A 287973-nucleotide genomic window follows, 5' to 3' on the forward strand; every position below is an offset into this window, starting at 1 on the left:
TAAATTAGAATTTCCTCTGTGTTAGAAAAGAGAGGCCAGGCCATGATCTTACCTGTTGAGAAAGTGTATAGTCAATTGCTTGAGCACACTTTGTAACATACTGAAGAGACCAAATAACCAATGTCAATCAGGTTTATTGCTAAAACCCAATAATAATATAGTACAGGACAAACTTTCTATATGATACAAGAGTCTGGGAAGCCGTCTTGCGCAGTGATGTTACATTCACTTTATGCAGAAGGTGTGCTCCCAAAGTTATACCTCTAAAGCCATCTTTTTACACCCTACCTGTTTACAAGTAAAAGTACTGTGTATGTCCTCTGAAACTAGATTTAACCAATCAGCTTTCTACCTTGTTTTTTTGGTACAATGGTGTAACCTTTATCTCTTTGTTCTGAACACGTACATTTCAAGTACCAGAGGGCATGAAACCATCTCCTAGGTTCATACTAGGGTAGTACAGTCATACGACTTATCCACTTCCTTTGGGACATTACAGTACAGGCCTGTAAGAGTAACTCTCTTTCTGCTGCTATGGTAAAGCACTCGTCTGTCCTGATCTTGACAGTTTCCCTAGTTGCTCAAGCCAAAACTTACTTCAGAGAATGCAACGGGTTATGGGATATTTAGCATAAGTGAGCAAAGTGATATATCATAGGTCAATTGAATCTATATAATTGCATAATATTTGTGCTTAATGCATATTGTAGCAGGGAGGTGTGGTCTCCCTTGGAGATTGACACCGAGGGAAAGCCAAACCCGCCCTGGGGGTTGGAACCCAGGAAAGCAACAGCTGACCGGAAGCAGGTAGGCGGGGCTAGGCCTATAAAACCCAGGCCTGCCCACTCAGTCAGAGCCCGGAGGCCAAGAGAGAAGGACACCTCTCCCTTGGTGCTTGAGCGTACGGCCGCACCCGATCGCTACAACCCGGAGCAGAAGCTGCCTGATCTATCCACTGCATGGGGCCTTGAGGAGTTGCCTGAGCCGGACGAGCTGAAGGAGACCCCCGGATCCTACGACCTGGAGGAGGAGCTGCCAGAGCTGCCTACTGCCTGGGGCCCTGAGGCCCTGGAGGAGCTGCCCAAGCTATCAACCCCTGGTGAGCCAGAAGAGACACAAGGACCCTGGGACCTAGAGGAACTGCCCTCCGCAGAGGACCCCGAACAGTTTCCGGACCTGCCACTGGTCGAAGGTGAGGGACTCGTGGGACTCCCGCTCACCGTCTACCCCAGTGACCCAGGGGGAGATGACTAGCCACAGGTACTCTAGGGAGAGGGTGGGAGGAAAAAGTCCAGGGGAGCCGACTATGGTCCAGCTGAGCTTACACTTGCTGTGAGTCAGCATGTTTCGGCCAGAGCTCCACTGACCCACTGACGGGACACCCCGTCACTGGCAGAGCCCTGGGCTGGGACGCAGTGGAGATGGGTGGGTCTGTGTTCCCCTCCCCCCTTTCCTACCCCAACCTGGGGTGAATGCCCGTTAAGGGCCAGAGCCTGTCCCTTACTGCCTGCCACGCCCTGCCGAAGGGCCACGTATATGCCACTTACTCGCCCTGCTAAGGGATAGAGACTGCTGCCCCTCTGCTCTGCCCTGCCCTGCCCTGCCTAAGGGCCAGGGCCTTGGACCATTTCCTCTCCCGCTCTGGCTATAGACTGTTCCTTGCCCTGCCAAGGGCTTGAGACTGTTCGTCTGCCTGCCCTACAGAGGGGCCTGCCCTGAGACTATGTTCCCCCTTCCCAGCCTGCCCTGCCAGAGGGCTAGCCCGGAGACTATTGCCTCTCCCTGCTGAGGGCCGAAGGCTGATTCCCGCTGAGGGCCAGGCCATAGAGTGTTTGTCTGCTCTGTGAGGGCAAGAGACAATTACCCCCTACTGTGGGCCGGAGGCAGCCCCTTTAAGTGGGGCTTCCCAACAGGCGTAGGCGCCGGGAGGTGTGGCCTCCCTCGGAGATTGACATGGAGGGAGGGCCACCGGTGCTGCCCCCTCCAGGGGATCCTCTACACATGCTAATATATTTATGGTGTGGATAATACATATTATTAATATGATATGCATATATGCTGTCTCGCATATATTAGTCAACATACTCCTTCTGAATGCCTATTAGTAGAACAAGCTCTTTCTTTCCTTTAAGAAGATTGCAAAACATGTTTCTGGACAGATTTATCTGTTTTCTTGCTATTAGAAACAGCTAACATGATTTTCTCAAATTTTGTGAAAAAGAAAAAGAACAACAACAATAAAAAATATCTTGAAGTCCCAACTCCATTTTTATTCCACCTTCTTCAGGGAAATCTTCCAAGAAGCGCTCAATCTTGCACCTATTCAAGTCAATAGCAACAATCCTATTGTTTCAATGGGTGAAGTTATGGGCTTTGAGCCAATTGGAATTGTGCCCAAGGACTTCAAGATTTGGTCCTTCACTTACTTCTGTGCTGAGAATTTGTATAGCCAGTTTCTACCTGGAATCCATTTTAATGGCTATGTCAGGTAAACTCTTGTAAAATGGGATTTATAATGGAAACATTGGCATGAACCTTAGTTACAGTGATGAAATAGCAACATCACTGGCTATAATTCTTGAATCCTTTCTGGACTACTTTGTTCTCAGAAGCCTCAAAGCCTTCCATAGAAGCTGACTCAGCTGACTCAGGAAAGAACCTTAGCTCTAAATATGGTATCTGAGACAAGAAGATCTGGGTAATGTGTATTTCTGCAATGTGACTGTTCAAAGGGAAGTAGCAATCTCTTACTAAACAAGAACTGTCAAGTTAACAATCCGTTTTCTACAGAATGACAGGAAGACGCTACCTTACCAAAAAGTTTTTAATGTAGCTAATTTATAATCTAGTGTGGAAGAGATTTTCAAAATGCTTCACTGTGTTATGGCCCAGCAGATACTGAGTCAAATTCTGCCCTAAAATTTTACCTGTTCAACCCCCATTGAAAACAACAGTGATGGGAGGCGAAGCCAGAACTGATTTTTTGGCAGGGCCTGTGGTTGACACGGGTGGGCACCAGCCTTGTGTCATAAGTGAAACAGAGGCTGATAAAAATGCAGGATGAATTGCTTAAAATCTGATTGGGTGGGTCTGCTGTCAAAGTGGGTGGGCCATGGCCGCCCCACATCTCCCCTCCGGCCCACCTCTACCTATACCACTGGTGTAAACTGGAGGCTGAAATTGGTCCATCTACTCTACTGGAGGAGAGAGTGGAAAAGAGGGGAATTCCAAATCTGATTCAGAAAGACAAGCAAGGAGGGTCAGTAACAAGATGTTAAAGCCAAAAAATTACCATCTCTGTAAAATCTCTGTTTGCCTTTGGTTTGAAATAGGGATGAGTCTTATCCACAGGGATTTTATGAGGCTGAGTTAATGTTTGTTGACGTGCTTTGTGATCTGGGATGGAATGTGCTAAATGCAAATGCTGGCCCTGATTTTGGTGGGAGTGTTTTCTGTGCAAGGGCCACAAGATCAGTTATAATCCACATGATTCGAATTAGGCAACAATACAGTTCCATGTCGGGTTGCCTAACTCTCTTGCTGTGCTTTCAAGCTGAACATATGTTTTTAATTATTAAAATGATTAATTGGATCCAGGGGACTTGAATCACAGTGAGCTCTGTCATTTTATATCATGGAAAAAACTGAAGTGAGAATGTTTGTGTGGCGTTGCTGATGCGTTGCTCTCTCCAGAGAGAGTGGGTTTTGGGGGCTGCAGTGCAGCTGCCTGTGGAGCCCTCCAACTGCACTGATAATCAGCAGATCTCAGGGGTATGTAAACAGAGCCAATCCCTACGGGCAGCTCCTTGATGCCTCCCTTCTCTGGCAGCACAGTTCACTCAGGAGCCCAGCTGCCACTTGTGGCAAGTCATGACAGTCTATTACCCCCCCCCTCTATGGGGCATGGAGTATGAAATAAGAGATATGGGGAAGCTGCAGAAGGGATAGGACCCCAACTCCTCCCATTGTCAGTTGGAGAGGCCTCCTAAACACATAGAGCCCCAGCTGCACAGTATTTGCACTGAGGAGCTTCCACCATCCTGAGTAGGCTCTGATCCTCCCCTGCCAGAATTAACTAACCTTTACATTATTTTCATCCTCCATATGTCTCAGCAGAGGGGACAATACAACTCAGTGTTTGGCAGAGGAAAAGTAGCCTTGGCAATTCCTTCATTTCAGTAGTTTCACCTCTCTGCCAAACAAGGAAATCATCAATGCACATAGACCACATTTTTCTGTCAGTTATGTCCTGGCCAAGTCCCCTGTCGACATAAGTATGTGTCAGCCACCCAAAATCTGATATTCTGTCACTGGAAGTGAGTCATTTACCTCAGAATGAAAGAAGGGCTCTGGGTAGGGGCAAAATTGTATAGGAGAATATATTTACTTAAGATTCAGGACTGTAATTGAATGGGAGTGCATCATTCATTTACAGGAATAAAAAACTGCTATGCCAGTGTAACGGCAAATGCTTTTCTTATTCATATGTGTGCATATATGTTTGTGCATTTGTATACATACATACATCTGTGTGTTGTGTGTGTATATATAAATATCTTTACATTTTCAATTAACATGAGTGGTGTGGCTAAATTTCCTATTTGGCTTTGAAAATCTCAGTTCACACATATACTTTATAAATAATATATATAAACTGACATGCAATCATATTTCTTTTTCTTTCTTTCTTTCTTTCTTTCTTCTGTGTACTCCATATTTATTCAGTGAGTGAAGCCACAAATGAGTTATGCAGACTATGTCACACGAGTGCCAATTGTTATGCTGGTTATTGTAATCTGGGCATTTGCATCCTAGTAATTGGACTGAGCCCGCCAGCTCATTTAACATATTTCTGTAAGTAAATTTACTATCCATAAACTACAAAAGGCACTTTAGTAAAAATAATCCAGTTCTGTCAATATTTACATGTGACCGTAAGTGAGACTTGCACAAATAAAAAAATGGCTTAGAAATAGAAAGTGTCCAAACTACAAAAAAATTTTAAATTTAATCTGCCCTTATTGCCTTTTTGCTTGTGGGAGGTAGAGTGAGGAGGCTCTGGAATGTGACCAATTAAATGATGGCATGTTAACAACAGAAATAGAATAGCCTCAGTCCAGTTTCTCCAATGGGCAAGCAATCAAATATCAGTTGCTGTCAAAGAGTAAAACTTTTTGGTAATTACTAAGCGGAGTGAGAAGCAGAGACCCTCTGTATTCTATACCAGTCCCCCAAGACACCCAGTTTTGCTGAAGAAAGGATTTTACAAACAGAGCCTATAGTTAAAGTCAAACGAAGTCTGAAGAAATTTAATTTTTATGAAGCTACTAGCACTTGACTGTAACAACCTGCCATGGGTGTCTGAAAATACAGAGAGAAGAACCACTCTGTGTGTGGGGAGACGGCCAGAGTCTGAAAGTGGCAGAGCTGCTTTTGGGGGAGGCTTAGTGTTTCACTTGCTTGTGAGAGACCTCAGTGTCCCAGACTGTGGGGAATTACTTTGTGTGGGACAACTCATTGTCTTAAAATAGGATAAGCTGCTTTTTATGGGAAACTTCAGTGTCTCAAATGGGGAAAGTAACTGCTCTTTTGGGGGGGGGGTACTTTGGGGTCTCAAGCTGGAGGACATGCTTTTCCTGGGGACAATATAGGCCTTAAGAGAGTCCCCTTCATTTCCACTCAGCCAATCCCACATGACCCTGCACTCTGCAGTGTGCAGAAAAATCCAACCTCCTCACATTTATTACAGCAAAGTCTGGTGGAATAGGCTACCCCATATTTGTCTTGTTTATTAGCATGAAGCGAATACAATACTGCAGCAGAGTGATTTGAAGTGGTTTGATGTTAAACATACATTACTCCTTGAAGGTCTGTATGGCTTTAAAACAAGCAAAAATAATCTGTAATAGATTACTCATCATCATTATCTGAGCCCTATACTGGACTATTGTATTTATTTTCTCATTCCAGTGTCGTCTTCTGTTGGCAATCATCCAACGTCCTCTATATACATTTGCCAGAATGCTTGTTTCTACCTCTGGCTGCCTTGGTCATAAAATTAATCGGTTAGGTTGAAATTGCATTCCTTTTCTTCCCAGAACTGTAAATCTTTAAATCCCTGAAGAATCCAGAGGAGAAAAGCATTTCCAAAGCTATCTCAGACTGTAAATGACTAGGACAAGTTAGATGTTCCACTCTCTTTTCAATGTGGTTATACACAGTTATTGTATTGTATTGATCAGCTGGTGGAACCAGGAAGGAATTCTCCCCTCTTCTAGCATTTAGCAATGCACAATTGACTTGATGTATTTTGGAAGATTTTTCAGCCTCCTGTGACTCATCATATACTGGCCACAGCCAGAGATAGGAAACCAAGCTAAATGGATCAATAGCAACTTGTTCCAGTACAGCATTGCTTATGTTTATATTAGGTCAGACATCAGGTCTTAAATGTTTGTCTGCAGTCTTTGGAAGTGGATAGCTGAAATGTCTGCTGAGAGCTAGTAGCTTCCAAGTCCAAGATTCTGCTGTGCAGCATGAGTTATAGTTAATTCCAGATTTAGCCAGATGGTGTTCACCTGTTTATCCAGAGCCTTGAATTATTTATTCAACACAAATTGTACAGCTCTGTTTTATTGCAGCTTGTTTTGAATTCCATACTCTTGCCCAAAAAAGTAATATAGATCCACAGGATAATCTCCCATATCAATTTCAAGTGCCTGGAAATCCCTCATTAGCCTTCACTGCAGTGTTTTGAACAACATGATGAGGAAGGACATTCACAGACACTGGATTTATGGTTTATTAAAACAATCTGTAACCCACTTCACACACATCCCCCTTTTTATGACTGCAGGGGAATTAACTGGCCTCTTCACCTTGAATGGTCTCTTACAATGTGCGTGAACCACTTATGCTAAACCATCTGTTCCACCTTGTATTTAGCTGTGACACTCGGAATACCTTTTCCAGACCTGAAGAAGAGCTCTGTGTAAGCTCAAAAGCTTGTCTTTTTCACCAACAGAAGTTGGCCCAATAGAAGATGGCACCTCTCCCATCTTGTCTCATTCACTGGCATACACATAGAAACATAGAGATACATTTTGTTGTCATTTACACCCACATACACGTTAATTTCCCACGATCCACAGCCCTCTGCTCTCACCATTAATAAATGATACACTGTAGACAAGTTTGGCAGGTAGTCAGGCTGAAAAGGTTGGGCTGTATGCTATGGGGTGAGTTCAGAAAGTCTTAACATTGCAGTCATCGTTTCTAGAACACCATCAGTTTACTTTAGGGACCTGTAATGTAACCTTTTTGATAATATACAGTTGCCCCAACTTGGTTCCAGGTATTTTTTTCTCAAAAATAAATTGTAAAATATAATCCTTAGTGTCAGCTGAAGGTAGAAGGATATTTTGTATGTTGAAAGCAATGTGCCATATATAATATGATCCAGGAATTCCATGCACAAGTAATTTCTCTGTTTCCTTTTGGTTGTGCTTTAGATTTTGTTATCATCATTTATTTATTGAGCACTGTCAGTGAGCTTAATATTGTATAGTACATAGGAAAAGATCTGGGACCTGGAAAACTGCTGTAATGCAGCAGAAAATTTGGCCCATGCTCCCTGGGGTTTACAATCTAGGAACCACGTCCAAAAAGATACTGTGCCTCTGCAACTTAAATTAACTTCAGTGTGTGTTCTAGATGCTCAGGATCTCACCCCTAGATTGGTACAGACATTACTGGGTTTTCCCCCCCATTTTCTTTTCCCCTTTCATTGCATGTTGAAGGAGTATTGTATCTCTAACATCAAGAGATGTTGCTTTGAATCTGCTTCTACTACTTGTGAACTCAATGGCAAAATTCCCATTGGCTTTATTAGGGCAGGATCAGGCATTCATGAGGAAAGCTGTTACAGAAACAAAATGTTAAATGGAAAGGGTGAAATCCTCATCCCCACTCTGACCCTTTGTACGCTGGGCAAAAGGGCTGGAAGGGCATAAAGGGCCAGCTCTGGCCAGGTGAGGAATATCCTGGCTGCCTTCTAAGGACCCACTGGCAAGCTCTGCTGTAGGGATGTGCCACGGGCAGGGATGGCGGTGGGTGCACATGTCAGAGGCATGGCTCCAGCACCCAATGCTGCAGAGACTCCAGGCAGTGCTGCATCCCACTGGGGAAGTTGGCAGCCTGCCATAAATTCAACAGACTCCCCAGGGCTGTCTACATTGCACTGGGGGCTGTGGAGCAGCTCAGAATTAGGAGAGTGCAAGGGTGGCTTCCATGCTGTGCTTCTGAGAGTTGGATCACCGAATCTCACCCAAAGTGCTAAATGACATACAATGATACACTGAATGGGGGACAAGATGGAAGCAGGGGGAGGCAGATACAGGAGTCCCTGTTATAGCATCAAGCAAAGCAGAAAAAGGCTGAGTATAGAGAATACAGTGCGGGGGTTACGGACACAGAACATGGGTGTGGTAAGAACAGTGACCAGAAAGGAGGAGAGAAATTAGTGGCCAGGGCAGAAGAAAGGAAGCAAGGGGGAAGAGCTGACAAAGTTGAATTTTTCTGGGACTGCCAAGAGGAGTGAGAGATCTTGGGGGTGGGGAAGGGGGAAGGAGAAACTGGGAATGGGAGGACGGAAAGGGAAAAATAAAGAAGTCAATGGAAAGTTAGTTGGAAGGAAACCAAAACAACCTGACTGAGGGAAAAGAAACAAGCAGACACAGGGCCAGATTCTGCTTTCCTTACTCACTTTGAACAGCATCTTACTCCATGAGGAAACCCACTGAGTGTACTGGGCCTTCTTGCAGAGTAAAGTGCTAGTCTATGGAAGTGAGGGTACTGGAGTCCGGGCAGAGAAAACTCACTTTTGTTTGTTTAAAAGAAAGATGAGTGCCAAACTGTTGCAAAAAAAAAAAAAAAATTATACACTGATGATTTATGTTATCTAGCAGGAGATGTCAAGGGAGATGGCCGGGGTTCAGAGAGCTGATTCTGGGTAGAAGATGGGTGTGGAAGCCCATTGTTGTGTAGTTTATATAATGCTGACTGCTTTTTAGCTGTCTACATATTTTTGTGTGTGTGCTTGATAGAAGCTGGCTGAGTGGATTTGGAGTTCAGTGATTTCTGGGGCATGATGGTGTTTTAAAATGACACAACATGTCACTAACAGGTGAGTTTAGAATTCCAGACAAACAGCAGGTTGATTTTCTTTATTTTGAAATAACATTTTTTTAACTAAAAACTTCTGCAATACAGAACAATTCACCTGTTTCTTTTCCCAAAAGTTTCCAGGGGAGAGGATCACTGGACCTTCTGATTTTATTGGTCTTTTTTGTATCCCCACATCTGGTTGGCTGTGTATGGGGCTGCATGGACCCCAGTCAGGTATGTTGATTGGAGGGGCTCACAGCTAGAAGTGTGAGGGTAGCTCAGTGTCCAGCCCATTCAGTTATGGGCCTTTCATGTGGCTCCATAGATCAGGGGTTAGCACATTGGTCTTATACGCTCAGAGGCGCAAGGTCAAATCTTGCAGGGGCTTGGGTAGCAATTTCTACCTTGTCTGTTGTCTTGTTGGTCACTTGTCAGCTACCATCCAGAGCAGCACTGGCTTTACATATTCTGCTGCCTTAGGCAAAATAAAAATGCTCCCCACAAGCAGAAAAATGTGAGTATTTGCAAGGGTGTGGGGGCTGTCATTCTTGTCTATTTCACTGCTGGAGTGGTGAAATTGACAAGAAACCCAGGAGCAGTGGAGCCTGGCTCTGGGAGGGGACAGGGCGGCTGCTGCCCACTGCCAGCGGGGCCACGGGTGGCTGCGGCCCGCTTCCCGGGATGCTGGTGGCTGCTGCTGGGCTCCTGACTGCACTTCAGGACCAGGCAGGAGGTGGGAGGCTGCTGCCAGGGTCCCAGCTGCACGCTGGGGCCGTGCGGGAGGTGGGCGGCAGGCAGCGGGTGGCTGTTGCCCAGCAGCCACCCGTTACGTTCTGCCACCCTAGGCAATTGCCTACTTCGTCTATGGCTAAGGCCGGGCCTAATCCAGAGTTACACTCAGTGCTAATTGGGATGCTATTTTTTGTGTGGTGTGGACACTTGTTCACTAGAACCTGGGCTGAAATCCCAAACCCATCTCATACGGATCACTAGTGTCACTCCCCTCATGGCATGAGGTGATGGCTGAGCAGAATCTTTACCTTCCGGCTCACTGATTTCAATAATGGTGTGAAAATTGCCATAATGCAGGGTATGTGCACAAGGCTTTGTGTGCTGCTTGTGCCCTGCACTGAGGGACAAATCCTGCCCCCAATGCCGCGGCCAGGTGGGGGCTGCTGGACAGCAAATAGCTGCAGCGCACAAGGAGGGAGGCAGGATTTAGAGCACCATACGGGGGGATATCCCACTCTGTTCCATGAGGGATTGTTGCATTGCAGTACACAGGGCAGAGGGAGGTAAGGCCAGAGGCTCCACTACTGTTGCAAACATGGAGGAATACTTCAGCAAACTGGTGGAAGTAGCCCCTACAGAGTGGCCCACAGCCTAGGTGGTGCAGGATTCTCCCTTTAGTGCCAGCTGCTCCGGCTGGATACTGGGCTGAAGATTTGAGCCTAAGGGTTTAAAAGAGAAGTACATTCTTGAATGAGCCCTCAGCATTGAGCTGAATGTCTCTCATCTGAAGTGACTTAATATTTTGGAAACAGCCACTGGGACCCAAGGCAAGATGATTATAGTGGTCCCTCCTGGCCTAAAAACTGGATGAATCTTTGAGAAAGGGAAAATGACTGTTCCTGAGCATGAATTCATTAAGTGTTCATAAGTTGAATAATTAAGAAATACAGAGCTAAGCTCATACACTGTGGTGATACAAATAAAAAGGAATTTGATGGCGGTGATGGGAGGATAGCCTTCCCTCATGAAGGCAACAGGATATTGGGTTTGGTGATGAAATATTCTTAAATCCTGTAAAGATAAATAGCAGACCCATTCCAGATGAAAAGGATATGATCCCAGCACAGCCTGAGGGACCAATCATGCAAACCTTTACTTGTGTGAGTACTACAATTAGCATCAGTGGTGCTACTCACATGACTAGATGTTTGAAGGTGTTAGTCCTCGTATTGTACTGATTTTCCTTCCCCACAAATCATGTATTTCTCTCTCTAGGAGAAAAGAGATCTGAATGAAGTGAAATGTAAAAGGAGTCACACCCTGCAGCAAAAAATAGCGCTTCAGAGAAGCTTCACATTCCAGGCATGTACCGCACTACAAATACTTATCAGCATCACAGTATTTTGACATGTAAGTGGGACACAGCTGAAAACTGTGTCTTTGCTCTCGGTAGCCGAATGCAAAGAATACACAGAGCAACAGAGCTCATCTTCATCAGAAGCCAGAATGTTGCTGGAGCCATCCTACGGCAAGTAAAACAGGCTGCATCTACAGTATCCTTACAGCCCTGGATTAGACATTTGCAGCCCAACAAGTGTCGTAGATTTTGTCTGAACTCAGATTATAAATAATCTGTGAATCTGATACCTGGGACGATATCAAGAAGCATTGGATCAAGGCACTTGCTGTAGCCTTTGGGATATTGCGGTTCACCAAAATCATCATCCTCAGTTGACAAAATATTTCTTTTTTGCTTCTCGAAGGCAAATTTGGTTGAAACTATAGTAAAGAAGAGAATTATCAGACACCTAGATAAACAGGATATGTTGAGGAAGAGTCAATGCGGCTTTTGTAAAGGGAAATCCTGCCTCATCAATCTATTAGAATTCTTTGAGGGGCTCAAGAAACATGTGGACAAGAGTGATCCAGAGGATATAGTGTACTTGGACTTTCAGAAAGTCTTTGACAAGGTCCCTCACCAAAGGGTCTTAAAAAAGTAGGCAGTCATAGGATAAGAGAGAAGATCCTGTCATGGATCAGTCACTGGTTAAAAGATAGAAAACAAACGGCAAGAATAAATGATCAGTTTTCACAGTGGAGAGAGGCAAATAGTGAAGTCGCCCAAGGATCTGTACTGGGATCTGTGATGTTCAACATATTCACAAATGATCTGGAAAAAGGGGTAAACAGTGAGGTGGCAAAATTTGCAAGATTATAGAAAATTACTCAAGGTAGTTAAGTTCAAACCTGATGTGAAGAGTTACAATGGGATTTCATAAAACTGGGTGACTGAGCAACAAAATGGCAGATGAAATTCAATGTTGATAAGTGCAAAGTAATGCACATTGGAAAACATAATCCCAACTACACATACAAAATGATAGGGTCTAAATTAGCTGTTACCACTCAAGAGATATTGGAGTCATTGTGGATAGTTCTCTGAATGTGAGAAGCAGTGAAATAAGCTATCAATGTTAGGAATCATTAGGAAAAGGATAAATAATAACAGAAAATATCATTATGCCATTATATAAATCCATGGTACGCCCACACCTTGATACTGTGTGCTGTTCTGGTTGCTCCACCTCAAAAAAGCTATATTAGAATTGAAAAAGGTACAGAGAAGGACAACAAAAATGATTAGGGGTATGAGGAGAGATTTTAAAAAGACTGGGACTGTTCAGCTAAGAAGAGAGATGACTAAGGGGGTTATGACAGAGGTCTATCAAATCATGAAAAGTGTGGAGACAATGAAAAAGGAAGTATTTACCCCTTCCCATACATAACACAAGAACCAGAAATGAATGAAATGAATAAGCAGCAGGTTTTAAACAAACAAAAGAAGTATTTCTTCACACAACGCACATTCAATCTGTGGGACTCATTGCCAGGGGATGTTGTGAAGGCCAAAAGTATCACAGAGTTCAAAAAAGGATTAGATAAATTCATGGAGGTTAGGTCCATTGATGGCTATTAGCCTGGATGATCAGGGACGTAATCCCGTGCTCTGGGTGTCCCTAAACCTCTGACTGCCAGAAGCTGGGACTGGATGACAGGGGATGGATCAATTGATAAATTTCCCTGTTTTGTTCATTCCCTCTGAAGCATCTGGAGCCAGTCACTTTGGAAGGCAGGATAGGGCGTCTGGATGTACCCTTGGTCTGCCCCAAAGTGGCCATTCTTATGTTCTTATGAAGATATTAGTGCTATTTTTACTCTCTGTTGTTTTCTACATAAAGACACATTTGATTGTTTTCATGCATGGAAATCTGGCTGGAACATTCAGTTGAAAACATAGAAAAAACCATTTTATCATCTGGTTTTTGTTAGTTTGTTTTAAGTCAGTGGTTTTCTACCTTTTTTCATTTGTGGACCCCTAAAGAATTTCAAATGGAGGTGTGGACCCCTTTTGAAATTCAACCTGTGGTCCTCAGATCCCTGCCATCTAATTTTCTTCGACTGAAAATTTACTGAACAGAATTTAACTATAAATGTTGCACGTGCTCAGCATGGCATTTGATGCAGCGTGTGGAAGGGCATTAAACTATGGGTTTCTGTGGCAGCGACAACACTTCTAGGTTTTGACCTGTAGGTGGGGGCATTCACATAATTTTGATTGATCAGAGAAATGAAATGCCAGTTCTGGGATCTGAAACTTTATTTTCATAGTCACCTTTCATGTACCCTTAGATATAATCCGTGGACCCCCAGGGTTCTGCAGACCACAGGTTGAAAGCCACTGTTTTAAGTGAATTTAAGTCTTGTGAAATATGACACAGTGACGGCCTAGGGCACTGGTGCTCTCTTCTTCATAGGGCAGATGTACTAGCGGTGCCAGTTTCCCAATGGTTCTCCACCAGGGCATTTCTCAACTCTAACCTCTACCTATAGCAGTTTGGTCTCCATTCTCATTCAGTCCTGGGCCTCTTGACTGCCAACAAGGATGCATATTATGAATGTAAACTTTGATCAGCATTTGTGTTGTGAACTCTTGTCCACTGGGAAATGAATCAAGACCAGATAATTTCACAAAGTTATTGAACAGCTGTCAAGTGACAAAATCTCCCGGTCACTGCCAGCCTATAGCAGATTAAAAATCACAGTTTTAGACGTGAAACTTTGTAACTGATTACCAGACCCCTGAGCCTTCCAGTTCTTCATGAAGGAGAGTTAGAAGGTCAGTGTGAAATGTTTGAGGCTTCCAGGTATTGTTAAAGGAGAGTTGAGGATGGGCAGCTCTGGAAGACACTGGCAGGTAGATTTAGGGGGGAAGGTGGTACTGCCACAAGAAACAAAAGGGCTTTGGACCAGACAGCCACCTCTTGGAGAAGTGGGAATGGGAATCAGGCTTCCCCTTGAAGACATTGGTGAAGGCTATAAAATGCTGCTGGTCTTCCCCACTCAAGAAGATACCACAAATTAAGGGTTAAAGGGGGAAGCTCCCACAGCTTGTTGGGAAGAGGGTAGGAAAATGGTTGCCTCATCTCCTGTTCCTCTGAAAAGTAATGAGATTGGAAGATGGGGGATCTTTAATCAAAGCTTTCTGGACTGGTTTGAGTTTTGGACAAAGTTGTGAATATGTGTGGGCAAGGGGATGGAGAATGTATATAATCCAAGCCACATCCTGACCACCGCTAATATTGCAGGACAAGAAAACTGAAGGGAGTTCTGAAAGTTTCCCAAAGTTGTATTCTCCAGAAATACTCGTCTGAAATGAAAAACTCCACCTGGTAAGTGTGTAAACACAGATGTTTGTTGTGGGTTTCTTTTTTTAGTTCTCAAGTTATGTGTTTGGGTTTTTTTTGAGGGCAGAAACATATTGTAATTGTGAAGAGAAACAAACTCCATCCTCCCTCAGGCGCTTTGGTGGATACGGACCCAATGCTTCACTGGCATTTATTTGCTGCTCGCTCAGAACCCCACCAGGGCCCGTTGTGCCCCACAAATGTTTTCACTACTTCAGCTCAACCACGTAAAACTATTTTGTAAAGTCTTCGACTCAAATTCTAGCCTAGTCTGTCCAAGAGGGGAGGACTGCCATTAATTTCAGCAGGGGCCACATGTGGGCCTTTGACGGCACAATTTGGCCCTTTATTTTAATATATTTTGGTTTGCTTTGCAGCAGCTGCATAATGTCATTTTTGGAGGGCAGAGACAGATCAATACTAATGAGTATCTCTTTGGGTCTCTCAGTCCAAACCAGCCATCTCTCTCCTGCTCCTTTGATGAGTGATAATACAAGCTCATGAAACAATCAGGCAAATGCAAAATTGCACCAAAGTGCCCCTTCACAGTTGTCCACCATGCACTGCAGGGTCTGAAAACATAAGAACATAAGAATGGCTATATTGGATCAGACCAATGGTCCATCTAGCCCAGTAATTGGTCTTCCAGCAGTGGCCAATGCTAGGTGCTTCAGAGAGAATGAACAGAACAGGTAGTCATCAAGTGATCCATCCTGTTGCTCATTCCCAGCTTCTGGCTGTGCAGTGACATAGGGCTCTTCAAGGAGAATATATAGTGGACTGCATTCTGTTCTAAACTTACACAGGTGTAAGTTGGAAGTGCTGTAACTTCACTGAAATTAGTGAGTTACACAGATGTAAAAACTTCCTGAGCTCTCCCTGGCCTACACAACTCCAATACAAACTAATGCCTAAAAGGCACAAGTTGGCCTTTAGTGCAATTTTTGTGTTATGAAATTTCCTAGTTCTTTTGAAAGAAAAAATACAAAAGGCTGGATTCTTACCACTCTTCCTCATGCTGCGTACTACCTCACTCCAGGAGTAGTTATATAGAAGATGGGAGTATTCATGGAGTGAAGCTGGGCAGGATCTAAATGAAGAAATTCCTCCAACCTTTTCTCTAGGTGTTTGCTCCAGCTATAATAAATGTGATTAGACCATTTGGTAAATAATGTCAGAAATCTGATATTAGCCAGATTGGCTCACTTGGCTGTAATTCATTGTTTTGATGCAATAGTTGTAGTTTAACATTGGTGTTCTATGAATTGATAGCAATTTCATATTTGCTTTCTTTGTGTATATGTATGCCTTAATTCAACTTCATCACAATTTCTTCTTGGCTCTGCTCCATCAGTTCAGATTCGATACTTTCTATACTTTGACCTGAGATGGCTTGTTGATCAAACTGAGCATCTAAGGTACCAGTGAGATCCTGAACTAATTTGGTTTCTGATCAAACTCTTCTAATAGAGCTTACATAATAGCTTACTGTTTTGACGACTGGAGGAGGAAGACAGCTGGTTAAGCTCTGATGGGCCCTCCTGATGTTTTTCTGGCTTTTAAAACAGAAGAGCTAACTAAAATAATGATCTTATGAGCTGCTTCATTTTTGCCTTTTGTTGTTATTACTAAAGCACATGCTATGCTTGGAGGCAACCTGGCCGAAAAAGCAATGGAGAAAAACTGAAAATACTACAGAACTCCGGCAAAGAACATCATGATCTGATCCAGGAAAACACCAAGCGGCCGGGGAAATTGTTTTATTAAAGTAATATGCCAGAAAACTATTTCAGTGTGATTAATTGAAGCAAGAAGATGTATTATTCTCCAATAGGTCTAGAAGGATACTGCCCTCCAGAAAAAGACTGGACTAAGCAAGTTAATGAATTGAGAGATTAAAACAAGCAGTTTTACTATACAAAGCAAGATTTTTAGTTCCAGCTGAGCCCTCCAAGAAAATGCCCTAAAGCTTAAAAAAAACCCCACAAAACCCAAGAAAACCAAAACAAAACAACAGCAACACGCACACACCACAAGACAGCCAAACATGAAGACTTTTGTCTTCAGTCAGGGCTAAGTCCTGCACTGTGACCTGTTGGTGTATAAGGGTATGTACTGAAGAGGGCATAGGGAGTCATTTATCAAGCACACAGCCAGGCAGTTGTCTCCAGAGTGATAGGGATGTGCTAGGACATAGTCTCTCAACCTGTGGTACACGAGGGGTACCCAGGGGTACGCGAGACACAGGCAGGGGGTATGCGGCGAAAAACCCAGTGAAGGGAGGCAAGCTGAGGGGCTACTCTCATCACAGAAGGATCATTGGATGGAGCCTATGCATCAGAGGTTGTGGTCCACATATATATGCATGTACACTTTTGGGCCTGATACTGACCCCAATAGGTATCTCCATGCATAAATTATTCTTGTGCCTAGCAGGAATAGTTGGTAGAAAAGTTGTGTGTTTAGAACCATAATTACAAAGTGCATACTAACGTGTTTTGCACCCATCTGTGAGAAAGGGAGATAAACAGTAGGCCTCATTCTTCTCTCACTTATATTGGTTTTTACCCCACTGTAACTCCATTGATTTCAGTGGAGTTACTTCTTGTGACAAACTGGGAGACTGTCTGTATTATCTTTTATGAATATTAAGCGTGCCTCAATCTCCCTGTTCAGTTTGGTGTTGTTACCTGCCTGAAGGCACAGAGTTAAATCAAAGGAGGCTGTAAAAAGGGGTGATTGTTAAGGAACCCAGGAAAGGTGAAATCCTCACACAGATAACACAGCCCCTCGGGTAGGCAGCTTTAAAGGGTTTAAGATAACAATAGCTGGCTCCATCCAGGTCAGAGTGAGGTACCATCCCCAAGGCTAAGACTGAGATCAAAAAGAGATCTAACCCTACAAAGATCCTAGGAAAGGGGCGGGAGGTTGGGATGAGCTGAGACTGTGTCAGTGAACAGGATGGTCACAATTGGAATCCAGGGGACTTTTATTCAAAGCCTGGTCTAAGAGTAGGCAAATTGCAGAATTCCATCCCAGAAAAAGTAAAAGCCCAAGGCCTGACACCTATGGGTGGTACACTCAGAAACCCCAAGAAGGGACAGTGTGCAGCTAGCCCAGTGTCACAAAGCAGGGCTTCTCCCCCAGCTTGCCAAGGACTCAAATCCCACACTCACAGTCTCTTTTCACAAGTTTTTATTGTCCAGACATAACCAACCAACCAACCAACCAAAAAGCCATTCCTTGGCTCACTCTTTGTATCTCTGGCTTTCACTGCTTCCCCTCCCAGGGGATTCTACTTTAGCAGTCCTATATTCTGGTTCCACTGGGCGATGTCCATTGACTCCTTGGACACCTTTGATGGGCGTCGGGCACTGCCCGGGGTTCTCTGAAGCATGCCTTATGGAGTCCTGATTTTTAACCTTTGACCTTCACTTCTGTTCCTGTTTTCTCATTCATTGTCCCAAGAACTCATTTGTGGTCTGGGCTCAAAGTTTCCTTGCTTGTGGTTAAAGGGCAGCCTTAGGCTTGCTCGGATACCACCATAGGTATTCTAGCAGTCCTGCTTCTTGACTGTCTCTGGTTCATTCGCCCTCAGCCAGTTCTCTTCCCACAGTCAGCCCTTCACTGGAATGCCCTCTAACCCTTTCTAGCCCCAGATGCAATCCCACCCTCTTAACTGGCCCAATTGGGAGCACCTGGTCTTGCACAGGGGAGCTGGACCTACTTCAGCTACAGGGGCCAGCCACCCTGTGATACCTGGTCACCATGACACTCCTGATTTACACTGGTGTATGAAAGATGAAATTCATGCCTAGTATGTCTATATCTAAACTATTGGATAAATGACTTTGCTTGTGACTTTCTTAAGACAAAACATTTTAATAGATATGACTTCATTCACAGCTCTATGCAGTAGAAGAGACAATTTGACAAGTAAAAATCGAAGTTATTGTTTAGCCAGCTCTCTGATGAGATGCATGTCTTTCACCACGCACTCACTACCCAGAAATACTTTTTTTTTTTGAAAGTTGAGAAAACTGAGCGTTGCTCTTGTGGAGTGAGAGAGGAAAAAAGACCTATAACCCGATGTTGTACTACCAAAGCCCTTCAGTTTAAAGAGACACGGATGGAAAGTCCTTTCATTTTGCCATATCTCTTCTTGAATGGAAACACTTGCTGTTCTATTTGAAACTCTGGAAAGAGCACAGGGTCAGGAAAACACATGGTCCCTGAGGTGCAGTCTCTGTCTTTCTTTGAAATTCTCGTGTTTCTCTGATGGACTCACCAGTTTCATTCTTGGTTCAGTGGAGTTACCTCACTGATGAATTTGACTTCTTGTGTTGGAAGTGGAACAGTGAGAGAGGAATTTCTCTTGATTGTTTGCTTTTGGCCATGCCCTTCAGAACCATATAAAGTTTCAAAGCCAAAAGGCCCATAAAGGCTACAAATGAGGTTGGTTTCCATGTCCTGCTGTGTGAGAGCCTATTTACAGACCCTCCCAAAGTACTGAGAGATTAAATGTGGAAAAAAATCAATATATGACTTCTGAAAGCTATGTGAACTGAAATTGTTATGGGCATTTATTTTCTTTCGCACATGAAATATGTTCTTGAGTGTGATACAGAAACCTGACTAATTTGTTTTAATGATTGAGAGACCCTGTGCAAAATACCAGATTTTGCAAATAAGTATGCAAACAAATACGATAAAGTAATGCATGGTATATTTATTTAGAATGCATTTTTAACTTTTAAAATCAAGTCTACTATGTCAAACAACTACTTAGTTGCATGATGAAAAATGTTCTTGAGCAGTGTCCTGGGATGTAATGTACAGTAATGACAAATACTGTATTGTGGCTTATACATCTAGCCACCGACTGTGTTAGAAAAACCAGTGGAACTATTGTGTCAGACACAGCATTGGGGCAGGTTCGGATCAGTCTATTTGTAATAGCACCCCTACCAGGCAAAGATGGAACACCAGGAGATATGCACTAATACCGCCCAATGCTATGTCCTTGGTCAATTGTGAGTATGATGTTGTGAGTGGGATGAGGATTTCCAGATTTGTGCTCCATTGAGTATGTTTGAACATGGTTCTACTGTGTAAAAAATTGAAGAATCTGGAAGAAAATAGTATTCTTTTCAAATTAAAAAGGTGTATTTGCTTATTACTTATAGACTGGGGCCCATAACTTTGAAAAGATCAATTAGAGCACAGCTGATATGTGTTTATGGCATTTGTTTTCAACATTGGATCCTATTTTTCCAAGGTTTTCTGGTAGTCTTCACCTATCTCTCTAAATAGATCAAAGCAAAATGTATCTAATCTGTTGTATTTCTAAGTTTCCTATCACTGACGTACCTGAAGTCCTAATGCTGCACTGACTGGCATCTTTGTCATTGACTTCACTGAGTGCAAGATCAGGCCCCAAGTGTGGGACAACATGAAATGTAGCATAAAGCATGATGAGACAGTCTTTCTGTTTCCTCACATTCCCATTCTCCACCCCACTTCTTCTTCCTTCCTCTCTTCTGGAATCTTTCTTTTCTCTCATTCCCCCTTCCACCTACTTTTGGGTGGGGGTGGGGGAAGGAGTATGCTGCTAGGGAGGAAAGACTTTATTGAATAGGTGGGTGAACAGAGATAGGCCGTCTCATCCCATATGGTAAGGCAGTCTGTAGTTGGGAATGCTTTGTCCAGGCATCCAAGAATCTTATTGTGGGCTATTATAGTTGAAGTTTTCCTGCAGCGGACAGCTGCTTTGCTGGGTTGCAGATGGATACATAATCTCTGATGTTGCTGGTCCTAGTTCATTAAAGGCCTTGTTGATTTGGAGCATGACTCTGAATTCAAAGCAGAAATATATAAAGTGCGAGTGGGGTTTGCAGAACAATGGTGCAATTTGTTCTGATTTATCTTTGTTGCTCAAAAGACAGGCTGCTGTGTGACATATTAGTTGTAGTTTTCAGTTGGTATTTCTCCCAGTCCACTGGTGAGACTGATTAGTGGTAGTGTGAGCAGAGGATCACAGTGGTATACTCTTGTCTGAGAGAAAGGAATGGAACCTCCTGTCCTGTCACAAATGGTAGAAAGTATTCCTCACCACTGCTGAGAATGCTGTGTCGCTGGAAGTCATAAAGAGTCCAGCATGACCCTGAGGATCACACAAACCTGATGATCAGTGATCAGATAGCCTCAGTCAAAAACTGAGGTCAGTGTTACAGCACGTCCCTCAAAGTCTGATTCTCTTTTTTCCTTCGCTCATCATTCTTTTGAGAGAGCTGTTTCTGTGCCATGTCTCATGCTGAAATCTGATTGTCAGGGTCCAGAACATTGGAAGAAGTTACGTGCTGCAGGAGTTTAGTTGTTACAACCTTCTTGGTGATTTTGTACATGTAGGGCAAGCTGGAAATAGGGCAGTAGTTTGTACAGTTTTCTGCAGAACTGGTAGGACAATGACAAACTTCAAGGTGGCAATGCTGCTCCTAAAATATTCTAATATTTTCTTTTGAAATGCATTCAAGATTGCTTAAATTTTTCTTAAATTTCTTGCTTTAAGTAAGGCAAACTTTGGTTTTTACTTTGCTGAGTAAGTAGGATAGGACTTTTGGGTTAGAGAAGTATGTGCGTGAATATGCTATAATAGCAGAAGCAGCTACTACTATAATTAAGGCTGCATACTGGTTTACATTCTAACTCCCTGTGCTTTACTTGACCAGAACTTTGTGAAACATTTACATTTCTGGGTGACATTTTCTGAACTTGGTCTCTGTCCAAAGATGAATATATTTGGGATGTTTCAGCAAAATGGGGCCAGTCATTCTAGAATATCAGAAGCATGAAAAAATATACTTCCCATTCTAAAATAAATTACTGAAACCTTTCTACGACTTAATCAGCAGAAGGTTGAAAAGTGAAATCTGGCATAGAAGTAGCTAGCCCTCATTGAGCAGAAGGGCCTTTTTGCTTGTTCCAGAGGAAATTAGTTTTGATTTGGCTGAGTTATAAGCCTTTGAAAATTGCATAGTGAGCATGTGCAGTACATTATTTTGCTAAGCTGATAGAGTGTGCAGCTATGGAAGGATTTGCTGTGCATCCATGGATGGCTAATTTTGCTGTGGAGGGTAGCAGTTTGTGGCTCAGGCCCTGCAGACCTTGTAAAGTTAAAGGGGATTGAGAAGGCTCCACATTTTAACATTTTAGATACCAATGTGCAATGTTTTCTATGTGAAACAATTTGATCATAGTAATTCGTTGCTGGATCTGTTAAATCTTCTTTGTATGTGCTCCATGGCTCAAAACCTGGCAGATCTGATCTTTCTAGTGAAGGAATCTTCCAGGGTCATAGGGCTGGCATACAGGATCTTAGCTCAGCTTGCTCCTAGCCTGTGGCATAGTGTGTGTGGCCAGAACATCTCTGTACTGGCGCAATCACTGGCTTATGTGGCTGCTCTACACTACACTGAGGACCAGTGAAGAACTGGCCCCAGGATTGGCCCTAGTTCCTGTGCTCCTCCTCTCCTCAGGTGCATTCAACATGCTTTGGGGACACCTTAGAATCTGGCCCATAATGTTTATATGGCTCTCTGAAGCCTATACCTTTCAAGGGATGTCAATCATTTTGTTCCAAAATTTCCACACAAATTGAGTGTCTCCCTCTATTTTATTGTTACAAATTATTTACCTCCTAAACCAAGAATCATGAAGCTGAATTTACAGAGTTATTTACACTAAAGGGATAAATCTCTTAGCACCATTTCAGGTTTCCTGCATGAATAACTGTTTTCTGTTCCTCAGTTTGTGGGAATGTCTACACTGCAATCAGAGGTGTGATCACATCATGTGTAGACATACCTGAACTAGCTTTAATTAGCTAGTATGAGTACCAATATTATTGAAGCCCTGACAACATGGAGTGCCGCATGGGTCTTGGAAGGGCTTGTACAGGTTGCACTAAAGCCAATGCTGTTTCAGCTTCATTGCTATTGAAATCCACGCTAGCTAGATTGAAGCTATTTTGGGTATGGCTGGCTACTTGTGCTGTTATCACACCTGCAATGGAAGTGTAGGCATACCCTTTGTCACACATTGCATACCACATTCAGGCCTTGACAGGTGCAGCCTTTGACTGAAATCTTCAACTGTTGAACAACTATAGCATAGGCAGTCAGCCTTGAAATGAAAGGATCACCCCTCAGTCTCCATGCCTGTGCAGTCTTCAGCCTCTCTGATGAGACTGTCAACAAAGTCTCTGTTCTGGTGAGCAGCAGGGGCAGATTTTTAAACTCCTTTTCTAACGGCTACTGTTTCTTTTCCTGCTAATGTAACAGAGCTTTTGCCAGCCCTAACGCTGGTCCCCTGCCACATTCCCATACTGCTTGGAGTCAAGTCTTCTAGATACTGGCAACAGACTCTGCAGCCATTGGTGCAGATGGACTGGCAGAAGGGCAGCAGGATTGTCAGAGGCTGTTAGCATAAGTAGACAGAAGGATCAAAGAAATATGGGACTCTGCCATTTTACGCAGTAATAAAACGGACTAAAGTTTAAAAAAAAACAAAAAACAAAAAACCAAAAAAAAAAAAACCCAACTTGGTGAGATGATAGAGCAAACCTTTAAAAATCAGGAATGTCATGCCGAAATTGGATACCACGATGCTGGCATATATGCCATTTGTTTTTTTTGTGTTCTTTGCAGTTTCACATTCTTGTTTTTGTCATCTCACTGTGAGAGCAGATGGTAGTCAGGGCTGAATAACACCAGGAGACCAGTGGCACCAAAAGGTGGCAAACAGAAGTCAGCAGACCCCAGTGAGAACCAGGAGCAGTGTGGCAGCAGCAGTCCTGGGCTGTTTTTAGAGGTAGAGTCGAGGTAAGCAATGGCTCAAGTGGAAGGCGAGTGAACAGTGACAGGAAGAGATCTATCAAAAGCAACAATCCAAAATAGAGGTGTGGGGCCCTGTAAGGGTGACTTACCCTTGTGGGAGGATCCAGGCAGGCAAGGAAGAGGGAGCCCTGTAAAACCTCCAAGCCCTGCTAGAAGGATTTAACATTTAAGGTTGGAGTACATCTTAAAGATTTCTTACTTATTTGAATTACCTTGATTTAATCCAAAATAAGAATGTCTGTGCAAGGGGGTTGCATGGATTTAACTAAGGGCTGGCCTCCACTAGGGAGTTTTGTCAACAAAAGTCAGTGCAGGTGTACAGACTAAAATGCTCCTCCCATTGATGTAACGTCCCTGCTATGCCGCCATAATAAAACCACCTCAACCAGAGGGGTAGGGTTTATGTTGTCTTAGTTAGGGCAACACAGTGTCAATATAGATACTGCATCCCTTACATCCCCTCTGGGGCTGTCATTTTTGTCAATTTCACCACTGTGGTGAAATTGACAAGAAAGCCCCCCTGAGAGCTGAGCAGCTGGTCTCTGTTCCCAGCTGGGAGCAGGGTGAGAAGCCTGAATGTTTCTCTACAGACTCTCCCCAGGTAGCCAGGGCAGCCTTGTCAATTGGCTGCCCGGCTCTGGTGGGGAGCAGACGGGAGGGAAGGGTGGTGAGAAGTTAGGGCAGCTGGACCCCACTCTCCAGGGGTGAGAAGCCCTGGGTGGCTTCCCCCTGGGAACAGGGAAGGGGGAAGCCCTGGGCCCTTCCCCCTGGCTCCTTGCAAGGAATGGGGAGGGCAGGCTACTGGGAGCCTACGACCCTGTGGGGCTCCTAGCAGGGAGCTCAGAGACCAGGCTCTTAGCTCCCCACACTGCCCCTCTTAGGTCAGGGAAAATGCTCCTGGGGAGGAAGCACTCCACTGACCCAAGGAGGGTAGTGTGGGCATCAGCCAGCGCAGCTGTAAGTCAACCTCGACAAGGCCAAAACTGATTTAATTACATCAATGCAGTTTTCTCATGTAAACATGGCCTAAACTGGAGGGGGTTGGAACTAGTACCAGAGCATAACAGGTCAACTCGGTAAAATTCAAGGAGAAAAAGTTGATGCAGTGTATTCTTGTAAATAGCACTACTTCCTTCAAATAGCACTACTTCCTTCAAAGGCACCTTCCCCCTTACATAAATCCCCTCACGTCTTCTGCAACCATCCCCTTTATTAAAGTAGGCCTGCGGCTTCACATGCATGTGCGCCTCCCTCTCGTGTCCCATCATGAGCCGGTGCTGCTGTGTTTGGGTCTGACCCCAGCGCATCATTTCCCTCTCCCCCAGACCCCGCCGGGGCTGCTAGTCGCCTCACTCCCTCTCCCAGCCTGCGCTTTGGCCACTGACTGCCCTGGCGGATGCTCTCCCAGGCCAAGGCCAAGGCCAGCTGCAGCCCTTGCGCGCACCGCCCAGCCCAGCGATGCCGAGGTGCAGCGCCGAGCGCACCATGCCGGCAGCGGTCGGGTCTGCCCGCGGCGGCTCGGAGCCTGGGGGCGGGGCTGCGCTCTGCGGAAGGCCGGCCCCAGCGGCAGGCGGGAGCCCCGCCCCCCAGTGCCGGGTGGGCGGGGCGGCGGGAGGCCCCGCGTGCTGCAACCATGGAGACGCGGCTAGTCCCGCCCTGTCCCGCCCCCAGTGGGGCCGGGCGGCTCGGGATTGGCCGGGGGGCGGGCGCTCGCCCTCTGCCCCCTGACCCTGCGCGGCGGCGGGCGGCTGCTGGCCGTTTCCTGCTGCTGCTGGCGGCCGGGCGGCGGCGGTTGCTGCGCTGCGCGGGGCGGGCGGGAGGATGCGGCGCAGGTCGCGGCTGCTGCTCTGCTTCGCCTTCCTCTGGGTGCTGGGCATCGCCTACTACATGTACTCGGGGGGCGGCGCCGCGCTGGCCGGCGGCGGCAGGAAGGTGAGCGCGAGCCGGGCAGGGGGGGAAGGCGGCTCGGCTCGGCTCGGCTGGTCGAGCGGAGCCAGCGCTGCCTCTGGGGGGCTGCGCCCGCGGGGTGTCCCCCGGCGCCTGCGGCGGTCGGGTCCCCTCCCGTGCGCGGGGGGGTTTCCGCGGGCTCCCCAGCCCCGGGGTTCGCTCCGCCGCCGCGCTGCGCCCAGGCCGTTCCCCTCCCGCGCCCCTGCTGCCTCCCAGCGGCGTGCCTGGGCTCGCCCCGCGGCGTGGCGCTGTGCCCCGTCCCCAGCCACCGGCTGGGAGCCCCCTCTGCCCCCTCGTAGTGCCGTGCGGGCGGTGGCGCCCGGTCTCCCGGGTTTCCCCAGCTTCCCCTCTGCGCTGTCTCTTCTCTCTGCCTACCGAGAGATGTGAGTGACCCGGGGCTTTTCCCCTGGCGGGTGGGCAGGGAGCAGCCGGGGGAGGGGGAGATTCCTGTCTTTTCCCCTGCCTCGCGTGTGTGTGTGTGGAGATGGAAAAGCTGGTGCACTCCCCTGTCCCGGCACGTTTTAAAAGGCAGAGGGTTTCTTTGTGGACTTCAGACTGGTTCCGCACCTCGTCATGGCACGGATCGCTTCTCCAACCGCGGCGAGCCACGTCCGAGGCTGTAGGGAAGTTTCCGTGGGAGGCTAGAGAAAGGGGGGCCGGGCTTGGGGCAGAGAGGGAATGGGCAGGAAGAGCTGTTCCGACTGGATATTCACCTATTGGAAGAAGCAACTGGTTAATTACAGTGTCTCTTTAAGTATTATTAGGTCGCTAGCTGGGATGAATCCCCCTTTCCGTTTTCTCCTCGCCTCCCTGGCTCTTCTGCCACTCTTGCTTTTCTGTCTCTCCTTAGCAACTGCAAAGCCTCTCATCGTAACCCTCTGCCCTTTTGTGTGTGGAAGAGGGTAATAATTCGGTTGTTTCTCTTTTCGGACTAGAGAGGATAAACATAATTTGAACATAACAGTGGGTATTTTTCTTTCCCATCCCTCATTTTTCTAAACATTAGTTTAGCAGTTTTCTTTATTCTCACGATTATAATGTGAGTAAAAGGTTACCCCCCCCCCCCATTGGTTTTGCAGTGCTCCAGCAAAAAGAGCCTGACTTCTCAAATGCCAGCTTCATTTGAGCTGGTACTCATCTTCTTTTTTTAATGGTTCAATTAATAATGTTTAGAAACAATTCAGAAGTCATTTAATGTAATCATGTCATGATTTTTTAAAAAATAAATATTTTAAAATGTATTGTAACAATTCATTGGTCATGGAAATACATGGAGATGTCAGGCTTTGGTTAGGTAATTTTATAGTTCACTGCCATGTGGGTCCAAAGTTCTTTACACAGGGTACCTTTTTAAATATATGAGCCATTAATTTTTGTAGTGTCTAATTAATAAAATATTAAAAATAAGTTTTATATTTTTAAGACCAGGACATTTTTACTTTAACAAAAGACTTGGGTAGGTGTAGCAAAATTATCAGAACATTTGTTATTCTGTACATATGCTCATGTCATATCATGTAAAGATCCAGGTAACATTGTTTTTGAGGTAGTGTTTCACAATTACAAGATGGGTCTGTATTGCCCATTAACGTTGATGGATGTAGTTTGAGCCATAGATGAATAGGTATTTTTCAAGATAGAAGTCTGCTGAGGGATAGATCCTACAGTAAATCTTGAAGTTAATAGGGTTAGTTCCATGAGTGAGAGTTTGCAGAATCAGGGTCTGCATCTGGGTTAATGTTTTGCCATACTATCTTTTCATAGTTTAATATGAATTTGCTATACAGCAACTATTGAAATAGACTTTTAATGTTATAACTAAATATTAATGTATAACTAAATACCAAACTCTCATTTTCCTTAAACAGACACAGAGGGCTCTTAGCCGAAATAGGTCTAGCATGTGATGGAATTAGGGCAGTGGACTTAAAAAGCTCTTTGTTGAGGGTCCACATAAGTGTATTTAGTAAGTAAAAATAGTTTCAGGCTGCTGATGGTATGGAGGCAGGGAAAGTTAACTGAAATGAAAATCTTAATATTTAGGGAAATAAATATCAAGGGAAAGATAATTACACATTATCTAACTTTAACATTAAGAGGGCTGTGGTGTGGATCCTTTTCTTCACACTTCATGACCTATTACCATTCCATACAAAATTCAGTAAGTCTGAACAATTGAGAGAACTATAGCAATAAGGAGCTGTAGACAAAGAATTTCATAAACATGGACAGGGCCTTAGCACTGGATATAAAATATGTGAGACTAAAGTAATGCATGGTAGGGAGGAAAATAGGTACTGGGACCATAAGAAACAAGTGGGGAAATTAACAGTTATACATGGATTGGTGATTTAGGATTCTATTTTCTGTCAGCGAAGCATAAAATTTAATCCCAATTCTTAGAATGGTTTAGTGACTGTAAGTAGAGGAAGAAGTGTGTGAACATAATAGCTTTTGAAATATCAGTAAAAGATTCATTGATTTAGAATGTCAGACTCTGAAATAAAGCAAATATACACTGTCTTAGATTTATGAATAGAAACCCTGCTGTAGTGAATTAGTTGGTCTAGATGACTCTGTAATCCTAATTGCTTTCAAACTATTTCAGAATGGCAAAAGTACAGAAGAGTCTCTCATGAAATATCAGTTTTAGTAGACTGAATTCTTGGCTTGCTCAGTCTACAAATTACAGAACTGGGAAAAGGATGGTTCATAATTACATAATTAAAAGTTAGGATGCAAATTACTTAAATCTTGTTTATACAAAGAACATATGCTTCTATTAGGAGGACAAAAAAGTACAAATCTAGGGAATAATAATCCAGATTTACTGAACTTCATGGTATAGGCCCGTTCTACTAGGTGGTAAAGTCAATCAATTCCCATTGACTTCAGTATTTTTATTTATTATTTGTATACTTGTAGCCTAGGGGCCCTAGTCAGACACCAGGACCCTGTTGTGCTGGGCGCTGTACAAACACAGAACAAAAAGATCATCCCTGCCCAAAGGCCTCACAATCCACGTATGAGATGAGACAGCTGAAGGGTATAGACAGATGGGGGAAGTACAAGTAGACAGTGAGACAGTATTGGTCAGCATGATAGACAGTGGGCTCTGCACAGTCTAACTTGTCAAGCTTTTTTTGTAGACATTGTGGCAGAGGAGAGCCTTTAGGAGGGTTTTGAATGTGGATAATGAGGTAGCTTTGTGGATGTTTACAGGCAGCGTCTCCCAAGCATGTGGAGCAGCCTGGGAGAAAGCAGGAGCTGAAGATGCTCGCTACTGTGCACAATTGGGCCCATTGAGTATCCAGACTTTAGTTTTTCCCTTATTGGAATTGTCTGACATCCTTAGCGTGTATTTCTGCTTCTTTGGTTTTCCATTTAGTCTTTGAGTGCTTGCGCTGCCTTTTAAAGAATGTGTGTAACTAGTAGTGTATACTTCTATTGAAGTTAAGCTATTTGGGCTGTATATAAGTAATATGCTAAATAATTGAGTATCAAAAACATAAACATGCCTTATCAGAAACACACAGCTTGTAGTAACTTGGCTACAATTTTGGAAGATGGTAAACAATGGTTGCCTTTTGTGATATGGGATTTTAGCATCCTTACTGTTTCAAAAGTAACATACTTCTATGATTTATTTAGCACTCTTTTGCTAGCAAGTGCTGCGTATTCATTTGCATTCAAAACAAACAATCTTTCATGACTGCTCCCATTTCCAAAACAGGAAAATACATCTTCCATTGGGGCTACAGAATGGTACACTGGTTATTACTTTGGTACCATTTCACAGGGACCATCAGATTCTGCTCAAGTTAATGTGTACATGTAAAGCAATCATAAAAAGTCTGTTAACCAAATATATTAGGATTTCCCTGGCTGACTGCTTGGCTTTCTACAGCTATAGAAGAGAACAGGGGTCTATCAGGCCAGAAGCTCCACCTCTCACCCTAAAAAAGCCCCAGTTGAGGGGCCCTCATTTTCGCTCAAGGAATCTCTGACAATTGTGGTGGGAGGCCACTACACAGCAAGTAAGATCAGGAGCCACGCAGTTCTTCATATGGGTAACTCTGCAGGGTCATCTTAAAGTTTAGAACAAAGACGCTTATAAAATAGTTCCAGGACCCGTTAATCTCTGTTATTCCAGGATGTTTTGTGGCCTAGTAGAATTGGAGAGATCCAGAATTACAATGATCTGAGCCACAGGGAGGCAGGCTAGTCCTGGGCTGGTTGTGTGACTCCTCTCTACAGAGTTTGCTGTCTTTTTTTCCTGTCCTGGTTTTCTGAAGTGGACAGATTCTTGATAGATTTCAGCTTGCTTTATGGTAAGCCAAAGGAATGAATCAAAGGGAAAAGTTGATGCCTTAACTCAAGAGTATATCTGTTCATTAAAAGTAAATTGAAGTCAGAGGATGGGGTGCTTCTATGGTAGCTCAAGGACTAACGGACTTTAGCATTGCGCCCATTAGCAAATGCAGCATATCTCTATAATACAGCTTTCTTTTTTTAGAAACCAGGACATTAAGTGAAATAGTGTTAAATGAAGCATGGATAACAAGTATAAAGGAGAGAACAAGAAAGCTACGTATAGAAAGACTGTTTCAAATTCATTTTTGTAGGTTGAAGTGGAAACAAAAGGAAATGCTTTTTGTCTAGTTTTTCAGTGATTGTAATCTTAGGTGTTACTTGTTTTAACCTACTTTTGTCACCAAAATTAAATTTTCTGTTAAGTGGCATTTTTAGATGTGTCCCTTTTAAGTTATAGCATAGGACATGTCAAAGAATGTATATAGAGACTCTGGACTGTCTTGGGAAAACTTAGTGTGGGAGCTGCACAGAGCCTTCTCAACTTGCTTGTGTGTGAGGATGTGTGTAACCCATTCTGTCCATCTCACGATTTGAGGAGTCTGAACATATGGCCACACAAGTACCTACTGGGAATTTGAGTTTGGGATACTATCATTTGAGATAACTTTAAGTCCTTATACTATATGTTATAGGATTTGGTTTGTTAGCCAAATTATCCTAACATTGAGATACTATTTTAAATCTTGAACAGGTACCTTAAATGGTTCTATATAGCTCTTCTATCTTCTTGAGTTCTTAACTTTCTAGAAAGAACATGGAACTAGAAGACAAATGATGCTCTTTTCTGTCTTGGAGGTAATAGGTGCTGTCTTATTTTTTTTCCCTTGTAATCTGCAGTTCTTAATTTGAAAAGAAATTCTATGAAATGTTCTTTAATTACTGTGCCACTAAGACTTTTCTTCTTTCACTGCTGTACAGAGATTGGTCTTTTGAAAACATAGTCTATGTACTTCCTGCTTATTGAAGTCTTATTTTACAGAATTTTTTTTAGTATGCTTTGACTGGCAAAATGACACAATGTCTGTGGTAGTTTTAGACAGTCACCCTCATGGAACATGTCTTGTGTGAAACTAGGTTCAGGTGCAATGACAGGCCAGAGTTATGTCTGAGTGTCCTACAACCAGCTTAAAATTGCCATAAATGCAGTAGCTCTTCCCTGTTTCCTCTGTACTCTTTGAGGTGATATTTTGATGGGAAACTTCACATTTGTATGGGGAAGTAATGTGAAACTGATATTTAACTGCAAGACATCTGTCGCTGCTTTTGTTCTTCAGTTTAGTGACGGTCTTTGGTTTCAATATTGATTATACCACTCTTGAGTTGAGTAAGTGTGGTTGATGCTTTTTTTTTTTTTTTAACGTGTATGGGTAAGGGAGCTATGTAGGGAGAATTGTCTGGTGGCTAGAACAAGGGACTGGGGAACAAGACTCAGATTCTATTCATAGCTCTTTTAGTAACATGGTGTATCATCTTGAGCAAATGTTTTAGCCTGACTGTCCTTTAGTCTTCATTTTGCATGGCTGTTATGTGGTTGAATGGTTGCACTTCTCAAAGTATTATTCCATATCTACTTTGGTTTGCTGCTTCACTGTGGTTTCTGTATATGTCAGCTTTAAAACTGTAGTGACATTGCTATTAGTGTATTTTGGGTTCTTCTGTAAATGGAAATGGCCTCCTGGAGTGATGTTGTTTAAAAAGTGTAGAGAATTACTGATGTGAGGCATAAGCATCATACCTGTTTCAGCTTCTTAACAGTCATGCATTACAAGATCAGTGTAAATACCATCCATGCTCATAAGGTGTGCCAGCTCCTTCCAAAAGTACTGTTTGGTATCTGATACCTGTCTGTGATATAAATACAATGGCAGTTTTTTTTCTGTTGAACAATCTCTTGCTTTTCTCCATACAAAATGCATTTATTTCCCATCCTCACTGTCAACTACTTTCCTCATATTAAGGTATTCTCAATTAAAGGTCATCTCACCATTTGTTAATTACTCCTGCCCCCGCGAGCAGCAATAGCTATGTCGGTGGGAGGCGCTCTCGACAACTCAGCGCTGAAATTGGTATGAAGTATGTCATGCAGGGGTGTGAATTAGCCCCCCCTCTCCCCTCCCCGAGCAACATAATTTATTTCGACTTAAGCTGTAGTGTACCTGCAGCCTTAGGCCTTGTCTACACTAGACAAATAAGTCGACCTAACATGGATTGACTTACAGCCACTGCAGTAATTACCCTCCTTCCACCAACTTAAGAGGAGCAGTGTGGGGAGCTGAGAGTCCCACGGGCTCCCTGCCCTCCCCATTCCCTGGGGTCCAGCCCCAGGCTTTTCCCCTCCCTGCCAGGAGCCGGGGGGAGCTGCTCAGTGATTCTCCCATTCCCAGGGGAAAGCTGCCTGGAGCTTCTCACCGCTGGGGAGTGGGGTCCAGCTACTCCAGCTTCTTGCCCTGAAATTGACAAGGCTGCCCCAGCTTCTGGGGAGAGGGGAGCATTGGAGAGATGCCAGGGCTTCTCCTCCCAGCAGCTGGGTTGCTCAGCTCCACAGCTCTGCTGGAGTGGTGAAATTGACCAGATTGATAGCCCCACAGCTGATATAAGGGATGCAATGTCTACCTTGACACTGCGTCACCCTAACTAAGCTGACACAAGCCCTACACCTCTTGTTGAGGTGATTGTATTATGTTGGCATAGGAGGGGAGTTACATCGGTGGGATTTTTAGTCTGCACACCTCCACTGTTTTGTCGACAGAAGCTGACTTTTGTCAATAAAACTCTCCAGTGTAGACTAGCCCTTAGTCTGCTGGTCTCTAGAGAATCCGATTTGACCCTGCATATGCAAGTCTCCAGCTGATGGTGCCTCCTGGGAGGTGTTACCATCTAAATGAATTTGTCTAATCACCCTCACTGTTCTTCGTTCCTGGAATGCTGTGGTCCTTTTCACACCATGGAATTGCATACAATTCCTGATCCACAGTGATACATAAACTTAATACAGTAAGACCTCCTAAATATATTGCAGGAAATTTCCATATCTGTCACAATTGTTATCTGTTTATAAGGTGCATTGTATCATATTATATAATCTGTTTTTTAATCTAGAATTTGTTCATCTTTACACAAAAGAAGAAAAGCAAAAACAGACTTTAAAAACAAACAAAAAACCTAAACAATCATACCAGAGCCCTGTCTTACTTTTTTGGTTTAAAGGCACTACATAGTGGAGCTTGTGTTGTCTTAATATGCATTGATTCACTACCCAACTTCCCACCGAAGAGATGCTCTGTACCCAGAGTGAATAGTCAGCTCTAAGTAGCCCTAAACATATTTAATGGGCATGATGCAAATTGGAGTAAGTGTGTTTTGGTGATACTTACGCATTACTGAATTAATTGAAGATGTATCACCTGTGACTGCTATTGTATGCATGTTCATGTGGCTGTCCTATAAATGGATATTTGCTACGTGGCTGATTTGGTATATTGAGCAAGGCAGTCTTGGCATGTTTCCAATGATCCTTGCAGATTACTAACTTTCACTTCTCTTCAGCTTTGGCTTTTACTTTCTCTTCGGAAATTGTAATTTAAAATGTGCTGTGGTCTGAGGGGAAGCCTCCAACTTCTTACATTTTCCATGTGGTTTTGGTTTAGGCTTTTCTGGTGACTTAGATTGCAATTCACATGTTAAAATTCCTGCATTCCCTCTCCCCCTTTCCTCCTCCGCCCCCCCCCCCCCAATAATGTTTTTGTTCATTCATGTGGAGTATGGGTTGTGAATATGTGGTATTGGCACTTTGCTTTTGATTTTATTTACCTTATCATATGCATTTACATTGTAGAAAGATAGTGGTGAAATATATAAATAAGGGATTTGGAGTGGTATAAACACTGGTTCTGTTAGTCGTAAAGGGTATCTTCATGGTCATTTAAACATCATGAAATATGTGATTTCAGACACAGGAACCATCCAAACGAGAATGTCTGTTTAAAGAGAGCCTGCACAGGCAAACATTGAAGCTCTTAAATGTAGTTTAGGAACTAGAGAAAAGCATGAATGAAACAGCCTCTTCTGCTCCTCTCTACTGAATTTTAAAGAGCTACCTGCATCCGGAATCACTGCTACTCAATGTACACTTTCTTATCAAAAGATGGTAATTCTATGTAACTAATTTTTCTTGTAATATTTTGATGCACTTTTGCACATACTCCTTCACAATTTTAAAAAATGAGCAAGATAACTCTTCTATATCCATGGAAGGCAAGCATTAGCAAGAAACTTGATAGATTCTTGATTGCCTTTTGCACCATGTACCGGAGGTGCTTGAAATACAAAAGATTCAATCATGGAAAAGTTATATAAAGGATTGCCATAAAGCTAACAGTGTTGCGTACAAATCCTCAGACAGATGACTTGTTCAGAAAATATCTATTTCCTCATTGTATGAGGTTCCATATGCTTAGTATCCTGAAAATATTCAGTACAACCAAAATTAGTTTTGGCTACTGAAACTATTTTGGTCTTAGTCCTGTTTGTTTAAGGGCAGGCAGTAAGTACACTTTCAGCATGATGCTGGAACCAGGAGGATTGTTAATTGAGTGGTGGCCAGTTTTTTTTATTCTTTGTTTCTGTTAAGTTGAATGAAAGAGTCTAAACATTTAATGGTGCAATTTGAGCCTGGCTGCTTCAAGGCCTTGGTAAAGAGATGGAAACTTCTTGTTAACCAGTTTGATTTGGCAGCAAGTGGTTGCCACCTGATGATGTATTGGTCTAAGTCAGTGCTTTTCAACCTGTGGTCCATGGATCCCTGGGAGTTCGCACACTATTTCTAAAATTTCCAAAGGTGGTCTGCACCTCCATGTGAAATTTTGTTAGGGGTCCGCAAATGAAAACAGGTTGAAAACCACTGGCCTAAGTGATCAAAGGTCTCTGTCCAGCTATTAGTAAATATCTGTATCCAAAAACCTCTACTACAGCTGGCAGACTCAGCAGAAAGGAGAAGGGGACTTAGGCTCTGGGTGAATTTTCTTTTCATTGGCTAGAGATGGTTTCATCTGATTAGGCTTGAGGCATATTGGTCAGGCAGCGTAAAAGAGCTTATGGGATGGGCACTGCCATTGTATCTGTTCTGTCAAGAAATGGAGCATTTCAGTCTCCATATCTGTCAATTCAGCATCTTTCATACGCAGTAAATTTGCTCATTTTTTTTAAACTCTGTACCAGCTTCTTGGTGTTGCCAGATGCTATTCTATGACGTTGCATTGTGTAAGCTGAGTAATTTCTGAAGTATGGCTCTCATTTTACTGTTTTTGGAATTTTTCATACTTGTGTTCTGAGAAGACCAGTATTAGGTTTTTTTTAGGTTGTCACTTTGCCATGAAATCCCACTGAGATGCAGTTTTTACTGTGTGATTAAGTTTAAGAAATTGGCAACTGATTTAATTTGTGGAGCAGTTATTACCTATACAGAATGTACTAGCTGATACTTTTTAGAAGTTTTAATTAGGAAATGTTCTTTTTAGTTCCAGCAGTTCAGCACCTGGCTTTCTTTTGAAGTTTTCTGCAGATGACCGCTAAATGATAAAATAATAATTGCACCAATACAAAAAAGACCCCTTTTGAAATCTTGGGAATGGCTCTATCATTCAGCATATTCTTCAAAACTATTCTTAACACCTCTAAAAATGATAAATGAGTGTCAAAAAGGACAGATTATTTGTTGAACAGATATATGCAGAAATACTTGCCCCTTGCCATAAAGCTCCCTTTGGAAAATATTGTAGTTACTTAGGTCCAAGGTATACAGTACCGTGTGAATTAATGTTATATACCAGACTCTGTATTTCACAGAAAACTGGAGCCAAAGTCTATGGCAAAATTCCTAGTTAGTGTGGCAGGCAAGACATTCTTAACTATGTTAATACATTGAAAATTTCCTTTTTTAAATGAGAATTCAAAGACTGTAGCCCATCTGTTCTGATATTACATTTAATTTCCTACATTGCTCACAAGCTTTCAGCTTTTGATAAGCTGTAGAAGTTCTGTTAATTACATCCTAGAAAGTGGTTGGGATGAAGGTGGATATTTTGGCAACTAGATAGGGGACATTTGGGGCTTTTGGCACTTGAAAATTGTGAAATAAACATACATCTAATACATTTCTACTAAAAGTGATTGAAATAGCTAACTGATGTTTACATTGTCATCTTCAGGTTTCACATTTTAAAGGTGACCTGCAAATGTGAGAGGGAGGGAGAAGAAGAAACTTGGGTTTGTGCTGTTTGCTGCTCTGTAATGTGATAAAACATGCCTGATACTGTTTTTTTGGAAGACTAGCATCAGAAATTCAGATCCTGTCTAGGCTGGAAGACTTGGAGTACTAGTGGCATCACAAGAGCCAAGAAAGTCAAAACTGAGCAATTGAAGGGAATGGATGTTTAGACTCTTCAAATTGTTTATATTTTAAAGTTTGACTCTCCTACAGTGACTGACATCTGTGAAAAAGCCTTTGATGAACTTTCAGAACCTTCAGTTAAGATGCTAGGGCTCAAAAACATCCCCAAGACCTTCCAAAAATTTTATAGCAAAACCAGATAAGACCAGATTTGACTTTTTTGGTATTTCTGAGATTAAAAACAAGTGTTGAGACCATGCTTTTCAAGTCTTTATATACAGTAAAGACATAAATAAAGGCATAAGCATAATTAAAAAAAAATCTTTGAGGTTACACTTAACCCATTAAGATGACTAGGATGGTTCAGACGTCTTAGTTTTGTTTTGGGCTATCTGCAAAAGCAAGAGCACAGCATTGTATTGGTTTACACTCATCTTTTCAATATTTTCAAGTAACTGAAATAGTGTACACTCTCCTAGAAATTTCTAAGACCTTGTCTACTGCAGAGACTCTCTTGGAAAACTTTTCACCATTGTGAACATTAGTTTAGCAATCACGGAAACTCCAGTAAAAAGGCTGCCAAAATTGCTTTCAGCACTGGTTTGACTATAATTATTTGTGTTGCCTAGAGCTCCAGTTTTATTATGCTAAAAACTGCAAAATCATCATAGACGTTCTATCCTGAAGAGCTTACAAAAAGACTTGCTCTCAAAAGGGTTACTGAAACAGTGATAAAAATGGTGTTGGCAGTTTATGGTCCTGTCTACACTAGTTTCCAGTGCTGCAGTCTCTCGTTGCTGTTTCTTCAAAAAATTCCTTAGTTTAGTCACATCCTAACTGATTAACTAAGGAATTAGCCACAAAAGTAGACTAAACTTTATCTGTGGGGGTCTTTGTTTAAGGCTTGATTTGGGTAACAGAGGGGGAGAAAAACACTTGAGTGTATTCTGAGTCCTAATGGATAAACTTATGTATCCTAAAACTTCCATATAACTTAGTATGTGTCAGATTCTATGTGGAGATACAGGACAAGAATAGCAATGGTGTTGAAGTTCCATGTCTGGCACATTGGTTTAGCTATGCAGAGAACTTAGCATAGTGTCTACCCTCACTGTGGCTAGTGTTATCCAGTATTGCTACTGTTCCTTCAAGTTCATGAATATTAAATTAATTCACTGAAATAGACATAGAGACATGTTGCTTCCCCCCCAAGACTGAGCATTATTTGACAGTTTAAAACCCAATTCAGTCATAAGGGAAAAGTTTGGAAGTGGCATGTAAGCATGTCTGTCTGTATTTAACCAACAATCCCCAGTAAAAACTGCTGAGCAAACACCACCAGGTAGTACTACCTGGGTATGAGACACAATGGAAAAAGTCCAGAAACATTGTATAATTAAAAAAAAAAAAATCCTTAAAAATAAGAACAGGAAACATAAATTTTGAACAGTGTGTAAACCTGAAGTTTATAAATTTAGGCAGAAAATGACTACTGAAGGAAATTTGTTCTGCATTCTATGGAATAAAAAATTAGGATCACTTGAAGACTGTTTTTAGGTAAGTTTCAGTGTATATGGAAATATTTCAAGTGTAGGGTTGTTGATATTCAAACAATGCTTTCTTTTTTTCTGCCTTATTGCTATCTTACAGCATCTCCTGAGAATGAGCTAATGTTTGTAAATTGCTTTAAAGATATTGTACAAAACACTACATAAATGACTTGTTAAATGCTGTCAAGGCTTTTAAAACCAACATAGAGGATTAATGTTTTCAGTGCAGGGGTCTGAGGTGAAAGCCGCTGCAGATGGCAAGTAAACAAGATGTTGGGTGGTAGATACATATAAACAGGAAGTATACATGGTGTCTTTTCAAAGGTACTGCCTAAATTTAAAAATTAGGTTGACATAGCTACATTGACTAGGTGTGTGGTTCTTTGTTTTTACACCCCTGTCCGATGCAGTTAAGCTGACCTAACCCCCAGTATAGATACAGCTATACTATGAAAGATTGCTTCCGTCTATGTACTGTCTTCTGAGGAAATGGTGCTCCTACACCAATAGAAATCCTCCTCCTGTTGGAATAGGATGTGTCCGTGGTATGGGATTATGCTGGCATAGCTACGGTGATGTGATTATGTTGGTATCGTTTCTGTAGTATAGACATACCCTAAGTCCCTGCCTCTTCCTTTATGCTGAAGGAAATGACCCGTAGTAGAACTAAAGGAAGTTCCCTCTGAACAAGATGGCAACCTCCATAATATAAAGTTAGAGCCATTGACTATTACAGAAATATTGAAGTGCAGCAGGGATGTCTTAAAATATCTTAGTGATATGTAAATAAGATCACAAAAGCTTACCTATGCAAGATGTGACTAGAAAAATGACTGGAATTTTTAGATTTTTTTACCTTCTTCTGCTTGTCTGGGGGCATTATTAGAGAATGACAGGAGATAACTTAATCTGGTTCTTCCACAGCTATGTGGCTGTGTCTTTCTCCTGTACTACTGCACCAATTCCTTTCGTGCATCCTGTCACTATATCTTTGTGGGACTAGTCATTTTTAAGTAGAACATTAATTTGTCAGAGGTTGATAAGTGTTTGATTAATGCAAAGTAATGCACATTGGAAAACATAATCCAGCTATACATACAAAATGATGGGGGTCTAGATTAATTTTTATCACTCAAGAAAGAGATCTTGGAGTCATTGTGGACAATTCTCTGAATACATCTGCTCAGTGTGCAAAAGTAGTTAATAAAGCTAACATACTGCTAGGAACCAGTAGGAAAGGGATAGATATTAAAATAAAAAATATCATAATGCCACTTCATAATTCCATGATATCCCCACACCTTGAATACCGCATGCAGTTCTGGTCACCCCATCTCAGAAAAGATGTATTAGAATTACAAAAAGTACAGAGAAGGACAATAAAATGAGTAGGGATATGGATCACCTTCCATATGAGGAGAGATTAAAAAGATTGGGACTGTTCAGCTTGGAAAAGAGGCAACTAAGGGGGGGAAACTACATGAGAGGTCTATAAAATCATGAATGGTGTGGAGAAAGAGAATACAGAAGTGTTACTTATCCTTTCACATCACACAAGAACCAAGGGTCACCCAATGAAATTAATAAGCAGCAGGTTTAAAACAAACATAAGGAAATACTACTTCATGCTGCAGAGTCCACCTGTGGAACTCATTGCCAGGGGATGTTGTGAAGGTCAAAAGTATAACTGAGTTAAAAAAAGACTTAGATAAATTCATGGAAGATAGGTCCATCAAATGGCTGTTGCTAAGACGGTGAGAGACACAACTCCCTGTGCTGGGTGTCCCTACATGTCTCACTGCTGGAAGCTGGAGATGGATCACTTGATGATTGCCCTGTTCTGTTCTTTCCTTCTAAAACATCTGGCACCAGTCACTGTCAGAAGACAAGATGGGAGTCAGACCCAGTATAGCCGTTCTTATGGTCACCAACTAGGTACTGCTATTTTTGCAGTGTTAATGTGCTGTATAACTTGCTGCTATTTATCCTGCAGTATTTGGACAAAGAGGGAAAGTTTTTTCCTACTTGTTTTGTCTTAAAAGCTTAACCTCACTGCAGTAGCATTGTACCTGTTTATATCTGCATTTTGTAGTGAAATGAAGAGGTTGTCTGCTTCTAGGTCATGCAAGTGTGAGTAGCACATCTGTGTTTGCCGAGGGACGGGAGGATGCATATCAACTCATCCCTTCTAGTAAAGGTTCTTGTGGGAAAAACCTCTCCAGGGCATTTGGTTAAATGGGGCTATTTTTTAGTTTCCATGTAATCAGATTAGTACTTGCAGAGCCTAATTCCTAGCACTACATTTCTTAAACCGTCTTTATTGATTTTTTTGGTTTTTTTGGACCGGAGTGGTGGCATGGAAGTGGGAAAAGAGGAGTCTTCAGTGGTAGAATTTTTCAAAAGCACATCAGTATATTTCCTGCAGTGTACTCTGTTTTTATTTGGGCTGTTCTCATGTTCACTAGCACAAGAGTATAGCAGCTGTAATATCACCATATTTGCTTGTATTGTGACATGGTTTATTTTCCCCTGTTGTCTCCTGCCTATGACATGCTTGTCCTGAACTGAGGATTCAGATTATAAAGCTGCATCTTGTTTCCTGTATCTGTGCGACCTTCAGCGATCATTAAAACATTCTGTGATACTAAAATAAATGGCAGGAAGACTTAATATTCTGTGGTGGTGTCAAATGCCACTTCTGCTTTTGGGAGCTATAAGAGTTATTTACTGCATGTCTGGATGCTAAGTCTTTATTGCCTGTAGTTCTGTCCTCTTGCTCTAACCTCTTTTTTATTTTTTTAGTTTTATTTTGTTAGTTTCTTTGTTAGCAATCTTTAGAGCAGTTGTTCCTGGTATTGTCAGTCACAAAGGCAATCCCTGCCAATTAATTCAAAAACATTGATCTGGAATGACTGCTGACAGGGTAAGGAGGATGCCTTATCTCATCCTTACATTGATGAAAGGGAAAGTCCTCTGACCATACCATCCAAGCTGGTAGACTGCATAGCCCTGGCTGTAATTCAGCTCTTTTTTGTGAGCATTACCTTTCTTAGTTAAAGCACATGGTCTTAATCACCGCACATCCATACTGTTAGGATTGCTTCTGTAAAAAATGTCAGTGTTAATGTGTGGCTGTCTGATTCTGCTGTAGGCACTGAAATAAAATTATTGACTCCTGCCTTTTGGTAATGCTCAATCTCACAAAACCCTTCTTACTAGTTACTTCTATCTAGCTATTCTTCTGCTAGCTTTTGCCTACTCAGGCCTGGTTTACACTACGTAAGCTACCTTGCATTAACCTAGCTGTAGAAGTGTCTTCACTTAAAGTTGGCTTCTGCTTATGTAAGTCCTTTTCTATGCTGATTTAGTAACCCCACCTCCCTGAGTGGCGTAGAGTCATGGTCAATGTAATTAAGTCGATGCAGTGTCAGTGTAGTTGTCTAGGCCTTGTCTACACTTAAAAAATACTTCTGCCTAACATAGGTCGACTTAAAGCTACTGGTGGCTGATGTCCACACTGCCCTCCTTGGGTTGCTGCAGTGCGTCCTCACCAGGATTATTTCCACCGACCTAAGGGGCAGTGTGGGGAGCTGAGAGCCCCTATGCAGCTGAGCCATGAAATTGACATGGCTGCCCATTCCAGCAGGGATCAGGAACCAGCAGCCCAAGCTTCTTGCCCTGCTCCTAGCCGGGACTGGGAATCCCAGCCGGGAGCCGAGGTGAGAAGCCCGGGCTGCTGGTTCCTGTGCCTGGCTGGGCCGTGAAATTGACATGGCAGCCCGTTTCAACGGGGACCAGGAACCAACTGCCCCAGCTTGCAGCAGCTTGGGCTTCTTGCCCTGCTCCCAGCACTGGAGCGGTGAAATTAACAAGAATGACAGCCCCACCAGGGATGTAAGGGGACGCAGTGTCTACATTGACACTGTGTCGCCCTAACTATGCTGACAAATGCCCTACACCTCTCACATGGTGGTTTTGTTTTGTTGAAAAAACAGGGCAGTTTTTTGTTGGCGGGGAGTTGATTGCAGTATGTACCACCTCTGTGTTGTCAAATCAAAACTGACTTTGGTCGACAAAACTCTCTAGTGTAGATTAGGCTTTTAACTGTGTTGCTTACATCAACTGTTACTGGCCTACAAGAGCCATCCCACAATGCCCACACTGACAATACAGTGGATACAAGCTCTCCTGGTGAGGATGTGCACTGCCACCACAAGGAGCCAAGTGTGTGTACACAACTGATTTAATAACTGAGGTGGCAGTATTCCGACATAAGTTAGATCAGCATCATTTTGTAGTGTAGATGTGTCCTCAGCATTGGCTATTGTGTAACATTCAGTGTAGTTTTAGCCATGTTGGTCCCAGCTGTTAATGGGCCATTCTTGCTTGAATGGTCCCTTACAATATGTCCTAACTGCTTATGCTAAACGATCTGTTTCACCTTGCCTTTTGCTGTGACAGTGGGAGTACCTTTCTCAGACCTGAAGAAGAGCTCAGTGGCTCAAAAGAAACAGAATTTGATCCAATAAAATATACTACCTCACCCACCTTGGGTTTCATTGTATAGCAGTAAGAATTCCATTATTTATAGATTTTTCTGTTTTTTAGATGATGATCCTGATGAGTTGCCCTTAAAATCATGTATTTTTTTAACTATTAACTTCATTCTGCCCTTGCTTGTATCACTGTTTTAATCATTTAGATTTATAATGTGCCTGTAACTCTTGGCATCCATAGGAAGATCTGCAAATCAGGGTATAACAACACTAACTGTCTTTAACCAAGTCTTTGGCTGTGGCTCATTACTCCCGCGTAGCCAAGGAGGTGCTGCCACCAGTACAGTCTCAAACCAACTATTTGCACATAGAAATCTTTATGTAACTCTTTTTTATCTCACACTTTCAACTGTGATGTATACATATATTCTATGCTGTTTCCCCAGAAGTACCAACAACTATTGAAGTTGATGATGTGATAACCTCCCTTCTGGACAAGGAGGCTGTATAGAGAACTCCTTTTGGGGAGCTCATCACTACTAAAGAGCTTAACAAAGACGAGGTTAGGGTGTGACTTGCTCAGTAGGAATACCTACATGGGGAACAGAAATGTGATGATAGAAGCTCTTCAATCTAGCAGGCAAAGTATAACAAGATCCAATGACTAGAAATTGAAGCCAGGCAGATTTAGACTCAAAATAAGGCACAGACTTTTAAGTGAGATTAATTAATCATTGGAGCAATTCAACTATGTCTGTAGTAGCTTCTCAGTCACTGGAAATATTTAAATCCAGATTGGATCTTTTTCTAAAAAAATTTTCTAGCTCAAATAGGAATTAATTAAAGGGAGTCTTATGACCTGTGTTATACAGGAGGTCAGACTAGATCAGATGTGGGGTGGGGCCCACCTAGGGGGGGGCGTGGTGGCATCTGGGCCAGATCCCTCGGAGGCTGGGGAGGAGCGCTGCTCTGCCCCCAGCTCTGCCTTGGCCCCTGGCACTTGGCCTGGCCACAGCTCTGCACTCGACCTCAGCCTCCGTTCACGACCCAGACAGGTTCCACTTCTGGCTCTGCTCCCAGCACCAGACCTGCTCCTGGGGGAGGGAGAGGGTGCAACGTCAAAAGTTTGGGGACCACTGGACTAGATGACTGCAGTGGTCCCTTCTGGCCTTATCTATGAATCAACACTACACCTTAAGAAAGAGAGCTATTGTTTGACATGTAAATTCTTTCTGGCCGGAGGGTTAAGTTAGCACAGTGCCTCTGTGGCATTCTTGGCCTCTGATGGCCTGGTGAATTGAGCCTTGGAATTAACCTGAATATAAAACCTTATTAGGCCACTGTCAGCTGGCTCTTTCAATTTCTTTTCACAGTTGACTGATGCAGTCTCAGGAAAAAGTCTCACCAGCACTTAAAAACAAAAATAATCAGATGTGCTACTCAGACCCTTCCACTCAGTATTTTAAATACACCCAGGGTTCCAAGAACTTTTCATTCAAGGATATTTGTGGTAGGTTTTCTGGCTTTCAATGTGTACTTCTAATTTGTGAGCTTTTTGTAGTGTGTAAGTGATACTTTTATAACGCAAAATGTAGATGATTCAAGCTGTTTGGCTAATGTACAAGGCATTCCGTTATGTGGCTAGCCGTACAAAAGGTGGGACATTGGCTACCACTGCCCGACAGATGACAGGCAATCCTGAAAATTCTTTTACTACCTTACTGTGCAGACTCCTGTTTTTTGTTGTTTGTTGAAGTAACAGCTGCTAGTGACTCTGGCTGAGGTAATGTCTTGCCTCCGCTGTGTCAGCCAGTCCCTGGTTCTAGGTGTGAAATCAGGAGGTTAACACAAGAGGAAGGGAGAAAGTGCTATACATGCTGTGCTCCCCTTCAGCCCTGCAGCAGGTCTTGGATCACTCTATCATAGCCTCATATACAGACCCCCTGTTGTCAGAAGACAGAAGGAGCAGCTTAGGATCAAGTGATTGTGACTTCTCATCTGCTACTCTCACATATTAAGAGGCGTTCCCCAATGACAGCTCTGAAGACCAGAAGTAAGAGTAAGAATCTCAGGAAAAAGTGATGAAAGTAGAGGCTCTGCCCCTTCTCTCTCTTCCCGCCCCACTCCCTTCCTCCCTCCCCCCCCCATTTTTTTGCCTTCAGTGGCTACTCCTTTAACTCAGGAGTTACAATAACCTGACGGGCATTTCCTGGAGGGTTAATGGCTAGCTTTTGTGTAAATGGACCTCAGCTGCACCTCAAACTATCAGCTTCTTTCAACCAGTCACTATTCTCTGGGATCTGCCTTGTTCATATATCCATCTTTGCTTAAGCCTCCAGATCCTGTAGTTACATTTAATATTTTAATACCAGTTGACTCCAAGCTTTCTCTTGTAGGTCATATTTGTAGATACAGTTTCTCCATTCTCAGAAAGCAATGCTGGCACAATGATGTGCAACCCTAATTATACTTAAGTAGCACTAATGAGAGAATTGCATAATGTACATGTACTAGCACGATTGACTCCATCAACTGAAATTGAAAATCCTACTAACTTTAAGAGTGTCACATAAAACATCTGTGCAAACTAGGTGTTAATGCTTGGCACTTTCCCATATCCAAAAATGGACAGAGATTGAATTTGAGGGACAAGCGCTGCTGTCACTTCCAAAATTCCTACTCAACATCACTCCCTTCCCTACCCCACCAAACAGCTTTATTCCCCATAATCTTTTCTCCCTTCTTATGGTGAAGACTGCTTTTCTTTTTTTAAAAGCACATATTAGCTGTTTATATAATTATTCTAGGTCTGCCTTTGGCATTGCCAAATCATCTTGAGTAGGAGAAGGGAAGCAGTTTAGAGCTGAAGTGGAGGGAGAAGCCATATGGACAGAAGGCAAAACCAACAAAAGGAACTTGCTGCCTCATTTCTTTCAGCTTAAATAAACTGAACAAACTATCCATGTAAGAGCTGGAGAAGTGGTGATGCTAGTAATTGCCTATACAAGTGATGAATGGCTTTCTTCAAGTTTGCATAAAAGTGTAGTTATTATTTGTTCACTTAACTTGAGGGTGTTTTACTGGGGTTAGAAGGGGGTTCAAGAGAATATGTGTATGCACAGTAGAATTCCTCTTTTGTTGCAATAGCTGTAACAATGTAGCACTATTGAGTTTATCAGGATACATTTGCTTAGCTTCTGTGTTTACAAGGCAATAAATGGCCCCCTGTGCTGGGAATAATACTGATGTTTTAGACTGAGTTATTCAGTATGCCCTTTTGGTGAATTTACTTGGAGGCAAATACAATTATTCCCCATTAGATTAAGTACCCTTTCTGCAAGTTTTGTCATCTTTCTTGTACTGCCACCTCCTCCTACACTCCTTGATTGCTTCCAGACAAGTTAAATGTGTTTGTGATTTTTTTTTTTTAACTTCATTTCTAGCTACTTCAAAATAAGAAAATATATGCCATGTTTAACTATAGATTTGCATGGAAGTAACTGGATTTATATTAGATAGCTGGGAACTGGATGAAATAAGGTCTCAGGTCTTCCTTAGTAGAGGTGAAGCTTTTATTTTTCAAAATCCCTCATGACCTATGCTAGACTCTTTTTCTTTCTTGGTCAAGTAAAATGTTTGAACAACTAAAATATGTGGTATGTGGTGAGATGAAGTATGTGGAATGGTAGGGTGCAAAACTAAGGGAGAAAAGTTGCAGCTCAAGGGTGTTAGCTTATCCTAGAATGCAGGGCTTTTTGAAGAGTATGACCTTGATTTCTTGATTTTCAAATTTAAGGGAAGATCTTGTTTAATGCAGATATTTCTCTAGAAAATCTAAACTATGAACAGCTACAGCAAGAGGCAGAATAAAGTCTATCTGGAGTAGTTGGTCTCAGTTCATTTTAGAAAAAGGTCTTGGTCAAAAATTAACAAAATGGGGCTCAAACCTTTTAATTAACATTAAGGTTTTTGTTAAAAGTATTCCCTAACCACATTTTAAAGAAAAACTTAATCATAATTACTTTCTTGAGAGAGATGCTGATGGGATATTATGTGTGACAGAATGATTATCAGGGTCTGGCATCTTTTGATCCAGAGCACAGATCTCCACCACTTGAGCTAACAGAGTAACTGGTAGTTAATATGCTGTTACCTTCTATGTGGACCATCCACTAAGAGGATCAGACATTTTGCCACTTGGCTTCATAACTATTTGATAGACTTGTCTGCCATGTTAGAAGCTTGGATTCTATTCCCAGCTTGCTGAGGCTGACCCAGATGCACCTTTGCTTATTTGTGAAGTCAGTGTGGGAGGGAGAGTATTTGCCTGCCTCTTATAGTAAGGGAATAAAGGTCATGAAATGCACAGTGCTATTAACGCCCGTCAGTGGAAGAGCTGGGACTAGAATTTATGTTCTGCTCCTGACTCCCAGCCAAGGATGCCTTCCCCTAGGCGGAAGCATAGTTGTCAAGTTTTATGCAGCTTTGTGTTGCGCTTCTTGCCAGTGATAAATAGTAATTTATTGACCCTTTATGGTGCCCTGGGGTAGTGTAAAGGGAGGCAGGAGCCTTTCCTGCTCAGTTTGCAGATCCTTGGGGTTGTGGAACCTGGGATGACTAGAGAACTTGGAGAAACAATTGAGACTCACAGTAAGTCGGGAGCAGACTATGGGCGTAAGGGTGGGGGGAATGGAGGCTTTGGGGGCAGGGCGTAGTGGAAGGGGCAAGAAATCCTGATACATCAGCTCTCATTTTGCATCTGCTCCCCATTGTCCTATTCTATCACCTCCAGCCCTGCTACTTGTTCCTCTGAATTTGAGTCAGGCTGTGTTGTCATTGTCATCCTCCTTTCTGCCTGAGTACAGGAGTCTTTCTGTTCTCTTCTGGTGCCTAAAGCTGTAGTGGCTGGGGGAAAGCAGTTGATGGAAAAGTCCTTCTCAGCCCCTGCAGCCCTTGACTGGAGCATGCTCAATGCAGATGGAGTCTTTTTTAAAACTTTTGCTGACAGCGTCTGACAAACCTCAGCCCATTCTGGGTGAATTTTCATGGGGGAAAGCAAAAGATACCACTACTCTCGGGGCTAAACTTCAAGCCTTTGCTCCAAAGCATGGAGGTGTTACAACCACTTCTTTGTGAAGCTCTAAGAGAAATTCAACATTGGCAAATTCTGATTCTGATCACGCTTAGGCATAGGCGTGCGCCTTTTGTATCCGTGCCGTGAACATTTTTTGTGTTGCTTGCGGCATCATCTTGGTCAGTTTCATGCTGCCGCTGAAAGTGTGTCGGGCGTGCGGTTTTTCGCCGGATGGAACTTCACTATCTTGCAGCGGGTGGGAAGATGCCGCGATCTGCCGCTGAAATACCCTGTGTCTCGTAATTTCTAGGTGGAGACTAGCACTTTGCGGGAATTCCGCCGGCGGGTAATTCAAATGTTGCCCACTGGCGGAGTTGAGTTTGACACCCCTGATTACCTGGGTGCACACCCTAATGAAAATGTGCACACCCTAATGAAATGTGCAGTGCACACCTATGTGCTTAGATAAATTTTCACAAGTCTGAAGTAGCCTGAGAAATACTAGTGCCTAACTGATTTAAAAAAAAAATCCTTTGTCAGATATGACTGATTTTTAGAATGCTTTCCCTACACTTCTGCCTTTACTTCTTCCCTGTCTGCTTCTACCTTCTGCTCACCAATATAATTCTCTCTTCTAGGGTTTAAGTATAAGGCAGCATTTCACCAGTGCCTTCTCAAAGATGTAATCGTTCTGGATGTCAGTGTTAATTAAATGTCTGGAGGGGAAGAGAGATGTACTGAGTAAAGTAGACCAATTCAGTCTCTTGCCTCATAGCTGATTGAAATGAATATGGTATAACTAAACTAGAAATAGCTTGCACCTGTTTTTTTCTCCGGAGTGTTTTCACTGTTTGATACAAGCATGCCTTATTTTGCTTAACACGCTGCATTGTGTGAAAGTGCAGATAAAGTATTTTGTGCGGTAAACAACATTTTAATTTTAATCTGCTAACAAGGTTTGTAAGATTGTGCCATTCAAAATAATCTACAGGTTCTAAGAATTTTAAAATCCTCATGTCTTGGTTCTCTTAAAACCACCAGAATATAGCTGATCCCTTATCTCACATTACCATTTGTTCTCCCACATAAGCTTCAGGACAGCAGTTGGATGTTAGTGCTGTCTGTTTTAAACAGAACGCTGCAGACCACCACTTGATGTTCTAGGTCAAAAGTTTCCTAACTTTATTTGATCCCTTTCAGAGATTCATGTTCCATATGTGTCTCCGCTTGTCCTCAAGCCCTTGGCTTCTGTTAGTCCCCCTTGCTCTCACTCTTCAATCCCGCTACCCCCTCCTGCAGCCCAGCCAGCCCCTTTCTCCCTCTGGCCAGGCCACGATCTCTATCAGGCTGCACCTGCTGTCCCAGAACATGGGAACAAGGCACTTTGTCAGGCTAGATCTCAGATTTCTTCCATAGTAAGAGGTCACTGCTGTTCAACCATTAGGCCAAGCTCAGGATTAGGTTAACTTTTGATAAAAAAAAAACTTCTACTTGTGCACAAGATGAGTGTTTTTTACAATCTGAAACATAAAGTGTAAGAATCATCTTGAGTAAAAGTGTAATATGGTGAGGAAAAAACAGCTGCGTCCTACCATCCACCCACTCAAAACACTCAATCTTTAATAGGCTTCAAAATCCTGGAATTCATCAATTCAACCAGATAAGTCCCATCTCTGCTTCAAATATAAAGTTGAAAAGTAGCTAAATGTAAAATGTACTTGCCTTATGTATCTCCTTCTTTAATTAGCAGGAGAATGTGGGCTAGTAAATATGAGCTGTGTGTCAAGTCATTTATATCAGTATATGCTGTTCACTGACCCTGTATGCAGAGTACATATGGAGAGTAGATGTTAGTGTGAGCTGCCCGTGACTTAAAACAAAAATACCACATAATAGCCATTCTTTTGCTTCAGTTTTCTTTAATGTTGCTTGTGGTGTGCATTCCTAGAAAACTGATCCAAGTAATCCCTGTCCCCTCCTAAATATCCTGTACTTAATTTGAAAGTATTGTAGAATCTCACACGCACACGCTCCAAAAGTTTTTCCTTTTGCGTCTTCTGTTTTAGAAATTTTCAATTAGAATAAGTGCAGTATAGCATACTCTGTGTGGTCTGTAGAAACCAGCATTTAAACCTTCAAAGAAAAGCTGCTTTGCGCTACATAATGATGTAAAGGATGTTGCTCACATGCTTAAGATTTTTAATTGCATTTGGAAAATTGGAACAGTAATGTATCCCATCTTTTTATCTTCAGGATTTTTATAGAATGGCATAATGAAGAGTTTGCAAGGCCATTCATTGGTATCATTGATTTGTTAAATGCAGTATTATATTCATTTCTAATAGAGGCAACCACTCTGTACCTGTTCAAATGCACAGAAAATCATCTCCTGATTAGTGTCATGTTCAGAGAACTATCCACAATAAAGCCAAGATCTTTCTTGAATAGTAACAGTTAATTCAGACCCCATCATTTTGTATGCATATTTTCCAATGTGCATGACTTTGTATTTATCAACATTGAATTTAATTTGCCATTTTGTTGCCCAGTCACCCAGTTTTATGAAATTCTTTTGTAACTCTTCAGTCTGCTTTGGACTTAACTATCTTGAATAACTTTGTATTGTCTGCAAACTTTGTGACCTCACTATTTAGCCTTTTTTCCAGATCATTTATGACTATGAACAGCACAGGTCCCAGTAAAGATCCTTGGGGGCTTTCGCTATTTGTCTCTCTCAATTGTGAAAACTGATAATTTATTCCTGTCCTTTGCATCCTATCATTTAACCAGTTACTGATCCATGGGAGGACCTTCCATCTTATCCCATGACTGCTTAGTTTGCTTCAGAGCCTCTGGGGAGGGACCTTGTCAAATGTTTTCTGAAAGTCCAAGTACATTATATCCACTGGATCACCCTTCTCCACATGTTCGTTAGAACTATTTGAGAGTGCCAACATATTAGTAAGGCATAATTTCCCTGTACAAAAGCCATGTTGACTTTTCCCCAATATATCGTGTTCATCTATGTGTTTGATAACACTGTTCTTATTTTGACTAATGTGCTTGGTACTGAATTTAGGCTTGTTGGCCTGTATTTGCCAGGATTGCTTCTGGAGTCTTTTTTTTTTTTTTTTTTTTTTTTAAATGGGTGTTACATTAGTTATCTGCCAGTCATCAGGTACAGAGGCTGAGTTAAGCGATAGGTTACATGCCACACTTAGTAGTTCTGCAATTTCATATTTGAGTTCCTTCAGAACTCTTAGGGGGCTATCAACTGGTCCTGATGACTTATTACTGCTTAATTTCTCAATTTGTTCAAAATCTTCTCTCTTGACACCTCAGTCTGGGTCAGTTTCTGAGATTTGTCACCTAAAAAAATTGTCTCAGGTGTAGGGAACTCTCTTACATCCTGTTCAGTGAAGACAATGCAAAGAATTCATTTAACTTCACCATATTGGCCTTATTTTTCTTGAGTTCTCCTTTAGCATCTCGATTGCCTAGTGGCCCTACTGATTGTTTGCTAGGCTTCTTGCTTCTGATGTAAAAGTAGTTGCTTTTCAGATTTTATCTTCACCTGCCAAATTATACTTTTCCACTTGACTTGCCAGAGTTTATGCTCTTTTCTATTTTCCTCAGTAGGTTTTGATTTCCAATTTTAAAGAGTGCCTTAAACTATTATGATTAGTCGCCAGGAACCAAAGCAAGTAATAAACAATAAAACAAACTTGAGAGCGATGGAGGGAGTTCACTGCAGTGAGACACAGCAAACATTTGTTTATAAAGTAATTTTATTAGTATTTAAAAATAACATTACCACACATACATAACTATTAAAATGCTGCATGATGCATTAAATATCACAAAATAAGTGTAATTGGGTTACATCAATCAATATTTTGATACACCGAGACCAGTTTTGTTCATTTTTTAAAGTATCTTAATTTTCCACTGTCTTGAATTTGCGTGATCTGATGCTTGCACAATCTTATCCACAAAGAGAGTTTCTACGCCACTAAGGGACTTAAAATAAGTTCTGACGAATTCTGATCACATCCGAGCAGGTTATAAAACTTTAAATATAATGAGGTTTGATTATTTGAAAGTGGTTTTCTTTCTTTTTTCCTTCAAAGTGTGTGTGATGGGGTGTTTACCCCACACTGGCATAAAAGAGGTTAACAGAGCCTTAGAGAGGCTGTGTTGGAAGCAGCCAACAGGAGAGAGGCTGCAAGCATCAACCAGTCAGGGCCAGATGGCTCACATAAAATGGACTGCAGGGCCAGGCCATCAGAGGTAGTCAGTTGCTGCCTGCAGCTCAAGGAGGGAGGACTGGATTCTTAGCAGGTGGATGGAAGCTAGCACCATGGACAGAGCAGTTGCTGGCAAGGACTGGGGGCGCTCCTGGCTGGCTGCTAGGACTGACATGCTGAGGCCCAGAGGTAAGGGTAAAGAAGATGCTGGGGCCACAGGGAATCGGCACAGGGATACATAGCAGTAGTGAGAGAAGTTAGAGATGCAGCAGGAGGCTGCTACCTACAGGGTCCCTGGGTTGGGACCCATAGTACTAGGCGGGCTTGGGTCCCCCTCCACTAGCCACTAAGGAAGTGGCTGGACAATAGGACTATGATATGCACCCTTGGAAGAGGGAAACATGGAAGATGACCTTGCCAGAGGGCTAAGTTGGGAAGAAGGATGCTGCAGTTTCTGAGGCAGAGAGAATGTGACTATGTGAAGACCACGGATGAGGGCACTGGCCTCGAGCTAATCCCCAGAGCGACTAGGAGTAGGTGCCAGTCCAATGGTGAGGGGTGCACTCCGTGACAGAATGGTGTAATACAGTGGTGATAGGGGGCCTCTTGATTCATTATACTTCAGACTTTATTTCTCTGAGTACAGTACCATAAGGACAGAAATCTTCATTTGTAAAGTTTTGAACACTGTCAGGGGGAATAGAGGATGGCTTCTGTAGAAGGCCACAGATATTTTGCAGAAAGCCCAACAAATGTATGGAGTGTCTTTAATACCTCTCAATCTGCAATCCATTTAGTGTACAGAGGGGCTATTGGAGATCAGGCTAGATGATCATGATGGTCTCTTCTCGCTTTAAAGTCCGAGTCTCTTACATAACCAAGAGTTAGTAATATTCTTGTGAAGTTGTAAAATGCTTTTTCCATCTTCCAGTGTAGTATTGAGGATGGCATTATATAGTACGGACACTCTGTATAAAGAAATCGGTGATCTCTGCATCAGTCACCTTTAGATCAAGCTCTTGATTCTTCAGAGAGCTTTCTAATCTCATCTCTAGGCCATCTTTAAAGACTTGTGGATTAATTCATCTGGACCATTAATATCTTTGTGTGTACTATTGCCTTTTTTTTTTTTACCTCCCAGGCTCTTTGGAAGATGCTGGGTCATTTATTTACTCTTGTGGGCCCTGCTCCTGCAATGCAGTCTGCCAAAGTGGAACCTACACCTTCTCAGAGTTCTCTTGACTTTGTTAGGGCTCTGCAAGATGCAGGAGTCCAAGCTGCATTGCAGGATCAGGGCCAAAGGGCATACCAAAATAGTCTTTTTTTAGAAACATCCCTTGGTTGGTCTTGTTTGTTCCTTTTGGTTTTCAGAAAATACAGCAAATATGTTGCAGCATGTGGCCAATTTGAGTAGCGGAAGATCAGCAATAGTAGTAAAAGCATCTCTACAGCCAGGCCACTTTTTAAAATCTCTGTCTTTCAGCTCATACGTGTACTTGCCCCTGCTCCAGCACAGTAGACTGAAACTAATTGAACTTCTCAAACTGTATACAACACGTTGCTGAAAGTGATCATCTTGTCAAGTTTTTTGGGGGGAGGCTGGAAATAAGACACATGGTAGAGGCCTTTACATAATGATCAAACTGGTTATTCTCATTTAGTATTCATAATCAATAATGTATCATGAAAGGACTGGGGGAAGGGGAAGAAAGATGTCAATTCAATGTTCAAGTAACTGATTCCTATGTGTTTTTTTCCATTTTGTCTTTGAAGAGGAAACGAGCAAAAACTCTTAAACTTTGTCCCAGTGTCCCATAGCCTTATAATGTATTGTCTAGAAATATTTGCCTCCTGTTTGATATTAAGTGTGTGGAGCAAAAGGAATGAAGAATTAGCCCTGGGAAATGCCTATTGATGACCACACCAAGAGCGAAATATTATCTTGCTATTAAAAAGCCTTACACTGCACCCTTTGTCATTTTAGTGGTGGAGCAAGTTTAACATTTCAACATGCTTAATTGACTGGGTGAGTTTCTGCCTAAATGTAAACTGTCTTGTTACTTCTTTTTTAAAGAGATGCTATCTTCTGAAACTTTTATGATTGCTTAACTGAAAGCATCTTTCTTTTTCTCATCACCCTTCAATGGTATTCCCTAACAGTTCATTTTTTTCTCTACTCCCTGATTGACTATAGGGTTCTTTTTCTTTTAGTTAATTTCTCCTGTGTTAACTCACTGCACAGGTTAATAGTGAAATTGATTAATGCACTAACTAGAATGATATCAAATGCATACATTAAACTGAAAAGTTTCTGTTCTTTCAGTTCTAGTAATATTATGTAGTGTATATCAATGGGCACAGAATTTTCAGACACTGTCCCTTTCAAATAGATAAATTTGTCCCAAACTGCACTGGAATTACTGCACAGAGATGTAATTACTACTGTTGTCAAAGTAAATGCTTCAATTATTAAGGGTAATATGCCTCGTTTACAATAATTACTGACTATTGTTCAGTAATTGACTGCTTCCTGAATTTGTACTTGATAACCATAGATACAGTGGAATGTTTCTACTCTTAAGAGTTTTTGTGCAGTGTCATATTAAATGTCAAATTACCACAGGCTCCCAAGACAGCTGCCCTGGAAAAAAATACTTCTAAAACAGTTTTCTACTGTGGGATTTGGGGGTGGAGTGGGGAAGAATTTTACTCTTTTGCTTCTGCTCTTGGATTTTATTTCCCATGAGATGCTTCCGTTGGGCAAATGGAGTTTTTATGTTAACCTCATGGCTTTGTTTTTCTTCACATACTTACATTGTGTTTAAACTGTCAAACTAATGTTTTTGCAGTCTAAATCCAGGGTTGATACAATTGCAAAGAATGTGCTTGAAACACATACAGGAATCTTTCCTAACCACTGTGAGAGATTTTTATTTTTATAAAATAGAAAGCAGTTATCTTAAACTCCATATCCAAGGATTGCTCTATACTGTCCTCTGAATAATCCCTTGCTTGATTTATGGCATTTTGAATTGGGGGTAGGAGACAACACCTGTTCATGAAGAAATCAAATACTCTGAAGACAAGTCTTGTTTGTCTTCTATCCCAGCCAGCCTAGCCTGCCCACCTCTCTTGCCTTTTTTCCTCCTTCCTTTTTCCTATTTCAGATTGACTGAATTGCTTTCCTTTCCTAATGGCTTTGGACATAAGTCCTTAGGGGGATATTGCAGATAAGTGGCATTAGGAATGACATCTGTAAAGTAGTACTGGTAATTGCAAACTATGGTAAAAACTAAATCAATGCTTAAATTTAAAGGCAGCTCCTATGAAAGAGAAATGTCCCCACTCACATAGGAATATTAGTTAGGTGAGAAATTCTGGGTTGAGTGCCACTCAGTAAGGTGAAACAAGTGCACTTGACTGATTTCTCCAACTCTATTTAGTAAATGTAAAGGCATGGATACTTGTACCTGATTTATAATCTCTGCTCACGTCATAAATTTCTGTCTTAATTTTTGACTGAGGGTATAAAATTCCTTGCTTGGGGTTAAAGTGGTTTTTGGTAAGACACTTTTAAAATTCAGTCAATTTCCCCCCACAAAATGTAGTGAATAATCTGTTTGGGAACAAAACACTTTAAAGTTTGGATGGGTGGTGAGGAGGAAGAGTAGTTAATATGAGCAAGCAAATAGGGATTACAGAACAGTTACTGTGTTTTCAAAATCTATTTAAATGCTCCAGATTTGAACTTGTATATGGGAACTCTAAATCAGGGACCCAAATTGTGAGACAATAATAATGTTAGACTTTGGACCTCTGGTCAGCTGCACTTTTTATGGAGAGCAGTAATTTGGCTAATACAGGAAAAGTTTTCAAGTACTCAGCAAAACAATGGTGGGAGTTAATTGGATCATAGCAGTAGCCCTCTAACTACATAAACTGAAAAGATTTGTTCACTTTCACATGTTTGGTGTGGAGAATAGGATTGTTGGCTCAAAAGTAACTGATTTGAAAAAGTAGTAAGGGTGAATGAAGTAACTTGTGTAGAAGTTCAGTGAGTATTTGTTGAAGCCCTCAGATTTCAGCAATCATTTCCAAGTCTTCAGCTGGGTACAGACATGAAAATATGGTGAAGCAGCTTTGTTTTCCGCACCCTTGTTTCACTCTGTATTAGTGTGAAGTGCATGTATTGGCACTCGCTGTCTGAAAAAGAATACTGTGAGCCAGCCTTGCAGCTTTGCCCTTGCCCCTTTGTTTATCTCTGGTGTATAAATAGTGGGGATGGTGCATGGGCAGGAAGTGAAGCAGCAGTGATTAGGGAAGCACTTTCTCCCTGGAGCCACTCTTGCACTACATAGAAATAGTTGAGCTAAGATGTGAGCTAATGGGCAGGTTTGGGCAGCTATGCCAACTCCAGCTGCTCTTCCTAGATTCTATAGCTTCTAATACAGTCATGCATTAGGAGGAAATTTCAAGAGAGGGGAAGAAAGAAATAGAACATGCAAATATTTAAAAGAATGCACACAAAAAAATGAATGGGTTTGGAAGAAGATGGAGAAGGAAAATTGCATGGTTAGTGTGCTGCAAGAGAGGAGAGTTGACATTGTGCAGGGAGTGGATACGCTACATGGGGATTGTGGAGCAGATGGTTTTTAAGGTATGTCTACACAGTGATGTAAGCCTAGGGTTAGTGGGACTCAAATCAGCTGACCCGTGTTAGGGAACCCTGGGCTTGAGCATATGAACTGCATTTTAACCCTACGTTAAGGATTTTCTGATGTGCTTGAACCTAGGGCTCTGGCATCCACTGCAGTGCACAGAACTGAGTCCAAGTAACCCGATCCCAGAGTGCCTAGCCCCCCAGTGTCGACACTCTAGTCCTACAAATGTGTTGCGCTGTGGGAAAACTCTACTGCCCCTCCGTTTCCTAACTGTGACAGTGCCATTGATTGAACCCAGGTGCACATGAGTACATAAACTGCATAATTAGCTCCTGTGGTAGTTGCCTTAGTACCTTAGTAGAATGACTGCAGTTTGAGAAGGCTTTATACTGAACTACTATCTAATCTGAGATTTGGGCTCTCCACCTCTAGGCTGAGTCACAATGGCAGGAAAATGCCCCTATGCACCTGTTCTGAGGATAATTAGGAAATCAGTCTTCATGGCTGTCAAACTGTTAAAATGAAACTTTGCAAGTCTTCAGTTTTTAAAAATGGGATGGTGATTGAAGGTGTTTTTGTTTGGTTGGGTTTTTATTCATTTTTGTCTGTTTTGAAGTTTGAGATGAAATGTAGGTTTTAGAGGAAAAACACATACACCTTCACCTACCCACTCACCCACCCCAGCCTGGTTTCTGCTGGCTGTGAAGTGGTGAAGTGCATCACCAGGGCTTGGACTGTAGTATGCTCCATTAACCCCCTGGGGATCCATTATCCCTACCCCTGCTGCATCCTGGGAAGGAGGGATAAGGGTTCCCCAGAAGGTTTTGTGACAGTTTTGGGGCTGACTCCCACTCACCACCTTGACAATGTACGGTGGGTGGGCGCCCCTGTGCACACAGTGCCAGGGAGGGCAGTGGGGCCAGAGGGCAGAGTGAGGACCCAGTGGCTGCACTGCAGGGAGGGGAAGGAGCGGCCAGTGTGTTGGGAGCTCTGCCACTCCTCTTCCCTGCACGGCAGTTATTTAGTCCTTGCTCTGTTCTCTGTCCCCCTGCTCTCCCTAGGGCTGCATGTGCAGGGGCGCCCAGGCAGTGTGTGCCAAAATCTGGCTCTGCCTTTGTAATCAAGAAGCAGCTCTTTGAAAAAAGCTTCTGATGGGTCTCCATTGAAAACTCTGCAGGCTCTCTGATAGCGTGTTTGCAGATTGGTGTTCAGCAGACAATGGATTAATGCTGATCTGAGCTGCTGCCATTTGCAAAGGGAGGTGGGGCTTCTGTTTGCAGAAGAGTGCAATAGACAACACTGCAGATTGTCAGCATAAAGAGGACTTAGGAAGTTGTCCCAAGGAACTCTGGGATACATCTGGAATACTTCCAGGAGCTGAGTCAAGCTTGGACTGTGTGCACACAGGAAAACAATAGCTCTCAGACCCTAGGTCCCAGCTTAACATGGGCTTGGGCCATCTGGCCCTGCAAGGTCTTAGGACCCTACGTTTGAGCCCTTGCTTAATACAATTGGTGTGTGGATGCAAGGGGGGTTAGGTTTGAGCCTGGGCTTACATTGCCGTGTAAACATACCTTTAGTGATCTGAGGGTGGATCAGACAAATGCATCTTAAAACATTTAAATCCATTGTACTATTTTTATTGTATGCTTGCTAATAATACTGGGTAGAACAAATACCTATTCACCAGCATCAGTTTTTAGAAAACGAAATGAAAATTCTGCTGAAATATTTGCAAGTATGGCAAGAAGGGAGTTGTGAGATCGTCCATGGCAAACTTGAAGCAAGAATAGTGTACCATTACTCTCATTTTGACCACTGTTTCTACAACGTTTGATTCAAAGCAAGTACTAGTCTTGTTGACTTCAGATCAATTTGTAATGGTTTGCAGCTTTATCTAAGCATATCATAAACTACCAGGAATAGAATTTTTAACCTTGGTTAGACATTATAATTCATCCAAGTTTTTAGCCATTTGAAATTAGAACAAATATTTTAGCATCTGTTCTCCACTAAGGACATCTTTTTGTCACTTTCACAATCTAAGGCTTGTTCATACACAGACTTGCACCACATTAATTAAATGAGTTTTAATTCACATCTTTCGTTGTGTGTTCGCAGAGACTTGTACTGAATCTCATTTTGGAATCCAGTGTCCTATTCTGATTCTGTTTAAATGGGTTAGACAAAATCAAAACAGGTCACTTTATTCCAAAAGAAGATTGTTTGCACAGATTTAAACAAAACTGATTTGGTTAATGCAGTGCAAGTTTGTGTGTAGACCAATCCTTAGTCAATGCTCCCTGTTGTGCAACAATTTCTGTTGTATCAAGCTGGAGGTACACTGGTACCAATTCACTGATTTATTCAGAGCAGAAGGCTAGCTTGTTTTGTGTGCCAAATCCCCCATACCCTCAGCATTCACATTTTCATCTAGCTGTGCTTTGAATTGTTTCCTCTATCCCTGTAAGTTCTGTAAGAAGATTGGGGACACAACAGCTTCTAAATTGTTGAAGTGACATTGATAATTAAACAACGGAAAGATCAGATACAGCATGTTGACTTTCAGGCTTTTATTTGGATCCTAAGAGTTGCAGCCTGAAATGGAATTCTTTGAAGTACTCTGCAGAAATTCTGAGCTGGAATAGCCTGAAACTAGAGGTGGTTGCCATGCTACAGGGATCTACTGGTTCAAGTCCAGAAGACACAACCAACAGTATTCACTTCTCTGTCCATTTATTTCAACGATAAACTAGATCTGTTGAAAAGGATTCATATACTTTGTCCCCACAGATGTAAAATATCCATCATATGAAATCCTATCTAAAGGGAGCTTTGATCTGATCGTGAAGTTTTGAAGCTTTTATTGGAAATATCTTACACATCTATGCCTGGAGGAGTTTTGTTAAATCTTTGACACTAACTTTCATTTCTTCTCCTCATGCCAATTGTGATTCATCAGAAACTCCCAGATGTGACTTTGTTCTGATTTTGATTGAATCATATTCTTTTAGATTATTGTTTTTAAAAGAATGCTATGCTACTCTAGTTCTGTTGAAGTCCTGGGAAATACCCTTATCCCCTTTCCAGTCATGGTTAAAAGACCTAGGTTGAATAGTTCATGCAAAGTGTGAACCTAGTGTGCATTAATAATTGAATCAAAACTTTATTTTAGTCTTGGAAAATTTAACTGGATAACTTAGTTAAATTATATGCCGGTATTTAAAATAACACCCAGTGGACGTAGCCTGTGCACCTTTTCATTTTGTTCATTCATTCTCTCATCAATAACCATCCCCCATAAACATTTAATAGGAAAGTATGTGAATACGGTCTGCAAAAACCCGTGGATCCCCTGGAAAACAAGTGTGGCTTTTTTCTAATAGGGTTGTTGTACCTCTCAGAAACTCTAACACTGAGTGAGTCAGCTAAATTTAGTGAAATTAAAAGCTTTGGTGATTGAGATATGAACCAGTGATTTTACATGCATTAAGTTATTAAGCTTGAAGCTATGATTTTTCTAATGCTTTTTGATTACATGTTGAAGGTCCTTGCATGACATGGACAGCTAAACATTAACTGATTATAGTACTTATAAACTCTGTCAGCAAAATCTAGCTAATCCTCTGGTAGTATATGAGAGGGAACAGGAATACTAAGGACAGCTCTCTGAAATGGTGTTTATACACTGGAATGTCTAAGTAGGAATGAATTGAACAGTTTTCTTGTTAGAATCTTTGTTATCCTCCCTGTTCCTATCAGTCAAAGTGGCATTGAGCTGCATGGAGTGGTTACTGTAAAATGTTAAATCTTATAATTCAGCACACCTTTCTGCATCACTATTGTGATGTGACTCGGTCATTTCTAACCCTGTTAACCTGCAGGACAACAAAGTGGAGATTGTGTGTGAGGAAATAGAATTTTGCAGAGATTTCCCTGTGGAGCTCAGGGTGAGCAGAGAATTGAATGGTTACATGGTGCTAGTTCTTGTTTCCACATGCTAAACAACATTCATTTCCCCCCACTTCCACAACCACAGGGAAAAGTACTTTTCTAAAGCTATTATTTTATGTAAGCCATTACTATAGTTACCTCATGGTGGTTATGCTTGTAAGAGGTGCGAGTGGGGGAGGTGGTGGATGCAGTTGTGAGTGAGAGGGGAGGTGACCAAGAAGATAACCTCTTCTTAAAATATGGACCTCGTTATAGGGGGAAAAACTGAGGCTCTGTGAAGTAGATTGTATGTAGGTCATTTTAATTATTTAACTAGGCAATTTTCTCATCTTGTTTCTACTGTTAATGTTTCAGAAACTCACATTTGTCTCCTTGTGTAACATTAGGTCCTTTAAATTTGCCTAATCTGTCATCTAACTTTGGCCTAGAAGCCGGGGCACAAGATCAGTAGTGAGGCTAGAAAAAAGACATGATAAAAATGGCTTTCTTGCCTGACACAGTCAGCAAGTTCTGATATTTAGATGATTTTGGCTGTGTATGACAGAACTCAGTTTTATTTTTAGATTCCTGTTTGAGTTTGCATTGCAGCTGTAAGCAACCCACTCTTGACAGGTTTGTTCATTACGATAGAAAACGTGGAACTTTACATGGTCATTTTTGCAGTCACTCCCCTAAATGTAACTCAGCTGTCCCCAAATTAATGAGGCTAAGAGATAGGGTTCCCATCACTTAATTAAAATAATTAAAGATGGAATCCAGGATCTAAATCCATTAATCCCTACTCTCTGTTAATTTTGTTCTCAGACTGGAAGTTCCAGTTAAACTAGTAATGTCTGCTTATATTAAATATTTACAGTGGCACAGTTCTGCTAATACAGTGTTAAAATTGTAGTTCAAACAAACTGTTACAAAGCAATATTTAGTGTGGAGCTATTTATTCTTCCTTTCCCCAATTAGGAATTTTGGTATCTCTTAAACAAATGGGGTATTATTGCAAATATGGTTTCCCTGCCCAGAGTGCCAGCTGTTAAACATCCAGGGCTTCTTGTTAAGAGAGCTTTTTTTCAAATTTTATTTTTTCAAAAGCGAATAAAGATCTAAGATGACTTCCTCTCCTCCTTCCTCTCCAAATTCACCCTGCCCCCTACCAAATAAACTTGGTTAAATTTAATTGCTGTGGCACTACCCAACTTGAAAAATCCTGCCCAAAACATTGTGCCTTTCTCCTTCCCTCATAACCAGAGTGACCAGCAGAAGATTTGGGTATCTCCTTTTCATGTTTGCTATGTATTGTTGACCACTATAAATTAATTATTCATTAAATACCCTGAAGTAAATGCCAAATTAAAATGAAAGTGATCTAAAGTGCAGCTACATTTCACAAAATTGCATGTAGGTAGGTATTTTCTGCATAGAGCTGACATATGTAGCAGCAGAAAAAGCAATAGCTCATTTGTTAGTAAGTTTCAGGAATTTACCTGTTAATTTTATTATGTGACATCACTCCCTGAGGAAACTGCATTAAATTGGTTTGGGTTTGATAGTATCTTACCTTAAGTGTATGTAGCAATATGATGCAGTGTCATAGTCAAAAGCTTTATGATACAAATTTGGCTTAGACAAATGAATATTAAAAAAAGCCACCTGATACTGTCTGGTGTTTCAGGAAGGAAGGTTATATTTTGGGTATAGATGACGGCTGGTTTCCAGCAATTGGACAGTGAAACTCATGAGATATCTCAAGGAGGTATGCGCTAATAGTAGGTGATAAAAGTTAATGTTAATTCTGTCAAACACATTTCAAGTCTCTACTGTTTTATTTACTTGTTCCATTTGCTAATGTGGTATAGTGGCATGTGCTCACATGAATTACCTGAGAGAGAGAGAGAGAGAAACTGATCAAAACATATTTTTAGTTCTCCCAAACTTCTACCACAAACCACTGAGAAACAGATGTCTGTAAAGTAGATTGTAGTAATGAGCCCACTTTTTGGAAGTGCAAACTAGTTCTCTTTTTTTTGAGCGGATACCTATATAATCTTCCAGTGAGTCTCAAGTGGAATCATATAGGTTTAAAATGCTTCCTTGCTTACTCCTGCTGTGCAGCATTGTGGGGGAACGTTTGGGTAGATGAAGCATAATATCTCTGACACATCTCACGAAGGTATTTCTGATAACTGTCTGATGAAATCACCAATCTCTCTCTCTTTCCTCATAGAATTGCTTCAGAAAAACTGTTCTTAGAAAACTGTTAATACACTTAGTACTGCAGGAGCTTTTCAGTCTCAACGTTCTTTGCTTTGCCGTAAAATCCAAAAAAGTTTTGTGAAATAAAAGTTCACTGCCCTTCTTTGCCCTCTCTGGAATACTACAATATACTGATTGCCTTGGGAGTTTATTTGGAGATGGGGACTTGTGCTTGGTTCTGTGATTGTCCCGTTGAATCTACAGTTTTGTTGCAGATGTTAGTGTTGAATGATGAACCGACTCCTCACCTGCTATTAGACTGTGTTCTTGTTTGTGTTGGCCAGCAAATGGCCTGTGCTGGCATAGTGTCCAAAATTTTGCTACAAAATATATTGAGTAGCTATTTGAAAGAAAGTTTTTATGCTGCTATTTTGGAAGCTGAAAACATCTTGCTGTAAGAACAAATTCCTTAGTGATATGAACGCATGATTATATCAATAACATTTTTGTTCAGTCTCATGTTCTACCAATATACTAGATGTGAATTATTATTGTACCATAATTTATGCCCTGTTTGTGCAATTTCAGAACTGCAATTTTTAGGTTGCACTTTCTTTATAACCGATAAGAAGCAGAGCCAGTCGTGTCACAAGATTTTCCTTGCCTTCTGCTCAGAATTGCAATGACATTTTAACTTTCATCTTTTTTGACTTCTGAAGAAGTCAAGTACAGCAGGAGCTCTTCCTGTGCTTTTCTTCGCTTCGTAAACTTATATCTTAACCAGCAAGGCTTGAAAATTGTACCTGACGCCTATTACATGGAGGGGTAGGCCTGCTAGTGAGTGTGAAAAACACCTGTGCTGCTATGACCTCTGCAGTTTAAAGGAATAAAATAGTTTGGGCACTCCACCTATTGGTGTTTAACTGACAAGATTACAATCAACTTTATTTTGTTTAAAGAATGCAATTTCTGACACTTCTCTCATTTTTCTCTGTCTAGTTCCACTTCACTTTTTTCTTATTTCCTAGACTAGGTAATGGTATATTTCTTCCTGACTTCTTCTGTGTCCATTCTCCCCATCCCCCCTACTCATATCCTTTTCTGTTTCTCCCTCTACATTGTGTGGGCTACTTCTACCTTTATATTTTCAATCTCTCTGCTCCGCACTCCGTGTTTAGAAAGATGTGGATACCCTACTTCTGTAGCTTATGGTATCAATCTTTCCACTATGCACAGTCCCTCACCTCCCATCTATCCCAGATGCATCATACATACAGCTTGAATTTTTTAAAAATATAGTAGCCTTAAAGACTAAAGGAAGATGAGAAGCCCTATTGTCCAGGGGCAATACTCTAGTAAGACATCAAACTCTACCTCTACCCTCTCCTGCTTGGAAAGGGAAGAGAGAGCTAGGATTCCAATTTGGGAGCTGTCCCTGAATGCTGTCCAAATGTGTTCCATCCCTTCTGGCCTCCAAGTAGTAGGTATCTGATAAACTTGAACCACCCCAACTCCCTGTGGCTGCTTTAAAGGAGAAGATGCATGTGTGTTCCTCCTCCTCTGCCTCCCACCTCAGAACCTCCTGATTGCGGAAAGGTGATGGACAAGGGTCTTTACTATTTATTTCCAGTCTGTTTGCTTTTCCTAGCCCCCTGTGTGGATACAAAAATTTGAATCTGCATCTGTGGTGATTTTCTTTTACATGACTCGCCATCCTTTTATATGCATTCGCATCCGCACCTATCTCACTGTTATAACCCTGAATGGATTAAAAATTTGGATCCGCATCTGATCCGCAAAGATGGTAAACAGTACAACTGCATCTGCGGATGCAGATATCTGCAGTTATAAAGCGGCTAACGGATTTGCAGGGATCTACTTTTCCCTCTCCAGGAAAAGCTATGGTGCTTTCCACTTCCCACAGCTTTTCCAAGCTGTTCCAAGGTAAAAGTGGCCTGAGTCTTGTCAGCTTCACTTACTGGCCAGTCAGAGTTCCCAATGGTATAACAGAAAATTGAAAAGACTGGTCAATATTCACTTTCTTTGTAATTTGGGAAAGGTCAGAACAGCAGTAGCAGCAACAGAAGTTCTGGGAGTTGTCTGCAGATTTAGAAAAGCATTTTGCACTCTGTTTGTTTGCTTCTGAAAGATTATCTTCTCCTATACCACTCTAGATATTCAATTACAGTTCCTCCTTGCCAACAGAACAGTGTCTTTGATGGTGTCATTCTCTCATATATAGGGTCCTTCTGAATCCCTAGTTGTTAATCTCCAGTGAGTGAACACTATCCCTAGCTTGCTGCTTCTAAAGAGAGAGAGGAAGGAAGCATATCTGGTAGGCCTAAAATACTATAACTCACTGTAATGTACAGCTGCTCTAGTTGAACATGTGAGGCACTAATGTATGCACCTGGAGTATATTTATTATATAGAAAGTTTGTACTGTTATGTACATGTATTTTATGGATATGGTGCGTTGATGATAAAGTTCTAAATGTATCTGAGAATAATTTGTAGAGGAGAATGAGAAGGAAACAATTCAGCTGTAGAAATAACTGTTAGGGTAAAAAGGAGATTTCTATTCTGCAGATTATTTTAATCTTTCTTCTTGATTTTAACTAAATCCATTTGTCATTTCTTTTGTTCTCTATCTCTGCTCCTCTTTCCCCCTATCTCCCACTCCCATTTGTTTGACTATTTGAAATGTGATGTACTTACCAGAGTTTGGTAAGTTTTTCAGCAAGAAAGTGTGTCCTTTGTAACTCTTCTGAGACTCCCATCTGTTAATAATTATTGCTACTTTCTTCCTATATTACCCTTTGTCATAAATTCTTTCTTCCTCGCACACTATATGCAAATCTTTTTTAAATTAAATTTTTATGTGAAGCTATCAGGTATTTATCTCTGAGATCATAAGAATCCCACTCCTGGTGCTGTCATCAAATTATGTTTTACATTCTGACAGCCTTCAAACTTTTTAAAACAGTGAAATGCTAAACAAATGCCATTTAAAATCAGTGCGATTCATTGTACAAGTAAATTTATGACAACTCTGTGCTGAATGGTGTGATTTTTGACAGTTGACAGACCTCTTTAACAGTGTGCCAAATGCAAGGAAGAAGAAAAAATCAGATTTTTTTATCTTGTAGCAAATTTTATTATAATAAAATGTAAACATGTGAGAAAACGGATACATGCTTTGTAATATTAAGTTGTCATTGAGTCTTCTAGACTAAATTGAATCTGAATTTATACTGGTTTAAAAAAAAAAAAAAAAAAAAAGCAGGATTTTAAAAAATCTCTTTTCTATTTGACTTGAAAGACCTGGAAAATTAATGAAAAGATCATACAACAGTCAATTGGGTGAGGAGAGATGAGATTTTTAGTTTGTTTTAAAATTATTCGGTGTTTGCTAGCATGTCTTGTTAATTTGAATGAGTAGTATTTGAAATGTTAGATTCAATATGTCTGCCTCTTCTGTTAAGGTGTGAAAACTCACAAGTTGCATCCTCTGAGATATCAGTAGATTCCCCCCAGCAAAGCCAGGGCTGACACTCTTAATAATTTTTGAGGTTCAAGAAAAGTAGGAAGAACCTGCGTAAGGAAAGGCTGACTTTCTTTCTTCAGAAAGAAGCAAAAACGCACAAGTTGCATTTAAAAGTATTTTGTTGGTCACCTTTAAGACAGTTACTTGTTCTAGCAAAATTTTTGATCTGAAAAACTATAATTCCTTCACCTGTCGTCCATATCAATTAAAAAATTCTTAGGAACAGCAGTGGAGAGATGTTTGGGGATATTCAAAAATAGATATGCTTTTGAGTTGTGGAATCTGTGATGGGTTTGATTCCTGTTTATCTGATTATTCATTGTCTGACAGATTAGGACATAGTTTCCTTGCTTACTTCACACAAGGAAAGAATCCTGTTGCTTCAGCAGAACCATTGGTATAGGCTGTGTCTGGGAAAAGTGTTTTAGCTTATGGAAGTAGGTGCTTATGGAAATTCATGTACAGAAGAAAATGTCCAAGATGGTGCTAGAACTATCATTTCACTTCACTTCTATTCTATCTCTGTAGGAGTTTAAGAGCCAGACCCAGGGAGAGGTTCGTTCTTCTGCTCAGTTGATACCTACAACAAAGAGTTTAGATTCTCTAAAAGTAAGTAAGTTTTGCTGTGTAGAGGCAGGGTGCTCATGAATGAAAAACCTCACATCCTACATGGATCTTGAAAGAAGTTGTATTTTAAGTGTTTCTATGGCTTTGGGTTTCTTTTGAAGCTGGTGAACTCTAAATTGTTTGATAGCTAAACCTTGTGGAGCTAGGATAGATGGTTAAATTCCAGTCACCTACAGAGCTTTTTTTTAGACTGGCCAGTAAAATATTTCGTGTTCTCATCTAACTTTTTATGTGTTAATAAATTTCCATAGTCAATTTGCAAGTCAATTTTGTATAGTCAATTTGCACTGATTTAGTTCTGTGCCCTAGAAACCCACACTATGGATGACTCTTCTTTCCACCCTTCTTAAGCTTAATGATTTTGTCCAATGTTTTGAATTTATTTTAAACTTAAAGTATGCAGTCAGAGGCACTGGAAACATCATCATATAAAATCCCAGGAGAATTGAAATCTTCTGTGTAATACACTGACTTTTACCATAGCGCTCTAGAAAATACCAGTCTCTAGACAAATCTGTTAAGTACTCAATATCACTAACAGCTTATACTGACAGATTTTAAACCTCTTCTTCCTTGCAGCTGCATTGTATAATGTTAAGGGCCTATTTTGCTGCGATAAATGACTTTACTTATTACAAGCTGCCCGCAATATGAATTCTAAATGCTTTTTTTGTTTAAACTTAAATCTAACTTGCATCAAGTAGACCTAATGTATCGTCTACTTGATTTTTGCTTCCAGCAGTGAGATGTTTTAGGTATTTCCCACTCTGATTACTGCCAGAGGTCACTTACTGATTTTGCTCCAGACATTTTTTTTCAAAAGTGCAGCAATATTGCTTTGAATTTTCTCCTCAAATTTTCATGTGGTGGTCTCGGATTTTAAGCAACAGATTGATAATGGGTCTGCTCCTACCCATTGCTTTTTTTCCAAATGGCTCCTCTACACCAAGACCCCCTTCTATAGAAAGTCCCTACAAGTTTAAATTCATGGCCTCTTATTCCTATCTGCCTGTCTGCCTTCTCTTCAGTCACCTTTCCTCTTAATTTTAAGCTTGGTTACCAGATCCTACTAATGATTAGGGTCTTACCAAATTCAAGGGTCATTTTGGGCAATTTCATAGCCATTGCATTTTAAAATTAGTCAGTTTCATGGTTTCAGATGTTTACACCTGAAAGTTCATGGTGGTGTAATCGTGGGGGTCCCAACCCAAAAGAGGTCGGGGGGTGGTTGCAGATCCAATGTAGGGGGGGTCGTGGGATTGGCACACTCACTTCTGCACTGTCTTCAGAGCTAGGCTCTGAAGGCAGCAGCTGTGGAACTTCCTGCAGCTGGGGAGGTCCTCATTGATGTAACTCAGGTACATCATAGGTAAGGATACAATTCTGTCATGGAAGTCACAGATTCCATGATTTTCTGGGACCTCCGTGACTTCTGGTGCAGGGCTGAAGCAGCTGTCTGCCCCGGAGCCCCAAACAGCTGGCTGCTGCCATGGAACAGCTGACCGGCGACCGATCCCCCACTCCCTCTTGGCCACCGCTGAACAGACATAACCCAACACCATAGGAGACACTCATGCACTGAGGAATTTGCAGTTCATTTTATTAAGGAGTATTGCTCAAAACAGCATCACCATTTTATTCTGATTAAGATTTAATGTAGCCAGCCTTACTAAAAAAGAAATGAGAATTTTATTTAGAATTGAAAGGCTGTACAAGAGGATACTTTAAAACATTCCCCTTACCCGGGTTTTGTCGTCATGGTGAAGACCAGAGTAGATATTTGTGCCTGGGATAGCAAATTTTATAGCAATTCTACAAGACTTCTTTAGCAGATTCAGAAATGGCTGCTAGTAACCCCACTTCTTAAGCCTTATGAATGTAGCAAACAGCATCTTGTACTTTTGGAGTGTCCTGTTAGAGGTTTATGCATTTGCATCTAAATCTTCTCATATGTAACACTTTCAAGTCTCTTACAAAAAAACCGCCAATATTTCCTACATTAAGATTCTGCTTATCCCAGTTTTCTTTGATGTTAATGGATTTTTTACACCTTTTGCACTATCCCAGGCCTATGGATTAATAAGCAATTTTTTATTCTGAGGTTCAAACATTCCTTACAGAATGGTTAAAAAGAAATGAGCAGTTAAAATTTGAGGTCAGACAAAAACTCCTATACCTAAGTAATCGCTTCACATCCTCTCCTTCCCCCTCTGAAAAAAAAAAACAGCACATGGTCTCCCATCCCCGCAAAGAAATAGATTAGAGAGCGACTTCTGAGGACTAAATTTCAAAACAAAAAAGTTAGTTCATAATTGAGGAAGTCCGTGTCCCCTGTCGTTGTCGTCCATCCGTGTCCGTCCCCCCCCTCCCACTTCCCCCCCCCCCCCCCCCCCCCCCCGCACAATGGAAGAATCAACAGTGAGCAGGCCTGAGAGAGAAGATAACTTATAAGCCATCAGATCTGATATCAAGGAGCTTTTTTCAGAACTAGAACTTCAGAAGGAATATCTAAATGAAATAATCATTGAGGAGGCACACAGAACCTGTTAGCAGCAGCAGGACCAAAAGATATGAAACTGCATTTCACAGCAGAAGGAAGCTGTCCTGAAACATTCTAGAGGCAAGAAAAAAATCAGCACTGTACTCTTTCACTATACTCTTTGGTCACTGCCAGAGTATTGGTTTGTCTGGTCAAAGACTGCCCCACCTGAATGGCTTATCTTGCAAAGAAAAGCCTAATACTCTTCTGAAGGACTTCAGCTGAACTATGATATCCCCCAAGTGGCACTTCCCTTCCAAAGACAACGGTACAGTAGGTCACTGAAAAGGGTCAGCGGTGCCATAGCATTTCAGTGGAGATGCAACCTACGTCCATGGAAGGGCTTCTTTCGTTGGTGTAGGTACGCCGTCTCCCAGAGAGGTGGTAGATATGTCGACGGAAACCCTTCCATTGACATGGCGCTGTCTACACTGGGAGTTAGGTCAGTAAAACTGCACACCCCTGAATGAGGTGGTTATACCCACTTAAGTTGCTAGTGTAGATCAAGCCTAAGTGGGATGATTAGGAAAGCGGTGAGTAAACCTGATTTGTTTCAATCTGGCTTTGCTTTGTTATGAAAATTCACTAATCACTAATTCTAAAACATATTAATAACATAAGAACTGCCATAGTGGTCAGACTGTCTAGTCCCTTGTCCTGTCTTCTGACAGTGGCCAATGCCATATGCTTCAGAGGGAATGAACAGAACAGGAAAATTTTTGAGTGATTCTTTGTTGACCACTCCCAGCTTCTGGCAGTTAGAGGCTTAGGAGCCCAGAGCATGGGATTCCTTCCCTTATCATCTTGGCTAATAGCCATTTACGGACCTATTCTCCATGAACTTACCTAATTCTTTTTGGAACTAACCTATACTTTTGGCATTCACAACATCCCCTGGCAATGAGTTCCACAGGTTAACTCTGCATTGTGTGAAATACTTCCTTACGTTTATTTAAATCTGCTGCCTATTAATTTAATTGGGTGACTCTGGTCTTTGTGTTATGGGAAGTGATAAATAACACTTTCTTAATCACTTTCTCTATCCCATTCGTGATTTTATAGACTTCTATTATATCCTTCTTTAGTTGTCTTTTTTCCCAAGCTGAAAAGTCCCAGTTTTTTGCTCTTTCCTGATACAGAAGCTGTTCTATACCCCTAATCTGTTTTGTTGCCTTTCTCTGTACCTTCTCCAATTCTAATATATCCTTTTGAGAGGGGGCAAACAGAACTACATACCATATTCAAGGCATGGGCTGAATGGGCTCAATGGCTCCATGTCTAGCTGGCAACCGGTCACAAGCGGAGTGCCCCAGGGGTCGGTCCTGGGGCCTGTTTTGTTCAACATCTTCATTAATGATCTGGAAGATGGGGTAGATTGAACCCTCAGCAAGTTTGCGGATGACACTAAGCTGGGGGGAGTGGTTGATACTCTGGAAGGTAGGGATAGGATACAGAAGGACCTAAACAAACTGGAGGATTGGGCCAAAAGAAATCTAATGAGGTTCAACAAAGAAAAGTTCAGAGTCCTCCACTTAGGAAGGAAGACTCCCATGCACAGCTATAGACTGGGGACTGACGAGCTAGGCAGCAGTTCTACAGAAAAGGACCTGGGAGTAATAGTGGATAACAAGCTGGATATGAGTCAGCAGTGTGCCCTGGTTGTCAAGAAGGCTAATAGCATATTGGGCTACATTAGGAGAAGCATTGCCAGCTGGTCGCGGGAAGTGATTATTCCCCTCTATTCGGCATTGGTGAGGCCGCATTTGGAGTATTGTGTCCAGGTTTGGGCCCCCCACTACAAAAAGGATGTAGACAAGTTGGAGAAAGTCCAGCGGAGGGCAACAAAAATGATTAAGGGGCTGGAGCACAGGACTTATGAGAGGCTGAGGGAACTGGGCTTGTTTAGTCTGCAGAAGAGAAGAATGAGGGGGGATTTGATAGCAGCCTTTAACTACCTGGAAGGGGGTTCCAAGGAGGATGGGGCTAGGCTGTTCTCGGTGGTGGCAGATGATAGAACAAGGAGCAATGGTCTCAAGTTGCAGTTGGGGAGGTCTAGGTTGGACATTAGGAAAAAGTTTTTCACTAGTAGGGTGGTGAAGCACTGGAATGGGTTACCTAGGGAGGTGGTGGAATCTCCATCTTTAGAGGTTTTTAAGTTGAGGCTTGACAAAGCCCTGGCTGGGATGATATAGCTGAGGTTAGTCCTGCTTTGAGCAGGGGGTTGGACTAGATGACCTCCTGAGGTCCCTTCCAACTCTAAGATTCTATGATTCTATGACCAAAAGAATAAAAAAGTTTCCTTTACAAGTTCCTTGTCAGAATACAGCTTTTCAGACGAGACGGTAGGCTATGAGAAGTTAATGTTCTTGACGATCACTGAAGTCCTATATTACACTAGTACCACAGTGTTGCATGAATTATGCTGTCCTTTCTTTTTGTTGATCATCCCTGCAATTACAACAGGAAACCAAGAGGCATGCTGGTGAACACAAAGTTCTTTGCCAACACAAAGAATATTAGATGAACAGACCATAGCAGCACTGGAGAACAGCCTATTTTGTGACACACCCAGCAAAGAGAGCAGTCAAGCATATTCCTTACATTGTAAGATTAAAGGAAAAGCAGCAAATGAAAGTGACAAATTGGAAGATCAAACAGTTGTCCTGATAGCCGTGGTTTTTCTCACACTATCTGCAGTGTTGTAGCTGTGTTGGTCCCAGGATATTAGAGAGAGAAGATGGGTGAGGTAATATCTTTCATTGGACCAACTTCTGTTGGTGAGAGACAAGCTTCTGAGCTACATAGAGCTCTTCTTCAGGTTTTGGAAAGGTACTTGGTGTCACAGCTACAAAGTTAGATAGCTCATATTCTAAGGGACCATTCAAGGTGAAATGGCCAGTTAACACCCTTATAGTCCTAGGACAAAAAGGGGGATTAATGGGTTACAAATGGTTGTAATAAGCCATAAATCCAGTGTTTATTAAGATAATGATTTTTAGTGTCTAGCAAAGTTACGAATTTATACTCCCAGGCTCATGTTTTGAAAGTGTTGTGCAGATTTCCTTTGAGGAGGAGGATTGGTAGATCATATATAGGATGGTCACTTTGTGAAAAGTTTTCACCCATAGGTGATAGGGTGTTTTTGTCTTTCATCGTTTTCCTGTGTGAGTTCAACAGTGTAGTGATTGTCTGGTTTCATCAACCACTAAGCCACTAATATGGGAGAAGGAGCAGTGTGTGCAATATAATAGAAGTGTGCAATAGAAGTAACAACACTTGTGTCAAATCAGGATACTGTGGGAAGAGAGGGCAACAATCTTCTGAGTACAGCATCTAAATGATTTCATGTGACATTTCTGAACAATCTGGATCAACTAGTTAGCAAACATATTTTGGTGCTATTCTTATGGATTGCCTGCCATGTCTTACTTTGCTAGTGAATGATAACTTAGATTATTGCCATAAATGTGCTTTTTGGTGGACTATTTATGAATTTCAAAATATTTGCGTTCAAAATGTAATGGTTATATTTGTGGGAGTATTTATCAATTACATTTTTGCCATTATTACTGGACTTAGGAAATTTTTTTATTGCTCAATATAATCAAACATCCTCGGTGAATTTTCTAGGAAAAAAATGTCCTAGGAAGACTTTTTGTTTAAAAGTAGTTTTAGGCATTTAGAAATTTTAACATTTAAATTTTTTTTCCAAGCTGTTTGGTATGTTGCTAGAGATAAAGGTTTAAACAGATTTAGATAATCTGTGTGGTTTATTAATTTTCCCTATAAAACTGGGTTTAGAATACATTTATAGAAGTACAAACAGCTGCAGTAGGCAGAATCTTTTATTTAGAATCTCACTTGTTTTAAAGTAGTGCACTGAGCATTCTCAGTGAATGAAAGTGACTCTCATCTTTTTTGTTTCAGGGCCCAATTTAGACATAAGGGGTTATATATGTCCATCTGCAATGTCTACAACTTCAGACTCCTCTTAAGTTTCTGCAATCTTCTCCTCTCACTCTCCCTTTTGCCAATAATACAATGTGTCCACACCCTTCCAAGCCAGGAGTGGGAGCTGGCAGCAGAGCTGGGTGACACTCCTTCCCTCTCCCCTCATGGGGCCTGGTTCGGGCCCCCCACACCACCAATGATGTTCCTCTGTGCCCCTCTACCCCTTCCCCCTCATAGGGGCTGGCCTGGGCCCCACCGTGTTCCCCTCAGATGTTCCTCTATGCCCCTCTAGGAGACCACTGCAATATTCTCAACCAGGGTAGATGCCGAATTGCTGAAAAAGATGCTGCAGTGACATAGGCATCTAATAATCACCCATCAATCATGCCAACAATAAAAAATGTCAGGGCTGGAGGTGATCCATTCAAGCTTGATATTTTAAAGAAAGTCACACCACTGAGATGGTGGAAGTCACTAGCTCAGCATCTGGAACTAGAGTTTGTGGAAGTGCTATATCAGCTTTTGACAGCAGTAGCTTCTTCTGCAGGCACAGAAAGGTGTTTTTTTTTTTTTTTCCTTTTTTTTTTATTTGCACTAATTCATTCAAAGTGGAGACGTTGATTGGGAGTTGAAAACGCAGGAAAATTTGTCTCTTCTGGTCTATGAATACAAACCGGGGGGGGGGGGGGGGGGCGGCGAGGGGATGAGATCTACTAGCTTTAAAAGTCTGAAGGACAGCCTAGTAATTTAAGAGACTGTTTCATTTTCAGGAGACTTTGCTGAGTAGGCACTTAAACTCCAGTCACTTTCTGTTAAGCACATTTGAAAATTTTCCCAGACTGATCTGAAATAATCAATTTAATTAATTGACTACAGTTAATACCTCTATTCTTTTAATACATAATTTAGTTGTAAATGTGAAGCATGTTTTGGTAAGAAAAGTTCATGTATTCAAAACATTTAAAGTTGTTTTGTTTTAATTAAAAAAATAAGCTGTGTTGTGTTCAATTCAATTCCAGTTATCCTAATGCAGCTTGACACAAATCATTTAACAAAAATTTATCTAGTAAATAAGCAATATATCATTCACCATTTTCTAACATACTAAATGTACAATTACTAAGAAAATAATAAGCTATGCTTAAATATTATTGCTTATTTGCTTAAATAATTTTTAAATATATTTTAAGTATATATTTATATAACTATTTTAAATATTTAAAAAATAAATTGCTTAAATAAATGTATATAGTTACAGGATATCTCCTAGGCTGCAAAAAAAAAAAAAAAGTACCAAATCTAGTGTAAATCTCTATTTAGTTGTAAATCAACATGGTTTAATGGTTATATCAGCCAATCAGAATGCAGTTTTATTTAGAAAATAACTGAAGTACAAATGGAAAAGTTGATGAAAATCAGTTTAAATCAAGGCTTTCCACTTGGTGATTTTAAATTGCTGATCTAAATTCATTCAGTCTGGTTTTACCACAAAATGTGGTGGTCCACATTCTTGATCCATTCCTCTTGTCTTTTCCTACCCCAAAACTGAAAAGGATCCCTATGGAAAGATTCGTTCATGTGAAAGGGGGTCTTTCCTGGTCTGCTGTTTTCATATTTTTTATTTTGGAATGACTTCTAACATGTACATTTAAGATGTTTGCTTGCATTGTGAGGAGTGGCAAAGAGCTCTTTTGAGAGAGTGAAGCAATGGAGTATGCTGCTATAATACTGATTCTTGTAGAAATGCTAGACAAGTGGTGTTGCAATCTTTTAAATGCTGTTCATGACTTCAGAAACACCAGTTGGCTTCCATCTCCCCAACAAGATTAGAGTTAACACTTAGTTTCCAGTGAGCTGCTGAATAGTTAATTTTTGGCATATATTGGCAAAGCAGTTTTTAGAAACTAAGGGTAAATACCACCTGATTGGTTTAAATTTTATTTGTCATTGAGAAGCTTTCACTTCTAGTGATTCATGAGCAACTTTCAGTTAGGCAGCCTGAAATTGGATGACTGGAATCAAACTTGGAGCTGTTTCTCGTGTTGTAATTGTCCAAGTTGTTAAGTTTCAAGACTTTCTCTTGTTGGTGGGTTTGAGTATAGTACAAAAGCTCTTTCTACGCTGCACCTGGTTTATCCGTCATGCTTGGATCAGTCCTTAATCTTGTTTTTTCTGGTAGGTCTGTTTCTATTGTGTGCTTTCTGTGCAGAGTTTGTTTTAGAGTGCCGTGAATAGTTCACAGTTGGTGATCTCTCATATCAGAAGGGAATGCAGATGAATAGGCCACTGCTTGAGCAGACTTTGGCTCACATCCTCCTTTTTCCAGGCCTTGGCATTCATGGGAAAGGTTTCCCCACCTCATTTTAGAATGAAATTAAATATATATCAGAGTTATAGTCTGGAACTAAAAGTTTTAGTTCCAGTTTACTGTTTTGGCTATTATATCTATTATATTATTGAGATTTGAGTTATTTGGCTCAATTACTTGTAATCTTTTTTTCCTTTACTTTTGTTGAATGTTTGTCAGGAGATACTTCTCTGGACAGCTAGGTTTTTTTCAGCATCAGAATAAAGAATGAAGTCCAATGTATGCCCTTCCACTTCCTCCCTGGGCAGCAAGCTACGTGATACCACCAAAATCTTCACCGTGCCCACTTCCATAATCCATCAGGGAATGTTTTTCTTTCAAAGGTGAATAACAAGCGCATTTCTGCAGAAAAGAGATATTTGCTTAATGTTACGAAATGACTTTTTAAAAAAATCAAACTGTTTTTAGAGCCCCTTTTAAGCAGTATGGATAAAATTCAGCTAAGCAAGGCCACCACCTGTCTACCTATGTTTAATTGCTCAGATATGTGAGTGAGTAAATGGTGTTCCAGGCATATATTTATTTGCACTTTTCTCAGAAGGGGAGCACTAGAAAATATGAAATGTGAGTCACTGGGTCTTTGTGTGTAATCCTCAGTTGAAAACCATATTGCAGTGACCAGAATGCACAGCAATAGAGGTGAGAGGCAGTGCATCTTATTTGAAGCTGTGGGTTTAAATACACTTTCATTTGTATTGATAGAAAGCTGTACAATTTGGTGCTGTTCAGTGGCTGCATGAAACAATTGGTGGCTTGGGTAGAAATCCTAGGAGAAGTGGATAAGGGTTCTCATTTGGTGCTAACTGGTACCTTGGTGCAAAACAATATTTCCAACAAGACACAGCACTTTCTCTATCAAGGTATGTTCTTCACTGCTTTTTGTGTTTGATAGAAGATGCGAAGTCACCCCAATTCATCAACTTCTGGCATAATTACGAATACTGAAGATAGGTTTACTGAAGGAATGCTAGGTGTGCCTTCTACCTCTTTATCAGGACTAGAATTTTTTTCCTTTGACAGGAGTTTGAATATCTTTCCCATCCTATGAAAACACATTTAACCACATACCAGCCATTACATCACAGAAGCAAGTATTAGCTTAATGATCTAGAATATTTCATAATGAATGTTTCCCCTGGCACAAATGAAAAGTAAACTACACAAACTTTATAGTATATGCAAATCTTTCCTTTACAAACAAATCTAAAATTGAACTTGGACTGTAAAAATCAGTTGCCATATCTAGCTGAAGGTTGTTATAAAATGAAGCATGATGGAGTATGATGAGCACTTGCACTTCTTTGCCAAGTGCTCTCATTCATGGTGTTCCACTCGGATCCATCTTTTCAACTCCCTTCAGTATGCGAGTGAGGTCGCAGGGAGAACGAGATACTGTAGACATCAGCGACATTGGTATGTTTGTGGTCAGATCCTTTTCACTGAGGCCATACAGAGCCATTTTCCTGCTCTGCCAGTAGCTGTTAGAGATGAGACAACACCACACCTGAACTGCTACTGCGTTAATTCAGTTTTTAATTCTGTGCCTTGGAGTAGGGCAGTGAATTGATTGTCACAGGGTATGTCTGCACTGCAGTTGGATGTGTGATTGCAGCTCATGTTGGCATACCCGTACTAGCTTTACTGTAGCTAGTGCTGTTAGAAATAGCAGCGAAGATGCAGCAGTGTGTACCCTGGTGAGGACTAGGAACATGACTATTATAGAAGACCGCCATGTCTGCTGTATTAAGGTAAAAACCAGCTTTCTGTTTCAAGCTTGATTTTTCTAAGTGCTCTAAAATCCACACAGTTACTCAGTTTGCCTTGAAATTTGGTGCTCTGGCGTAAGTGTGTCACTTGAGAGGTATGCCAAGAGAGTTCATAGCACCCATTAGCCAGCTGCGGGAACAGAATGCAGAATGTTGTTAGCAAAAGAGTTCCCCTTTATATTTAGGCTAACGCGTAAGGTCTTCCCACCCCTCAACGTCCGAGAGCCCGGACTCCAGCCCGAGCCTGGATGTCTACACAGCATTGAAACAGCCAGCCTGACCCCAAGTTGGCTGGCTTAGACCAGCCGGGGATTTTTCTTTGCTGTGTAGACATATCCTATGTGCTCTAAAACCCACATGGTTACTTGACTTGTCGTGAAATTTGGTGTGCCTCATGGGAGCGCTGGCTAGGTTTAGTGAGCCAAATGTGGTGTCATTTGGGTTTCCCAGTATACAGTCCCCTGGGGGGAAAAAAGCATTTAGTAAAGTTCACAGGTTCTAACAATTTTTGTGTGCGCACACCTTAAACTAATGGCATAATAGGATGGGAAAGGGAGGGTGAGCTGGAAATGAGGACGGGGCGCTGTGTGTTGCAGGAGATTGTGGGGAAGGGGACCAGGAGAGAGACCAGTTTTCTCTCACATGCTACAAGTTCCTGTAATTACCATGTAATAAAACTGTCAAGTTCTTGGGACATAGGCCATGTCTGAGATTTCTCTTGCTGGTGCTGCTACAAATACACGTTGCAGTCATGTCACAGAATGACCATTATTCCCATTACATTACAAAAAATGTACTGGAGGGAGTGGGGGAGACTTGGGAATCTCATAGCAGCTGTGTGGCCTAGTGGAGAGAACAGTAGACTGTGGCCTCGGAAATCCTGGATTTTGTTTCTGGCTCTGCCATAGGCTTGCTGGGTGACTTTGGCCAAGTCAGTTCACCTCTGCCTCAGTTTCCTCACCTGTAGAATGGGGATAATGTTTCCTTCTTTGGTAAAGTGCTTTGTGATCTGTGGATGAAAAGCATTAAAACAACAAGGTATTGTCCTCATTACATGTCTATAGGAGTGTCTGAAGTGCACATTTACGTGATGATTAAAACTGCCTGAATGACCACTAACTCTTCCTACATTTCTTTTTGTTAAAAAAAAACTAGGAAATTAAATAGCAAAAAATGTTGTTAATCCAGAGTTAAGGTTGCCTGTCAATAGCTTATGGCCTTCCAGAACATTGAGGTCAGCCAGACGTAAAATTCTGAAAACCAGAACACAGTTGAAGTACATGCCCGCACAGCCTTAATTCTGCCCTGTTTTTGAGCAATGCCTCTGTAAGCCCATAACACATACTTGCACTTTCTTGCCCTGCAGCGACTAAGAGCTATCCGCACCTGCCCTACACTCGTACGCTTAACCACAAGCTGCAGTTAACGCCTTTGAGCGCAGCATAGACACACCCTTTGTGTGTCAGCAGCCAGTGGAAATAGATTGCTGGCCCCTTTAACTGAGATTGTGTGGCACTTGCACAGTAATTAATTTGTAACTTGGCTTGTGCTTCTGTTCTTTAAAAATGTAGGGATGTCTGTAATGAGTTACTGCCTACAAAAAGTCTGGAATACATGTAAATTAAAAAAAAAAAAAAAAGCATATACTCAGACACTAAAATTCATATTGTTTTGTCTTTCTTAGGTATGTCTTAAGTGACTTCCAGCCAACACTTAATTTTTGATAGTATGACAACCAATAGCTGGGACATGCATTTGCTTTGGATAATTTTATAGTTTTGTATTAAAATGCTGGCTATATTTAGGGACTTTAAGGTTTTTACAGTACCCAACACTCATAGGGTATGTCTACATTGCAATTAAAAACCCACAGCTGGCCTGTGCCAGTGACTCGGGCTCATGTGATGTGTTAAGGGGCTGTTTAACTGCAGTGTAGGTGTTTGGACTCAGGCTGGAACCCGAGCTCTAAGACCCTGCAAGGTGGGAGGGTCCCAGAGCTCAGGCTGCTGGCCAAGCCCAAATGTCTACACTGCACTTAAACAGCCCGCTGGCACAGGACAGCAATGGGTGTCTAATTGCAGTGTAGGCAAACCCATAGTGTCTAAGTCAGTGGACATTTTTACATTTTGTTTCTAACAGCTTAGCACAAATGTGCATCCGGTTGTGGTTTATGGCAGAGTGACAACTTGGGGGTAAAAAAAAATAGGATTATGTGGTAGCTCTTGAAGGAACTGTCCCAATGAAAATTATTTGATCAAATCTCCTGATTCTGGGATTGCTGGGTTTCTGAACCCCCTGGGTGTCTGATCACAAGCACCAATGTAATCATGTGTTTTGCTATCAGATTGAAAACCTCTCTACATTATTTTGATAAACAAGGACTTTTTATGTTCTAACTTCTGGTATGAATATATATGGTGAGAGACACATGGTGTAACTTGGACCTCTGAATAGAGCCTTTGGCTAAACAGTCCTTGGTTTCTATTTCTGGGTATCTTTTTATTTGTCACCTGCTTTTTGTATGTGTTGAAATTCCTCTTGCTAAGAAAGTCTTTATATGAGGATTTAGAACATACAGCAAATGTAATGTAGGGTTTCTTATGCAGTGCTTAGAAAAGAGCTGTTCTGTGCAGTTACTAATGAATAAAGGAGCCACTTTAAAGTAAGAAAATTGGCTAGCCAACCTTTCTTTTGTTACATAGTTATCGTACTACCAACAATTTGCAAATAGTGACAGTGAGCACTATTTCCATGACCCTCTTTTTACTTCAAACATTCTATTTTCCCTTTTGTTGCTAATAACGAAAACAGCACCCCAAGTTCTGCATCCCAGGCAGTTGCCTGGGTTGTCTGCCCCTAAATCAGGCCCTGCCTCTGGGCTTTATCTTCCTTTTGTTCATTTCTTGGACTGTAGGGCAGTTGTCAGTTTACCATAACAACTTGCACCATTGAAGGAGAAGATATTTAGAGAGGGAAGGAAATGCCTGAAATTAGAAGTTTCTCTGGAAACCTCTGTTGCAATAGTATTCTGTTCAGAGTTTGAGCCAGGTCCCCTTGCTGCTTCAGTGAGGGAGAAGTGACTGTTCCTCTTCAAGGCATAAGTGCTCTCCATAGTCTAATGCTCTGACTTTTCCTACTGCCTGGTACTGTCCAGTGAAGGACAAGTGTCATTCCTACTTATCTCAGTGGGAGGTGCTATATTTTTATGAAGCACTGAAGGTTAGATTGAATAAGTTTGATGGATGCAGCCTTTGGCAAGTGCAATCTTCTTCCTTCCCCTGCCCTTGCAGTAGGTGAATAGGTCTTTTCCGTATGGTTTCCCCATCCTTTATTTGTCATCTTGAGCTGTTGGATCTCATAGGTCTAAAAACTATTGTCAGTGAGCCACAGATGAGAATTTACCTGCTGATTCCTTTTGTTGGATCAGTGCCAATAGCCTGTCAGTTCTCTAAGACAGCAAGCGTTGTTCTGTTTTCTTGATTTAAAAAGTGCTGGTTTTAATCACTTTGTAGTTGAAAATTTCTTACAGGTTATTTGAGTCAGCTGCAACTTTGAATGATGTTTAAGTGGTTGTAAAGGGAAGGAAGGAGTGGTCCTATGTACAGCTGGGGGCAGAGCTAACTTGGGGTTTTCACTGGTCATTTAATTGGAATTGGGGATAGTTGATTGTAAATCTTGTGTCATCCTTGAAGAAAGGTGCTATACTGTAGTTTTAAAAATTGGACTGTGGATTTTCTGCTTCTCCACACCGTACATGACTTTAAGTTCGCCTCATCTGCTGGCAAAATACTGAAGTACACAGGGTTAAGATATCCCCAGTTGCCAGGGTTCCCGGCCACGCCGCTAAGATATTCGATCTTTACCATATCCACTAACTGAGATACCATGGCACCTGCCACAGACGGTTATCCAGTACCCTGTGTGAGGGAAGCACAGGATGACTGGGTTGAAGCAAAGCTAAGGATGTCTGGGATAACTTCATTTTTGTTGTAACCCTAATTCCATTTAAACTGACTTCATTTTTGATCTGGAATTATGAATTGTAATTCTCTGGGCCATCAACTGTTAGCTAATACCTTGGTTTCTAAATTGCTCGCCCCATATAGGACTGTAAGTAGGCAAAGGGATGAAATGGAATAAATATGCAATAAAAAAAAATGGAAGAAGTCTAGTGCAGTGTTCGATTGTTGCAGACTGCTGGACAAGTGAGACTTTTATTACTTGACATCCGAGCCAGTTGCTAACCTGCACTTAAAAATCCTGCATGCATTGACTAACCAGCTTTTCTGATGTGAGCTTACAAATAAGAACAGGCCTTTCCTTTCCTTAAATGTCACCAAATGCCAGAAAGAAGGCATGAATGATTTGCACACCCAGCCTGCTACCTTCTGCACCATTAAATCAGTGTTGCTTTTACCTTAGCAATGAGTAAGAATATGCATAGTAATCTGCTAAAATACTATCCTATGGCAAGCATAGCTATACTTGCAGTATTTTGCAATTACCACTGGAAGTCTGACATAAATATGTATGGCTATAAATACTGAAGGGGAAGAATGGTTACTATTTTATTAGGCTTGTGCATCATAATTTCCTTGTCAGTTAATCTAAATTGTTATAACTCTCTTTAACATTTTGCTCTAGGCTTCAACATGTGGGACTTTGCACCTTCACTTACATTTTGTAAAGTAATCTTCACTTTTCAACATGGTGCTCGTGGTCATTGCTGTTGTGATCAGATACTTTTATAAATTTTAGAGTTGTTGGCAATTGCAGTGAAACTATGATGCATCAGTAATTGTCAGGTAATCTGGCCTTTCTTTTGGAGAGGGCTTGATTCCAAGGAGTTTCCTTTGCCAGGGAAAGCAACCGTTTGATCGCCAATTTAACCTAAATCAGAATCACAAAAAAAGTTAATTTTAAAGCTGATTTCTAGGTAAAGCTTGGTAAAATTGTTTGCCAAAGAATGTATTTTTTTAAAAGGGAAAAGATGAATTGATGTCTTTAAAAGTAAGAAAATAAACAGTTCAAGAAAGGTGGATACACTGTTGTTAATTTTATGTGTACACAATTAGAAGTTATCATATTACATACTCCACAAACAAAACTCTAGCTTTGCTGTCTGTTAATTTCAGGACAGCTGAAAGAAGGATGTTGATGGGGGAGGAGCTTCCAGATATGAGTGAGAGGCCAGGGGCAGAGGGAAACCTCACATGAGTGCTGAAGGAAGCCCAGAGTAATGACTCTAAGGCAAGGGCTTTCTGATGTTTTACTTACCAACAATAATGAATCATTGTTTCAGAACTACATATCTGGTTTCCAGAAATAAATATTCCTGAATTGCACATGTCAGTTATGTGCTTTGGATAACTAATATTCTGCCCATCCATAACTCTCCTTTGCATTAGGTATTCAATTGGATTAGGTATTCACTTCCTGTGCTAATCTGTCATGCACTGTTTTCATACCTGCCACGTTCTACCCATGAAGTTAGATGAAGTAATTCCTGTAGATAATTTGTAAAACATTTTGAGATTAAAGATGCCATGGTAAATGTTCTCCATTCAGGCTTACAATGCCAACTGTGTATTTGAGATTGAGAGTCTTTGGGTGCCACTCGTACAAGGCAGACTAATGGATTTTCTGTTATCACTAGTTACATCTTGAAACTTAAAGAATTTAAGATGTATAATAAAGCTTTGCCCGTAAAAGTAGGGCTCCATGTATTTTCTGATGCCATGGAATCTGCTGCAGAATCCATTCCTTGCTGCAGAGTTGTGCTCTGGAATCTAAAACTTTCTAGCTCTCATGGCTATAAAGAAAACCAATCTGAACAAAGGTGTGAGGTTTCCCTGGGCTGGCAAATAACTTGGAAAGTGTTTAGCCATTTTATTCATCGGAGATTTAAATTCTGAAACCTAAAGATGACCATTTAAATATCAAATTAATTATGTCATTACTGATCTTTATCGGACATATGGAGCTAATGTGTTTATCTCACAGCCCCCAACTGTCTACCATGCCTTTTTTGATGCTGAAAGCTACAAATACCTCTTACCCAGCTTTTCCGTTACATCTTCTTTGATGTAGTTGTACATTGCTAGTACAAATGTTTGTGGCATGCTGAACTTGAATAAAGCTGGATCAGAATTTCCAGTCTGCTGCACCATAGTGCTGTAAAAACAAGTCTCTTGCTGCAGAATATAGCTTGCCACAAAGCATGTGAGTCTTGTACATAGCCAAGGAATTATGAATAATCAAATTTCTTGTAAGCATCATTTACTCCAAGCCATTTTGAATCTATAAAATCTCAGTTCAAACTTTACAGCTTGTCTCAGTATTTACAGTGGCTGTACAAAAACAAAAAACAAAAAACCCATCCCTCTAAAATATGCTTAAGCAGCAGTGCATGTAAACTTTGCACACAAAGTACTTTATTTTGAATTTGGCATTGGTAGACTAGAGTGGGTGGGAGCTATAGAAATGCTTTGACAAATGTGTACTCTGAATTCTCATGAAAAGATAGAATATTTCTCATTTATAGGGACACACAACTGAAATCTAGATCTTTTTAAAGAGTTAAAAGTAGTTTCAGCAACTACACACCTGTGAGTTCCATTACTAATTTTTACTGTTTTAGAGCTAGGTTCAGTGTTTGCCTTCCAACATCTTTCAGATCTAATACACTGTTAACAAGTGTTTCTAAATTGTCCTTGCTTGCTTAGCTTTGGCTCTGAGTGTCAAGCTGAGTTCATTCCTTCTCACATGCCACCATCAGTATTAAATAATCTGCAAGGCAAAATCTGCCTTTATTGGGTTTTCACAAGTGAAACTGGCTCTGTAAGTGAGACTTAACAAACAACTGTAATGAACAAGAAGAAAAAGAATCTTCTTTAGTTGTGTTGACTCTGCAGAGCTAATCGGAGCAGCTGACTTGAATAGAGCACAGATCTGTAAAATAAATGCTTTTCCATAGACACTTCATAGTGAACCCTCCCCCCACGTAGTAATGCATCTAAGTTACCAAATGTAGTCTTTTAAAATACATGCTTCCTGTTATCCCACTTTCTCTTCCAATTTGATTCAGTGATGTATCCTAATGCTGAATTGACACCAGTTTGTATGGTAACACGAACACATGTTTGTGACTTCTCTGTGGGATTAAGCTGAAGAAAAATGGGGCTGTTAGTGAACTTTTTATCTCATATTTATCAATACCTTTACTGGAATTCAAAAAGACTGACAGTTGCTTTCTCACTAAATATTAATATTTTTTCACTATTCCTATAGTCAGAAATCCAGAGGAAATTTTATTTGAAAAGGCTGCCAGCATGGATTCTGCCAAAATTGGTGCCTGTAAATGACAACTTGCTGTGTACCTTTCAAAAGCTTTCCTATCAGAAAGCCACTTCTCAGAATGTGATGAAAATTGTTAGATAACTTGGCTATGTATTACTTAGCTTTTAATATAAATATTCTGAATGTGAAAAATACATATACTATTTAGATTTTGTTTTTGTCATCCTTTGCCATCCCCATTCTTTGTGGAAACAAACTTCAGTATCAGATTACATTTAGATTAACATTTCCTAATACATGTTCTCTTTGAGAGCAAGATGTTTCTTCAAGTGTTTAGTGGCTGAATAAATTAGACGTTTGATCCTGTGTCCTGTTCTGTTTTTCTAATTTTTTGTGAAAAAATGGGGAATTTGCCATTCTTTCCCTTAGTGCCTAAAACAAGTCTCTTGAGGCTTTTAAGCCCTTAGAGGGGTCTAAAGACCATGTTAGTGCCAAAGAGTAAAAGTGAGCAGTCATCCATTTTAAAAGTACAGAAAATTAATATCCATTAATCATGCCAATTTAAGAAACGGTTTTAAGACTGTATTTTTTTTTTCCAGGAGGACCCAAATGACATTGACTCACTAAAAAAGAAAGACCCTCGCAGTAACAATGGGGAAGACAAAGCACAAAGTGTGGAGACTCTACCTCCAGGTATTGCAATAAAGTTGTTGCCAAAATAAAAGATCCAAAACTATGAAAAGTAGGGACTGTGAATTTTTCTGATAGAGGCTTTTATCCAGGAAGTGAGAGAATTATTTTACAAAATGTGGATTTGCTTTCATTCTGAAAACTGAACTCTAGCCTATCTTGTGAGTAAAAATACCCATTTTGTTGAGACTTGGTCCTAAAACATTCTACCTGCATTTGATCTGTGCCAGCTCATGCTGTAAGCTTATTCTCTTTGTACAGATTCAATTGGTGGAAGTGGCTCTTGTATGAGAAGTGCTCCAACTCGCTCTATCTGTGGATGGGGCTGGCAGGTAATAGGCACTCCCCAAGGAAATGTGATACTTAACACATGAGCCTTGCCCTGTGCTGAATCTTCCATCAGGAGCAGGTCATTTTAGTTTCAAATTGAAATAAAATAGGCTTTTGTGATAAAGATGTAGTGTTTCTCTTGTGTAACAGTCTGTCTAGGCTAATGTGTGGGCTGTAAGCTTTATATGTTCCAAAGCAAAGTAACATCTTTTCCCACTCATATCTGACATTCTCTAGTATAAAATCTATGAATGGAACAAGGAGTCCAGTGTCTTTTTGTTTCAGAGGAACAGGGACATTTCCTGAGTTATAAGCTAGGAAAATCCCAAGTGCCATGGGGTGTCCTCATTACATATTTATAAATATATATTTGTTCCTTTTCCTAAGACTCCTGTTGCTACAAAACTACTGTTTTGCTGCAATGATAAATATGCATAACTAGAATTAAAGCACCAAAGAATGTTTAAAAAACAAAAAAAACAAAAAACCAGTAAAGTATTATAATTGTCTCTGACGTCTAACACTACTTGAAGGATAAGTGTGTTGTCTTGCAAAGGAAATTACTTTCTACCAGAGGGTTCCACAGTATGTTTTCTCTTATTGATATTCTATACAAATCTAGATGCTTGGTCAGGAGAAATAAATGATCTTGAAAAATTAACAACCAAGGAGAATTTTCCTTCTTTCTTTAAGCAGGATTTGCTATCATAATTTAAGCATGTTTTTGTTTTGCAATCTTAAAATCTGCTGCAGCGTAAACTGATTTCCCCCACTTCAGTGTTTGGCTCAGTTTGTCTTAGTCACCTTCTGAAGAGACAAAAAATATAACTGTTACGAATATTTGCTTTTTAGCAAAATATATAGAAGTATTTCACACCACAGATTAGAAATTTGATTTTTTTTAAACAATTTATTTTCCAGTTTATCCATGTGAGTAAACACTTTGTGGTAATTCAGTTAGTTTGGTTTCTAGCAGTCCATTTTCTGTACAATATTTTCCTTAACAGGCCTCTTGCAAATATGTTTAATATCTCTCACTCTTACTACAGTTTAGCTTTTATTTTGACTTTTAGAGGCATTTCTTCATTTGTAGGGGTTGGGCTACTTAGCTCTGGTTTAGATGTTCCAGGTAGAGCCCTGCACCGATACACAAATGTGGATCTGCATCTGATTCTGCATCTGCTGCAATCATCTTACCACAGACTGCCATCCGCAGTGTGGTGATCAGCACACACAGGCATCCACAGCTCTGGGCCCCCCAGACTCCTCCAGACAGCTTCCCAACAGCTGATCAGCATGCAGGGGAGACCAGTGGAACAGAGCTGTTTAGCAGGGCTCCCCTGCTGGCCATCAATCAGGAGGCTGTCAGGGGAGCCCGGCAGAACAGCTGATCGGCAGGAAGCCCTCCCCTCTTCCCCCAAGAGCTGTTCAGTAGGGCTTCCCTGCTGGCCAGGAGCCCAGCTGATTGGTGGCCAGTAGGGGAGCCCCACAGAATAGCTGATTGGAGGCCAGCCCCCACCCCAGAGAGCTGCTTCACCACCTTTGAGATTTGTATCCGCTCCACTATCTGCCAAAAAACGATCTGCGGATATCCACGGATATAAAGCGGATTTGCAGGGCTCTAGTTCCAGGCCATATACCAAATGCTTCTGGCTTTCCTCCTGGGGGGGGGGGGGGGGGGGGGGGGGACCTTTCTGTTGGTCATAAGGAACAGACAGTTGTTGGAAGTGGTAGAGGAAAGACCTGGAAAGGGAGGTTTTAGAATTTTGTACTAAAGATGGTAGGGGAGAGATCAAGAGATGGAGTCAGAAATGAGACCAAATGCTGAAATATTCAGAAAGGAGGTCTGTTGACCAATCTCTCCTACCTGTCAAAGTAAGGAGGATGAATAAGAATCAACAAGTTATTGCAGAGTATGCAAAGCTCTTATCACAATGCTCAAAGAATATATTGTCACAGGGTTATACTCTTAAAATGCTCTGCTGGTTGGAGAATTTTTAATTAGGGATGCACATAATGTTGTGAATACACAGTTATGGGATTTCCACCTCTGCAATCTTTGCACAACATTTTTAATGCAAGTAGTTAGGCTTTAGCTGTTTAGCTTTTTCCTTCTTTTCCCCCCTCTTTGGCTCACCATTCCCTTCCTGCCTTTCAGTTGAGGTTTATGAGAGCTGCAGCTTGTGTTTGGCCTTCTGCATTCAATTTCCAGATCTCCAAGGAAAGCAAGGAATTGTTTACTGAGACCTCAGTGCTCAAATATTTTAAAAAGTAGAACTTGGGTGTCAGTCTTCATGCAAAGCTATTAAAGGTAAACTGACATTTTACCATAAAAAATTCTATTCACGGTGCTGTAGCCTAAAACGTTTGATACATCACTGCATCTTAAACACTGCAGGGAGCTAAATTCCTGTACTCTGAAATGGTGTCAGCGTTTGCAGAGGTAAAGCAAAACCCTGACCGCTTATCTTGACAGATTCCTAAAGTAAAGATTTATTTCCAGCTCTTTTAGGATTAGGTATTTCCAGCTCATATTTATTAGTATCAATCTTTAATTGTATTAAGTTAACAAATTATGATTATACTTTAATTAAAAAGCATTGCAGTTTCCATGTTGAGTAAAAGAGCAATTAACTACGCCTTCTAACCTCTTATTGCAATTTTTATAAAGTACTTATAAAAATAATGTTGAGACTGAGAGATGTTAAAACTAATCAAGGAACCTTACCTATTTTAATGACATATTTTAAACATTTTCCTGGCTCTCTTCCCAGTATAGGTTACTCCATTTTAGACTATAATAACATTAAAAGTATTTTAGATGGTCCCACACAACTGTGCCTACCACTGGAGTTTCACCTGTTCTCTTCTTCCCACATACAATTTCATCTGCTCTGTCATCTCTACCAATTAAATTAAGTTAATTTATTCTGTGGCCCATTTCCTTCTCCTCTTTTTTCCCAGGTCTCCTCTGTTTTTTTTCATTCTGTAGGCTGGGGATGACCAGAGCACAACACGCTCAGCTTCCCCTTCTATCCCTGGCAAAACCTAGAGCTGGTGCTTTAAGGTACATCTATGTGTACAGCGTTGCAGCACCGATGCAGCGCTTCTGGTGTAGATGCTCTGTACCGATGACAGCGAGCTTTCCCGTTGGCCTAATAAAAACACCTCTGTGATTGGTGAGAGATGCTCTCCTGCCAACATAGCGCTGTCCACACTAGTGCTTGTATCGGGTGTAACTTGTGTCGCTTGGGGGATGGGGAGGATTATTCACACTTCTGAGCAACATAAGCTCTGCCAACAGAGGCTGTAGTGTAGACATAGCCTTAGAGGTCAACTATGCCAACTTTACATCACTTTGGTTTGACATTGGGGAATTCCCCAATCTCCAACTGCCCATTACAGCAATCTCTACCTTTTTTGCTTCTGGCACGTAGAATCTGGCCCAAAGTCTTGAGTTAGGGAATAAGAAGCAGGAGCAAAAATCTCCTTAGAAATGAAGATCCTTTTCAAGTAGATATCTCTAACTTAGAGAGAGGGAAGACAACACAGAGATGACTGTTTCTAAGTAGAACTCTTTCCAAACTTTTTTAGTTGTCATTTGCTCTTTAAAATAAATGGTAATGCTACCATATCACTAGCATTTATCAATAAAATGGGAAACAAAATATTTGAAAACTTTTTACTTTCCTATCAACGCAAATTCAGGGTTTTGAGTTTTGTTGATTACATGACTAGTACCTAAACAGTGCAAGTCTATGTTGTTCTCTGTGGCATTGTCAGTGGTTAGGAATATGATTCTATTTTTTTCCAGACTTGTTGGGTACTGATGGTCAGTCCTGAAACTTAATCTGTTATTGAATAAGAATCAGAACCACAATTTTGGGGGAAAATTTGTCTTTTTATTTTAACAGTGAGTGTCATATAAGCTAAATCTAAACTACACTACATAGCACATACAACGAATTCTTTGAAACGGAACAAAGTTTAGGAAACATGTTTATCAATATATCATAAGATAAAATATTAGGAAGGTATTTAATGTATTTTAAATTAATGTCTTTTAATGCAATTTGACAGTTGGAAACAGAGCCAACTCTCCAAGCCACCAGTAAATGCTCATCAGTAGTTCTGGAAAATGAGATCTGCAATCGTGAAGGTGTGCTGAGAAACAAAGCAGATAACATGTAAAAGTACATGGTTAGTCACTGGAAAAGGCTGATTAATACAGCCTTTTATCTTGAAACTTAATTATTAGCAAATTGTCAAACAATACCCTCTTTGTAGCTGCAAAGATAATATCTTCGGTTTTGCTGAGGAGCATTGCAGTCTCCTTCCACTGTAAATTGTAATCGTGCAGTTCACTTCAACTGTTGTACTTTATAACCATGCAGTACAACCTGAGCGATTCTAGTTGATATAAACCGGTCTGATTAGAACACTTGTATTGCTTCCTCCACCTGCTGCCATGCCAGTGCATTGTGGGTATACATTCCACAGTTATCAGCCCAAGTCTCTGAAGCAAGGGTTGGTGGGAATACCATTTTGCTATTAGAGAGATGCTGTAACAATTTTTAAAGCTAATCATATAAATTAACATTTTTAATGTCCACAGCAAAATGTTTTTTGTAAAATTAAATGTCAGTATTGCATTAAAATAGCCTTTATTTTTGAAACCAGAAAAGCCTTAGGATTGAATGCATTGCACTTTATAAAACTGAAAACAAATATGCATCAAATAATAGAAGTGACTGTAGTTCAGTAACTACAGTTAATCATCAAGAGTATAGATGATTGTCACACTTCTGGGGTAAATAGACCTTTGACCTCCTCTGTGGTCTGCTCAAGGAATGCCCTCTCAGGCCTCTAACCATCACCATTCTCTGGTCAGGGACACATGTCCCTCTCTCCCCTACCCAAAGGGTTTAGATTTGCAGCCCTCTTGCATGTCATTGTGTTTATCTCCAAGGTCTGACTGAGTTCAGCACATGCGCATTGCTTTCTCTCCCAGGGCTTTGACCAGTGTATGCCAGCAGTTCCAAGTAATCAAACAGCTCTTTTCAAAGCAGAGTATGTTTATTTTAAGATAAAAAAGCCTTAGAGAAAACATGTAAAACAATACGAGTATTAAATGCATATTAAGCTCACCAGAAACCTCCCATCAGTCCTCATGAGAGTCCCTGATAGGTTCCAAAGTCTTTCAAATCTTTCTCTCAGGCTTTGCTTCTCTTGGTTATGAGGTCATGTCTATTTGTAGCCCAAGAAGCCCCCTCAGTCAGTTCAGACTCTGCTTTTACAGTAGAACCTCAGAGTTAAACACCTTGGGAATGGAGGTTATTTGTAACTCTGAAATGTTTGTAACTCTGAACAAAACGTTATGGTGGTTCTTTCAAAAGTTTACAGCTGAACATGGGCTTAATACAACTTTGAAACTTTATTATGCAGAAGAAAAATGCTGCTTTTAATCATTGTAGTTTAAACCGAACAAGCACAGAAACAGTTACCTCATCAAATCTTTTTTTAAACGTTCTCTTTATTTTTTTTAGTCGTTTACGTTTAACTCAGTACTGTACTGTATTTGCATTTTTTGTCTCTGCTGCTGCCTGATTGCATATTAGGTGCGTGGTTGACTGGTTAGTTCGTAACTCTGATGTTCATAACTCTGAGGTTCTACTGTATATCGAAAAATCCTGTCTTTGTTTCTAGGCCTCCTGAAACAGGTAAAACCAGTTACTGCCTCTTTCCCCAGGGGGTCAGGCGTCTGCATAATCAGCCTTTTGGATTTTGCATTAATAGCAATTCCAGATTCCCCAGGAAAACCATCCCTTGAGCCAAGAACACACAAATACTTATGATACAAAGGTCTGTGACTATTCTGTGTGCCCATATCACCTGGCCCATCTCAATATAATTTCTGAAGTTTTTCATGCTTTAAAGAGCTCGCTCAAATATACAGATAACATTTTTCATGTTAAATACAGTAGTCTTGAGATATATCTGTTTGTCATACCTGTCACAGTGATATTGCACATATTGGTTGCTAGAGAGTTTGCAGAGGCATTATGGAACGCTGCTAGGAGGGCCAATTACCATAGTGCAGCTGCAGCATTAGCACAAGTGGCATATGCTATCTCTGCAAAAGTGCTGAGTGACTTGATGCAGGAGAAGTGATAAGCCTTGTTTTAATTAGGCGCAATTGTGCTTTATCACAAAGTGTTGTGTGAAGATGTCACAAGCGTTACAAGTGTTTTCAGTGTCAGAATTCTCAAGTGTAGAACTGTTTTCAAAGGGTAGACCCCTGAAAATGTCCTGAGAGAAATTTGGAAGACAGATGGAAGTTTCTTTTCACCACCCTGAGAGTCGGGCTTTTGACAGCTGCAAAGAATTCCCTCTGCAGCATTTTCGCTGAAAATCTCACTTCACAAGTTGGTAAATAAATGTTTCTCAGTCTGTTACATTTTGGTCTCTCTAATTCTGGCTTTTCTGCATATGTTTTCTTCAGCCTCTTTCGGGGGGTTAATTCATTTGTAGGAGCTGTTGAGTCTGAACTAATTGAATAGCTCTTAAACCTGTAATCCAAAATACAGAGTCATCTATGATCTTCCTCTGTGACTGAACTCTGCAGTATTTTCTTTCATGGCTTTTATGCCTTCCACTAGTACTTCATTCATCAGCTCCTCAGCTAGCTCAAAAGCTAGAGAGTCTCAAATCTGCTCAATGATTTTCTTTTTAGTAAAGATTTTTCCATTCTAACTGGATTTTTATACACCCAGTATTTTGATATCAGTCTTATTTTTGAGCAGAAATTTAAAGTGGGATTCTAGCTGGCTATAATGTCTTCAATGAGTTGTGTAACAGCCCGCCCTAGCTCACTGATGGCGACAGTAACGAAGGGGTGTTTGAAATGTCTGACCAATCTCTAGCTGCCCAAAGTGAAGAGTTCTAATGAAGGCCTGTTATTATAGTACACTCTTGATGCAGAGCAGCAGGTTATGTGTAAAGCATCCTAAGGTTGCTATACTTCCCAAGAGGTTTTGCCTAAATGCATCCATGGGGTGCTCCAAAGGAATGACACTTTCTGCCAGTCTGCCACTCACTGGACTTGCCCAAAAATATCGCTGAAATGACAGTTCCACATGTTGCTTTCGAAAAACTCAGTGAAGCGTAACTTCTCCTTGTGAACACCTTAGCTGTCAAACATACTGGTCCCAAAACAGTGTTGCTTTGTGTCATCATTTGTTTAGTGTCAGCAGAGTGCTTGGTGCTTGCTGCACAGCAACTTCTGCAGTCAAATAGCCCATAGTTGTTAGGGGTAACGCTCTTTGGGCTCAAGTGGTTTTGAGTCATAAAGCATAAACCCTCTACAGTAGCAATAGGTTGGCTATCAATAGCCATATAAGAAGGATTAATTTAATTAAAATTAAAAGTTAAGAACAGAGCATTTACAGTTTTTTCTAGAAGCAAACCAAGCTCTTAGTTATATCAGAAGATCAGTAATTTTATCGAAGTGTGCATCTTCTCAGAAGAGAACTGTGTTTTTGTTTTACCTTTCTTCTGACATCACAGAACAGAAGTAGCAGGCTTCAGATAAAGCATACATCCCCATAAGCATGCCAACTACTGTATTACCAGGGATCACATTGCTATGTGCTGTTTACTAAAGAGTTAAACTGCTTGTGACAGAACCTAAAAACTACAAAGTGTTACAACTCATTCATGTATTTCATATCAGAAAATGAGCAAGTATCCTAACTCTAGCTAGAATTTGTATGTTTTTCAAAAAAGCTTATAAAATGTACTTGTAACTGAGTTTTATGAAGAACAAACCTTTGGAGCATGGAGATTCAAATAATTACTTAAAGATGAGACTGCTAAATTAAACCACAGTGGTTTGGTTTAGTGATGTTTAATTGAAATCTAAACTGAAGTAATTGTCTTTCTTGGGATGTAAATCTGTGCTTGAATCATCTGCTGCCTATGTGCAAATGTCCTTTTAAAATGGAACATATGGTACCGGAGGTTAAAACAGTAAGAAAGCAGTATGATCTAGTGATTACAGTAGCAGCAGGAGTAGGAGTCAGGATACTATTACTATTAATTCAATTCCTACTGTAACTTTGCACTAGTAAATTGTGTGACTCAGAGTAAATAACTTTGTGCATCAGTCTACCCAGATGTAAAAGAGTTGTATTACCTGCCTCATTGGAGTGTTAAGACTTCATTTATTTTTAAAGCACTTTGATCCAGTAAAAGTGAGAACTTGTTTTTAGATATTTGAAAACTAGAATATAATGCTTAAGATCAGTAATGCAAATATTTAACTTTGGGTTTCTTCTTTTTCAGGAAAAGTCCGATGGCAAGATTTTGATCAAGACAGTTATGTTGGTGTTACTATGGTCCGATCTGGTCAGGACCCATACGCTCGTAATAAGTTCAATCAAGTAGAAAGTGACAAACTGAGAATGGACAGAAACATACCTGATACCCGGCATGATCAGTAAGTGCCAAACAGCATTTTGTTGAGTTAATCACTTATTCTTAAGCTATGGCTCTTGACTTGCGTATAGTTCTTCTGTACCCTGCACAGTTGTGTCTAAACTGCCAAAATGAGAATTTCCTGGCCCAAGCAGATGGGCTGATGCTACGATTTGAGTTTTGGGCATGATTTAAAAAAATTGCTTAATCTTGCCTGAGCTCTGTCTACTGTATAGTTTCCACTGTTCTTATCACCAGTTGAACTAGTAGTGAATTACATGTTTTGTTTTGCTAGTGTTGACAAAAACCTGGTGGCCCTTTGTAGTGTTTACATGTCCAGTGCTTTGCTATTACTGGATCCAGGCAGAATAAGCAAAATGCCAAAAGCTGTAACACTTCTGTTGCAGGCTGCCTCCCTGTGCAGGTTCAGGAAGAGGTGTGAACTGCCCGAAGCTCAAATCCTGTTCTGAATAGCTGGGCTGTGCATCATGGAATTCCTTCAGGTCTGGGGGTTGATAGAATCCACACATGCATATACCCACTCCTGCTCTTTGGGCAGTACTCCAGCCTTGGACTGTGTGGTAGCTTCCACACTGCTTATGTCCCAAAATACATGGGGTGTGGATTCACAAAGCAGTGAGACCACTGGGTATCAGTGTACAGGAATATAGTAGGGCTCCATGGCATCCTCTGGCCAGCCTTCCTGAATGCTTCCCCGCCTACAGATTAGTTACCATAAGGAAGAGGGCACACCATATGCCCCAAGAGGTGTAAACTGCTTTCATTTATGTCAGTGGGGTGTTAACTTTGAAGCCTGTGGGCATGCCTGTGCTGTGGGGACAATACTGGCATAGCTATAGCACCGTAGCTATGCTGGCATAACCCCATAGTATAGACTCACCTACAGCAATGGAAGGGGTTTTTCCTGTGGCTGTAGGAACACCACCTCCTGAACTGATGGTAGCTAGGTTGACTGAAGCAATTTTCCATCTGTCTAGTTGCATCTACAATGGGGGGTTAGTTTGGCAGAGCTGTGTCAGTAAGGAGCGTGGATCTTTTTCATATCCTTGACTGATATAGCTATGGTGACCTAAATTTTAAGTATAGACCAGTCTTGTGTGTCTTTAAACTCATCTGTTCAAAGAAACTGATCCATTGCTGATAGTGGTAGTCAGCAGCAGGTTCCCTTTGAACTGATTCTGAAAATATGAAAATATTTAATATGAAAAATGAAAAGCTTAACTGCTAGGTTAGGTAGGACAAAACCCCTTTTGTTACCAATTTAGGGGGACTCTTTCTTTGCTGACCACACTGTTGACAATGGATCCCAATGTAGACTGGGGGGAGGGAGTTGTCTGCTTTAGCTGTTTTGAGGGTTAAAACTACCTGTTTGGAACGTCTACGAGACTATTTCCCTCTTGCCCACTTCAGCCTTCTGTGAACTTTAAGCACTGATGACAAGTAGGCTAAATCTTCTGACTTGTACCCACGGGATGATTTATCAAGGGTTGCATTATCCATAATGATACTACAAAACACAATACTATTTTATTTCTTGCTGCAAAGTCATGGGATAAGGAGATGGATGATTCTTCAGCTGTTAAAGATTAGCTAGTCACATAGTTTTGTAGACAAATAAACTTTATTTTTAATGTGTATGTCAAAGTAGTGTGCACAGGCCTCCAGATATAAGACTGCAAATTACACTCAAAATTGAAAATGGCTCCCAAAGTCCCTTGTCATAAACTTGCTTCAGCATTTGTGTTTACGCTTAATATTTTTATAAAACTATCTTGGTGTAGTGAAATAAAGAGCTACTTTCTGGGATACTGATTTATCAGATGAATGCCCTTGTATGATCAAATCACAAGTTCAGGGTTTGAGTCTTTTTTGTTGGTTCATGTTAGCATTAAATGTGAAGCTGAGCAGCATACTTGTACTATTTATAGGGAATGGTATTCGTGTACATGATGATGATGGAAAAGCTGTGTAGTTTCTGGGAAGTAAAGAGAACTTTAGCATGAAGATTGCTTTGTCTTCGCTAGTTTTTTTTTTTTTTTACCTGGAGTTGAGTTTATAGGGAGAGGAAGTTAAGTGAGTAACTAGTGAGTTATCATTACCAGCTCTCCTTGGTATTTTACAACATTCTGGGCATTCACTGGCCTGGCATCTCGGTGAGTGGCCCATTATGACACTAATTTAGCATCCGCTTATGGATTCATGTTCCCCAGGATGTCAAAAGAGATTATTCTAAAAAGCAAAAGAGCAGAAAAAAGGATTGATTGCTTTAAAGGGAGGAGTTGGCATTTAACACACAGTTTTAGAATGACAAGTGAGTCAGAAACTCAGCTTTTCTGATCCAGCCCTTCTCCCCACTCATTGCTGTTAAATGGCCAGGAAAGAATGCTGGAGGACCTACGTTGATGTCTGGGGCATCCCTGACCCTGGAACACATTCAGTAGATGGAATAAAGAAATCCATTAGGCTGATGGATTGAGGGGCTGAATTTACAGGAGCCCATCCAAAACTGAAAAACAAGTCTGTTTTTTTTTTTCCTCCCCTCATTGTGGATTGAGTGATAAGATAGGATGGTTAAAACTTTGACTTGCTTGCCTTTTCCTTACCTCAAGCTGCACAGTCTTATAAATATTTTAATGTTCTGTGGTTTCTTTCAGAATGTGCCAAAAGAAATGTTTGTCCTCAGCTGATCTGAGTTCACATGGCATAAATCATATAAGTGCCCAATGTGTCTGGTTCAACTTTATTATAAAAAGTTTAATATCATGGACACCTATTGCAATACTGGAATTAGACCTCTCTCTACAAAAATCATGTTTTTAATACATCTGTGCCTTCCAATAATGTATAGCATTTTGGGATAGCTGAGTAGGGTAAGGGATTTGAGTGCCACTTAATTAAAGATGGCAAAAAATAGTCCTTTGGGAGACTACCGGAAAGACAGAATATTTGACGAGAACAGAAGTAGACCTCTTGCAGTGTCTGGCACTCTGCCCCGCAAACTCTTGTTAGTCCATTAACTTATAATATAGATAGTTGAAGGTTGGTTGCTTTACAGCCACTGATCTTTTGGTGATCTTGTGACTTAGTCTTGGCCTAAACTACAGTGTTAGGTCGATGTAAGGCAGCTTACGTCAACCTAGCTATGTAAGCATCTACACTACAACATTGCTCCCACCGATGTAAGTCACCCACTACACTGACCTAATAACCACCTCCATGAGAGGTGTAGTGCTTAGGTCAATGTAGTAAGGGGTTATACTTAAATTGCCTGTTGGCTATCAGCCCCATGTGGGGCTCGTAGCTGAAGCCGCCCTGCGATGGTGAGGCTGATGGCTGTGAACCTTCCTGCCCTAGGCTGACAGCTGTGAGCCCTGGGGTGGGGAGCGGGAGGGCGGAACAGACAGCTCAGGCTGGGAGTCCTGGGGTGGGGGTCTTCAGCTGTCAGTGTCCCACAATACTCCACATAGTTAAGTCTGTGGAAGTGCTCCTGGTGAGGACATGCACCACCAAAAGAGGGTGTGGTGCAGACATGAACCACTGCACAATTACTGTGGTGGCTGTACATCAACTTAACTTAGGTAGACTTCATTTTGTAGTGTAGACAAGGCCTTAATCTTAGGTCTATTTTTCATCCTCTGTTACCACGTTCAAGAGCTCTTGAGTAGCTTAAAGAGTGTCTTGGTTTAGTACTAGTGTCTCTATCTCACTGTCATCTCAATTAGTTTGTTCCACCCACCCTTTTTGTTCTTTGGAATCTGTCCTCTCTAGTACTGACTCTAGACTACCATTTTGGTATTTAGGTATGCCAATTTCATTTCAGCATCTCATGCTGTTTCTATACAATTGAGAACATTGGCGGAGTGCTAATGATCCACTTTTAGCACTTAACAGTTCCCAAATGGAAAAGTAAAAGTCCTGGGACCTTGTGATGATCAAATTCCATTATGAGAGATTTGATGGTGCGCACAGCACGTTTCAGCTTGGACCACTCTTTTGTATTTTCATTGAATGGGAGAAGGGTAATTGTTTAACCTTCATACACAACCCCAATGCTATCTAGCAGTCTTCTCCAGAGCTGATATTAAACTCCAACTTCTCTCATCTCATTTTTGTTTCTTCACTGAACATTTTTATTTAAATTTATATTTCTATTTCCATTGTTCTGAGTAGGGTTGAAAAGACTTGCATACGCGATATGAGATATGAGAAAATCTGAGACTTTGGTGTCCTTGTTTAAAAAGATGGAAGGTAATGGAGAGTGCCTGACTTGTGTGTAAGTTCAGTGGAAAAGCATCCTAGTAGGGGTGTGAAAGGTCTTAGACTGAGAGTATAGATGGGCTCACTAGCCATTACAGGTTGATAAGTTGGTCTGAACAAAAGTTGCTTCAAACCACAGTTCTCTGTAAGAGCTGCACATAAGAGCACCCAACTGTGGGCACTACACTGCTTTTCCAGTCCCCCCCAGGACTGCTTAACTGAAACCTGCATCTGAATGAACTAGAGGCTAGATGAACAAAAAACCCACTACCTTTTTGGTTGTCTTCCAGTGTGCTCCCTATTCCTTCCCTACTCACTTGCTTTGTCAAAAATACTTGAGGCAGGAAGGGCATTAAAGGACTCATAGGTGGCCTGTGAGCAGGTGGCTTCCCCACACTTCTCCAAAACACAGCTCACTCGTATAAGGCCAAACTTATCCCCTTGATGGTGATTGGCTTTATTTAAAAGAAATAAGTAACTGTTTGCATTTCAGAAGCACTTTGAGGCCCCAACTGAAATCATAGCTCCATTGTGTGAGGTGCTTTACAGACACCGAGTAAGAGTTGTTTTCTGCCTCAATAACAAATTTCAGCCCAGGCTTTCTCCCCTTCTTGAATGTTGTTAGGTTTACTCCCTGAGTACTATTGAGCCCAAGGCCTCTCAACCCATATTGTTGGGCCCTCCAGTGAGCCGTCAGGAATACATCAGCAGTTCCCTGCAGCGTGCAAACACCTACTGAGAGGGAGGGCCAAGAGAAGGACACTGCCATGCTGGTACAGGAGCTAATGGACTCCTCACAGGAGCTAATGGATTTCTTGAGTGAAGCCTAAAATCTGATGCCTCTGTCTTCATTTGGGGTGTCAAAGATCATGGAAAGCACAAGTAAGTTACTTTCATCTCAGGACAACTAAGCACATCTCTTCAATAATACAATAAATCCTTTTTCTTAAATCTGTGGAAGGGAACATCTCTTTGAAAGTAAAGTGGAATACAGGAGAAAGTTTGCATGTTAACAGTTGAGCCAGTACACTTTCTGTATACCACAATTAAACAGCCTGGAGAAAAAGGGCCCCTCAAACTTACTGCTTTTTAAAGGAAGAAATAATTAACGAGAGCACTTTTTTTTCAGGGTTGTGCATTAAATGGGTTTCTCAAGAGGTGGTGGTGTCTAGATCTAGACTATAAAAACTGTTTTTATCAAGTATTTATAACACTGTATTTATATTACACATCTGTTTGGACACCCTTGTATGTGTAGCTTTTATGTATAAAAGCAAAAATACTATGAAGGTGAAGTTTCATTTCAGAATAAAAATTTGTAGGCCACTTCCATGACTTTTGAAGGCTTTTGCTTTAACCACAGTATAAACAATGTTTGGTGCAAACTATTTACTCCAGATTAAAGCATTAGTCATTCACAATGTCAGGCTCTTCAATAATTTAAGGACAAGAAAATGAAACAATCCACCTGACTTAATTGTAACTCTTGAATAAATATAATTAGTGTAAAAAAGTATTAAAATAAAAGGAGTCAATCCTATGTAGATAGGTTAGATAAATACTGAAATGAAGTAGTTAGGTAAACACGGCAGTGCTTTAAAGATGGGACTAGCTGGGAGAGACACAATGGAAAGGTGTTGGTGTCACCTTTTGTTTTCTTTAAAGATTTAGAACTACAAATTATATAGGAACCTGGAATTTCTTGTGACAGACTTTGATTAGAAGGAAGACTTGTGTATCTAATGTTAATCATTGTGAAAAGCAGGAAGAATCCAATATTTGTTTCCCTTGCTGCCAGGAAAGTAGTGAAGGCTTGTCTACACTTATGGTGATGCAGCTGCACCAGTTAGTGCTTAGTGAAGATGCCACCTATGCTGACAGGAGAGCTTTTCCCATCAGCGTAGGTACTCCACCTTCCCAAAAGGCGGTACCTACGTCAACGGGAGAATCCGTCCCATCAGCCTAGCATTGTCTGCACTGGGAGTTAGGTTGGTATAACTGCGTCGCTCAGGGGTGTGGATTTCCATACCCCTGAGCAATGTGGTCATGCCAACAGAAATTTGAAGTGTCGACCAGGTCTGAGTAAAGCAGAAGAACTTGCCCATAGGTTATTGAGCAGTTGTAAAGGGATGGCCTTTTATTTGCATTTTTAGGTGCACCTTAATGTGTGCGAAATCTAATCCTAATCTGTTTAGACACTGCACTTTCATTTAAAAAAAGAAAAAGAACTCAGCCCCCATCTTGTTATAATTTCAATGAATTTATTGGGTAATGGGTATCTGGAGGAGTTCCTCATTTTGTGTTGAATTGTAATTGCTGGTATCCTTTGGACTTGGCTAGAGTTAGAGATATGATATACTTTTATACTCAGTTTCTCCATCTACAAAATGGAGATGATACTGATCTTCCTTTTGTGAAGTGTTTTGGATCTACTGATTTGAAAAGAGCAAGTTTTTGCTTAGGTGGATTGAAAGTTTCTCACAGTGGCTTCCTTTGCTGTTGAACTCTGTATGTTGACTGTATGCAGGGTGTATAGGACTGCTTAATCACTTTTTGCTAAATCGTCCTATAAAACTACAGTGGGGAGAGTTAGAAGGGGATAGGGAATAGGAAGCCAATAAGGAAGATGCTCCTGGGGAAGGACTGCTTCTGTGTTGTACTTGTATATCATGGAGCTTGCATTAGAACAAAAATTGACAGTCCCTCTGTAAATTCAGTTTTTTAGAGTAGGTCTCAAAATTACACCCACTGACTGCTTTATCCAGTTTCCATACTATGTCAAAATTAAAGTGACTCTTCGCTTTTAACTTGGGCAAAGATAGTAATGGCACCAGCCTGGAAACAGAAAAGATTACTTGATATATTTGGGGGGAGAATCCATATTTGATAGAGCGACCGACAAATGCTTTTAAGATCTGAGTTTGTGTCACTGAGAATCTTGTTGTTTCCAGCTATATTGCAGGTGATTGGGATGGAGTAGTATATTTTCTCTGAATAAGATGCTAATTCTTTTTTAAAAAATTAAAGGAAAAAATTCAAATGAGGATTTCTCATTCTTTACTTGTTTTTTTTTTTTTTTTTTTTTAATTGAGTGCTTTAAATTGCTTTTATGAGTTAGAAGCTGATATGTCTACAAGTCTATCTGACATTTACTTAAATAGCTAGGTTACCAGCACATAGCTTTCATCTTTTCTTTATGGTCTGAGAGTGTTTAGAGTAATAAAACAAGTTTCTAAAAGGTATTTTTCTTTAGTCATAAAGTGAAAGTTAGATTTGTGCTGGAAGGAGAATTTAGGCAGATAGGACCAGCTTGGAACCAAACGGTAGGCAATTTTTTTTAACTATCCCCATGATATCAGATGTGCTCAGACAATGGTAGGCTTTGATGGCCCCTCACAGTGGCACTAACTGTGTTAATATCATGGTGGATGCTTCTTTACAGTCAAAGTTACTGTGGTAACAATGCTGAGCACTCACATCACAGTAACTTCCATGACAGATTAAGCTTTTTCTGAACACCTGGAGATTTCAGCCCTTAGCTTCAATTTTAACATTTTAAAAGCTTTTTTAAAAAGTATTTTCCTTGCTATACTTCTGATGGAATCCTTTTCAGTAGTGCTTTGAAGTGACTTGACATTTTAAATGTATAGTGCTTTACTGCATCAAAATAGGTTTATAAAGAATTGATTATTCAGCACTTCTCTAGAAGTAGCATTAGTTAAACATGGTTGGAAAATTGGCTGTTGATCAGATCCTTAGGGAACCAAAAAAAAAAAAATTAAAAAAAGTCCTTGACAGTGGAGTGGCAGGATGTGCATCTTGAACACAACTTCAGTATCCTCCTATTTTGCAAACACTGTTTGTGGTTCCATGGCTAAGGTTGAGTTGAGTTTTGCACTTAAAGTAGGAATTCTATCACTTTATGCATGAAGCATAGAGTATCCTTCCGAAAATTACGGTACTTACTCTTTGGATATAGAATGAGAAATATAAATAGGTCACATGTAAATGTACAGTAGGCAAATTCTTTCCCATCTTACGCAGTAGTTCAAATTTGTGTCCTTGAACCATCTCTCAAAATAGTTTATCCACAAGGTTACTTTTTTCAAGGAAAGAAGGTTCTCTGCATCAAATAACTTGACATTCCATAAGATGCATTCTAGTTCAAATTTCCTCATCTGCAAAAATGCAACAACTAAATGAAGTTAAATGTCACTTTTTCAAAACCTACTGCATTTTATTGAATATTTAACATCATGATTCACTGGCAAACAGAACAGACTTAAGGTCTTTACAGTGAGATAAGTTTACCCTACTTAAAGAAGAGCAGGTTAATGCTGTTTTGGGGAATTCTAGTTGTAGTGCTAGGATATCTAATCTGTTTGAATTGCTTTGGGCCATAAAATAAAATGCATGACGCCAGAATTAATTTTGAGCATACGGAACCTTTAAGGAACCGTGTTGTGATCCTGTATTGGTACAATCATCCACAGTGTTTAGGGCAGTGGTACTCAATCTTTGTAATGCTCACTGACAACTTGCTGAGAACCTGAGTGTTGTGGGTAATTTGCCTATAAATGTACATAGGATTTTAATAAGAGAACTTCATACACCCCAAATGTCAAATGTGTGTATGAAGTTAGGCACTTAAATAGGTAACCTGGCTTTCAGAAGTGCCATGCATCTGCAACTGAAATGGAAGTCTCAATTTCATTGAGGAGCACTTGGACTTCTTGAGCTGTGCCAGTGCTGTTGTCAGTACCCGGTGCCTATTTTGGGCTTATCCCCTTAAGTCAATACCTTAATACAGAAGGCTGCAACTTCCTTGTGATGCAAGCCTGGATGTATCACTGTGACTGGATCCTGCATGGATGTTTAGATGGGGTAACAACACGCATGATAAGATTTTAGTAATGCTCCACTTTTCAGCAGTGGACAGAGGCATGGTATTCTCACCCCATCATGGACATTAGTGGGGCATCCAACCTAACTATTGCTCTTCAGTCCATGCACACCAATTGCTTCTGAGTCACGAAGCTGAACCTGGCTCTGCAAATCTCGATAGACAACAGTTCAGTTAGACTATGTCGACACTGCAGCTGGGAGCAAGCCTCCCAGCCCAGGCAGGCAGGCAGGGCTCGAGCTAGTGCAATGGACATTGCTGCACAAACAGAGGCTCAGGGTAGCACCTGACTTGGACCCACCCGACTTCCTGGGTTTGAGCTCAGGTGGCCAACCCGAGCCTTCGCAGGTGCAGCAACATCCATGCTGCTATTTTTATTGTGCTATCTGGAGCCCCTCTAACATGAATTTGGTCTGCCCAGCCTGGGAGGCTCCCTCCCAGCTGCAGAGTAGACATTATAAACTTAACAGGCATAGCCTGGATCAGAGCATGTGTAATCACAACCGTTTTGTGGGTATTTGTGTACCACTGCAAGCACTAGTGTGTGTGTGTGTGTGTGTGTGTGTGTGTGTGTGTGTGTGTGTGTGTGTGTGTGTGTGTGTGTGTGTGTGTGTGTGGTGATATTGATGTGCTAGGGATGTGGAGTTGTGTTGGTAACACTAAAACTATGTAGTGTAGATGAGACCTTTTATTGAGGGGAAAGGCAGAAGCTTTCACACTTCTAGCCACTGCTGCTTGCATCTCTATTCCATAAGTATTTTTAACTTGCCAGGTTTTATATGCATGTAATTGATTCTGATGTCCTCAGATGTGGCAAAAGCTTTTATGCAGGCAAGATTACCTGTTTTAAAATTTTAGGTAGGAATCTCATTTTTCTTAAAAGTGGATTTGATTGTATATGCTAAGCAATGTTTTGTCTGTGCTAAGCTCGATATTAGTTGATGGTGCAGCTAGTCAGGGCTGCCCACATTGCGTATTTCTGTGTGCTTTAGAACACTCAGCTTCTAATATTAATTAAAGGACGTCAATAAAACTAGTGTGCATCCTTATATGTAGACAAGGATCATTGTTTTAAATCCCCAAGCCTTCTGTGGTACTTTAGAAGAGATCCTATGGTATATGAGGCTTTCTCCTGCTCTGTTAACTTTGGAAGGGAACAAAAACATAATAATTGGTACTATTTTTCAAATGTATTGCCAATGAGGTTTTTAAGCATCTTAATTTCATATAGGTTCTATGGGGGATTAAGCATTTTGGGATTTGGTCTTTTCAGATTTAAAAGACCCCTAGATTAAACTCCGAGACTATTAGAGTTGATGAAAAATGAGTTGTTAGATGCAATACCCTACCATTATCACAGAAGGATTATGTAGTGTATTTAATTGCATGAACATCGTGTCACAGGTACTCCTGTTTTTCAAATTCTGAATTTTAGAATCCTAAAATATGGATTTTTAGAATTATATAGAAGATTGTATTTGTGGGCAAGACCAGTACAGTCCCAGCCACCTGGGAGACCTGTAAGTGGAATTGCAGGATTGAGTGTGAAATTGAGCGCCAGTCCCAAACAATCAGAATGCAGCCGTGTAAGCACTCTCATTTTTAAGAGGTTTACTCACATATTTATGTTTGGATTTATATAACATGTACTTATCCAAGTTCTAAGTATTATAAAATTTTTTAAACTTTCATTGAACTGAAGTCAAATACAGCAAAAGAGGACCTTTGAGGAATGAATATGTTCACCCTTAAATTCTGATATTGGAATTGGGCATTAGAGAATCAGATTTCCCAAACCAAGGAACTCCAGATTTGTAATATATTACAGTTCAAGGACAGGGTCAGACCCAGTACTACCCAGATCATCAGTGGTATTTTGTTTTAAAGGAATAGGTCTACCCCCTTTTAAAATGTTTATTGCCATTTACTCTTACATTTATCAGGGTTTGCAATGCTAGTAGTACAAACTGAACCACTCAACTGAAAAATGCCTGCATCACCTTTGTAAGAGAACAAACACTTTAGAAGAAAATGGAAGACTTGGTCAGATTTGGTTAATTTGTTTTTCAGTTACTTTTTGGGTTAACAATTATGGGAAAGTTTTATTTTATTTTATTAAATTTTATTTCCTGGAAATAGTATTGAATTTTCATCTAACCTAACTAGTGTATCTTACAGTACATATAATAAAGTTATGGGGTTAAAATGTTACTTCTCAATAAAACATGCCTGTTTAATGTTGCTCTTCGATCAAGTTGTTACCACAAGCAGTAGTCTGAAACACCAGTTTTAATTACCAGCCCTTTTAAAAATAGAACTCGCAACTTGAATAAAATTTTGTATGCATAGAGTGACTTCCACATGAAGATTTCAAAGCAGTTTCATGCTGTGCTTTAGCAATATTTCTTTTTGAGAATTAAGAACTACATCCATTTCCCCCCAATCTTTTAGCTATTTATTTGTTCAGTACTTTATTGTTGCATTCAATCACTCAGTGGGAAAGTAGGCTCACCTTCAGAACCATCATTATTTCTTCCTTTTTCTTTCTCTACCCTCTTTTCACTCCTCCCAGTGGATTTCACTCTCTGCATCTTCCCATATCATCTGCTAAATTGATGAGGCAATGAAATAGTTAAATATCAGAATGCATGCTTGCTGGCCAAATTCAGGCAACAGCTGAAACATCTCCAGTGACAAAAGAACTCCAACTCTTTCTGCCATCTTCTTGCTCTGCCTTGCTTGTCACTGGTGCACAGTGTACATAGCAGCCCTTGCATGCCAATTCATAAATGTTTACCAAACATTGACGGTAAAAGCATATATATGTGTGTCACTTGCTATGTTCATCCCTGAAAACTCAAGAGATTTATTGGTGTGTATTTTGACAGAGAGAGGTAAACACTTGGACCCTGTTACTTAAGTAACTGGAAAAATCACATGCTTTTAAATGCTTCCTCAATAAATTAGTCTGAAATACAAAGTGCTGTGTAAATATTTTTAATTAGGGATTAACTATTGGCTGATGGCAAATAAAATTTGAGCCGTTTTGTCACTATTTGGAGAGGTTTAGCTAGTCCTTGAATATGGCCAGCACATAGTTGTTGTAACTTTGTGAACTGTAAATGAAGTGCTCTGATTAGAACAACTACCAAAATTGTCAGTAGGAGGAAATTTATTCTAATGTCACCAATGAGAGTTGAGTATTTTAATCTTCTGAAGAATATTTAAGGTAGATATATTGTAGGGACATACAATAACCTTTCTGGCATCAACTTCATAATGCAGATCTTTGCCGTATGAGTATCATGTGTTTTAAATTAAAGGTTTTTTTGTCTTTAGGTGTCAACGGAAACAATGGCGAATAGACCTGCCAGCCACTAGTGTAGTGATCACCTTTCACAATGAGGCAAGATCTGCTTTACTTCGAACTGTTGTCAGGTATACAGAGAGAGATCCTGTTGCCCTGAAAGTTACTCCCATAACTGTAGCATGGAAAGTGAACACTAATTAGTTATCTGATTTTTTTTTTTCCAGTGTGCTTAAAAAAAGCCCATCCCATCTTATCAAAGAAATTATACTGGTGGATGACTACAGCAATGATCGTAAGTATTATCATAGGGCCTGAGCTTCAATATCCTTACTCATGCGACTTAGTTTGTTGTTTCAAGCCCAGTTTTTTATCTTAGTTCTGTCAGATTTGTTGTCATGGTCATCAACTATGAAGAAACATGCAGTATGTAGTTTTTAATTACATCTTGCTGAATGCAGATCACACAGGAGAAAGAGCTTGCCATACTATAAACATTTTTATTATAAACTTCTGATATTTGTACCAGCCATTTGATACCACTGCTTTACAAGGGTGCTGACACTTCAACAGTGATATTTTTTTTAAAATTCATCCTGCCACTAAGAAATAGAAACATAACTCACTTTTCACTAAGCGTGGCTAATTAAATTAGGCCAGTCAGTATAACTTTCGATTGCAAGTCAGCATCTACTTCATTTCACTGGCAAGTTCACATACACTAGCGGGATGCTGCAAAGTTTGGGTTGTGACTCCTGCAGAGATATAATGTCTTTTTATAAAATGTTTAAAGAAAAATCAGTTACTTTGATTAATATACCTTGTAAAAGCCTATTTCTATCAAATGTAACAGTTGCACCTAAAACAAAATTGACAGGATACCTTTAATTTACAGAAACATGCATTTTGTACTACATTAGAAGTTCATATATCAGAAATATAGGGAAAACTTAAGGCAAGCTCAATTTTTCAGTTGAATAGTTTTTCATCTATTTGTGGCAAGACAAGGGAGATTCATTTTGTCTCTTTTTAATTTAAAAGTGTTAAAATGTAAATATTTTGAAACTTGAACTTTTTGCTTTTCATTGGTGAAACAGCTAATTTTATTATTTCTTTTAATGGTTATATCAAGTTGCATGTTAATCATTTAATTCTTGTCTCATCTAGCTGAGGATGGTGCTCTGTTGGGGAAAATTGAGAAAGTGCGGATTCTTCGAAATGATCGTCGAGAAGGTGTGTTTTGTGAAATTACTTGGGGGGAGGGGGAATGCGAAGCCTAAAATCCAAGGTAGTTACTTTTTGTTAAGTCAACTTGAAATAGATTTTTTTTTTAAATAAGTGCTATGCGTTCCGTATCTTTGTACAAAAAAGTATACACAGTTTAGCAGTGGAACAAATAAAAAGTAATGTTTAGATGTGTAAATAAAAACTTTACAGTTGATTCAGGCACTTCTTTCCTCTCTGTCTCACTCTTCCCATTGACATTGCACACTAGTCTATCACTTCATGGCATAGGAGCCCTTCAGACAGCAGCTTCTTAAATATTGGATTTAAAATCTTAGAGATATGGGAAACTGTTAGTCTAATTACTCTGTCCTACAGCTGTTTGTTGAAGTAACTTTGTGAGGCTGACCGCTCCTTAGCAGAGAGTGAACTGTCAGACATGTCCTTATTCTCTTTTATAAATATTCACCCCGTAGGCTGCCAGTCTTGCTAGAATTATTGGATGCTTAAGTAATTAAACAGATTGTTCAAAAGCAGACATTGACGCACATGAAACCTCTCAACATGTATAATTAAAGGTATACTATGCACAAGAATTTCCACTCTGTTGGGTGTTCAGTGATTGAATATATTGTTTGGAATTTGCTTGTAAGCAATACTATCAGAAAAACAACTATTGATGACTCAGGACACTCACAGGTAAATATTGAGTAGGTTGGTGTCATTTTTTGTATCATAACTGCACTTAAAGTAAAAAAGAACAAGATAATTATCGCTGAAAAACTGATTTAAAGTAGAGATCTTAGTGTGATTACAAACATTTGCAAGCATTTTTAACTTTTCACAGTACTGTAGAACCTAGGAGAGAGTGAGCTAAATCCTTTCAGGTTTATACATCAAGAGCGCCGGATTGCACAAGTATAAATGAACATGTAATTTGATTGCCAAATCTTTTACTAATGATGCATGTCCCAAAAAAAGAAATTTATGAACAATTATGATAGTGGATTCATTTTGCAGAGATTAGATATGATTCCTGCTATGAAGAACAAGCAGCCTGTTTTTATTAAGATTTTATTTTTTCCTAAACATACAACCATATACAAATTTACAAAGAGCAATATAAGCTAACTGTGTAGAAAACATTTTCATAAAAATCATGTGTTACTTATTCACTTTCTGTATGTTTTCTACATAATAGTATCATATTAAACTGATATCTTACTGTTCTGAACATTAAAACTTAAGAGATGCAAAAATAAGAGAAATGAAGTGTCACATAAGTAATTAGAAAAGCAGAACATGAGATGGACAAAGGTAGGAAAATGAGGGGATGAGTTGAAACAAAAATGAGTCATAGCAAGCAAATTGGACAGCCTGATGACATGACTGGTTTATAGTGCAAGAGAGAGTAGAGAAGACATCATGGGAGTGCATGCAAAATCCAAAGGGTATATTGTGGGAAAAGGGACCTGAAAGAGAAGAATGAAGATCGTTGGTGCCCTAGTGGGATGTTCTAGGTGGAGGGAGCAATTATTTTAAACAAAAAAGTATGTAGGTGAGAGGGAGAGGAAGCCAAAAAATGTGGTGATGGGGAAAAAATTAGATGAAGTGTAAGGAGGGCGGAGCCTTAAGTGAGGATGAGGTGCTTAAACTTCATGTAGAAAGACACTTGTAGAAAGGGACTTCAGAACTTCATTAGCTGCTGAATGTCAGACTGAAGTAAGGGAAATTTAAGTTGGGATTGCCTGAGAGGAAAAGGTTGCAGTAGTCCATATGGCAGACCCTTGCTTTTGAATGAGGCTTTTGGCAGTGGGAATGGAGAAGAAAGGTGGATTTTAGAATGCTATAGATGGAGAAGCAACAAGATTTAATGGGAACTGGCGTATAAATAGAGAAAGAAAGTAGGGAGTTAAAGATAATCACAGGATTGTGATCTTGAACAGCAGTGAAAACAATGTATTGTGAACAGTGATGGAAAAGATATGAGGTAAATTAGGGACTTCAGTATTTACTATATTTAATTTAAGGAAGAGGTGAGACATTGATGGAGAGATGAGAAGATGGGGAGAAGTTGGGGGCGGGGAGGTAAATTCTGAGTTGTCTGCATAGATGTGGTAAGAGACCATAGGAACAGAGGAGATCAGTTAGTTAGCGAAAGTAGGAGAGAAAAAAGGAGGAAAAGAAGAGTAAATCCCCAAGGGACCTACACTGGGAGAAGTGTTTGTCAAAAGTTCTTTTGGAGCAATCAGCAAAGTTAGGAGAACCATCAGAGAAAGACAGTCACAGAAGCCAAAGAAATAGAGGATTGGAAATGGAGAAAACTCTTAAACATGGAATGAGAATTCCTTGTTTTGTGAGAACAGTTTTGATGGAGTTGAGGGGAGGCATATGCCAGACTAGAAGCAATCGAAGAGGGAGGTGTAAAAAGCCTGCTCAAGGAATCTTGAGATAAAAGGGAATGGGAGAGATTTGGCGATGGTGTCACCTTCTGCAAATCTGCCACTGCCTGGGACAGGGGCCACTATAGAAAGTTCTTGGGAAAGTTAGGGCTTGTCTAAGCATACAAATTATACCACTTAACTATACCAGTATAGTTTAAAGCAGTACAACTCCCTAGTGAAGATGGAGTTATGCTAGTGCAAAGATGCTTATACCAGTATATCCTGTAAGAGAGGGGGGATAAGCACCTTTTATACCAGTATTACTGCATCTGCACTAGTCATTGCACTGGTATAACTATTTTGGTAGAAAATCACACCTAATCAAAATAATTAAGTACAAAAACTGTAGACCAGCCCTAAGCAGATTGGAAATTTATCCCTTTTGGTCATTTTGTCCTCCTTGTTTCACTAAATCTACACTAACAGCTGGTTTTATAGCTTGTTAATGGGCTGATTGGATTGGAGTACTAATTACATTTTAGAGCACTGAGTGATTGTCTCATTACTGTTGATATGGTTCCTCCTGTGATGACTTTTAAAAAAAAACCTCTTTTTCCTCAGGCTTGATGCGCTCTCGTGTCAGAGGGGCAGATGCAGCACAGGCTAAAGTCCTGACATTCCTGGACAGTCACTGTGAATGCAATGAGCACTGGCTGGAACCTCTTCTGGAGAGAGTAGCTGAGGTTAGTTTAAGTGTATGCTTATCTGGTTATACAATGATTTATACTACATTCATTTTGTGCATTTATTGTTTTTCTTTGAAGTAAGAAGAAAGCGGTGACATTGGTGTCCAGTGATGAAAGCCCACTTCTTGATCATTTAATCTAAACAGCAGAGCTTGATCTATAAATACTCTTTTTATAATTTTTCTAAGCAATTCAAACATGCTGCTTGGTTCCTCAGTGCTCTTTCTTAGGGCTTGTCCTCACTTGTGGTTATGCCGGCAAAACTTTGTCAATCTGGGGTGTGGGGAAAAAACCCACACCCCTGAACGATATACATTTTGCCAGTATAAGCATGAGTGTGGACAGCAGCACTATGTTGGTGGGAGACACTCTCTTGCGACATAGCAGCCACCGCTCGTTTAGGTGGTTTTATTATGTCAGCAGGAGAGCTCTCTTCACCCGACATAAAGCGGCTACACTCGCACTTCTGAAAAACTGTAGCGCTAGATATAATTCTCATCACACCAGTGTCACCACAGTGACATTTATGTGAATGTTTAGTCCTCTTTAATGCTGTTGTGAGAGGAGATTCCAACTGGTAATGGGGAAAAGTTGGGCTATGTAACCAAAATTCCAGTGGATGTTAATGAGAGCTGTGGATGCTCAGCTTCTCTGAAAATTAGACCCAATTTATGTCTGTGGAAGCTTGTTCGTAAGATTGATTAAGAGTACACACATTCTCTCTCTCTTTCTCTCTCAACCATGTTTTTAATTGTTTCTTGATAAGCAATCAACATCTTTAATTTCTCAAAATTCTGTATAAGTAGCAGCTAGTCCAAGCATTGCCCCAGGAAGCATTGAAGAAAACTGCATAAAGCAAATTGCTTTCCTTTCACCTTTTTTTCACTTCTCATTAAAATGTCCTTTTAATTTACCTGTTCCACGAGTGTTTCCTCTCTGTGATCTTGCTCTAATTCCCTTTTCCTACATAGTGGAGCGGGGAAGAAAAAAAAAAAAGAAAAGAAAAAAAGGCAAACATCTTGTTTTAAAGTTAAGTAGGCCACCTATAACTCTTCAGTAGCTGAATCGATAAAACCGGGGCCCAGGATGGCTGAAGAATGCTGTTGTCTGGAGCTTCAGAAAAAGTCGCATCCAAAAGTCATAATGTACCAAACAATGAATACAATAATAAATAATTCAGCCTTTATGTATTCAATTTCTTTCCATTAGGTACTGTCTTATTAATGCCACATCCCTCTACCCCTGCCTCTCAAAAGGATTGATCTGCACCATCAATATTCCAATTCAGGACAGATGGAGTGTAGTTCCTCTTATCATCATCAGGCAGTGGCAGCTACCAATTTCCATTTATGGTACTTTCTGCTGTTTAATTCTGTAGTACCTTGTTGCTAGTTGATATTTTCAGAGCTATTGTACCTCATATAGCACATACTCACTTACAGTGTGATTAGTGTGCTATTTCCAAATGTTAAATAACTTCAGCCAAGTCAAACTTTGACAGTACTAGAGTAAGTTAATGCCTGAAGCTCTGTGCCAGCAGTGCAACTCCTCTCCCCTTGGGAGGCTAACCCCCTCCCCTTTTCCGCCCGAGGCCTCCCTGTTGTCGCTGACTGGCCAAGTCTAGCAGGAACACAGGGCAGCCCCAGCACCCTGGGAGCCCACACCCCGCAGCAGCCCTCGTTGGCTGGGATGCTGCTCTGTGCAGTGCAGCAGCTGCCTATGAGAAGTTGAATCTGACCGGGAGAAGCAGCTTCTCTCCCCACCCAGGGGCAGGAGCCACGTGAACCGCAGCTCCCAGTTCCCTTCTTCTCCCTCCCCTCCCACCCAGTTTCCAGACTGGTTCATTTGGGAACCAATCTGTCAGCCAGCCTGGAGCAGAGAGGGGAAGCCACTTCCCCCAGCCAAGCTCCCATAGGGAGGAGGGACCAGGTTGGAAGTGGATCCCTGTCCACTTGCCCAGCTGCCAGGGAGAGCAGCCAAATGTGCTTGCGGGGGGGTACAGCATGAGGAGGACAGAGCCACCCCGCTCCCCGTAAGTGGGGCAGGGAGTGTGGAGAGCACGGTGGCCAGAGGCACGGGGGAAAACACGTGAGTCATGTGACCAGTTATGTGCCCTCCAAAACTCCCCACAGTTCTGTGCAGCCAGCCTGGTGCAACAGCAGCATCCCTCCCCCCATCTGAAACCTGCTCACCGGCCCCCTGAGCGAGAAAAAAAATTGCAATGTCACCCCTCACTTTAAAAGGTTGGACACTCCTGTGCTAATATTTCTTAGCACTTATGTAAAGTGCCGTATATCAAAGCTCCCTGAGCTGAGGTTCCCTCTATCTCTCGGTCCTGTAAGTGCTAGAATAGATTCTCTTATCTCATAAGGGAGCAGAAAACCCCCGAACCAGCAAGCTGTTCTGTTTAGAGCTTCAGCAGGAGCAAGGAAAATAACAAATGCCTTGTGGGAAGCCCTCAGCTTACAAACCTGTTATGCCAGTACAGTTAATTAGGGAGAGAGAACTTCTGAAGCCACCTAGCCCAGCTGGACTGAAGTCTCTACCTGCTGGGGGGGACAGGAAGTAAATTGGAATTCTGATCCAGTACAGTTCTCTTTGTGGAAGGCAAATATTTTTTCCTCCAGGCTTCTGTTTGTTTCTGGTCTCTATGCTAGTGCCTTGCCATTATGCACACTTCAGGCTACACTTCACTGGTTTTAGGAAGTTAAATTGGGAGGTAGGAAATGTCATTTAACCCCTTCATTAAAACAGAATAATGGTACCTTTTATTCTGAAGTGCTGACAGAATAATGGAGCACCAGCACTACTAAGCGATTTACTCAGAGGAAGCAACATTTTACTCAATGTGCCAACTACATCCAGCAGCATAGAAGTGGCTAAATCCGCTTAAACTTTTTTCCTGACCATTATCATATAGCAAATACCTCCCTGAGAAGCAAACATATATGCACTAATCATATGTGAAATCTTGAATGGTTCTCTTATTTGATGCATTACGGTTTCACTTTTTGCATTGTCGCATGGTTGGTTTCATATAATGTTCAATGAACCTAGGACTGGAAGAGCCCTCCTGGATTGTTAAATCCAGTCCCTGACTGTTGTAGGCAACCCCTCATATAATCCCATTTATATATGGGATGAGCATTTAAGGGTGATGGAGTTCAGGTTTCTATTTTCGGTAGAAGTTAGAGTATGATATATTCTGCCCTTTCAGAAAGGCAAGACTGACTGACTAGATGACTGTGGATTTAATAATGGAGTTTACTGCTTCTGTGTTTCATGCCTTTGACTGGAAACTATTCATGTACAGTACATGATGACTCTTGGTTACCTTATGTGAAACGTGTTGGTCTCAGACTTGCTCACAGTGCAAACCACATGTAGTTTGGCATCAAGTGGCCCATTTTTTTTTTTTCATAGTCTGAGCCTAAAAAAAAAATGGATGTGAAAACTCACTTGTCTTAGGCCTAGAGGTGACTAGGGCAATGTGGAAAGCCAGTGTTGCTGCTGCCTTGCAATACTAGCTTTATAGGAATGCTGCCCAGGGTCATTGATTTTTCACAAAAATTAAATGTACTATAAAAGTTGATAGAAAACCTTCTAATAGGGCAGAGGAAGGATAGTGGGTTAGCAGAGCACAGCACAGATAGTTTAGTGTGGTGAATATAATGAATCCGTTTACACAATTGATGTGCAGTAACAGCATTGTCACAGGTAGTGTAAATTGCACCATTTCCCATCACAGATCTGTCCAGAGTACACCCCCTCAGATATCAGGCTTCTGTCCGAGAGTGGAATTCCATGATTCTCCCACTCAGGCTGGGTTTCTGGACTACAGCATCCCAGTTTACTTACCATGATTCCTCAACAGGCCCAGTTGGATTTGGCACCTGCAAGAGCCTTCCTGGGTCTCCTGAAACTGGTCAAACCAACTTATGCACCCCAGTGATGGGAGATCAGGGATACGCTTCAAAGCTGATGAGTCTCTGCATTATCGGTTAGGAATTAGTGATTGGTTGATGTAAAGCCATTCTCTGATCTCTGCTGTGAGATGAGTCCCTGCAGGAGCTAATCTTTGAACCCAGGTAGCAAACATCATAATAATCAAACAGAGGTACGCAATATTCATAAAAATAATACAGGTAGTTCCCATGTTCTTCACAAGACCATATATTATGTCTTTTCTATTTGGCATTTTCTATTTCTGTTCTATAAACAAGGGTGGCATGCCTATCTGATCACAGTTTAGTTCATGCTCTGCCATCACAGCCTAACTGTAAACTGAGTGTGTCACTCTTATTTGACAGTGGTAGACTTTAAAACATTGTGATTAAGCAGTGAGACTAATTAGGTTCTATTTCCATGTCTATCTCAAACTTCCTGTGTGACCTTCAGTGAGTCTCTTAAACTCTGTCCGCACAACAGCAAAATGAGGGTATCAATAGATCGTCATAGTGTTGTGAAGCTTAATCTTTGTAAAACAATTTAAAATCCTCTAGAAGATTTTTTAAAAAGCAAAATATTTAGAATCCTGAGGATGCTTCCTGATTGTTTAAGTACAGTATATGATAAACCAAATCAAAGCCTGCATTACTTCTCTACCAAATATTAGGGTCTAGAGACTTACTGTGTTCACACTTTATTTCCCTACAAAACACACAGCTTTTCAGTTCTATGTGCCATTGCAAAGTACACTGGAAAACCTGCAGAACAGATATGTAAAAGTATAACAAGATTTTTCACTTTGCCTTTGTTTTGGTTTTCAAAATGCACAGCAGACTGCCTATAGGATTATAGCAATGATAATTAAGTATCTTTCCACAAAGCAAATGCACTTTAACTAATGGCCAATTCAGGGAAGCTGTTGATTTTAATCTTTTTGGTGGATGGTTCTGAACCCTCTGTATACTGAAGCCTGTATGTCAGTTAATACTTCATATGCTGTAACCGTTTAGTAGCACGGTGCAAATATTAATTTAAAAATAGATAAATATTCCTGTCCATTTTGCTACAAAAATGTGTTGCTTTACATCAGGAAATAAACCAGGGATGATATAATCAGGAAAAAAAGCTAGAGAGTAATGCAGAATTAGAGAGAGAGTGTCTAATGGTTTTAAACCCACAATTAAGTTTGTGGGTATTTTTTTAAAAAATTGTAAAAGTTTTAGAAAGTTTTGTTTAAACATTGTGATGCTAGTGTATAGATGTCAAAGTGAAATGGACCAGACTACAATTCCTATGTGGGAATCCCAGATGGGATATATAGCCAGCAAAGCTGCCACCTACCCCATTACACCCAACCCTGATATAGAGTGCCTGGCTGGAGTTCTGCTGTGTTCTGGCCATCCCTTGCTGGTTTAACAGCCCCATATGAGGGAGTTGCAAAGATGGTTTGGGGCATCTTTGACTGCCACTCAGCTGTGCCAAAGCAAAACTATTTTAGAAATTGTAGATTGCAACCCAGAAAGGTGTTCTCAGAAATGGACTTAGACCTGGCTGGAAATACCTTGCATTCAACTGAGGAATGAGCAATATTTAGTGTGGCATTCCATGCTACATTGGACTACACCACAGTGCTGGATGTACTGTAAATAACCAGATAGGCTGCAATGGTTCTGGTTTGTCTCTATGGGCCCCACTCCCTCCCCCACTTATTTTTAAATAAGAGAATTTCCTAGCCTCTGAATGTTGGAAATATTTTTTTCAAAGTTAAAAAAACAAAACAAAACAAAAAACACTTCTGTTCAAACATCTTACTTTCTGGAGGTTTTCATCTTTTTATGTTTTGTGTATTCCTATTCCTATAAATGAATGGCTTATTTAGAATCTAGCATACTTGAACTGGTTGGAAAATTGACTGCTCATTTGAGAGTCAAAGGGGTTCTGTCTATGCAGTTTATATCTAGGATTAGCTTGGAGCAAGTGGATATATAAAGGGTGGGGGAACAAAAAGGCCTATGTTTTGCCTTTTCTGTCCTGTTCTGTCTCTCAAGCTTGATTTGTGTCTCTGGGTTTTTCTATCTTAATTAGATCAAACTAATTATTGCATTATCTGCCCCTCTATCATGACTACAATACAATGCTCAAGGTTTAAAGTCTTTGATGAAGGGTCATTCTTGGCCTATGTGCTACAGCTCAAATGATATTGGTTAGGACCCTTAGCTTGAATTTTAATTACAGACCCAATTAGATCCCCCTTTGATGTGCTTAATAGGCTATAGGTTTTAGACTGCCTGCTCACTGACGGTAAGATGACCTGGCTTCTGTAAAATACTCAGTATTTCACAATTCTATAGGTACTTGCAATAATTCTATAGGTACTTGCAATAATACACCGAGATCATTAAGGAATTAGTAATTAAGATTAAATGAAGATAAAATCAGGTGATTTTGATATCTTTTCTTCCTTGCCCTATCTAAATTGATTAGCCAGATGAGAGAATATTTTACAGCAATCTTTCAATTTGAGCAATTAAAATATTCTTGCCAAAGTTCAGTAGTGCAAAGAGCAAAATGATTAACATCCAATTAGACATGCAAAGGTGTGAGTTGCTGAACCCATAACTAAAATTTATATACCTTGTTACTTGAAATGAAAACTAACTACATAAATACAGTTAAAAACACGATTAAGAGATTTAGCCTCATGTCTTATTTAACATGAGTGATTACTCTATTATAGATTAATCAAAATAGATCTCCTCTCCTTTATTGGAGACCTCCTTACATTTTCCACATTTCTTAATCTACAGATTATTCTAGAGTTACCTGATTTGGTCCTGCCCCTAATAGATGACATTCTGTTCTGAAATGTTATCCATGCTATTTAAAGTAATGCAATCTGAATCTTGCGTATGAGCCCAGAGTTCTGGTACTATTACTTTGCATGCAAGCAAATATTTTTCAAGGTTGTTTAATCAAATGATGATCAGTCATAGAAGTTATGTTGGAATGTATTTACATAGGTGTGTTTTCAGACACACTTCTCAGAAAGAAATGGAACAAACCAAACTATCCCCTTTGGAATATCATGAAATCAGTAATTTTAAGGTACGGCGATCTTACCAAGATCCTAATGGATACATTCAGGAAAAGCAAGTTTTGTGAAGATTGTTTTGATAAAACACTTTGCATTTGAAGAGTGTGTTGTTTGGAGTAGTATCAAAGCAATTTCATTTCTGATGGGTGAGATTGCTATCCAAAGGCTTTGTGGCTAGAAATTAGTGACTTTTTGTGGATTTAATATTTTGAAATTCATTTCCGACCTAGTTAAGTATTTGAATGTGGAGTCTATCGACCTCTTTAAGAACCCAGGTTTCCCAAAGTTACATGCTAATGTGGAATGTATCCGTGCTAATGGAAGAATCTCCTGACGCATGTATATTTTAAAAATTGGGTTAAGATGGTAGAGTAGCAAAGACCTGGTTGGTACTGCAATATAGTGGATTCCGGGCCTTGAGATCTGAATTCTGGAGCAGCTTTGAGACTTCTGTTCTTTGGGCTAGTTTTAAGACTAAGAATGATGCAAGTGCTTCCGATTTGCCTTCTGAGGTTTGATGTGCAATGCAGTGATGTCTGCTTCAAGGTCAAGTCAAAGGGAGGGGATTAAATTGTAGAAAAGTAGCCTAAAATGAAGAGGTGGGTGAAATCCATAATATGAGGCTGCTGCTTCTGGAAGTTATGGAGAGAACGCTTTTGCTGAGAGAACTGATATGAGATATTCTCTCTGACTGTTCAGAGTGAGACAAAACTAGAGAGGGAAAGGGTCTTGATGGCCTCCCGCTAAAGTGTTCAACATCTCATCCTGCTTGACTCCTTTGATATTGATTTAATTATTTCAATATTACTTTTTAATATTTTATTTTAGGACAAGACCAGAGTTGTGTCTCCTATAATTGATGTGATTAATATGGACAACTTCCAGTACGTGGGGGCGTCAGCTGATTTAAAAGGCGGTATGTACCTGTACTGGAATATGAGTCGACAAAAAATTAATGCATCAAAACACAATTGCTGCATTCACAGAACTGACAGCATTAATGTACCCTTGTTCCTTTTTACACATCTGGTTGGGATTCTCACAGTTTTCCTGGGCTTGGACTGGACTCAAATTAGATTCCGATTCCATTATTTGAAAACTTCCTTTTGAGCCATAAACAAACTCTTAAGGTTTATACTGCCCCGAATTCTCATGCAGAACTGCCACCAATGTTTGTGGTAATTTTGTATGCATTTCAGGAGCAGCATATGGCCATAGTATTTCTGCTCTTAGATGATAAGGCATGTCACACTACATAACTTGGCAAGTCATCACCAGTGCTATGCTTATTGATTTTTTTTCCCCCCCTCCCCAAGTGCATGTATGCACATTGTTTGCTTAAAAATTAAAACTAAACTCACATTTTCGAACATTTGGACTCATGCTGTATTGTCAGTCATGAATTGTGTGCATTGGTGTAGGGTACAGTGGGCACTTTCCAAAAAAAATTTATACTGGTTAGAAAGATTCCACCATTCCTTAACTTTACAATGGAGAACTCCGTTAGAAATGGTAAAATCTTTCTTTCAAAATAATACATTAAAAGCAGTCACTGAACCTATTAAGTGGGATTAGTTGACTGACAATAAATGCTTTATATGACACTTATAAAACTTCAAGCCAAGGCAGAGCTCTTCAGTGCTGCCCTTAAAATACTAAACAAAATGGATGAGTGACAACCCTGGAAATTGAACTCTCTCCACATGACAGGTTCTGTGTAAGCAGTGTCAGTGGAAACGCCTTCATGCTGACCTCCAATGTGTTTCAGCCATGGCCTGGAGAGGTTTCATTTAGGATAGTAGTTCAGTTCCCATGCCCATTTAGTCTTTAGTGTCTGCTGAAACTCTCGCTACATTTGCCAAGTATACTGGCTGTTTTAGGAATGATCCCTAGTGATGAAACTAGACTGAATATGGTCAGTCTTCACGTCAGACATTACACGTAAGTGTCAAGGTTCAACCTGTGACCTGGAGGTGAGAGGCTCCTTATCTCTATTAATACCCCAAGGAATGCAATTTCCCCCCAATTATAATACTCTTATTTATTATAAAGAAGGTAAATAACAATAAAAATAACTGAATTCTAAATGTATACAAAATTAGCACTTCCTAAAGCATTCTGGTGGTGGTATGTACACATGTGCCAGCTTTCTAAAAATATGGACATCTAGTGGTTTTGTTTGCTATGCTTCAAATCCTATATATCTGTGCACCACCATTTGTCCATTGGAATTCTCTGCTGACTGAGGAGGTATCCCCTCCTTCCAGGTGTGGAATAGCTGCCGTAGTGTTCATACTGTTTAAACCCTTGCTCCATGGGAGTGGGGTGGAGGGGGGAAGGGAGAGTAATGGTGAATAGATCTAATAGCATGCTGCTGCTACTCATATTACTCCTATGGAGCTGTGCTTCCCCAGTTCTGCCCACTTGTCCTCCACACAGTAGAAATACATCAGCTTAAGTGTGTGGAATCCTCTGTCCTCATGGACTCAGAGGGCGAGATATGCCTACTTTTGAATTTTAGCAGTAGAAATGTTGCATGTTCAAACTTTTTGAAATTGTTTAGAGGTCTGTATTACGTTAATTTGTGGTGTCCCCCAGTTCCCAGTGGACAGACATCCACATCACAATCACTGATATTTGGCACCATGTGGTATCTTTAGCCATCTCAGCAAAGGCCGAAGACTAAGCATGGAAACTGAACTATTCTTTCATTCGTAGAGGTATTCTCTCCAGGTTATGGCTGAGGCATAGCAGTGCAGACAGGCTGGAAAATCTTACTTAGATTGCTTTTATGCATGATCTGTGGGGAGAGGACTTAATTATCCAGGGCTATCAGTTTGACACCTTTTCCAAGCACTACATTCATTAAAAAGGGGGGGGGGGGGAAGAAAAGGGAAAAAAATCCTTAAAATCGCTTCGAAATCTGGCTACAGTTTCCAAATCCGTGTATTTTCATTTTTAGTGTGGTCCAAGACAATTTTCAACCTCTTCATACTGTTTAAGTCAGTGGTTCTTAACCTTTCCAAACTACTGTACCCCTGAAGCCTGAGTCCCACTCCCACGGGGCTGAGGCATGTAACTTAGCCCCTGTGGCTCCAGGCAATTGCCTTTCTTGCCACCCCCAATACCAGCTCTGCACTTGCAACCCCTCTAAAACTGTCACAACCCCCAGGTTGAGAAACACTGGTTTAGGTTGTAAAAGTGTTATTACCTGTTGAGAAATTCATTGCAATTACTGTAATAGAATGTTTTTAAATTAGATCTAAAAATGTAGTGACAGGAGTATCTATAAATTATTTTGCATATGAAGTAAGAGGAAATACCTTTTTTCACATTTGATTGATTGATGCAAATAAATGTGCTGTTTAAAACAACTCCTTTTATTGAGTCAGTGATCTCACCTTATTGAGCTCAGACTTTCCCCAGTCACTAAAGATGGTGAAGCAAAAACAATACTATAATTAAAAATGATTTCAGTGGTGTTTTGTAACACTCTCCTGCATTCCAAAAGAGACCCCTTGTGTTCAGTATAGGGTAAGTAATTCTTGTCTCAATAGTGCTTGAGCACTGGAACAGTAACTATGTACAGGCCATTGTAATTCAAATAAGTTTATGGAGTACAGAGTAAGTTTGACTTTTTAATAGGCTAGCATGAAGGTACGTTTTTCTTGTTGTGATGGATACTTTACTTTATTATGTAATGTAATACTACTTCCTTTTACATCTAAAAGTGCTTTTTAAGAGATGAAAGCTCTAAATATAATATGGAAATGCTTTTTCATTTTTATAGTATTAAAATTTTATAGGAACCTTCAAACTTGTAAAGAGGTTTGCCCAGTTGGCGCACTTGTCTGATGAAAGACTTCAGAACTACTACTCACTTTCTGTGAATATAAGATTAATATAAATATCTTGGGTAGAAGATGGATTCAGCTGTTTTCAGTTTGCTGTCCATGTCAATCCTATCATGCAGAAATCTTCTGGTATATGTTAAGGATTCTTAATGCAATAGCTGAACCAGTTTTGTCATTTTCCTATCTATCCCATTTCTTCAAAGGCCGTACCTCCATTCTGGAAAAGGAAAACCTCTGACCTCTCTGACAAATCCAAAAATCCTCCATTAGATGACTTCATTTGTTCTAAATGCCTTTGGCAACAGGTGTAGTGTGAATAGCTGGCTTGTTAGCCATTATACAATAAGCCTTGTAGCTTTCTCCTAGTATCTTTTATAAACCTCCATGCTAGAGGGCATACGCCTGCCACGGTGATGGGAGGTAGAAAGAGATTTTTCACTATTGGCCAGTTATCCCATAGCTGCTGGGTTTCTTGCACCTTCTTGTGAAGCATCCAGTACTAGCTACAGTTGGAGACAATGCTGGACTAGATAGACAGCTAATCTGATCCGTTTTGGCAGTTTTTACGTTCGTTTTTCTAATCTTCATTCATGAAGCAAGCAGTCCAAAGAAAGAGCTTTTTCACCCTTATATAAAACAATTTTAGCTAAATCTAAAGCACTGCGTCTGAAAGTTTTAATGTGCCATATTTACAAAGCATGCAGTTAAAGAAAGGGGCATAAGCTGGTTTCCAAATTAGTTAGGTGAAAGAAATTGTAAATAAACTATTGTGACACCCAGGAGAGTTCCTTTTGTAATAAACAGAGATGAACAAATAAATGAACATTAGCTGCTGTGGGAGTGGAATGTATAATCTGACAAGTCAGAATCTAACTGTGGTAATGACCTCTTGTATGCCCATGGTGACTGAAAGTTCCTTTTTTTTTATGCCCTACTTAGAGTTGTATCAGACTAATCCAAACCAAGACTTTTTGTTTCTTTTTACTGTTGCTGACTGTGGGTTCTAAAATACAATAAAGTATTTCAAGATAAATTTAGTTTGCATTTGAGCCCATTTCAGTGTCATACTTCATCTTTCATCTTTTCATCTTTTATCTGGAATCTTATTTGTTCCGTCCTTTCCTTTTCATTTCTATTCTTTCCCCAGATGTTTATCCAAGGTCAGATTTTCATTTGAGTCTTCATGTTAAACTGTTCGTTTTGCACTTTCCATCTAATCTGAATTTCAGTTCCGAATAATTTTAGTCAGAAATGTATTAGGAAAAGCTGAACAATGAATGGAAACTTCAATTAACTTCCAGTTTTTTTCCTTTGATTCCCCCCTCCCCCTCCCTTGTAGGCTTTGATTGGAACTTGGTGTTCAAATGGGATTACATGACGCCAGAGCAAAGAAGAGCAAGACAGGGAAACCCAGTTGCTCCCATAAAGTATGTTCCTGTCACCACCCTTCTCTTCACAAAACAACGTTGTAGATATTTTTTAAAGTGCAACTTCCTGAGCTACCATCTCCCAAATGTTGTCTTTGACAAACTGTTCCTGCGCTAACTGATAAGTGCTAGGGAGTCCTCTTATAAAAGTTTAAATGCAAGACAAAAATTTGAGGTACTGTAAAGTTGTTCCAGAACATTGCATGCAGATAGCCTGAAACTAAGAGTCATCCATTACTTTCTTCCCTTCCTATCCTTCTACCGAAATTTTTGGATTTTAGTATTGTGCAAGCTGGTGGTGTACCACATGGAACAGAAGCAAGAAACTGATAGTATAAATTTGTGGGTTTGAATGGAAATAAAATCAGTGTTCTTCAGTGTTCAGCTTTCATCATTGATATACATTATAAGCAAAAATCTGATAGCATTTAAGAGTTAACATCAAGCGCTTCCTTTATTTTTCTTTTTTTCTAGTGTGTAGAACTATTTTTAACCAGCTTGTTGGCCTGTTAAATATCACAGGTTAACTGTCAATAGTTAACTGTCAGATGTATGACATGAACATATTAAAATGTATACTCTGTACATTGACTTGGCTTACATTGAAAAATGTAAATAGATGGAGGCCTGTTGGCTGAATGGACTACCTCATTTTCCCCAGCTGTTATAAAAGCAGATATTTATCCTACCTTGGTGGGATGATGAGGGTTAGTTCATTCATTGCTTGTATAGCACTCTTGAGACCCTCAGATAGATAGAAAAAGTTATATAAGTACAAAGTAACTATTTCTAGGAATCTTAGTGTACTGTCCATATCTAGGATTCCTTCTTTCTTGAATTGAAACTAGTATCATCTTCGTTATGCTAAGACTATGATAAGAGTTTTAAAATTCAGTTTGACTCAGAGAATACATGAGCTTTATATAAGGACCTTGAGACCTGAATAAGGATCTGGAAATAGAAACAAACTTTAGCTACATAAGCCATGAAGTAGGATATCCCTTAGAAATGCTAGTGTAGTGGTATGCATGTAGAGCTACCCAAGGAATAGTGACTTAATGCCTTCAGAATAAACACATTGCAAGGCTATTTCAAGTAGGCATTCAGCCTTGAAGGTTCAAATGATAGAGATCAATGAAGTGGCAGATCATTAAATATTTAACTTCTGACTTTCCTCCCTTCTGTCTCTTCAGAACACCAATGATAGCTGGCGGGTTGTTTGTTATGGACAAATTCTATTTTGAAGAGTTAGGAAAGTACGATATGATGATGGATGTATGGGGTGGAGAAAACTTAGGTATGTACACTTCTCGATTTCTTTTTGAAGATGAAAATGATTTCTTTAATGTAATTTTTTTTGCGATCATGGCCTTCATCTGTTTGTACAGAAAATATTTAAAGTACAATTAAGACTAAGTGGAGTATTGGCAAAAATTCAGAGACAACCAAGGTTCAGTTTAAAATAAAGAATTAGAATAGGGTAGGACTGGCATGTTGAATATGAATGTCTGAGAGGGAAGCATTTGTTAGCTATACAGTTCAATTGCTTTTGGGAAAAGGACAGGCCAGTAAAATGGAAGTAAGAAATTATAGGAATACAGATTGCATTTTTGAAAATAATTTTCTGTATAGCTTGAAAATAGCATTCTCTTTTAGCTAAATTGATTTAAAATGCAGCAGTGTCTATGCCACCAGTTTAAGGGGCTTTTTAAGATGTTGCTGAAATTTAATCATGTAAAGCAGAACACAAAAGTTCATGAGTTTAAATCCTCTTATGTATACTTGAAGAAATCAATTAAAATGTAGCTGGCTGAAGACTGATCTAATTTAATTTTTTATCTGTCCTAGTAGACCACTTGGTACCTAAGTTTAAGATAGCTCTGTTGTAGCATCGCAGAATAATGATGGTTGAGAATACACTAACTTACCTTGTAAATACCTATTTTCAGATGCCCTAAGTGTTTTGGAAAAAAACTGGCCTTGGGCCATGTTCTAATTCTTGTTCTTGGGCCAAGGGTGATATTTGAGTTGAATAATTTTGTTTTTGGTTGTTTGTGTTACAATAATGTTTTATGCTTCTATTGAGTATGGTATATTCCAACATTTTTCACTCTGACAACTTTTTAGAACTTTCAATTTGCTGTTAATTTAGTCCTTCAGTGAGGACAAGTATCTTAGCTATGTTTTGAAGTAGTTTGAATTAGGAACCAGTAACAGTTCAAATTTGTGCACTGCTCATGCAAAGTACACTACTTTCAAACTCTTAGTGTGTTGACTGCCATCCATCCATCCAGGGTTTTTACATACACACTTATTTAAAGGCTTGGAATTCATTTATCTGAATGTGTGACTGCAGAATACACTACAGTAATACAAATAATCAATAGATTCAAAGGCTAGAAGGATTGTCTAATCTGACCTCCTGTATAACCCAGGCCATAGAACTTCACTAAAATAATTTGTTGTTGAACTAGAATAATACATATGAAAATATTGAAACACTTCAGTCAAGAGTTTGGCTCTCATGTTGTTTGAGCGTTACTAAATCATGTTTATCTGAATGTTGCAATTACATTCACTCTTTAAAAAATTAACAGGAAATTCATTGTAAAACTATTAGTGCATGTTGCAGTTGACTTTACTTTACCTGAAAGCATCTTTAAACCAGTGCATTCAGTATCACCCTTGAGCCAGGCAGTATATTTTAATGCCCCTCTTTCCTTACTTGCGAGAGACGGTTCCAACAACTCACTCAATCCTTCAGCGAGAACACAGTCCTCAGTGCCACGGCCAGTCCTGAGATCCCTGTCCAAACACTTGCTCACCCACTGTCCCACATGTTCATCATACTATTTCCTTTCACTTCGCCTCCTTGAAAACTCTCAGGGCCTAAATCCACCCTAGCACTTAAGTACATGTTTAACTTTAAGCATGAGTAGTCCTACTGACTTCATGTGCTTAAAGTTAAGCAGATGCTTAAATGCTTTGTTGGATCAGTGCCTTGGTGGTGGTTGGGGGATAGGCTGGAAACTAGCTTCTTTCAAGGTGAAAAATTTCTGAGGGCTGGTCTACACTACACAGTTAGGTCAACATAAGGCAGCTTATGTCGACCTAATTATGTCAGTGTCTGCGCTACAGCCTTCCTCCTGCTGATGTAAGATCCCTGTTACACCAATGACATAATGCCACCCCCACAAGAGGCGAAAGGCTTATGTCTGTGCAGTTAGTCCCTTACATGGGCTGTCGACTGTCTTGTCAGTTTCACGGCAGGAGCTGTGAAAATGACAAGAAAGCCAGGCAGCTAAAAGCTCAGCTGCTCCCAGCTCCCCTGGAGAGCTGGGTGGCTTTAGGACTAGGAACTGGGGTGAACAGCCTGCCCCCTGGTGCCTGTTTATCACTGGGAGCAGAGAGCCTTGTCAATTTTACAGCTCTGCCTGGCTCCTCGCTGGGGGGGGGGGTTGTGCCAAGAAGCTGGGACAGCTGGACCCTGCTCCCAGGAGGCAAGAAGCCCTGGGCAGCTTGTCTCAGGGGAGGGGAGAAGCCTCGGTGGCTTCCTCTACTCCCTGTGGGGAACAGGGAAAATATTTTTTAAATCTTCCCCAATATCTTGAGGTTTAAATTATTTAACTCTGCAACTAAAACCTGACTAGATTTAGTTGAAACTGTAACCAGTTTGCACCCTCTCTGCATTTCTTCACTGCTACTTTTCATCCTCTCCCCTTCTGCTGCCCACCTGCCTCGGAATGTAAGATGCCACAAAACCCGTATTTTGGATGGGAGGATTCATAGAGGGAGAATTTGGTTAATTGAAACACAATAAACAGGGATGTATAATAAAGGAGTTTATGCATAATATAGAAAATAAAGGGGCATGCATGAAAGGTATTTCAAAATTTATTTTAAAAATAAAATCAACTTAAATATTGAATACAAACGCTTTCGTATTGGGCTGAATTTGTGATTGTCAATCTTTTTAAAAAAAAAAAAAAAAAAAGCCAGCTTTTGTGCATACTGTACCAGTTCTGATTCCATGATCTGACATTCAAAAGAAATGCTCCTAAATTCCTTATAAATTCTAATATTGACTTCTGTTCTGCTACCCTTCACCCAGCTCTCTGCTGAAAACTATGCAAAAGAATTTCACTTTTAACAAGATCTCCTTCAGGTTCAAACTTTCCCCAGTGAGTGCAACTCTGTCTAGCCCACACTTGAATTGAGTTGTTTTGCATCAGTCCACCATAGATTTTAATCTCTGGGCAGAGAGCTGTGTAAACTCTCTAGTAAAACTCCAGTAATCACCAGTGGCGCTTTATAAATAGAGGCAGGCAAAGGAGTATAAATTCAGTAACTGCTTCTCATTCTCCTTAGAGAACACTGAATTGAGATGGTTAGACACATTTGAGCCCAGTCTGTCAGCTTTTTCAGAGTCAGCTTTACTTTTCTTCCAGGCTAGTACCTATGTAAGCTCATCATATTCTCTGCAAGCTAAATATTTTCTTTGTAACATACTGCAGAGATATGGGTAAAATATGTTGAGGGTCAGAATTTACAAATTACTTTAAGTTTATGTGGGTACTTATCATGCATTTCTAATTGCAGAGATTTCATTCCGAGTGTGGCAATGTGGAGGGAACCTTGAAATTATCCCATGCAGCAGAGTGGGGCATGTTTTCCGCAAGCAACATCCTTACACCTTCCCTGGTGGGAGTGGTACTGTGTTTGCAAGGTAACTATTTGCAAGTTCTTGGCTAAATCATGGAACTGTGGATTTCTGGTTTTTTTCAGTTAGCCAGCAGGTGGCAGTAACTTCATTAAAGTTCCAGAACCTTTCACAGAAAAATATGTACAATTTGATCTGAAGTGAAAATCTAATGGAAATATTTTTAATTAAAAGGAGACTAACTTTCAGCTCTGGTGATAACTCAGATGTAAAATTAGGTCAAAAATAAAAATCTGAAGACTAACCTGATAGTGGTGAAACATTTTAATAAGAAGGTGAGGAATTGCTTAGCATCAGCTGGAAGAATTCTGGGGAAAATGGGAAGAAATGCATGATGTACTTAGAAAATATGTTAACAATGGAAACTTAAAATCAACTATGAAAAATTTGTGTGTATATCTTCTAAAAAATCTTGTGGGGAAAAAATGGCTTTCTCTTCAATATTCAATCTGTTTTAAAAAGATGAAGAAAAAGATTAATTGTTCATTTTTCCACTTCTGACACTTAGAACCCACCAAACTCTGTGACCTTTTTGTATATTTATATGTTGTGTTTTGGATTTCTGGTTCAATACTGAACAATTATGTGGTGTCGTGTTAATAATCATATGGGCCTAGATTCTGATACTTGCACTGAATAGTACCTAGTAGAATCTGGCCTGTCAAAAGTATCCACTCCCCCATTTGTTATATGAAATTTTCCTCCTTATACTGTAACTTTAAAAAACAAAACAAACACACACCAAAAAGCCAACCTTTTTTGAGGAGGCATCACGGTTCAGTAGATAAGAAATCCCATTGCTGCTATTGATTCACTGCGTGAATTTGGCTGAATCCTGAACTTTTTCTCAATTATTCTGCTGTAGAATGAGGATAGTGATTTTTATCCACGTTTATAAAGAGCTTTGAGTCTTCTGATCAAGGCACTGTATAAGTACATTGTAGTAGTAGTATATTCACATGTTATAAGAAATTTCCACTGATGTGCTGTTTCCCTAAAGAACCAGAGATGCAACGTGAGGCCTGGTCTGCACTTAAAATTTAAGTCAACGTAGATATATCACTAAGGGGTGTGAAAAGTTGAGCACTGTAGGTATAGGAACTTAACCCCAGTGTAGATGCAGCAAGGCTGATGGAAGAATGCTACTGCCACTTGGCAAGGAAAAACCCCCTTCCATCACTGTGTAGGAAGAGTCTATATTATGTTGCAACAGTGCCGTAGCTGTGCCATTGTAGGCACAAAGTATGTTGGGCGTTTGAGTTGGGAATTCTTCCAAGTGCTCCCAATGTGATGATGTATCACAGCCTCAATTTATAGGATTTACAAGATGCTAAATGCAAACAGAATAAAATGTGTGTGTTCGTACTGTAGGAATTCTGGGGTCTAAGCAAATCATATTTATTTACGGAGCCCAGACGTACATTCTTCAGACCCGGAGGCTTCTGAGCCAATCACTGAAGGCAGTGTTTCACATTCGATAAAATACTTTCTTTGGAAGTGCAGATTTCTCTAGAGTTATACTGATTCTACTTTCAGTGCAGCACTAATGAATAGTTTTAGCAGGGATTTTTCTTTAAGTATCTGCTTCCCCTTTCTGTTGAGTTCTGAACTTTATGCTGCTGTGGAAAATTAATGGCACATGTGAAGAAACAAAAGATAATGAAATACCCTTGATTACAGCCCTGCTCTAATATTAATATTACACCAGGGAATAGGAAGATCTATTGATTCCACTATATGGGTTGGGTTTGACATAACTGCATATTAATTTCACAGTAGCTTTCAGGGTCATGTTAATGAAAGACTATGCAATTTGCACACTGCTCTGCATTTTCAGTTTTGAGCTGATGCCAAGATGCCTTTTCCTTCCATGAGCCTTAATAAGTATTTAATAGAGCTGGTCAAAATTTTTCAGACAAGTAGGTTTCGTGTCAAAAAAATAAATATTTGGGTTAACCAAAACTATTAGTGAATTCATGTCAAATTCACAGAACAGTTTCAACCATATTGAAAAAGTCCAAATGTTTTGGTAATGTCAAAATTGAACTTTTCGTTTCTAACCCAAAAATTCTATTTTGATTTTCAGGCATTTTGACAAAGCAAAGGAAAGACACTAGATTTACAAAATGACAAGATGTGGTGGTTTATACCTTATAAGCTTTAGCCCAGTGGTTAGAGCATTCACCTGGGACGTGGGAGACAGAAGCTTTGAAATTGAGTCTCCCATGTTGTGGGAGAGTGTTCTAACTTCCACGGTGCAGAGTCATTCTCAATCTTTCCCTGGCCCAATAACTAACTATTGTAGTCATGGATGACTATGAATTGCCGCGATGAATGACAATGGATAGTCATTGGACCAGGGAAAATGAGTTTTCATCACTTTCTCCAGCCATTTTGTGAATCTAGTTCTCCTTTCTTTTGCTTTTTTCAAAAAGCCTGAACATTTTTAACTTTTTGATTTGCTGAAAAAATTTGTCATATTTTTTCTGTTAGTGAACCAAAAATATCCATTATTCACCAAGCTCTTGTACTTGTGGAAATATAGCCCAGATTTGAGCAATAGAAAGGGGTGTGTCTATATGTAATAGAAGTGTATGTGTACACACAATATTAGAAACGTGTGGTAAATCATATCAGTGTACATCTGGAGCATTTGGATTGGAGAGGGTTGGGCCTGTGATGCCACAGCTATGAGACCAAATCGCACGTGCACTGGTAGGACCTCCTCATTCAAACAAATATCGTTACATTCTTTAGGTGTAATTGGTGAATGGGAAAAATACTGGAAGACACATCTTTTAAAAACATATCCCTATCGTTGTTCTTCAAAATGACTTTAAGAAATCAATATCAGCTTGAACTGTAAAGACAATGGAAGCCTATAACCGAAGTCTCCCCTACTTATACTCCTCTCCTGCTCTCCCTTTCCACACAGCTGCTTTTTGTCCTTCCCCTTTGGCTGCCGAGCAGCCTCAAGGACTGAAAAGCCGTGAAAACTCTTACAAGTCACAGTAATTGCTTTTTATTTGGAGGTGGGTGGGAGGAGGAGGATTAGGTTAATTAACATAATTTTGTTTGCCCTTGAATTGCTGTTGACTAAATAGGAAGTATCCCTGACAAAAGCCAGAAGCAGAGGGGAGCTGAAAAACACCTCCTTGGTTTTGGCTGAAAGGGGGTTTATTTAGATAATTAGCAATTTCCATGAGGAATTTATCATCAATCAAAACTCAGAGGTTGTTCGAGCTTCCTCTTCACTTGTGGTTTTTTCACTCAGGAGTTTCTAAGCAGCGTTCTTCAGCTTGTGGTCACTTCATTTCCGCTGCAGAATCAGAAAGATACAAATTAAAGATGTGTTTAGTTCCTTCAGTCTTAAACTCCAAAATCAATACGTGTTATCCAAAAATAATATATGAACAGTCATACTGGGTTAAACTAATGATCCATCTAGCCCAGGATCCTGTCTTCTGACAATGGTCAATACCAGGTGCTTCAGAGGGAATGAACAGAACAGGCAATCATCGTGTGATCCATCCCGTCGTACACTCCCAGATTCTGGCAGTCACCAGAGATTTTTATTGCCTAATGTACAGAATAGGCTTTAAAGCATGGAAGGTGCTAATGAAATAAAACTTCAGTTCCCCAAACTATCACTTCTAATTTTGTAAAAGATAATAGGGCTTCCTGTGGGGTAAATGGGGGTGAAGAGAGAGTTTTGAAAGGAAAAAGAGCTGAAAAACTAAAAGTTATGGGGGTGAGGGGTTAAAAATTGTATTGGGAATATTTTTCATATCCTTCCTATTCATTGTACATACCTCTGGAGGCCATACAGATGTCCAAAAATGACCTAAAACAACTTTTCTGTACATAACTACTTAAAATTGTAGCTGTCTCACAAGCTCACAGGTCTAGAAGCAAATGCTGGGATCCACTTAGAAGATGAGAATCACCACCTCCTCCAGTAGCATAAAGCTCCTATTTCTAGCCTTACAGGATCCGATGACAATATACTATTAAATTGTGATAGTTCTATGCACAGAAAATCTATCACTGGGACAGGACTAACTCTTGCCCATCCAGATCCTCATCAGAGAGAATTTTTGGTGGATAGGAATACCATATTTGAAAGAGAAAGGGAAAATATTTCTTGGTAGGCTGACTTAGAAAGAAAAAGGCTTTTGGCTTGACTTAAAAAGAAAAAGGCAATTTGGAATGTTACAAATGTTTGTAAGTCCTGGAGGTGATGGATTAGTGGACAGAAGGCAAATGAGGCAGTCATGTGTGTGTGACATTTATTATTTGGTTCTGCAATATTTACTATAAGGATACGACCTCTGTGTGTACATATGTAACACACCAGGTTTTTTGCAGGCTGCTTCTAATCAGGTAATATGTTCCTGTGCAAGATTATCTGTTTCATGTTAAATTGATGAAAGCATGAAGAGTGGCTTGTTGTGACTGTATTCAAACAGAATAGATAACTTTTTGCCAGAATGATGAGGGATAATCCTGCAGAATAACAAAGCTTTAGTCACTTTGCACTTCAGCATAGGCTTAAAGGCACTGTTTGTATAAAGATACATATGTAAAAACACACACCACAATCTCTGAAGAGTTTGGACAACGTTTTCGTCATATATTTAGTGCAGAATTTTAAGAAACATTGCAAACATCAGCCTAAACACAAGCTGAAGGTCAATTCTTTGTCATCTCAGCTGCAACGAAACCTCTAGTTTCATAAGCCTAAATGTTTCACCACTTACAGCTTTTTATCCATCTGTGTAGCGTTCAAATTGGTGTATGGTGGGGGGACAAAAAGGGAGTTGAGAAATGCACATTCCATAAGCTGGCGTGTCAATTTTCTGTGGTGTTAGTGAAAGCTGCTTGTAAGATAAAAGGCAAACTGCCAAATATTGCCAGCTGTTGAGATTTTAAATTCTTCCAAGTTGCTGATCCAAAAACCAGTCAGTAAATTTGGTTTCTTTGCAAGATATGGTTTTGTAAAATAACAAAATTGCTTTAAAAAAAGAGCATTGTGGAAAATGAAAGTTTTGAACTCGTATTTTACCTTTCTAATTGGAAGTTGGACCAATTGTTGAGGCTTGTCTGCATAAGGAATTATTCTGGAATAGCTATTCCTGTTTAATTCCATGGATTAACTCTTATTGTAAAATAAGTGTGTCCACAGATGGAGTTCATCAGAAATAGTTAATCCACTTTAAATTCACATCCTGTATTACTATGGGTTAATTTTTGTGTGTAGACAAGCCCTTTGGCCAGTTCTCCACTGCGGGGTCCATAATGGCATAGCTGCGGCACTTGGAGTGTGGATTTTTCACACTCTTGAGCATCATAGCTATGTTGACCTAAATTTTAAGTGTGGACCAGGCCAAAGTATAAGGAAGGCACGAAGTCCATTCCAGATGTGTCTGCTTCGGTCATAACATCTCTGATTCCTGTTTCATTTCTTCTATGTCCTTATAGTATGGAAAATTTGTAGTGCTGATAGCTAGCTGTGTAGTAGTGGGTGCGGAAAAATTGAATTTAATCAAAACAGACAAAAATAAGTGTCATGATTGTGACAGGAGAAAACATAACCCATGTCTCAACTTGATTGTTCCTAGAAATACACGAAGGGCAGCAGAAGTCTGGATGGATGAGTACAAAAATTTCTATTACGCAGCAGTGCCTTCAGCCAGAAATGTACCTTACGGCAAGTAAGTCAGATCTGCTGCTGCTTACTCACTTATTTTGTTTGCTGTTAGTAGTTCCTGAGGGCAACGGGGTGTTTCATTTCTTTAAAATATATTTCTACTGATAAATGTCTCACTTATTAAACGTGCTTTAAAATGTATCAAACACAACTTGTAAGTTGCTGCTGTTGTTTCTCTCTAGTATTCAAAGCCGAATGGAATTGAGAAAGCGACTTAATTGCAAACCCTTCAAGTGGTATCTTGAAAATGTCTATCCTGAGTTAAGGTGAGCCTCAAACAGCCTTTCTGTTTTCTGGCAGTGTAGGTTTGTTCTTTACCTGACTTTGGACAGAGAATTTACTACATCTCTACTGCACAGGCACCTAGAATATTAGCACGTTAAAACATGTCTCTTGCAGTTTTTGCTTACTCCTTTATTCTAGGTGCCCATTTTCTTCACTGCCCCATCCCCTTGCCCCATATCAGTATTGTAGCTGCGTCATCTGATTCAGACAAGGTCAGCTTGTGCTCCCGGGCTAGCTGCTTGCTGGAAATGCATCATTCTTCATCTTTCTCTGCTCTCCTTACAGCTGTTAGGTTCACCCATGTAGCATGCTTAGCTCTGTGAACAGCCTTAAACTAGGTGCAGTGCAAAACTCTTACTGCCAGTTTAGTGAGCTAATTAGTGAGTTAATCCTCCCATGTAGAGTTGTTATAGGTTAATTGAGGTCATCAGATGAGAAAATGTAAGGTGCTTTGGAGGCATTGGTCAGGCAGAGCACATGCCTAGGAGTCGGACCTCTTGTTCTAATCCAGCTCTCCCTGAATCTGTGTTGCTGGGTGGTTATTAACATTTATGCATCCTTTTCTCTCCTGTGTAAAATATGAATGCCGGTCCACCTAACAGTTTTTGTGAGGATTATTTGGTGTTTTAAGAGCTTTGAAAATGAAATGCACAGTGAGAGTGCTGATTTTTTATGTATAATACGATCTGACTGTGGATTTCCATTCACCCTTTCTTCTTCAGAGCTGTATTTCTTTACCAGACCAAGAATTTAAAAGAATAAAAACACCATGCTCAATATCCTGCCAATAACCCCCACCTGTCAAACCTAGGCGTCTGTAAACTAGAACCCGTCATACAGCTAATCTTATTAATAAAATAATTGTAGAATAGAATGTGGCTCTTGTACAGTAGCACATTCCTTGTGCGAGCAGTTCCAAAACACTATAAGTTAGAATACAGTGAGATAAATACTGGTAGTATAGTGACTTTGTAGGCGAAAGCAGCAGCGGCTATTATACCCTCAACAAAACTCACACAGGACCACAGACATTAGAACCTGTCTTATAAAGAGGAATAATAACGATAAGGAGTTTCGTTATCCTTTTTTCTCTTTTAAAAAATGCCATTGGATATTTACTTTCCATTAGAGTTGGGCAAAAATTATCTCTGATGTCTCATTTGAACAGATAGCACCTCTGCCTGCAACTCCACCCACCTATGTCTACTGACAGATGTGCTTAGCGTGTCTTGTTTAAGGATTTGCATTAATTTCATTTGAAACTTAACTAGAAATTTTAAGATTACCTGAACCTTTCTGCAAGTCCCCAAGCAGCTAATAAATTTGGCATTTTGTAGCTTTGTTCTTTTGCCATGTCAACATCTTGAATTTTACTTCAAGATGGCAATGCTAAATTTTAGTGGAAGTATCTTCAATACAGACTTTTAGGTAACTTGCAACAAATACTGTTATCCAGGCTTCAGTATATAAAGCATTATTAACCTATAATTCTTTACAATGTCAAACGTTTAATATATTAGCTTAATTTATTTTGGATTTTAGCGGTTAACTACAGCATCAACCTCATTTGTAAAATGGCTCTTTCTTTTAAATGAACCTTCCTTAAAATTGGAGAGAGCTCAAGGGAGAGTGTTCAGATATAGATTAGATTTTAGGCTAGGCTATTTGTTCAGTTGTGCCCTAAACGCTCAATCTGTGTTTGCAAGGGTTTGAGGGTAAAATGGTAGAAATCTCAAGGTTTGGGACCAAAATATCAAGATTTCGGCTGCTTCCAAACTAGAATAAAATCTTACATCCACTGAATCCAAAATCTGAATCCAACCTGGAATCAAAGCCATAAGGGTGGGTTCTGTGCAGGAATTACTAAATGAGATTTTATGTCCTGTGTTATGTAGGTGGTCTTCTGGCCTTAAAAAACAAACAAAACCCCCCAAAAAACGCCCAAAAACTTGACTACCAGTGTGGGAAAACTGGGAAATCTTTGTTTTAATAAATCATATGCATCTCAGTTTATCTGGGTGAGATTATCCTGCCCATAGTTAACTCAAAGGAAATTGCAAAAGAGAACCCACCAGAAACGAAAGTGACAAAAATAAGACCCCCTAGGGGAAACCGCGTCAAAGGACTTAACAATGACTGGACCATCAACAGGGAAGAAACTGGCTTCATCCAAACTAAAAAGATTTACTCTTCCCAGGGCTAAAGCCTGGGATCATGGAGGATCCTAAACTTGAAAGACCTTAGAAAAGAGAGGGAATTTGGGCGAGCTAGGAGAGACTATGTTGGGTGTATCAGTGGAAAGTGGACAGTCTGGCAAACACACAAAAGAATGCAGTCTGCTTCTCCCTGCCAGAGATAGAATCAGCAGAGCTGAGGCCTTCTTATATCTTTAACTTGTCTTTAAGCAATAACCATGTGTGTAGGCCTTCTGTTGCTTTATCTTTTGATCTGTGTGCTTTGTAGCTTTGAAGAATGAATAAATAATGTTTTGTTTTAAAGACGCAATTTCTGTGCCACTGCAAATTTATGCTGTCACAGGCTCCTGAAGGGAAACTCTTACAGATGCCAGAAATGAGTTGAGCTTGTGATGTTAACATGCTTGGCAACCACAGGGGATTGCAAATCAGAGACCCAGTCCCAAAGTGGTTGCACTGCTTGGTTCCAACCCGAGGGAGGTGCAGGAAGCCAGGCCTGTCACCTTAAGGGGTGTACTCAGGAGAGACTCCGGGGTCCAAGGTGCAGTTCATCCTATAGCTGTGACAAGGATTTGGATTCAGTTTGGCATGCTCAAATGCAGGTGGAATCTTCGGAAATCTTTGCTGCCAGCCTCTCCTGAATATGTGTAATATTCCTTGGGGCAGGGACTGTCTTGGTTCTCTATTTGGACAGTACCTAGCACAATAGGGTCCTAGGTACTGTGGTAGTACAAATAATAACCCATGAATGTCAATGGTTTATAAAGTCACCAAATCTGGTTGAATTTTTCATGGGGAACACACAGGACAGCTCCCTAGTACCACAGTGACTCCCTGACAAATCTCAAGTCCCAGCTCTGAAGCATGGAGGCATTTGTTTCTCAAAAGAGCAGTTGAATTTGCTAACATTGACAAAGCAATGTATTTTCCCTAGCCTCATTTTCAGAAATGGTAGAACTGTTTTTACTGAAGCGTAAAGAAAATAAATCAGCCTGAGGCAGAGGTGCAGCGTGCCAAATTTCTGCCTCAGTGGTTCAAGTTTGACAAAGTCGTAAGCTACTGCAAACAGGGATTTATAATGGAAAGTGTTATATAACCTTTATTGCAGGCATTGCTGCCAGCTACACTTATGATGTGACTCTCTAATGTTCATTTTAGTTCTCCAGTGTAATTCTCTCATATTCAATCTTTTAACCTACAGCTCCACTGAGAACTTTTGACCACTTAGTTATGAGAGCAGGGTATCCAGACCAAACAATTACCTGTAACTTCCTCAGAATGTTGTGGGGGGTGGAATATAGCTTGTGTCCCAAAATCAAACCATCCCCTGCTGTTGCTTGCCTCTCACCTAGAAATCTGCCAGGTAAAGGAAGGGAGTCAAAGGTAAAACAAGAGAAAGTGAATTAAACCAGATGTTTCTTGTTTTATATTTAGGGTACCTGATCATCAAGATATTGCTTTTGGGGCTTTGCAACAGGGTACCAATTGCCTTGACACTTTGGGCCATTTTGCAGATGGTGTTGTTGGAGTTTATGAATGCCATAATGCTGGAGGAAACCAGGTCTGTATGCTATAAATTATTTTTTTAAAAACCCACAGTCTTTTTGAAAAATGAGGAATTTGAGGCAGGCAGGCAGTGTGTACTAGTGTTGAGAAGGTCAAATGAATAAGATGGGGTAAATCACTTCTCTCAAATAACGCAGCATTTTGAGTTTTAGAATCAGAGAGGCCAGAGATGGAAAATAGAGATCAGATCATCCATTCCATATCTCAATATTTTAAATGGCCACTCTTACTCTATAGCCCTATCCCAACCTCACCAAAAGTTTTATTTTTATGAAAACATGTTTCCTGTGAGGCATGTCTACAAAAAAAAGTAATAGTTTATATCACCATATTCTGTAAATTTCCTGAAGACAAGAACAATTTTTTTTATCTGGGGCATTGTTCCTCTTTCCAGTGGGTGGTTGCTGAGTATGAAAAATCTATCTTAAATCCGAAACACATTCTTTAAGAAACCAAAGGCACCAAAAGTCACATCCTACTCATTAGCAGTGAGGATGGTGTTTCAGTAAATCCTTCTAATCCTACTTTTAAAACTGATTGCAAGTGTGTCAAAGCCGTAAACAAGAACTGAATGGAAACATTAATTACCGCGAAGGATCTAATTATCCAGTTGTCTTATAGGCACCATTAACCAAGTATGTGCATATGCTTTTTCTTTCGTTTCCTGTGCTGGTTTTGCACACACATTGTTTTCAGATAAAACTCAAATACAATTAAATTGATATAAATATTGTTGTTAAACAATTAACTGGATATATAGTTAGTTTGCTAATCAGTCAGTTTTCTACTCCATTGATTATCAATGTTCAACAAATCTGCTGCTAAATGGGTTATTACATCAGAATATTAATTGCATCCCTTTAAGTTAAATTGTAATAAAAAAAAGAGAGAAAATCTGACTAGGATCACAAAACTAAAAAAAGAACAATTCCAGAAAATGCATCATATGCACCTGAATGCACTCCTACCCATACTGTCAGCTTTAGAGGCACCTTCAATTCCGTTCTCTTCTCCAGAGATGAGAGAATTTTTTCTAAATGATGTAATATTTGATGACCTTGTGTAACTGCAGCTCTAGCCAAAGAACACACAGTGCAACTCAAGAAGAGAGTTGAAAAGTTTACTTTAAGCCACCTTTGTTCTTCCCTGATCCTGGACTCGCTTTTTCTTGATTTGGTCTGCCAGTGGAAGTTATCGCAGCTTGAGGAGGATGGCATTGCTTAGGTACTAATACTCCAGAAAGAATATCTGTAAAATTAATAGACTAAATCTTGTCTCCTGTTTAGAACCTGCATCTGGTATTTTGTTCAGTAAATGTTTTGAGAACTATCTTGGGAATCTCCTATGTGGATACAGGTGGCTGCTGTAGCAAACTTGCCCTATACAGAATGAGCCTTGACATTACTTTCAGAAAGCCAGTCATTTAAGTATGAGAAAGGTAGGAACTACTGTCCAGTATTTGATAAAAATAGAAAGGGCATAGCTCTGATCCTGAAAGTGACTGTTGCCCACACACAAATTCAGATTTTCTGACTTCTGTATAAAAATATCCACTCATCCTTTAAGTTGAGAGCCCCTAACTGGTGTTGAGAGGAGCGGGTAAATATGACAGAAACTAGTGTCACCATGTGAAACTTGAAACTTCCAGTGAAGCTGTACAGTTTCTGTAGGTTCATAATTGGACAAAAGTTTTTTGTTTTTCTTTTTTGATCTGAGAGACTGCTGAGGTTATTCTTCTATGACCCCCAGCTTCAGCAAATAATACACTTCTTCTCTGAATAGTTACTCAGGAGAGGGATGCAGAGGTGGGTTAGGAGGTGGCAGGGCTTGGAAATGGCTTGCATAGCCAAGATGAAAGGATTCTAGGACCTACCAATCATAGTAATTCCACCCTAAGCCAGAAAGAAACACCTTACCTGACCTGCTTCCCTTTCTACCCCAACTACTTTTGGAGAAGTTAAGAGCTCTGGGCTCTTGGGTAATATTTTAAATTTATGTTCTTGCTCTTGTAGGTGATAAATAGGTGGCAGAAGATATAGTAGTTCTTAGAGTAGGTTCCCTACTGTGCCCCTGTGCCTCTAATTGGAGATTTTGGTAGTGGTGTCTGTTCCAGCCCGCTCAGATGCTCTCCCTCCTTTGTGGTCTGTGTCAAGGCTGTCTAGCTTTGTGCAAACGAAACCCCCTCAGTTCCTTCTCGACTACCTTTGGCCTCCAGTGGAGCTAGCAGTTGTGTCTTCCTTATATGTGTCATCAGCATAAGTAGGAGTTGTTTTTGTTTGTTTTGTTCTCCGTAATAGTAGTGTTTCCTTTTTACCCCATTGGGATTTAAAAAAAAGTAAACTAAAGTTCTTTTTCTTCTTTTTATTTCCTGCCCTGTTTGAGGAGATTCCTCAGCAGCATTTAGAAGACTCTCTAGCTTCTTTCCAGTTAAGAAGAGAAAAGAACTTTCTTCTGCATCTCTCACTGCTAGAGAATGATAGCAATCCATCTCCAGGGGCATGCCGGGCTCCTCCTGTTTCAAGAGGTGCCACTCCTGCAAGGCCCTATGAGGGACAGACACTCTCGCTGTGTCCGATGCCTGAAAGAGTCCCATATCCTTCAGAAGTGCTCCCTCTGCCAGCCGCTAAAGCTGCGGTCTTGTGGGAACCGGGAGCTCAAATTAAAACTCCTCCTTATGGAGAAGGCACTTCAGCCTCCAGGGGACTCCAGTGCTGACCCCGCATTATCCCCGGAGCCTTTAACTTCAAAGTGGGTAGAGTCATGGGGGGGAAAAACCAGGAGACTTCCCATATAAAGGGGGAAGAAAAAGGGCTCCAAGCCCCCAACTGAGCCGTAGGCCAGCCAGAGGGTTTCCCTGTGCTGCCACCTCAGAACCAGCAGCACCAACAGCTCCAAAACTTGGTACCCACAACAGGGCCTATACGATGAGCTCTGCTGCACTGGACCGCTTAGAGAAGGTACTCCGATACTGGAAGGAAGATGTGGAGATTGTCTTGTGGCCTGCTTGAAGGAATCCCAGAAACAGATGTTCTTCATTTTCTCTTGTCTGTGGCTGAAAAGATCCTCTCTCTCTTCCCTCTTTCACCTAAATGAGAGGTCTTCCACAGGTGCTTGAGCTTTAGATGAAAGACCCAATGCTTTGAGCCAAGAATATCATCTGAGAGAAACCGTTGATGCCACCATACAAGTGGAAGTATCTCAAGCCACCCCGCAAGGTGTGCTTGGACACACACACACACACACACACACACACACACACACACACACACACACACACACACACACACACACACACACACACACACACACACACACACACACACACACACACACACACACACACACACACACACACACACACACCCCCCCCCCCATGGCAGTTTCTTTGCTGGCCTTTCTGTTACTCAGGAAGGTGGTTGAGTAGAAGGAGTATTTTTTACCCAAGATGAATTTTTATTTTTAAGATGTCTTTGATTTCCATTTTTACTATTTGTTATGAGAGATCTGTAACTTCCTTACAAAAAACAATTTAATTCTATTCATCTTCCTTGCATGTGTTGCTATACAAACCTATAGATCTCTTGTTTCCAGGAGTGGGTGTGTCTGATGTGGGCTATATTTGAAGAAGTGTTTGGTTGATTGGATTGGGAAATGGATGGGAAGGTGGAAGACCTAGGTTCTATTCCCAATTTTGCCACTGGCTCATGTGTAACTTAAGTAAAGCTGGCCCTCCTGTGCCTCAATTTCCATATATAAAATGGGAATAAATATCTCCTTTGCAAATAGCTTTGAGATCTATGGCTAAAAAGTACTAGATAGTAATACCTACCACATATCTTCTTGAACAACATTTCCAGTTATTCTTCATAACCATGTCATTTTACCTACTATCCTCAGAGATAGAGGAAATGCATTTTAAATGAGTTTTTATATATGTGGAATTGACTTCACTTACCATTTTGAAAGAATTGGCAGAGCACCATAGTTGCCCACTGTCCATAAAGGGCTGATGCAAGAATTCTCCTGAGAGCAGTGACTTTAAAATGTTGCTTGCAGACAGGAGCAAAGATCTAGGAGAGGTGATCTGTTATATGTAGCTTCGGAGAGCTAGTTTCAAATCAATTCTTTTTTCTGCATTTATGCAACCCACTTGAAAATCTGATGTCAATCCAGTGCATTTGAAACTATTGGTACTGTACCTTGTCCCTTCCTTTCTCCAACTTATTTGAAAAAGACTGTAATGGGGAAAATTGGATTTCAATTTGTTTTAGATGTTTTTGCGCTTGGTTTTGAAAAAGATAATTTTATTCAGCTGTGACTAAGACATGATTGAGTAAACAAAGGTCCCTTTGTGAGTAGACACAGAACTTGGTAAGGTTTTAATTTTCTTTTCACCACTCACTGGACACACTGAGGCAATGCTGATCATTCTGAACATATGGTCTTTTGAAACATTAACTAATCTTGCTCAGGGCTGACCTGAAAGCTTTTCTCATGGCTCCGTGGGGGGTCGGAGAGGGTGGAGGTTTTAGCAGCGATTTTCACGTGGTTTCTCATCTGAATCTGGAGGGTGAATTCTGGTTTATAATCTGTTCATCCACCCTAGATGGTAGAAGTGAGATAGTGAGTTCTGTACCCCATTTGTGAGGGCAGCATACAAGAAAGTGGGAACTTTGTGGTTTGGTAGCTTGCAGGCAAGTATGTAGAGTTTTGGCAAGAGTATAGTGTAGAGGTGATTGTGACTTTCATTCCTCCAATCCCTGGAGAAGAGGCCTCCTTGAATTCTGCTATGTATTGCCAAGGACTTGCAGAGTGAAGGCCCTTGTATAGCATAACTTGGAATTTGGCAGAGCTTGGAATTTGTAATATTATAACCTTGATTTTTAAGCTCAGAGTTTGTCTGTGTGTGCAGCAGCGCAGAGTATGAGGGTGTGAACTGCAGTGAGCAGCTAAGTGCTGTGATCTGATTACCTCAGTGGACACTGCTGGCGTGAATTAAAAAGTACCTGGCTTGTGTTAACGTTCTCCTGTTAGAATTTGAACTATGGTAATGCAAGGTATGTAACTTTTAATTTGCCAATGGCCTCCACTGGGGGCTGTTAGATCGCAGCACTTTGGTGGGCTCTGCAATTCACACCCACATAGTCCATGGTGAGCACAGTGTAGACATAGCCTTTGTTGGAGCTCATTGGAACCCTCATGAAATATAACTAGTCAGAACATTAGTGAAGATTTAAAAAAAAGAAAGAAAAGAAAAAAGAAAACCAGACCTATTTTTAGAGAGCCTAAGTGGTGCACAGACATGACAAGCTTTACCAGCTAGCTGGTACTGCTTTTTTCCGTGAAGCATCAAATGTGGATCTCAGGTTATACATTTCAGTGGTATTAAGGTTTAGAAATTCACGTTTGTTTTTAAAATACTGGTTCCATTACATAATATTAAATCAAAGTCCTAACAAGCGGCCATTATTTTTACTTTGCTCTTAAACAATGGCAGCTAATCATATAAGGAATGGAGGGAAATATTGAGCAAAAAGTCATGTTTCCATTATCTGAAACTACACATTTTAAAAATATTTTGAGTATTTAGTTTGTTCTAAACTAAAAGTTTACAATCTGAATTTTAGGTTGGTTTGTGGTTCACAAAGGGATGCTGGAGAGTTAAACAATGTTCTTGTGCAATCATATGATTTTCTTTAGACCCATGTTGTATAATTTCAGTGTCCCCAGCCGATTAATTGCTAGCAGCTGTTTACTAAATCTGCGTGATGGTAATAGTTTGTAATGGTAGGAGATCTGAGAAATTCTGATTATTCTTTGTGTGTATTCTCATGAGAGAATTGACTGAGTCACTCTTAATCCAATGGAGTTGAAAGAGAGAATGCATGCCAAATGTGCAATTACATCAGAAGATATATCAAATGAAAAATTTATGATGATATGATCAGCTAATTTCTTCTGTTTGTGTGAGTGGCTTGTAAAATAGTTTTTAATGTTATGGCTAATAAATTCAGTCCTGTGCAACTAGATCTCATATTACACAACTCAGAATCCTCCTCAGGCACCAGGAGCAGACTTTATTCTTAATAGGCTTGATTAAGAAGTAAATTGAAAGGGAGAGGGGACCCTTCAATAGTAGAGGGAATTATCCTGGGAGGGGGAAGGGAACCAGACACTGGGTAGCAATCAGGAGAATAGAGGCCCAAACCTGCAAGGGAGTCTGAAGGTGGGAACCAGTACAGACGCTGTGGTGATGATCAAGCAAGCTGTGCAATAACTTATGAGGCATCCACAAAAGTGAATAGAAATTTTTACCTTTTTTCCTTTTATGAAAATACTAGGAAGTTGCATACAAAAATCTGTTAAAAGAAAATTTATTTAGGCTGCAGAGTCTAGTACTTGATGGTTAGGAAATGTCAAATGTATAGTTGCCCTTACAACCATAATTTGGCATCTTGTGCATATGTACTATGATAGTATGTGAACATGTCACTCGACTATTTTCCACAGGGCCCCTGCCTCATTCAGTGCACAGAATGGTAACACAAGTAAGCAGTTAAGGTTACGTGGGGAACTGTCATTTTGACACTTCCAACTTTTAGGAACTTTTGACTTTGCCGCCTGAACTTTCGTTTAATGTACTGTCCTGTGTGTAATATAAATAAAAGGTGGCTTTTATGTAGCAATCTGTATAGCTGCATCTTGTCCTGTATGAAAGCCAGCAGAGGGGGAGCACAAGGCAACAGTGTTTCTCCAGAGTTATGCTGAGACACTAGGGGTATGTCTATGCAGTATTCTGAGCCCAGGGCAACAGGTTTGCCTTGGCAGGGCTCGCACTAGCATTCTAAAAATAGTTGCATAGATGGCTCTTTGAAGTTGAGGCTCATGCTCTGAAGCCTAGAGAGACCGAGGGACTTCAGAGTCCAAACCACAAGTTTGTCGACCCAGGGCCTGGGAGGCTCACTGCTGTGGGTTGTGTTGATGTACCCAGAGGCAATTTCACAGTAAATTAGTTCTCAGCTACGCTGGGCTTCTAAAGGACCATGTTTCAATATGGTTTCCGCTAAAACGGACTCTGAATCTGACCAGTCATAACAAAAGGTGGTCAGTTTAGAAGATTAGTTTATACTTTTTTTTAAAACGGTGTGTGGAAAAAAGCACTGTTCAAACTGCTTTAAATCCTAAGTGGGGCTCTTGATTATGGAAAGTCTCTTTCTTCTAAGCCTTTTTACAGGAGTCTAACTTATGCCAGATTAGGGTTTTGTGTATATATTTTTGCACATTTATATGTACACAACTCTAAAATATATATATATAGTTCATTTTCTTTCCTTGTGTTCCAGGAATGGGCCTTAACTAAGGACAAGTCAGTGAAACATATGGATTTGTGCCTTACTGTTGTGGACCGAGCACCTGCTTCACTAATAAAACTCCAAGGCTGCAGAGAAAATGATAGTAGACAGGTGAGTACATAATGTATGTAATTCACTGTGCAAACTGTTCTATAGGAAAATCAAAAATCTGTGTGTGCCCGCACCCATTCATTCTTAACTTGCTGTGGTTCTTGGCCTGTGCAAACCAATAGTTTGCTCCCTGACCTACGTATGTATATATCGGAATGTACCTGGCTCCCTTTGCCAGCAGGAGAGTTGGGAACGGCAGCAGAAATGAAGTGATGCCATGCTTATGCGTTGAGCACTTCACCCATTGTGTGGTTGCAGAGAGACCTTGATGATAACTTGATTTGACAGACGTGAAACTCAGAAAGGAGTCCAGTGGAGAAGAGACGCTATTAGTGGTACTAGTATAAGGATGCTACATTTTTTCCACTACATTATGTGGAGGTCAGACATTTAGAAGAGAGCTGTCAAAATCTCTTGATAGGCTGCTAATAATGACCCCCTGTCTGAAGGTTTCTTGGTGGTATTAAGAATCCAAATGCTGGCAAACTAGGTAAACCTAAAACACTGAGACAACAAGATCATAAAAAAGAAAGTCTTGAGCTTTTCACTGCGGGAAGTTAGATACATACAGCCATGTGTAGAGGCAGACTGCATTTCAGAAGCCATGGCTTCTACATGGAGAGAATGGTGTGTATCCCCTCCCTTCTGAAGATTGTAATCTGGAAGGCCAGCAAGTCCAAATTTAGGGCCAAGTTGAGCCCTCATTTACACCCTTGAAACTCCTATGAAGGTTTGATGTTGCAGAGGTGTAACTGAGCGCTGAATTTGGCTCATTTCTATTGAGGTCTTTTTTACTAAGGTATCTGAGTATGTAATTCCTTAAAGCGCATTACGGAATATGGGTGGAAAGCAACAATAACACTCACATTGTAATCCTTTTCCCTCCAAGTCCTCCATGAAGTAATTCTAACAAGAACATCTCACAAATATCCTAGATGACTTTTGCACCTTTGCGCTCGGAGGACCTTCTTCCTCTCCCCCATCTAAAACCTGTGAGAAATGCACTAAATCTGTTCATATGAGGTAGCAAAGTTTAGTATAACTTGATTACAGAGCTCGGGTCTTTTCAGAATATTTGGTTTAGCTTTTCACTGATCACTGTTGTCAGTCTGTTTTTTTTTGTTGTTTTTTTTTTTGTTTAAACAACAAGAATGTTAAATGCTCACAGCACTTGTGTAATCTAGAGAGACTTTATTTACATTGCAAGTGCATATTTTTCTTGTGTTCCTAAATGGAAACTATCATAAGGTAATATAGCAAAATGTAAAAGAAGACAACAAATAATTGTCAACATATATTACATCTTAGACATCAGTGTAATAGTAAACAGTGCGATAGTAATATAATAATAAATCCAAGGAGCACAGATCCATAAGGGGTGGGGTGTGCATTTAGAGGCCAATATCCATGTAATCTCAATATACAAAGCTGTCCTCTCAAACTTGCCTTATAAGGAGGTCAGGCCAGCAGCCGTGGTGTGTAATGCATAGGTCTACGCTATCACCTGTTTCCAGAGACAGAGCCATAATATATTTTTGAAGTCCCTATTTCAGTGACGCCTGAACATGTGACAGTCTGAGTCTCTGGGGAGAATAGAGCTTGATTCCCTCTCCTCTTATGAGCAGCCAAGAACTGACATGTACATCAATAGCAGCAGACACATCTTACATATAATTTAAGAGGAAAAGACTAAGAAAAAGCCTTCCTGGATCTAGGGAGAAGGCAAAAAAATGAAGGAAGATATAGGACTGCACTTTGCAAGAGCACCAGGCTCCCTAAACAAATTGCATTATTAAGCAGCACAGTTACTTTGTCTTCCAGTTGCCATACCCAAGCGAAATCACATTTGCCGCGTCATCTCAGCCACAAATCCATTTCATCTAGTCATACTGAAGACTGTTCTGCAAAGCCATCGTTTATTCTTTCCTTCCAGCCTCTGTACTTTTGTGCTCATGGACCAGCCACTCTGTAAATACTTCGTGACTGGGAGTTCGCTTTCTGTGAGATACTGTTTAGTGAGATTATCTGGGAGTACAACCAAACTTAAGGGATTCGTTTTACAAAATACGTTTGGGACAGAACTTCAGGTGTCTCCCTTCTCTCCGTCATCCCAACCCCTTCGGTCTTCTCATCTAGAAGGGGAGACCATTTCTGCTGATGCCAGAGTCTATGCACAATTTCCAATATTTAAGAAAATTTGGCAAAGTTCAGTTCTTTGAATAGGCTCTGAGCTGCTAACTCCTCATCTGTCACATGGTTTGTGGGCTTTCTAGTTATAATGTTTATTAACAAATTATCACAAACTCTACTCTTAAAGGCAGGGCAAGCATCATCCCTATTTTAACAGATAGGGAAATGAACAAAGAGAGTTCATGACAAGGGTCATGGTCAGAAACTGTCAGCCAGAAACAGAACTCCGGGTCCCTTGTTCTTACTTCCATTCTTGGTCCATCAGACAATAGTCCTTCTCTCTGAGATTTGGGAGGAGGGTCACAGCCCTGGTACTTCAACATTGGCCTGGACAATGCTGCTTCTAACAGCCACAAATTAATTAGATGTGTTCCAAAAATTTGAGGGATCTAGGGCTGTGGTTTCCACAGCTTCTGAAAGACCGCTTAGGGGACCAACCCTTGTGATTACAATTTTAAAACATTGAAAAAAGAAAGCTGAAGTTAGTGCTGACATTTCTGTCGCTCAAGTCAGGGAGGATCACAGCTGCAGGCTTTGCAAGCCTCTAACCTGGCACTGTACTGGAATTGCATGTATTTGAGGAGAGAGCTGGACAAAATGATTTGGTGTAATCTCATTTCTAGTGTAAAGTATTAGCTTGATTAATGGTTGCTTTAAGATGTGTCCAAACTATCACAAGCCATGTTAAAGCACAGTACGTAAACTATAGTCTCTGTATTCAGAATTACCACAAACACAGCCCAGGAAGGGATTTGAGGATGGAGAACAAGGAATGTAGGACATGAAACACATTTTTATCCACAACTTGGAGAGCTCATTACTTTATTTTCTTTTCCAGAAATGGGAGCAAATTGAAAGCAACTCCAAACTGAGGCATGTTGGCAGTAATCTGTGTCTAGACAGCCGAAATGCCAAAAATGGTGGTCTTACCGTTGAAGTCTGCAATCCTTCTCTGTCGCAACAGTGGAAATTCACACTTAATCTACAGCAGTAGAAGGGCTTACACACACAACGCCATCTTGTTTCCTAGACATTGGGCAAAGTTTTGATTGCATTATTGATATATTTCTTAAACTTTCCACGGAACTTATATACCTCAGTATTCCATCTTCGTCTGAAAATAGGAGAGTACAAAAACGAACCCAAGGGAACCAAGGCGGCATGGAACATTAAAATTATCTCACTGAACATAGCTGCAGCAAAGTTCCCTTACGGTGTAAAGACTTACCAGTTCCTGTCTGACTTCAGTTTAGTACTTGCACAGCAGATGATTAACATCCCTAGAAACAATTGTTGTACAGTAGAAAATGGATCTTAACATGCAAAAGGAGGGTGGGGAAGAGGGTGGGGGGAGGGAGAGTGGGGCAAATAAACTGCTAGGAGAAATTGAATCTCATTTACATAGAAATCATCATTTGTGGTTTCCAGAAGCTGAAATGTCACTTTGAAGGTTTTTTCATTGTGTAGTATATTTGAATATGAACTTTTCTATGATGGACTCTTTCTCTATATAGAAAGAGAGCCAGTTCCCAACTGTTTATCAGTTTTCCTCATCTTGTAATTACCAACCACATGATTAACATATGGAAACCGGAAAGTGGATTGGAATGCTGTGAGAGAATGAAACTTTGTGAGGGTGTGTAATGTCCATGCTAACACTGGATGCTTTTGCTTTGCAATCTGGACCTACTTCTTAGCACTACACCATCTTTGGAGATTATCGAACTCAGGAGGAGGAAGAGGAAACAGCAGAACAAACTGACGTATCTGCATAGATCATTCCTTGGATTTTCTCTTCTGGCTTGGAATTCAGTACATGTGCCCTGGGTGTCTGTAAACTTGTACTTGGTATTTATGTTGAACATTTCTATAGTACTTGGTTTCTAAAATACGTGTTTTCCTTTATTAAAAAAATTATGTAAACAGTGCAGCTCTTTCACAGATACAGCCTTTGGGGTTCAGCACAGGTTTTTGCAGGATCCTGATCAGCTTAATTTCTTTGTCTTAATGAGTCAGGATACTACAAACTAGTAGCATTGCTGTGTACAGATAGCACAATATCAAAATGAGTTTTAATCTGCAAGGATCAGCAGCTACATGATACCTGAGTTGCACTTGTTTAATTTATAAACCCGCTACAAGAGATCCTACTTGCGGTTTTTTTTATTCCTCCAAACAGTATTTTTGAAACTGATCCAGGTTCTACGCTGGGTACCAGCAGATGCTGAGTAGTGTTTTTAATCTTAGAACAAATAGTTTACTGCGTCAGCCCAATTGACATCATTTTTATATTAAAATAATGCTGTCAAAGTTAAGTTGACCCCAGTGTTGACCTACCTGCTTATGTTTGCCTAGACTACGTAATTTTTTTAATGTTCACAGAAGCATTTGTTTTTAAAATAAAAAAGCTAAGAAAGAATCGGTGCCGGCAATAATAAACAACACTGCATTGATAAACTGGTGGAGAGGAGCAATGTAAAAACAAGTTTGGTCAGAAAATGGATCTCAAACAGCCTGAGGACTGATTGTAAAGAGAGGTTTAGAAATATTGTTACTAAACCACGTTATGACTGTTCTGTTCCTTTTTCTGGGTCTCTGGGAGTAGAGTATTTCATGAGCTCCACTTTCCTTTCTGGCTGCATTTAATACAGTAAGTGGAACTTCTCCGTGCAAAATGGTTTTTACTTTGCAGTGACAGACCTTCAAATAAGAGGTTCATAAATGTGTGTGATGTATGAGTTGGAGTTGCATAACATGCATTTATGTGGATCTACACAGGTGTCTTTTTTTGATGTATCAGGAATGCTTAGGGCAGAGATGGAATCAGCACTTCTCTCTCCTTGCCAACTCTCAAGAGAAGAGAGGGATCTCGTCCTCTGCCCCTCCATCCTTTTCTCTTCTCCAGTAAAAACCCTGGGATTTGTCTACAAAAAGGTGGCATGCAGTGGATAAACAATTCGTTCAGCCTTCAGTTTCTCCCCATCCACACCCTCTCAGGGCATGTCTATGCTACAAGCACTACAGAGGCTAAACACTTGCTATAGCAATATAAGGGGGTTTTCTGTCACTGTAGCAAATCCATCCCCTCAGAGGCAGTAAAAAATTCATCCATCAACCTCACAGTCTACACTGGGGCTTATGTCGGCTCAACTATATCTTTTTCAGTGGTGTCAGTTTTTCACACTCTTGAGCAACGTAGCTATAAATGTTGAATTCTTGAAAAATCACCTCAGCAGTAAATTCATTGTCTAGCTCTTCTGAGAGAAGAGAATATAAAAGGTGCACTAAATTCATACTATGCTGCATTCCCCATTGTGACATGGATCTTAGCAAATGGACAAGCTACTGCTAACTGAAATCAAGGCATGAAAGTCTGGATAACGTTGACTGTTCTGATTTCTAGCTCTAAACGGGATCACTAGTAAAAAGTCTTAATTTTTAGAAGTTTGTCCCTCTTCCTGATTGCAAACCAAGTCTTTAAATGTCATCCTACATCGTATGAAATAGATATATATCTCTAACCCCCCTATGGATGCTATGCAGAAGCGTCTGAATATAGGAGCTGTACAATAGGCAGCATCTGTGTACGTTCCCTGGGCGCAGAAAAGAAGAGGTTGTATCCTTTTGTTGTTAGATATGTTTACATGACAGTGTGCCAAAGTTATTTACTGTGATTTAATTATTTTTAAAGTATGAGGATTGAGCCCATTTTTAAGAAAGATAAAATGCCTAAGAACCCCTGAAACAAATTGTGATGGAGTCTTCTCTGAAATAACTGTTCTTATAGTCTTCAAAGCAAAAAATGATGGTACCTGTGAGCTAGTTTTGCATATTTTCAAAATATAGTTTGGAAATTGTCTTTTTCGTTGGTTTAAAAAAAATCTGCTGTACAGAGCTTGTACTTTGTTCATTTTATAGATGGAAGCCATCCTTGAAAACTTTAACTTAAATAAAGAAAATAATTACTTTATAGATAAGATTGTGGTTGATACTGTAATGATTTGCTTTCGTGCATCCAGAATCTGGGAGCTGTTTCCAAATATTTTGATTCACTTGGCGGTTTCACAAGCGTTTTTTTTTTTGTTTGTTTTTTTTTTTTTTTACAGGTCTCTTGTCACAGGAGAAGATAAATTACTCAAGTGAGTTTGAGTTTCCTACAGGTTAATATTTACAGAGGGTGTGTGTTCCTCTTGAAGGCTGACCAGTTTCTAGCTTTCTCTGTGGCCACTAGGGTGTGCTGTTGTAGGCAGGAAGGTCTCTTACTGCTGGAAGTTTTCAGGAGGATCAGGGTCCTGCTTCACTTGTCCTCTGATATGCCTGGTTTCCCCCAATTCTTCCCTCAGTATGGAAAAGCTCAAGGGAAAGGCAGCCTCTGGTAGCAACAGCTCAGTCCAGCAGGAAGAAACAGCATCTGGCAACACTATGCAGCAGAGGTTAGATAGGTGGAGAAAATGAGGCGCTCTAGTGAGGCAGATGGGAGGGAATAACAATAGCAGGGGGTGGAGCATCTCAACCTCCACCAATTCAAGGCTAAAAGTAAACCCCAGGAAAGAGAAATAAAGGCTCTACTCAGCATTTGTCGCCCTTTCCGAGAATGACTTGCAACATTTGCTGAATTCCTTTGCCCATGCTGTATCCCTTCTTGGCCTTTGTGTCAAAGTAAAGAAAACAGAAATCCTGTCAACTGTCTCCTGCCAGAAGCCCATTACTTCCATCACCACCAGAAATAAAACGGAATGGCTGCCAAATAGTTACCAACGATACCAGGAACTTTCAGCAGTCTAAAGTCAGCTGCCTCAGCTTTCAGTTGTCTACAAAAAAGACTCTGGATGGGGAGGACGGGCATGTCAAAGTGTCCACAGGTTTACAGAGCTCTTGTGCTCCCTTGCCCTCTATACTTGCTAGAGACCTGTCCCCTTGATCATCAGTGTATCCAAAAACTTAATTGCCTGCAACACCATCACCGCTGCAGCATAGTGGGAACCAAATGGCCTGACAGAATCACCAATAATGAACAGTGGCTGGCAGCCATGCTAAGCATGGAAGCCAAGCTAGTGCGGAGGCAAATGACCTGGGTTGTGTGGCAGATGGCTGGCTTTGTCCTAGTGGGTCTCGCGCTTCTGCCTCTTGTAGTGGGCCAGGGCGTCACCAGTTACCCATCTCCCCAGGAAGGGGGGTAGGGACCTGGGCCTGCCCGCTCCTCTGGGTCCCAGCCCAGGGGCCCTATGAGTAGCAGCTATGTGCTGCTGGCACTGTACTCGCAGCTGCAGTCTTTTCCCGTGGGCTAATTTCCCCCTTCGGTCGTTCTGGCCTCTCAGGGCCTGCTTCCTTGCTGCCTGGACTGGGCTTCCTTACCCAGGCTCCTGTGCCTGAGGGAGCATCTCAGTCCTGCCTGGGGCGGGTTCTCCCCTCCTGGGCCCAGTACCTCTCTCAGGACTCTTTGACGCAACACTGTACTCCTTTCTGCTCCTTAGCACAGCACACCTACTTCTCCAGCTCTTGCACTGTTTCCTTGGAGCAGAGGATTTTTATCAGGCATGTGGCTGGGCCTTAATTGGCCTCAGTTGCTCCTAATTGCCCTCTAATGACTCTGGCTAGTCTACAGGGAATAAAGCCCCAATCGTTCTTGGGCTTAGGTACCTCCATTCTATCCCCTTACTGGTTTTTTTCATTAGTTGTCCCCAGTAATTAGTTGTATTCTGGGCTCAGTGGCTCCTCCCCTTAGTCTGGGGGAGGGGCCTTTAGCAATGGGCAAGCTTGCGCCCGCCCACTCCCTGGTTTACAGATAGAAGCACTCTCCTACTGCTTTCTGCCCTGGCTATATCACACTAGATACAAGCTTAAAATAGAATTACTTTGTGCAGTAATGTGTATTTGTCATGTTTTATAAATTGCCCTCTGCCCTTGCTATATCACAGTTGGCCATGTCATGCATCTGGGTAACAATCGACTCCCTAAGAAAGTTCTGTACAGTGAATTTGAAAGGTAGGAAGGTTGGCCGGCCCAAACTCCGCTACAAGGATTGCATCAAGCGGCGGCACGTAGTCTGCCAAACTGGACTTAATGACCTGGGAAGATATGACCCATGACAGGTGAGCCTGGCACTTTCTATCTACAAAGGAGGCAGAAAGTGCAACAGAATATTGTTGTGTCATCTCGGCCAATAGTAGGGGTGGACATAGACCCCTACGTGCCCTGGCATGTTTCCTGAATCCTACATGCGGAAACCAATTTCCAGTTGTAGTCATATTGAAACCAAGTGACAGTCATATATATAAAAGCACATGTTTAAGTGCTTTGCTGAATCGGGGCATTAGTGTCCTAAAATGTGCACTGGAAAAGAATTGGTGTGTCCTACCACAGAGGTGATTGCATTCTGGTGGCACTAGGAAGCGAGTGCTGTGAGGGTAGTGAGTAGACTGCTTTGGAACCCTGGATGATGAAAGGTGCTGTATGAATGGAAGATGTTCTCCAGATGATAAATCCTTATTAATCTGAGTTGCAGTACAACACCAGTTTTCCTCCTGCACAATCTGGAGGTGCCGAATACACCATTCGGCTGCTCTGTCAGAAGTAGCTTTTTCTTTTCCAACAGGTCAGCAGGTATCCAACTCCATGAGCAAGAGGTCATGTGGATTTCTCACTGGAAAGGCATTTCCTCTGTTGGTTCTCTGCAGCACAAGTTTCCTTAGCAAAGGCAGACATACTCATTCCAGCTTCTTCCTTTTGGTGGAAAAAAGAATTTGATTTTTCTCACTATTACAGGCTGAGAATAACAGCTCTTAAATTAGCCCTGAGGAGGTGGGAAGGTACAACACCACCCCCTGCTTGCTGTGGGCACTGAAATGAGAAAATAGGACTCGATGTACTGAATACCCACAACTGCCACATGATTTGATGAAATCTTGTCAAATGAGGAGTCCTCGCCTAGTTTATTAACGACTCTGGCCAGCCAAGCCATGCTTCTGTGGGCAAGTCTGCATCAGTTCTGCAGCTGCAATGCATTGTCACTGCTAAGTCACAGGGAAGACCTTTGGCCAGGTCCCAAGTTACGCCTACGTAGCGCTCAGTGCAGCTCAGGTATATGCAAAGATAGCCATGTACTGCAGTGCTCCACGGACCCTGGGCCAGTCTGCTCCAGAACACTCTCCACAGAGCAACTTAGAGCAGCCTAAGGGCTAATCTAAGTTGGGCTGACTACCTGTGACTCTCAGGGGCTGTTCTGGCATCTACTAGGGCAGCCTTCCCAACTCCCCATGCATTCGCTGCAGGGAGTGGGGCGGGGTTATAGCAGCTCAGCCCTACCCAAGGTTTCCCCCTACACAGGAGATCGTTGGGGGTGAGTTAAGTCCGCTTTCGGGCAGCTGAGGGATCTAGCTGCTTGTCTGCTGCTGTGGGACATATGGCTGAGGCGCCTATTCTGCTCTCCACTTTGGCCCATGTATGCCACGGCGGCGGCGATGGCGGTAGTGGTGGTGTGCAGGGGCCATTAAAGTGCTTTGTAAGCCAATCTCATTATCTTTCGAGGGGGCTGACTCATGATTTCTGAACACTTGCGGGTTAGCAATGCTCTCATTCTCTGCCACTCCAGGCTACAGAGAAGCCTCTTGGCAACTCTCAACTAAATTGGAGCAGCCTTGGAAGTTGCTATAATTTTTTTGGGAGGGCGGCGCCTTGACCCCATTCAGCAGCATAAAATCTGGGTGGCACAGATGTGGCACAGTGCTACCTCCTTCCCCACCAGGCTGTGTTCTCTGCTGCCCCTCCCTGGGCACAGAATCCATCCCATACTCTTCTAGTCCTGATGCTGAGGGCAAGGCAGCGTGGGCACATCCATCCAGTTTGGCGTGGAAAACATCACCGGTTTTGTACGAGGCACTTCCTTGTTTTGAATGGGGATAGGCGGCTTTGTGCCCACCTATTTGAAGTCAATCTGTGCGATGAATCTGCCCTGTTACCACAGGGGCTTCGTTCCTATTAACAAGATAATGCTGCAAATCCACTCTCAGTTGCTTGTATCATGACATGTAATCTCCTAGGACAACAGCAGCAAAAAACAAAAATCCAGCTCCCCACTGTTTTTCATTAGCCAAAGAAATTGGGTTAAGCCTGCGCACACAATAAAATGCTGCAGGCTTTTGTGCAGGTGTTGTAGTTAAAGGGACCTGACAATTGAAAATTCACATTTCCAACTGGAAATGTTGCACCTGATACGGTTATAAGTAACCACCTAAAGTTATCAGGAGAGAGAGATTGGGGGAAAATAAATATTTGGTGCACACTTTTCTACTTTTTTCCCCACTTTGCATTGGACGGTCCTTTGGGGCGACTCGGCTGCATTGATTTAATCACACTTCTGCACTGCTCTGAAAGGCATTCACAGCCAGATGCTACAAAGCTGACTTTTGTAAAGGGATCACTCCGTGCACAAGAAACACACTTTACTTACTGCACTGCAGGCTGGGAACATGCCGCTTTCTTCAGCCATATACAAATGGGGAGAAGGGGGGAATCACAGGGTAACTAAACAGGAAGTAAGGGATCATAATACCCTGAGTAAGCAGTTAACCCCTTGATGACCACTTGATTAAACCCATCCCCTCTTAATTTACAGCCTGGATGTAATCTTTTAAGTAACCAGGATCTCTTCTCTCTCTCAGAGGGTTGCACCTTTCATTGGTACAAATGCTAGCATGCACAACAAGTAATTCTCTCAAGATTTCTTCTCGTCCTTTGTGGGGGAATAATTCTTGTGCCCCACAATATACATCCTTTCTGTATGCTCAGTTCTGTACTCCTGGCGCTATGTGAAGCGTGCTTTTTCCCACTACACTGATTTGGCTCGCCCTGCACTCTATGCTGCTGCACCTGGGACAGAAAAGGAGTCAGTCTAGTCTGTTTCCTTACCTGGGAAGCCTTTACCGATGACTGGTTGAGGTGATGGATGAGTAACACAATTGCTCTTGGCAGCGTCATGGAACCCGATTGTTCTGGTAATGGCAATCGACTGAAGGCATCTGCAAGAACAGGCTGATGCCCTGCCTTGTAGGCTACCCTGGACTCCTAAGTGGCTACAGTCAAAGTCTGGTGCTGGAGCCAGGCAGCTGTCATGGCCAGTGTGCTGTTTTCACTGAGAAGGTGCCACAAGTGGTTTGTGATCTGTCAGAATGGAAAGCGGCTTCCCATGCAGACACTGCTGGAAGTTTTCTTATGCCAAAAGCAATAGCTAGACTTTTTTTTGCTGAGAATAACCCTGTCTGACATTAGCCAGTGATCTGGAGACGTATCCAATTGGCCGTTCTCCAACATCCCTCATGTTGTGTGACAAAACTGCCCCTGCCCCATATGGTGAAGCATCACATGACAGGATTATTTCTTTGTCAGGTCAAAATGAACAAGGAGCTCTGAGAACTTGAGTATATTTTTAGACTCCTCTCTCGTCTCCTTCCTCAGTACAACTGGGTCTCCTTCCTCAGGAGGTGATGTGAAGGCTCTAAAAGGGCTGAAATGTTTGGGAGAAACCTGTGATAATTTAACATACCTCGGTATGCTCATAGCTCCACTGTGTTCTGAAGGGCTGGGTGTGTTCAGTTGCCATGTCTTCATCTGCCACATGATGTATCCCTTCCTTGTCTATCCCGTATCCCAGGCACACCACTTCTGATCTCGTAAAAAAGCATTTCCTTTGTTTTAAATGAAGTTGTGCTGCCTCCGGCCTTTGAAGGACCTTTTCCAGCACTGAGAGATGTTGAGTGTCACTTCTGTTTGTGAGGAGGATGTCCTCATTCCTCACTACAACTCACGGGCTACCTTTCAACAACCTCTCTGTGGCTTGCTGGAAAATTCCAGGTGCTGCTGATATTCCACATGGCAATTGATTGTACTGGTGAATGTTTATAGTGGTAAATTTCTTTCAGCCTTCCTTGAGCCTCATCTGCTGCTAAGCCTGTGACGTGTCCTGCTTACTTAAATTTGTGATCCTCCTGGTTTCTGAGGCTGCGACAAACTCCTTAAGAAGGAGTAACTTTTACTGCCACAGACACTTGGGAAAATTGCTTTCTCTTTGTCCTTATCCATCATCTAATTTGCGAGGAAATAGTGGCCCAGTCTTTCAGTAGCTTGCTGTTAATCCTCACTTTCTGATCAAGCGCTCCTCAATTTTCCCATAAATTGCCTTTCTTACGTTTTCCTTCATCACCAAATTCGTCAAGGGACCACTTGGTGCACAAGAAACACACTTCGCCTCCAGTATCACGGGCTGGGAACATGCTGCTTTATTCAACTACATAATGAGCTCCAAGAGGGAAAACACATAACTAACTAAAGAGGCACTACGGGGGAGGAGTGGGACATGGCTCTAACCTATAGTACTCGGAATAACCCGGTTAACCCAATGATGTCCACTTTGCTACACTGGGACTGAAGAAGCAGTAGCCGGGTGTGTGCAGAGATCAAAAACGAAGGAGACAGTAAGGCTGGGGCCTGAGTCTGTTTGGTGGTGGTGCTCATAGGCCCTTGCATGGGTAGAGTATGGCCTGGGGGCCTCTCCCTCATGTTCACAGATTGCAGCTGGAGAGCTATACTGGAGGTAGTGCAAACTACCCCTTTTCTAAAGGTCAGGTAAGGGCTGCTGAGTAGACAAGCTCCCTCCAATGGGGCATCCTGATCCTGGAGTCAGTACAAATACTGGTTCCAGTCACTATTGCTCCGGTGCACCTCCTCCACCTTCCCCAGTGCAAATCCAGCTCTAGGTGCCACAACTGAGCCCTAAATTCAAAGGCTCAAGTCTGTCAGCCTAAACGCCCTTTGCACTGTACACTAACATTCCCTAGCCTCACGCTCATGAACTGCCACAGGAGCAAATTCTGCAGCCAAAGCCTTTGCACTGAGAGAGTCCTGCTGCTGATCCTGGGGGACTCATCTCAGAAAACAACAACAGAAAGATCCTGGCCAGTGCTGAATGTAACCTGACACGGGAGTGGCAGCTTCTCAGCTCATCCTAATTAGATCCTATTGAACCATTCAAGTCTTAGAGAGTATGTCTCCGCATGTCTCTCACTCGTCAGCTGAGAGAGAAGGCAGAAGCAAACTGTGCAATGTAAATGCTACTTTTAAAATTGGTCGAGTGCACGACACCTTGAAATTGGCTGCAGTCATCCCAATTAAAAGAAAATCCTCATAAATATTGATGACTTATTTAAACCCGTCTGGCTGCTGTTTACTTTACCAACCCCAGCCAACATTGTGAATATAGATATTCAGCAACTTGTATGACATCCAACTAAAAATAGATATCAGAAGCATTGTAAGAGCTTCTCTAGCCCTGCGTTGCATTGAACAAACTCTAGTTAAAACTATGAATGATCTTCTCATTAAACTAACTGGCTATAATTTTCTTTGCTGATTCATTTGTTAGACTTGATCTGCAGCATTTAATGCTAATGACTGCTCAGTCTTGATGAAGACTGTGGATTGTTACGGGGGCAGATTTAAACGTCAGAACATGGTTAGCAAACATGTCGCACAGGGCCCAATGGTCATGTCACCTTAGGTTTTTTTAAACATAAAAAGATTTTTAAAAAATAAACAAAAATCAGAGGACTAAACTAAAGCGAAATCTTATTCAAATTGTGTTGGCTTGCACATTTCCAATTATCAAAACCTTGTACCACAGCAACCCATTTCCTTGGCAATTGTTCCATGATGCTGTCCACAGCTCCAACTTTTCTGTCTCGTCTTTCTCGGTTGCAAGAAGATCAAGGTCACTCAGCTGGGTCTGCGATTAGTGTTGAACGCATGTAGATTTGGACACATCTTAATGTGCTCATTGCGCATTCAGCACTAGCCACTCCAATTGGTATGGTGAGAGAGAGTCGACACAACATTTCCATTTCTGGTAAAACATCAAGAGAACTTGATGGTATGAAATTCAGGTAACTCTGGACTCCAAGTGACAAAATGAACTCCTATGTCCTTAGTAAAATACAACTTGAAAGACATAATCTTGTGAACCAAGTCTAATGAAAATATTCATATTTTCCCACAAATTTAAGAACTTCCTTCTTTGACTTTTCTAAAGTTCTATTTTGAAGTTGCCTGGGACTAAATAGAGTAACTACCTCTTGAAATCCCCAATCGTATTGTCTAGGACCTCAGATCACTTCTTTCTGTGGTTATCCTTTGCTTCTAACACAGAAATGTGTGCAAATTTATCATCCGTGCGGCACACACATCTCTTCGTCTGGCTTGCATAGTTTGCATTTTCAAAACTCATTTTCAAATTAGCTTGCTGAGCTCATTCACAGTGCTCTCAATGTCTGGAGGACTTCAAACAGGTCAGTTTTCTTTGACTGAAGGATTCCCTGCAGCCATGATAACTAAAATCCTATGCCACAGTAACAGGCTGAGGTAGAACATCCAAGCCATCAAAGACAGGTTGCTTTTTGCTCTACATATGTCCTCACTGTTGCATTCAGCAACAGTTTCCTCTGCTAGACATTCAGTTGTACTCTCTATATTTATTATCATTGGCTCAATGGCTTTCATTCGAACTGCCCATCTAGTTTTGCTGAATGCCTAAAGGTCTTCTTTTATCTACTTCATCAATCCTGTCAACTTCAGGGGCCTGAAGTACATCATCAAGTTCTTCTTCCATTTGCAGAACTGTATGCTTTGAAGATAAATATTAGTTATATTTAATCCCTAGTTTTTTCCTATCAGTGGTTAGTCTGCAAAATATTTATATATTTCCTGCAAAGTTGTGAAGAAAACATTCAGATCCGGACTGGCCTTATCTTCAGCAGCATTGAGCAAAACTAGGTTGATGTGATGTGATGGGCAATGGATGTATGGTACATACATTTTGTACATACACCTTGCCTAAAAGATATTCTCTCATTTTTTGCTTGCAATTCTCCATAACACTGACCTCTTCATATCCCCGTCCAGACATGTATTGGGGTTCTAATCAATAAAACACCAGCTAACTGGTCACAAAAGGATGCAGCATCTGCTTCACTTATTGGCACAAACCTTACAAAGTGCTTTTTTATATCTACTTTTCTTTTAATATGATATTAACAAAGCAAAGCAAAATGGACATGGCTAATATCTGTGATTGTGTCTGCAATGACAGTAAAAAAAATTAGCTTCTTTGCCAGGGTGACTAGATAGCAAGTGTGAAAAATTGGGACGGGGGGTGGGGGTAATAAGAACCTATGTTGTAAAACAAAGCCCCAGATATCGGGGTCTGTCCCTATAAAATCGGGACATCTGGTCACCTTGTTTGCAGCTATTAAATAAGTGCTCCTGGTTTCTGAGGCTAAAAGACTTATAAGTTCATCATCAATTGTCTTGCTCATGTATTTTATTCCCTTGGTGTCACTGATTTGTTCAGCAAACATTGTATTATGTCTGGCAAGTAGCTTAATGATACTCAAGTATATACCGTAATTGTGGCTTTCCAGCACTTCATGGTGGCCATGGAAGGGGATAGCTAAACTAGCTGAAGCTTTGACTGCGTCAATCAATTTTTAGTACTTCTTGCCATTTCCTAATATTTTCAGATGCCTATTTTTCCAAAATGCACTGATACTATGACCCTTCACGAACTGGAGAGCTTCCATTTGTGACTGACTGCACATGTTGTTTGCTCCTCCTGTACAAACATTGATTAGCGTATTCTTCCAATCACTGTTAATCTTCTTGATTTGTGAGTTTCTCTATCCCTGAACAGCTAACAGATATGACAGTATGCATCATCTGAAAGAGATGAGCATGCTAACTGCTTGACGTGCAGCTCTTCCTATGATACATTTTTCATTCTGTAAAATGAAGATGAAAAATGGCAGCTTGTAGGAAAACCTGGAAACTATCCATTTGGCATATCAGTTTCAGTGGGCTGGCAAGGATCAATCTGTTCAAGCATGGAATCACAGAACCATAGAAACACAGAGATCTCAGTAGGTCATCTTGTCCAGTCCCTTGCACCGAGATAGGACTGAGTATTATCTAGACCATCCTTGACATGTGTACATCTAACCTGTTCTTAAAAAATCTCCAGTGATGGAGATTCCACAACCTCCCTACGTAATTTGTTCAAGTGCTTAACTACCCTTGAAGAGAGGAAACTTTTCCTCATGTCTAACCTAAATCTCTCTTGCTACAATTTATGCCCATTACTACTTGTCCTGTTCTCAGTGGTTAAGGAGAGCAATTTATCACCCTTCTTTTTATAACAAGCTTTTACGTACGTGACAACTTATCACGTCCCTTTGTCAGTCTTCTCCTCCAGACTATACAAACCCAATTTTTCATTTTTCCTCATAGGTCATGTTTTCTAGACCATTAATCATTGTTCTCTTCTGGACTTTCTTCATTTTGTCCACATCTTCCCAAAATGTGGTGCCCAGAACTGGAGACACTACTCCAGTTGAGGCCTTATCAATGCTGAGTAGAGCAGAAGAATTACTTCTTGTGTCTTACTTACAACTTACTTATACTTCCCAAAAGCATATGCAATTGCTTCATGTGATAAAACTGGATCTTGAAAGTGACTCTTACAATTTCAGCAGGAAGACGACCTGCTTCATTGTTGTCTGCACATGTACAGGACCTTTGGTTTTGCTCCATCTACAGGATCTTTGGCTTTGTTGGTAGCTTGACGGGGTCTTTAGTTGTGTTGGTTTCAAGCAAAGTTTCTCTGGAAATATCACCAGGTACTACTACGGGTGCAACTTTAGTGGTTCAGCTCAAATCATTTTACTGACTTGGTATAATAACAGATTCATGCTTCCTGAATTGACTTTTTACTGCAGAGTGCAGGAGTTGGTCAGGAAGTTTACAAATTATACAAACTGCATCCAAAGACCTAAGCAGCAGAAACAAATAAAATCTTTTTCTTTTGTTTTTTTTGTAAAACCAGATTTATATTTATGGTTTTCACTTTCAAACACCTGCTAATATGAGAATAACCAAGCTGCAAGTATAGGCCTAAATAAAATGTATTTTTGTGCTGCTTAATTTATCCTTCAGTTGTGGGAGTAATCCAAAAAAACCCAAAAGGTTGTCGGTTTTTTGGTGGTTTTGGTTTTTAGTGTTTTGATTTGTTCTGTGCAGCATCTAGCAGAGAGAGGCAGAACTAGAGTGAGGCTGGCTGGGGAGAGTGCCGTAGGGCTGGGAAGAGGCCAGAGCAGGCAGATACAAAAGCTCTGTGCCTCCCACATGAAGGGGAGGATATGGAGGCTATGGAAACAAACTACATTTCCCAATAGCAGCCTCTGCAGCACTGGAGCATGCCCAGTGGCTGACCCCTACAGGACGGGGTAGGAAACTTCTACTACTCCCAGTCATTGCTGGACATGCTCAGTGCTGTAGGATTTTGCAGAGGCATAGCACTGCAAGACAGGAGGGTGGGGGTCCCCTGGCGCCAGGGTGACCAGATAGCAAGTGTAAAAAATTGGGGAAGGGGTTGGGGAGTAATAGTCCCAATATTTTGGAGCTTTTTCTTATATAGGCACCTATCTCTATAAAATCGGGACAGCTAGTCACCCTACCTGGCAACTCCATATGGGGGCTGATGGCCAGGGCCTCTGTTGGACACATGCTGCCCATGCAACTGCATCAGCCCGGAGGCAGAGAGGGGTCCCCTTGCCATGGTAACTGACTCAGCTACATGTGAGAGTGGGGGCCCCAGAACTGGGTGAGGAGGGCAAGGTGTCAGTGGCAGAGGGGTAGCTGGTGCAATTGTTCAGGGGGTCCATGCACTTGGAGGGCCCCTGCAGGCTCTGGGCTATTCGGACACAGGCTGCTGCCATTGTTTGCGCTGGTCCCCACTGCCCACATTTGAATTTCCTCAGGGGGCCTCCAAAATGGTGACTCTGCTGTGAATTCTGGTTAGTGGAACCAGCAATGGGGGAGGCTCCATATTGGTCGGAGGCCTCTCTTCCCCTTCCATTGCCTGGGCAAATTCAAACGTGGGCAGCAAGAACGGAGGGCGCTGCTCTTCCCAGCGGCTCTGGCTAGGGCTGCCAGTTGTGGTTGGGCGTATTCCTGGAGGTTTCATCACATGACATAATCCGTAATTAGAGATGAATCCTGGAGGGTTGGTAACTTGAGCTCTGGTGGCAGCTCTGACTCTTGCGACAGCAGTGCTGGCTTTGGCGGGAGCAGTGGTGACGGCTCTAGTGGCAGCGACGCTGGTGCGGGGCCCGGGCAGAGGAAGCAACGGCACAGCATGTAGCTGGGTGGGGGGGATGCAAGGGAGCAGAGCCGGGGTGCAGAGACAGGGAGGAGCATGGGGGTGGGGTTAAGGAATTGAATTTATTTGGACATGGGATGGTATGTCCAATAAAAACCTGCACCGGAGCCCATTTTCGTTCCTCTGCCACTGGCAGATGGGAGAAGGAGATGGGATGGCCCAGATCAGGCAAGGCCTAGTGAGCATTTGCTGACCTTGTTGACTGTTAAATCTGCCACTAGATTGTTGCCACATTTGGTTTAACAAATGCTATTGAAATGTTTGAATTGATATAGATGAAACGCCTGTGATGCCATTTTTGGGATCACTTCTCAGAACAGAACCACACGTTGCCCACTGTATTATTCAGAGGGCAGGAAATGTAAGAGGTGGCTACTTAGATGCAAGGATGTTCGTTAACCTAATTGCTTGGATGTCTCAATTCCATCCAGGTCCAGAAGGCAATGTTTATGAAAGGCCATGGGAAGGGGGCACAGCAAACAAGTGATGCCAAGGGGCCAAGCCATGGGACAACGATAAAGAGGAAGCAAAGGCAGCATATGCTAACCTGAGAGAGACTGGCTTGCAATAGACTTAGTTTTTCCACTCACAGAATGGACGGGGAATGTGCTGCTGAGGCTGAAATCAGAATCTGGAGATTCAGCTGTTTAAGTTTGAGGACCAGCATTTGCCATGTTGCCAGCAGAATGACTGCTAAATGTAGGTGCACGAATTTGTATGTCTATATAAATATCCATAATTTCTGGTGTAAAAAAGGCTCTGTGATAGGAATAAACCAATAGCCTATGTGGTCCACTATCCACTAAAAATAAACGGTGTCAGATGCTTCAGAAGATGGCAAAATATTCTTCCATGATATTCTTAATTGTGGAATAGCATACCCTGGAGGAAATATCTCTGACCCCAGCTGGTGGTCAGGCTATGCCCTGAAGTGTGGGGACCGATAACCCTTGTTAATTGTATCCTGGCTAGTGTCACTGCAGATGCTAATCTTATTCACACAAAACCAAAGAACTGTAGAGTCATTTCTTCAGGGGTAATGTTTTTTCTCTTTCTGCTCAGAAAAGGTTAACTTGCTTGGTTTTGCTAGTCTACTTCTGGACACAAGGTAGCACTGTGACTTTCTAAATCTTTATTTGACTTTGTTGTTCTTAGGAGTCTGGGTGACGTGGGGGCTCGCAATGGAATATAGAACCTTTCACGGACAGTTCAAATCCGGCCCCGGAGCCTAGCAACTGCAAATGAACTGATGTTGGTTCTCTGGCCTATGCAAGTGAGCTGACCTGCTCAGTCTGGCCCCTTGTATGCATATTTCCCCCATAGCACAGTAACTATCAGAATTAGCACTAATTGTCACACTGGTAATCTTTGCAAAGAGGGCCAGGGCTGAATCATGCAATATGAGTCACCTGCTCACTTCTAGAGGCAGGTGCTCTTTTTCAGCTTTGAGGCCCTTGTCAGTGCCATTGCTCTTCTTGCTTGGTGGACAAAGAGAGGACTTCAACCTCCAAGATTTATAATCTGGAGCTTTTCATGACTCATAGACTTTAAGGCCAGAAGGGACCATGAGGATCATCTAGTCTGATCTCCTGCACAATCAGGAGGCGGAGGTTTTCATGAGAAGCAAATGGCATAAAAATACTAAAAAATGGGAAAAGTAAACATATTTGTTCACCTGCTAGCCCCATCACTGATGTCCTATCTCAGTATAGACATTCATAGGAGGCCACAGTTGAGTCCTGAATTCTAGAGGGGCCAGGAATGAGGGAATGGGGAGAAGAGAGAGCTCTGTAGCAATGTCCTATAACCCGTGGGAGCAATAGCACTTTGGGATGGGGAAGCCAACAGTTCTACTTCGAGTGATTGCTCATATCCATTCCAATATAGGTGAGTGCATGCCCCGTGCACTGATTCCCGGAACTTTTTTCCCCTTAGCAAGCCCCATAGGGCTGGCTCAGGCGCCTCCTGGAGTGCCGCGCTCATGCCGCGATATATGAGGCACCACCGGCCCTGCGGGCCCTCAGTTCCTTCTTTCCGCCCCTGACGGTTGCTGGAAGGTCTACCTCTTGCTCAGCAAGTAGCTTCCCTGTTGTTCTACCATTGTTTGTTAGACATAAGTAGCTGTTAAGTATAGTAGTTAAGTTTGCATAGTTGTTAGTGTTAAGTGTAGTTAGATTAGATAGATAGCCCTCAGGGATTAAGGTTGGGCCATGCCTGGCTCAACCGGCTTCAAATCCTGTGCTGCATGCGGCAAGGCATTCCCTGTGAGTGACCCTCATGACCACTGCCTCGGAGAGCAGCATAGAAAGGACAGATGTAAGATCTGCAAGGCCTTCAAGCTGCGTACACAGAAGGAGAGAGACGCGTGCTTGAAGGCCATCCTGATGGACCAGTGCGTTCCCCTGTGGCACCGAGCGTCTCCTTGGTGCGGAGCGCTCCACCGGCACCAGAATCGACCCATCGCCAGGCTACGGTGCCGAAACGAAAGAAGTGGCAGGACACCGTGCACAAGGACTCCACCGCACCGCCTGTCCGGCTTGGGGGCAGTCAGGAAATGCACCAGCCACGTGCAGTGGAGAGTACTCCGGCACCGGCATCTCCCCCGAGGGAGCCTCCCCCGATTCCTGGGGGTGAGGGAGTGCCTCTGCAAGGGTCGTCGACGCTGGAGGTGTTCACTGCGGCACACGTCCTCATGGGCGTGCCCACACCTCCGTCCCCCCCTCGGTCGAGGGCGCAGGGACCGGTGTCTCGGGGTAAACCTGCGCTGGGTGGCCCCAGTGGGTGGTCGAGACTGGAGTCTGTCTCCCCCCAGATGGTCGCGGAGGGTAGAGAGTGTGAGCTCCCCTCCCAGCTCTGACTCTGAGTCGTCGAGCTCCTCGACACCGCGGGCGGTCTAGAAGTTCGCTCGTGAAGCGACGCTGATACAGTTCTGCCTTGCGCGGGGGTCGCAGTTCCAGATCTCGCACCCCAGCACCAAGTCCAGTGCAGCACTGGTCTCGATCCCTGGCACGCAGCTCGGTGCGGATCCTGGGGCCAGAAGAGACCCGACATGCTCAGCACCGGTCCAGATCCCTGGTACGCAGCCTGGTGCGGATCCTGGCGCCTGAGGAGACAACCAAGACACGGCACTGGTCCAGATCCCCGGCACGTAGCCCGGCGCGGATCCCGGCTCCAGAAGAAGCACAACGACACCGGTCCCAATCCCCAGACCATAGTCTGGCGAGGTTCCCGTTGCAGAGTCCTTCGGCACTGAAGGCGGCACCGGCACCGTGCCGCCGATCATGGTCTTCGGAGCCGGCACCGAGACGTCACAGCTGGCACCACTCCCAGTCCCCAAGGGGGCAGCGCCGTTACAAGACTTCGGCACCGAGGCGGAGGTCGTATTCTAGCTCCTCCAGCCGCTCGCTCTCCGCCAGCACTGCAGGCATTGGCACCGATGATCCTCTTCCTCATCCTCTTCTCGGGGCAGGTCGTCGACAAGGGCAGGCAGGGGCCATAAACAGCGCAGGCACCGATCCAGCGGCTCGGGGTCCCGTGCCCACCGCCAAGAGGCATCTCAGTCAGCACCGATGCCGGCACCGGCGTGGCCACAGGGGCCATGGCAGCGGCCGTACTGGGGATCATGGGGGACACAAATGGGTCAGGGCACGGTTTCAGTCCACTCCTCAGTGGCCCAATCGGCACCCCCCTCCCCCCCCACTCCGAGCCAGCCAGACAAGAGCCATTCCTCGGAGGAGGAATCAAACCCTGAGGAGGGTCCCACCACGGGGCCCCTCCCACAATCCTCCTCCTCCTCCTTCCGCTGATGATGCGGCCGCCAGGGACCTTAAGGCACCCCTGCCAGACTTTAGGCACACCAGGAACTACTCAAGAGGGTGGCCAGCAATCTAAATTTAGAGCTCAAAGAGCCCTCTGAGGAGGAGGACCCCCTCTTTGGTGTGGCAGGGTCAGCAGGGCCGTCCAGAGTCACCCTGCCAGTCCATGAGAGGGTCTTGAAGCTGGCCAAGGCCCTTTGGCAAACTCCTGCCTCAGTTGCCCTCAGGTCTAAGGGCGCCGAGAGAAAATACTATGCCCCCTTGGAGGGGTTTGAATTTCTCTACACCCACCCTGCTCCTGGGACCCTCATGGTTGATGCTGCCAACCAACGGGACAGGCAGGGCGCCCAGGGAAATACCCCCAAGAATAAAGAAAATAAAAAACTAGACCTCTTCGGCTGCAAGGCCTATTCTACAGGGGCCCTGCAGCTGAGGATTGCCAATCACCAGGCGCTCTTTGGCCGATACAATTTGAACCTCTGGTCCTCCTTGTGGAGGTTCGCGGAGGGACTGCCACAGGACCAAGCAGCGGACTTCGCGATGGTCCGAGACGAAGGCGCTGCAGTTGCAGGGGCTGCCCTACAAACGGCTAGTGATGCAGCAGACCCCGCTAGCAAGGCCATGGCTTCGGCCATTGTAATGCAGCGGTGTTCATGGCTGCAGTCCTCAGGGTTGTCTCAAGAAGTCCAACAATCCATCCAAGACCTCCCCTTTGATGGGGCTGGTCTTTTTTTGGACAAAACTGATGACAAACTACACGCACTGAAGGACTCGAGGGCCACCCTCAAATCCCTAGGGCTATACACCCCACAGGCCTTGAGGGGCCTCAAGCCCAACGCCAACCCCAGCCGGCCCCTAGGCTGCCACCCAGGCCCGCTCAGCCCAGAAGGGGACAAGATAGATATAGGGGATCTAACCAACGCGACCGATCGGGGTCATTGGCGAGCCCCCAACAAGGCCCAGCCAAAGGGCAGAACAATAAAAGACAATTTTGATGGTGCGCCCGAGGGTGGCACCTTTACCGTTCCCCTGGATTTGGTCCTACCATTTTTCCACAGACTCAGGCCTTACTACACCAAGTGGCGAAAGATCACTTCAGACCGCTGGGTCCTTGGTGTAGTCCTCAAGGGCTACGCCCTTCAGCTCAAGGCCTTCCCCGCGGACTCTCCCCCCACCCCATCCCTCTTCAGGGACCCCTCTCATGAGCAACTTCTGCTACAGGAGGTGAACTCTCTCCTCCTTCTCGGGGCTGTGGAAGCAGTTCCTCCATGGGAAAGGGGGAAGGGGTTGTACTCAAGGTATTTCCTTATCCCCAAGGCAAAGGGGGGCCTGAGGCCCATATTAGACCTCCGCTGTCTGAACAAATTCATCAGATGCCTCAGGTTCCGTATGGTTTCCCTAGCCTCCATCATTCCCACTCTGGATCCAGGGGACTGGTACGCTGCTCTCGACTTAAAGGATGCATATTTCCACATTTCCATCCTCCCTGGACACAGACGTTTCCTCCGGTTTGTGGTAGCTGGCTGCCATTACCAGTTCTCGGCCCTACCCTTTGGCCTCTCGTCTGCCCCCATGGTGTTCACGAAGTGTATGGCAGTGGTGGCAGCCCACCTGCGCCGCAGAGGGGTTCAAATCTTTCCCTACCTGGACGACTGGCTGATCCGGGGCAGGTCCAGGGCCCACGTGAAGAACAGCCTGGAACTCACCTGCACGACATGCACCAGACTGGGGCTGCTCATCAACGAGCAGAAGTCCACGCTCACTCTGGTGCAGCGCATACATTTTATCGGAGCCACCCTGGATGCCACTCAGGCCAGAGCCTTCCTCCCACAGCCTCGCTTCGAGGCGATGACCGCCATAATCGACAATCTCCACAGGTTCCTCATGACAACAGCCAGGCACTGCCTGCAGCTGTTGGGACACACATGGCGGCCTGTATGTATGTGGTGAGGCTGGCTCGCCTCAAGCTCAGGCCTCTCCAGGCATGGTTAGCCTCGGTATATGTACCAACCAGACACTCCTTGAACAGGGTGGTCATGGTTCCCACACAGGTCCTGACCTCCCTGAACTGGTGGAGGACCCCAGGGCAGGTACTAAAAGGGGAGTCCCCTTCAGAGACTTGGCCCCATCCGTCACCCTCATCACAGATGCTTTGGATGTGGGCTGGGGGGCCAACATCACCAGCGACCTCTGCACCCAGGGGCTCTGGTTGGCAGAGGAGAGGTGTCTTCACATCAACGTCCAGAAGCTCAGAGCAGTCTGCCTGGCCTGCAGGGTGTTCCTCAGATTTCTGAGGGGTAGGATGGTGCAGGTCCTCATGGACAACACAGCAGCCATGTTTTACATGAACAGGCAGGGGGGAGCGCACTCCTCGGCCCTTTGCCAGGAGGCCATTCGACTTTGGGACTTTGCGGTGAGGAATGACTTCCACATATCTGCCTCTCACCTCCCGGGGGTCAGGAACGACACGAGAGACCACCTCAGCAGGTCGTTTCTACCCTGACACAACTGGTCACTGCACCTGGAGGTGGTGACTTTTATTTTCTACAAGTGGGGTGTTCCCCAACTGGACCTGTTCGCGTCATCCTGGAACAGGAAGTGCCCGAGGTTCTGCTCGCTCCGGGGTCGCGAGCTGGGCTCCATCGCCGCTCTTGAGGCGTTACGACCTGCTCTCCCAGGACCAGGGTCGCCTGCTGTACCCGGACTCTGTGGCTGATGGAGGGAGAAAGAGCCTGCTCGGTGCAGGTCCAACAGGTTCTGCTGGGTAGCAGAAAACGTTCCACTCAGATGGTGTACCGGACCAAGTGGAAGCGCTTTACCTGTTGGTCGGAGTCCCAGGGTATCCCACCGAGCTGTTTGCCCATACAGGCGATTTTGGAGTACCTGCTTCACCTGAAGCTCCAGGCTCTAGCACTGGCCTCCCTGAAGGTGCCCCTGGCGGCCATCTCGGCCTTCCAACAGCCGATGGAAGGGAGGTCATTATTCTCGCACCCCATGTCAGTTAGGTTCCTTAAAGGAGTAGAGAGGCTATACCCACAGGTCTGTGATCCGTTGCCTCCCTGGGACTTGAATCTGGTCCTCGCCACTCTGACGGGACCCCCCTTCGAGCCCATGGCTACATGCCCACTGCTCGTCCTATCGTGGAAGGTAGCCTTCCTGGTGGCCATTACATCGGCTAGGAGGGTCTCTGAGATAAGGGCGTTAATCTCGGAGCCCCCTACACCGTTTTCTATAAGGACAAGCTGCGGCTGAGACCCCACCCGGCCTTCCTGCCTAAGGTGGTGTCCCAGTTTCATTATAACCAGAATATCTTCCTCCCCGTGTTCTTTCCTAAACCGCACGGTTCAGAGGAGGAGTGGAGATGGCACTCACTGGATATGAGACGAGCCCTGGCCTACTACATCGAGCAGACGTGGCCATTCCGGAAGTCAATGCAGCTGTTCATGGCCGTGGCGGACCGGATGAAGGGCTCACCTGTCTCTCCACCCCACGCATCTCCACCTGGATCACCGCCTGCATCAGGACCTGCTACGAGCAGGCGAAGGTGCCGCTTCCAGGAACTGTTTCAGTGCACTCAACCAGAGCCCAGGCCTCGTCGGTGGCCTTCCTGGAAAGGGTTCCCCTGCAGGACATCTGCAGGGCAGCGACCTGGTTGTCGGTCCACACCTTCACGTCCCACTACGCCATCGTGCAGCAGGCAAGAGAGGACGCGGGCTTCGGCAGGGCCGTGCTGATGAGAGTAGCTCGACGCTGACTCCTACCCACCTCCAAGGTATGGCTGTTTAATCACCTATATTGGAATGGATATGAGCAATCACTCTAGGTAGAAAACAGGGTTACTTACCAGTAACTGTTGTTCTTCGAGATGTGTTGCTCATATCCATTCCACACCCACCCTCCGTCCCCACTGTTGGAGTCGGCAGAAAGAAGGGACTGAGGGCCCGCAGGGTCAGCGGCGCCTCATGAGCGCGGCACTCCAGGGGGCACCTGAGCCGGCCCTACGGGACTTGCTAAGGGGAAAAAAGTTCCGGGAACCAGTGCATGGGGTGCGCACACACCTATATTGGAATGGATATTGGAATGGATATGAGCAACACATCTCGAAGAACAACAGTTTCTGGTAAGTAACCCTGTTTTTCTAACTGGCCCAGATGCACATGTAAAACCAGGCTCTGGGGAGGAAATTAGACCAGAGATGTATGTTGGGCCAAGTTATGTAGGGTCCTGGATATGCAGCTATAGAGTGGAAGACTATAGATTGACTTCTGCCTGGTTCATGCATTTTTGTTCCAAGGTTCATGTTTTACCCTTTAGATTATCACTTTATTTTATTTCTTTGGTTTTTGTTAAGCTAAAGTTTGCAAAGCGATGCCTAATGCTCAGCGCTAAAGTGGTTACTAGCTGGATGTGCATTTAGCCTGTCCTGATACGTTTTTCATTGTTTTCTTACATTTCTCTTGGCGTGTGCATGCCATGCTATGTGTTCTACCAGGGGTTTACAGTACTGACTTGTTTCCTTTTCCCGTGCTGACCTCATAAAGCTATGGACTCTCGGAGTCCCTCAGCAACCCCTGTAGCTTGGGTTTGTGCAGCATGCCACTCCCGATCTTTGCTAAGCAAACAAAACAAACAAGCAAAATGTTGCCTGGTTTTCAATGGGGCAGAGACATTGCTGCTCACCAAGGATTGTTCCATCAGGGCAAAGGAACACAAGAGGTCACCTTCAGGTGGGCGTGTCAGTTGGCTCGCGGTGACTTGTGCTTAAACAACTGCCCTGTAAAGAGGAGTTGTAGCAATGACTCCACACAGGCCTGGGCAATGACAGTCCAATGAGCTAGCTCTTTCTCACTGTCTCATTTTCATTTCTACCAAAAATTAAGAGCCGCAGGAATGATGCAAACCAGCCAAACCAGGAAGTGAATACTCACTCTTCAGTCCATTCTCGGGGCAGAATGTCTCCGTTCCCACCTGTAATGTCCATCAGAGGCTCAGGCAGCAGGTTGGAAGCAAAAGGATACTCCTGGGTGGAATGGAGACAGGTGAAAGCATTCCTGGCATTGAGCTTTCTGCTCTGGTGACAAGGGTTACTGTGTTTCAACCAGATGATCCAGAATCCACTCTCAGTATGGGAGTCAGCAGTCTAAAATTGCCAGACATCTCCCAAGTTCTGCCAGTGCTTCTGGTGTGGATCTGCAGTGCCCCTGGTGGTTAGTATTGGGCCTCTCCTGAGCAGAGACGATGATGCAGTGATTTTCATGATAGAAACCATGGCCATTAGAAGTGGTAAAGAGGCCTGATTTTTCAGAAAGTGTTGAGTTCTTGCATTCTGAAAGTAAAATCTCTTTTAAAATATATCAAGTTGGTCACCTCAGAACTGAAGCACCTGCAGTCATTAGTCACCTTTTGAAAATCATGGCCTCTAGTGTAACTTCAATTCACAACTAAATCCACAGCTCCAAAAGTAGCCAGTCTAGCTCATCATGCTCAGTCATCCTGGTCTTCTACCTTTCATCTCAGCCCCATGATTTTAAACAATACGTAGCTCTTGTGATTTATGTCATTACTTCTATCAGTCCATATTCCTAAAATATGGCCCTCTGTTGAACGAAATGGAGTGGAAGCCAGGCCTACTGGTTAAAACACAGGATTGAGAGTCAGGAAATCTTGATACGCCTTTTGACTTCTCCAACAACTCAGCTGTGAAATCTTGGGCAGATTCTCAAAGGTATTTTGTTTCCTAACTAAATCAATGGAAATGAGCAGCCTAAATACCTTTGACGATCTGGGCCTTGCTTTCATTTTTCTTATCTGTACAAATAAAGATAAGTTTTCCCTGCCTCACAGGGGTCTCATGAGGCTTAAGTCATTAATGTATGTGATGCTTTCAGCACCTAGGATGAAAGGTGATCTAGAAGTGCCCAAGCCTCTAATATTAAGGGATATTTTCTCTGCAGTATCTGTGCCTTTGACATCTTCCTCCCTCCTTCTCTCCATAGATAGGAAAGGATCAAGTTAGAAAGCAATGGAAAAGGGAATCTTAAATTTAGTTTAAAATGAAATATTAAATTGTGGAAATTAATTGAAAATTCTCTCAAGATTAACTAATGGGAGATGGAGTTTAGCGCAGACTCCTGGGCTGATAGAAGTGGGAGATGGCACTGTTTAAATGACCGTGCTGATATTGTGCATGTGTGTCTGGGTTTCAGTATTAATCAGATTGTGGACTTCATCATTTCCCAAATTAAGTTCCTCACTTTATTCCATTAGCATTTTCAAGATTATTTGCATTGCTTCTTCTGTCTCTGATTATGCAGAATGTTACATGCATCTTTGGCTGATGTCATTGGCAAAAGCTGTGTGGGGAACAGAGGAGAGGAAAGAGTCATGGCTGCTTGGAGAGTTCTCAGTTCATGATGGCAATACGTAAGCAAATGATTCCTGTTCCTAGAGCTGTTCAAGTAAGTGAGATTATACCAACTATGATTGCCTGGTCCAGATGACTATGCTACCACTGCAGTTAATCGAAATTCCCCTCTGGCACATTAAATGGCCCTACGGTTTTCTGCTCCAAAACTGTGAGTTCTATCCCAGTCATTCATGGTGAATCATTCATGGTGAATGCAGTTCTGCAGAAAAGGACCTGGGGGTTACAGTGGATAAAAAGCTGGATATGAGTCAGCAGTGTGTCCTGGTTGTCAAGAAGGCTAATAGCATATTGGGCTGCATTAGGAGGAGCATTGCCAGCAGGTCCCGGGAAGTGATTATTCTCCTTTATTCGGCATTGGTGAGGCCGCATTTAGAGTATTGTGTCCAGTTTTGGGCCCCCCACTACAAAAAGGATGTAGACAAGTTGGAAAGAGTCCAGCGGAGGGCAACAAAAATGATTAGGGGGCTGGAGCACAGGACTTATGAGGAGAGGCTAAGGAAACTGGGCTTGTTTAGTCTGCAAAAGAGAAGAATGAGGGGGGATTTGATAGCAACCTTTAGCTACCTGAAAGGGGGGTCCAGGGGGGATGGGGCTAGGCTGTTCTTGGTGGTGGCAGATGACAGAACAAGAAGCAATAGTCTCAAGTTGCAGTTGGGGAGGTCTAGGTTGGACATTAGGAAAAAGTTTTTCACTAGGAGGGTGGTGAAGCACTGGAATGGGTTACCTAGGGAGGTGGTGGAATCTCCATCTTTAGAGGTTTTTTTAAGCTGAGGCTTGACAAAGCCCTGGCTGGGATGATATAGCTGAGGTTAGTCCTGCTTTGAGCAGGGGGTTGGACTAGATGACCTCCTGAGGTCCCTTCCAACTCTAAGATTCTATGATTCTATGAAAATCAGTTATTCATGAGTTTTGTCTCAGTCATTCACTGTGTGCAGTGCAGACAGAAGACACTAGGTGTTAAAGGAGAAACAAGGACCCATTTCTGGTGGTTGGTTGAATGACTAGACCCACACTTTCTCTTTTGGACCTCAAAAACTTGTCCCTTGCCATCATAACAGCAAGTTAGAAGTGTTAATCTAGTGACCCGTACGTTGACATGAATCCTGTGACCAGGCAGTGTTGAGCTGGGGAGGTGTCAGAGGTCTATGCTTTGATATCAGCCAAACAATTCAGGGCTGCTGAGCTGAAGTCTGTGACTTTGGTTTTACCTCAGCATGTAAAGGTGGTGTGTAGGGCTGGTAGAAAATTTTCTGAAAAGCTCGTTTTTTGATAGAAAAAGAGCTTCTGATTAAACACGCATTTTCATGAAAAATGTCTACTTTCTGTAGAAAACTTGGGCTGTTTTCTCTGTTGAAACACCTAAAATCCAAACATTTTTTATTCAGAATTGCTGCCCTGATGCCTCATGGGAGCTGTAGTTTAGATGACTCGTGCCATCATTGTCCTCTATGGGTCATGTTCCCCTGCTGGACTATATCCCCCCTGAAGTGTCTTTGCCAGGAACTCTCATAATTCACCGTGATGGCTCAGCAAGAAGAGAAAATATCCTGCATTGTGGGAAAAATAGTCTAGACAGAGAGCCTCTCCTGTAGAGAAGAACGGAGGCATGAGGCACCATGATGCCATTTCCTAATTTAAATGTTCAGTTTTCAGTTTTGTCAGCCTCCCCTTCCGCCCCCGAAAAGTCAAATTGCTGTAGAACTTTGATGAAAACTAAAATTTTTGTTGAATTTTCCCACAGGGGAAGTGCAGGATTCTGACCAGCTTGACTGCTAAACTAATGACATCACAGAGAGACCTGAACCTTCACAGCAGCCCATCAAGGGTGTTGCGGTAGTGACATTACATAAGCTTTGAGGGATGAATCCTAACCTGTTACTGTACATTGTATGGGACAAGCCTTCAGTACATTACTGAAGTGATCAGGAGTATGGGGACCAAAAAAAATCTTCCTTCCTGGATTAGAATTCCATATAGACATAGGAGATTATAATTTGACCCTTGTCCACAGCCTAATCACCTCCTCCATGGATTTTTATTCTTGAGTTTTCTCCTGCAGTGGGAGAGAAGCAAGTTTTCCACTCTCTTTGTGGGACAGTGTGTGGAGTTGGCCCATGCGTCCTGTGGCTCCCAGGCTGTGGGATAGTGGGGCCATCTGCATGGAAGCTCTGTGCCCCTGGTGCTTCCTTACTCCCAGCTTCCTACTACCTTGAAGCCATGCTGACACAGGGCTCATGCGGTCAGTGGTTGCCCTTGGTGCTCCTCTTAAAAGCAAGTTGACGTAACAGTGTGAGGAAGGTTCAAAGGTAATACGGATGAACTGGCACCTTCCAGTGAAAATATTTGTGGGGCTAGTGAGGAGACAATGTGATTCCTCTGTTCAACCATTTCTTTCTCAGGTACTAGGATGTCAGGGAAAGTCCCTGAGACAGCTGGAAAATGATGCCATGGGGGACAGGCAAGTCCCCTTCCCAAAGAGGATAAGTGTGATGTGTGTGCAGCCTCACTAGGTAGACCCACAGTTTGTTACTCAGCTATTTCTCAGGTAAAGATCCCACTGAGTTCAGTGAGATTTGCCTGAGCAAAGACTGAGTAAAGAGTCAGGCTTTGGCTCATATTCATTTTAAAGTGAGAGCACGGAGTACGGTTGGATTCTGTTGATCTCCTTTCAAACAGAAGACAGCAAATGCTACCAACTGTTCCCACCCCCCAACCCCAATAAAGAATGAGGCACAAAGAAGCAGCCAGTAATATTTTGACTGTATTTCAAAGTTATTGATTGTAAAGAAACTGTTGAAGAAATAAAATCACATGACAAGATTTCAGAGTGATACTATAAATCCATTTTGTTGTTGTTGTTGTTGCCACACTGCACATTTGAAACTGAGAATTTAGCTCATGGTGTACAAAATTCATAAAAATTTATTGCAAGCGTGCCTTTGTGTAAAACAAAAACCATTGTCACAAAAATAGTTTCTCACCGCACTGAGAAATGCAGCTGTGGACCTCACCATGCATAAGGGCCACGCACATGGATTTTCTGAAAGATGTGTCTATTATAAATTTGCTCTGAGAAGTTTAAAACCAAAGAGAACAAACCACGCTGGACATTTAGCCAACGGTCTCTACAGTTTCAACAGAACTCTAGTTTTGGGAAGAAAATGGAAGTTTGCAACTAAACTGCAACCATTTGTGTGTTGTGAGCACAGCCTGACAACAGTGGTGTATCAGTTGCACTTACTATCCTTGTGTTTTGTACAGTCACTTCATCTGATGGAATGTAAGTTGCACAGGATAAAAATAAAACATACCAATAAAGAATTACAGCTGGTGGGACTCCCTTGAAGAATCTCTGTTGTTTCCATTAATACAATGTTGTTATTCTTATCTGTCATCTTCAAACTATCCTGAGACTCTGTGTTGTAGGTCTGAGATCTATAAGGACTGTGGCTTTATAGTCCAAGCAGAGGCATGGAGTGACACCACTGATTGCTTCTCTGTAGCTAGAGCAGCTGAATGCCAGGCTGCATCAAAGATATGAAACCTTGGCTTTTTTATTTAAATATGCGAGTGATAATGAGTGGGATGGGGGGGAAGGGAAAGGCCACAGCACAAAACAGAAGGGCAGGTATTCGAGTTGAACAGCTGGGATCTCTCTGCCTCCCAGCCTCTAATCCTTTCATCTGATCTCTTCCAAATGCAGAAATGTGCTGTTTGTATTACTTTCCTGATCATTATTTCTGGATTCTATTGATACACGTCATACACGGCGCCAGATTCATCCCAGGTGTAACGCCATCATTGACATCAGTAGCCCTACACCAGGAGGTGAGTTAGATCTAACATGTTTAGGATGCCTTTTTTTCTTTAATAGCCAACATTTCTTCCCACTTGACTAATGTATTTTTACTGTGTATTCCCCTAGCTGGTAAATTGGAGAATATGACCCCAGAATAAATAAACCTAGTTGTAAAATTAATTCCAACTGAATAATCAATCACCTGCAACTTGTTTACCATCAAATAAGCAACTTCCCTCAGTGTTGTGGTGAAGTCTGAGCTCTTCATTAGTCACTTTTTGCACATACTTTGACAGAGATTAATTGGAGGACAATACCACAAAGTTACTTGGATAGCAAATGGGTTGGGATTTGGGATAGATGAACCTAGTGTGACTGGGCTCTAACTTTACTGTCTCTAGGCTTTTTGCTCTTTGCCCTTTGGGATCAGTGAAAATGGGACAGAATGCTCTGTTTAAAACTGATAGTTTGTCCAGGAAGGGTCTGTGAACACTCTCACATCTGGATAGATGCAGCAGAAATGTTGAATCTCCTCTCTCCGAGCCCCCTTTCCTCAATCAAGAGTTAGATAGTTATGGGGTCTTGGAATACTTTCCATTCTTAATCTGCCCATAGCCTCACAGTGGGCTAGCCTGTCCCTCTGTCCTTATAGAGCTCAGTGTGACTCCTCCTAGAGTCCCTGGCGTGGCCAGGACATGACATGGTTTGAGTGCCACAAGGCATCCTTCCACCAAGCCCTTGGTAATCCAGGGAGACTGGAATTCCAACACTGATCTCTCCATTCCTTGTTTACTCCACCAGTTACCATGTGCCCATCTAGACCACCAAGGTCCAGGGCTTAGATTTCTTCTCTCTAGAACTAGGTTGTCCACCCATAATTATTATTAACAAATTAATTATTAACAAAGGGCCATATTCGCAGTAACACTAAATGAGTACTTTTGCAGAGTGGTGTGTTTACATTGTGACATTTTTACACTACACATTGTATGAACCACCTTGGCATCTAATACAAGCAGTTGTTACTCCAGAAGAGTGATATTGATACATTACCGTTCAGATCTTGTTATGATAGTTTCAGTGGAGCTGCTCAGGACAGCATGGGGTGGACAACAAAACATGCCAACATCCTGTCTGGCAGCAATCCATGTGTATGGGAAACATTGCTGCCACAAAAAGTGCATTGGTGGATGTGGTACCTCTGATATCTTGGTCTTGGGCAACACTGCTGGGGCTAGGCCGGCAATACCTTCACAGTGATTGTGTTAAGTACAGCCTTTGTAAATGATATCCTGTTTTACTTTGAGATTTAAAAAAATTTTTTTTGGCAAAGTAATATAATAAAAACATGGACTGGCAACTCTGCCTCTCACCTTCCAGAATGAGCTTCTGCTTAGAAAGGTATATAGCAAGAAGTAGTAGGATGATTTAATGTGACCCAAGGGCATATAACAGCTGAAATTAAGAAAAGGAAAATGAAGATAGACTATCAGGAAAAGTTTCCTAATGGAGCTCTATTAGCATATAGACCATTTTCCCAAGCAAAGTGGAGGAAACCCTACTGAACGGAACATTTAAAATTAGATCAGCTAAAGCCCACCAATTCTGCACCGTTCCCCAAGGACTAGATGATCTAACAGGGCTTTTCCCTCTCTAGTTTAGTTTTTAATGAGCCTGTGAACAAAAAACAGAGGTGGTTGAGTATAGCCTTACATCATAACCTTGACACGGAGAAAGGTAGTAAGAAGGACTGTAAATAGGATTACAATTGAGCAGATGATGGAATGATATTTGCAAAGATCCCTGTTCAAAGGCAGGCCAAATATATACATATCTTAAGCTGCAACAAAGCTGCTTTGCTCTGTAGATGTTGTTGGCTTTCTCTTTGGAGCTCAAACCAGACTTAGATGAGCTTTCGGCTCCATGGAGAATTCCATAGCAGAGATGGATGGAAGTTTTAAGATTTATTTAACCTGAACTTTTTATTTTTCACTAGAGATAATTGTTTGTAAATGTTTCTATGATTGGCTGGATTTCACTACATTTTACATTGTTCACTTGATTACAGCTGTGCCTCAGACCCTTTGTCTCCCTGCTCTGGGCTCCCCCAGTCAAGTCAGTAGGTCTCTTCTAAATCTCACTTAATTCAATGGGACTCTTTCCATTGACTGCAGTGGGTCTTAGGCTCAGGTTCACAATGCATTGTGAGAAATGAAATGAGTAAGGTGACTGAGTCATGTGGTCCCTACTCCGGAGGGGAAGGCCGCTCTTGTTAAGTTTGTCATATGTTTTTCTAGTTTAGAAAAATGCATCTATTTTGACCTCTGGGCCTATGAACAAAAATTATAAAGCCCTAAAAATCACATACAGTCCTAAGGACTGGGAGAATCAAGTCCACTTCCCAGCCCTACCACAGACTTCCTGGGGTGACCTTGGATAAATCACTTACCCTCTCTGTGTCTGTTTCCCCATTTGTAAATGGGGGAAGGAGGAGGTGTTGAAACTTCCTGTCCTCTTCACAGGGGTATAGTGAGGGCCAATTAATTGATGTTCATATTATAAAGCACTTTAAGGTCCTCGAATGGAAGGCAGTGCAAAATGTTATTACAGTGCAGTGTATTCCCCAAACCACCACTAAAATCCACTCCTGAGGTGACCGTATATATCTAAAGGAAGCATAGAATTGAGCTAACAGGCCTCATTACCAGTCAACTCAAGAAAGCAGCCATTAGGTAGCTGTTAGAAGAATAAAAGGAGCAAAGTAAGGGTTGCTAGAGATGAAGATTGAAAATGCTGGTTTTGAGTCAGTGCCCTCTGTGTAACTGAAAACAGAGAGAGATGTCTGTTTTCCTTTGTGACATGTATAAGAAACTAAAATGATATCGCTGAATCAATTATTTAGTGACACTGAGAAATCTGGGTTCTTAAAATATTTGTTAATGAAAGAAAAATTGGAACAGGGATTAGAAGAGATGCTTAGACAGAATGTAGCCAGAACTATTGAGCAAAAAGAGAAACCAGGAGAGATGTCTCTTTAAATCATTCGCTTTCTTTTCAAGTGCACAAATGGGCTGAAATAAAAAGCAACAGGGTCAGAGTTCTAGTGAGCCCTTACAATAGTCTTCCACAATGGAGCAAACACTATTTGACATTGGCTTTTAGTTTCAGTGCATGTTATATAAATGTTGCACACCGTAATGAACCTTTTTCAAATACTTGTCTTGACAGGACATGAAAACGCCTTGAAGAGGTGCTGTGCATAGAATGTGGACTGCATATCACACTGTCTGACATTCTTAGTGCTTTGAAGCAGTTTGCATACTGTGGTGAATAAAGAATTTCCAGTGCTAGGAATTACACGCTGAATGAAAACAAATTCAGCAGAAGAGGGACCACTTTCCCTCCCCTCAGCTGCTCCACTTTCAATGTCCCCTTGCTGAGAGGTAGAGAGAAGCTGATCACAGGTAGTTGGCATTTCCCCCCATTTTTAGTTAATGATGAGCTTCAAGATCTTTACCCAGAATGCCTTGAGGATACTAAATCATACCCAATATCATGGTACAAGCCATCATATGAACTATGTTTACACAATGTCATTGGCATCCCATGCTCATTTAAGGTCCTTTTCAACAGTGTTCTTGCAATACTCTGACACTTAGCCCTTCATTTTTATTGACTTCTGAAACTAGGGAAGACCCATTTATTTTTGTAGTCGGGTGGGGAAAAATCACAAAATCTAATACGCAGCAAGGGAATGTCTAAAGGTGATGAGATCTGAGCTGCTGTCGACACTAAATTGTTTTAACTAAGAAAAGGTTTTTGCATGGTTTGTAATATTTAAAGAGAAAGTGAGATGCTTTTTAACAACAACAAAAGCACTCACTATACCCCACCCTTCCTTCTTCCAGATAAATATAATGGGAAAGAAACAGTGGATCACAGTCATTTTATTGGCATAGGCTAAGTTTTGCTTTGGTGAATTTTGCTTGTAGCCTGTGAAACCCCGAGTTCAGTCATTTTATAAAGGGTGCGGGGTGTGGGGGGGAGAGGAGTTGGCGTATTCATTTATTGACTGTCTAGGCATCTTAAGGAAACCAGTTCACGGTGGTGGGAGAGGGTCTTAAACGAAGTGCAAAGCAATACTTTGTTTCTGTATCAGGTTTTCTCCTTTGCAGAGGAAAAAAAAAACCACCTTCCCTGTAATAGTCAGCCACTGTGTAATCCCCTGTCAACACCAATTTAAGGGAGAACTACTCAGGAGCCAATCCCTAAGGCAAAACGAGGAGCTGGTAACATTTTAGCTCAATCTGTATAGTGCGCAGAACACATCTGTGGGGAACTGTTTTCTAAAGCTTTGGCTCTACTGCACTTTCAAAAAAAAAAAAATCAATTTATGTACTAGATGGGCTTGATCCAAAGCCCACTGAAGTCAATGGAAAGACTCCCACTGACTTCAAAATGGTTTTGGATCAGCCCTATGTTAGGCCCACCTGCCAAAAGAATAGGTGTAACGTACGTAGCTGGTATGGGACTTAGACCTGTAAAGTGCGGAGCACCTCCTGGAACGTGCGGAAAGCCCTTATGATGTCAGTGAGCATTGGGGAGCTCAGCTTTCCTCATGGGAGATACTCAGCTTATTGGAGGATTAGGCCCATCCTTTCTCAGAAACGTTCTTGCACTGCAGCCAAAGGAATGATGGTTGCTGTGCTCAGAACGGCGCCACGGGGAAGCTGCCTGTTTATGAAAGTTCCAATCAGATCTCATCACAATGCTTTTTCCCTGCTCATTCTAGCTACGTAACTAGTACCAACTCTTCAGCATAAATTTTGGCCACGTTTTGAAGTTACAGGGCACAATGAACAGGTCGACTCCTCTTTCCTTGATAATTTAGGCCAGTCTTTTCAAATGTGGGTGGTTAAAGTCAGGCATCACAATAAGTGGCTTGATTTTCAGAGGTTGAGAATGGGGGGTTCTGAGCACCTCTGAAAATGGATTTTAGAGCTGAATTTTAGGCATCCTATTTGAATATTTTGGCCGTAGAGATAGGTGGTGTTTATTAGCAATCTATTTCTGCCACCTGCGGCATAGTATGTGGTAAACAGATTATCTTCTTTTTTATGGGGCTGAGCTGCAAACAAAGCAGGTCTTGAAATCTCTTTGGGGGCCTACATCCCAGGACAACGTGATGGTGCGCTGAAGTGATAACACTTGAAAGCAAAGTCATGCTGTGACACAAGGATGTTCTTGCTGCTATGTGATGAAATGCTGCTAAAACCTCTGCGCTTTGAATGGGCACATGCAAAACCAATATAAATGTAGGTTTGTGCTGACAGACAAGGGGTTGGGAATAAAGTGGCATCCACTTGGCCTGGCCTACCATACCATGTAACTCTTGCCACTGTTAGAAATTTAAAATACTTAGGTAGTTCCAGACTGGATCAGACCCAAGGGTCATCTAGTCCAGTAGCTTGTGTCGGCAGTGGACACGATCAGCTGACTCAAAAGAAGGTGTAAAATCCCCACAGGCAAACATGGGATAATCTAACCTCCATTAAACTCTCCTCCTAATCCTTAATTAGAGATTGGTGTAAAGCCTGAGCATGTGGTTTTATATCCCTTCTTTTTGTTTGTATTAACTTTTCTCTCTCTCTCTCTCTCCTTGTTATCCCTGTGTGTCCAGTTGCTCCTTACTTACTCCATTGTCTGTGTAATAAAATAGAAGGTTTAGGGTGGCTCTAGGCCCAATAATGGAGAGGAATGGTCTGTCAGGAACTTTTGCATGCGGGTGACTTTCCATATGCAGCTTTTTCTCCTACACAGAAGTCTTCTAGAGACTTACTAACCATTTATTGCTTCTTATAACCCTGCTGGCAATTATGGGGCACAAGCAAGATAACTCATATTTTCAAAAGTCCTCTACATCTCTCAGAATGCCAGTGGGTATTGAGTGAGTGTTTTCCAATTACTATTTATCTTTCCCCATTTATGCACCATGGACAGTGAAATTAGACTGCTCAATCCCACCTTCCCTTTATGGCCAGTTTCACTTAAAGCATCTTCTATACTAGGAGAGTTCAGTTATATTCTAGGACACAAACACTGAAAAACATTAAAAACAAATCCTTCTTGATTAATGAAAACCATTCTCTGGTCAAGTAAAATTTGTGTGAAACTTTTTTTTAAACAAAATCCAAAATTTTGGGACTACAACTACATGTGCCCCTTTAAAAATAAGCAGTGACTAACACATAAAACTCCCATCAAAGTCAGAGAGCTTTCCTATTGCTTTCATTCGGAGTTGAGCCAAATCATCTGCAAAGAGAAGTTGCATAATATTTGTGTAAATTAGTGTGTTTCTGTAAGCTCTACCATACTAAAGTTTTAACTGCAGAAAGTCTTCTAGTTCATTGGGTTGTGGGTTAAACAATTAATCAACAATGTGATGGAGGAGCAGTATTTTACTCCAGTGCTGGTTTTTTGCCCCCTGCTTTCTCCTTTGCTTTCCCCATTGATGTATCCGGGTGGTGGTGAACCCTCCATTGTGCTGAAAACATTCAGCCAAGGAGTCTCATCAATACTTACCACTGGCTGAAGGCTGCACTAACTCTTAATGGTTCTAGCCCTCCAGTGAGCTACTCAGAACAAGGAAAGCATTTGGGTTTTGTTCCTCTTCAGTGATGTCAATGTCTGGTTGCACCTGTGGGGTTTTTGGGGTTTTTCACAATGACACACTATTTGTCTAAATATACAATTTGCAAAAGTACAGCTACTGTGACTAATCTCAAATTCTAAGCAGGAGTCCTACAGAACACCCAACAGTGAAAACGCAAAACACGCTGCTATCCGTGAACTATTTTTTCTTGTCAAATGTGTGTCAATAGGAAATGAAGATCTAAGGTGAAAAATATCAGCCTTGAAATTTTTTTTAAAAAAGGAAGAAAACTGAAAAACATCCATAGAAATGTAAGTAAAACAGTCCATTAAGGTAGATCTTCGGCAACACTTAGCAGAACCTGAAGCTACAACTGAAATCAAGGAAAATATAGTTGTTTTAGTTGTTATACTCTGAGATTTTCTCACCCTGTACACTAGCAATATGGAAGCTATGGTGGCAGGCATATTATCTCATTGATTTGTTAGACTTTGTCTGAGTGAAGTTTTAAAAATCATGGGGAAAATTGAATTGATGCACAATTTAAAAAAAAAAATTCTCCTGTGTTTAATTTTCCCCTAAACATTTTATTCCTATACTGCACTCTGATTGCCTTACACTTAAAAAGGAAAAAAAAAAAAAAAAAAAGTGTAACCAGTACTCAATGTCTTGGTTGTCTTTACCTGCTACAGTTCAATCTGTCAATATGCTTGCAAAGAATATATAAACCAGAGTTGTTTCTCTTTAACCATGTCATGATGATTGTAATGATTCCTTACAATCATTGGTGCCAGGTGTTGTCTTCCATGGCCCACTGTACAGACCAACATCACTTGCCCCACAGTTAAAGAACTCTAGACAAGGTATAATTTTTGTAATGCCCACGTAGGACCACAGAACTAAATCCCTTTGGGGCAAGTTCTTGGTGAGCCCTACAGGAGGCCTTATGCAATGACCCTGTTCAACAGACATGACAGAGAAATGGCTACTAATGTAAATCTTTTTGGATGGGCAGGTACCCGCAGAGCAATTCTCATATGCAGTGGTGTGTTGACTTTGCCTGTGGCGCTCTCTGTTGGACACTCGACCGCCAGCTGCTACTTTTCACAAAGTCTCCACCCCTCTAATGGCATCACGACATTTTCATATAGAGAGCAGCATTGGTGGTGTCATGAGTTCCCTGCTTTGACAGATCAGAGCTGTGGTCTCCTCTTCTGCTCCCCCTCCACCCCATACCTAAGCCACAAGGGACAATGCATCAATGAGAAGATGGGGAGGTGTCCTCCAAGCCCAGCAGCTCCTTTATAAGTCTCTCACCGAACTGTGCCCGGCTGTACCTTTTCACGTGATAGGCATCTGACATTTTGTAGAGGATGTAGGCATTATTTATGGCAATGCTGATGGTAAACCAAAACACTTGTTGCCAGGTTTTGTTCGGTTTATGAGAAATGAAATACCTATGGAATGGGGAGAAAGGGAAAAGATAATCAACATTCAAATATTTGTGTCTGCAAGAAAAGTGGGACGCAAGAAAAGTGACCCCAGACCTTCTGCAATCCTGAACAGGAACCAGGCCTAGGACTCTCACCGGGATGATACGCCAGCTGTTCATTGTTATTGTCTTAAGGCACACGTGCAATATGTTTGCTAACTATTTGTTGTAGTTAATTTATAAGTTGGTCTCTACTTCTCTTTGTTGCAATGTCCAGTTGTGTGTGTCTTGCATTTTACTGCCCTCAGACAGAAAATCTAGCCAGTGTTGCCAATAGACCACATCATCTGGGCAAAAATGCACATTCACAGACTCATAGAAATGGAAGATGGAAAAGCCTTGTTTGGTCACCTAGTCCAGCTCCCTGCCAGTGCAGAATTGGTCACTTCAGTACCTTCTTTCTGCATCTGTTTTTTTCAGTATGCTGGGTGATGGAGCGTTCAACACTTCCCTTGTCAACTTATGCTACAGCCAACTATATCTCACTGTCAGGAAGTTTTTCCTGAGATTTAGCCTAAAATTTTCCCTCTGTTAATTTCATACCATCAATCCTAGTTCATCCCTTTGTACCACCCCAAATAATTATACTCTGTGATGTTCACATTCTTCAGATACTTGTAGACCTATGACCCCTACCGCATTATTCATCACCTTGCCAATACATATTAATGACCAGTTCATGCGTCTGGCCCAACGATAATTTGTCTTTCTCTTCTCTAAACTTCCTCCAGTTGCTCAATGCCTGTCTGGCAAGGAGATGCCCCAAACTGCTCCCACTATTGCACGAGTACCCAATCTGGCAGTGTATTATATTTGCCTCTCACTCCCACGCAAGTTCCCCAAATCCTGCTCAGCAGGGAGCTCTTACTCTTACAGTCCTCTATCCATGAGGAGGGTGGGTCTGGATCCTCAAATGCAATTAGGTGCCAAACTCCTACTGAAATGAATGGGAGTTGAGCACCTCAAAACCTGTGAGCAGTGGGGTGAATAGCACTCACAAAATTCACCTGCTGCACTAACTCCCAGAAAAAGTGGGTAATGCTCTAAGAGAAGCGTTCTGGTGACAGTTTCCAAAACAGCTTCAAAATTCAAAGTTTCAAAATTCAGATTTTTTTAATCCCTAGCTCAGGGGATATTCTGCTCTGGGGGTTTTGGTTTGGCTCATTATAATGGCAGGATGTAAAGATGTGAAATTTGGGTCCGACTTTTTTTTTTTTTAAAAAAAAAAAAAGCACAAATCAGCAACTCCATGCCACTGCTGATTCTCTGATCCCTAAGACTATTATCAAGAACCTGACTATTTAACTTCTCTCAATCTCTCTCTGGGAGAGGACTCATTGAGCAGTGAATCTGGCTTTCATAAGAATCACAGGAGCTTCTCTCTCTAGGGTTCAACTAAAGTTTGTTCCTCCTTCCCCAAGCTGGGAAATGATGTGCATAAAACCCCAAAGTCACAATTCAGGTTTGCCTAGCCAGGGTTTTTGGCCTGCAGACCCCCAGGTCTAGCCCCAGCACATAAAGCTTAGCTGCCCAGCATTTGAGTCCAGGCTGCTCGGCACTTCCAGTGCTTAAATTGCCCATTCTCAAACAGGAGTTGGGTTTTGGTTTTTTTTCCCCTGACTCTTTCTTTAACAAATCTCACCTGGCCTCAAGGACTAAATCAGGGTAATTATCCCATCCCTTCTGCCTAATTATTATTAAGGCAAGTTGCAACCCACCTGACTCCTAGGTGTCTGTCAGCATTCTCTGGTGCTCATTTGAAAGGAAAGAAAGGGGAAAAGGTGCTAGAACTGAAAAATGCTGCATCATAAATAAATATCGGGGGGGACGGACAGGAAAGGCTAGACTATCTTTCATACTCCATTTGTATTGTGTTTACTCAATTATACCACACAGTAACATGAGCCTTGTAAACTACAGAAACCTATCCTAGTGGATCCCACCCTCAAAGCACAAGTCTTCTCTGTCACAGGCTTATTCCAAACTGATGCTGGTGGAGTGCACTTGCTTTGTGAACCGAACGTACGAGGTACACTGCAACAGGTCTTTGATTTTTGGTTTTTAGGTGGCATGGAAAACTCTGAATCAGACTTGATTTGAACGTTCTAGTTGTGGATTGGTTGCTATGAAGAATCAGTAGCATAAGGGCTAAATTATAGGCATTTTAATTAGCTTGGGGATGTAAGACACACTGTTAATCACTACAGTTCTGCCTTCGTTTCAGGCAGAGAGCTGCCTGATGCCACTGTCAACAGTAGGTCAGAATCTGGGAGGTGGTGCATCAGGGTCCTTAGGTCTAAGTCCTGTTTTTAGACAGCACTGTAATCCACAAGCCTCCTGCCTGGCTATCACCTAACCCTGCAAGTGCCTAAACTCACTTGGTGTCTAAAGCTCTCCCCCCTTTCCAGGCATGTGCATTCCAGCCTCACTCGAGGCACCTATCTCCTGCCTGAGCATATGCACTAGTGCCTCATGATAGGCACCCGGATGCCCTATTGCCCACATAAACCCCACAGCGATCCACAAGCTGGAAAAGACAGGCGCTTGGCTGCCTGGGGGGGGGGAGAGGGGGGCAATCCAGTAGGTAGCCTGTGAGCTTGCCTACTGGATCTGGTCCTCCAGGTAAGTTCATACAAAACACATGGGGGAGAGAAGGAGAACCTCCCTTATCCACTTTAGCCTAGTGGATAGGATACTCACCCAGGATGTGGGAGACCCGCTAGTTCAGGCCACCCTCCCCCCTCCTAAGGGGAAGAAGGGATTTGAACAGGGATCAGATGAGTGCCTTCTCTACTAGGTGCTGGCATATCCTGCTGTGGGGCTTCCTCCCTCTCTTCTATTGAAACGGTCGCACTTTAATTAAAGAATTGTGTAGTTAAATATTAATCTAGAGTTAGACTGATTCTCTAGCCTAATGGCTAGGGCACTCACCTGAGAGAGGGCCGATCCCCATTCAGATCCCTGCTGCCCCTCAGGAGAAGGGGGGACTTGAATTGGGGGGGGGAGGAAGGGGTGTGTCACATCCTGAATGAGTATCCCAGCCCCTAGGCTAAAGATTACAGGGGAGTTTCCTCCCCCAGACTCTTTTGTTGTGGGCCCTACACACCACTTAGGTGGTCAAATGCCTATCTTCCCCCAGGTTCCTAGATTGCTAGCAGAGCTAGTCATGTCCCTGCAGCCCAAATTTAAGTACCTAAGAGGGGTGGGGTCTTAGCACAGCCCCTCTTGTCTGCATCTCCCACTGGCTCCCCGCCAACTGTGCTGGCTTTGTATTCTGCCATTTAAAGATCTATCCCTTCCCAGTCATGGTATAGGGAGCCTAGGCATCTAACTCAGTCTTGTGGATTGCAGTGTTGTTCCTGTGTGGGTTGTTTTTCCCCCCCAGGCACCTAGAGGTTAGGCACCCTGCCACTCGGCACAGCAATACCTAAATCCCTTTGGATCTGTGCCTTTATGTCCAGGAGCTCTCAGTAAGGATGGAGAACTTGAAAAAGATTGACCTTCTCATTTCTTGTTCAGATCACAATTTAAAAATTTTTTTAATCCTTTCCTTGATTTTTATCCTTTTAAAAAAAGAAATCTTCATCTGTATCTCCTCGCTGTTTTGTTTCTCTCAATTGCCATAATTGTCCCCATCCCCCTTTACACTTTGAGAGGGGCCCCACACTGGTGCCTCAGATCCAAACCACATCTGAATTTCAAGCGGTTTAGATTCAAATCTCTGTAGCTCACCCCAAAGATATGGTTTTGGATCAAAATGGGAAGGGGCTTATTTTCTGGACACGGCTCCAAGATAAAAGGATTCTCACAAGGACAGTGGATCACATGAGATGTCTGCCATTTGAGATTGAGGGAACATGTTAGAAGGTCAGCCTGAGAGACTTTTAATCCCACTGGACCTCCAGCTAGCCCATTAGTCTGGCCCTGAACTGAAACTTCAGCCTAAACCTAATCTGGATCCAAACACCACCATCAGCTTGGCTTTTCTCTCTCAAACTGCTCTTTAGATATGCCATTTAAATACCCCAAGAATGCAATTCTCATGGTGTTTTGGCTGACGTATGGACAGACAGGAGTATCACAGTGTTGTGCTGGATCTGGTCCATCTCTGCTGAATTATGCAAGATATGAAGGGGAGAGGAAAAGATATTCTGAGTTTAATCAGAACTCCTACACAAATTCTCTAGATAATATGTGAAGACACAGAGCCTGATTCCACTCGCTTAGAAGTCCGTAACCGTTTTGAATTGAATTTAATGAAGGCAGGATCATGCCCCTAGTCTCGCCTCAAAATTCAAGGTTCAAATGTTTCAGCAACAGAGGCTTTGCCCATCCACCCACTTACTTGCTGTATTTGTCGTCATATTTGCAGATATAGCTGAGATGAGCAGCAAAAGCTTCCACTGCCAACGGGCATGGGATCTCTCCACTTTTTCTCTTAATTATAACTCCTGCATCAATTAAAAACACAAAACAAAACACAGCCATTGAGTCTTAACATTGAAGCTAACACAGCGGTTATCAACTACAATACACTCTTTGGAAAGGGAATTTGAGATCAACCAAGTATGTGCCAGCACAAGCCAATCTCCATTAATCATTAGAACAACTGTGCCGAAAATAAACCTTGTTGATCCTAAATTTGCTCTCCTTCCCCCAATCCTCTTCTCTATCCAACTGGCATCATATACTTTTGTGGTAGTGTGTATGCCAAAAGCAGCTGAGTGAGAGATACAAAAGAAGCTGGGCAAAAAACAGACGTGGTCAAAACACAAAAATTGAATTTTTGCCTGAGCTCTAGCTATGGGCCCTTCATGACGGGGCACTTCTTGGTCATACTCAATGTGGTGACGAAACTAATATTTCTTATTGCCCTCAGCACAAAGGGTGTTTTTATTTTCTTTGATTGAATAGTCCCAAGAGATCTGGTCGACTGTATGAAGAGAAGGCTCTCTTTCCATGTCTTTCCTCTAGTGGGTCCAGACAGGATAAGGATATCTGTATAGTGCACAGGTATTACAAAAAAGTGTGGTGTGGTGTTTTGGTTTTTTTTTTTAATTTTTTTGAACTTACAGAATTTCCTTTGACTTGCCTTTCATCTTCTTTCATTTAATTTCCATTCATCTTTCATTCTTTCAGTGTGAATACAGCTACATAATAGGAACCATGTATTCCCTCTTATTTTCCATTATAACCTGTTTAAGTTTTCCTGTTTCTGGAATGTGAAGAGGCTTATCTTATAGCACTTCCAAGGCTTGATTCAGGCCTTTGGTATAAACTAGCAAGGTTCCCCACAAGGAGGTTGTGGTGGTATAAGTGGTTCACAACTTTGTCTTAGCCATGGGAGCCCCTCTGGTCAACAGTGCCCCAGCACCTAGCACTGGCAGAGAGGTGGGATGGCCAGGATACACCAATGATGTTCTGATTCACCACAGCCCCTGAGGTGTCTTTCTTTGCCAGCAGGGCTTTGATGCAGTCCTTCCCCTGGTGGAACTTCCAGAGAAGGACTGTGCGGCAAACATAGCCGCCAACACTTGTGATCATTTTTTTAAATCCCAACTCTCATGAGCTTGAGTGTGGTGGTTTTCCCATGAAATTCCAGCTCCTGACATCATGTGATTGTGTGAATTTCGGCTTTTGTTGGGGGGTGGGGGAGGGAAATGCAAGCCATGTTTAGAGGCTTGAAAATGTGTCCCCAGTGCACGCTAAAAACTCAGAAACCAAAGGCACCCCAAAAAATTTGATTTTTTTTTTAAATCACGACTAAGTCAACCCCAGAATTGTTTTGGGGGCAGTCTGACACGTGATCATTTGAAGAGTAGGGTTGGTAATACTAGGAGCAGCTTGCATCTTCCTTGGTGTGCAGGGGCTGCTATTAGGCCGGGTGCGTGCACCCGGCAGGGTGAACAGAGCTCTGCAGGTTCAAAGCGCTGTACGAATATCATCTAACAAATCATAAAGTCCTGTGATGTAAAGACATGAGTAGTTCTGAGTTTCCATACTTTAAAAGGTCTGAAGTATAATTCCGCTACAACCCCTTCCCCGCCACACTCCTCAGTGGAGGTCAGTCCACTAAGTGAATTCCCAAAGGACATTTGGTAATTTAGGCCCAGAATCCTCAACTGATGTAAATTGCTAAAGACGTGCAATTTGTTTTACAATAAAATATGCTGCTTCCCACCAGACTTTCAGGGTTTGGGCCTTTATGATCTAAATGTTTCAGAGAATTAGTTCAACTTAACCAGCCAGGGCTGCCCCTCCCCACCGCACCCTCAGAGCACAGAACGGTGCAGGGAAGACCTTATTTGGAGGCACTAGTCCTTTCCTCCTGTCCCAGCCCCATTTGTGTGCCATTTGGGAAAGGGAAAACACTGCAAGGGGGAGCCAGCCAAAGACTCTAGCCAGCAGGAGAAGCTGCAGAGGCAGCCTCCCTGGGACTGTTGCCAGCAGCTTACTTCCAGTTTTGGCTTAGGACGTTCTCTGCCCTGCACGGATTGGCTGTTTGCCCCCAACCCCTCCTTGCCCCTCTCACTACCTGGTCACCTTAGCCTCACTCCACTTGCCTTCCACCTTCCTCTCCTTCCTCCTCTGGCTCATCAGCCCTGCCCTTTCCTCCTTTCTTCAATAGCTCCTCCCCAAATATCTAAACCCCACCCAAAGTTACTCTCATAATCACCACCTCTTCCCACGCAAGAATAGTGGCACTAAAGATGCCATTTACACCCCATCACTCTGTTCCCTCTGTTTTGTGTTCTATCCCTTTCCCCCACCATTTCTATTTAGGTTGTATGCTCAGAGCTGGGACTGTTTAGTACTGACTATACAGTATCTAGCACACTGGAGCCCCTAGGTATTACCATAATACAAACAGGAAATTTAACTTCTCTCATTAAAACATGTTTAAGAAAACAGAAATTTGCTTTGTTTCTTAATGTGGAGACAACATGTAATATATGATAGCGGAATATGCGAGCTACTTATTTTTTGCAGTACTGTAAATGAAAGGCTTTCAGCCTTTAGCATTCATGATGATGTATTATGACAAACTGGTTCAAAACATTCATAATAAATCACACTTTACATCTAAAAATGGGATTCATAGATCAGTTCTGGCAAGAGCACTTCTATACAATGCCTCTCCATAGACTGGAGTGGGATTTGCAGTCAGGACACATGCGAGATTCCCTTTCACTTTTTTTTTTTTTTTTTTTTTTAAATAAAATAAACAGAAACTGGATCATTACTTGTTGCCTCCACCTTTGCTGAAATCCTCATCCATGCCTCAACCTTCTCTTGCCTTCACTCTGGCAACTTCCTTCTCAAGTCCCCCTATGTGCAGTGAGTTGCTACCCGCTTTTATACTCAAAGCTCTGACAACATGGCCCCATGCTCAGACTGTTCCACTGGCCCCCATTTATCTCAGCATCCAGGTCAAAACTGCCATCCATTTGCTTATTCCAGTCTACCTCTCTGACTTGTCTCCCCCTTCTTCCTCCTCCACTCAGCCCACTTGCTCAGCAATGGTTTTGCCGCAGTCTTGCCACACTTGGTGTGAAAGACTTCGCTTCTGTGCTCCTGTCATTGGGAAGAGACTTCTTGGGCCAGATCCTTAGTTGGCATAAACTGGCATCGCTCCATTCACTTCAACAGAGAGAGATGCCAATTTACACCACCTGGCAATCTGGTCCCCTACCCATCTCACTAAATCTCCATCCTCTCTCACATATCAACTGAAGCCTTTATCTTTTCTCATTAGCCTGTATCTCACATAGTTTTCTCTTGATTTGCTACTATTTGTTAATGTTCTTTATCAAGAACCCCTGTGAAACATTTTGGGGAGCAGTGTACTTCAAAGATTTTGCAGGCCACACAGGCTAAGCTTTGTAACCATGATCAAGATCTGTAAATGGAACTATACTGGTTAATACCAGCTACGGTTCTGGCTTCATGTACATACCATTGTGTGACTTTATGATGAAAGGGGTCCTAAATGTATGCAGATTTTCACATCCCTGCATAAAATTTGTTGCCTGTCTTTGCTGTACTCCTATTAAAGGGTTGTTCAATTAGTTTGAGTTTTGTTTGTTTGTTTGTAAAGGTGGTGGTGACGGTGAAGCTTTACAAACAGATTTTTCTTTTCTGAAACTCGTTTTTAGTAATTGTAGCCAAAGATAGCAGCTTTGTGCTAGTGCATGAGAACCAGGTGACGCTGACTGATGTTACTTTGGTTTAATTACTCCAGTTGCATTGTCCAAACTTGGTGAAATGCAAAAAGCAAACATAATAAATAATGACCATAAATTAGCTTGTTGAATTTAATTCGGTTTCAATGCAAGGTCTGATTAGGAAGGCTTTAATTTTCTAGTGCTGGTGTCTTGGAGTCTGTTACTGCAAACATACAGTATCTTTATTGAATTCCATGGGTTTCCATGGAACTAGTCATATATAACTTCTTTCTCATATGTGTTTTCAGAATCAGGCCCTAAGACACTAACCCTTTCAAGTTATCTGCTTCTCTTTTCAGTTAAATCAATGTTCTCTTGTGAAGTATCACAGCATTCAAAGCAGTATCCATCTCCCTAGCTCACTGTATAGAGGTTAGGATAGGTGGTGAGTTCTGTCTGATAAATGAACCCTCAGATTCCCGTGAGATCTAGCCATGTGGTGTGACTATACAACACTTAACTACTAATGCAATTGGCACCTGAATACCTTCAATTCCGTACAAGTTTTTGAAAATGTGGGTTAAGCACCAAGTTACCTTTGTAAGCAATAGCACTTTACATTTGTAAGGTTTTAAGAGTCTTTCAGCTATAACTTGCTTTTTGTATTTTACTCAGCTTGGACAATAGAACAACAAGAGATTTTAAACGTACAAACTACTCTTTAAAAAAATGTCCTTTCATGTTGGGTTTTGTAAATATTTTTTTCAAAACCTAACTATGCCTAAAATTCATTGTGTCCTTTAACAAAAGAAAACAAAACAAAATCCTTCCCATATCAAGATCAATTTCAGCTAAGTCTTCAAGAAACTATTCACAATCTAAACTATCCCCAAATATATCTTTGGCTGTTCTGGTTTTCTTTTTAGCAGCTGCACAATTAGTTTAGCATGCAATGGGAAGCCTCTTGACAAAAGCCATTTGTATGTGATGCATGGGTTTTAAATCCACAGGAGAAACTAATTGTAGAATCTGATCAAAAGAGCTTTAAGACTCAGAAATAGTTCTTATTGGTCCAAAGTATTTATGCATGTAAAAGTTACTCTTTACAAGGATTTATCCCGCAATTATCCCATGAGACACCTTGTATTAGATAGTATTTTAACCGCATTTAAACTCTCCCCACCACCACAGGTCAGCTGGGACATATAAATAACCTTCAGCACCAAAAAGGAATCGTTCTCTACTGTTCTATCTAAAGGAGTAACTATTAGCTTGTAACATTAGTAAACTTAACCTTTATGCAGAGAAGACATCAGTTGCATACAGAAAACTTTTAGCCACTGTTAATGAAGATTAGCTAGTATCTCATGGACAAGAGCAAACACAAACTGTAGCATTAGTGATCATTTCCATTATCTAGGATTATAAAATTGTTATCAAGCTTCATCTGTGGTTATCAAATTTAATAAGTGTCGTATCTTGTCTTGTCACCTATATTAAAAAACATGGTCCTATTAGAGATGATGATATTGCTGACTGCTCACCTTGTTGAACCGGAGAATAGGCATTAGTGAGAAAACGAAAATGCCCTTTGTTGTACCAGCAGATCAAGGACATGTTTCCTTTCATCTTTATTCTGTACTGCCCTCTGGACTGGGGAGCATCTGGGTTATTCAGCATTGATGGAGGTAGGCCTGTGCAGTCACTTTTCCTGGAACTCAGCAACCCGCAGCAATAAATCTCTGCCCATGAAAGAGAGTAAATTCCCATCAGCAAACCATCGTATAGATTTAGACAGAAATGACAGTGGGGCTGTCTGACCTATCTGACTGGAGGAAGAACTGGTCCTAAAACTAAGCCAGCAGATGCATAGGTTGGCCAATGGCCTGGATTTCCCACTGGTATCCAGGACTACTCTTTCTAGAGTCAAGCTCCAGGAAGAAATGTATTCAATACACAGGTCCAGAAAGCTAATTCTCAAGATGATTTAATATGATACATAGGGGTATAATTAAAATGAAACTAAAAGGAAGACTATAGGCTAAATAGCTGAACTTCCCAACAGAGAGATCTTTTAAGTTGTGAAATAGCCTCCTAAGGAGGAGGCCATGTGGCTTTGGTGCATTTAACGTTAGATTGGACAAAGTAATGGAAGACATACTCTCTTCCATGTTTAACTAAGATGATAAACTGTAAAAATGGCTTTGGCTTCCTTAAATTGTCCTAAATGACTCCCATGATACTTTTAATCCTAGTGCCTATGGCTGACAGCTTTTCGTGCTAGCAGATGACAACTCAGCCTACAATCTCCTCACAGTACAAACTCATCCTGCTCATCAATTCTGCCCTCCTTCAACCACCAGCTCTTGTCTTATGACAAAGGGACCAATGAGTAAATTCACATATTGTGAAACCCAGACACGTCTCACTTCAATCACGTCTCAATCAATGCAGCCATGTCAGAATAACCAAATCATTTAACACACATTAATAACGACCAAATCATTTAACACACATTAATAACGACAGTGCCTGACTTGTGTTGAGTATGTGTATGTGATAAGAAAAATACCAGAGGGTTAAATCTTCCATTAATCTGATTCATTTTAAGAGCATATAGTAATAGAATTTCTTGTTATCAGAAGAGAGATACTGTGCATAGGAAATATAGTCCAAGAACCCCTCCTCTCCCCCCATCAAACAGCTGATCAATGGGATTTAAGGGTCAAATCCAGCTTTGGCCAGGAATCAAATCTTTCAGTCTTGACATACTCTTTATTGCCAAGCAATGTCCTCTTTCTGATGTGAGCTTTATAAAATCCAGGAAATCTTAAATCCAAATCTCCTCACCATCTCCCTAGGCTTTGTGTTGACTCTATGAAGGGAATGAGTGTACACACATCTGTGTGTATTCTATCCTTAGCCTGATCCACTTAGGTTTGCCTACTCCATTTAAACTACAGCAGCCCAAAGCTGTTATTTCAGGTAAACAAAATTAAGCCTGTCAACTGAGAACACTGACCTACATTTTTTAGTCTCAAATCTATTTATTAAATGGTCATCCTTCAGCACATAAAGAAAATTAAAAACCAAGCCAGTTGATCAAGGGGAATACACACAGTATGTCTCTTCTGCCTCTATCTTTCTGGTATTATATAAGCTCTTTGGAGCAGAGGCAGTGTTTTGTGGGGGGGGTTTCTGTTGGTACAACATGTAGCACAGCGGGGTCCTGGTCCTTCACTAGGGCTCCTAGGTTCTATGATAATACAAAATAAAAAATAATGCTCATGAACTGATCCCAAGAGCAGCAAACCAGTGCAAACTGGTTCTTGAGCTTTCCCAAACAGTGCTTTTATAAAACCAGGAAAACTCAGGCTGGGAGACGATAGAAATATAATTTTTTTTTTAAATTACAGGTGCATTACATTTTAAATAAAAATATAATTGTTCCTATTGCCCAACCGTAAGAATGGAGCAGTCAGTGGCTCTTCAATTAGAAGACAGACATGAGCTTTTTAAGTGTCAGAATGGAAAACCAACACATCAGCTTGGCTACTTGATGATAGGATCCATTAGACATCTCCTCCCCTATGTGGTCTTGCCAGTTCTGATATCTTAACTACTGGAATTTCAAATCATAGAAATGTAGGGCTGGAAGGGACTTTGAGAGGACACCTTTCTGCACTGAGGTGGGACCAACTATCAGGTGATATACATATATGTACAATATGTGCTTAAAAAACCCGCTTGCTACCCCATCTCTGAAATGTTTTTTAACTAGTCTGAGACTACCTAGGATTTTAGTTGTCACTATGTGCTATTGAGAATGTCACTGCAGTATCAGGATTAGAACTCTTATCCTCCTGTTCCAAAAAGCACAGTCCCTTAAACTAGAAGAGAATTTCCTTTAGCTGTTAGCAATGTAGGGGCTATGACTCACTGAAAGACCCTTCTGATTCTCTTCAGCAGAGGGCAGTAGTACACAGCCACTCTCACCCATACATTAGTGTGTTTAGGATTGAATATGTCAACTGTTACTGCTGTGCTCTGAGGTAATTAAGTGCAGCCTTTTCTTGAGCTCACATAAATTTGCAAAAGACTCAAGCAGAAGGTTTGCTCTTTTCACAAGCTAATAGGAGCCTTGTTCCCATCTCCCAGGAAAAAGTAAGAAGCACACCCCTATAAAAGACAGACAGTTATGGTAGCTGCAGATTTAATACCACGACTTGCGGAGGAGGCATATATAATTTGTGGGTTTTTAAAAAGCTATATTTAAAACAACCAGTTGCTATAGTAATCATGGCAATAAAAATTAAGCCCATCTGGCACAATGGTGTGGTCCAAATTTAATTAAATGCTCAACATATTTTATTACAAGCCAGAAAAAAATGAAGTTTTACAGAATTCAAAAGGAGGTTGATTGAATGGGCCCTAGTTCTGCTCTCATAAGTCAATGATAACATTCTTGCTTCAGAGGGAAATGTAAGAGGCTTTAATTCATATAGGCCTCATTCCAATTGTCATTTCTATTTCAAACTAAAACAGAAGCTCACAAAGTGTGTGCTTCGAAGCCCTTTAGATATAGGTGATAGTACAGTAATTAAATAGCACAAGTACAGGTGGAGAATCTCAAGTAGTTCAGTGGTTCAGTTCAGAAACAGAAGTTTCTAAACTTCATGAATGAGATCGAATCTCCCAAGGATATGCTCTTCTGACATCTCTCCGTCCAGTCATATCTGAAACTCCTTGCAGAACAGCATTTTCTGTAGCATTTTCAGTGCCTGGTTCCAATTCTATTTGGAAACCAGAAACTTAAATATAACTATCTTTATGACCATGGAACATTTAAAGTTAGCCTATATCAAGTTTGGTTTTAGAAATGGTCAGAGGAGATGTTCTTATTTTTCAGAAGTTCTCTGGACCCATGATCCAGACCTAGTGATTTCTTGAGAACTGGGTGTTGCAGACATCCTTTTATACTTTGTGGTGATACAATTCAGGTAGTTACTATCCATAATTTCAAAGCAGTAATAGTGAAATACTGTAGTTATGAAACAGAGAGAGAGGCAATTTTATAGGGAAAACTCCACAAAAGCCTTGACCAAAGATTTATAAAAGTGAATTTTGTGTGGGTGTGTGCGCGTGCGCGCGCCCCTATGCTTTTGGATTCCAACAGAAGGGAATCTTAAGGGCCCTGATTTTCAGAGGACACGTAACCAGCACTTTCAGTAAAATCAGGCCCTTTCAAAGTGTCAGTTCAGGCATGCAACACTAAGGTACCTAATAACTAGTCTTAAAAAAAGAAGTCTTGCTTCAAATCTTTCCCCATTGCCCATGTTAAAGATTCACAGACAAACAACTATGAAATAGTTACAAAGATGGATGAATAGAAATTCCTTTAACTCAAATTCTTATGGAATTTTTTTTCCCCACTACTCAGCTCTAGCCCAGGAACTATAACTTTTCTAAAACAATAAAAGTTAATCCAATATGTTAAGAATATGTCTTAATTTTGCATGGTTGTTTTCATCTTCTATAGTGAAGCAGATTCTTTAGGTTTTCTCATGACACTCTCATTCTTAAGTGCATTTCATCTTTGTTTGGCTTTAATTCCCCACTTAAGTATTACTACTGGCTAATAGAGCACTGATCAACCTCATGTCACTATTTAGGCTGAACGCACGAAATTAGGACATAATAGGAGAGTTGTTTTCTATGGGGGAGGCTGGGCCTTCCAGCAACAAATCTCTGGCCTGCTCCAAATTCCACAGCTAATGCTGTGGGATCACAGCAAGTGCTGATTATGGTACCATTCCTCTGGCTCTGTGGGTAGGGTCAGGATACACAGTCTCCTCTAGGGCTCTTGATTGACTTCACCACTGTGATGACATGTCAAAGGTCTGATTTCCCTGTGAGTCCCATAATCCTTCCAATTCAATATGGCCCTGCCAAGCCAGTGAGCTGCCTTTATCACCCAAAATGTAAAAGCCAAACAACTCTGTTTAACACAAACACTGCTTTAATGTTCCCACTGCAACCTGCTTTGTAAGGAGTACCAAGGTCTTTAACAAACAGACTGAAAAGCTAGTAAATCTGCTTTCTGTATCTCCTCTGCACTCCATTCACCAGCAGAAATGATAGTGGGTATCAAATTGAGAATTTAATTTTGGGAGAAGCAGTTGTTGTGTATCATAAAATCCCATTAAGCCATATAACAAAACATGAACCAGAAACTGAAAACACTGTATAGGGTTTTCATTTTTGCTCAGTTAGATAACGTATCTAACTTTTTGAATCTCTAGAAGGCATTTAGTGTGCCAGCTGCCTGCTAGACAGCTGGTAATTTGAGTTCTCTTCAATGCAATGCCAGGGAATAGTTTACTACTGTAGGTAATCTGAGTAACCTATTAGAAAGAAATACTGTGGTGGTTTAGTAGCCATGATTCTTCTCTGCTGTGATTCCGGAGACAAAGTGGATACTATTATCCCATTCTTTCTCTTTCACAAATCTGTCATTATAAAGGACCATTTTCCAAAAGTCACCATTTTAGGTCTAAGGATCTAGTAACCCCTTATTCAACTGACATGTCTTAAGAATTAGACACCACCTGGAATATTTGAGTTCTCTCTTATGTGTAATAACTAGACAGTTGATAGAATGGCTTTTATAATGCTAGAAATACAATGGCCCTGAGGGCAGCCAGCCATAAAATTTATGAATCATTTTCAGAAGGAATATTCTCCAGTCATTAAAGGGAAAACTCCAGTGTAATATAAATATTCTTGACTCATTGCCCACGTGACCATTATATTTAGAGTATTGTGAGAAACCGTGATTATGTCTAAATGTATGGAAGTATTTCAAAGTGCTCTGTGGGCATTTACAATTATGTAAAATAATTTAGAACCCAATCCTGCAGACCTGTGTGCATGCATTTAATTGAGTGCAGGACTGAGGGCATTAGCTAGCTAAGGTATTGTAACAAATCACTGGCATTTTCCTTTTTAGTATGAATCAGAAAAATGGTATAGTTCCAAATCTCTCTGTATTTTGGGCCAAATTCCATTCTTGAATGCCCCCCAGGGATGTAAGTGAGTGGAAGCCATGCTGAAAACAGAACTTGGCTCCCAAAGGTGAACTGCAAAGGAGGAAAAAAATGGGTGTGTGGCCTCTGTTTGTTTGGTTTGTTTGTTTGTTTTTGTGTGTGTATGGGAAAGGTATGAAGTATTCATCCACAGAGGAAATTCTTCTTGATGCTAGAAATTCAAATCTTCTTTACAATGGAAGACTCTGGTGACTGGAGAACTTCTGAAAAAGGTGCATCACTGGAGAAGAGTTTAAACTGATCAGTTCCTGGGGAGTGGATGTTCAGTAATTATTTTGGTTTGATTTTCAGAGTGGGAGCATCTACCATGACAATTGCAGTTAGTGGGAGCTGTGAATGCCTAGCACATCTGAAATTCAGATCACTTGTATGACAACTATTTAACACCAAGAATTAATGGGCACTTGGGTCTAATCTATACTTATGCCTGTATAGCTACATGGGCACACGCTCCTAGTGTAGATGTGGTTTATATGGGTGAAAATATGCTTGGGCTTTTGCATTTAAAAAAAAAAAATCACTCCCCAACTGACATTATACTAGCAAAAGTTTCTAGGGTAGACCTTGCCTTAGTTAAAGATTCAGCACATTCTCCCTCCCCGCATACCCTTTTCACAAGTAAAAACTCCCACACCTATAGGAGATCCCAAGGGGTCCTCCAGAAGAAAACAGGAATAACCAGAGTCTAAATTTCTAAAGTAAAAAAGGGGGGGGGAGGGGGGAAACAAACAGAGCCCTCTCTTCCTCTCTCTCTTTTTTTTTTTAGGATCCTTCTTTCTACATAACGAAGACTCAAAGGTAAGCCAAAGCTCAGTTTAAATAGCCTGTTCATTACAAGGGGACCTGCAGAGGTTAAGTAACCTTTAGAATTTCTCTGGCTTAGCTACTTGTGGCTACGCAAGGAGATAAAGCCCTAATCAAAAACACTTCTGCATTATTTGCTGACTTCTGGCAGCACGATATTCATAAGCCTTTCAGCATTAACAGTCAGTGGATCGGTTGTCACAAACCTTGTTTCTCAAACTCTTCAAAAAGGTTCAGGCTGGTAATGCTAGGGCCAGTGAAGATTATGTAGTTTTTTCCTGATGCATTCTGACAAAGGCTCTTGGCCACCATCCTGTGGAGCTGGGGCTTGTTCTTCAAAGCATCCAGTCCGTCGGCACCACTTCCTTCTTTTAGATGGACATAAATCTTAACGAGCAAATAGAAACAAGAAGAAAAGTCAATGTGGTTAGAAAGGGTCAGGCAGGAGCAATCCTGCTTCCAAAGCACTTGCTTGGCTTTCACTAGAAATGAGCTGAAAAATTAAGGCAGTAGGTAACCTGTTTAAAATTTAACCCCTAATACAGCTTTCATGACTGTTGCCTTTAAATGGCTTTGGAATAGCTGGGACAGCGACAGGGAAATACAGAGCTATGCCTAAGACTAAGGGCTGCTTGAGGTCGCTGTTGCAATGGTCTAGCTGTAATGGCAGTAATAAACTATGACTCTAAAAGAAAATGATACGTTGTGTTGATCCTACATAGACTTCATTGTTGTCAATAAAGGGAGAACTTGGGACCTTCTGCTCCAAAAACATAGGCCTCTACTAGATGACCAGAAGGAACTTGTCCACTAACTTCACTGTAATAGAGTTCAGCTTTATAGTCTCTAGCAGCAGCCACTAAAGGGTGACATGACCACACTGATACAAGCATGACACGTTCTCCAATAAAAGCCAGTGGTGCCCTTACATACCAACCAGTACCTTCTAACTAGACTCTTCAGGGATAGCTCTAACTCTCAGCACTTTTGCCCAGATCATGTCTTAGATGCAACCCATTGAAACAGACTGAACAAAGGAGAGAGGGTGCATTTAACTGGCTTTAACAGTCTTAAGCGTGTGGCTTCTTTCTAATTGGCTGCAATCCACACAGATAGCTTTATGATGCTATGGCAGTAATACAGTAACAGCTACCATTGTCCAGTCGATTTTCCTTCTGTCTTTCATAATACTTGGTCACCATCCACACAAGGCCATGTAAGTGGATATGCAATGGCAGGAATGTCTAGTCCCTGGTAAAGTGAGTTGCTGATGACCTCAGGCTGATTTGCGAGTGGACAAGTGTTTATAGCACAGCTGGACTGCTTGCTGAGAGGTGGAGGGCTGAAATGGCACAGAGGCCAGACTACCACCTCACTCTGCAAATGGTCACTCTGAGAATGGGTTATGACTCAGTAGTTGGGCAGTAGGGGAAAGTACATCTCTTTCTGCTGCAGAAATAAGGGACTTCAGTTTTCATTTATTTTATTCATAGTACTTCAAAGCAGCTCTTCCAGTGGCTCTAGCTGCTCATACAAATATTTGAACCACACACATCTAGGCTAAAATCCCAGACACAAATAATTTGGCAATCCTAACCCAGAAGATATACCACTGTCTCATCTGCCCACCCCATTCCTCAATCCACTCACTTTCCCCAAAGCCCAAAAAATAAATGACATGGGAGACATGCTGATAACCCCAACAGCTTTGGGTTCTGCTGAACCAAAGGAAGGAGTGACTTCCAGAGTTGAAGATCATTTGCAGAAAATACCCTGCCACCAGCTCGCCATCCACCTCCCCTACCCCCAACTTTTAAACCAAAGGGATTTTAGCTCTTACTCCTTCACTGATCACAACAGTGAGAGCACCTTCGGGGGAAGAGATCTGAGGTCTCAATTTCCAAGAACTGCCAATCCAGCATCTTCCACCAAAATTGAATTCAATTAAACAATGGGCCTGAGCCTCACCTTGCTCTCGAAGTCAGCAGAGAGACAGTGGTGTAAAGGAAAGGAGAATCGAGCCCTATATTCTGAATCCTAAATATCCTAAATTTCATTTGTTTATGAAATCACACAAATAAATTGGGCAAAATTTTCAAAAGTACCTAAGTGACTTGGGAGCCCCAAGTCCCATTGACTTCAATCAAACTAAAGGTACAGCAATACTTATGGTGCTGTGCAGAGTAGACACCGCACACCCAGCTAGCACAGATATAAACAGCACTAATGGTAAGGCACTAGTAGTTCTGCAATTTAACACTTGAGTTCCTTCAGAACTCTTGGGTGGATACCATCTGGTCCTGGTGACTCATTACTGTTTAGAGGTGGTTTTGGAATAAACTGATAAATTAATGACACCTCAATCTGGGACAGTTCCTCAGATTTGTCACCTAAAAAGAATGGCTTGAGTTTGGGAATATCCCTCACATCCTCAGCTGTAAAGATGAATGCAAAGAATTCATTTAGTTTCTCTGCAATGGCCTTATCTTCCCCGAGTGCTACTTTAGTATCTCGATTGTCCAGTGGCCCCACTGGTTGTTTAGCCAGTTTCCAATGTACTTAAATCATTTTTTGCTGTTATTTTTTGAGTTTTTGGCTAGTTGTTCTTTAAATTCTTTTTTGGTCTTCCTAATTATTTTTACACTTTACTTGCCAGAGTTTATGCTCCTTTCTATTTTTCCTCAATAGGATTTGACTTCTACTTTTTAAAGTATGCCTTTAAGGATAACTGCGTTACAATCCCAATGAGAGAACAAAATGAGTAGAACTAGAATGTTGGCAGTGGCGCTCAGTAATTCATGGTATCCCAAAGATTTTTTTGGGGAAAAGTCAATTAAACCAGTTTCTATTTATTTTTAGAAGCTACAGCTTCAAGCACTAGCTTCTAGGCACAATGTTCTGGGACTGTTTATCAGGCATGAAACAGACCCAGGGGGAATACGTATAGTATGAAGCCTCCAAGAAAACAGATGTTTTGTATTTTTCAAATAATGCATTAAACGACAAGTTCAAAGTAGTAGAGAATATATACTAATAACCAGATCTAATTAGGGAGTAAATCATAAGAAATGTAGGACTTGGAACAGACCGCGAAAGGTAATCTAGTCCAGCCCCCTGCACTGAAGAAGGACCACATAAATCTGAACCATCATTGACAGGTGTCTGACTAACATGTTTTTAAAAATCTCCAGTGCTGGGGATTCCACAACCTCCCTTGGCAGCCTATTCCAGAGCTTAACTACCCTTTATATTCAAAACATTTTTCCTAATATCTAACTTAAATCTCCCTTGCTGCAGATTGAGTCCACTATTTCTTGTCCTACCTTCTGTGGACATAGAGAACAACTGATCACGACCCACTTTATAACAGCCCCTAACATCTCTGAAGACTTATCAAGTTTGCCTTTGGTAGTCTTTTCTCAAGACTGAACATGCCCAGTTATTTTAAGTTTATCCTCCATAGATTACGTTTTTGAAACACACCACAGTTTGTGAGGAATTTCACATGGTGGCAAGAGTCAGGTGAAACCTGTTATCATTTTTGTTGCTTTCCTCTGGCCTCTGTTCAATTTGTCCTCATCTTTCTTAGTGTGGCATCCAGAACTGGACACAGTACTCCAGCTGGGGCTTTCCCAGTGTCAAATAGAGCATAAATCACCTTGTTTGTCTTACATACAATACTCCTGTTAATACACCCCAGAATTATGTTAGCTTGCTTGTTTGTTTTTTGCAATTGTATCAGTGTTGAATCATTAAATTTGTGATCCACTACACACCCCAATCTTTTTAAGCAGTACTACTGCCTAGCCAGTTATTCTCCATTTTGTATTTGTGCATTTGATCTTTCCTTCTGAAGTGTAGTATTTTGCAGTTGTCTATTGAATTTCATCTTGTTGATTTCAAACCAATTCTTCTGTCAAAGTGACTTTGAATTCTAATCCTGTCCTCCTAAGTGTTTGCAACCCTGCCCAGCCTGGTGTCCTCTGCAAATATCCTCCACTCCATTATCCAAGTAATCAATGAAATTATTGAATAGTACTGGACCCAAGACAGACCTCTGTGGAACCCCACTAGATATGTCCTCTCAGTTTGACAGTGAACTAGTGGTAACTACTCTTGGAGGACAGTCTTTCAGCTACTTGTGCACCTACTTTATAGTAATTTAATCTAGACCACATTTCACTAATTTGCTTATGAGAATGTCATGTGGAACTGTCAAAAGCATTACTACAAATCAAGACAACCACATTTATTGCTTTCCTCCCTATCTACTAGGCCAGTAACCTTGTCAAAGGAGGAAATTAGGTTGGTTTGGCATGAGTTGTTCTTGGCAAATTCATGTAGTCTATTCCTTATCCTCTAGGTCAGGGGTGTCAAACATGTGGCCCGTGAACCGTTTTTGTGTGGCCTGCAGCCCTGGAACCACCGCCGAAGAGGGGAGGACGCGGCCAGTTTTGACGGCGGCAGCTCTGATTACGCGACCTGCCACCGAGAAGAGTCGCTGCCTCCTCCCCTTTTCTGTGGCAGCTCACAGCGTCATAGCTGCCGCTGAAAATGGGAGGAGGCGGGGAGTTTTTTCGGCGGCGAGGATAGCACCGGGAGTTGCTGCGCCGCCGAAAAAGGGAAGATGCCCCGAAATATTCGGCGGAGGGCATCGCTCCTAGGTATGGCCCAGCCCAGGTACAATTTATTAAAATGTGGCCTGCCATCATCATCAAGTTTGACACCCCTGCTCTAGGGGCTTACAAATCTTAGCCTGACTGGTCTAGAATTCCCTCAGTCCTTTGTTCCCTTTTTTAAAACAGGTACTATGTTTGCCTGTCTCCAGTCTTCTGGGACCTCACCTGTCCTTCATGAGTTCTCAAAGACAAGCACTAGCAATTCTGAGATTGCTTCAGCTAGTTCCCCAGGATGGATTTCAACAGGCCCTGCCTATTTGAATACATCTTATTTATCTAAATAAATTTCAACCTAGTCTCCGCCTATTCTGGTTTGTGTTCCTCTCCCCTTGTTGTGACTATTGTGTTAAGAATTTGGTCACCATTAGTCTTTCTAGTAAAGGGTAAAACAAAATAGGATTTGAACACCGCAGCCTTCTTGATGTCATTTGTCATCATTTACCTTAGTCTTCCTGGTGCTCCTAAAGTATTTATAAAACCTCTTCATATTTAAAAGGAAGCCTTAACTATATTTATATATTCAATATCCAATTCAATTAGGTTCTTTTTATACAAGACTAGTCTCTGGGTGAGTGTTTTGCATATAAAACAGGGGCCTTCAGTCTTGAAAGCTGTCAAACCACCCCTTCCACCATTGCTAAATTTACATGAACCATTTAGTTAATTAATTCAAAAAAGCATGCCAGGCAGAAATTAAGCCAGACACAGACTTTTCAAAGGTGGTGGTGGGGAGTAGGGTAGTGCCTAGAGGCATCAACTATGATTAGGCCCCCACTGTATTAACAAGGACTGTTCCCATCCCAAACTCTTAAAAGAGACACAAAGTTTAAAGATTTGCCCAAGGTCATGGGAGTAGCTGAGCAGAGAATAGAATGCAGATGTTTTGCCTCCCAGTCCAGTCTTTATCTACTAGACCATGCTGCCTTTAATAGGTGTTTACATGCTGTCGTTTTTAAAGAATGGTTACCATCTTAATGATGGATTAACCAAGATTTTCAAAAGATCCTTGTAACAACTTTAGAGGTTTGTGGTTTTCCCAATGTGACCCTAGGCACCTCTGTATTCACACCCTACTGCAATTATATTTGTCCACAATATCCCTTGAGAGGTATTATTTGAAAACTAGTACTACACTAGTCAGTAACATCATTGTGAAATGTATGTGACCATGCTATATGTGACATTATGGATACTCACTATATTATGCTTTAAAGTCTGTGACTAAAATGTGTTTAAACCAGGCATGGCGTAGTTGATAAACAGGTTTTCTCCAGATAAAGAGAAGAGGATAACACCTCAAACCAGGTGTACCCAAGGTCAATGGGTTATTTATTTGCATGGGAAGTTGCAGGAAGAAATAATCCACTGCACTGTAAAAAGTTATCAGCAGGGGAGGGGAAGACAGCAGGGCATCCACACTCAGCAGGGAAAAGGAGCTTTATCAGAGGATATATTTTGGAAGAAAACCTTTCAAAGACGATAAAGAAAGGGGGAGTGAACTCCTAAGTTATCCTTCTCCAGAGGAGACAAGGCAAACCAGTGCCTTGGACTCTGTGGGGATCCTGGCTAAAAGCTAATCAGATATTGCTAGAAAGGGAAGATTGGTGAGGAAAGTACCTTGAACAACGTCTGTTCTAGCTTGTTAAGTTAGGTCTTAGCCATTAGAAAATATATTTTTGTTTGTTTGTAACCATTTTAATCTTTATCCCTTCTACTTGGTATCACTTAACCTATGTCCTTTTGTTAATATATTTGTTTTATTTTTTACTGTAAACCAAATCAGTGGTGTGGTGAAAGGAGTGATGTGTTTACCCCGTTATGGTTAATAAGCGGTAATGTACTGACTCGTTAAAAGAGCAGTAAACTTAATAGCTTCTGTGAATGCACAATGGCTGGGGCTGTGCATTGCAAAGGAATCTCCCTCTGAGCAGTTCAGAGGCTGGGTTCACCGATTATCTGCTAGGTGAGGTTTGGGCCAGGAAAGCCTTGAGGAGTTTGCTGGGGAGGAAGACAGACTGGAGTGGCGGGGTGCTGGCCCACTGTCTAATCACCAGCAAAGCTCACTCTTGCGGCAGCAGAGAGGAAACACAGGGGCCCACAGCTCTGGGTACTCCAGCAGAATGTTACACCCATGCGTTCCAATAGCAAACTTTTATGTCTCCATCTATTTTTAGCTGCATGCCTACTCTAAAGCGTGGGTACGTCAGCTCCTTGTGACGGAGACTCTAGCATCAGCCTCTCTTATAAAGACAGTGGAAGTGATATTTCTCAAGTCTCTGGAAAATTAATTTTACTGTATGACATTTTTCAGTAGCTGTTGATCAGTTGCCATTGCAATTCACCACTGCAGTTTTCCATAGCACAGTCTGCTACAGAGGCCATAGCCCAGTAGCGATTTTCATCTTCAGGAACAGCCACCAGTTGTTAAGTGTCTATTGCTGAAGCTATCTGACTCCCAACTGTTGAAAAGGAGAAGGAGCTTTCTATAATCTTCCTCCTCATCCCCCCTCTCACCAGAGTCTCCTGCCATTTGTTTGGGAAGTGGGTAGGCTCTGCTTCTTTTCCCAGTCTCCACTATTTATATCCTTTTCCCCCATGAAATGCCTGCCTTAATAAGCAGCAGCAGAGTAAACCTGGCATGACTTTTCTCAGTGAAACTGTTGCCCATGTGGCTATGAATAATGTCAGTACAATCAAGAACCACCTTACTTTCACTTCGATGCTGCACAGGAAAACCATGAGCAGCAGTAGAGGTGCTGGAACTGGGTGCAGGCTCAGGAAAAGAGCAGTGCATTGGTTCATGTTTTGAAGGTTACATTCCCAGCCTTGATCTAGAAACAATTAAAATGTAAATTCTGCAGAAACTGCCTGGAAAAGCCTCCCTCCCACTGGTGAGTGGATTATTTTTTAAACCCAGGCTTAATTAACATTGGGAATGCACTTTGAGATCTTCAGATGAAGACACTACAGGACTGGAAGTGGAGGTGTTAATGACTAAGGTGAACTGAAACTGAAATAATCTTTGGGGCAGCTATAGCAAAAAGTTGCTGAAGTATTCTTTGATTGAAAATGGCACACAAATGAAACAGATCAACTTCAGGGGCTTCCTTTGTGAATTAAGACTGAGCTTGAGAATATATTTAATGAGACAAGTTGCATCTGTGCATTCTAACTGCAAGTTATTTAAAAAAATATGAAGCTAACAAGGTACTGCTAAAAAAAAAAAAAAAAAAAAAAACCTTAAACCTCTAAACAAAAACTTAAATATGATGAAAACTAACTCTTTTTTAGCCACATGATTAAACAAATGGACAGCTGGTTAACTCTCCTGGAACTTAGACCTTGAAATACAAAGTCACCCCCTGTTCTTCCCCCCGCCCTCACTTCCTTCACAGTAGAGGTGCTTAATGAGAGATTGAGCAAGCTTGTGTGTTGTGTGATAGTGAAGGGATATACATTGAGTACGCCTTCCCAATTTCCCTCAATATTGATTTATTTTTTGTAGGGCATTGAAAATAGTCCTTGGTTTTTAATATTTTGCAGAATGTGATTTGATTGTGCATCCCAGAGTTGGAATCAGGACTGGACAGCAGCATTTAATGCAGCTTTTTATATTGCGAGGGGGGGGGGGGGGGGGAGTGGAATATCACACATACAACTCATGTGAGATGCTATAAGAATTAAAGAAATATCAAGACCGGGGAGGCAACAGAATCTAATGGATAAGGCTTTGGCTGGGGAGTCAGTAGACCTCGGTTCTAGGCTCAGCTCTGCTGTGAGATTTTAGGTACACCCCTTCACCTGTGTGTGTGTTTTTGTCTTGTCTACTTAGATTGCAAGCTCTTCAGGGCAAGAACTGTCTCTTACCCTAGCCCACTGAAGTCCTGAGCTTGGTTGCAGTCTTTAAATACTACTGTAATAGGTTAGTTCCAGAGGAGTAGCCGTGTTAGTCTGTCTATAGCAAAAACAACGAGAGTTCTGTGACACTTTAAAGACTAACAAATTTAATTTTTGTAGGCATAAGCTTTCGTGAGACTCAGCTCACTTCATCAGAGAATTCTACCTCTGCATCTGACGAAGTGAGCGGAGTCTCACGAAAGCTTATGCCTACAAAAATTAAATTTGTTAGTCTTTAAAGTGTCACAGAACTCTCGTTGTTTTTGCTGTAATAGGTTAGTAATGTAGAAAGGAAACCCCTCTGGGTTGGAGGACTCTGGATTAGAAATAAACCATTCTTTTTCTTTTCTCTTACTCTGATTTTTTCCTCAGACTCATTTCTCCCCCAATGAGCAGTTAAAAAGGGGAGCTCAAATTCAGAGCCAAACACAAGGGACTAAATGACTTCATAAATCTGGAACCAGCAAAATTTTAGATGGCCATTAATGAAAATGAAACACACTATTTTGCTAGTGAACGTTCTGCCAATGAGTGAAATGAAATGGAAAACCAATAAAAAGTCAGGGGGGGGACAAAAAAAAAAAAACACCCCACAGATGGCTCATGGCAAACTCAAGGAACAGATTTTATCCCGTAGCCCATATGCAGTCAGAACAGACTATTAATCAGCATATTCTGGAATAGCGTAGCCCTAGGATGCCAGAGCAATATGTCGCTCTATTACAAAAACCAACATCATGCTCCCTCTCCCCAAATCTAATCACATTCTGGAAGAGCTAGGTTCACCTGACGAGAGGTCATTGGAAAGCACCCCACAGTTTGAGGAATTTCACATGGTGGCAAGTCAGGTGATTGAATTTCCATTCTGTCACTGGGGGCTTGTCTACATTTGAGATGCTAAAGCAGCACAGCTGCAGATGCACCACTGAAGCACTTCAACATAGACACTGCTTACGCTGATGGGAGGGGTTCTCCTTTTGGCTAGGCAATCCACCGCCCCAAGAGGCGGGAGCTAGGTTGATGGAAGAATTCTCCTTTGGATTTTTCACACCTCCAGCAATGTACCTAACAACTTTTTCATGTAGACCAGGCCTCAGAATTTCACAAGCAAATATGTCTGTTTTCTCAGCCAATGCAGACTGTTAAAAGGCTAATGGGGAAAGAAAGAGCTGTGAGAGATGAGCTGCCACCACCACAGCTTTAGGATCTTGGACTAGACATTAGTGCTAGAGGCCAATAATGCTACCCCGGCTCTCGTGCTGATGATTTGACCTTGTGGGAAATCATTCATGCGAAGGATACACAGGGTCTCTCTAGAAGTTGGGGATCAAAAACCATACAGCCAGGACAAAAAGCTGCATTATGACAGATCTGTAAAGTTCCCTAGAAGCTAAATATAGGTGATCCTGTTCATATACAAAGCTCAGATGGCAAATTTAAAGCTGCTGTGACCAGCACATTGCAAATACTTCACATTCATACATAACAGAAACACACCACGGTACAATTCTCAGATGAAGTGAATGACACCTGTAAAGAACAAGGGAAGTAGTAATGGAGACAAGATTATGGCTGGCATGGGCTGCCCACTGCTCCCAATACGCGCTAACTCCCCAGTAGGAGTTCAGAGCAGGACTCTACAGGAGCGTACGGAAGCCTGGCTCAGCAATGATTTATACAAGAGACACTACAAATGTTAACAGTGGCTGTTTCTTAGGTCTATTCCTGCCCCCTTTCACTCACTCACACACACACGATCCCCCAAATATGTGCTGGTCATGTGGAGAGGGGAAATAGTACAATGATCTGGGGAGGCAGCATAATCCAGTGAATAAAACATGAGCATGGGAATAAGGAGACCTGGCTTCTGGTCCTCTTCCTGCCTCTGCCTCACTGTATGATCTGGAGCAAGCCACTCAACTACTTTGCCTCAGTTTCCCCATCTGTAAAATGGGTATAATAAAGCCACTGAAAATAGTAGTATATAAGAGCTAGATGTTACTTAACTTTTCCTCCACTCCCCTCCTTAAGTAGGGCCAAGTTCAGCTGGTATTTTTCTTGATCATCCCCTTTGAGTAATCTAGCAAAAGGAATGATAGAGCCTGAAGTGTCTTCCCAACACAAAAAGCTTCAACTGCTCTGCTTTGAACCCTTTGGTCATGCCACAGTCTGTAGTGAGCAGATGGGGTTATAGCTAGCATTGTTAAGCGACCTATTAATCACTTACATTTACACAGATCTGTTAAGTAAAGCATCCCAGAGTGTCGACGAAGGAGGAATCAAGGGAGACCGAAATTAAAAGGCAAGTTTAGGGTTTTGATTTAAGTAGTGTAACTTAGAACTAGTCTACACTTAAAACTTACAGCAGCACAGCTGTATTGGTGCAGCTGTGCCACTGTAAGAGCGCTTGTGTAGCCACTTGATGTTGATGGGAGAGAACTCTCCCGCTGACATAGTAAAACCACCTAAATGAGTGGTGGTAGTTATGTCAGTGAGAGACACTCTTCTGCTGACACAGCGCTGTACACACAAGCACTTATGCCAGCAAAACTTGTGTCACTCAGGGTTGTGTTTGTTTCACACCTCCAAGTGACCAAACTTTTGCCGGCTTAAGTGCTACTGTAGACAAGACCTTACTCAGCAAATCCTCGGAGTTAGAACGAAAATGCTTCCACATGACTGTAGCCAGAAGACTGCAATTAAGGTATTCAAGTCTTGGCTTGAAAAGCATCTCATAGCAATACATAGGGAAAATAGGGAAATATATTGGAAAGGCAACCTGCTGGCTCAGCTTATAGGACAGACAGCAGGCCCAAGTTCAAAACCCAACCTCAATGTTTTATCTCTATGCTTGGCATTCCCTAAGAGAGGCAAGTCCAATCTGCAGTGCCTGTAATAGTCCTGCTAATAATGCATACTTTCAGAGTACTTTCCACCTGCACGCTCCATGCCCTTTACAAACATTAATTAATCCTCAGCAACTCTAAGGGAAAAGTCAATACTGTAAGAAACTAACTAGTGTGTGCACAGACCACTCTGAACTACTGATCTGGGTCATCAGCCTTCTACTGAAAATAGAGATTCTCCTTTGGCTCATGGTGGTAGGGGGGTGTATGTTTTTGGTGCAGATGGATCTGCACTGTAGGGCTTCTGTTATCATGAAGGAAGTTGCCCTGGAATGCAGCACAGTGGCAGCCATGATATCCTAGGTGGCCTCAAATATTACATACTGTAATCCTGATTTTACAGATGAAGAAATTAAGGCGAAGAGTTTAAGTGTGATGCCTAAAGTGACTCAGCATAAACCCAGAGCTCCTGCCTCCCACTCACACACTTCAACCGAAAGGGCCAACTTTCCTTTGCAGCTAGCCATCAAATGAATTAATTTTTTTTAAAGAACAGAATTATTCTGCCTCACTTACCTAAATTAGCTAAACTTATTGATACTAATGATGGGAGACTGTTAAAAGAATAAGCAGTGAGGAGACTATGCAGTGGTTGCAATTCTGTATGGCCAATGCATGTTTAAATGCCAAGAGTAGCCCCTTTTTCCAGTACAGCAGCATCTCTAATGGAAGAAAATATAAGAGCTCATTGCTGGTAGCACTAGACGTAGACTATTCATAATACACACAGAATGAAAAATGGGGATAGGGAAGTGATTTTAAGCCTCCAGAAAGTTTTAATTTGAATTCCGAGCAACTGTACAAATAGATTTATTTTGTCTTAACTGGGTTTACCTAGGTTTAGCTCATATTCCTACTTGTTTTAGTTGAATGGCTGAGACATACTAGGAAGACATTAGTAACTGAGAGGTGGTGCTTTGCTTAAGGAATTTCTGAGGCAGAGATTTGATACAAAATGAAAATTCAACCCAAAGCAAGGACCTGAATTGCCAACTCTGGAATAAAGTTATTCATAGCATTGGAGATAGAGCTAGGGTGATACTGTAATGTATAAATGAATGTACTTTGAGTGTGCTTATGCCCCTTTTTATGTTCTATGAAGTTGCTAATGAATGAGTTTACTGGCAGTAATATTACCCCGACAGCAAACTACAGACACACATTCAACATTCATTCCCTATGAATATTCTGTAATCTGTAAAACATGAGTATTTGTTTACACCAAAATATGATTCAGTGCTCTGCTCATCCAATCAGGGAGCAGACTAATACCACATGATCATTCTAAACAGCGCAAATTTCAAATACTAAATGCTAGCAACAAACTTACCAGTGAACTACACACCAGTGAGTCAGTGGATAACTTCAAACAACAAGTTGACCTGTCTATAGCTCAAGTCCTCTTCTGCCTAAACTGGCCCAGTACAGTCTAGCTATTCCTTTTTTCAGGTTGTTTTTTAGTTGAATTACATTATATTTCCTTTACACAACATGCATGATGCTATATTCTCTCCACAAATAAGTGGCCACTACTCCCACTTAGGTCACTGTACATGTATGTCTCAGGGTGGAATTTGGCCCCTTGGTGTTACAGGATTTTATGCTGCATTTGCTTGCATTTCCTTTCTTGAGAACAGACAGAAGGACGCCTGGTCATCCATTATTTATTTATTAACAGGCTTTTGTTTACGTTGGCAGACCTGCAGGATGGGCGTGGGGAGGGGCGGGGACATGGAACTTTCCTCTTATCTGGAAACTTAACTAAAATCTTTTTTGGTACACTACTGTTTTACTCCTTCATAGAACAGCAGGCATCATAAAATAAGTGTTTGGCTTCTACATGGCCTTTGTGAATGTGTTGGAGACCTAGGTGACATAGTGCTGAACATGGTACTTACAGGCTGTAGTTGGTACTGTAATTGGCAAAAATAATGTACATTTTCCATTTTGGAATGCATGTTCTTGCTTCTGAAGGTTCATTTTCACCCCTTTCTAAGCCCTCTCTCACCCTGCCATTTTAATATGACGACAACGAATGAGTCACATAATGGAAAGGATCTAAAGGCTGTTATGATTATTATGGTTGTTATTTGGATGCAAGTCAGGCATGAGTATCAACTTCATAACTGTGAAAGCATCTCACTTTGATCCTGTGGGGGTGTTGGGTATCCTCTGCTTCCATTGACTCTGTCCATTTAAAGAGTGCATTAATGGAGAAGATGGGGGGATAAAATCTAATTACAGCTCAATCTATCTGAAATCTCTGGCATGTCTGCAGTCTTATCAGGTTTTTGGATAGATCTGTGAACTTTATTCTTCTGTCTCTGTCCATATTGTCCTTCACTAATAACCTGCATGTAGGTGAAGGAGAGCTCTCCTTGGAGACTAAGGACATTACCTCTGTACTGCACGTGGCCTTCCAAAAGCCTGAGAGTGGAAACTTCCAAGGTTGCTACACAACATAAGCCTAACCTGTGACAGAGAAAGCTGCTGCTGGCAAAGCTATGAGGTAAAAGTATATGATCCATCCCTTTACCATTTTATTACACATTAAAACAGGTTAGCTGGAAATAAAGGTTTGCATTTTCAAAGAACAAAATGCTCTCTTGGAGAGCTATGCAAATACTCTGCACCATTGGTGACATGGGCCAGAGTTTTAAAAAAATGCTCAATACTCACAACTGAGGCCCATTTCCTACCCCTTCCCCCGCTCCTCTCCCCCACACAAATCCACCCCAGGTAGGCACCAAAATAAGTGGCCAAATTTTCATAAAAAACTCTCAGGAATATCTGGACCCAGTTGTGGGTGCTGAGAACTTGAAAAATCTAGTCCTGAGCACTCTTATAAAGCATTTTAAGTTATATTTTCAAACAGATCAAACCAGAAGCCTTAAAATTTACTTACACTCAAGTTCATATGTCGTCATCTTCAGGTAGACTCAGATTTTATTTCTTGGAGGGATATGAGGGGAACCGAATGCTAGCCATCTGGATGCTACACTTTGACTAATTCTATTGCACAACTTAAACTGACTGATCCATGCAGTGCTGTGCTTGGCAGAAGAAATTATCCCATTAAAGAACAGGAGTCCTGGTATCTAGACCTTCAGACGTAATTGGGATGGAGAGATTCCCTGTTGCTCTGTTTTGGCTTTTTAAAATAAATGTATTTAAGGCTGGCAGCCAGCTGGATAGCTCCAGAAACAGAGGCCCTCTGTTTGTCCACAGAACAGGTGTAGCATGAGTACTGGCAATACAAGCTTCCCTCGATGGTCCTAGAAACAGGCCTCGAATATAATCTGGAGGTCAGAGGCTTGGTTCAGCCTCCACAGCCCATTTAATCCTCACCCTCAAAAGGTAAGGCAAAGCAAAGATGGCAACTCTTACGAGTCTTGTGCAAACACCTGTCTGCTAGGAACGGGATTGAGACCAACCCACGCAGAACCTACCTGAGAGATGAAACCAGTAGAGGAGCACTGTCGAACCCACAGGCTGAATTTCCGTTTTTTCCTTTTGCGCAGCTCCCGCTCTGTGCATGTGGCAATGAAAACAGGGTCCTCGTCGATCAAGGGTTCATGTAGCACCTGTGATCAAAATAAGCAAGTTACTTTGTTTAGAAGGAACTGTAGTGTAAAGTTTTCTGAGGCAATACTCTCTCTTCGTGTCGTGATTTTACCTGCCACCCTGTAAGAGAATGAGCAAAAAGGTGGCTGTTCTCTCATCAAGCAGAAGCCACCAGGGCCCATCACCACACACCAAAATGCTCTTTTGAGCACTGAGGACTATGCTACCTATGGGATGTAAAAAAAGTGAGGTGCTTGTGAGCCTGTCCATCAGTTTATCCACCCTCACTTTTAATTGCCTCCAAAATGTTGACGTTAGAGTGCATTAATGTCCTCCTTGTCACAATGTTATATGGCTCTCCAGATGATTTATAATGTGAAACTCTATCATGAGAGCTTCAAACACATATTTATTCATGAAATGTTGTTCATAAAAATGTTGTTTCATTTTGTAGCATGTTTTTCATACCAATTATATCCTACAATATTTTGCAGGTTTACATGACTGTTATTGAGGAAAAATAACAAGCCATAGAGGGGGAGAGAAAATTAAGAGGTACTCAAGGGAGGCAAAAGATGCTTTCTGAGGCTGCTTGAGAAGAGATGGAGATAAAAGAATTTTGTTCCTGACAGCAGGAGCTGCAGAGAAGGCAGATCTTGCACCAGGAGCAGTGAGATTCTGTGACAGGACAGGCAGGAGGCTGGTGCTAGATGAGCCGAGAGAGCAGGGACAGGAACATAAAGAGGTAAGTTCTATGATGCAGAGTGGAGCAAGTCCACGGAGTGTTTAAAAATGGGGGCAATTTTGCACCAGCAATATAGTAGTGAATGGGGGAGCCAGTGGAATTATTTGAGGATGTGGGAGATATAATTTGTGCTTCTTTAAGTGTGCGTGAATAACAGCGGCAGCATTCTGCAACATGCTGGGAGGTGGGAAGGCCATAAAATGGGGAAGGCACAATAGTCATGCTGAATGGAAACGAAGACAGGAAAGTAGGACACTATACCTCTTCAAAGATCACACGAATATCGCCCGTGGTTGCAAATGGCTTCTATTAAATAAGACCATGTAAGTTTCCATACTGGAACAAGATGTGTGACAGTGGCCAGTGATAAGAGGCCTCAGAGAAGGGTGGCAAAGGTCTTGCCCTAGCCCCCATATCCCAATGGTCCTTTGGCAATCTTCATTCTGGCACTTCCTACCTTGTGAGTGTTTGACTCTGCAATCTTAATATTGTTTTAAATATAATTTTTTATGTGGAATTATTCACAGAGGTGGAGTTCCTTTAGTGCTCTAGGAGTTACTTACAGAAAGGTAGTGCTATGGCCTTATAGGCCGACACTGTGGCCCAGGTTTTTCAAATGTAACTATGCACAGTTGTGTACCTATATTTACATAGTGTAAAGACAAAAACACAAAGAGCCATGCCTTAGGCAGGAACTATAGAACTCCATGACTGGGAAGTCCCTCTTTTATTAAGCACCCCGTGCAACACATCCTGGTCCTCTCTGATAAAAGTGGAGGATCAGGAACTCTATAGCCATTCCACATCTCTTTCCTGATGATAAAAAAAACAAACAAATGATCAACCTGTGTATGCGTGTGTAAATATATATGAATGATACATATAAACTGTGTGCACACACAAAATTCAAAATAAACCTGTATGTACATACACACCTCAATTCAAAATAAACTTCAATTTAACATGTGTATTCATCTGTATGCATCTAATTATAAATAAATAAATAAAATCAGGGCAATTTCTAGCAATTCTACTACTGCATTAAATATGGTGTGTGGGTGGAGACATGGCACACCCTTGGTCAAAGTCACCTCCACAAGTAGCCACTAGCTTCTCAAATACTGAAGTTGTTAAGATATCATTCTTTCAACCCAGAAGAGGCATACATGCTCTCAGTACTATAGCTGCTGTGTGCCTTCATTTAGACACACTCCAGCTCTGAATGGCTCATAAAACAGTCATGGCACCAGCTGAAAGCACCCTTGCAAAATGTACAGATGAGCTGCACAAAAAGAGATGCAAACCTGGGGAGGCATGCAAATTCTACTTGTTGCTGGGGAAGCTGCAGTTGCCAGCCCACCTAGTGCCAGCCATCGCAAAAGAAATGAACCTGCCTCTTCCTTTAGGATCAAGTCAAATAATTTACGATTTTTAAACACACACACACACACACACACACACACACACACACACCACTTTGCACTTTTGTAGCAACTTTTCATTTGAGAATCTCAAAGCACATTGCAAATATTAATTAAGTCTTTCTACACCTCCTTGAGGTGGATATTTATATATATTTTGCAAATGGGGAGACTGAGGTACAGAGAGGTTGTGACTTGCTCAAGATCATCTCATTTAAACACCTGGTACAAGTCTATATTCAATCATGAACCTTCCTAAAAAGGGGTGCGGGTTTGATCAGTTATTTATTACTCCTTTTCTAATTTATTAAACTAACTATTCTTTAGTATTGTGAAGTGTATGTGCGTGCATACACACCACCCTCTTCTACTAGATGGAATCTGCACTGCTTAACAGTACCACAGGTCTTATACTGGTAATAGCTAATGCAGATATCCTATTAGAGGAAGTGGCCAGGTAAGAGTCTGTACCTGTGGAGCAGAGGCTTCAGAGTCATCTTGTTGCCAGAAAGTTCTGAGTGACCATGGTATGTGACATAGCAACAAATGCTGCAGGCATCCTTGGTACCCATGGATTTGTTATAATATAGTCTCTTAGAACTCCTATCAGAACATCCTTCTGCCTTCAAGCTTCCAACTTGACACAATATTTACTAAAGCAAATAGTACCCAAATGACAACAGATAAAGCATTTTCCCCATTAGTTAAGCCTCAAAACCCCCTTCCTGCTGGCTCTTCCAAGTAAAGGCTGTGATTTCTTTATAGAGCATGGGATGACAAGGAAGTTCTCCTGTCCTCCCAAACAATGTAAACCAGATCCTCAGCTGCTTTAAATCTGTGTAATTGAAGCCAATGGAGCTACAACAGGATCTGGCCCTCTGTTAATTAGTTCTGTACTTTCAATAACTTCCCAGCCTGGGGTGTGTGTGATTAACTTCCTCTATGTACATTTCTGTTTGCATAAACATATGCTAAATATACTATAGTGCAGGGGTAATCACTTATTTTTTGTCAAGGTCCAAATTTCTTGGTCAAAGTATAGTCAAGGTCCAGAGTTCAGAGAAAATACAAAAAACAATTAAAGTAAATAAGATTTCACAGTAGCGTCTGGTGGTCCGGATTTGGCCGCAGTCCGCTTACTGACTACCCTGTCTTAGTACCATGCTTTGTTTACCTCATTCATCGACTTTGACTATTAGTGTAGCTTCCCCATCCCTTTGTACAAAAGGAGTTCACAGAATCCTCCAGTGCGATGTTTTTCCTGTAGTATGTGCACCTCAAAAGAGAGCATGCAAAAGTTTAGTATTCATTTAAAAATATACGATCTGGATCTTGGGATAGGAGACAGGCGTTTGTCTCTGAAAAATGGCAAACTGCCCCAGTAACGCAGGTAATATGATGCCCCAGATAGGTTATCATCAGTAGGAACTGAAAGCAGGATCTCTAAGCATGAACCTTTACTACCTAAGCGCTGAAGAACCCAGGCATCATAATTCCAAGATTGTACCAGACTTATAAACCTCCATGTGGACTAACCACAAGAAGGTGACAAAGCACCACAACGTTAGCATTGATTACACAAACCGTCCAATCCATGTAACAGACAGGAATTGAAAGGTAAGAACACACGTTTTTGGGGAGAGGGAGGAGGAGACAAGATCTGGCCCCTTTCCAAAACCCCTGGTTTTGGGCAATTCCCAGTTAGAGGTTTTTCCCTCTTGCTTCATGCTGTTAGAGTCCCTCCCACTCCCTCAAGATGTTGGGTATAAAATTCCTGTTGACTCCACAGAGAATTGCAGCACCTTGCACGATCAGGTCTAGAATGTACTCCAATAGGATACTTATTCCTGTGATTGTCTTACTATTTTTAGGAAGAGACTTAATACCTCTTTCTCCTGCCTAATTATTTTTGATGAAATGGGTGTGGTGTTGATGATCATCTTAATATATCTGAAGGGTGCTTTATAAAATCAATGCACACACTGGATGGGAGAAAAGGGAGGGGAGAATGGCTGTCACCTTAAAAAAAAAAAGTCTCCATACAAAACAAAGCACAAGTGCAAAAGAGAAGAGTGAGGGGGGATTTGATAGCGGCCTTTAACTACCTGAAAGGGGGTTCTAGGGAGGATGGGGCTAGGCTGTTCTCGGTGGTGGCAGATGACAGAACAAGGAGCAACGGTCTCAAGTTGCAAGGGAGGTCTAGGTTAGACATTAGGAAAAAGTTTTTTACTAGGAGGGTGGTGAAGCACTGGAATGGGTTACCTAGGGAGGTGGTGGAATCTCCATCCTTAGAGGTTTTTAAGCTGCGGCTTGACAAAGCCCTGGTTGGGGTGATATAGCAGAGGTTAGTCCTGCTTTGAGCAGGGGGTTGGACTAGATGACCTCCTGAGGTCCCTTCCAACTCTAATATTCTATGATTCTATGATTCTATACAGACTGTGTGTAGAGATTCAGATGCTTAATCATTGCAGTGGGGTACAGGTGATTCCATTGATTAAGTTTACAAAGCTCGTATGGGGGGGCAGGGAGGGGAGATATATGTGGAGTCACATTACTCTCTAATTGGATTTGTGCTTTTCAAATGTCCCATATGAATCCAGCGTTCCGAGCATTTACAAACACTGTGATCAAGCTTCTAAGCCCTGGATTTTGCACCCTTTGAAGTCAATGGGTGGGAAAGCCCTGTCTTCAGAATGTTTTCTGTTTGATTTGCTGTTTTGAATCTTCCACAGAGCTGCTGCCATTTTTAACATTCTGTGCTGTGGACGGGAGCGTAAATGATATAGGTTGGGAATTTTTTTTAAAGTTGTATTTCCTTGATCTTGGTTTATTTAGTTACTTATCAGCTTGTGTGGCAATAATCAGATAAGTAACGATAAGAACAATAGCACAAGTTTCCAAGTTTGATTTCTCAATGTCTTATATGAAACTTGCTCAGCTTACAAGCCTGAAGTTTCCCCTAACCCCCAAATGCAAACTGAACCTGGGATCTAAAAATCCAGTTGGGTTCTATCTACCTCCTGTACCAGCACCAGCAATAGAGTCCACAATTAGAACTTCACTGACATTTTTGTCAGCAATGCATGAGGCACTAAGATCCAGTGCTGTGGTGCCAACAGCAGCGAAAACGTATTTTGATCAGTAAGGCAAAGAGACCTGGCTCAAAAGACAGGGCCAACCCCTGAGTGGCTGAGCATCTGCAATTTCTATTGTTTTGAGAGTCACAAGCCCTGCAGATTCTTGCTCAAGAGAGCAGTCACTCAGAGTAAGCTGCCGTCACTTGTACTCAGTCACAATCACACTGCATTGTGTCTCACTGTAATGCCTAACTCTTCCTACAGGCAACTGCTCTGTGGTTTTGGTATTAATGGTCATTAGTAAATAACCTAAGGCATGTAGCAAGCTAAGATTTCAACCACCAAGAAGTTAACTCTTACCTGGGTTTGGGAAGGCCTAAAAGCAGAGTCAAAGCCATACTGCAGAGAGTCCAGAAAGGGCTGGATTTTGTACAGGCCGTGTGTCGCCTGGCTGGAACGGAAGGCCACAATGTGGAAGTACTTCAGGATTTTCTCAAACCGCAGCTGTGTCATGATCAGCGCTATGCTCTTGTTGCTGTAGAAGCCACTGCTCCAAATGCTGAGGACTGACTCACAGTGGTGAATGCTTGTTGAGATCATGTAGCCCAGGAAGGCTTTCATTTCTGTTAGCGTGACATCCATCCAGGCATCATCTCTGCCAAATCTCTCCTGGTACTTCTTGGCATACATGTTGGTTTGCACCACCATGTTCTTTAGTACATTGTCAGGGACAAAGAGCTGAAAAAAGTCCATGGCACTGGCAGTTGGGGACATTTTACGGGTCGGACCTAGAACAAAAGTGGGAAAAAATAAGCACATTTCTGATGAACTATTCACTATAGTAGCTAGTTATCAATCTAACTACGACTGCTATTAGATCATCCAGTCTCTTGCTCTCAGCCAGTGCAGGAGAGTTTCCTACAGTACATTGTGTAAGGCTAAAGATTAGACGAAGTCCCAAGTGATGGGATTTTGGCCACTTCCCTTGGTAGACTGTCCCCCTGTATAGGAAAAGTTTTCTGCCACAGATCTGTTATTGTTCAGCCTCAGTTTCCCTTTCTTAGTTTCATATTTAGGGGGTGGAACCAGAAATAATTATAATTCCTCTCCTTCAGTATTAATGCCCTTTAGCTATTTATAGACCATGATGTTCCCTCTAAGGCCTGATCTACACTTAAAATTTAGGTCAACATAACTACAGTGCTCAGGGATGTGAAAAATCCACACTCCTGAGTGTCGTACCTATGCCGACCTAACCCCTGGTGCAAATGCAGCTAGGGTGCCCAAGTTATCTGGCCACAAGGGCCATTTAAGACAAAATTGTTCACTTGGCGGGCCGCACTGTAAATAAAGGGGCAGCACAATGGCACAGCTTTCACTTACTCACTTTCCATACCCGCTTAATACTCCGGGGGCTGGTAGCGCTCTGCGGATGGGGTGGACCGACGCACAGCATTGGGGTGGGCCAGTGCTGAGGTGCCAGGAACGCTTGAGCTGGTGGTGCTCTGGGGCAGGACGGACTGGCAGCGCTCCAGGGGCTGGGGGGCACCTGGGCTGGTGGCGCTTAGAGTGTGTGAGCCACAAAAATTAACCCCGCAGGCTGCGTGTTTGACACCCCTGAGCTAGATTGATGGAAGAATGCTTCCGTTGACCTAGCTACCACTGCTTGAAGAGGTGATGCCCCTGTAATGGAAGAACCCTTTCCATCCCTGAAAGCTGTGTCCACACTACAGAGTTATACCAGCATAGCTATAGCTATATCACTATAGTCTCCGTAGTGTAGACATGGCCTTAGTCTATAAGGCAAGTTCTCCATATTTAGCATTCTTAATCTTTCTCTGTGTATCAGTCCTTCCAGCTCACTAACTGTTGTTGTTACTCCTCTCTGAATTCTCTCCAATTTGTCTCTCTTCCAAATAAGGTGGTATCTCAAATGCAATATTGCAGGATCAGGCACATCACAGCCATACAGAGAGAGATCCTTGCCTCCACGCAAGGTGGCATGATTCCCCTGCAATCAAAACTTGAATGGCTTTTTTTGCTCCCATACTGTATTTCGAGCCCCTGTCTAAGTTGCTGTCCACTATCAGCCCTATGTCTTTTTCAATGTTCCCTCTTGGATGCCATTACCACCACCTTGCTGGTTACTACATACACATTTATGTAACGTTCCATCAATCACCACAGGATCTAGGCCCATAGTATCTGTGGATCTGATTCTGTACCCTCTAAAAATCTATGGAATTTTGCCATTGACTTCAATAAGAGCAAGATTAGGCTTTTGTAGAACAAACTAAAACACTATATGGACAAGCTTTTCTATCTTGCATTATATATGATTCTTGTTGATATGTTCCTTATTCAGCACATCACCCTAAGGATAAACAAAGGAAAACAAAGGATAAACCTTGCACTTCCTCCTTCTCGTTACTTTGATTTTTGACTGATCTGCAGAGAAAAAAGGATGTTTTCAAGCTTTTATTTTATTCCAACAGGAAAAAAAAAAAATATACGCTGAAAGCATGCTGAATATTGTTATGAGTCTTAGTCCTGGTCTACACTCATCTGGCAACTCGGCAACAGTCGATGGGAGTTACGCAAGCTATGCAGAGTAGCTTGCGTAACTCCCATCCACTGCTGTGCTTCCCTTCTCCGTGGCACCTTCACTGCACTGCACTGCACTGACTTGAACTACATTCCCATCAACGCAGCGCTACGCCACTTGAGGGGGTGGTTTTACAGCATTGACTTCTGGATCGATTGAGAGGGTCTTCACTGACCACTCAATCGATCCAGAAAGGTCGATCTGATGGGGGCTACTTTGTCACCATCAGTGTAGACATACCCTCTGGCTCTTAACTCAGTAGAGTTTAACCCCTAAACCCTAGGCATATGTACAGGCCTCTGTCCCTCTAATTACTATTGAGCAGACTTTAGCATTTGAAATTCTGGTTAATAACAGGAAAGGGTTTTCCTTACACTACATGACTAATTGGGTCCTGATTCAGCTTGAATGTCAAAGGCTCAAAGAAGAGAAGTGTGAAATCCTGTGGCTTTGGCTCACAAAGATTCCTCAAAATCTCTTTTGGTTTGGATTGCTTGGTTTATATTCCCCAGATTTCTCCTTGAGGGCTTCCTCTTACCTTGGCAATAACTGTTATCAAGGGCTAACTTCGTGTCAAGTTTGTTATAGATACCTGGTTTTAGCTTCAGACTCTTAAGCTCAAGCTATTTAGTAACTGCCTAGTAAACAAGAAGAATCTCCAGGTTATTCTAAGTCCATCAAAAGTGACACTAAGAATGTTAAGGTTGCAATATGCAATGTTAAGGTTGTCAATAGTCAGGAAATGCCAGGGGGAAAAGTCAACTTCTTTTAGGAGAAAAGCTAATATTATATGCAGAATTATATATTCTAATAGGTGATTATATTGTATGCAAAATAGTGCAAACTCAAAAGCAGCTGAACTATTATACTTCCGCTTTATCAAAACGGAGGGAAAAAAAGCACACTTTGTGCAGAGACCAAGTGGAAACTTTCAACATAAATAGCACACGTTTTTCAGATGTAACTGAGAAAAGAGTTAGAATTAATACACTTATGTAGCCCAAACTATAACTCTTCCTGCTGTTCCCTTTATCATAATAAAACCTGTTACAGAGGAGTTCTTTTCTTACTATCCAAGTTCTGTATATCTGCCCACCCAAAGCAGATTGAAATAATTTCTATAAAGGGAAACTGGACTATAAAGGATCACATATCACAAGTCACAGAGCACAGTGCCCTACTGTAAGTGAAAGCCCCCCTGTATTCACACCCCATACACCATTGTAATAATCTTTGTACAAAATAGGCTTTGTGGCATATCATTTGAAAACTAATAACTTGCTGGTCAATAATATCCCACTGAAATGTGTGTACAGTAAAACCTCAGAGTTACAAGCACTTTGGGAATGGAGGTTGTTTGTAACTCAAACATTTGTAACTCTAAACAAAAGCTATGGTTGTTCTTTCAAAAGAGTACAACTGAACCTTGACTTAATACAGCTTTGAAGCTTTACTATGCAGAAGAAAAATGCTGCTTTTAACCATCTTAATTTAAATGAAACAAGCACAGAAAGTTTCCTTACCTTGTCAAATCTTTTTTTAACTTTCCCTTTATTTTTTTTAATAGTTTACATTTAAACACAGTATGTACTGTATGTGTTTTGTTTTGTTTTTTAGCTCTGCTGCTGCCTGATTCCGTACTTCCGGTTTCAAATGGAGTGTGCGGTTGACCAGTCAGTTTGTAACTCTAGTGTTCGTAACTCTGAGGTTCTACTGCATCAGAGTGAAATGTATGTAGCAATGTATGTAAAGTTATGAATATAAGCTGAAATGATGACTGAAGTGTGTTTACCAGACAAGCCTGGGGAGGATGTAAACCTATTTCTCAAAGACAAAGGACACACTAACGCTTCTACCTAGGTGTCATCAAAGTTGTTTGGCAATCACCAACCAAGTAGCCATCCATTGGCAGAGAAAGGGGGCAGGAGCAGACTGAGCTGCATTTTAGCAAATAACATGGAATCTCTTTCACCACAAGACTCTGTCTCCTTCCTTCCAGCTGGAAGGAACTTTATCTAGGGGTAACTCTCAGGAAAATGTATTTCAAAGAGTGGCTATAAAAGTGAGGGGCAAAAACACCCCCCACATTCCCTCTCACTCTCTCTCACCTAAGACAACAAAAAAAAAAAACTAGCCCTTTAGACTTTGGGAGCAGATCATGACTTGAGAATTTGGTCAGCTTTGTTGCTGGGAACATGCGGTAAGGGATTTTATCTTGAACTAAGTCTAATTTAAGTTTAGTTACTAGAAAACATTTTATCTTTATTTCTCTTGTAACCATTTCTAATTTAAATACCTTGCAACTTGTACTCACTTAAAATCTCTTTGTAATTAAACTTGTTTTATTCTTTACTCAAAACTAATCCTTCCTCACAGCACGCTGCCAGAGTGGCCAGGTGAGGGGGTATGGGATATGGAGGGGGATGGATAGCATGAGGCTCATGGAGCTGGTGGAGAGGGGTCCACACAGGCTTGTGGGAGGGGACAGACTGGGGTGGGGTCACAGGAGCTAGTGGGGTGACGGCATTGAGCCAGGGGGCATATGGTGACAGGGGGTAGGGGAGTGCATGGGGATGATGGAAGTGAGGGTGACTGAGTGGGGGTGAAGGGACAAATGGAGACAGGGATAGCTATGTCTGGGTGAGTGGGGATGCAGGGCTACATAGGGATGGGTAGATATGCCTAGCTTAATGGGAAAGGCTAGGGGTCAGCCAAGGGCTGCATGGGGAATCCCCAACTCCTCCCTCCCAAACTACTGTTCCATACTTCTCCTACCCTCACCCAACAACCCTCCAGGTTTTCCAGGCATTACTTCCCTCTCCCTCAGCTCCTCCATTCCCCCAGCTCCACCATTCCCCCATGCCTTTGCACTGCTTCTGAGGGGTGTGGGAAATAAGTTTCTGTATTTGAGTAATAATTCATTTAAAACTACAAGTTCTGTATTAATATGCCTAGTAAGGAATCCCTCTTTTTTGTGGTCTATATTGTTACAGAGATACTTGCTCACAGGTATTTCGAAATAGATGACCAAAATAACTGAAACTGGCATGATTACATTCTGCATATTTTTGTCAAAATAACACAATTTTAAAATATTGTGCCCAGAATTTTTAATTTTTTGGTGCAGAATTCCCCTAAGAGTACTAGTTATTGAATTCAGCACCCAGACCTAGGCAACCCACCTAGGTGGTGATGAAGGAGGCAATTTTGTAATCCCTGCCTTTAGGAGAAACAGGTGGGGAGCGGGGGCAACATTTTAAATCTTGCCCAAGGCAACAGAGATGTTCTTAAGGTAGGTAACCTTTATGAAGGTGAAATATTCTGGTCCTGAGACATGGAGATATTGACAGTATGTGTATATTGGGCTCCATTTTCAGGAGGCAGGTTATGCAGTCAGGTGCACAAAACAGTCAATTTTGTGTGTAATTACATTTTCAATAGCTGTCACTTAAAGTGCGGTTCTACCTTGAAAAGTGATTATGTAAAGGTGACACCCTTTTACTCAACAGATCTGCTCTCTGTGCTTATACAGAGTCCTATCTGCTTTCTTTAGTGACAAAAATAAGATTCTACTACTGTCAGTCATGCAGAACCCACACAGCTTAAGGAGAATGAACTGAATTCATTTCTGGCTTGCACATCAACATAGTTGTTGACTAAATGTCATTTGCAAGACCATCTGTCCAACCCTATTGTCTTTAACAAAATGATTTATCATAGTTTACCAATGAAAACATGGAACCCCACAAGGATGCTTTTAGAGGGTTTTTGTTGTTGGGTTTTTTTTTTTTTTTTTGGTTTGTTTTTTTAAAACACCATAATTGCACTTTAACAATGCAAAACCATTACATTCTGAAATGATCAGCCTAAGGTAAGTGGGCAAGCTTCTTTAGTTAAGTGTTGCCACCTATTTAAGCACAGATGTATTTTTCACTTAGGGAGCAAACTGTGCAACAAGCCTTGATCAGTGGATTTGCACCTCTAAGTAATTATAAATTACAGCAGAACCTCATTTATCTGAGCCACACTTATCCAAAAATTATCTGAAATTGGTCACAATTCCAGCTGTGTATTTTTTGCTCTGAGGAGTCCCCATTTATCCAAAATCTTATTTAGCTGAACAAAATTATATATATCCTCTATTATCTTTGACTAATTGGACTTTATTATACTGAAGAGAATCCTGGGCTAGATATTTATAGTGCATGTTAGAGAAACAGTTATAGACCTATACATGTCCATTTGCAAACTCAATCTTAAAATTATTTTCAAATACACTGTCACTGCAATTGCACCAATTTTTTTGGGGAGAAGGAGGTATTCCTGAGTCCATAACCACACACATAGCCTGATTATAGGATTGGGGTCTCAGTAGCACAAACTTTTGTACTTGTGCAAAACCCAGCTGCAGGATCAGGCCTTAACAGGCATCCTTTGGAAATCTAGAATGTATCCCATCAACAGCCAAATATACAGAAAGCTCAACCAGATGTTGCAAGCTGTATTTTTTTAATTTAGTACATTCCACTTTTTTAAAGGCACATGTTGCAGTATTTGCAAAATTCAAACTTTCTGCATCAAAATACAATTTTTTTCTCTCTCTCTCTCTCTCACACACCCCCCTTTTTCAGATAAGGTACCATGTAAAATCAGCTGCCGTGCAAGTTGTTGCTATTTCAGACAGGTTGGCTTAATTTTATACTTTGCATGTGGAAATAAAGTGCATCTCAAAGCCAATCAACAGGGCAATGGCTTCTTAATCATGCGGAGAGAGGGAGGGATCAGTCATGCACAGAGTGAAGAAGCAAAGGCAGAGAAAGCTATTTGTGTATCTACATTGGAGACCTGATTTAGAAGTAGATATGGAACCCTTGCCCTTGTACTGTGTGAGTGAACACTGGCTATAATAATGCTTACTGCAGCCATCTTGCTGGATCTGCATGCTCAATCTGCCAGCAAGAACTAAATTGCAGAAATGTGAAGCATCCTAGGAGACTTAAGAATACAAATAATAAAAAAAGAAACAATTTAGGCCCTGATGGTGGTCCCCTGCATCTGCATGGAGCAGGGACAAGTACAAGATCTTCAATGGGGCTGAATACAAGACTGGGGCCTTCACGCTCAGCCCTCCGGCACTTTGAGTACTGCCAGGCGAATGACATTTAGCAGATAATTCATTCAAAGGTCACATTTTTCTTTTGAATGAATTACTTTTTCTCTATTTGCTTAGTAAGGTTTAGAAAGCAATCCGAGAGCATATGCTTTGACCTGCCTAATGAATTTCATACATGCAAAATTAATAGCTGACATCTTTCCCCCATTTCTCATTACCCTCCTCCCACTATTAATAAGTCACCCACAGACTTTATAAACAGAGAGCAAGAGAGAGGTATGTATCACAGGGCGCTTCTTTACCTACCCCGAGTAACGCTGCTTTCATGGTCTCTCGATCACAAACATGCAGAAACTGGTTTGTTTTTTTTCTACCACACGCGCCTTCAATCCTCTGTTTCAGGACAGGCCATAGCACAGGTATATAGCAGGAGAAGCCTTTCACAAAGCTTCTCTCCTTCACCCGCTGAGCTTTTTCTTTACTTCCTGTGCCTCCCATTACAAAGCCAATCACCACATTAGCCCAACAACTGCCACCAAGTGTCAGTAATCCCCACCAGTAACAGGCAGATTGATTCCAATTAAGCCTGCAGCCTTCTCTGGGCTGCAGCAAGGTCAGTGACCAGCCTGCTACAACCAGCACTTAATCACAGCATGTTGCTAGGCACCAATAGGATCCCAAATGCTCCATCTTTGAAGCTTAAATAATGGATAAAAATTCTGCTGGTGTTTGACAGTAGACTATGTGATTTGGGAAAATAAGGACAAAGCCCTGTTTGGGCTGTTACATAATAGATTTCCTGTTCTCATATAGCACCGAAACAAATTTTGAAGTGTCCGAATTTCCTGTGGAACGGAAATTCAGTTTTCCAACCCACCCTGTTCCCAGTACCTGGGGAGGAATTCATGAGAGTCCATTCATAACTCTTACATTATAAGGTAATAGGAAATTTAATTTGGGGGACTATAGACTACAAACACTAAAGAGAGTGTTTATTTCTTCTTCTGCATTTAACTCTAATGTATTTCAGAGATTTCTCCCATTCCCTCGAGACTAAACAGCAATGTGTCCAAATCTGTTTTGTTTTTGGAATATCATGCTGGGTATTTTATGCAAGTATTTTATAAAGATGGGACCAGACCCGAAGCTCCACCAGCATCTATGTTACACTAACATCCTTCTGGAAAGTCTATATCCTCGAGTTCCCATTGTGCTCTGCTCTTAAAGGGACAGCACCCTGTCACAATACACTTTTGGTTTTAAATTTGTTTTCAGGTTAGTTTGTTCCAAATTACTTAGTGAAATATGATTTGACTGCATCTGCTAAAACTCCATAAATAAATGAATGGCTCTCTGACACAATGCTTCTATCTTGCATTTATAGTGGCATCATAAAAAAACGTTCAGAGCTTATTCCAATGAATTGGCTTTCCTTCCCGTCTCCCTTCCCCCAGCATTAAACCTGATTGTTTCCTTTATAGCACTAGCAATAAAGTGATCCACACATCTTGAGTACTACCCATTAAAAGAATTTACAGCTGGTTGTTGTGGGCTAAAGCTGAATGCAAAACTGCATGTTTAGATTCTCTAGATCCCCTGAAAGATAACATTGCACCAAGGTATGGACAGCATTGGTTCAGGTCTAAAGACTGCTAAATTTCAGTCTCTTACCTCCACAGCAGAGTGACATTATCTATGATGTGTTAGTTTAAATGACTTACTAAAATGAAGTCTGGATCTTTGCCAAACATTAGAACCTGAATGTCCTCTCACTTATACCAGTATAAAATAGGAGTGATTCTACTGAAGTCTAAAGTGTAAACCTGATGTAGGTAAGAGGAGAATCAGCCCTCTACTATGTTGCTCACAAGGAGGGTGGGCTTGATGGCTTATAATTCTTTTCTGTACTGAAATGTATTGTGCATTTGTGAAAGCGCTATTTAACCCCACAGGTAATAAACTAACTTCCCCAACTGACCAGGGACCCCCCCACACACACACACTACCCCTTCCTTCCTTGGCCCCACTAAGAACTAGTCTTAGAACACCAGCTCCATTCAGATGGGCCAACAAACGTCCATCTATGATCTGCTGCTGCTCCTAGTGAAGTCAATGGGAACAAGACTGGGCTGCTGACAGAACAGCTTTTGGCTCTCAGTCAAAAGGTTGCTGTAGGTTGTGTGTTATGCCATATGCCACCAAATTGTCTTAGCACGAGGAGGAAGGGAGATAAAAGGTGCTGTGTGGTAGCCTTTCATATGACTTTATTTTCTTGGGGATTTAAGACACAATCTAAACATTTAATTAAAAATATTTCCTTGTGTTTATCATTTTAAAAACAAACTAAACCTTCATGCTGTGACCAACGAATTGGAAGGAACAAAAAGCCCACAGCTGATAATGTTGATGTCTTTAATTATATGTATAGCTTATTTCTAGTGGGAGATCTGCCAATTGGTATTATCAGCACCCAAACATAATCTATCCTCCCATAACCTGTGTACAAGGATTTATGGGTAACATTATATAAACAAAGCTTAAGGCAGCACTGCTGATATTAAAACCAATAATATAGGTGTCAGCTTACATCTTGTACTATATTTTATGTGTTTATTTATTATTTGGACACAGGACTAGGAAAGCATACTTCGTGGAATCTAAGCTTGCACTTTATTTTTTAACTGTTCCATTGCTGATGTTCCATTCCACCTATTGCTGTATTTTTTATTAACATTCCACTGCACTTCAACATCAGGACACAGCTGCTGCATCTGACAGTCCAGCAGCCATACTCTGTCTGAGTGTACCTAACAGGTTAGGAGCAGCCTTCAAAAATTGAACTTCATACAGTAGCTCTTCTACTGCTTTCAGTCAATCATAAACAAAGCTGTTCCACAGCTGCACCTACAACCTGATGTGTGTACGTTTATGTGGCATAAATCTTCAAAGCAGTGCAGAGGTATTTATAGCAGCATCACTCCCATTACGATTAAAGGGACTCACAGCTAAATCCCCAGCATATACTGCTTCAGACTGGAAATATCCCCTCACGGGAAGGATCCACTTTGTGAGAATTTACTGACATGAAGTACCTTCGGGCCTGTTATTCCTGGGTAAAATACGAACCAAGAGTCAACATATTCAATTCTATTGCTCACCATTCACCAGAATCTTTAAAAACATGTCACTAGCTAATACTCTGTAACTATTAAAAAAGAATCCACCCAACCAGCCATTCACAGCAGTTATTCGAAATGACACACTATGTTTTCCATGCCAAGGACCAGGACATTTAATTTGTCATTCATAAATAAAAGTCAGTGAGTGAGTGACCCATGTAATGAGATGCTGAAAGCTTTGAGGTTAACGCCTACATTTACATGCAAAATACACATGCCACAGGGAAATGGACCTACTGCTGTGAGTTAATCTCATGAGGGACTTGCATGGGGCTTTGTTCACAAATTGATTTTTAAAAAACTCAATGCAAATCACCTGGAGTAAAAAAGTAAAATCAATTGAAAATCCAGACAGCACAGCTAGAGCTTGGATTTCCACCTTTTTAAGCAACAGTATTAGTTTGCCAGACTTACAGTTTGTCTACACTACAAAATTAGGTCGACTTAAGTTAGGTTGACCTACAGCCACCTTAGTAATCAAATCAGCTGTTGGTGTCCATAGTACCCTCCTTCTGCCAGTGGTGCAGGTCCTCACCAGGAGCATTTGCACCAACAGAAGGAGGGCACTGTGGGGCACTGACAGCTGTGTAGAGCTCACAGCTGGAGCCCTCCCGCTCCCCACCCTAGGATAACAGAGGGAGCTCTGAGCTGGGCAAAGGAGCTCAATTTCACAGCATGGAGCCTACCAGCCATGAAACTGACATTCTTGTCAGTTTCACAGCTGCTATTGTCTGGAGGGGCTCACAGCTGGAGCCCACAAGAATGTCCATTTCACTACTGATAGGCTTCTGCTCTATGAAATTGAGCCCCACCTCCAGCCACAGCTCCAGCTGTAACCCTGCGGAAAGGGGGGAGGGGAGGCCGCTTGGAGCCTGGTGCCTGGCTGACAGCTTGGGGCGGGGCCTCTCTGATGTAAAAAGTACACTGTCTACACAAACACTGCATCACCCTAACTACACCCACAAAAACACTACGTCTCTCATGGAGGTAGACTTATTATACAGCAGGCCACTTACTTTAACAGAAGATGCATTCTGGTGTAGACCCTGACATAAGCTGCTTTACATCAACCTAACTCTTAGTGTAGATCAAGGCTAAGATCTCCACAGTACCTGTCAGTGGTCCCTCTCAATTTTACATGCTCTGATCTGGGGTGGAATGTGGCTTTCACAACAGTGAGACTTGGGTTTGGAGCAGCCCAAGCTCCATCGTGTGTTAGAACTAGACAAGGGCCTGCATCAAAAATTCAGATCCAAACAGCCCCCAAACATTGGATTTTCCTACTCTGTGTAGTAAAAACTGAGAGGAAATTCCATACCTGGCCCAAAAATCAGTGGATGAGGCTTCTCTTGGAAGTCAAAGATGGCCTACTGGAGGGAGGTGGGGCGGGAAGATATTTTAGGGCTCTCTCTTTTCTTGAGAGCTCATAAGTGTAAAATACATTCACCCAATGCTCAAACCACTGGCACTTCAGATGACGACTGAATGGTCTCGACTGTGAGCTTCTCAAACTAGTTTAAGATTGTGAGATTTTCTCCAGTACTAAATCCATGTCTTTTTCTTACAGGGGAATCAAGTCAAATAAAGGTATTTGTCTAGATAAAGAGAAGCTTGTGTGCTCTGTGTTAGGGAAAGAAAAGTAATCATCTCTGTTATGGTGTAGACAAGCCCCATGCTGGAGAAGAAAGGGTTAAGTAGTAGCTCTTGGCCCAGGTAACCCCGCCCTATTGCATCTTCAAAGCCTGCTCTATGTACTCTCCCTGTCCCAGCTCCTTTCCTCCTCCTCCTGAGTCTCTTGAGGCAGTTTTCATTGGGTATGCTCTCTGCTGTATTTTTGCCCTATTTTTCCCCACCGGATTTCTCTGTGCTGTTTCTCCCATTCTCTCTTTCACAGAACACAAACCCAACCATGTGAATGAGTTGTTTCAACTTCTGAACTCACAATATTCAAGTGGCCAAACAGGTTTGCCAACCCCTCCTATATGTATGCATGTAAACATTCTTAATCCTTTTGCCACATGGCATGCACAGAGTCACGCCCAGCTGACTGCACAGTCTTTCCACTAAGCCTGCTAAATGTGAAATTAATCATTCCTCAATAAGAGGAAACAGTATTTCTTTGGTGATTTTTTCTGAATGTACAAGAGGTGCAATTACCAGTGAGAGGCACTGCTGCCCCACCTGAGCTGCAGTCTGCCCTTTTGGCATGCACATGTTAAATCCACAGTGAAGTGTGCATGCTTACTGCAGACATTTCTGGGGCAAGCTTTTAGGGAATTGCAATTGCACAGAGAATGGGAAGCACAAATCATTGTCAAACAATATGGTGAAGACACAGCCGCATTTAGAAAGAGCATCAGACTCCCTCAGCACCAGAACACCACCTCTACAACCTCTTTCCAGTTACCGTGTGCAGGGGGTATAACTGATCAGCACCTGTCATGGTGCTTCTGTCAAGAGTCTTCCGCTGCACTGCACAGCTGTCACAGGGCTATCAGAGCGGGGACTGGGCCATGGAGACAAGCTCATGAGGAGTGGAAAGCTTACGGTACCCTCAAAAGGGATGGTTTCTCATTTTAGACCCAGAGTCAGCTCCCTCCCACCCAGTTTCAATTATTCTACATTGCTGAGATCAGAAAAGGAAATCATGTCACTGAACACACAAAATATGCCATCTATGCTACAGCCATGAACCTCCCAGGGTATGTTTGAGTTCAGTGCTGGCAAAGGGCTCAGGACTGACAATCCCAGAGAGCTGAGAAGCATGTGATAGGCAGCACCAGGGCAAGTTTCCCCACACTGCCCTGCTGATATGTCCCAACTCTGACTCAGAGAGATCACTTCAAGGGATTGAGATTCAAACTCCATATCCATTCAGTGTCGTCCTTCTCTGCTTAGACTGCCGGCACAGGGACCAATTAATTCCCCAAACCCACATTGTTCAAAGCTCCCTATGCAGCTTTTGGATCTGTCATAGCAGGCACTGTGGAGTAAAAGGAGGAAGCAACACACATCCCTCATTGTGGGTCTAGTAGTAGTAACAGAAATAACGTCTACATACCACAGATTTTCAGGCACTCTATGAAATAAGCACATTAAAATGAGAGATTTGAGGGAACTCCTTAAAGTGCTTAATTCTGTGACCCTTCTCCCAGTAGGAAGGAGAGAAGACATGCAGAGGCTTAAGGAAGTAGAGCCAAGAGCATGGCAAACGCCTGTTTCGCCCCATGAACACCCTGGAACCCAAAGCTTCACTTCCTTCGGCCTGTGAGAGTAAGATTGCATGTGCTGTATCAGCAGATGGACAAATTTAGTTTAGTAAATCTTATATTGTAAAATATTCAGAGCAGAGAATCTGTGTTTGGACAGTGCCTAGCCTAGCACACTGATCCTTAGGCTATTAATATGTAATAATAATTCTCTTTATATAGCTACAGGTTTAGGGCCGCTACCTATGGAAACGTGTGAGACAGAGGCTCAGCACTTGCTGGCAGCATCTTTCTCTTACCACTGGTAATTACCCATTGTGTTTTTCTTCAGTTTTCCCTTTCTTATTGCTCAGCAGAGGACACACGCACAGTTATAAAGATGAAAACTATGAGGGATCTGAAATCTGTAGAAATTCACCTCTATTCAAACCTGTCTCTCTACTGGGTTGAGTCAAACTTCAGAGAAATTTGATTCTGGATTCAGATCAACATTTTGTGACTTGGATTCCATCTCTCAAAATTACATAAGGGTTCGGGCCAACATTAAGGGGATGTTAAGATGAAATTTTAATTGCACAGAAATATGGAAATTTTAGGCCCAAGGTTCACACAGCAAAAATATTGATTTTGAATGTCCTAACCTTTTGTGAAAGTAAAATATTGGCCGTAATGATGAAAATGGTGCGGTGGTGTTTGTTTTCTTAATTGTATTTACAGTTTGGGTGTGTTAAGGGAAAATTTTAAAGATTTCTTCTTTGTTGAGGCTGCTTTATAATCTGGGCTATACTTAAGAAAAGCATATTTAGTCAGTGTGAAGTATATAACCTGGAAGTTATATAATTAGGAGATATTACACCATGCAAATTCCGACCACTCCTGAGAAAGCAAGCAATGTCTTTCTGTTGGGCAGTGCATAAAGCCAGCTAATGCTTTCTTTGGAACTGCCTGAACACCAATGAATGCAAATACGCAGTTAGAGCAGGGAACTGGGAGTGTGAGCCGATTGGTTTTGGACTCTGCCACTGAGTTGCTGCATGATTGGAGGCAAGTCACATCATCTGTGTTTCAGTTTATCCTTTCCCAAATGAGTGAGAATAGGATTTGCCTCTCTTTCTTCCTTTTCAGACATCTGCCTTCCTAACGTCTCTCTTCTATCTCCTGGTTCTTATCCTCTCCCAGTCTTATCTTCCCTAGTTTCCATTTTTCCTTGCTTTCTCATCCCCTCTATTCTCTACCCCCTTTCTCCCTTTCCCAACACAGCATTTTGCAAAGGCTGCCACACCTTCTTGGAAGCCTCCATTCTCCAGTAAGCATCATTCCCCTGTGTTATTGCAGTGGTGGGGAGTACCGGTGATTTAGGCTTCTATGAGCCGGAGTCAATTAAACTTGAAACTGCTGCTTCCATAGTTCTTGTTTTGAATCAAGTGTTTACTCTCAGATAAAGGCCCAATTTGTGCCGAGTGACCAACACCCTGTGCAAATCCTAGGGATCCAGACCTAGGCTCAGGTCCTTGAATCAATGAAAGTTTAGGCACCTAAACACCTTTGAGGATCTTGGCCCTATATCTCATCTCTGATCTTTATGTTTACTGCAGCTCAAAAACAATGCAAGGTACCAACTCTGTCTTATGTCCACAATGAGTATCCTAAGGCTGTAATATTAACATACTAGTGATTTTTTGTGTGTTCCTACTTAAATGGACCATTTTTCTGAAGATTGGGGGTTCCTGCCAATCAACCAGCAGAAAGATACACAGGCACCCACACACATAAAGCAGAAGAAGCCTGTGGCTGAGCTCTATAATTGAAAAGGGGGGAGTGGGGAAATCAGGAAAAATTCCCCTTCTTTTCTGTTTCTATACTGCATGACAAGATAAAAGGTTTCACCCCTTTCCTCTTTTCCCAAAATGGAGTATACAGCTGATTATAAACAAGCTGCACTCAGCATACAATACTAAGGGAGACATTAGTTATGAAATATTTAATGTAATTTTGATGGCTTTAAGAAAAAAGCATAGTAGGATTTACCTGTGCACTTGTGGAAGTGGGAAAGGGAGAAAATGTATTGTTCAAGTAGTTTAGTCCAATAAAACACTATCACATTATTCCAGAATAAAAGGTGTGACAACTGATGTTGATAAATTGCAGATCTTAATTCAGTTTTTAGTTTTGTCCAGCCTTTGCTGATGAGGACTGGCCTGAGAGCTCTTACAGAATTTTGATTTTCAGTGCCATTTAAATGAATGATTTTCTCATCTGCAAGATAATTTCCTCTGCTACATCTACACTCTGACTTAGAGCATCAAACTTACTTTAGAATTTTTCCCATTTAAAACAAACAGCTTAGGGTTATGTAAGCAGGTGACTTATTACTCCCACCATGTAAACATTTTCCCGTCCTTGTCACCAGCATATATGCGCTATTGTAGGTCTTCAACATCGTTGGTTCTAAATTTCCGAGAACTCCCCTCCCACCCTTTCATTGTGACATTTCGTCAAGTCACTTCCCATCTATCAGAAATCCAAGGTCCCCACTGCCTGTCTCCTGGAGGCAGTGGCAGAATATATTGTTGTGACTCCAGCAAGGATAATGGAGATGGGTGGTATCCTTGCTTTTTCCTCTGAGCTTCCTTTCATTTTTTGAATTGGCTTTAAATATCCTTTAATCATAGAAACCCTCAGAATTAAAAGTAGGCAGAGACCCAAGCTTCGCTTATTAAACTTCCCCAGCTCAAGTCCATTTGTGCAGGAACAGACTGGCAGGAAGTCATGATAAATTAATAAAGAAGAAGAATACCAAGCTCCACTGGGACTGTCCTGCTTCTATGCCTCGTGGAACTCAACCACTAAAACTCTTTTTGTACTATAGCAGAGATTTATTTATTTGTACTTTCCCTTCCTTTCTATCAGCTCCTCAGTGGGATGTTCACAAAGAAATTTCCTGGTTAAGCAACAGTTCCCTAAACTTCCAGCCGATGACCCCCCCTTTGGCTGACCATTATTCAATTTTTTAAAAGGCTCAGCTCAGCACCATCAGCTTGTTCACACTTCTTTGATGTGGTTCCAGTTTCTCCTGGCTAACTGTGCATTGCCCTGAATAGGTCACATTTCCCCATCACACCAAGGATTGTTTGCATTTCTCCTTTAGGGGCTGATTCTACCATGTGTTAAATGCCCCAGCTCGCATGACTTTTAGTGGGAGGTGACAACATTCTGCTCCTTGGAAGGGTCAACCCCATTGTTTTCAGGGTCTGGTGTCAGCCAGTCGAAAACTTTCTGGGGTGGGGGCGGGGGGTGAATGCGGGGATTTTCATCACAGCTAGCCCCTGCTACTTCCATACTTGTTAGGGTTTATAGCAGAAAGGACTGAACCACGCTGTAGAAGTGGTCGCTTTGTGTCAGTATTGAGGCACCTTGGCAAGGCTGTGTAGGGAAGCTTGTACTAGTGCTTCCCACGCAGCACCTGTTCTGCAATTCAAAACTTTGGTTTCCAAGGCGATCAATCAAGAACCTTTCATCAGCACTAAATTCATTTTAAAAAAGGCATTGTGGGCTAATGAAAGGGGCAGAGCAGATTCAATTCAGCAAAGTATTTAAGCATGAGTTTATGTCTCATTAGCTTCAGTGAGGTTACAGGAATAAGCCCTTCTATATCAGTATAACTGCATCCACACTAGTGGAGTTATTACCATACTTTGACTATAACAGTATAATTAAAGTGGCACAATTTGTGTCTTTAGAAGAGACGTGTGCCTTAAGCATGTGTATAAATGCTGTCCTGGATCCAACCCCACACACACTAGAGTAAGATCCCTCAATACTCAAATTCAAATTTTAATCTATGTCATTAAGAATGACACTGAGGTTGAACACTCTTCTCCTGGTGCTGTAGTGGAAATTCATCCACAAACACACAATCACTGTGCAATAGGTGGTCTCATATAAGTCAAATAGAATTAGTGATATGTAGACTAGAAAGATAAACTCTGCCTTTGCCATTAAAGCCACCAAACTCCACTTACTATGGTCTTTCCGGCAATTCCCATTCCTCCCTGAGGTTCTTATCACATCAGCGTATTTTGCTTACTCATCTCAAGCCTAAGTAATAAGTGACCTCCTGAGGCCCCTGCCAACCCTAATCTCTCTGTGACCCTGTCTATACTTACCTCCGAGATTTGGCGGCAGTTGACGGGAGTTACGCAAGCTACACAAAAAACTTGCATAACTCCCATCGACTTCTCTGCTCCTCTTCTGCGTGCCGTCTTCACTGCACTGCGCTTCCCGTCGATGCAGCGCTACGCCACTTGCGAAGGTGGTTTTAATACATCGATTTCTGGATTGACTAAGTGGGTCTTCACTGACTGCTCAGTCGATCCAGAGAAATCGATCTGACGGCGGCGACTTTGCCACCATCAGTGTAGCCGTAGCCTCTGTCATGTTCTTCAGCGAGCATGAATTTTCTCTCTACAGATTTTCCTTCCGGCTGTAGATCTTAAAATATCAACTCCTCCATTTGTACCCAGACCTTCTACTGGGAAGTGTTACTTTACACTTTTAAAAATCTAAAGTGATGCCAATAAAAATGCAAATATTGAAATGGGGACAATAGACCAAACAGATGTCCCTGAGTATTTCACTTCAGTGTGTGTTGGTCAAGCCTGTGCCCCTTCCATAGTCAGTTTCCACGAATATTTGAGCAGATGAGTTTTCCCCCCACAAATACATAAGCAGAGAGACAACAGAGGGATAGTGATGGCTCTTTCATCTCAGGGGTTAGGTGACTGGGGCTATGTCTACACTGCAGGTGGGAGGTGTAATTTCCAGCTCATGTAGATTTACAAGTGCTAGCTTTGATTGAACTAGTATGCTAAAAATAGCAGTGTAGCCGCACTGGCTCAGGCTAGTCGCCTAAGTACATACCTAGGATCTCTCACAGGATTGTACTCAGACAGTTAACCAAAGCTACTGCAGCTCCACTATTTTTAGTGCAGTCGCCCAGTCAAAGCTACCCTGTGTACGTCTACACAAGCTGGAAATCACACCTGGCTGCAGTGTAGACATACCCTGTAAGTGGAGTCCAAATCCATGGAGCCAAGAGAATGTCTGCATTTGTGTTTGCACACTTATGGTTGGCTTTTCAACCAGAGTTCACAAATTGGGGTGATAGCACTCACTTAAAGGTTCAAACCAGAGAGCAGGCAAAAAATAGAATGATTTATTCTGGTTTTTACATCTCATGACATTTTTTGGTCTGACGCACAATTTTTGAATGGAAGCGGTTGGCAATACTGAGTGAGTCATTTTGCAATTCTATGTTTTGCTTCAGTAAGAAGCTTTCAGCATGACTGTTCCCAGAAACAAGTGTGGATTGAGCAAGAACTTCCCCTCCTTTACAAAATGGATCTGTTTTCCTTTATGCTTATTAGTGTGGCCTTTGTTTATCTTTGACATGGCTTTACTTTAATGGTCTTTGCAGTTTTGATCGATTCATGCTGATTAGCCAGAAACTCCAAACTACATGCATGGGAGCCTAAGTTCAGTTTCTTCTTCAGTATGGGGCCGTACTCTCCCTTCCCCCCCCCATTCTCTTGAGTAACGGCTTGATCTTCCTTGATATCACATTTCTAGGCATTGTTAGCAGTAATAACAGATATACATGAGAGTGTAAGTGATGCTATTACATTTGCCTAAAAAGGACACCATCAGCTTAGAAAAAATTTCACACTTCTGCCTGAATTTTTTTTAAAACCTATTATTATTGCAAATAACCTTTAAGCTGAAGGAGAATGGGGGGGGGGGGGGGGGAGAATTTTTTTTTTTTTTTTTTTTTTTTAAAGAAGAAGAAGGATAGTCTCATGGCTAAGGTTCTGATGTACAACTCAGGAGATCCCGGTTAGCTTGCTGGCAATGCCAAAGACCTCCTTTCTGACCTTGGGCAAGTCACTTAAGCATATGCTTTCCTGGATCAGGGCCTAACTGAGACAACGCCAATCCCAAAATTAAGCACCTACCTGAATGCTTTGCTGGATTGTGGCCTATGTCTCTGTGCCTATAAAGTGGGGATACTCCTTATGTTTCCCTACCTCACAGTGTGAAGGATAAATTCTTTAATTTAATTTAAGCCCTCAGACCTCGCGTGATGAGATCATAAGAACCAGGATTGTCTCATTTTGTTCACTATATGCCTTAGACAGCACTTGGGGAAAGAGTGAAAATGATTATAAACCTTGTGTAGTCACCAGTTTCTCTTTTTGTTTGGGTGGGTTTTTTCCACAGAGAAACAAGGAAAATAAAAGCATTTTAAACCGGAGAATGCGATTGTAAAACCACAAAACCTGTCAAGGAATTTAATGGCAGGTAGATTTACCAGTTCTAGCTTCACACCACAGAATCCCCGTTAGTGTCAGCTAGTACAGGAGAAGCACAGCTTGAATGGTTTCCTATTGGATTACAGACTAAGGCAGGGTCCAGTTCTCTGTTACTCTGCACCTTACATAGCCATTCACACCAGCACACAGTGGAGGGAGAGCAAGCATAAAACACCAGTATCTAATAGCTTTTCACACCTGCTTTCCACAGGTGTAAGTGACTTCACAAGACGCAGGGGGATAGAGAACCAGCCAGCTCTGCAAGTGAAGGCGAGAGAGAGGAAAGTAAACAGCAGCACTGCTTAGGGAAATACTGGTGCCACTTCAACAAAGTGTTGCCCACTTACTTTTGACCCCCTTCCCCCCCCCACTTCCTCTCAGGGACTGTATAATTTTGCTACTCCAAAGGAGGTTGTGTAGAGCAGGGTCAGGGGGCAAAATCCAGAAAGTAAAGTAAGTGGGAATAGAAGACCCAGCCCAAAGAGAAGAGTACTGTTTAAAAATCATGGTCCAAATTCTTAGCTCAGTCATCTTAATTACATGTAATTGGTTTCTCCATAGGCTAGATATCTTCTTTCACTTGTCTTCCCTCTCTTCTGCAGCCCACCCTCTGCATAGAGATTTGGGATAGTATTTTTTTCCCCTACAACTCAAATTTAGACTCTGATTGAACACTTTTTTGTATTCCTACTTAATATTTAAAATGCCCGACCCACTCATGACTCATGTAGCTCCACTCAAAGGCACATGATAAAGTTCATTTATCATACAGCCATCATCACCTCCACATATGTGGCAATTTCTCTTATTTAAGCATCAGTATGCTTTGTACTGTAAATGAAACAAAAATACACACACAGTCTCTGCCCTAAAGAGCTTAGTCTAAATAAGACAGAGGAAACAGGATGTACAGGAAAGACTAGAGGAATTAAAAAGACTAGGATACTTTTTGTACGTAAAATTGTATATAAAATTATGTTAGAAGAACATTAAGGTTGCAACGTCAAGCACTCAAAAGTTTGGAAATGCCAGAATTAAGGTCACAATTTGTCCTCCTTGAGCATATGCATATATGATTACATGTTTTTTCCCCCCTCCTCTACACTGCCTGGGTCCAGCAGAGAGGTCACTGAGTGCATAGAAGAGACAGGCTCCCTGCTCTCAGTTCAGGTACCAGAACCTGGGCCCAGAACTTCAATTGCAGGGAAAGTCCTGCTCAGCCCCAGGATGGAACATGCCCAGTGCACAATATTCAGGGTATTTAGCGGATAAAATCCAAGAAGCCTCTACTGAAAACGTGAGTGCTGCAGTTTTTCAGTTGCTTATAACTTGGCCAAATATGGGTGGATTTTCAAAAGGACAGCAAAAGGCACATCCCTAACACAAAGGCCACCCCCCTGCCAAATTTCAAGCCCTTGCTCCAAAGCATGGTGGGGCAGGAAGGGGATGGTGCTTTTCAAAGAAAAAGGTCACCATTATTTTAACATGGACAAAACAATGTATTTCCCCCTACCCTCATTCTTGGAAATGGCTAAACTGTTTTAGCTGAAATTTAAAAACAAAAACAAAAAACCAACCCTGAGGTGGACTTCTGACACGGAAAATTTCTGTCGTACTTTAACTGTTTGGACTAAGTTATAAGCAACTGAAAACAGCGTATTTTAATCGGAAGTGTCAGGCAACATTAATAGGCATTGCTATCAGCCCCATCCAACACACACAGATATAAGCTACATTAATAAGTATAAGATAAACATTTATTTGGAAGCCAGTCTGGAGCATTATAAGATGCTAAGGGCTATTAGACAAACTAAATACTGTAGCAGAGTCAGACAGGTTAGGAAAAAATCATAGCAGTGATTAAAAGGGAGTCAGTAGATACAGATATCTTTGAAGTAAAGTTTAGTCCAATTTTGCTGCTCTTGCATTGTGCTCCTTTCCAGATCAAAAATATTGTGCTTAGGAGTTTTCCCTTCCCTAGCCTGTCTCAGAATAAAAGAAATGGATTCCTATCTTGGTCTTTTTTATCTTAGGAAAAAATGATGTATTGGAGCAATCGGTTGTCCACTGCTTGAAGTCAGCCCATTTCAGCTCAATATCCAAATGTCTTTGTACCAATGTTTCAGAAAGGTAAATGTGGAAAAAAGAGCTATAAATAAGTTAAAAGGCACATCCAATCTGTATCCCACAATTTCGATATATGCCCACAAAATGCTAGCAGATCTTTCTCCTTAATGTAAGTGACTACCTTCAGATGTCTAAAAGGAACTCTTATTGTTAAACTAAGATTTTTGTTATTGATTGAAAAGGTACACAGCCTGGTACTTAAAAAAAATATATTCATGGAGAATTCAGTGCTGGTCCAGTCTAGGCAGCAGCATTAGCAGCTTCCAGGATTTATTTCATACTTATTGTGTATATGCCTAAAAACCCTCATTGCCTGCTCTTAGTTTCATGACACAAAAATGCTTTATTGCACATTGTTTTGGACCCACAGTCTGTCCTCAAAAGCAAACTGCTTTATCAGGCTAGTGGATACAAAGTTCAAAATCAGTTAAATGGCTTGCATCTTCGTTTCCCGGGGTTTGTGAGTAATCTGCTTCCCTTATGCAACTCTGGAGATGACTAACTTCCCCCGTACCTCACTGCCACTTTAACACCATTTCACAGGTTCATTTTGTAGCCGCCATTCTTTTGGTTAACGTTAATTTGGAAGAGCCTCTCAGCAATTGTCACGAGCAGTGACATTCACCAGCACAGGGTCTATGCCTCGCTTAAGCCCTTTTTTGAAGGCTGAAGTGGGTCTAAATCCCACTAAATGCCAATCCCCTAAGCAGCCAAAAAATACTGAGTCAGATCCCCCAAAGTCATGAGATTGGCTTAAAAATCATTAGCTTGGGATGCTTTTTATTCCCCCCACCCCAATTTGAGAATTTAGGGTACTCGTGGGTCATTTTCAAACATTTCTTTGAAAACACGAAGGCTCAACATTTACAGGAGAATCTCAGTTTTTTCATTTAAAAAAATTGATCACTTGAATCTGAGCACTGAAGCATTAAAAAAAAAAAAAAAAAAAAACCACCTAATTTGCAGAAGGCTTGTGATAAAAAACACAAGAGTGGACAAAATTAAAGGGCACAGAATTTTGCCCTAATGGAGTAGAAAGAGTTCTACTTTGAGGTCAAACTAGATCACAGCAATCCCTTCTGGCCTTATAGTCTACGAATCAACTGAGCACTTAAGAGATCCTTTCCAGAGGGCACATCACGGTTCCCAATCCAGGGGAGCAAAAGTCAGACTGAATTGCATGGTACTGCAAACACTATAGCTCGGAATCACATTGCTTCCCCAATGCTTGCATTTTATCTTAAAATGCAGAATCTATGTACTATATTTAGAAAATGCAGCAATGCAGAAATAGCCAGGATCCCAGATCTGAACCCCCTCCCAAAAACACAACAATGTTAAAAAATCCAAACCAAGATCTGAATCTTACAGATGAGCCCCCTACCAAACTAAAACGCCCTGAGGCGTTTCCAGTCTAAATGCTATGACCTCTGCCCACTTCTAAATGCAACACAGAGGAAGATTCTGTTAGGGGAACAGAACAGAGACCGCTTTAAATAAACAGAAGACGTGGCTATGCAACCAGTTCTTTTAGAGATACCAGGCCAGACCCTCTGATGTGTAAATCAGGATAGCTCCATTGATTTCAAAGCACAATAAAGACCAATAGCAACAATGACAAAATCCCTTTTGGGCACTCTCACCACAGAATGTACCTGTTAAATCAGATGTTCTTGCACTGGTGTCTGTTACATTGTGGGTCTGTGGAGCATTTTGGTCCACAGAGGCACTTTTGTCATAGTTAGTATTTCTTCTGCGGTAATGTACTGAGGCCTCATTGTGCTAAATTCTGTACACACAGTCAAGAGATTACAGTCTAAATCTATGATGAGAGGCAACAGGCATATACAAAACAGAAATGGGATGCACAAGCAACCAAAGATGAAGTAACTATTTCTTGCTAATTATAGACCACTGCACTGCTCTTTTAGGGTATCTAAAAGACTTCTCTCAACCCCTCCCCTGCAAAAACCCACCAATACTTTGCACAGTTGCTTCATGCCTTTCTTTGTCAAGTATTTCTCAGATGTAAATTCAACCTCGGTCAGCTTTGCAGATGGCCCCCACGCTGAAGAGGCAGCAAATGCATGACAAGACAGGATGAAACCACAAAGTAAGTGATTCTAGCAATGCCAACAGGCAAGCAAAGGAAGTAGACAGCACAAATGGCAATCTAACCAAGCAGCAACACCCTGTTATTTTTCATCTTTTCAACGCTGTCCTCTTTGATGCATCCAAGAGCAATTGCTGTTGCACAGGTGGTGTGTAATCAGGATTGGAAGGATTGGTCGTTCTTTTCAAGCAACTGACAATGCTTAAAAGTTTGAGAATCCCTGGCTTAGATTGTTACTAAAGATGACAGACAGCGAGTCAGTCACCAGTGATCTAGAAATAGGTGGAGGAATTTGTCTTGGATTATTACTCTGATGCACACCCACCTACTGTCAGATGGAGAAAGCAGGATGTGGCTCCCTCTAGATCCTATCATCACTGCTTTTCCAGTTAGCCAGGAGGATCATTAGAGAGCTTTTTGAGAGAGATCTTCTTCCTCCTTTTACAGCCTAAGAGAAAGAATTGAAACCATATGCAATAATGTTAGCATTATGTAGGTTGCTACTGATCACTAGCTCTTCCTCAATCCCAGATCAGGGGACCAAGAGGCAGGGAATGAGAAGGCAGATCCCACACCCATACACCTCCAATGCACTGCATTTGTTGCTTCCCAAATAAGATTTGTTATAACTTAAGCTTACAAATAAGACAAAATTGAAGTATTTAATGACAGGTTTATGTGCAGAAATCAACCATGCTACCTAATTAATGGAGAACTTGGGTTTGTTTGGTTTTTCATAAACCAAAGGCATTTTCTTTAGTGAGCCTATCAAGTGACAGACAGTCCAGCAACCCAGAAACATGTGGCATCAACACAAAGACTGATTTTGGATTTAAACACAACCATACAATGTACTCAGCAGTACTGAATCCAAAACCCCTATGGTTTTCCCAGCTCACCTCATCTGAAACTTTTGCTTGGATTCAACAAAAATAATTCTGTTGATAATGGCCCTGCAGCTTGATTTCAGGCCTTAAGGAACACCCTACTTTCCTTCTTGAGAAGTTTAGATGTCTTCTCCTCTTTTAACCCTAATGGGCAGTGTGTTATGCTGAGGAAACAGAAAATGCAAAAAACAAAAAAACAGTCCCACACCACATTGTCCCTGCAGAGGGGTCGAGTCTGAGAAAGTAAAGTTAGACAAAACCAGATAAGATTATTAATTTATCATCTAGTCAGTCATCCTAGTTCTTAGCAGTGGCCAGTATTTGATGTTGCAGAAGAAAGTGAGCCAGCTTCCCAGCCCCCGATTTCCAAATCCATCTAGCCATTTACACAAGGGTACACATGGAAAAAGCTGCACATCTGGAATCACCATTACAGAAAGACAATTCATGCCCTGAAATGTGAGGCTTGATTATCTCATCTATGGCCTAACTCGGTAAGGCACTTAACTATGCGAATACCTATCTGCAGCTGAAAAGTTTCATTTACACCAATGGGACTAATCAGGTCTTTAAAGTTCTACATGTGCTTTAAGTGTCTTGCTGAACTTGGGCTCTAGTTTGCACAGCTACAAGAGCTGTTCATGGTCAGAAAGTTAACCAGCACTTTAAAAAAAAAATACAATGGTAGTATTTACTTGACTTTCTGCAACAGTGAATTCCACAGGTAAATTCTAAAAGAGCTTAATATGTTTATGAGTGGGATAATATTACAGGTTTTGCTTCCAGTGATGGGGGGCTGTGTTCAGTGATTCAGGAGGTACCTTCTGGTCCTACAATTTACGTTCTTAAAACTTATGCTTCAGGCTTCAACCAGTCACCTGTAGGGGTCAAGAAGGATTCCCCCTCCCACTCCCAGTGTACTCTGTTCCCCCGCACATTCCTTTCTTTGAAACAGAGATGGCCACCGCTGGAAATGGGACACCAGATAGGGTGGGCCAGTCCTCTGAGGCAGTACGCAAGTCTCTTTTTCAAATGCTTCGCTGCTGTGCCTTGCTCACAGTATAGCTCAGAGCATGATTGGCATTTTTGGGGTCAGGAAGGAATTTTGCCCCAGGTCAGATTGTCTTCCTCTGCAGCACGGGGTGCAAGTTGTTTGCTCGGATCATCTTGGTACCCTCATAATATCATCAATTCCCTGCCATTTTAGAGGCCTCAGGCATTGATGCATCTCAGTCCCTCCTATTTGGTCTGTGGCACATAAAAGTTTAGTCTCTTGAGAGCTGTAATACTTTGGTCTAATGCAAGTTATTGTGCACGATAAAGGGTGGGGTTTAGTGTCTGTGATGTGCAGGAAATCAGGCTAGATCTGATGGTCCCTTTTGGCCCTGAACTCTCACTCTGAAAGACACAAATCAATATTTTAAATTTGTTTTTCTTTAATTTAATTTACTTGGTATCCATCTGCCTCTGTGCCCTATGCAGTCAGAGATCAATCCCTCTTATAACAGCCAGCTGTTAAGTCTTGTCTGCTTTTGCTTCATTTAAAAACACCATCACATAATAATCTTTTATACTAGTTCAGTAAACTTCCTGTTCAATGCACAACTTTTTTCCAAACAAGGCTATATACAGTACTCTGTGCTTCAACATCTCTCTTGTGTATTCCTGTCTGACATGATTTTCCATCCTTACAGAGTGTCTCAGTGAACTACATTTAGGCTTGAAAGAGATAGTTACACATGTAACCTACAGAGTGTATACATTTCCCTTTTGCAATATAGACTGTCTAAAGGGCTAAAAGAATTCACTTTCCCTATCTGAGATCACATTTTCTATCTTGTCAGGAACTCTCCTTCTGTGCCTCCACATTACAAGTTTTGCACATAGATTAGGAATTGTGCGAGTCTTTCTTCTCAGCCTGAAACCATGCATCTATGCTTTGTCTGATAGGCACTTTTTACATGGGTGAAGATCAGCTCCATAGGGTACTACTCATATCTCCAGTTCTAGTCTATATTCACCTCCTGCTCCATCTCCCTGATTGTCAAACCAGAACATCTTTGCTGCTTGCTAACACAGGCTATACCCTGAAGACAATTCCTAGGTCACAGGGTTGCCTAAGGTATGGATGGCTGCTCTCTCCCCACTCCTCACCACATAGCTACAAACTGATCAGCTACAGCTTTTTATTACCGGTGAATGCAAGCAATTTCTATCCAACTATCAAATAAGATAAAATGCACACAGCTATGTTCGTTCTTGTATCAATCGTGAAAATTCTATGCCACAGCTGAGGAAGGAGATGTGGAAAGCCAGGAGTTGGAAGAATGCTTTAATACACTATTAACACATGCCTGCTGCCTTCCTGGTCTTCTCCTTAGGAAGGGGCCAGAGACACCTCTACTATGACAAGATGTGCTAAGCAGCCATCTTAAGACTATTCCCTTCCCACCCACACAATTCCTTTGGGTTCATCTCTAGAAGAAACAATATATAACTTGGCAGATCATTTTGGGTGAGAGGAGAGAAAATGGATCTAACATCCTGTCCTTTAAGAAATATGAAATGGGAATGATAGATTTGCCTCAGCAAGGATGATCTCCCTGAGAAGAATGCCATGCCACAAGAAAGTGAAATGACAGATGAATGAGAGGACTATCATTTGACTTGTCCTTGCACCTACCTTTGGAGCACAACTGTTCTCCATTTTAATGTGTCCTGTTTTGACAATATTAACATAGGGACAAGTTAAGCATAGAAGAAATACAATTTTTTTTAAAAAAAAGAGTACAGTGGAATGTCTTTATTAGCTGGCTGTGATGCCTTGTACCAAGGGTCCCTAACAATATTTCAGCAATCACCATGCACTCACTGTGGTTTCTGAAGGCAGGAAACCAGGTCTTTTCAGGGAACCCAGTTATACCTATGGTTTACATTCCTTTGAGGTGTGCTTCATACTTCCATACTGGGGAATCTATATTTGTGCAGGATTCATGGTGTTTCTGCTGAATTTGGTGGAATGTTGAGCATGGAAGGAAAAGATTTAACTGAGTGAAACCTCCAGCTTCTTTCAATTCTGTGCCATGCAGGGAAGTGCTTTCTGGGAGCTAAGTCTATATAGAATCACTAATCAGTGATTAAAATCCTCCTCATTAGTCTCAGCGGAGAGCTGAATGGACATGAAAGGCCCCTCCTCCCCCCCTCACACTCTGAGGTGGTCCCTCCAGTTCAAGTCTGAAGCACACTGACAGGGCATTGCTGTTTCTTATACTGTTCTGTATTGTGCAGAGAGAGAGGACTGTACTTCCCAGAGCTAGTCATCCACTATCTTTAAACGACCACTTCAATAACTTTAAAAAAAGAGTGGGGGGTTGGGGGAGTCATTTGGCCAAGGGCAAGAAATCAGTCTGGGAGTAAACATGCTTCTCCTATGCAAAATGCTACAGATCTATTGTGAAGAGCCTTTAATCTGCAGCATTTACGGACTTCTGTGTATCAAGTACCAATGCTTGTCATTTTAAGAGTGGAAAAACTGGCTCTTCTACCCAGTTTAAGTTAATGAGCATTTTGCTTCTGAACTTGAACATGAATAATGCCAAGTGGAGGAAGGGAAACAGTTAAATTGCATACATTTTAAGATCAGCAGAGTTATCTTGCACTGAAACCACTATTAGCAATAATAAATGGATTGAAATCTGCGTTAGGCACAGTAAAACCTTCAGACGTACACATTCAGATTTCATAGGATCTATGCACCCATATTCACAAGCAGAGAATTTGGCTCAAGTAACTCTACAGCAGAATCTATCACAGATGCTCAAGTGATACTCAAAGATTTTTCCACCTTCTACAGTGTACCTTTCCTGCTATTCTTGCACTGGACTTTTCCTAAGTAGTGACTCTGCATCACCCAGAATTCCAGATTCTTTTCAACATTCAGACCAAAATTGCCTTCCTTATTATTACAAGCCTCTATGGATATGCCGCAGCCTACCTCATGGGTTTTCTCTCTCTCTACTCCCCACCTGGCTCCTCTACTATTGGCTTCCTCTCTGCCTTTCCATGTGATCTCACCATCTGCACAGTCTTCCTGTATTTCTCTGCTTAGCAGAGATTCTATTATTTGAAATCTCAAGTAAAACCCAGTCTCTTTTCTCCTCCATCTAGGTCTCTTCCCCCTCCCCCCCTTCGGTTACTATTTAACTCCTGTAAAATATTTTGGAATACAGGATGTATTAATGACTCCATACAAACTAAATATGTTGTACTGTGAGGTTCACTAGAGACTAGATGGAGGGAGCTAAATACATTTTCCTTATTATTATTTGAAAGGAGCCAAGTTCATTTTCTTTATTTGTATAACAGCAGTGCCAAGAGGAACCAAAACAAGACTGAAGCTCTGTTGTACTAGGCATTATACAAACACAATAAGAGACAGGCCCCACCTTGAAAAATTTACAATCTTGTAACCTTCATACATACGACTAGAGATTTGTTCATTAACCCTCTGAACAAACACATCTCTCCCCCTCCTCAGCAAAGCCAACTTCAGCAAACATTCTTCCGTATATTTAAGAATGGAAGCTCTAAATTTAATGATCATATAATCAAGACGACAGATTGCCCTTCTCAGATGTGCTTAGTCAGTGTTTATACTGCTGCTCAAAATAATTTAATTTGAGAAGTGGACACAGCCCAATTTAATATCATATTTATAATGGAATAAAGCTGATTTAATGCACACCTATAAATAATCCTTTTCATAGTTGGCCTTTCCCCCCCCCTCTCTTTTTTTGCTGTCCTTTGGTGAACTAGCAGGAAAAGTGAAATGAGATAATACTTTAAAGTAAAATCTGTAATGCTCACAGCCTTTGTTCAGCAGTGAGCTGCAGATGCAACTAATATTTAACTGGCTAACTCCCAAAAGATGTGGCTAGTTCACTGAATTAATCAAAAGCTATCCTTTGCTTCCTGACATGCATATTTAGAGTGTGCTATGCTGCTGCATACAGTCCTGATACTCATCTGCCCAGCAAAAGTGATCTTCTGCATTCAGGGGTCAAGTCACATCTGCCAACCACTATGGGATAAACGACTGTTTCCTGCAATCTGGTGTTTAGAAAATGTTCTTCCCCACCATAAATGCGGGTTAAAGAAGAATATATAATGCTTGTTTAAATCTCTTCAAGGTCATTAGAAAAGTCTGATTGATTATTGTTACTGACATGTTCCAAGGTGAATGCTCTCTAATAGTTCTCTCTTCTATTTGAACGTGTTGTCCAAAGATTGCAGACATTAGAAGAATGCCTTCAAAAATAAAGGTCTGTGCAAAACCAGAGTTATGCACTATAAACCGTACTCAGTGAGTCTCTACTAGGAGGAAAGGGTCAATCTATATTTTCAACAGGGAAAATCTCTAGCATATCATTTTACCCACATCTTTTGGACAGGTACATATGGCAATATCTTATTAGGAAAGCAAGAGTGTGCAGGGACAAGGAGGAGAAGAAAGACTAACACTGATGGCAATTATCTTCTGATGTCTATGATAGTATTTCTTCCCTCCCCCCAATTTCCTGCTTTCACTACTACTGGTTCAGTTCCATGCTAGCAGCAACAATGGGAGCACTAGTTTAGATCTAGTGCCAGAAGCCAGTGTTCTTAGTATCACATAAGTTGGTCCTGAGCAAAGTTGCACTCCCACCACTGCTATCAGCCATCACCATTTGCACGGCACCACTTGCAGCAAGAATAAGATGTCGGGCAAATCCCCAAAAAGCCTAATGTAGACACCATTTCAGACCCCCCACATATCACAAGCTGAAGCCAGACTAGTAACAACTGTGTTTATGACAATTATTTCTAGCATGGTTGTGGCACAAGTTCCTCAGGCAATGTGAGAAGGAAGTACCCCTCCTCTTGAGTGGATGAAATGAGGGCTCTCCACACAGAGGAAATGTGAAGTGAGAGCAAGAGGAGGGGCAGGGCCCTGCCTGAAGGTCTTCTGGGGCTCTCTGCCTTTCCTTCCATTGGATGGAATAGCAATAGCTTCACCTGACAGGGAAGAGCAGAGATCCCAGCTGGGATCCCCTGTTCTTTCTCTCCTTGAGAAGAACAGTTGTCCCCCTCCCTGCCACAGGAAAAGGAAAATGGTGGAACCACAGCTGCCTCTCTCTTCCCTCCAAGAAGAGAGGGAAAGCGCTCCTACACACACTCCCCATCTTCAGATACTTTGCATAAAGTCTATTGAAACTTAACTCTTCTCAGAGGCAGGAAATCACAGCAGGGATTTCAAGTGTTTCCTAATAGAAAACAGCCTGCTCTTTTATTTATTTATTTGTTTATCAATCCAGATTCTCCATCCTGCTCAAATTCTTCATCTGGGGAAATACGGAGGTGGGGAGATCACCAGGAATGTGCTCTGGTCCAATTCTTGACATTACATGCACACATCCACCCACAGTCTGGCTAAGGGCCTACTTTGAAATATGAACTGCTTTGGGATAAATTCCTTCACTCGTCCCCAATTTCCTCCCCTCACTGCCCCCTCTCCTGTCACCACAACCAGACATAACCTTGCATCAACACAACTTTGATAGCTGGGACAATAGACACTTGAACTGGTGAACTCCTATCCTGCACCACACAGGGGTGTTAGACAGATGGGGCCAAATTCTGCTGTGAGCTGCACCAGTATAAATCCAGAATAATGGAGGGCAGGATGTGGTTCACATGTTTTATCAGCAGGCAGAGACAGTTTATTTGCAGAAGAAACAACCTGACAGGAGTTTGAACAGAGGTGCTTTGCTGGAGTTCTGGTACTTGGTACTACATCTATGTATGCTTAATGGCTGTTTTCTCTGTCCTTGCTGAGAATATTAATTGGAACTACTCGCCTGATTTTCAGAGATACTAAGCAATGACATCAGTGGGAGCTATTAGTGCTCATTGCCTTTGGTAGCCAGGGGGAACCGGAGTCTATAGGTATGTCTACATCGATTCCGCTGCATCAGGTTCCATGGATCAACGCAGCAGGACCGACTGAGTGGCCAGTGGGGACCCACTCAATCAATCCCGAAAGTGCTCTCCGTTCGATACTGTAACTCCACCACCAAAAAGAGTAATGCTGCGTCGACCGGAGGGCATTTCCCATCGGCGCAGTGCAGTGAAGACATCGCAGTAAGGGAGCACAAGTAAGTCAACGGGAAATACGCATTCTACAGTACATAGTTTGCGTATCTCCCATAGATGAAGCCTCTATCTTTCCTGACTTGTCAGAAGCTGCCACAGGGTCATAATACCAGCCTCTATCTGTATATAAAACTCCTGCTGATGACTGCATTATATGGCCCCAAACTACCAATAGTTCCCAAGGGTTCAGAGCCTCTTGCCTATTTTTAAAATGACTTATCAGATCAGTTCTGAGCACAAACAGCCTATCTCTAATGATAAATGCTTTAGTAAGGTATCAGTTTATTTTTGAGGATGAAAAAGAAACATTAAATTATTTGTTACAGAAAATAAATTGCAAGTAACTGTATTTTCAATTTCCAATTATAAATAGTACAAAGCTTCCTTCCACCCTTTCCCCCCCAAAAAAAAATCAGCCCTAGAAAAATATTATAAATTGATTTTTATAAAAAGGAGAGATTGGTCAAAGCCTAAGCTATTAATCCATAACCCTTTGATTTCAGTCTCTCCAGTTATCAACTTGACAATGTGGTTTTTGGTTCCTGGTCAGATCCAAAACTGAAAAGGACCAATTTTCTGGTGTCGATGCAGTTGGAATCTCATGAGATCTGGCCCAAGACAACATCAGTCTCACAACATCAACTGATCTTGCAAGAGATCCAACCTTTCATGATGGCAAATCTCATGAGATCAACCCATCTTGGGAGTTTTCTGCTATTTATTTTGGTTTGAAATAGCAACATATTCATAAATAATCTGGAAAAAGGGGTAAACAGGGAGTTGGCAAAGTTAGCAGAGGATACAAAATTGCTCAAGATAGTTAAGTCCAAAGCTGACTGAAGAGTTACAAAGGGATCTCACAAAACTGGATGACTAGGCAGATGAAATTCAATGTTGATAAATGCAAGGTAGTGCACACTGGAAAATGTAATTCCAACTATAAATACAAAATGATGGGGTCTAAATTAGCTGTTACCACTCAAGAAATAGATCTTGCAGCCATTGTGGATAGTTCTCTGAAAACCATCTACTAAAGCTAATCACTATGATAGGAACTGTATGCAGTTCATAGCACAAACAGAATAAGAGGCAGCAGAAAACTCTCTCAAATCTACTGCTAAGTGGAAGCAGTCTCTGTATTACCAACTCTCCTTGCTCCAAAGACTTCTGCGTTTACTTCTGTCTCCCACAAATCAAACTCTTTTATTTCTAGGGAAATCTGAACTCATGAGCTAATAGGTCATCAACTTAATTTTCTTTTTTCAAAGAAGCAATGAAAAGGCCAATCCCATCTTTATATTAATCATATATTGCTGATTTTAAGTTACACAAGTCTATACACAAGCAAAGGCAAAGAAGTTAAATGGTAAGTTGTTTCAACCTTATTTAACTCCATGAAACCTACAGTCCAAATGGTGTCCTCAGATTTGCTTAAGAATGAGAAGAATCTAAAAGATCCATTATAGTTCTCTTTAAAGACGCAAAAGAGTTTTATAGTAGTACATGATGTTTAATATTTTACAGCACCTGGACAAGGGAGCGAAAGCCTTTCTTGCTTTTATTATTTTTGACTGACGTGTTAACTAATATTATGATGTAGCTTTTGGGGCTTAACTTCCCTTGGGGTTCTTTTTACACTAGCCAAAAATAATTGCTGCCTCTAGCTCTGTGGTACATCGAGGTGTATTGAAGTGCACTTTTTTCTTTAATCTTCATTTATTTATTTGTTATTTATAGATTTTTCACTGATACTTCTCATCAACATTAATGAATTCAGCCTGACAATCAAGAATTAGAAACGAGTGGGGCTAAGCTACCAAATATAAAAGTGGGCAAGGGACCAGTATGGTAACATCTCAGAATACTATATATTGTAGGCATATTATGTAGTTTCTATTTGACCGGTGTGTTTTTCACGTTCTGCAATTCTTCCTTATCTGACTGTTTTGCTACATACATGACATAATCATTAATGCTGTGAAGTGTTGTTGTAATGGTTCCCGATAAACCATTATAACCTGACGTGTCAAACAGCATTTTATGAAAAAACTCCATACCATGCATTGCCATAATACATCAGATCACTTCAGTGAGCACTCAACATTTACTTTATCAAAGACCTGAGGCTGATTTTGTGGTAAGGGTAAGGGCAAGGGCTGGGGAGCAGAGTTCTACTCCCAGCTCTGCCACAGACTTCTTGACTGACTTAACCAAGTCACTTCACCACTGGTCAATAGCTTCCCCCTCCGTAAAGTAGGTATAGTAATATTTCCATATCCCTACATCATAGGCCATGTACATGTTAGGATACATAGGCTGAGCAGGATTTCCAGCTTCCAACTCCAGCAAAACAGCAGAGATTCCCAAGGACATTGTATAAGGTGCCTTGTTGTTCTGAGGATTAGAAAGTTATCAGAGGAGAAGAAAAAGGACAAGTGTTTATGATCAATCACACCCTGCCCTCCTTGGGTCTTGGTACACACCGTTTCATCCAAGCGAACCCAATTATCCAGTTACTGTATAAAGACAAGCCATGCCTTATAATGACTAAGGTAGAAAAAATGTCAGTGGCCTGAGAGAGGGGAGCTATGCCTTATCATAATGAAATCAAATCAAGCTTTCAGACGGTGCACAGGAGAGACATTTATATACTCCTTCCTGAAAGGCGATGATTGAACAGCCAGCCCATACCCTACCGCTGCTTTTGTGCACATGAACAGAGCTCCCGCTCTTCCTGAGAAGAGGCTGTTCTCTCCCTAGTGACTAACATGCACAGGAGCATCCGCCCTAGGAGCGATTTGTTTAACGAGTCCAAAACGCAGTCAGGTGGCAGGAGTCTGCAGACCGCACCCTCCCAAACTAACCCTGGCGATCCAGCCTCCCCTTCCGGGGGGGGCCGGGCTTCGCGTGCCAGGGGCTGAGCAAGTCAGCCTGCTTCTCCTGCACGCTACCGAGTCCTTTACAAGGCGCGCTAGTTATATAGTTAGTGCCCTGGACATCTGGGGCCAAGCGCTGAGCACTGTTTTCGAGAAGGGGGCTCAGCTCAGCCCCTTAGACCTGCACAGAGCTAGGGGGAGCTGAGCGATCGGTGCTCTCTGTCAAGCAGCCACCCTTGAGCGACAGCTGCCACCCACTAAACAGCAAAAGTGCCTGCCGGCTGCATCCGCCCCCCATTCCCCTCAAGCTCAGGCCCTGGCAACCCCCACATTCATCCTCCCTCCGTCCGGAGCAGGGAGTTTCCCTGCTCCTCCCGCCTGCCGGCCGGGGCCGCCCCTGGAGCATTATCCTGAAAGCCGGCAGGCAGCAGCCAGGCACCCACAGCCACATCTGGCCTCTGCCCCACCCAGCTGTGGCACCAGCCGGCGGGAGGGGGGGGGGGGGCTCCCCTCTGCAGGCTCCCGGACCCCAGCCCTCCTTTACCGACGCTATCCTTGAAGTCTGGCGGTGGGGCGTCTCGCAGAGTCGGGATCCAGCCCCCCTCCTCTTCCTCTTCCTCCTCCAGGGGGCCGAGGCAAGCCGCCGCCGCCGAGCTGCTGCCGCCGGGGACCTGCTGCTGCTGCTGCAGCTGCCGCTCCGCCGGCCCCGCCCGGGGGCCACGGCGCCCCGCGCCCCTGCTCCGGGGGCCGGGCTCCTCCGCCGCCGCCGCGGCCGGGCGCTGCTCCTCGTCCTCGGAGGAGGCGGAGCGGGAGTCGGCCGAGGTGCTGTAGAAGGGGTTCCCGCTGCTGTCCTGGCCCGACTCCCCGAACACGTCGTCGGAGATCTGCAGGCTCTCGTAGCGGGAGCGGGCCGCCTCCAGCAGGGACAGCGCCTTCCGCCGCGGCCCCCCGCCGCCGCCGCCGCCCTCCGCCATCATCCCCGCCGACAGCAGCAGCAGCCCCCGCTCCCCGCCGCCCGGCTCCGCCGCCTCGCCCGGCCGCAGGCAGCAGCCCAGCAGCGCGAGCGGCTCGGACACCGCGGCAGGGAGGCAGGGAGGGGCAGAGCCACCGCCGCCGCCACCACCACCACCGAGCCCTGCCTCCCTCTGCCGCCCGCGCAACCCGCCCCTGTGGGTGTGCAGGGCCACGGGGGGAAGGAGCCAGCTCAGCATCTCCAAATACCACATCCAGCCAATGATAGCCGCAGTCCCAGCCCGAGAGGGGGGGTTATATGGCAGCCCCGGCCGGGCGGGGCCCGCCCACGCCCCACCCCAAAGGGGCGGCCCTTAAACTCACGGAGCCCTTTGGAGAGAGCCGCGGCTGCGCGCCGACGCCGGGAGGGGGGGCCCGGTCCGTACCGGGCTTGAGGAGCCCGCGGGCGGGAGTTCTTCCGCTCCCTCCCCCAGCAGAGAGGAGCCCTGCGGCAGCTGCGGTCCACGGCCCCGCTCCTGGCTCCCGCGGCGCGCGGAGCTGTCCCCGGGCTGTGGTGCTGAAGCCCACTCGCAGGCAGCCCCCCAGCCCAGCGTGCGCATCCAACTTGGGGCTGAGGCTTCCCACCAGGGACAATAGGAGGCGACTGAAATCATTCTAGGGCCCCGGAGCATGGCGGTGCCTGTTACATAAGGGCTGAGCACCGCGTGGGGGGAATGTGACAAGCAACAGGAACCAGTGGGTGTAGCAAAGCAGCAAGGAAACTGAAAAGCACCAGGTCCTTGAAGCCGAGTCGTGCTGAATGACGGTCATCTGGTAACGATAAAGATCTTGCTGCCGCACATTCTTCCTCCAAAATAGCACGTGCAATTTTTGCTTGCATGCACCTAGAGCTAAGGGCTGCAAGTCAGTTTGACATGGACGAGAGCCACCTTAATGAAAGCTGAATGCAAACCCTGCTGGGCCTGGAAAAAAAGTGGAAGGAGGGGAAAGGGCACACTCTATATATAGGTTGCCCAGGTTGCTACTTCTATGATAGTTTTAGGGGTGTTTAAAAGCTACCATTCTGTAGTAAAATATTTCCCACTGACTCACTGGATAACGATGACAGTTGTGTTACAATTTACTATAGCAAGTAGTGCATTCTGAGCTGGGCACTAGTGAACCAAAAGGTACAAAACGAGCTGTAACGAAGGCCTAATCCAATACATGAATGTAAAGGAACACTATCTGTAACCAATGCTATGAGGCCTGATCCAGCTCTCATTGAAGTTAATGGAAGGATTCCCATCAACTCCAGTGGGATTTGGATCCTGGCCATGGTGATTCAAAACCAACCCATGATGATCTCCATCATGGGGGTACACACAATTAACAATTTGGTAACACCGTCAAAAATTTTCACTGATCCAAAGATAGTTGGATTAAGATTCACAGAGTTCACAGGAACCAGCTGTCTTCCACAACAGAATGACCACTCAAGAAGTAAACCTATAAGCAAGTGCCTGACTCTGTGGGTATGTCTATGCTGCAGCTGGGAGCAAGCCTCTGAGCCAGGGTAGCCAGACTCAAGCTAATGGAGCTACTAGCATTGTGATAATAGCAGTGTGGACACTGAGTCTCTTGTGATCACTTGGGCTAGCCACCTGAGACCAAACCTAGGGGGTCAGGTGGGCTTGAGTTTGGGATACTGAGCACTCTGGCTCCAATCTGGCAAAGCACCTAAGCATATGTCTATTTTGAAGCATGTGAACTGATCCATTGACTTCAGTGAGACTATTTACACACTTAAAGTTAAGCACATGCCTAAGTATTTTGCTGGATCAGAGCTAGAACCTTCAGCACTTTGCAGGATTGAGTTTTTAAAATACTTTTCTTGTGTTTAATGAACAGTATGGTGTAAAGTAGCAGTTGTTCCAACAGGCATATACACACCTGCAACTAATTTAAAAAGCAATATGGTGGCATGAGATAAAATGAAGTGAAGGAAAATAAATTAACTGTATAACTGAGATCATCATTTGAAGACTATGGAGTCACACAGATGTCTCTGAGGACATAACTAGACCTGAATAATCTTTATTACTGGTGATGATGAGTGAGCAGCTTGATTCGCAGAGTCCAGTTTGCTTCGCTGGCAGTTAGGAAATAAAATACGTGTCTTTCTCTTTACAAATGGAATCTATTTTATATTGAATCCACAAGCCATAATAAACATGATTCCTCAGGATGCTATTCTTACAGAATCACTTTATACAGAAAAACACATTTTAAAGGTATTGGCAGGTTCTGTTTACTGTACTAAAGGAATTAGGAATATAGTTTTGTTAGTCATCTTCAAGTGACATATCTGATAGGGAGGTTGTCGACCACTGCCTTCCATCTTTTGCAATTGTGACAGAGTTTGTGATGTAGCTGGCTCTCTTTCTTCCTCTTCCTGGTTTGCCTGCAATCCTAAATGACAGTATACATTCTGGAATCAAGTCGCTCTGTCATCAGAAAGCAATGTGTCTGCAGAAAGATGTTATTCTCTTACCTAGAATTGCAAGTAATTGTGCAATTTTCCAGTAGCTGATCGTATACAGGATGCCCAGTTATCCACATCACTGCACCCAGTAGTCTATTTTACACTGTCCTGCCTCAGTACAAGGCAGTGGTGATTGCCAGTCAGATTTTGAGGCTTTGCAGATTGAATTATGCATCTTTCCATGTCTGGTGGTGAGTTACTAGGGGCTAGTGTTTCACATTGACCCCCCTAACTATCTTTTGTGAGCAAATGCCTTTGACCCTATAGGGTTCAGCTGCCTTTTAAGAATCCCTTCTGGCAGGGCAATCACATGCCACTATGGTTTATTTAATGGTGGCCTATGTTCACCATGTCCAGTACCATCTTTGGGCTTTTGTGCTATTTTATACGGGCAGCAGTTCCACCTGTTGCTCCACCACACCCTGTTAGTCCTGGTATCAGATTGTCCATGACTGCTTATTCAAAAGGTCTCCCTGTTTATAGCACACCTAGCCTTCATATCTGAAGACTGTTCCGCTATCCATAACCCATGGATATGCTCAGTGGCAGATGCTGCTGCCCCTGGGAAGATTACCCAGCCCTGAGTTTCATTAGTAATATGGCATTCTCAATGCATACAGTACAGATTTCACCCCAGTTAAGAAGGTGTGGTCAGGGTGTGGTCAGGGTTTGGGGGAGAGGAGTGTTGGAGGGGCTGCAGGAGGGAGTGTCATCACATCTCCTTGTTAGTAGAACTTGTCAGTAGGAAGGTATGCCAGGGCAGGGGAAGGGAAGGTCTACTAGACATAATGGACTCTCTCCCCCCCCCCCCCCCCCCCCCAAGTGCCACAGGAGAGCAGCTCACAGGCTGGAGAAATGACCATAGAAATTCTGCTCTGCAACACTAAGTCTAGCTGCAGCTTCAAGGATGGAGTTTGCCTCCCAAACCTTGTCCACTCCACCCAAAGAGTTTGCGCACACTGAGGGCTGGATTAAGGTATAAGAACAATAGGGAAGTGCGTAGGCTTCAGATCTTACAGCGCAGTGGTGATGTCAGAATTTCAGCTCTCTTTTTAAAAATAAATGTTGCTAGGAGGCCTCATGGCTCTGGAGGAAAGTTTGAAAAACGTGACCAGAGCATAAACAATGCAGTGATGTCTGCGTGAGTCTGGAAACAAGCTGGAAGCAAATAGTTGCGAGAGAGGTGAACTGCTCTGTTCACCTTACTGGGTTATGAATGCTGAGACCCTCTGTTCTAGAAGGCCCATCCACCCCAGCAGAGGATTGCGAGGGGAGGGGAGAAGGGTTTTGCCTTTGCTGCTGTCACTCCATCATGATTCTGCTGGAGTGCTGGCAACAGCTTCCCCACCCCCACACACTTACATACGCACAGAGTCCTTTGCTGGTCAGTGGGAGATGAGTCTTCCCTCCTCCAGGACAGATGCCAGCCCACATAAAACCAGAAAACGGTAGCCCTGGGAGGGGGGATAATCCAGCCTGCCCAGAGAGGAGTGGTTTGGATGCCTTTCTCACCAGCAGAGCAGTCAGCTCTTGCGTGAGTGGCTTCTGTACTTACCACTCCAAGTAGGGTGGGATCATGGTGTGAGGGTGGAGCCTCATCTCTGAGGCTGCCCCAGGGGGGGTTTCCCTGTTGGGATGCCTAGGGTTCTAGCTTGCCTTAATCGGGCCCTGCACACAGCTTTTCATGCATTCCTGTCACATCACACTTGCAAGACCACTAATTAGATTACTGTGACCTGAAATGGGAGAGTTTAAATACTTGAACTCTCTGAATTGAAATGTCTGAAGTGTTAGTAGTAGTGTGCTCCTATATGATATAATTATGGAGATGGAAAGAAAAGGAAAGGCAAGTTAAAAAAATAGATTGTCAGGCTTTTTTTGAAAAAAAAAAGAAAAAATCATCAGGAATTGCTTTAATTGAACTAACTAAATATAAAAGCCTGATGGAACTCTGTGAATAAAGTCCTGCTTTCCTCTTAATTACTTTTACTGGTGTTTAGCTGCTAGGAGAAGACCACTACAGTAAACTGAACATTGTATCCATGACAACCTTCTGTTCAGCTATTAACTTTCCCCACACATAAAATGTTAGGGTTTATTTTATTTTACATTCTTCTATTTTTATTACAATAGCAATAATGACCTCCAGTTGCATTTCCAGAATTTTCCTCGACTTTTTAAACAAGTCATTAAATGTCTAGGAATTTCCCTGTGACCTCCCCAGTCAGTCAATCAACATACTCCTTAAATTAAATGATAAAATCTTTTGAGACTCACACTTATTTCATCAGACAGTGCAAAGCAGAACACATGAAGCAGAGTGACAGCATGTTAAATCAGACATTCCATTAAATTCAGATTCGCAATTTGCACATTTTAGGACCTAATCCTGCTCCCATTACAGTCAGTGGGAGCCTGACACCACTCTCTTTGAAGGCAAAACTCCCATGGAAGCGGGATCAAGTCCTTATTTTGTTATTCAGCTTGGTTATGTCTACACTGCGAGCTAGGGGTGTGATGCCTCTGCTTGTGTACATGTACTCATGCTAGCTGTCATGGAGCTAGCAGAAGTATAAATAGTAATGTAACTGTGGTAGCATGGGTAGCAGCAGTGGAGGCATAGCTGAGTTGTGCTGAGTAAATTCTCACCGGTTTCACTTGAGTTTGTGCTCAGCATGGCTCAGCCATGACTCTGCTCTGCTACTTGTTCTACTGTGGCTCCCCTGCTATTTATATTCATGCTAACTCGAGGAGAGCTAGCACAAGTATCTGTACACAAGCAGGAGAACCACACCCCTAGCTTGTAGTGTAAATATAGACATAATTACATTAAAGGCACCACTTACAGTTACCCGTTTCAGTTTATTCTCTAGTTACTGCAGTGGTTCTCCAACTGACATCCATGAATTACCAGCAGCCTGTAGAACTGGTGGTCCTGTAGAAATGGTGGTCCATTTTCAAGCCAGTTCTAATCATTAGTAGTAAAGATTATGCAATCAGAACTTAACTGACCGTGTAGGTGTAGGGAGCACAATAGATTCCAGTCCAGTCTTCCTTAGCTGTATTGTCTCTGCAGGGCCACCTGTAAAACTAACAACAGCACGTTTTATCTGTAAAAAGAGTAGCAATGACTCAGACACAGGGAATATACGTTGAGTCAGAAGGTGCTATTTTTACACATTCACTTTTCTGATCACTGGAGACAGAAATAGAACTAGACTGTGGTACTAGCACAAACCCTGAGCAAGGATTATGCTGCCCCAGGAGATCATGGACCATATTGTGACTCAAAGTGCCAAAGCAGAGTGCCCGGTTCTCTTGTTGCTCAGGGTGGGGGGATGTTTCAGCCCTATCCTTGATACGGTGACATACTCCTCCACACTGGCTCAGCTCTGATAGCTTTCCCTGCCTGCCAAGGCTGTCCCTAGGGGGGCGTGGGGTCTGGAGCAAATCAGCTGGGCTGGTGCTGTTGGGGACAAGCCTGTCCAGTGGTCCTGCCTGCACAGGCCCAGCTGGGCAGCTTGTGCTCTTGGGGACAAGCCAGCCCAGCACCACCCCCAGCACATGCTTGCTGAGCAGCCCCCTCAGCTGGGTGGCTCCCACTCCTGGGACACCATGATGTGGAAGCGTGGGGCCCCGCAAAGCATGGGGCTTGGCGGTTGCCCCGATTCACTGTACCCTAGGGATGGCTCCGTTGCAGTAGTGTACCGGGGGGGAGGAGGGGGGCATGCCTCTCTGGGTGCCGGCCTGGGAAGGGGCACTGGCCAGGCCTTACTCAGAGGCTCTGCCCCCTGTTGCAGGCAGCCAGGGCGTCCTCCTGGCCCCTCCGCCCCTACACTGGGCACAAGGAGGGAGCTGTGGGGACCAGAGCCCATCACAGGCCACCGGGCAGCCTCCACTGCCCCCCACAGTGCAAGGAGAGCAGGAAACGGGTCCACAGACACACTTCCACACATGGGGCGCTGCTGACGCTGCTGCTTCCACCGACCTGGGGGGGGAGGGAAAGTGGGACATGGGCCCACAGACATCCCCCTGTGGGATGCTGCCAACAGTGGGCAGGGGGGCACCAATGTAAGTATGGCCCCCGGGGGTCGGAGACCCACGATACCCCATTGCTCTGCTGTCTGCCCACCTGCATGGGATGGGACTACCAGGCCTGCAGAGGCCGTTCTTTCCCCCTCTGCCACACTGTGTGATATAGTTAGCTCATCCAGGAGAGTTGGGGGCACCTTACACCTCCCAGCTCCCCTGCACGGTTGCTTAATGTGGGTCACAAAGTGATGGTGGAAAATATTTTTTCTTTTGGGAATGCTTCTTGTGAAACTGGTCTAGCTGAAGTACTGGGGGCCACCATAACGAAGATTGAGATAGAAGGTGCACAATCACCAACAGTGCTGCTTAATGGTCTGGCGGGGTTTTGGCAGGGTGTGTCCTCACTGAAAGCATAGTCTGTTCCTTCAGCGACCCTGTCCCTCTAGCACAGAGACTTTGTTGGGGTGGGGTCCTTGAACAGTCAAGGCTTTTCCCAGCAGATCTCTCAGCTAAGAGAAGACTCCTGATGGGGGTCATGTCCTCTCGGAGTGGGTCCCCTTTTGCTTCCTGTAGTAATTCGCGCTAATCAAGTCTGGCCTGCAGTCTCTGTCACCTGCCTTTCCTTCATGGGTTTGCACAGGCCCACATTGCCAGGACCCAGGCAATGAGCTTCTGGGTAGTATTTTCCCTTCAGAGCTCAGAGGAGCCCTCTGCTCTCTTCCACTGCCTGGGGGGCTGGAACAATTTTTATAGTGGGGCTGCTGCTGGAAACCACGTAAACCGTGTATTTGGTGTTTGTTATTACTACTTCTAGTCAGGGGGTGCAGCAGCACCCCTAGTTTCAGCACCACTACACTGTCCCCTCTGAGCTACTCTGCTCCTCTTTTTAAAGCCCTGCCTCCAGTGGGTGCAGCCTTTGCAGATGTGGCTGGGTGGGGCCATCTGGGCCCAGCACCGTTCTTTAACCTCTTGCTCTCCAATGTGGGGTGTGTATTCCCCCATCACAATTGCCCACATATGTCCATTTTAATCCCCTATTTTCAGTCACTCATAACTTTCTAAGCCTTTTACTATTTGGGCTGAAATTTTACAGGCCTGGTCTTTGTCCAAAAGTGACATTATCTGGAATGTTTGGGGGCGGGGAGGGGGAATAGATCAACATTCTCAATTAAGTGGAGAATGGAAGGGGAAAAATACATCTTCCCCATTGTGTGGGGGGGGGGGGAGGGAGGGGGGAATACCCTATGAATTTTTTAACGGCTCTAACATTAAAACAGCTGTGGCCTGAAAGTTAAATATGGCAGAGAAATAGCTCTCATGGAGGCAAAGTGCCTTTGAATGTTTCAGTGATAAATGGTTTTGGTTAGGTTGAGTTATGAGCCTTTGGGGGGGAATTTTGCACATGCACTGGACATTGTTAATAATACTGCTGAGATTAACAGTGTTTGCCTAACCTTCTAAGGTAAGTCAGGATGTATTACTCAGGCATGCATGCACAGAAAATTAGCCAAGTAGTCAATTTATGGAGTGTTTTTAGTGAATGATGCAGGGGTCTGGAGGATCTCTGCCTCATTCTCTGTGCATCCTATAGGTACATCTGCATTTGGGCATCATACATATTTTAGAAAGTGTAAACATTGGGCTAGGGGCATGAAAATATGCCAAGGGCAAGAAACTCTGTTTTTAAAGTGTGCATTGAATGAGCCAGCTTTCCATTTATTATGCATTTTAAAGGTGCACATTTTTTAAATGTACTTTTTGTAGAGCACACCTCACTTCAATCATGAAACCCCTTGTATAGGACAAGTTCAATAAGGCTAAGTTTCAGAGAATCACTTATCTTGTGCAGTGCAACTCTTTTGAGGTGTGCAATGATGGAGTGAGGGTGCAAGAGTCTGCATCTCAATCTCTGTGTACCATATAGTGTTAAAACCATCCAGCTCTTAGGTTACACAGGAACTGAGTCTCTACTGTGGGACTTTCAAAGTGCATGGGAATGCGTTTTCTGGTAGGGTCTGCATTTTCTCTATTTTTTTCCCAAACTAGCAAATTCCATTTAAAATGCATTAAAAGATCATTAAGATTGTGTGGTCAAGCACTCAAAAGTCAGGAAATGCCAAAGTTAAGATAGTGACATTAACTCTACCCCATTGAGGGTCTGAGTTGCAATAAAGCCTTTAATTACATGATCATATGCAGTTTCAAAATAACACAATAAAATAGACATTCATTTCTACAACCTTGTAAGGTGCATCTTCTATGATATGCAGTGAATGAGGAATGATTTCCACGTATGTCTTGCACTGTGTTATGAAGGGTCAGTACATTTGGGCTCTGGAATACCGCAGTTTTACAGTTGGGGACCCTCCAGTGAAAAGATTCCCTTCCTTAAAAGTTCACATCTAGGGATTGTCTGCAAAAGCATCTCATCTGGTCTCTGCTGCCATGGCAGTGAGCCGAGAGACAGCAATCCATAGCTTTATATGTTTGCGCTAAAAGTTAGAATTGCATTGGGAAGCAGAGTGGAAGTTAGTACAGTTTGTGGAGCACAGACCAGATTATGGTCTCATTAACTCACGCCGCTAAGCACACCAGCAGCTGCATTGGTGCACTAGGTGAGGCTTTCTAATGGTCTTCAAGCACAGTCCCGGCAGGTCACAAAAACAAAGACGACGTGGCAAGGTGGATACCATACATAGAAGACCGCAACCTCTTGGCCAGCCTTGCTGGGACTCTGAATGCTTCAGTAGCCACTAAATGCTGCTACAATACAATAAATAATAATTTTTAAATGGTATGAGCCACTGCTACTAAGTGGGTCCCAAAGTACCATAAAACGGTGAATGTCTTTTTCAAGGGGTTAATATAATTCCTCAGTACATGGAATCAGTTCTTCAGGTTGCTTCCCCTGCCAAGCAACACGACCTTCACTTTTGCCTGTTATAATTCCTACGGCTTTTAAGAATTTTGTCATCTTTTTCTTCCACCATCCCATTATCTGGGGCCATGGTGTCGTGCAAGCATCTGCCATCTTCATCTGGCTGAGGTGGCACGAAGGTCCACCTGATTACCATCTTTTTTGATGCAATCCACCCATTACTTCCTCTCTTTCCTTTGAGCCTCTTTCCTACCACCATCTCTTGCCATGCTATTTTTACCAAGTCCTCTTTATTCATCCTCTATGTGTCCAAGCCAGCAAAGTTGCATTTCCTAGATTTTTTTTTCAGCCACATCACTGACTTTAACTTCCATCCTACTGCTTTCATTTCAAAATCTGTCTCCAGGTAACTTTTTACCTTCTAAAATATGTCTTTAATCCAGTAGGAGGAGTGGGATCCTATTTAGTAGTTAGGACACATTGGTTTGCCTTATCTAAATATGTTTCAGACCATTAGCACTTTATGTTAAACCTTCTCATAGAAAGGTATTTCCTTTTTACCATAACAGCTAATCAGGCCATTACATCTTATTGAAATAGATAGGCCAGCCAAGGCCTTACAAAGCAGCACCGGTTAGAAAAGCAACTTAGAATTAAATTTTGCTACATTTCATCAACTGTGAATCAGTTTGTATTTTGGTCAATGTCAGACCTTTCCTTTGCATCTTTCAGGGGATCAGACTCTTCTCCAGAGAATGGGAAAAGAGTTGGAAAAGCAAAAATACCCTCAGTCTAATGTGGTAGGAGAAAATGGAGTTGCATAAGAATCTGAAATGGAATCCCATTTTCCCACATAAGAGGATGAATGTTAGTCATTGTGTAAGGCAGCTAGATGGCTGTTTGTCACCATCAAAAGGGAATCTATCCATTTTGTTTAGTTCAGGCCTGCCAACAGGGAGGCCAAATGCTCAGGAGCCCAGCAATTTAAAAGGGCCCGGGCAGAGGGGAGGATAGATATGTATTCTCCTTTCCTCCACACCCCTTCTTCTCCAGAGGCCTCCATCCTCATGCTCTCAACCCGTCCCCTGAGCCGAGCTTATTATTATGTGCCATGCAGGTTCTCCTCCCAGGCAGCTGAGGAGGCAGTATCTGCTACTCAGCTTCCCGAGTTCATCAGTAATCTCCCTGGGGAGTCCAAGGGACCCGGGAAGCTGAGCAGCAGATGCTACCTAATAAATGCATGGCACATAATAAAGAATTAAAAACTTCTGGCAGAAGTCCACTCAAATCTGAGCCATCCCTTTCTAGGGGGGGTCATGGCCTGTTCTGCCCTGGGGTCTGGGATTGCTGTCAGTGAGCCTGGTTTAGTCAGTACAGCCCCCGGAGACACCAATCCTCAAATCAGTTCCCCTAGATCAAGTCCTTTAGATATCAAGACGATCATAAAAAGGAGCAATACTGAAAATGTCTAAGAGAGTGGGCTGAAGTGAGAATGTGCCTTTCCATTAACGAAGATAATTGCTAGTCTCAGAAATGCCTTTTATGTCCTTATTTTACTCCACCCCCGACCCAGTGGCTAAATACAGTTATGTTCGCATAGAAGTTGAAAGTTCAAACATCACAAAAAGTGTAGGGCCAGTTCTTGAGGATGATTGAATGTCTGCAACTCCCACTGAAGTTACTGAGATCTGCAGATGCTTGAACATCTCTCAGGATTTTTCCCATGGAATGAATCCTTCCTGGGAATTTAAATGATTAACTCAGCACATTTTCTGATTTCTATTCTGAGATGAACCAATGAAAGCTATCAAAATTCCTGGAGCTGTGATATTTAAAGAGCTTGAATGCTATGAGGAAGCAGGATACTATTTCAGAGCTCACATCTGGAAGGAAATTCCCGTGATTCTTCATAGGAGGCAATTTATTTACATTCAAGGGTTTTTAAAAAAAATTGTAATCAGGATGCACAACACAAATATTTTTCAGGGACACTATAAGATGAAAATCAGGGACCCAATCCTTCAGTAGGCAGAGAAGGATTGAGTCCTGTACACGTTTTTAATTCCCTGCATTAGAAATGGAAACACTTTTAAATGGTGAAAAGTGTATCTCATTTTATGCCCTTTCTTGTACTTCACTCAACTTGAGCAACAAAATCAATTTCACTTCTTATTTATAGTCAGTTTCATTTTGCTTTTCAGGCACTAGCCCATTGGGTTGTTTCATTGCACTGGATTTCTTTGTTGTATTGGGGTTGCTAGCATTTCAAGGGGAATACTAAAATTTCTTTAAAACCTGTTTTACTACATTAAAAATAATAAACATTTCTAATTGGCTCAAATCAGGCACCTTCCTCTATAGATGCGCGAGGCCAGAGACATCAAAGTAGTGCAGGGGGGACTGGCTGCAGGGAACTCAGCTTGTGGTGTGGATACCTATCCACTGGGAACTGGACTGAGACCACCAACTGATTTCACTGAAGGTGTCAAATAGCCATCAAATGGAACCAATGTTCAATTGCTCCCAACGTGGGCGGTATTTGAACAGGCATCCCTATACATCCCATTATCAGTCGCCCAAACTACTTGGTCCATCCTGACAGGAACAAGAAAGAGTTTCTTCAATTTTTAAGATGGCAATAGTGTAAATAATCTTTAAAAATGGGTTGTGTTGCCCAGGATTTCTTTTGGCACAGTTATAGATATTGGAAATAGCCATTATAGTGGAAGAACTGACACAATTTAGCTACCACTGTAAATCTGACAATGCTTCATATGTCATTTGCCAGTCTGCATAATTTCATTAAGTAAACAAGAAAACACTAGTGTGTGAAGTCATTGGATCTTTAGTAAATTCTGGAATTATACTGATATTTGCCATTATTTGAGATTTTCTACCTATTAATTACTCCATAACATATAGCTTCTCAAAAAACAAATTTTTTTGGAGACACAGATTAATAATTTACTACAGTTTAAAATATTCTGTATCACTGTCTGGTCTAATGCTACTGGATCACTCATTGGCGCTCTGCAATCTGCCCTCTTGTGTGTTCCATCTTTGGTCACCTACTTTTCCACGGTTTCAATACACTAAGACTAGTCCCTGGAGGGGGTTATGTACATGCAGGATGCAAATTTAGCATCGCTATGATTTACACCAAGTCTGCATCAAGCTTTATTTACACCTCCAGAAACAATGCATTTCTCTCTGGGGTCTAATTTAAGAACAGTTTACTGCTTTAGACACAGTTTATATGCTGAGAATTGAATGATCCCTCAGATCCCTTTACATGCACTCAAGTAATTTACATAATCCCTGAATTTCTCCTTGATTTCATTCAGACCAATCCTGTTTCCTTTAACATCAGTGGGAGTTTTGTCACTGACTTAACTATGAGTAGGCTCAGGGCCAGTATTTCTTATGTAAGGTTGCAATGAGTGGCCTGTAGCTTCCAGGATTCTTTCCTCATAATACAGTGCTTTACAAATTCCCATTTGCTCTCAATATACATACAATAAAACTGCTGATCAGTATTAGACTATCAAAGAGAAACCAGTACATTATGTCTAATTAACTTTATCATAACCATTTCTTGCAGTTTCCTGATTCATAGGTAATCCAAAAAATAAAGGAACAGATAACCATGGTTTATTTCTACACTCATTTTATTCCTGTTGATGAATTGCAATCACTGCAGTGAATATGTTCTGTTCTTGGTAGGTATCCTCCCCCCTGTAAGCAGATGGAATCCTATTTTGCTCTAAACACAGGGTGCATGAGTTGTAATGGTCATATCTTACCCCCTTCCTAGGGCTTGATCTTATTCATAAACTAAAAATGAAATTATGTAAAATCCAGTCCATGGTTTTGTTCTCCCTGCCCCCACTGGCTGCTCCCAACTTTCTTCTATGCTCACCCCATATCCTAGGTTATGTCTTCCCAAGAGAAACATCCCTAGCTCCCTTAAACCCTGAACTTTTGCATCAGTATCAACACCTGCTAACAGGGTAAGGTGTATCAGGCAAACACTGCTAGCCTGTGACACCTCTCTCTCTGAAGACAATCTCTGTAATCTGCCCTTAAAGATTGGTACGGAAATTACATTTCTGTGCGAACATTAAAGTCCAAGTAAAATAGTGATTAGCTGTAGTAGTTGCAATACATGTCATTCCAATTTACTGGGTGTAGATTAATAGTTTGATATATTTTGCAAGGACATTTGCTAGGGTTATTTTTTAGTTTTCAATCAATTTTCAGCCATCAAGTGTACTGTACAAAGAACATAGTTGGATTTATACTTTAAAGTCAGCCTTGCTGCGTTTCAACCCTTTTTCCAACCAGCTACTATCTGAAGGTGAACAGAGGTCAAATCATCAGCTGTTGGCTATAATACTGTTCCCTTTCTGCTAGTTCAATGAGCTCAAATCCCATATATCTCCCTGATCTTGAAGTTCACACAAAAGCAGACTGAAAGATAGATAAATGCTCAGGTTTCTTCTTTATCTTGAAAATGTCTTTGCAAACACACTTTCTGCAAGATTTATGCAGCAAAGCTTGTTAAACTGATCTGCCCAACTGTGGGTACCTTTCATCTGGTAGTTTAAATAAAAGACGTTGATTCCACTGTGAGAAAAGAACAGCTAAAGGCTGCAAAGAAATTAACAGACCACACACCGCTGCTTGTTCAAAAATAAGGACATAAACCTGTGCAATCTTTCTTTAATGTAATTGTTGTAAATGTGTTGGGATTTTAAGAAAAACAGCCCTCTATTACATTTTGTGACTGTTCCTCTTTTATCATTGGCCACATAAAATGATTTGCTGTTGTTTCATAAGAATTGTACAATGGGGGCAGCTACCCAATGGAGCTAAACAGGGAGCTGCAACTGACTGGTTCAAATAAGGTTTTGGCTCAGTCAGAGTCCATCTGGCCCTACGATGTATGCTGCTGGTATTTAGAAGGATTTTATTTTTCACTGGCCTTCTGCTCCCAGCCCCAATAGACTTCCTGTGACTTATCACTTTCCCACAGCCCAGAAAGACTTTGGTATTCACTCCTCCAAGAGAAAGTCTCCGACGCTTTCCCCTCCCTTACCCTCAGCCAACCAGTCTCACTGGTGCCCATTGCTTCCCTCTGCAGGCCAGACATATTCACTATGATACCTGAGAAGTTACACCTACTCCCTTTCCTGCCCCCACCCCATCCCCGCTTCCCCTACTCCTCCCTGTCAATGATGATGAATAAAAAAGGCATTCCATTCCCCACCTCCTCAAGTGCCTGGGGGTCAGAAGGTCTGTTTGTCAGGACAAGGAGTCAATTGCTATTTGTGGAAGCCTCTCTAGAAGTCTCCCTGCTGAAGATGTGCCTTTGGGGACCTAAAGGTGAGGGAGGAATTGGAGTGGAGAAACTAAAAGTTTGCTCTGGAAAGCAAGAAACTGAGGCTCTTCCCTTCCAAGATCCTAAACTCAGCTCTCTTTCCACTTGGCTTGTTGTTTGAATCATGGCTCTGAGCACTGTTTACAATCACTTGGTGTTCTGCAATTGCAGCAACATCTTCTTATAGTCTGACTTGAGTTATATTTTGAGGCATTTGAAATCTAGTGGCTGCTGGTAGTTTTCCAGAACTATGAAGCCCTAATGCTATCCCTGAAAAAGAGGAATGTGCATTTTTTCTTTTTTTACATGGATGAACTTGGAAATCACAGCATACACACACAAGAGGGTTATTATCCCCCTAAGGAATCACTCAACAAAATATATAAAGACTTAATTAACATAGGAAAGCACATCAGCTTGCTTCACTCCTTGAAATGACAAAAAAAAACATTCTAGATCAACTGAGGTAAAAACATCAAATCAAACAATTATGTTAATTTTACTTGGCAGATTGACAGGTCTGACTGCATTCATAGTATCTAATTGCTGTTTACTTCCTAGATACAAAGGATATGGGCCAAATTATCCCCACTGAAGCCAAATGGAGTTAAACCAAGGGTGAATTAGGCCCAGCAATCTCACAGGGTTTGTTTTCTCTTTTTTTAAACATATTTCTATTTTATTTAGTACCACTAAACAAGATACAGTGGGGCTATTTGTTGATTTTTGGGGTGGTGTGAGGTTTGGAAAGCTTTGAGAAGTGATTCCACCTGATAATTGCAGAAACCTAGTACAAACTTCACTGACCTCTCATTTTAAGACTCTCTTGAGGCAGAATTCTTTCAGGCCAAAGGAAGAGAGCTAAAAAGGGTGTGAAACCAAACCCTCTTCCACCCCACACAAGACTGAGTTCCACCCCACACAAGACAGGTACAGGGAGATTCCACATGGGTGGGAGAGCAGCGGCAGTTTGATGGGCGACAGAGGAGATCCCTCAGGTAGGCCAGTCCCAGGCCATAGAGGAGTTTATAGGTCATAACTAACATTTTACACTCCACCCAGAGGCCAATGGGCAGCCAGTATAGATTCTGGAGCACTGGTGTCTTGTGATCCCAGCAAGATACCCCCTCAATAAATGAGCTGTTGCATTCTGCACCAGCCTCAGTCGTCAAATGATAAAGGTGTAGTCCCATGTAGTGCATATTGCAAAGTCTAATCTTGAGGTTGGACAAGCATGGGTAGTAGTGACAAGCTCAGCATCCTAAAACAAAGGTCACAACCTCCCACCCAGATACAGGTGGTAAAGAGCAGACTGGGTCACTGCTGTAATATGATAGTAAAACAGCAGGTAGGGGGTCTAGGATCATCCCTAAATTGTGAACCCTATTAACTAATGATAGACATGCTCCCTCAATCAAAGGGACTGATATTATCTCTGTCATCTCCTCCAGCTTCTTCCCCGAACCCACCATCACCACATCATTTTGGCTGGGCTAAGTCTCAACCAGCTCCCTCTCCTTCATGCCCCAATCTCATTTTGACGCCAGCTGAGGCACTGAAACATAGCGTCTGAATCTGATGACACAGAGATATACAGTTGGGTGTCATCAGTATGCTGAAGACACCCCATCCCACACTTCTTTATTAACCTTCCTTATAGCCCCCATACACATGGAAGAGGAGGTTTCAGAGATTAGCACCCCGCAACTCCCACATCTGAGTGTTCTTCCAGAAGAGGAAGCAATTGCCCAGAAGTACCTACTGAGATCTCTCTGAGAGAAAAGAACAAAGCCACTGCTCCCCCCACCAGGGTCCATGGGTGAGTCAACAACACCCCATGAACAAATCGTATTGGAGGCAGCTGATAGATTTAATAATACCACCATGGACACTTGATCTTCATCCGTCACCAGGAAAAGATCATTGTAAGGGACCAGGGCATAGGCGCCTTGCCTAATGGTCACTGCTGTCACCAAGCCAAGGACAGTCACAAGGCAGTAGTCAGCAAGCAGGGATCAAAGTAATCACTAGAGCTGGGATCAATTGGCCAGGGTCAGAGTCTGGCCAATGTCAGAGACCGGAGTCACAGCAGTCAGTTCTCTGTGTGATTGCCGAGAGAACTCCTTGGGGCAACCTTCTGGATTAAATAGTGAGCATGGACCAATCAGAAGGCCACGTGGTGTTGTTGATATAGACCATTGCGTGGTACTTCCTCTAGTGCCTAATCTCCCTAGTGCTCCTTGGAGGTGGTTCTGCTTGGCCTCCTGGTGGTGAGGTGGGCTTTCAAGCTTACCCTGAGTTCTTCTTCAGGTCAGACCTCAAGCTTGAAAGCTTGTGTAAACTCAAAAGCTTGGCTCTCTCACCAAGAGAAGCTGCACCAAGAAAAGATATTACCTCACCCACCTTGTCTCTCTAAGAAAGTCCTTGACAATCTCCACAAGCAAAAGTCCCACTACTTCCCCACCGCTCTTCATCAGCCAGGAAAAACATGGATCCAAAGTACAGGGTATAGGATGAAGTTGTCTCAACACCCCCGATGCCCCTGTGAGCATCCCCAGCTGAAAGTCCAGCCGAGTAGATGAGGTGCTTCTTCCCTCAAGGCCTTGCTCTCCCAGTCAGCCCATCCCTAATATGGTCAGCTTTATCTGCAAAATGAAGAATTTCCTCACACTGGGAGGCACTTGGACCAGCTGCGGAGCAGAGATAGCCCACACTGTGTACAACCCAAAACAAATCTGCTCTGAGATGTTGCAGATGCTAATGGCCGAGACAAATAACTTTTTCTTTCCCTCCCACACAGCCGCAGCACAAGAGTTTAAGAAAAAATCATTGTGCTGCCACTAATTGGACTCAGCCGCTTCTGGCACTGGTGTTCATGCTAACACAAGCAGTTAAGGGATCCAGTCTGTTCCTCACTCACTGTCACCCCACTCAACTTACATCCCCCTCCCAGCCTTAACTCTGGTACCAAAATGTGCAGAGATAGAGACAGCAGTCCCATGGGGAGCCTTCCCAGGACCAATGCCTTATTATTCATTATTTGTATTCCTGTAGCGCCTAAGAGTCTTGGGGCCTACTCCTGCTCTCATTAAGTGGGAGCAGGGTCAGGTCCTTAGTGCATAGGAACTGTTTGCCCCTCTCCACCCCTCTCATGCCCGTCAATGCATGCCTCTTAACCCCCATCCCCACCAGTTGGTACGCACAGGTGACAGGGGCTCAGCTGGCTGGCAGCCTGGTCACTAGGCAACCCGACAAGCTCAGCTGGGCCCAGTGAGCCCAGTGCAAATGGTTGCACTTCCTGATTGGGCAGTGGAGCCAGCAGAGACGAAGCGTAACTGTTGGTAGTCAGGGAGGGGAGGCGCAGTGAAAAGGTTCTGGGGGTATGCAGCGGGGTTTAGGGCAGGGCATATAAACCCGGCAGAAATCTGGATGGGAGAGGGCACATGACCCCGCGTGCCCCCCCATGAGTCGCCTCTGGGAGCCAGCAGTTTGCTACTTGAGCCTTGCAGCAGTTGCAGCTGCTTAACGCTTACCCTGCTCTCACTTCTGTTTCCTACTTCTAGTCCTTGCCCCTGTCCCTGTCCCTGCCGCTCTGCTCTGCCCTGGTTTCTTACTCCTGGCTCCGATTCTTGGCTACGTCTCTGATTATGACTGCAGCTTATCTTTTGGCTTAGACTTTGACTTCTGACTCCTGGGCTGCTTCTCTGACTATGACTCTAAGTTTTGGTTTATGACTCTAGTTAAGATCTTTGGCTTGGTGCCTTTACCCTGACTCTAGCTTCATTGTCATTACCCAGACTGCCACCACAACCACCCAGCAAGGTCCTGCTCCACCCAGTAGGTAGGCTACCTCTGCCCTGGCGGCTTACAGCAGGCTGTCCCTACGCATACTAATGTGAAACTGGTGGTCAGGAAATTGCTAGGTCTGTAGGAGGAGCGGCAAAATACTATTCTTCAGACCTGCCAGCTCTGTTGACAAGTTAAGTTGTTTTTGTGTTACACAGGCAGGAACAAGCCAAGGTTGGAAAGACTGATCATCCTTGACAAGAATTTCTGATGCCCAAATGTCTGGGACTAGGTTGAAAGGCTACAGTCCTTTCATTTTTAGCATTTGTTGTGACATAAGGGAGGCATCCTCTCTACACTCCAGCTTAAAACATTAGTAATACCGCTACGGTTGTACCCACCTTACACATCCACTGAAAAACACATATATGTATTTTTTCTAGGGCAGAGTACTAGAGTCCTCGTGCCCAGGAATTATTTGAAGACCCCAAGCTGGCCAGGATTTTTGCTGGCCACTCTGCCCATGTGAAAAAGAACAGCTGACAGCTAGCTAGCTGATCATTAGAATTCAACCATGCCTGCAAAGCTGAGCACTCCCAGTGCTTTCAATGTATGTAATTACACTAACAATTGAGTTCAGCTAGGTTCCTAGTCAAAGGGAGAGCTGCTCTTTTCTTTATCCTACATTTCCTTTCCTTTTTCTCTCTGCTGCCTACCAGGCTGGTTATGGATGCTCTTCCCTTCTGTGAATTGTTTGCCAGTCAAGGTTAAGTTATAGACATCCACTTATACTTTTGTATAGGCTAGATACCTGTGTAGGAGCATGTTGTCCGCATGTGAACGTCGGGGTTGCCAGACAGGGTCACACCAGTGATCCATTAGTCCAGTAGCAGCTCTTTGACAGGCATTACTATTATTATATTATAGTCAATGCTGGTGCTAGCCCATTGGGAGCCCTCAGCAGGAAGATTTTTGCCCTCTCCACCCCCAAAACGTATTAATCATTAATAGGGGGCTCCCTTGAGCTGCATGGGCCCTAAGCAATTGTTCAGTCTGCTTATGCCTAGCGCCGGCTCTGATTACAGTAGCACCTACATTCCTCAACTAAAATTGTGGCCACATTGTGCTAGGCACTGTACAAACACATGGCAAGATACAGCCCTTGCTCTGAACAGCTTCCAATCTGATGCCTTGATTCAGCATGATATTTAAGCACATATGTAACTTTAAAGACATAAATAGACCCATTGAAGTCATAGATATTGTTCATGTGCTTAAAGTTATACACACACTTAAGCACTTTGCTGAGCCAGGACCTATATAGACAAGGGGAAACAGACAGTGCCCTGTTCTAGATGCTTTGGAAAAAGATGCAAGAAACCTGTTGTGGACAATTATGGAATAATCTGCCCATAGGAGAAATGTTTCCACACATTATCATTTAGTGGCTGACATGCCCTGAATCATAAGGATTTATATCTCTAATACATTAGATGGGATATGTTAAGTTGAGTGATTGTTCCCCTAGTTTTCTATCCCTCTGGGAATCTGATGGGTCAAAGGAGATAGATTGTTTTGGTCTGTTAGCTCTATAGAAGGAGCAGACCAACATTTACTGCTTTCTGGACTAAAAAAGGGTGGCTGAAGAGGAGGTAATATATACATGATTTATTTATGTTCTCTGCTTTGGTTTTTATCTTCTTCCAAGTTTCTCTGAAATGTAATGAAATGAAATCTGCTAAAGATTTTTTTAAATGGGCTTATGCACGCTTGCTTCTCTATAATGTATAAAGAAAACATAAAGGCTTTTATGTTTTTGTTTTAAAAGCTTTGTTGTTGTTGCTGGGTTTTTACCTTTTGTAAATTCTTAAGAGCAGGGATCATTCCTTCTTTTGTGTTTGCTATAGCATCTAACACACTGTGAGTGCTAGCAGAAATAAATAATTATTATTATTCATAATTAGAGTGTTCACTAATTTGCATGACAAACATTAAACTTTCCTTCCACTGTCTATCATCAGATAGGTTACTGGATGCTATTTAAAAAACACTAATTGTGCGTAGAGCCGGTCAAAACATTTTTGATGGAACAGTTTTCTCTTGGAAAATGCAGTTTCATTGAAATCAGAATGTTTCACACCTTGATTTTTTTTTTAATGAAATTTTATATGGAAAAAGTCAAAATTAATCATTTTGACTTTCTCATTTTGTTCCGGTAATGTTGGAAATGTTTCATTTTGACTTTATTGTTTTGGTTAATTAGTTTTGACTTTTGTATTAGTAAATTAGTAATTTAAATACAATATGTATATACGGTGTATTAAATATATGTAATATGGTATAGTTAACGTTTCATATTGTATTATAGTGTATTGATATTATCAAAACAAAACATTTGAACTTTATCAAAATTAAACATTTTGGTGGCTCTGAACTGAAATTTATCATTTTTGTTCCAGAGGAAATATAGAAATTTGGGATTTTTGTTCCAGTTTAGAATAATTCCCTTCTCCTCGCCTCTCCCCCCCCAATTTTATTGCCTTGGGAACAGAAATTCCAAGTTTCCAACCAGCTTTAGTTATGAGTCTTATTTACTCTTTCTATCTTGGTTTTGAGAATGCATAAGCTTTCGGAAAACTGGTTCTTTTGTATATGTCTTTACAGTTGATTCCCACTTGGTGAGAGGCTCAAGCCTTCCAGCAAAGAAGTCCATATTAGGAAGAAAGCCACTTATGCTAGGAAAGCCAGTGCAAACCAAAGCTACTTTTATTTTGTAGCCAAGAATTTTTAAAGGCAGCCTCTCAATGCCATGTGATCTATTTGAACGATCACTGTAACTCACTTCACCATTGTGCACCTCTACAAATCACAGCTGGATGGATTTATAAAAATCAGACATAGGATCAAGCAGCAACTTCTAAATCTTGATTTCATATAACCATAGAAACGTAGGCCTGGAAGGAACTGTAATGGGTTAGCTAGTCCATCCCCCTGCACTGTTTAATGCACTGTGTTTAATTTTGCACATTTGGTTTTGGCCAATCTTTCATAAAATAGAAGGTATAATCAAGTGCGCATATTGCTGCCCTTATACCTCATAAATATTAGCTGATTTTTTTTCTTAAGAACATTTTTCCCTTCCAAAGGATATCATATGCCACGTGTAAAAATATTCAATTACTGAGCCATCCAGTCCCCAACTGATCCAGCTTTTCAATATTTTCATTTGCTATTGAATAAGGTTACGAGTCTGCCACAGAGGTCATGGAAGTCATGGATTCCATGACTATCAGAGACCTCCATGAAATGACCCTCTTCAGCTTCTGCCCCATGCCCTGGGGCAGTGGGGCTGAAGATGTCAGCTTTTGTGGGCTGCATGGACCTGGGAGCTCTCAGCTGCCACAGGAGGTGAGGGCCCTAGAGCTCTCAGAGGAGGGAAGAGGAGGGTAGCTCTCAGCCACCACGGGGACCCCCAGCTCCGAGCCACCATGAGCAGCAGAGACCCAACAGGGACTCCACTACTGTCTGTTGGAGTGGTGGCAGGGCCCCGCAGTTCTGAGCCACTGCGGGCGGCGGGGGAATCCTGCAGCCCCCAGCTGCTGTGGGCAACGAGGAGATCCTGGATCACTGAGCTGTAGCCCCCACAGCTCCTAGCCACTGAGGGTGGCAGGGACCGCCCAGTTCTGAACTGCCATGGGCAGCGGAGATCCTAGGCCCCCAGCCACTGCGGGTGCCCCTGCAGCCTCCAGATGCAGCAGGGGCACCCCACAACCATCTGGCACCACAAGCGGCGGGGGACCCCAGAGTCCCCAGGCCCCCAGGCAACAGGGGGACCCCAACCCCCTGAGCCATAGTGGGTGTCCCTGCAGCCTCCAACCTGAGTTGGCGGACCCCACAGCCTCCAGCCACAGACAGTAGTGGATCCCGGAGCCCCAAGCCACCAATGGGGAGCTCAGAGCCCCAGGAATGGGGGGACTGGGCTGGCAGCAATTGCTTGACCCTCCCCCTCCCACAGTGGGGCTAGGGCTCTAGGCCTCTCATCATCCCCTCGGACTCCAGTAATGCCCTCTGCCCACGCATTGTTTTTAGTAAAAGTCATAGACAGGTCAAGGGTTTCCATGAATTTTTTTGTATTGCCTGTGACCTATCCATGTCTTCTACTAAGAATAAACGTGACAAAATCTTAGCCTTGCTAATGAGTTCTGTCTCAGGATCTGATACAGTTAAACCCTCTCATTCTTTTTTGTCAACCCTGCAACCAGGACACTTCTGATGTCCCCTCCCAGCTCTTGAAGATTGTGAGGAATGAGCCCTGAAAGAATATAAATTGAGCCATGAAGCAAACATTTGTATACCACTACCTCATTCATTTAACGGGAGTGGGGGGGAGGGTCAGCTTTTTACTAATCCATAGCATGATTACTGAATTAAATAGCAGGGGGAAATGGTGGGGGGGGGGGGGGAAGCAAACAAAAATAATGAAGAACAATTATCAAAATGAAACAGAGCATATGATTAAGAAAGCTTACTTTAAAATGATATTTTATTGAATCGGGCATAACTTGACCTATATCGGAAGCTGAAGTGATTATGGTGATTATGCTGGGAAATGCCAGAAAGCAGCTTGGCTGCATTATTGAGATCAAATGAAGCAGTTTCAACTATAAAACACATTGCTAAATAGTCAAGGACAGTAAGAAATGACGGTAAGGAAAAGTGAGGGAGTGGAGAGGGCATTTTGTCATTGCATGCTAAATGTGCAACCATCAATCCTCTGTCTCACTGAAGACAGCTCAGAGATGTGGGGAAATTCCAGTCTGTTCGAGAAGTAAAATTAAATACTGTCCCCAGGCCACTGTGCATGGATCTCTCATACCTGATGTAATTTAAATACATGCAGGCAGCATGAGAATCAGTATGGTTAATAGAATGCTTCAGAGGGATTGAAGTCCTTCAGAAAATGCAGGTTCCTTTCATGTGCAGGACAATCTTTTCCTGCCTATATATCATCTTCATCTTATCATCAGGCCAGGGAGTTCAAACCACTCATCATTTGAAAAGGAGCTGTTTGCAGAGGTCCATAATACAAAATATAGCTGAATGAGGGGCTGGGCTACTAAGAATTACAAATGGAGACAAATCCTGTCTTTGATTACACCTTTGCTTCCTCACTGAAGTCTGCGGAGTTGCACAGATGCAGCTGAGGTCAGCCTGGGGCCCAATAAAAATAAATACCATCTCATGGTTCATACCTGGAGCACATGTCTGTCATGTGTATGTCTAGATTTTGAAGTGAATAGCCTCAGGTCTAAGGAGCAGTAAATCAGTGAATGAAGAGGGAAGAAAATCGTCCAAGCAATTTTTTTGTCTGTGTTGCAGATGCATTTAGGTAGGTAGAGACAAGCTATGTTAACCAGCCCCTGATGAGGTTTAGTATGTGTCATTTACACCAGTGTGACTGAGTGAAGCCTTTTCTACAGCACTTCTGAACAAAAGTGGTTGAATGACTGAAACTGACCCCTAGATACAAAAATGACAAAGCCTTTCAAAATAAAAATGGAAGTAATATGTGAAGAGCTGGATTGCGATAGCCTTTAATCATTTTTTGTAGAGTAAGGTGCTATTCAATTTCAGTAAGAGTATCTCAAGCTAACACCAATGCTAAGGGTTGGTCCTGAAACTGTCCAGTGCAAATATTTCCATATTGCCTATATCATTGCAGAACTGAGAACCATTTACAGGGTTCACACTTGGGGTTTCTGAACACTTATGGTAACTTTGTAATCCCTAAACCTATTCCCCTCTGTTAAATGCTCTGGCTTGGATATAGTTCATCTTCGATAATTCTCTTCATAGTGCTGAACTTTATAACTTATATCTCCTAAACAACTTAAAGGCAACATTTTAATGAAGAAGAGCAGATAAATACAACATGCTTTATAGTTATGGAGCTGTAGTTTCTGTTCTCCAGTACAGGTTCAAGTATGTATTAGAACTAGGTAGGAAGTGGTTTTCTTGTCCTAGGAAAATATTTGAGATTTTGAAGAAATTTCCCAAGCTGAATTGGGATAAAAAATTGAAATCTTGACATTTTTTTGCAAATTGACAAACTGAAAAAAAAATTAGTTTGGGTCATTCTGATCATTTTGAATTTGATTTTATTTCAGCCATTTTTTATTTTTGTAAATTGATTTTACTATAATTAGTTTAAATTTTGAAACAAAAAGTCATTTTGAGATAGGAAAATGAAATTTTTCATTTTGAAAATGTCAAAACAAGATATTTTGACAATTAAAAAATAACTTCAACATTTTTTGCACATCAAGAAATTCATCAGAACTGACCCTTTCCCCCAGATAGTTTTGGTTTCAATGACTCCATATTTTTCAAGTGGAAAAGGTCTCATTGAAAAATTCCCTACCAGCTCTAGTATGTACTTAAAGGACCAAATTCATCACTGGCATAAACTGGTATAACTTTTTAGCTGAAAGGAGTTGTACTGTCTTTCACTAGGAATAAATTTGGCCAACAGGACAGTTTACTGAAGTATAGTGACTTTCACAAATGTCTAAATTCAGGCAGTTCAGATTCTTTTAAGGTGGTAACACATTTTCCAGTTTAACCCCCTCTCTCACACACTTGTTCAGATGCTCATTACTTTGGCAAATTCTTTTTGGGTTGGAAATTTGCTTGCTTGGTTTCAGCCCAATGGGATGATTTTTTTTTTTTAAATGTAAACCATCTGAGTTCTGCCAGAGTGTGTGTATTTAAAAAAAAAAGGACTTGTAAATTATGTGCATACATAACTCAGTAATGGAGAACAACGAACTGATTTTGTTTGTGCTTGGTCCATTTTATAGATTTGTCTGAGATTTAAGGTGCAAAGCCAATTTTGAAGGAAATTTGGTCAGTAATTTTGAAGTTATTAACAGTCTTCAGCTGAAACCTTTTCATTTATGTGGGGTGTTTTAAAGTCTTCAACCCTAGAATGATTTAAGTTATTGGGCTGTAAAGCACTTTAGTTTTAAATTGGTCTCGCTTTTCGATGCTGGATGTCTCAGAGTTAAAAATAAAAGAAACATTGTAACCATGCCCCAATGGAATAACAGACAGGAGTAGGAATCTGGAGATTGGGAGCAGGGGGACCTGGCACCATTGAAATCAATGACAAAATTTCCATTGACTCTAAAGGAACCATGATTTGATCCCTGAATTTTATTCCCAAGCATGCAGCTGACTCATTGACTTTGGGAAAGCCACATAACTTCTCTATGCCTCAGAGAATGTTTCATTCAATGACTCTGTGATTTATTCATTAATGTTTGTAAAGCACTTGGCGATCATCAGGTGTAATGAGTTAATGAAGTCCAAGATATTATTATAAAGACTCCTCCAAATTAAGAACACTGGAGAGTTAAGATTGTTTCAATCATGGACAAGCAAAGTTTGAAGAAAAACAATGTAATTAATTTTAAAGTCATCAAGATAAAACATTTCCACTCAGTACTTTAGCTCAATTTTTTCAATCTCTGGCCTAGTCTGGGCTGTTTACCTGTAAAAGTTGATCATTTTAAAACTATTAAACTGAATTTCTCCTGACTTGGCTTGTTTTATGGATCTCCTTGGGACTTAATCAAACCAAGGCTGCAAACTCCATGTACTGTAACATACACGGTATTAAAGTTGTAACAGCAATGCTAGTTTGTATTATTACTATAATTATGACTATATTATATAATATAGTACTCAGCAATTTATGAGAAGACTATTGGCCAGATTCTCAGCTAATGTAAATTGCTGTAACCATTTGATTGGTTTATACCAGCTCACAATGAGGCCTCATTTTTTGAGGTACATGCATCAAGAAAGTTATGGCTGAACTCTGCATTTACTGATTTGTATGTTTGATTTCTCACCGTTAATGTTTCGTTAATGCTAACAGATTTTGGGGGAGAGAAGGTTGCACAAAAATATCTGTCACTGTAATGTCATATGGAGTAGGTGAAAAAGGGTTTTATAACTTTCATTTTAAGGATCAGAAATCTTAGCATCTCCTTGCAATACAATAGTAAAAGGTAGAGCTGGCTCCATCTCATTTGATGCTCAGGAGTGTCTGACATCTCAGTCACCAGCACCTGTCGTGTTGCATTACCTCTCTCAAGTCTTTGCTCCCTCAACCTCTCTTCTGTGAAGCTGCAAGTTTAATTAGAATGGGGGGAAAAAAGTCAGGTTACCAGGGATTTCTAACTTTTGCAAAGAGCTAAGCTGTTCTAAGAACTGTAAGATGGCAACAGAAATAGGTTATGCAAGGATTTCTTCTGAGTTAAAAACCCAGTTTTTTCATTTGGAAAAATCCAGTAAAGAAGCTGTAAAGATGTTGACATAAGAAATCCCTTGTAAAGAAAGCCTATGGCCCAATTAGTTAACACCTATCCATAATGATCCTGATATGGCATATGTAGGAAAAGCACAATGGGACAAACATACAACTCTTGCTTTGCATTAACTTAAGGCCATTCATCAATAATTTCCTGTGTGAAGATTATGCTACTGAAAAATATTAAGGGCAGCACCACTTTTTTTCCCCTGCACACACCGATGAATTAAAGGATTCAGCTGTTCTTATAAGCATCCATGTCACAGAGCTTCCCTTCCAAAGTCCTCTGATTTCAATGGACTTTGGAACAGGCCCAAACACGATAAAGAAACAATGTAGTGTCTTCACACACTCTGCTATAATGTTCATGTATGAGGCAGAGACACGTAATACAACACTCAGTCCAATACCGGGCAGTCATTGGCATGTGCTTGGATGGCTGCTGAGTATTTGATTTGGCTGATGAACTGGGAACGTGTACACACACTGGATGAGTTTTGCTCCCTGCAGCTATGTTATCCCCATAATCTCCCAAGGTAAACTTGCCATTGAGCACTGTGGAGCTAAGGCCTGTAGTGAAACTGTAAATTGGTTGTGTTTGTGGGTGCAAAAATAGAGTTGGGGTCCTGCAGTGTCAAACTGGGTGAGCCCTGAGTGCAGCCGCAGGGTGAGCTGGGATATTGTGACAGGCTGGTGTGTTGCCCAGTAGGAAAGCTCTCACAGACACATCACACGCCTTAATTACACATGGGCTGTTACTCCCACAGGATACAGAGAGCATCCATAGCAACACCTCCACCGCAGCTATTCAGACCGCATTACAAAGGTACCCTGTAGAGGGTCACACAAAGGGGAACATGGTCACCACAAGGGAGAAACAAACCTACCTACATTTCCGATAAACTCCGGGAAAAATCTAAGAGAAACAGAACCACGACTGAAAATAGATTGAATTTTGCCTGCTCATGTGGAAGAAACTGAAAATATGAATCGTATGTAGATGACAGTGGTCACCATATAAATCCTTACACTTCAGCCTTTACCCCAGAATTCCCTATACTTCTAGCATGAGGAATTACACAAATACGGTGATCATATTAATTAATTGAGAAGGCAATTGTAAAGATATTGGGCTGGATCCTTATGTGCGGCATTCAGTTCACCTGAAGGACAGAGAAGAAAGGTGGCTTTCTGCCCCCTTTCTCTCACCTCCTTCCAATCCCTGGCACTGCTTTGGGTCAATTCAGCCCATCCAGCACAATTTAGAGCAACCTCAGGGCTAATCCATGTTGTATTAGTTTGTAACAGCCTCATCACATCTCTTAGCTTTCCTGGTCCCAATTCCTCCTGGGCTAGCCACTTTTAGGGCTGCTCTGGCTGACAGTAGATCTCTTGCAGATGGCTTGAGCAGCTGCATCCCTGCTCCAGGCCGATTTACCTTTGCTGAAACCTGCAACCTGGGTTGCTCCTTTTCTACTGGCACAACTTAGAAAGCGAATGCAGCCCCAGGTATGTCACTTCTGGCCTGTCTCTCATGTTGTTATGAGTATGACTGAGAATAACAACCTCAGTCAGGAAAAGGCATTAGCAGACGACACTAATAAAGGTTCTGGATATTCTTAGAAAAGAACATCATTTAGAAGGGATCATATAAAATATTTATTGATGTGGGATATAAATATTTATTATCTGAGTTAGCTGATGTTACACTACTGGTTTCATTCATTTGCAAGCTTACCAAACAAGACTGTGAGTACCCCAAAAGTGGTCTTTATGATCAACCAGAGCTTTTAGGAAGCACCATGACAACACTCAACACTATTTGTCCCTGCAAACAAATCATTACGGAGGTACAGTAAAGTTACCTAGGCAGAACAGGGTGCTTTCGCCAGGAAAAGAGCTTCTCAACTTCCAGCTGCAAATGTTTGCAGAATTTCAAAAGAAAAGATGGCCTCAAACGGCAAGATTTGGATGCTGAACACCCTAAAAGTTGGGGTAATTGGGCCCAACTCTTTTCAAAAGTCCCAGTCAAGCATTAAACCTGAATTGTTTCTTTCACGACAGACAATCAGTAGAAGACCTTCATTTTCTTGCTCTTGGTATTAAGAATCTGAAAGGAAACATAAAACATGGTTGAGGGGAGGGTTAGGGTGATAGTCAGGATTCTGGCCCTTCTGAGTCTTTAATATTAGCGAACTCTGCTAGTTGATTAGGGTCCAGTTTCTCAAAAGTGGCTCTTGACTTTGGAG

At 41.9% G+C, this 287973-nt stretch overlaps 2 protein-coding genes and 2 long non-coding RNA genes across 13 annotated transcripts; 2 read left to right on the forward strand and 2 right to left on the reverse strand.

The window, feature by feature from the left end:
* Positions 1-3143: 3143 nt before the first annotated feature.
* Positions 3144-16416, forward strand: LOC137145245 (uncharacterized). Of its 2 annotated transcripts, none has more exons than XR_010917616.1 (5): positions 3144-3259; positions 9300-9399; positions 11173-11259; positions 14544-14627; positions 16277-16416. It is a non-coding gene; the product is annotated as an uncharacterized lncRNA (long non-coding RNA). The 2 variants fall into 2 exon arrangements; XR_010917615.1 differs by lacking the exon at positions 3144-3259 and adding an exon at positions 3637-3771.
* Positions 16417-24869: 8453 nt separating this feature from the next.
* On the forward strand, positions 24870-148628 carry GALNT2 (polypeptide N-acetylgalactosaminyltransferase 2). Of its 4 annotated transcripts, none has more exons than XM_067535741.1 (17): positions 24870-25468; positions 66490-66570; positions 85111-85204; positions 93875-94028; positions 106527-106625; positions 106722-106789; positions 107662-107727; positions 110724-110845; positions 118719-118806; positions 123084-123171; positions 124365-124468; positions 127771-127897; positions 133513-133605; positions 133784-133867; positions 137516-137642; positions 144991-145110; positions 148139-148628. In XM_067535741.1, exons 1-17 carry the CDS (start codon positions 25358-25360, stop codon positions 148292-148294), a joined length of 1782 nt encoding a protein of 593 aa, XP_067391842.1. In that variant the 5' UTR covers positions 24870-25357; the 3' UTR covers positions 148295-148628. The 4 variants fall into 4 exon arrangements, with proteins under 4 accessions (XP_067391842.1, XP_067391843.1, XP_067391844.1 ...); XM_067535742.1 differs by having other exon boundaries at positions 85114-85204; XM_067535743.1 differs by lacking the exon at positions 66490-66570.
* Positions 148629-176548: 27920 nt separating this feature from the next.
* Positions 176549-259106, reverse strand: PGBD5 (piggyBac transposable element derived 5). 6 transcript variants are annotated; one of them, XR_010917580.1, is made up of 9 exons: positions 258320-259106; positions 222468-222895; positions 216750-216884; positions 202025-202205; positions 195453-195650; positions 190089-190194; positions 185589-185708; positions 184182-184296; positions 183756-183911 (listed from the first exon to the last, which is right to left on the reverse strand). XR_010917580.1 is itself a non-coding variant. In XM_067535804.1 (8 exons), the coding sequence occupies exons 1-8, from the start codon at positions 258999-259001 to the stop codon at positions 183287-183289; spliced, it is 1866 nt and encodes a 621-aa protein (XP_067391905.1). In that variant the 5' UTR covers positions 259002-259105; the 3' UTR covers positions 176549-183286. The 6 variants fall into 6 exon arrangements, 5 of the variants coding, with proteins under 5 accessions (XP_067391905.1, XP_067391903.1, XP_067391906.1 ...); XM_067535804.1 differs by lacking the exons at positions 183756-183911; positions 184182-184296 and adding an exon at positions 176549-183302 and having other exon boundaries at positions 258320-259105; XM_067535802.1 differs by having other exon boundaries at positions 183756-184296; positions 258320-259105.
* On the reverse strand, positions 218185-220292 carry LOC137145152 (uncharacterized). The gene is made up of 2 exons (XR_010917581.1): positions 220205-220292; positions 218185-218422 (listed from the first exon to the last, which is right to left on the reverse strand). It is a non-coding gene; the product is annotated as an uncharacterized lncRNA (long non-coding RNA).
* Positions 259107-287973: the final 28867 nt, after the last annotated feature.

Source organism: Emydura macquarii, unplaced genomic scaffold, assembly GCF_026122565.2.
Source record: "Emydura macquarii macquarii isolate MOO-44397 ecotype Brisbane River unplaced genomic scaffold, CSIRO-AGI_Emac_v2 contig_3517, whole genome shotgun sequence".
In the NCBI taxonomy this organism is placed as follows: domain Eukaryota; kingdom Metazoa; phylum Chordata; order Testudines; family Chelidae; genus Emydura; species Emydura macquarii.

Coding starts and splice junctions, on each gene's coding strand:
- GALNT2 (XM_067535741.1), top strand. CDS start 25,358: ATGCGGCGCAGGTCGCGGCTGCTGCTCTGCTTCGCCTTCCTCTGGGTG. Junction 133,606..133,783: donor AGAAATGTACCTTACGGCAA/GTAAGTCAGATC, acceptor GTTTCTCTCTAG/TATTCAAAGCCGAATGGAAT. Junction 133,868..137,515: donor AATGTCTATCCTGAGTTAAG/GTGAGCCTCAAA, acceptor TTTTATATTTAG/GGTACCTGATCATCAAGATA.
- PGBD5 (XM_067535801.1), bottom strand. CDS start 259,001: ATGTGGTATTTGGAGATGCTGAGCTGGCTCCTTCCCCCCGTGGCCCTG. Junction 222,896..258,319: donor AGACTTCAAGGATAGCGTCG/GTAAAGGAGGGC, acceptor CTTTTGTTCTAG/GTCCGACCCGTAAAATGTCC. Junction 185,709..190,088: donor TATGACGACAAATACAGCAA/GTAAGTGGGTGG, acceptor CCCATTCCATAG/GTATTTCATTTCTCATAAAC.